The sequence below is a fragment of the Salvelinus alpinus genome, chromosome 7, assembly GCF_045679555.1.
Source record: "Salvelinus alpinus chromosome 7, SLU_Salpinus.1, whole genome shotgun sequence".
Taxonomy (NCBI): domain Eukaryota; kingdom Metazoa; phylum Chordata; class Actinopteri; order Salmoniformes; family Salmonidae; genus Salvelinus; species Salvelinus alpinus.
The window spans coordinates 26,056,300-26,344,657 of NC_092092.1; the positions used below are offsets into that span (position 1 = coordinate 26,056,300).

Genomic DNA, 288,358 nt, shown 5'->3' on the forward strand with positions numbered 1-288,358 from the left:
GCTTTTTCAGTTCTGCCCACAAATGTTCTATGGGATTGAGGTCAGAGCTTTGTGATGGCCACTCCAATACCTTGACTTTGTTGTCCTTAAGCCATTTTGCCACAACTTTGTAAGTATGCTTGTGGTCATTGTCCATTTGGAAGATCCATTTGCGACCAAGCTTTAACTTCCTGACTGATGTCTTGAGATGTTGCTTCAATATATCCACATAATTTTCGTTCCTCATGATGCCATCTATTTTGTGAAGTGCATGAGTCCCTCCTGCAGCAAAGCATCCCTACAACAAGATGCTGCCACCCCAGTGCTTCACGGTTGGGATGGTGTTCTTCGGCTTGCAAGCCTCCGCCTTTTTCCTCCAAACATAATGATGCCTGATGATGGTGATTTTGGAGCAGTGGCTTCTTCTTTGCTGAACAGCCATTCAGGTTATGTCGATATAGGACTCGTTTTATTATAGTGGAAATAGATACTTTTGTACCCGTTTCCTCCAGCATCTTCACAAGGTCCTTTGCTGTTGTTCTGGGATTGATTTACACTTTTCGCACCAAAGTACATTCATTTCTAGGAGACAGAACGAGTCTCCTTCCTAAACGGTATGGCGGCTGCGTGGTCCCATGGTGTTTATACTTGCATACTATTGTTTGTACAGATGAACGTGGTTCCTTCAGGCGTTTGGAAATTGCTCCCAAGGATGAACCTGTAACGGCTTTCGTCTTCCTCCTCGTCTGAGGAGGAGAAGTTAGAAGGATCGGAGGACCAATGTGCAGCGTGGTAATTGTTCATCTTGTTTAATAAAAGTGAACACTCAAAATACAAAAAACAACAAATGTGAAAAACCGAAACAGTTCTGTCTGGTGCAGACACATGAAGACTGAAGACAACCACCCACAAAACCCAACACAAAACAGGCTACCTAAATATGGTTCCCAATCAGAGACAACACAAAACACCTGCCTCTGATTGAGAACCATATCAGGCCAAACACAGAAATAGGAAAACATAGAAATACAAACATAGACTGCCCACCCCAACTCACGCCCTGACCATACTAAATAAAGAAAAAACAAAGGAAATAAAGGTCAGAACGTGACAGAACCAGACTTGTGGAGGTCTACAATTATTTTTCTGTGGTTTTGGCAGATTTCTTTTGATTTTCCCATGATGTCAAGCAAAGAGGCACTGAGTTTGAAGGTAGGCCTTGAAATACATCCACAGGTACACCTCCAATTGACTCAAATGATGTCAATTAGCCTATCAGAAGCTTCTAAAGCCATGACATCATTTTCTGGAATTTTCCAAGCTGTTTAAAGGCACAGTCAACTTAGTGTATGTAAACTTCTGACCCACTGGAATTGTGATACAGTTTACAGTCTGTAAACAATTGTTGGAAAAATGGCTTGTGTCATGCACAAGTAGATGTCCTAACCGACTTGCCAAAACTATAGTTTGTTAACAAGAAATTTGTGGAGTGGTTGAAAAACGAGTTTTAATGACTCCAACATAAGCGTATGTAAACTTCCGACTTCAACTGTACATTCTATTATGGTTTTCTTGGTAGCCTGTTGGTTTTCGTTGCTGTAAATGGAACTGTAGTATTGGAAACATGTTTATGGTAGGCTGGCATTGCTTAATTGATTATGTGGGTTTAATTTGATTCACAGAAGTGTATTGTGCCATATCACAATGTGTTGCTGAACTCATGAGCGAGCGGCATGATTTTCCATGTTTGAATCAGGCCAGTATCGGCCTACTGTATTCATTTGGCAAGACCGCTGTGCATGTCTACATCTAACTGTAGTAGGTTGTAGGCTAGGTTTTGGTTATTTGGATCTCCATTTAGCCTTTTGTTTACTGTGTTGTTTACTGTTAATGTAACTAACCTAAATCTAGATTGTGTCATGCCTTTATCGATCTGATATTTAGTTTACTAGGCCTACTACTTGGTACCGTTGTTTTGTTCTGTTCTCGTTCATTCGTTTGCATTCACATTTGTGTCAGTATTCTAGCCAAACTGCTATTCAGTATTTTGTTGGCATGCATGAATAACTAGGCTACTATTTTCAGCTTTCAGTTTGCATTATTTTGGTAAGACAGCTGTGTGTACAGCTGCATTCACATAGGCTGTTTGTAATAGGAGAATTGTCCTATCTATCTTGCAGCCTATGTTCATTACCAAAACGACCTTGCTGTTGGGCACTGTCCCATTTTGCTAATACAGCGCAGCAGAGATAGGCTACAGTCAATGATCCCAGAGTCTCTGCATTTGAACTTTGTTTATTGTAGTATAGAGTGACTATATAATCAGAATTCAATATATTCCAATGCAACAACCCCCCAAAAATTGTGCTCCCTTGCCGATTTCAACAGCCCCCTTTGTCACTTTATCCTGGAGCCGGGTCTGCTTCTAGATACTAACCTTCACTTGTCTCACCCACACCCATTAGCCAGACATTAGATGGTGAGACCATCTCCCCATTGTCTGTCTCTGGTCTGATATCCCTGTTCTGTTAGATTCTCTTCTGTTCTTTCCTCTTCTCTTAGTTCCTGCTGATGATGGCTTTTAGCTGGAGGAAGAGGTCTGATTGCAATCATGGGGCGAGAGAGATGGAAATGGAGATGGTGTGTCAGGCTGTAGGCCATCAGACAGGGAGGCGGGGGTGGGGCAAGGCAGTGAGAAGGGGAGTGGGTAATGTGGGTCTGAGCCCGAGAAGAGAAATTAGCAAGAAAATTGAATTAGATACTTCAATTAGATTCCTATTTCTATACACTTACTTTTAGTGCTAGCTCTCTGTGTGAGTAATGGGCTGATGAACAGATAAAGGTGGAGAAGGAGGACTATACCTCTGTTTTCCTAAGGTTGGCATCCCTTCTTTTTCTCCTATTGAAACTATTTAATTTAGATGTGGTCAGATTATGTCATTCATTCACATTATATAATGCCATTAAGTAATCAAGGAAAATAATGGGGCTTGCAATGGAAGTTGGAAATGTTAAAGCTAATATTCCATGAATAAAATTGGATTGAATATCATTGAAGAACGCAATCCAAAATGACATCAGTAGTTGCAGTCAATGTACGTTTAAAAGATAGATAAAAACTTTTTTTAAAGCCTACACCATAAAGATGATGCCTTTGTTTAGATTGGGTTGCAGTAACCCCAGTACTTTTAAAAACAACCCTTTTCTAAAAACAATATTTCATGAAATAACAAAAAAAGTGTCAACTAGCCATTTATTTCCCTTTATAGTTTATTCACCTAAGCATGACCTTCATCCACACACCAATTTTTTTCTCCAAACATTGCTTTTTTGTGTCAGCAACTAGACATTGTTCTTAAGGGGGGCTAGTTACCCCCTAGTACTCTACTCCAAATGTGTAGAATTATTTTCATACATCAGATATTGACAGAATTATAGCACATAAAACATTTTACTGGCACAGACAAATAATGAATAGAGTTCGGGGATTTTGGTGGGAACATTAACATTAAGGGGTGGAACAGGTCGGCAACCACCAAAAATCATGCTTTGTCTAAGCTTACCTGCGGTCTAGATTGCCGCATTAATTACTGTTGTTCAACAAGTGTGTCAATGGCAGGATACCCTTGGATAAAAAAATCAAACAATCTTGGCTCTAGATTACACCCCTTTGTATACTTTACATTGTTTGAGAGATCAGACATAATATCACTATAATCCGATTGTTAATTTTCGGAAGTTTCTTTAACGGGGAAAAAACTATAGGTACAAGCAACAGTATGAAAGACTTGTAGGAGTAAAATGAAAGCAATCAATCCCGTGAGATTTAAGTGACAAGTGGAATTTTCTCCCTTCAAACACAGAAAAATAGATGGCTGAAAAAGACAGATCCTCAGGGGCAAGGCAGTGAGAAGGGGAGTGGGTAATGTGGGTCTGAGCCCGAGAAGAGAAATTAGCAAGAAAATTGAATGCGCATTGATACATTTATTAATGGGAATTACAGAGAAAATAACCAACTTCATATGAACTAACTTAAGTATGATATTTTCTCAAATGTATTCCCTTTTCTCAGGTATCCTTTTCGACGTGGTTTTAACTTTCCTACTTCTCTGATACTGCCTGCAAATCAAACTTTTTCATTCAAAAGTCTCCATTTCACACCATCAAATTGAATCACACAAGATAAAGTATTCTTGTTTCGCTGTACAAATCTCAAGACGCCATAAATCTCTTGACAGGTGGGGGTTCTTAGATAACTAACACCTATGGAATTTGATTGGCGGGAGGGACCATCTATACAAAGTAAATGGGAGTCATTTAGCAAAAGATAGCAGATTCAGATTGAGGGGGAGCATTCTCAGTTGGGCAATCGTGTATAATATCATCATCGATTACCAGCCATTCCTCTTAAAACGGGCCCTCCGTTTCAGTTCTTACAGGCTTTGAATGAATACCTTCGGAATTACCTGAGAGTTGTTTCAATAATAGCTTTTTAATCAACTCCAAAATCACTAGTTCCAAAGGAAAAACTTCTCCAGTAAGTAAAGAGAGGAAATTTCTCACTTGGATGTAATGATTTTGGCACAAAAAAAAATGTTTTGTCTTCTGAAAGCTTGTTCTTCTCAACAAATCTCCTTTTTATTCACCAATTATTTAGTTTCATTTTTTACTACACCACGAGGATGCTATTTAAAACGAAAACAACATAGTGACAGCAGCAGTGGAGAAGAGAGACAGCAGGAGTCCGTCAATATGCAGAGAGAGAAAGGATAGTAATCTAAATTGAGTTAAATCCATAAATGGATGGTATTACAACTAAGTATCTGCCAACTCCATGGCGTGGCGTAGCGTCGCTGCAGATAGAAACTAATAGGGGAATTAATCCTACTGATACGCCTCACAGGCTTTTCCTCAGCCGTTTTCTGCATCTCCAATCTATCATTTCCCTCTTTTCTCGTTTGTTCTTACAAACACACACTGTGTTCATCTCCTACACACGGATCATTCAGGGGATAGAAGAGTAAACACAAAGACATTGAAATGCCACCATTTTAGGTGTTAGCTCTTGTTATTGTAAACCTGTCTACACACCCACAGCGAGCTGGTTGTAACTTGGGCAGAGATGTCTGAGGTGAAGTGAACCACATTTGCTCTGAGTAGTTGCCAACACATGGCCTCAGGATCATTAAAGTGATTAGTATAATTGTTTGGGACTAGGCCAACGTCCCTGACCCACACTGTTTTTATAAGCCCATGGCATACGTTCAAACAGTACCACAGCATCCTTTATGACTTAGACTCAAACTAATTTGTCTGACAGAGGGTGACACAGAGCTTTTGCAGAATCTGTGTGAATGAGAAGAGAAAGTTCAATCAAAGGCTAAGGCCACTCAAAAGAAAACCTTGGCACAAACCCTCACAGTCACACAGTAATACAATAGCACATGTATATATTGAAAAGTGGAGAAAATTGAAAATGGTTATGGAAACTGTTTAGAGAACGTATTGAATAGAAATACAGTGCTTTCAGAATTTAATGGAATTGAAAGGCATCGGAATGAATGATCTATCAACCTTCACCTTTGACCTGTTTTCACACAGTGTGTCCTTGTAGATCAGCTTGGAGGCGAGCTGAGACAAGGAGAAAGGATTTGAGGAATTTAGGAAAAATGCATTGAGATACAGCAGTAGAGGGTGGGTGGCAACATGGTCGTTTGGCCCAACAAGTACCAGTATAGCCTGATGCATAAAAATTCAGTAGTCTGATGTCATTCACACACCATTGTGAGTTATATATTGGGGAGTCATTAGCTTTGTCTCAGATCAGTTTGTGCTGTATAGCCTGGCTTGACAATGGCCATAGGAGTTGACAGAAACAGCACAAACAGTTCTGCAACCAGGCTAAGGAATCATGTGGCGGTATGGTAAAGAACACAATTGTCATTCAACCATTAACTTCACCTCTCCCCAGAAGGGACTACAGTTTGTACATCTAGTAGCACTCCACAACAACACTGTCTGCATATGAATTCTTATTGGGTCTTCAAAGAATATGAAGCTCAGTTTGAATAAGTATGTTTGGTTTTGTTTGCTTGACTATTGGTTAGTCAAGGTGTTTTAGCAGCAGTGAGAGGAACATAGGAAGGGAGTGATGTGTCTGTCTACCTTAATATACCCCCCTTGGCTCCCTGGCACTATCGACAGCATGCGTGGGCATTCAAACACGCTTATGGCCCAATGCTCGTCTGGGTTGCCATGGGGAGGCTTGAACTGTGGATGATTGGGGTCAGGGCTTGGGAAAGTACAGGTATGAGAGAGAGACCTTTTGGGACACCTTTTGGTAGTTGTTTCATGAGGTCATTGTTGATATAGTCCCAAAATGTTTTGAATGCCAGCAATCACATTTTCAAGATGTATAACTTCGAAATACAGCCAGTATGATGCAAATTTCCCTTTAACATTTAATATCTATCTGTCAAACTAGGTTATATAAGGTTTCCTTATACTGTAGGCTACTATTTTTACCTCACATTAATGAGAGCCTGGTATAATGCTGTCAGTGATTAGGGAAAGTTGAAGAAATATAATGTTTTTAAAAAGCAACATGTCAAAAGTGGTAGAAAGGTCGAGTTTCTCAGAGAGATGAAAGAGTTTAACGGTCACTAACCGTATAGTTTAAGCCCAGGTAAAGAAATATCTGTTGTTTTGAAGATCATAAATACATATCTAATCTATGTGTTGCCTTGTGGTGGAGAAATATGAGCAATACTCAGCAGAGCGTAGCCAATAAAAGGGGAGTGAGGGATTTAAATGCCTCACTGGGCCAATAGACAGACTGCAGCAACATTTTGCCCCAAACAGAATAGCAACAAGATAGATAGTTGAGTATTAGTCATTTCAAGATGAGATTCTGTAATATGAACGATAGCTAGCTCAAGGCGGACCTAGGTACATGAGAGCAGTTAAGTAAGAACGTATTCTTATGACGTCAGGTTCAGCCCATGGGCCACAGGTATTAATCTAGATGTCCTATAGTACAGTACATCACCAGTGAAAAGGAGAAGCCGCAAGGTACAAGGAATTTCTAAGGAGCAATGAACCAATTGTAATGCTAATGGTGTGAAATATGTTAAATTAGACATAAACAGTTATGGAATGTGCTGATTAACTAAAATGGATCTTATCCATTCTGCTGCTGTGTTAGTGTAAAGGGGAATGTTTTAAAAGAGCAAGAATGGAGGAACAAAGCGTTGGACATGTTTTATACTTGTAGAAGGATACTTTAAGTACATTATATCAATGTTTTGTTCACAGTTATGTGATTTTTTGTTATTTTTCATTATTTATGATCTGGAATGAAAATGGTACAAACTTGGACCACTCTTTCAGAGCACCCATAATATTTGAGATTGATAACGGAGCACATTGTCATGAATAAGCATTCCGACATCAGCCAGATGTGTAAGCTCCTCCCCACCCCCCAACATACTTTTTCTCTGGCCCCACCCCAAAGACATTCACAGTCATAAATATGTACAGTGGGGAGAACAAGTATTTGATACACTGCCGATTTTGCCGATTTTTCCTACTTACAAAGCATGTAGAGGTCTGTAATTTTTATCATAGGTACACTTCAACTGTGAGAGACGGAATCTAAAACAAAAATCCCGAAAATCACATTGTATGATTTTTAAGTAATTAATTTGCATTTTATTGCATGACATAAGTATTTGATACATCAGAAAAGCAGAACTTAATATTTGGTACAGAATCCTTTGTTTGCAATTACAGAGATCATACATTTCCTGTAGTTCTTGACCAGGTTTGCACACACTGCAGCAGGGATTTTGGCCCACTCCTCCATACAGACCGTCTCCAGATCCTTCAGGTTTCGGGGCTGTCGCTGGGCAATACGGACTTTCAGCTCCCTCCAAAGATTTTCTATTGGGTTCAGGTCTGGAGACTGGCTAGGCCACTCCAGGACCTTGAGATACTTCTTACGGAGCCACTCCTTAGTTGCCCTGGCTGTGTGTTTCGGGTCGTTGTCATGCTGGAAGACCCAGCCACGACCCATCATCAATGCTCTTACTGAGGGAAGGAGGTTGTTGGCTAAGATCTCGCAATACATGGCCCCATCCATCCTCCCCTCAATACGGTGCAGTCGTCCTGTCCCCTTTGCAGAAAAGCATCCCCAAAGAATGATGTTTCCACCTCCATGCTTCACGGTTGGGATGGTGTTCTTGGGGTTGTACTCATCCTTCTTCTTCCTCCAAACACGGCGAGTGGAGTTTAGACCAAAAAGCTCTATTTTTGAATCATCAGACCACATGACCTTCTCCCATTCCTCCTCTGGATCATCCAGATGGTCATTGGCAAACTTCAGACGGGCCTGGACATGCGCCTGCTTGAGCAGGGGGACCTTGTGTGCGCTGCAGGATTTTAATCCATGACGGCGTAGTGTGTTACTAATGGTTTTCTTTGAGACTGTGGTCCCAGCTCTCTTCAGGTCATTGACCAGGTCCTGCCGTGTAGTTCTGGGCTGATCCCTCACCTTCCCCATGATCATTGATGCCCCACGAGGTGAGATCTTGCATGGAGCCCCAGACCGAGGGTGATTGACCATCATCTTGAACTTCTTCTATTTTCTTCTATTTTCTAATAATTGCGCCAACAGTTGTTGCCTTCTCACCAAGCTGCTTGCCTATTGTCCTGTAGCCCATCCCAGCCTTGTGCAGGTCTACAATTTTATCCCTGATGTCCTTACACAGCTCTCTGGTCTTGGCCATTGTGGAGAGGTTGGAGTCTGTTTGATTGAGTGTGTGGACAGGTGTCTTTTATACAGGTAACGAGTTCAAACAGGTGCAGTTAATACAGGTAATGAGTGGAGAACAGGAGGGCTTCTTAAAGAAAAACTAACAGGTCTGTGAGAGCCGGAATTCTTACTGGTTGGTAGGTGATCAAATACTTATGTCATGCAATAAAATGCAAATGAATTACTTAAAAATCATACAATGTGATTTTCTGGATTTTTGTTTTAGATTCCGTCTCTCACAGTTGAAGTGTACCTATGATAAAAATTACAGACCTCTACATGCTTTGTAAGTAGGAAAACCTGCAAAATCGGCAGTGTATCAAATACTTGTTCTCCCCACTGTATATGATAAAAACAATTATTATAATTGCTATTGATATTATTTAACTTTGTCCCCACACTACCTCAATGGTCATGCTGCTCCCCCTATGGTCATTCCCCTCTACCCTCTCAACAGTCTTCATACTCTGTGTCACGTTCGTTTAGAGATGGATTGGACCAAGTAGCAGCGTGGTAGGCGTACATCTTTCTTTTATTTAAATGACACCAAAAACACAACAAAATACAAAACGAACGTAAAGCTACATGCAGTGCAGAAAGCAATTACGCACAAACAAGATCCCACAAACTGAAGGTGGAAAAAAGGCTGCCTAAGTATGATCCCCAATCAGAGACAACGATGGACAGCTGCCTCTGATTGGGAAGCATACCCGGCCAACAAAGAAATAGAAAAACTAGAATGCCCACCCAAATCACACAATCTCAATTACAACTGCGACCTGGCCAAGATAAAGCAAAGCAGTGCGACAAAAAACAAAGAGTTACACAAACAAAATTATAGTCAATAACAAGAGAAAGATCTATATACAGTGTGTGCAAATGGAGTATGGAGGTAAGGCAATAAATAGGCCATAGTGGCGAAGTAATTACAATTTAACAAATTAACATTGGAGTGATAGATGTGCAGGTGATGATGTGCAAGTAGAAATACTGGTGTGAAAAAGAGCAAAAAAAGTAAATAAAAACAATATGGGGTAGGTAGTTGGATGGACTATTTACAGATGGGCTGTGTACAGTCTCCAACTTCAGAGATTTCTGCAATTCGTTCCAGTCACTGGCAGCAGAGAACTGGAAGGAAAGGCGGCCAAAAAAGGTGTTGGCTTTGGGGATGACCAGTGAGACATACCTGCTGGAGCGCGTGCTACTGGTGGGTGTTGTTATGGTGACCAGTGAGCTGAGATAAGGTGGAGCTTTAACCTAGCAAAGACTTATAGATGACCTGGAGCCAGTGGGTCTGGCGACGAAGATGTAGCGAGGGCCAGCCGACGAGAGCATACAGGTCGCAGTGGTGAGTGGTATATGGGGCTTTGGTGACAAAACGGATGGCACTGTGATAGACTACATCCAGTTTGCTGAGTAGAGTGTTGGAGGCTATTTTGTAAATGGCATCGCCGAAGGGATCGGTAGGATAGTCAGTTTTACAAGGGTATGTCTGGCAGCGTGAGTGAAGGATGCTTTGTTGCAAAATAGGAAGTCAATTCTAGATTTAATTTTGGATTGGAGAGGCTTCATGTGAGTCTGGAAGAAGAGTTTACAGTCTAGCCAGACACCTAGGTATTTGTAGTTGTCCACATATTCTAAGTCAGAACCATCCAGAGTAGTGATGCTAGTCGGGCGGGCGGGTGCAGGCAGCGATTGGTTGAAGAACATGCATTTAGTTTTATTAGAGTTTAATAAGAGCAGTTGGAGGCCACAGAAGGAGTGTTGTATGGCATTGAAGCTCGTTTGGAGGTTTGTTAACACAGTGTCCAAAGAAGGGCCAGATGTATACAGAATGGTGTCAGCTGCGTAGAGGTGGATCAAAGAATCACCCGCAGCAAGAGCGACATCATTGATGTATACAGAGAAAAGTGTCGGCCCGAGAATTGAACCCTGTGGTACCCCCATAGAGACTGCCAGAGGTCCAGAGTACAGGCCCTCCGATTTGACACACTGAACTCTGTCTGAGAAGTAGTTGGTGAACCAGGCGAGGCAGTCATTTGAGAAACCAAGGCTGTTGAGTCTGCCGATAAGAATACTGTGATTGACGGAGTCGAAAGCCTTGGCCAGGTCGTTGAAGACAGCTGCACAGTACTGTCTTTTATTGATGGCGGTTATGATATCGTTTAGTACCTTGAGCGTGGCTGAGGTGCACCCGTGACCAGCTCGGAAACCAGATTGCACAGCGGAGAAGGTATGGTGGGATTCTAAATGGTCGGTGATCTGTTTGTTAACTTGGCTTTCTAAGAATTTGAAAATAGCAGGGCAGGATGGATATAGGTCTGTAACAGTTTGGTCTAGACTCTAGACTCTAGAGTGTCACCCCCTTTGAAGAGGGGGATGACCGTGGCAGCTTTCCAATCTTTAGGAATCTCGGACGATATGATAGAGAGGTTGAACAGACTAGTAATAGGGGTTGCAACAATGGATACTTTTAGAAAGAGAGGGTCCAGATTGTCTAGCCCAGCTGATTTGTACAGGTCCAGGTTTTGCAGCTCTTTCAGAACATTTGCTATCTGGATTTGGGTGAAGGAGAAGCTGGGGATGCTTGAGCAAGTTGCTGCGGGGGTGCTGAGCTGTTGGCCGGGGTTGGGGTAGCCAGGAGGAAGGCATGGCCAGCCGTAGAGAAATGCTTATTGAAATTCTCAATTATCGTGGATTTAACGGTGGTGACAGTGTTTCCTAGCCTCAGTGCAGTGGGCAGCTGGGAGGAGGTGCTCTTATTCTCCATGGACTTTACAGTGTGTCAGAACTTTTGGGAGTTAGAGCTGCAGGATGCAAATTTTTGCTTGAAAAAGCTAGCCTTTGCTTTCCTAACTGACAGTGTGTATTGGTTCATGACTTCCCTGAAAAGTTGCATATCGCAGGGACTATTCGATGCTAGTGCAGTATGCCACAGGATGTTTTTGTGCTGGTTGAGGGCAGTCAGGTCTGGAGTGAACCAAGGGCTATATCTGTTCTAAGTTCTACATTTTTTGAAAGGGGCATGCTTATTTAAGATGGTGAGGAAATTACTTTAAAAGAACAACCAGGCATCCTCTACTGATGGGATTAGGTCAATATCCTTCCAGGATACATGGGCCAAGTCGATTAGAAAAGCCTGTTCGCAGAAGTGTTTTAGGGAGCGTTTGACAGTGATGAGGGGTGGTCGTTTTACCGCGGACCCATAGCGGATACACGCAATGAGGCAATGATCGCTGAGATCCTGATTGAAAACAGCAGATGTGTATTTGGAGGGCAAGTTGGTCAAGATAATATCTATGAGGGTGCTAATGTTTACAGATTTAGGGTTGTAAGTGGTGGGTTTCTTGATAATTTGAGTGAGATAGATGCCCTCAATCCTAGATTGTAGGACGGCCGGGGTGTTAAGCATATCCCAGTTTAGGTCACCTAGCAGAACGAACTCTGAAGATAGATGGGGGGCAATCAATTCACATATGGTGTCCAGGGCACAGCTGGGAGCTGAGGAGGGTCTATAACAGGTGGCAACAGTGAGAGACTTATTTCTGGAAAGATTCTTTTTTTAATTAGAAGCTCAAACTGTTTTGGCATAGACCTGACAGAACATTGCAGGCTATCTCTGCAGTAGATTGCAACTCCTCCCCCTTTGGCAGTTCTATCTTGACGGAAAATGTTGTAGTTGTATATGGAAATCTTTGAATTTTTGGTGGCCTTCCTAAGCAAGGATTCAGACACGGCAAGGACATCAGGGTTGGCGGAGTGTGCTAAAGCAGTGAGTAAAACAAACTTAGGGAAGAGGCTTCTGATGTTAACATGCATGATACCAAGAATTTTACGGTTAGAGAAGTCAACAAATGAGAGCGCCTGGGGAAACACAGGGCCTGGGTTAACCTCTACATCACCCGGGGAACAGAGGAGGAGTAGGATGAGGGTACGGCTAAAGGCTATCAAAACTGGTCGTCTAGTGCATTGGGGACAGAGAATAAAAGGAGCAGATTTCTGTGCGTGGTAGAATAGATTCAGGGCATAATGTACAGATGGGTATGGTAGGGTGCGGGTACAGTGGAGGTAAACCTAGGCGATGAGAGAGGATGCATCTCTGGATGCACTAGTTATGCTAGGTGAGATCACCGCATGTGTGGGAGGTGTGACTAAAGAGGTATCAGAGGCATGTTGAGTGGGGCTAGGGGCTCCGCAGTAAAATAAAACAATGATAACTACCCTAAACAACAGTATACAAGGCATATTGACATTAGAGAGAGACATAGAGTGAGGCAAAAAGCAATCACAGGTGTTGATTGGGAGAGCTAGCTAAGACAACAACGGGTAAGACAACAACAGCTAATCAGCTAAGACAACAACAACAGGTAAAATGATGATGAATGGGCAAAGAGGGTCAGTTAACTACACACAGGGCCTGAGTTTGAGACTGGGGCCACCAGATAAACGAAATAAACAAAATGGAGTACTGTGACTAATGAACAGTTCAGCAGGCATCAGCTATGTAGCCAGGTGATCATAGGGTTCAGTGAACAGCAATAGATGAAACAGGGAAGCCGTTATGTAGTTGTTACTACGCTAGCAAGCGCGATGACACGGCGTTCATAAAGATAGCAGGCCGGGGCTAGCAGAAGCGTCTTCACCGACGTCCAGCAAAGGCCCGTTGAGGGCACAATGGACGGAATTAAATCGGCAGACCAGTCGTGATAGATTGGCTGGACTCTGTGTCGACAAAGGGTCCAGGCCAATTGGCAAAAGAGGTATTGTAGCTGGAGTAATTTTGTTTGCTAGCCGGGAGATGCGCCTGGCTCAAGGCTAACTGGTGCTAGCTTCGAGACAAGGGCGTTCGCCACTATAGCCACTCGGTAGCAGCTAGCTAGTTGCGATTATCCGATGCAAAGATCCAGAACTTTTGGCAGGAATCCGGTGATGTAGTGGCTTCTGTTCGTGTTAGTGAAGAGTCCGTGAGGCATCAGCTGGGTAGCCTGGGTAGCCGAGTGATCATAGCAGGCCGGGAGATGGACCTGGCTCAAGGCTAGCTTCGGGGCTGGGCCACTCGGTAGCAGCTAGCCAGTTGCGATGATCTGGAGTAATGGTCCAGAGCTTACGAATCTGGTGATGTAGTGGAGAAAAGCAGTCCGGTATGCTCAGGGATGATATCGCGCTGTGCAGACTGGGGGGTATTATCCAGGCTAAAAGCGACTGGTGTCTGAGCTAAAGGTAAAGGCTGCTAACAGTGGCTAACAATGACTAAATAGCTAGTAGCTAATTAGCTGGTTAGCATCTGATGGCTAGCTTCTGATGGAGGTTGTAGCTATAGGGTCTAAAAATAGCAGATCCGTATCACATTGGGTGAGGCGGGTTGCCGGAAGGGATATTTTAATTTTAAAATGGAAAAAGAGATTGAAATATATTGAAATATATACAGAAAAAGACGAAAAAAATACATTTATAGGGACAATGACAAACACATCTGCACTGCTACGCCATCTTGGATATCCATCCAGCCTCCATCCCAATGGACATTTATTTATTCATCACTAATACAGTTGTGATGTATATAGTGCTATTTCTATTTTTTATTACCATTTTCATTATTTTATTTAACTTAGTCCTGCATGTTGGAGCTCTGAACCCAACATTTTCATTGTACCCTGCAATCACACCTGCAACCCTGTACATGTGACCATTAAACACTGACTGAATCTTACTAAGTAGTCCCATGTATAGAGAAGTCAGGAGACGTTAGGCAGCTGAACCTGCCCTGCTGTCTGTCTGCCCACCAGTGACATTTTGGGTGGACACTAGGGTTGAATGGCAGGAACCCGGTTACCGAGATTTACTGGGATTTACTGCCCAAAACCACTCCCTTATAATAGATTATTTATATGAACAGCATGGAGTGAAATGGAACTGTTGAATTACATGTGATGTCTAAATCTGGCTTCTCTACGGCCTTTGCGTGATGAATCAAAGCTCAGGGTGGGGACAAACAGCCCAGCTCAGTATGGAGTGCAGTTCACAATGCATGTAGACCTATCATCTCATCATGGTAACTTTTTTTCTTGTGACAGGTAGGCGTACATTTGCTGCAAAATAGTCTATGCTACAGTAATATAAAGACAGAATGTGCATCTAATTTACCCATCTCCATCTGGCTTTCAGGGGTCAACTTGTTTTTTAATTGTAAACTTTTTTTTATATTATTGCAGCTGCAGAGTTTTAAAACAGCCTATCACTCTAAATACCGTTGCTTTAAATCAGTGCCCACATGAGCACTCTAGCACAGTCTTTCTCACTCTCCATCAACTCCATTCAAATTGCATCCAAAATATATAATCCTGTTCTAGATTTATATATAGCCCTATATATAGATGTCCTAGCCTACCTCTTTCAGGTAATACATTAAATCCAGTATTAGCCTTATATTTAGCTAATTAATGATGGGTTATGCTAAATAAGCTTCAAATGTAAAGCTTCTGTCTCTTGCGCAATACACACTCACCTGTGCTCCGCTGGCATCTCCTTAATAAAATGCTCCTTGGCTCTTGGAGTCCCATGTAGGAAAAGCTAGACTAGAACAGCTTGCTGGACTTTTTTTTAAAAAGTGTATTTCTTATACCAATAGATTATTTGAAGAAGAGGGACGCTGAATGTTAAATACAGCAGCCAATAGAACTCACGGGTAGTTTGAAAGATGAGCAAACGCGCGATGGCAGTAGGCTATAGCAGTTATTTATTCAGACCCATAACCATTTAATCTTCGGAAGAGAAGTGAAAGCCTTCTGCATCAAATTATAGTCCTATATTATTCAAGGATGTCATTAGAATGATGAAGATAAGGCCAACAAAATGTATTTCATTTAACTGTTGAAAGCATGGAAGGAATGAAGCAACAACACAGAGAGAAAGAGGATGTAGGCTAAAAACATTAGGAGAAATATTATGAAAGGTATACAGTTGAAGTCGGAAGTTTACATACACTTAGGTTGGAGTCATTAAAGCTCGTTTTTCAACCACTCCACAAATATCTTAACAAACTATAGTTTTGGCAAGTCGGTTAGGACATCCACTTTGTGCATGACACAAGTATTTTTTCCAACAATTGTTTACAGACAGATTATTTCACTTATAATTCACTTTATCACAATTCCAGTGGGTCAGAAGTTTACATACACTAAGTTGACTGTGCCTTTAAACAGCTTGGAAAATAACAGAAAATTATGTCATTGCTTTAGAAGCTTCTGATAGGCTAATTGACATCATTTGAGTCAATTGGAGGTGTACCTGTGGATGTATTTCAAGGCCTACCTTCAAACTCACTGCATCTTTGCTTGACATCATGGGAAAATCAAAGGAAATCAGCCAAAACCACAGAAAAAAAATTGTAGACCTCCACAAGTCTGGTTCATCCTTGGGAGCAATTTCCAAACGCCTGTGTTCATCAAACAATAGTAGGCAAGTATAAACACCATGGGACCACGCAGCCATCATACCGCTCAGGAAGGAGACGCGTTCTGTCTCCTAGAGATGAACGTACTTTGGTGCGAAAAGTGCAAATCAATCCCAGAACAACAGCAAAGGACCTTGTGGAGATCCTGGAGGAAACAGGTACAAAAGTATCTATATCCACAATAATAAAACAAGCCCTATATCGACATAACCTGAAAGGCCGCTCAGCAAGGAAGAAGCCACTGCTCCAGAATCACCATAAAAAAGCCAGACTACGGTTTGCAACTGCACATCGGGACAAAGATTGTACTTTTTGGAGAAATGTCCTCTGGTCTGATGAAACAAAAATAAAACTGTTTGGCCATAATGACCATCGTTATGCTTGGAGGTAAAAGGGGGAGGCTTGCAAGCCGAAGAACACCATCCCAACCGTGAAGCACGGGGGTGGCAGCATCATGTTGTGGAGGTGCTTTGCTGCAGGAGGGACTGGTGCACTTCACAAAATAGATGGCATCATGAGGATGGAAAATGATGTGGATATATTGAAGCAGCATCTCAAAACATCAGTCAGGAAGTAAAAGCTTGGTCGCAAATGCGTCTTCCAAATGGACAATGACCCCAAGAATATCTCAAGTTGTGGCAAAATGGCTTAAGGACAACAAAGTCAAGGTATTGGAGTGGCCATCACAAAACCCTGACCCCATTCCTATAGAAAGTTTGTGGGCAGACCTGAAAAAGCGTGTGCGAGCAAGGAGGCCTACAAACCTGATTCAGTTACATCAGCTCTGTCAGGAGGAATGGGCCAAAATTCACCCAACTTATTGTGGGAAACTTGTGAAAGGCTACCCGAAACGTTTGATCCAAGTTAAATAATTTAAAGGCAATGCTACCAAATGCTAATTGAGTGTATGTAAACTTCTGACCCACTGGGAATGTAATGAAAGAAATAAAAGCTGAAATAAATCATTCTCTCTACTGTTATTCTGACATTTCACATTCTTCAAATAAAGTGTTGATCCTAACTGACCTAAGACAGGGAATTTTTACTGGGATTAAATGTCAGGAATTGTGAAAAACTGAGTTGAAATGTAGTTGGCTAAGGTGTATGTAAACTTCCGACATTCTATGGGCTGATATGTTTTTTGTAATGTGCAGTGGACTATCATATGTATTGGATAATGGCACAATCATTTTAGATTTTTTGGGCTTGGTTATTAAATGTCGTTAATGTAGTGTTCATAAAATGTTTTTAATATATGGTTCATCAGGCTCAAGTAGCATCAAGTTTGAATTATATCCAGACATATTTATATGCTTTATAATGCTTTTGAATGACACTTCCTGTTTTGGCGGGAAATACCGTTTTACCCAGGAGAAAACTGATTCATTCTCGGGATGGAACATTTGTAAAATATTGTGAAAATATTCAACCCTAGTGGATGCACAGCAGCACTGGCAGAAAAGGCAGCAAGACTGAAAAGCAGTGCTGACGCCGGGAGAGAGGAGGGGAATGAGAGAGAGAGCGACAGAGATACGGATAGACAGAGACAGAGACTGCAGAGGCAGTCTTGTATGCTGTTGCATAAATTATGTAATATGCCAGGGAGATATGTATACTGTAGCTAAGAAAGTAATATTATGTGTATGTTGTGTAGTAAGCTGTTAGTAGCCCACGTGCCTCACCCTAATAATTTGGTCCCTTTCCCTCTCATAAGTTAGCCTACTGTTCTGACTTAGTAGTGCACATGTAGCCTATAGCCTATTTTATAGAAATGTAATCATTGAATATTGCAAGAGCTTTCATTGTCTGCTAATACTGCATTGTCGGAACTAGAAGCACAAGCATTTCGCTACACTCGCATTAACATCTGCTAACCATGTGTATGTGACAAATAATGTTCTGAATTCTGTTGCTGTACATTTCAAAAGAGCTGAACAAATAGTTATATTGACTACGTTCGTCCTAGCTCGCTCATTAATGTCTTCATCGAAATTACGAGTTGCCTCTTATCCTCTCGTCGTCCCCTTATGCTATAGTTTGTACATCTCGACTGTCAGTAGAAACCACATTCGTTTAAGCAGGTCAGCCATATCAGCTACAGTACCAGTCAAAAGTTTGTACACACATACTCATTCAAGGATTTTTCTTTATTTTTGCTATTTTCTACATTGTAGAATAATAGTGAAGACATCAAAACTATGAAATAACATATATGGAATCATGTAGTAACCAAAAAAGTGCAAAACCAATCAAAATACATTTAAAATTTTAGATTCTTCAAAGTAGCCACACTTTGCCTTGATGACAGCTTTGCACACTCTTGGCATTCTCTCAACCAGCTTCATCTGGAATGCTTTTCCAACAGTCTTGAAGAGTTCCCACATATGCTGAGCACTTGTTGGCTGCTTTTCCTTCACTCTGCGTTCCAACACATCCCAAAACATCTCAATTGGGTTAAGGTCGGGTAATTGTGGAGGCCAGGTCATCTGATGCAGCACTCCATCACTCTCCTTTGCCCTTACACAGCCTGGAGGTCTGTTGGGTCATTGTCCTGTTGAAACCAAATGATAGTCCCACCAGATGGATGGTGTATCGCTGCAGAATTATAGCCTAGTATAGCAGTGGTAAGGATTCACCCCATGGTGCTGAAAAGAAAGCTCTGCTGTTGGGACAGCTTTATATAGGCCCTAACAGTTTGTGGGCGCCGTCTGTCACCATTATAGTACAATTAATGTATTGTTTAGTGTTGTGTAGTGTCTTTGCTGGCATGCATCAAAAATATTTTGGGGGAGTTTGCCCCACCAAGACTTAAATGCTAAAATCGCCACTGCAGACAGGTGGGAGGGTAAGGAGGAGAGAACGGGAGGGAGGCAGGCACTTTGGAGGTCCAAACCCAGGCAGGTACCTGTAGGCCTCAGTCAGATATACTCTTGAAGACAGACAAAGATTACCAATCTTGCAGGAGCCAGAGCAGAGTGAGGGAGAGGGGTAACACTGCATACCAAAGGGCCCTCTGGTCCCCCAAAAGGGCCATCTGGTCAAAAGTAGTGCCCCAAATAGGGGAGAGGGTGCCATTTGGGACGCAAACACTGAGGGATGTAGTATGCAACTCTTCTGTTCAGCACCACAGACTACTGGTTCAAATCACAGAAACCTGGAAAACCAAAACCCGGCCACAACAAGCAGAGCTAGTCCAAATTGAGATGCTGCCAAAGTGATCAGTCACTCAGACCTTCAGTAATCTCACTCATCTATAAATGTTGATTACAATTTAGTTTGCCTCTGATAAGGCCAGTGGAAGAGGATCGATATTTGACCAATCGATTCGATCAATGTTTACAGAGATTAAGGAAGTTGAGAGAGAGCTGGATAGTGTGTGAGGTACTCTACTCCAACAGTCCCTGTATGCAGAGCTAGAGGAGAACTTCAATGACATGGAAGCACTGTGTTGTTTTTAATACTCAACACCCTTCATCTCCTCATATCTAATAAACAACACTATAAAAGTTTTCTTGAGGGTTACAGAACATTCACAACTTTAAGCACTCTCGCTCATCCAAATAGACTGTTTGGGTCTGGCTCTATTTTACAGAGTCGATGTTTCATTTATGACTAAATTAATCTGAATCCAATGATGATGGCTCCATGAACCTCCTTCCCTTATTCTCATTCGCCGTCGTGGCGTCGGTCGTCCACTGTGTGACCAAACCATGATTAATGACGGAGCCGTCCCAAGCATTACTCATTACCTCTCATCCAGAACTCCCCCTGCTGTCTCCGTCCCGGACCCACCCCACCCGTAGGTCTACAGCCTGGGAAATAATGTATATCATTACCTACAATGTCTTTGTTACAGGAGGTTGAGACTAGGAACTCTATCATCCACGCTTTACATGTCTACTGTTAAAGGAAGGACCTCCCAGCTAGTATCACTCACTCCATGTCACTGCTTATGAATAAGATAGTGTTATTGATACAGTGCATAGTGTACACTACCGGTCAAAGGTTTTAGAACACTTACTCATTCAAGGGTTTTTATTTATTTTTACTATTTTCTACATTGTAGACAACTATGAAATAACACATATGGAATCATGTAGTAACCAAAAAAGTGTAAATAAATCAAAATATATTTTAAATTCTTTGAACACTCTTGGCATTCTCTCAACCAGCTTCACCTAGAATGCTTTTCCAAAAGTCTTGAAGAGTTCCCGCATATGCTGAGCACTTGTTGGCTGCTTTTCCTTCACTCTGCGGTCCAACTGATCCCAAACCATCTCAATTTGGTTGAGGTCCGGGGATTGTGGAGGCCAGGTCATCTTATGCAGCACTCCATCACTCTCCTTGGTAAAATTCGCTCTGGATAAGAGCGTCTGCTAAATGACTTAAATGTAAATGTAAATGTAAAATACCGATTACACAGCCTGGAGGTGTGTTGGGTCATTATCTTGTTGAAAAACAAATGATAGTCCCACTAAGCCCAAACCAGATGGGATGGCGTATCGCTGCGGAATGCTCTGGTAGCCATGCTGGTTAAGTGTACCTTGAATTCTAAATAAATCACAGACAATGTCACCAGCAACGCAACCTCACACTATAACACCTCCTCTTCCATGCTTTACGCTGGGAAATACACATACGGAGATCACCCGTTCACCCACACCGCATCTCACAAAGACATGGCAGTTGGAACCAAAAATCTCCAATTTGGACTCATCAGACCAAAGGACACATTTCAACCGGTCTAAGGTCCATTGCTCGTGTTTCTTGGCCCAGGCAAAACTCTTCGTCTTATTTGTGTCTTTTAGTAGTGTTTTTTTTGCAACAATTCGACCATGAAGGCCTGATTCGGCAGGGTAGCCTAGTGGTTAGAGCATTGGGCTAGTAACCGAAAGGTTGTAAGTTCAAATCCCCAAGCTGACAAGGTACAAATCTGTCGTTCTGCCCCTGAACAAGGCAGTTAACCCACTGTTCCTAGGCTGTCATTGAAAATAAGAATTTGTTCTTAACTGACTTGCCTAGTAAAATAAATAATACATTAAAAAAAATCACAGTCTCCTCTGAACAGTTGATCTGTGAAGCATTTATTTGGGATGCAATTTCTGAGGCTGGTAACTCTAAAGAACTTATCCTCTGCAGCAGAGTTAACTCTGGATCCTGTGAGAGCTAGTTTCATCATAGCACTTGATGGTTTTTGTGACCGCACTAGAAGAAACTTTCAAAATTCTTGAAATTTTCCAGATTGACTGACCTTCATGTCTTAAAGTAATGATGGAATGTAATTTCTCATTGCTTATTTGAGCTATTCTTGCCATAATATGGACTTGGTATTTTACCAAATAGGGCTATCTTCTGTATACCCACCCCTAGCTTGTCACAACACAACTGATTGGCTCAAACACATTAAGAATAAAATAAATTCCACAAATTAACTTTTAACAAGGCACACCTGTTAATTGAAATGCATTATAGGTGACTACCTCATGAAGCTGTTTTAGAGAATGCCAAGAGTGTGCAGAGCTGTCATCAAGGCAAAGGGTGACAAACATTTTTTTTCACCTTTATTTAACCAGGTAGGCTAGTTGAGAACAAGTTCTCATTTGCAACTGTGACCTGGCCAAGATAAAGCAAAGCAGTGTGACACAGACAACAACACAGAGTTACACATGGAGTAAACAATAAACAAGCCAATAACACAATAAACAAGTCAATGACACAGTAGAAAAAAGAAAGTCTATATACAGTGTGTGCAAAAGGCGTGAGGAGGTAGGCAATAAATAGGCCATAGGAGCGAATAATTACAATTTAGCAGATTAACACTGGAGTGATAAATGAGCAGATGATGATGTGCAAGTAGAGATACTGGTGTGCAAAAGAGCAGAAAAGTAAATAAAATAAAAACAGTATGGGGATGAGGTAGGTAGATTGGGTGGGCTATTTACAGATGGACTATGTACAGCTGCAGCGATCGGTTAGCTGCTCAAATAGTTGATGTTTAAAGTTGGTGAGGGAAATAAAAGTCTCCAACTTCAGCGATGTTTGCAATTCGTTCCAGTCACTGGCAGCAGAGAACTGGAAGGAAAGGCGGCCAAATGAGGTGTTGGCTTTGGGGATGATCAGTGAGATAAACATCCTGGAACGTGTGCTACGGGTGGGTGTTGTTATCGTGACCAGTGAACTGAGATAAGGCGGAGCTTTACCTAGCAAAGACTTATAGATGAATGGAGCCAGTGGGTCTGGCAACGAATATGTAGCGAGGGCCAGCCGACTAGAGCATACAGGTCGCAGTGGTGGGTGGTATAAGGTGATTTGGTAACAAAACGGATGGCACTGTGATAGACTGCATCCAGTTCGCTGAGTAGAGTATTGGAAGCTATTTTGTAGATGACATCGCCGAAGTCGAGGATCGGGCGGATAGTCAGTTTTACTAGGGTAAGTTTGGCGGCATGAGTGGAGTGTCACGCCCTGACCTTAGAGATCCTTTTTATGTCTCTATTTTGTTTTGGTCAGGGTGTGATTTGGGTGGACATTCTATGTTTTGTATTTCTTTGTTTCTGGCCGAGTGTGGTTCCCAATCAGAGGCAGCTGTCTATCGTTGTCTCTGATTGGGGATCATACTTAGGCTGCCCTTTTCCCTCTTTCTGTGTGGGATCTTGTTCTTTGTTTGTGTGCAGGGAGTTTGCACATCGAAGCTGTTCGGTCGTTGTATTCTTTATTGTTTTGTCCTGTTTTAGTTTCACTTCATGATTAAATTATGTGGAACTCTAAGAACGCTGCGCCTTGGTCTCTTCCGACGACGACACCCGTTACAAGGAGGCTTTGTTGCGAAATAGAAAGCCGATTCTAGATTTGATTTTGGATTGGAGATGTTTAATATGAGTCTGGAAGGAGAGTTTACAGTCTAGCCAGACACCTAGGTATTTAAAGTTGTCCACATATTCTAGGTCGGAACCGTCCAGGGTGGTGATGCTAGTCGGGCGGGCTGGGGCGGGCAGCGAACGGTTGAAAAGCATGCATTTCATTTTACTAGCGTTTAAGAGCAGTTGGAGGCCACGGAAGGAGTGTTGTATGGCATTGAAGCTCGTTTGGAGGTTAGTTAGCACAGTGTCCAAGGAAGGGCCAGAAGTATACAGAATGGTGTCGTCTGCGTAGAGGTAGATCAGGGAATCGCCCGCAGCAAGAGCGACATCATTGATATATACAGAGAAAAGAGTCGGCTCGAGAATTGAACCCTTTGGCACCCCCATAGAGACTTCCAGAGGTCTGGAGAACATGCCCTCCGATTTGACACACTGAACTCTGTCTGCAAAGTAGTTGGTGAACCAGGTGAGGCAGTCATTAGAAAACCCAAGGCTATTGAGTCTGCCGATAAAAATACGGTGATTGACAGAGTCGAAAGCCTTGGCCAGGTCGATGAAGACGGCTGCACAGTACTGTCTTTTATCGATGGCGGTTATGATATCGTTTAGTACCTTGAGCGTGGCTGAGGTGCACCCGTGACCGGCTCGGAAGCCGGATTGCACAGCAGAGAAGGTACGGTGGGATTCGAAATGGTCAGTGATCTGTTTATTAACTTGGCTTTCGAAGACTTTAGATAGACAGGGCATGATGGATATAGGTCTGTAACAGTTTGTATCTAGGGTGTCACCCCCTTTGAAGAGGGGGATGACCGCGGCAGCTTTCCAATCTTTAGGGATCCCGGATGATAAGAAAGAGAGGTTGAACAGGCTGGTAATAGGGGTTGCAACAATGGCGGTGGATAGTTCAGAAACAGAGGGTCCAGATTGTCTAGCCCAGCTGATTTGCACGGGTCCAGGTTTTGCAGCTCTTTCAGAACATCTGCTGTCTGTATTTGGGTGAAGGAGAAGCTGGGGAGGCTTGGGTGAGTAGCTGCGGGGTGGGGGCGGAGCTGTTGGCCGGGGTTGGAGTAGCCAGGAGGAAGGCATGGCCAGCCGTTGAGAAATGCTTATTGAAATTTTTGATTATCATGGATTTATCAGTGGTAACCGTGTTACCTAGCCTCAGTGCAGTGGGCAGCTGGGAGGAGGTGCTCTTGTTCTCCATGGACTTTACAGTGTCCCAAAACTTTTTGGAGTTAGAGCTACAGGATGTGAATTTCTGCTTGAAAAAAAGCTAGGCTTTGCTTTCCTGACTGACTGCGTGTATTGGTTCCTGACTTCCCTGAACCGTTGCACAGTTGCACTATTCGATGCTATTGCAGTCCGCCACAGGATGTTTTTGTGCTGGTCAAGGGCAGTCAGGTCTGGAGTGAACCAAGGGCTATATCTGTTCTTAGTTCTGCATTTTTTTGAACGGGGCATGCTTATTTAAGGAGGAAATTACTTTTAAAGAATGACCAGGCATCCTCTACTGACGGGATGAGGTCAATATCCTTCTAGGATACCCGGGCCAGGTCGATTAGAAAGGCCTGCTCTCAGAAGTGTTTTAGGGAGCGTTTGACAGTGATGAGGGGAGGTCGTTTGACCGCGGACCCATAGCGGATACAGGCAATGAGGCAATGATCGCTGAGATCCTGATTGAAAACAGTGGAGGTGTATTTGGAGGGCAAGTTGGTCAGGATAATGTCTATGAGGGTGCCCATGTTTACGGATTTAGGGTTGTACCTGGTGGGTTCCTTGATGATTTGTGTGAGATTGAGGGCATCTAGCTTAGATTGTAGGACTGCCGGGGTGTTAAGCATATCCCAGTTTAGGTCACCTAACAGAACGAACTCTGAAGCTAGATGGAGTAGTCAATTCACAAATGGTGTCCAGGGCACAGCTGGGAGCGGAGGGGGGTCGATAGCAGGCGGCAACAGTGAGAGACGTATTTCTGGAGAGGTACATTTTTTTTAATTAGAAGCTCAAACTGTTTGGGTATAGACCTGGAAAGTATGACAGAACTTTGCAGGCTATCTCTGCAGTAGATTGCAACTCCTCCCCTTTGGCAGTTCTATCTTGACGGAAAATGTTGTAGTTGGGTATGGAAATCTCAGAATTGTTGGTGGCCTTCCTAAGCCAGGATTCAGACACGGCAAGGACATCAGGGTTGGCATAGTGTGCTAAAGCAGTGAGTAAAACAAACTTAGGGAGGAGGCTTCTGATGTTGACATGCATGAAACCAAGGCTTTTTTGATCACATAAGTCAACAAATGAGGGTGCCTGGGGACACGCAGGGCCTGGGTTTACCTCCACATCACCCAAGGAACAGAGGAGGAGTAGGATGAGGGTACGGCTAAAGGCTATCAAAACTGGTCGCCTAGAGCGTTGGGGACAAAGAATAAAAGGAGCAGATTTCTGGGCGTGGTAGAATAGATTCAGGGCATAATGTGCAGACAGGGGTATGGTGGGGTGCGGGTACAGCGGAGGTAAGCCCAGGCACTGAGTGATGATAAGAGAGGTTGTATCTCTGGATAAGCTAGTTATACTGGGTGAGGTCACCGCATGTGTGGGAGGTGGAACAAAGGAGGTATCAGAGGTATAATGAGTGGAACTAGGGGCTCCATTGTAAACTAATACAATGATAACTAACCTAAACAACAGCATACAAGGCATATTGACATATGAGAGACATACAGCGAGGCATAAAGTAATCACAGGAGCTAGCTAAGACAACAACGGGTGAGACAACAACAGCTAATCAGCTAAATATTTGAAGAATCTCAAATATAAAATATATTTAGATTTGTTTAACACTTTTATGGTTACTGCATGATTCCATATGTGTTATTTCATAGTTTTGATGTTTTCACTATTATTCTACAATGTAGAAAATAGTAAAAATAATGAAAAACCCTTGAATGAGTAGGTGTTCTAAAACTTTTGACCGGTAGTGTATATCAGATTATCTATCATTTTATGGGCATAATTCAATTGAACATGCTTATATTACCACAGTAGTTTGGGCACTAAATACCAATTAGACTCCTACAATAGGTAATTATTTCCAGTTTTCACAATAAGATATGTTGGTGGTGGGAAGTACTGTGAGAGGTACTGCAAAGATCTGAATCTGGCCCTAAGATATTTTTTCTTTAATTGGTCTTTTGACCAATCACATCAGATCTTTTCATATTTGATATTTTTCTGAGCTGATCAGATTGGTCAAAATACCAAATAAGGGAGAAAAAAAGTTCAAACCTTTTCCCAATTATTGGCAAAAGCGCTGATCTGATTAGTCAAAGAAATAATTAGGGGAGAAATATAGGAATTGGGCTGCCTGTGTAAACCCAGTCTAGCCTACTTAGAGCATTAGCAAAGTCACAATTGATGGCTTTTTCCAAAGTATGTGCAGAAGCTATTTGTAAATACAATTCTAAAAGACTGGCTCGTTTACAGTTTGTGAATCCAATAGGAGCAGATTGTTCAAGGTAATGATCTCGAAATGACACTGTAGTCCAAGATTGCATTGGACTTTGAAAATACTGTAGCTTTGGACATTGAGATGTGATGGAATTATAATTACTTTACTCTTTTCAATACAGTATAAATAGCATTGTGTGATTTCATCTTGATAATGACCTATATCAAATTGAAAGAACAGTCCCAACTGTCTGGCTGCGTTTACCCATGCCAGGCAGCCCAATTCTGATCTTTTTTTCACTGATTGGTCTTTTAATAACCAATCACATTAACTCTGAAAAAGCTCTGATGTGAAAAGATCTGACGTGATGGGTTAAAAGATCAAAAAGACCAAAATCTGAATTGTGCTGCCTGTGTAAACACAGCCTCTGTCCTTAAAAAATTAATCCATCTAATTTTCACATTTGATTATATGTCAAAAAGATGTGACCACCAAGCCGATTGGCTCTATTTAATTCAGGCAGCCAAATTCTGATATTTTCCACAATTATTGGCAAAAGATCTGATCGGTAAAAATGTCAATTAGTGGAAAAATATTGTAATTAGGCTGCTTGTGTAAACACAGCCATTGATATGGTACAGTGTACATGGGTAGACAGTGCCACCCATGTTTCGCATTGAGAATCATGTTACTCCATTCATGATGGGTTAGTGCCCTCTGCTGTTAGTTATCTAGAACTGCATGGCACATGTATGTTGTCTCACTCACCAAGCGTGAAACAGAAATGGAGGACAAACAGAATTAAAGGAATTATTGTATGAAAATGATATTGTGTTCTCAGCAGGCAACAATTGTTGTGTCTTGCTGGAATAACAATCTGTTTTGGTCTCTTTAATGAGAAGGAAATTATAGAATACCCCTGACTTGCATCCACTCCAACACTCTTCGAAATGGTAAAAACTAAGAAAATCGAAAATAACAGCTAGACATCAATACCAGAAATTATTTTAATAGTTTGCTATTTAGCTGATTGTGCTATGATTATGAATCTCAACCTAGATAGGCCTGCATCGCTTGACACAGAGGTGGGAGTAAATTTGAAAAAAGATAGAAAATAATTTCCTTATTCTACAAACAGTGGGGGGGGGGTATATGGGTCTGGCCTGTGTACGTGGGCTGACAGGCTGATATATCAGTATACTAGCCTCTGTGTTAATTAAGTAGACCAGGCAGTGTTGTCTGAATGCATCCCAAATGGTACCCTATTCCCTTTATAGTGCACTACTTTTTGAGTCATTTGGGACATAACCACTTTGATAGTGCCGAATGTATGTCCCCGCAGAGAGACGCTAAGGTGTCAGTTAGACTCACACCATTAAAGACAACCCTCTCAACCCCTAGAGAGACAGAAGATGTACATGATTGACAGAGGGGGGGGGGGGGGGTGCATCATACTTGAACTCACGAATACAGAACAGCACCGTTGAACTGGTAGGGCTTATTAATATATCTAGATGGAATAGATTTATGGAAGAGCTGGGGTTGGGGGGAATTTCACAGGATTTTCAAGGCTACGTCGAGATTAACTCCTTGACAAACCCATTGTTTAAAATATGCTAATTATAAATAGGCTACTGAAATAGTAATTCATGTAAAAAGCCCTATTTGTAGGTATATAGCTCATTTGCATACATACAGTATGTTACTGAGAGCGCAAGGGACAAAATGAATACATTGAAACAATGGACAGAAAACTCATTATACAGAATAAGGAAGTGAAAGCAGTAGAAGGAAACGGAATTCAATCACACCAACAAGACAGGACAAATATGATGCAGTTCTGATGCACAGATTTGGTTATATGGTTTGCTTATATGATTGGGCTATAAACTGTACACTCTGGCTTCCAAACTAAAAATGTGATTACTTTCACTCTCATCATCTCAACTATGAAGATATGACATATTTTCAACAGCCATATGGGTACCTATCTCACTTAGACTGAGGCTTACTGGAAGACCATTTGACAGCAAACCAGTGAATGATCTGTCTTGACACTTGTGTTAATACAAAGATAAAAGATAATTGCCCTCTTAAATCATTCAAACGATTAGTGTATTCAACCTACTTAAGCATGGCAAGCATTTCAATATGCAATAAACATATTTTTCATTTGTGCTATACTGTTTGTGTAGCTCTGGTACATGGAGTTAGTGAGCGTTCCACTGGCACAGGTGTCCACATAGAATTGGCTTTCCAGATGTAGGCCTGTCTTTAGTCAGGTAATGTTCCCATTTATACAATGTTTTGATTTACTGTACACAGGTGCGTATAGGTGTATTTCATGCTATTTTATTTAATAGTTTTGATGTTTTCACTATTATTCTACAATGTAGAAAATAGTCAAAATAATGAAATACCCTTGAATGAGTAGGTGTTCTAAAACTTTTGACCGGTAGTGTATATCAGATTATCTATCATTTTATGGGCATAATTCAATTGAACATGCTTATATTACCACAGTAGTTTGGGCACCAAATACAAATTAGACACCTACAACAGGTAATTATTTCCAGTGACTTTCAACGTGGCACCGTCATTGGATGCCACCTTTCCAACAAGTCAGTTTGCCAAATTTCTGCCCTGCTAGAGCTGCCCCGGTCAACTGTAAGTGCTGTTATTGTGAAGTGGCTAGGAGCAACAACTGCTCAGCCGGTGGGTAGTGATAGGCCACACAAGTTCACCGAATGGGGCCGTCGAGTGCTGAAGAATGTAGCGCGTAAAAATCGTCTGTCCTTAGTTGCAACACTCACTTCTGAGTTCCAAGCTGCCTCTGGAAGCAACTTCAGCACAAGAACTGTTCGTCTGGAGCTCATTGGAATGGGTTTCCATGGCCGAGCAGCCGCACACAAGCCTAAGATCACCGTGCGCAATGCCAAGCGTCGGCTGGAGTGGTGTAAAGCTCGTCGCCATTGGACTCTGGAGCAGTGGAAACGCGTTCTCTGGAGTGATGAATCATGCTTCACCACCTGGTAGTCCGACAGACAAATCTGGGTTTGGTGGATGCCAGAAGAATGCTACCTGCCAGAATGCATAGTGCCAACTGTAAAGTTTGGTGGATGAGGAATAAAGTCCCTTGCAAAAGAATTCATCCCCCTTGGCATTTTTCCCATTTTGTTGCATTACAACCTATAAATTAAATGTATTTTTATTTTAATTTCATGTAATGGACATACACAAAATAGTCAAAAAATTCTAAATGGAAAAGTGGTGCGTGCATATGTATTCACCCCCTTTGCTATGAAGCCCCTAAATAAGATCTTGTGCAACCAATTACCTTCAGAAGTCACATAATTAGTTAAATAAAGTCCACCTGTGTGCAATCTCAGTGTCACATGACATGTCACATGATCTCAGTGTATATATACACCTGTTCTGAAAGGCCCCAAAGTCTGCACCGCCACTAAGCAATCGGCACCACCAAGCAAGCAAGCAAGCAGCAGCAGCAGCAGCAGCACCACCACCACCACCATGAAGACCAAGGAGCTCTCCAGATCAGGGTTGGGTTATAAAAAAATATCAGAAACTTCGAACATCCCACAGAGAACCATTAAATCCATTATTAAAAAATATGGCACCACAACAAACCTGCCAAGAGAGGGCCGCCCAACAAAACTCAAGGACCAGGCAAGGAGGTCATTAATCAGAGAGGCAACAAAGAGACCAAAGATAACCCTGAAGGGGCTGCAAAGCTCCACAGTGGAGATTGGAGTATCTGTCCATAGGACCACTTTAAGCTGTACACTCCACCGAGCTGGGCTTTACAGAAGAGTGACCAGAATAAAAAACATTGCTTAAAGTATTTGCCAAAAGGCATGTGGGAAACTCCCCAAGCATATGGAAGAAGGTACTTTGGTCAGATGAGATTAAAATTAAGCTTTTTGGCCATCAAGATAAACACTATGTCTGGCGCAAACCCAACACCTCTCATCAACCCGAGAACACCATCCACACAGTAAAGCGTGGTGGCAGCATCATGCTGCGGGGATGTTTTTCATCGGCAAGGACTGGGAAACTGGTCAGAATTGAAGGAATGATGAATGCCGCTAAATACAGGGAAATTCTTGAGGGAAACCTGTTTCAGTCTTCCAGAGATTTGAGACTGGGACGGAGGTTCACCTTCCAGCAGGACAATGATCCTAAGCATACTGCTAAAGCAACACTCAAGTGGTTTATGGGGAAACATTTAAATGTCTTGGAATGGCCTTGTCAAAGCCCAGACCTCAATCCAATTGAGAATCTGTGGTATGACTTAAAGATTGCTGTACACCAGCGGAACCATCCAACTTGAAGGAGCTGGAGCAGTTTTGCCTTGAAGAATGGACAACAATCCCAGTGGCTAGATGTGGCAAGCTTATAGAGACATATCCCAAGAGACTTGCAGCTGTAATTGCTGCAAAAGGTGGCTCTACAAAGTATTGACTTTGGGGGGATGAATAGTTATGCACGCTCAAGTCTTCCGTATTTTTGTCTTATTTCTTGCTTGTTTCACAATAAAAAATATGTTGCTTCAAGTGGTAGGCATGTTGTGTAAATCAAATGTTACAAACCCCCCAAAAATCTATTTTAATTCCAGGTTTTAAGACAACAAAATAGGAAAAATGCCAAGGCGGGTGAATACTTTTGCAAGCCACTGTAATGGTCTGGGGCTGTTTTTCATGGTTCAGGCTAGGCCCCTTACTTCCAGTGAAGGAAAATCGTAACGCTACAGCATACAATGACATTCTAGACGATTCTGTGCTTCCAACTTTGTGGCAACAGTTTGGGAAAGGCCCTTTTCTGTTTCAGCATGACAATGCCCCCATGCACAAAGCAAGGTCCATACAGAAATGGTTTGTCGAGATCAGTGTGGAAGAACTTGACTGGCCTGCACAGAGCCCTGACCTCAACTCCATCGAACACCTTTGGGATGAATTGGAACGCTGTCTGCAAGCCAGGCCTAATTGCCCGACATCAGTGCCCAACCTAACTAATGCCCTTGAACGTAAATGGAAGCAAGTCCCCGCAACTCTTCTGTGGAAAGCTTTCCCAGAAGAGTGGAGGCTATTATGGCAGCAAAGGGAGGACCAACTCCATATTAATGCCCATGATTTTGGAACAAGATGTTCGACGAGCATTACTTTTGTCCATGTAGTATATAATCACTTCCCAAGTTGACCCCAACGTATACTAAATGAAAACGGCCCATGGCAGACCACCAAGACCTGACCCCGCCAGATGCGACAGTCTGTCCCAGCTGGACTGGATCTGAACCGACCAGGTGGACTGGGGACAAGGATAGCCAGGAGTCATCAGGCCAGGTTGTCCTGAGGCATGGTCCTAGAGCTCAGGTCCTGCATCCTTTATTTAAGTGTAGACTAAGCCCTATAGGTTTGTAACTTCACATGATTTAGCTTACTTGTCAATCCAGATCTGAATATTTGATATCCTTTTTACTGTACACTATTGATAGTCATTTTTTACAAAGCTAATCACTGAATGGCCTACTACAAGGATATGGTCAGGTTGACACTTCTAAGTCACAATAACACAGAACATACAAACACACACACTTAATTTAGGTTAGTGTGGAGTCAAGGCTTTGTCATTAAAATAATATTGTGCCTGTCTTTCAGATCTGCCAACCAGGCTCTGTGGGTGACTGGTAACCGTATTTCCACCAAGCTGTTCCTGGCCTGGAGTGGCACGCTGGGACTTCCATAGGCTTGTAGACCTGAAGCATGCACCGGATGTGGTCCAGGTAATTATCACACACACGTATACACACTCACTCTATTCTGTTTTGTTGTATAATTATTTTCACTTAAGAAAATTGTGCCTCTCTCTTTTAGATCGGTCACCCCTATTAGCTCAACCACAGCCCTCACAGCTGCAGTCGTCTGCCCCTGTACCTGCTACACCGGCTGCGACAGGTGATACAGGTAATTATCACATGCATGTATACACAAATGCATACTCTCCCTCACTTGGGGCTCTATTCAATCACATCCGCCTAGCGGTTGTTTTGGAGGTGTCTCAGTTGGTTGTTTTGGAGGTGGTAGAGGTGGAACTGTGATAGAGCTGTCAAATCCACAAGCGGCTCCTGGCATTATATCTAAAGCGGACATTGGTATTGGCTGCACGGAGTCGCATTAACAGAAATCTCATGCCCTGTTTACAAGTTCAAACAGTGGAATGTGAGACGTAATCTACACCTCCATTAGGATGATAGAAACCCTCATTATTTAGTTTAATGATTTTTCATGTTGGGCGTAATTATGTGTATATAGCCTAGACTTCTCCTTCTGAACTTGTAACGCGAGTAGGACGGTGTAGTTTCATGACAATGATCAAGAGCAGCTGCTTACCGATTTGACGGATCCAACACAGTTACACTTCAGACACCTCCAATGCATCAGCTACGCGGGTGTCGGCTATCACTGGTTAACAATTGACCTGATTGAATCTAGGCCTTACACACTCATTCAGTCTGTTTAGTTGTATGATTGTCAGTTAAGAAAATTGTGAATCTCTTTAAGATCTGAATCCCCCACCAGTTCAGCTGCAGTCACAGTAGTCCTCTGCTGTGGTATTTAAATTACCGGCAGCACCAGTTAATACTTCACTGGCTGTGAACAGAGAAACTTTTGAGGATTCCCAGATGGATACGGGTAATTCAGAATTACAGTGGCTTCGGAAAGTATTAAGACCCCTTGACTTTTTCCACATTTTGTTACGTTACAGCCTTATTCTAAAATATATTAAATTGTTTTTTTTTCTCATCAATCTAAACACAATACCCCATAATGACGAAGCAAAAACAGGTTGTTAGAAATGTTTGCTAAGTTATAAAAAAAAAAGTTAACTTAAATATTACATTTACATAAGTATTCAGAACCTTTACTCAGTACTTTGTTAAAGCACCTTTGGCAGGATTACAGCATCAATTCTTCTTGGGTATGACACTACAAGCTTGGTACACCTGTATTTGGGGAGTTTCTCCCATTCTTCTCTGCAGATCCTCTCAAGCTCTGTCAGGTTGGATAGGGAGTATTTCTGAACAGCTATTTTCAAGTTTCTCCAGAGATCTTCAATCGGGTTCAAGTCCGGGCTCTGGCTGGACCACTCAAGAACATTCAGAGACTTGTCCTGAAGCCACTCCTGCATCGTCTTGGCTGTGTGTGTAGCAGTGTGATGTTGTTCCCCTAGATTATGCACCAAAGTGCACACAAGGACCAATTCAAATAGGCCAGGTCAAGAGGGGATGTTAATAATTTGATAATAATAATAATAATAATAATTCAGTGTGTTTTTTATTTAACTACAGCTGCATAGTTAATGTTATTATTTGGTGTACAAACACTTTTTCATATCAATATTGTACCTACATGTGATTGTAAAAGTTTTGTATATTTTGGTTTGGTCCATCGCGGGTTATCTGTATTTCCGTACACCCTTATTGTTCTCTTTTGCCTGACCTTCGGCTAGCAAGGTATGTTGTCCTTGGCTCCGAAATTGTTCAATATAAAACCGTGGTAATGTTACACAATGTGCTGTTAAGCAACCATAAGTTTGTTACAATGTGGACAATATAAAGATTTATGTTAACAAGTTTCACCAAGCTCGCTAACTAGGGTATCTATTGTAACTTGTGAGTACTTGGGACAGTGTTTGAGTGAGTGTCCATGTGCTTGCGCAGGTGCCTGAGAGCTATGACTGCGCCAAGTGCTAACATATTGTGTGTTGTCTCCCCGCGTGTGCAGGTATGTCTTTTATTTTGCCCGAATTATGTTCTGTATCATTTTACTTGTATGGTGTGCTGTTGTGCACTGAATGTGTGCACGCAGCACCTGTTATTTCCTTTTGACGCCAAGGGCTAACATATTGTGTGTTGTCTCTTCGACCTGACAAGATCATAAATGAACAATTGTTCAGACAGAGGCTTGAGTTTGCTAATTGACGGTTTATTAAACCAACTTTACACAGGCTACTGTTTGGGCCGTAGCACACGCCAAATAAATGATAGATAACCCACAAGCCAATCGTGACCTTCTCTTGTGAAGTCCAGACGTAAGAGAGAGAACAAAGGCGAAACCTGGTCTTAACTTCCAATGCTCCATCCCCCTGCCCAACCCCCCTCCACGCCACTCCGCCAACCGCCAGGATGCCCGGCATCAGAACATTCCAGGCATTCCCGTGATTGGCAGATAGCAGGTTGATTGACATGTCGGACCCCGCGAACACTGGGTACTGGTCAGTACAACACAACCACCTACTAGCCTAACACATAACACACAGCTGTCTGTGCGGGTCGCTACAATATACACCCCCAGGAAGAATATGACACTTAAAAAACAAAAATCTATAGCAATATAGAGGAGGAAAGTGGCCTAGCATTTGGACAATTAATAGATACTGCAGTAAATACAACTTAATAAAAACATCTGTCTCATCCAGGACCGGAGTCTACGCAGACCGGTGCGCCATAGTCAATCAGAGGTACAGTAGCCATATGCAAAAAAATGTATTTGCCACAAGGGCCTGCCATCGTTCACTTTGAACTGGAATGTGGGTTTACACGCAGTTCAGTTGCAACAGCACGGCTTTAGATCATTAGAACTCATTTGGCAAAAGCCACAAAATACACTTGAATGTATTTCTGTAAATATGTAGCTAAATACCACGGGAGTCCTCTTATATTTGGGAACTTTACAGTCCTATTTTTAGACCTTTATTTAACTAGGCAAGTCAGTTAAGAACAAATTCTTATTTACAATGATGGCCTACACTATTGCTCAAACAACCATAGAAATGTGGGCTATATTTCTCTATATGCACATCAACAATCAACAAGATCAACAGCTAATGCTAGCCAGAGCAAGAGGAGCTAAAATCTAACAAAGAAACATAAGAAAAAAACTCTCAAACCTTTTCAGCTAGTTGGCCATCATAATTGCCTGCCAATGCATACGGAGTGTCCCAACCAAGCACCCAAGCTAACTGGCTAAAGTTGGCTAGCTTTCTAGCTAGCTAGCTACTTCCTGACACAAATGAAAGAACACCTCACTGACCATTTTAGTTGCCCTAGCAGAGCTGGTTAGGCTGTTAGCATGTTATATAGAGTGTCCATGACTAACTATTACTTTTTTTGCCTATGTTTACTGACACCGGTCATATTCAGCAGGTGATAGGTGTTGGTAAATTCATCAGTTATTCTGTGCTCTGGCACACTCAGACAAGAGTGCTCTGAAATCAGAGTAGATAGCTAGCCAGAGTGAATTTGCAAATTAAAGAGATATGCTAACTGGATAACAGTCGTTCAGCATAGCTAGCTAGCTATCTAGCTAATGTTAGGCTCTGTTTTTTGCTTGCTACATAAATAGATACGCTAGCATATTAGCCACGTTATGACTGACTTGTGATCATTGCCCTTGCTAGTTTGATTGTATTGACATTCCCAGCCTTAGGTACATTTGTCAGTTTTTGTCCAAAATACTGAGTCATTGAAACTGAAACAGTTAATCTCGGATGGAGGCAGCAAACAATGTACCAAGCCAGCTGTGATTTACAACCTGATAGCAATATTTTTTGGACTACCATGAAATGTATTGGTCAATTATATGAATCATGCATTGAACTGCATCCATCTATTCTGCCAACAATGCCTTAGTGTACGTCATGGAACGTTGAGTTAAATATAACCTATTTTCAAAACCTCCTATGAAGTTTGTTTTGTAACATAAACAGGGAATTTGGTATATGTGACTGATATTATGATTGTCGGTTTGTTTCATATCTGCAAAGTAGTTCAAATGCTATCAGTTCCGCTTTAATGTTTAGGTAAGGATACATTTGTGAAAAAGAAAGCAAAAAGGAAGAGAGAGGCCCAATTCGGCAGAAATAATCTGTCTCCCTCCAGCAGGTGGTGTTGTTTCGCCCACCAATCACGGAGTTTTTGTATGGAGTCAATTTGAGAGTGTCGAGTTTGGCCAACAAAAACATGTATGGTTTATTTGCTCCGTGAGGTTTATTTGGTCGAATAGACGTTTCGTAATACTTAAATTGTTACGAGTGTACTGATATGAGTAGGACACGTGACATCACAGCAACTCTGACAAGAAAAAAAACGTTGTATAGGAGTTGTCTCGAAATGGCTATGCATATTAATTTCATGAGGCTAAATTAGTAGTATAGCGTCTCGTTATTGAATACCGGCGGTTAACGTCAACAACCGTTATCGAATATTCAGAAATTATTACAATAATGAGATGTATACACCAATCCAAAGACATGATAGGCGGGCTGGACAGTGTCGCTTTGTGGACAACAACTGCCATTGTTAGGGCGGAGAGACACATCAGTATATCCATACTCTTTGGAGAAAGTAGTCCGTATTACATTTGTCCTCCATGATTCGCCGTAGCTTGACTATAAAGCTTGCGTCAGCGGAAGTCCCACCCTCTTCATCCCCTCCTTGCAGGCTGTGTAAGTTGCACATTTTCCATACATACAGAATGGAAAGTAAAATCATTGTTCATCCTTCTTGTAACTGACAAATACGTCCACGACAGAATTAAACAATGATATTAGAAACATTAGTCCACATAATTCGACAGTTATTTGGTTTCCCATTGATTGTTATTAGACTTTAAATATCTGTAAACTAACCCTTGTATTTCTTCCGTGTTCCAGGCTTCAGTCCGCAGACACGGCAAGATGGTGAGGACCGTTTTCGTTACATTTATATATCTATAATTGCACGATAAACACATTTCAATAAGCTAGTGTGAATAAACGAAAATGGGCATAACGTTACCGCTAACGTCTTTGCCGTGTTGCCACAGCTAGTTATGGTAGCTAGCCGAGTAGTCTAATAGATTGTACGGGCCACAGCCGGTGCGGCCTTAACAATGTGCTAACGTTGGCTACCGCTAACTAACAAACTGAGGTGGTGTAATGTGTCTTTCGTTGACGTGAACTGAAATGTCAACAAATCTAGCGGTAATAATTTGCAGTGAAAGGAATATCTGACTGTCAGCCATGTTCTAGTTAGTATAACTAGCCAATGTTAACTTCGCTAGCCAACAGAGCATGTCTTCGCAAGTTGTCCAAACATCACAGGCTGTCTCGTGCATGTGATGCATTTACACGCTTGCCAGAATAAGGATGGACCTAGTGCTAAGTTTCGATTTAACCAGAATCTTTAGTTCCACCGGTCCACTGACAATCTTCATATTACTTTTACAAAGTTATTCTCCCCGTGGCTAGTTAACCACATTGCTGACATAGCTAGTTATCATGCCATGTTAAGGTCCTTACGTTGAGGTTACCTCTGATTGGGTGATTATTTGTTACAGAAAATGGTGAACCTGCTGTGTACTTATTCTTTACCTGTTTAATTTTAGCCACGCAAAATTGAAGAAATCAAAGATTTCCTGCTTACAGCAAGAAGGAAGGATGCCAAGTGTAAGTATTGCGTTGCCCACTTGAGCTACTCTGCTCGTTTGACTTCTGACGGACTAAAGCTTGTGGTATTTATAGTAATTTAAGTAAGCATTTATTTCACTGTTTGCGAAGCATGTGACTAATTTGATTTCTGCACCCACATAGTATTTTGCGTTGAAATTCCAACTGCAAACCATGGTGTTGAATGTTCAGATTCATCTGTATTGTTACTTGTCCCACAGCCGTAAAGATCAAGAAGAACAAGGACAATGTTAAGTTCAAGGTGCGTTGCAGCAGGTACCTGTACACCCTTGTCATCACAGACAAGGAGAAGGCTGAGAAGCTGAAGCAGTCCCTGCCCCCAGGTAAGATTCTCATCTTTCATCACCTCATGTGGTTCACTGTTGGGATAGTAAAACAGATGCATCTTGCGTTTTTATAGGTACGTCTAGAAAGACCTTGAATCCCGAAGAGTAGTGACAATGTCCGGTCTAAAGATGTTGATCTCTTGTCAATGCATAGTGGTCACAAATTTAATGTGGTTATGAAGTAATCCTATTGGTTGCTGTGCAAGTTGTCCAAACACTACATGCTGCTTGGTGCTTGTGGTGCATTTACACGCTTGCCAGAATAAGGATGGGCCTAGTGCTTGGTTTCGACTATCAGAAATTGAGTTCCACCGGTTCACTGACATGTGTATGCCTAAATGTTGACCTTTCAATCTGGACAAAACTGAAACATTGCTTTTAGGGGGGATGGGTTCTGATAGAAAAACACTGCTTGCCTCGAGTTGTCAAATATCAATTCCAAATTTAGAGATTGAGCATTCTACTCTTTCCTGAACACTAGTGTTTCTAGTCATGTTAATAGTTAATTTGTAACTTTACCACTGAAAGTATGCAGTGAGGATGGACACAATGCACATGTAGTTTTTAACCATCTCTCATTTCTCTCTTCAGGTCTGGCTGTGAAGGAGCTCAAGTAGAGGACAGTCTTTGTGTACAGTGAATTGCAATAAAGAGGAAAACCATTTTGTCTTGGTTATGTTGTGCCACTACAGTAAATTGTCTGATATGTAAATGCTTTGTGGCTCATAATTGGAACAAGGCATTAGTGAATGTATGCCGAATTAACTTACTATGGATTCATTTGGAGGGCTGGTTTCCCAGACAGATGAAACCTAGTCCTGGATTTTGGAGAGCTTTCAATGAAAATACTCTGAGTCTAGGACTATGCTTACTCGTCTGAAACTGGCTCTAAAAATTTGAAATGACGTGGATCTGTGGCGTTGTCAAATCAAAGTTACTGACTACAGATGGGCCCAGTACCAATACTCCAGAAATGATGTAATCAGATTGCAATTGGTGGCTACTAGGGTGGTGACTGCTTACACCTATCCAATCTCTTAGACCTGTGCTTACCTCAAAGAAAGATTCATTCATTTATACTGAAATATAAAGTCATGTCAACGCTTTTACTGGGTTACAGTTCAAGTAAGGAAATCGGTCACTTGAAAGAATCATTAGGTGCTAATCTGCATTCCACGCGGCCCGGCTGGGGCACAGCTATGGGCTTGTCTGGGGGAGCATAGTCCCACCCGCTTGGGATCCAGGTCCAGCCAATCAAAATGGGTTTTCCCCCACAAAGGGGCTTTAATAGAGATGATCTAGTTTCATCAGCTGTCTGCGTGGCTGTTCTCAGACAGTCCCACAGGTGATGCGGGGGTCCTGGGCTGGCGTGGTTGCCTGCGGTTGTGATGCCGGTTAGACGTACTGACAAATTCTCTAAAATGACAGATGTGGCTTATGGTGGAGAAATAAACAACCTTTTTTTCCCCCCCCCCTTCACTTTTTCTCCCCAATTTGTACTTAGTCATGTTCCATTGCTGCAGCTCCCCTACAGACCCAGGAGAGGTGACAGTTGAGAGCCATGTGTCTTCTGAAACATGACCTTAGACTGCTGCTCCACTTGGGAGGCCCAAACATTCAATTCACTGACAACAGCTCTAGTACACATGCATGCCAATTGCATGTGCTCTCAAAACTAGATACATCTGTGGCATTATCTTGTGCACATTTTAGTGTCCTTATATTGTCCCAGCACAAGGTGTGCCTGTGTAATGATATTGTTTAATCAGCTTCTTGATATGCCGCACTTGTCAGGTGGATGGATTATCTTGTTAAAGGACAAATGCTCACTAACGAGGATGTAAAAAAAAAATGAGAAATAAGCTTTTGCTTATGGAACAATTCTGGAATCTTTTAATTCTGTTCGTGAAACATGGGACCAACACTTTATATTTTTGTTCAGTATAGTAATAAGCTGAAGCACAACCCCCCCCCAAAAAAATTTTTTGTAGAGGTGTTGCCTAAATTGTATACTAGGGGAAAAAATACGCATTCGCACACAGAGTTATGCTGATCCTGGAATTGACCTGGGCCTGGTTTCCTGATAGCAATGGAATTTGGGTGTATGAGTTTTAACATGCATCTTACTTTTCCAACACTAGTTTACCCAATGGCATTTCATACCTTAGGGACAAGAATATTATAATAGATGTAGACTATTATAGTACTCTTCTGATGGCTAGAGTTGTAAGGAAAGTGAATGTCTGCATGCTAATTGTGGCCTTTATTGAGTCTTAAGTTTGGCAGGCTGAATTCCTTAAGCATGATTAACTAAAGAACAGGCAGTGTATGGGTAAAATTGTGGATTTCTATACCAGCTGTCAGACCAGTGCATAGTGATAATCAGTCTCATAAGACTCATCCACTTCATAGAACATTCACAATCAGTCTCATAAGACTCATCCACTTCATAGAACATTCACAATCAGTCTCATAAGACTCATCCACTTCATAGAACGTTCACGTTGTTTTTTACAGCAGGCTCATTAATGTTGTACAGTGTTTTCGTTCATTGGACACTGTTGGAATGACCATAGCATTGGTTACTGTCTACAACAAAGTAGACTAGACCACTCACCACTGATCTGCTTGGATACAAAGTTTTGCATCCCAAATGGCACCCTATTCCAAATATAAAACAACTTTATGAGAATCCTATTTCCCATACTATATAGGGTGTTCGCAATAGGGGAATTGTCTCTTCTGGTTTTGGAGAACCCGCTATGGATGCTGTCAACACTGGGGCAAAGCTGATTGCAGACTGAAGACTAGGCCAAATATTGAAAATGCAAATCTTATACAGAAGCAATTTTCTGAGGTACAGTGCATTCGGAAAGTTTTCAGACCTCTTGACTTTTTCCAAATTTTGTTACTTTACAGCCCTATTCTAAAATTGATTAAATAGTTTTTCCCCCCTGCCTCAATCTACACACAATACCCCATAATGACAAAGCATGTTTGCTCATTTATAAAAAATACTTTGTTGAAGCACCTCAGGTTGTATGGGGAGTGTCGCTGTACAGCTATTTTCAGGTCTCCAGAGATTTTTGATGTGGTTCAAGTCTGGGCTCTGGCTGGGCCACTCAAGGACATTTGTCCCTGCAGGGCCACACCCAGTGACTGTCCAGCTTTTGCCAACAACCTTTCTTTCTCAGGGGGCTGTAAACCCAGACCAGCTCACCAGACTCAAAGTGCCGCCCCCAGGTGTGCACATTATTGTTTATTTTCTGCCTCACACCTGCGCTCATAAGCTGGTCATTGGCGAAAGTGTGGGCTGTGTCCAGGGGGTCCTGGAGTCTCCTGGCATATTCCATGAACGCCATATCTGCAGGGGTGCGGATCTTTGGACAGTAGTGCAGCATGCCATGAGGACCATGGGCAGCTGCTTGTCTCGGTCACGCTGGTGTTTAGGAGATGATGGCTAGCTGCTGTGCAAGCATTTTGTTGGAGTGCTCCATGAGGCCATCGCTTTGTGGGTGAAGTGGGGTGTTGCGGGTCTTGTGCATACCCAGCAGCTCACACATGGTGGTGGTGAACACACGGGACTCAAAGTTTCTGCCTTGGTCGCTCTAAATGGACACCGCCGCGCCAAACCTGCTGAACATACCCGCTGTGAGGGCATAGACTATGGTCTTTGCTTTCTGGTCAGGCAGAGCGTAGCTCTCGGGTCATTTTATGAAATAGTCCAATAACTATGTACACAGCCTCAATTCGTCAGGGCATGGACTACAAGGTGTCAGAAACGTTCCACAGAGATGCTGGCCCATGTTGACTCCAATGCTTCCCACAGTTGTGTCAAAGCTGAATGTCCTTTAGGTGGTGAACCATTCTTGATACACACGGGAAACTGTTGAGCATGAAAAACCCAGTGTAACTTTAGACCGTCCCCTCGCCCCGACACGGGCGCGAACCAGGGACCCTTTGCACACATCAACAACAGTCACCCACGAAGCGTCGTTACCCATCGCTCCACAAAAGCCGCGGCTCATGCAGAGCAAGGGGAAACCCTACTTCAAGTCTCAGAGCAAGTGACGTAACCGATTGAAACGTTATTAGCGCGTACCCGCTAACTAGCTAGCCATTTCACATCCATTACACCAGCAGCGTTGCAGTTCTTGACACACTCAAACCGGTGTGCCTGTCACCTACTACCATGCCCTGTTCAAAGGCACTTCAAACTTTTGTCTTGCCCATTCACCCTCTGAATGGCACACATACACAATCCATGTCTCAATTGTCTCAAGGCTTGAAAATAATTAGTTAACCTGTCTCCTCCCATTCATCTTCGCTGATTAAAGTGGATTTAACAGGTGACATCAATAAGAGATCATAGCTTTCACCTGGATCCACCTGGTCAGTCTATGTCGTGGAAAGAGCAGGTGTTCCTAATGTTTTGTCCATTCAGTGTATATATATTTATATTCTAGTTTTTGACATTACTCATTCTGATATTTCTTAATTTACCTTTTTTTTGGTGGATTAAAAAAAAATGTGCTAGGTATTACTGCATTAATTTTTGGAGCTAGAAGCACAAGCATTTCGCTGCACCTGAGGTAACATCTGCAAATCCATGTACATGACCAATAAACTTTGATTTGATTTGTTGCTTATACATTGTTTTTACATTCAGGAAAAAAATAACATCTTATTAAAATATGTCTATCTTTAGCCTATAAGTTGCATCTTTCCATGCCATACTTTTTCCCATTTTACTTATTTTCATTAGACTACCATTCAGGTTCTTGGCTAATGTCTATGGTCCCTGCAGGTTCTGCGCGCCTTCGCCTCGTGTCCCGTGCCCCTTATTCATGCGCGCTCCCGTATAGGGACAGTGCTTGTCTGTGGAGGGATCGCTCAAATGTGAAAGACTGGACCAGCGGACAGGATGGCCGTGGCTGAAACGGCGTGCTAATTTTATTTTTCACAGATAATCTTGGGATGCTTTCCTTTAACGACTTCCCTGCATCTTTTGTCTACTGTGCGTGTCAACGGGTTTACATTATCCAGCATGCTTTTCCATAATAATAGCTTATTGCTTTGTTACAGAAGACGGGACTGATGAGGATACTTCCAACAGCAGATGAGCTGTCTGTTTACTAAAGACAATAAACGAACTCTACTAGATCTTGGATAACAAAACTAGTGCCGGGATGTCTTCGATACGGGATGATTATATTGCACCTTGGTGGACTTATTGGCTACACAATTTTCCTCATGTCAACCTGAACTTCCAGCCCATCGATAACACCTTCACCCCCCAGGATCAGAACTACCAGCAGGTTAGTTGTGCAGACTCAGATTTGACCCACGCCGGGTTTCATAAACTGTATCCCAAACGGAACCTTATTTATTAGTGCACTACTTTTCACCAGGACGCATAGAGCTCTGGTCAAAACAAGGGTTTAAATAAATATATGTGATGTGTTATTGGATGTGGTCTAAACCCCAAAAATATCCCCTTCCATCAGGATGATCAAATTAACCAATTGCTGAATCTGATCATTTCTGCCAACAGCAGAAGTTTGATAGGCCTATAGGACAGTCTGCAATGCACTGTTTATTTGGAACATTACATTTAATCTGTGTTATTACAAATAATATCATGTCATTTCTGGGCTACTCTATATCTCTCAGCTGACTATTCTCAAATGTCTATTATAAACTGGGTGGTTTGAGCCCTGGATGCTGATTGGCTGACAGCAGTGGTATATCAGACCATATATGACAAAACATTTATTTTAACTGCTCTAATTACGTTGGTAACCAGTTTATTATAGCAATAAGGCAACTCTGGGTTTTTTGATATATGGCCAATATACCATGGCTAAGAGCTGTGTCCAGTCACTCCGTGTTGTGTCGTGCTAATGTAACGGATGTGAAATGGCTAGCTAGTTAGCGGGTACGCGCTAGTAGCGTTTCAATCAGTTACGTCACTTGCTCTGAGACTTAAGTAGGGTTTCCCCTTGCTCTGCAAGGGCCGTGGCCTTTGTGGAGCGATGGGTAACGATGCTTCGTGGGCGACCGTTGTTGATGTGTGCAGAGGGTCCCTGGTTCGCGCCCGTGTCGGGGCGAGGGGACGGTTTAAAGTTATACTGTTACATTGATGCTGTTGACCCGGATCACTGGTTGCTGCGGAAAAGGAGGAGGTTGAAAGGGGGGTGAGTGTAACGGATGTGAAATGGCTAGCTAGTTAGCGGGTACGCGCTAGTAGCGTTTCAATCAGTTACGTCACTTGCTCTGAGACTTAAGTAGGGTTTCCCCTTGCTCTGCAAGGGCCGCGGCTTTTGTGGAGCGATGGGTAACGACGCTTCGTGGGTGTCAGTTGTTGATGTGTGCAGAGGGTCCCTGGTTCGCGCCCGGGTCGGGGCGAGGGGACGGTTTAAAGTTATACTGTTACACTAAGGAACAGCCCTTAGCCATGGTAAATTGGCCATATACCACACCCCCTCGGGCCTTATTGCTTAAGTATCTTGCTGAAAAAGTTGGGAACCCCCAGCATGTTTCTATGGCTTAATCCCAAATGCCACCCTACTATTCCTTATATAGGGCACTACTTAATGAAAGTAATCCTGTGTGAACATCAGACTCAGTATATTTCAAATGTATCTTGCAATCACACATACATAACACAGTTGATGCTTGTAGTTTTTACAATAGTAGAAATCTGTTTAGCTTTTGGCTTGGGTTAAACTACAGAGACCGTGCACATTGTTTCCTCAAACCTCTAAATGGCTACTCAAGCCTTGGGATGAGTAATGTTTCAGCTGTTACTTTCCACCAAGACTGGGTTTATTTCAACGATTCTGTTATTTTCTATAGTGTACAGTCAGTGTAGAGTAGACAGTCTAAAATAGGGACGGACACCATACAGTACTTTTTTAAAGCAGCTATAGTGAGACACCCACTCTATGTCTGCTGGTTGTAATTAAGTCGTTATTGTGGAACCTTTGCTCTGGGGGTGAACAAGTTTAATGGGAAAGCGTAAGGAAGAGAGAAAGGGATAGTGAGCGAGCAGAGAGGGGGTAGAGAGATGGGGAGAGAAAGAGGGAGAGGAGCTATGTAGGTCCAGTGTGGCTCAGTTGGTAGCGCGTAGCATTTGCAACGTCAGGGTTGTGGGTTTGATTCCTACGGGGCACCAGTATGAACAAATATGGAATTGTATACACTCACTACTGTAAGTTGCTTTGGATAAGAGTGTCTGCTAAAATACCCACAGTTGAAATCAGAAGTTTTCCTACACCTTAGCCAAATACATTTAAACTATGTTTTTCACAATTCCTGACATTTAATCCTAGTAAAAATTCCCTGTTTTAGGTCAGTTAGGATCACCACTTTATTTTAAGAATGTGACATGTCAGAATAATAGTAGAGAGAATAATTTATTTCAGCTTTTATTTCTATCATCACATTCCCAGTGGATCAGAAGTTTACATACACTCAATTAGTCAACTCAGCAAAAAAAGAAACGTCCTCTCACTGTCAACTGCGTTTATTTTCAGCAAACTTAACATGTGTAAATATTTGTATGAACATAACAAGATTCAACAACTGAGACATAAACTGAACAAGTTCCACAGACATGTGACTAACAGAAACGTAATAATGTGTCCCTGAACAAAGGGGGGGGGGGCAAAATCAAACGTAACAGTCAGTATCTGGTGTGGTCACCAGCTGCATTGAGTACTGCAGTGCATCTCCTCCTCATGGACTGCACCAGATTTGCCAGTTCTTGCTGTGAGATGTTACCCCACTCTTCCACCAAGGCAACTGCTAGTTCCTGGACATTTCTGGAGGGAATGGCCCTTGCCCTCACCCTCCAATCCAACAGGTCCAAGACGTGCTCAATGGGATTGAGATCAGGGCTCTTTGCTGGCCATAGCAGAACACTGACATTCCTGTCTTGCAGGAAATCACACACAGAACGAGCAGTATGGCTAGTGGCATTGTCATGCTGGAGGGTCATGTCAGGATGAGCTTGCAGGAAGGGTACCACATGAGGTAGGAGGATGTCTTCCCTGTAACGCACAGCGTTGAGATTGCCTGCAATGACACTCCGCCCCAGACCATGACGGACCCTCCACCTCCAAATCAATCCCGCTCCAGAGTACAGACCTCAGTGTAACGCTCATTCCTTCGGCGATAAATGCGAATCCGACCATCACCCCTGCTGAGACAAAACCGCAACTCGTCAGAGAAGAGCACTTTTTCCCAGTCCTGTCTGGTCCAGCGATGGTGGGTTTGTGCCCATACGTTGTAGCCAGTATTGCCTGCCTTACAACAGGCCTACAAGCCCTCAGTCCAGCCTCTCTCTGCCTATTGCGGACAGTCTGAGCACTGATGGAGGGATCGTGCGTTCCTGGTGTAACTCGGGCAGTTGTTGTTGCCATCCTGTACCTGTCCCGCAGGTGTGATGTTCGGATGTACTGATCCTGTGCAGGTGTTGTTACACGTGGTTTGCCACTGCAAGGACGATCAGCTGTCCGTCCTGTCTCCCTGTAGCGCTGTCTAAGGCGTCTCACAGTACGAACATTGACATTTATTGCCCTGGCCACATCTGCAGTCCTCATGCCTCCTTGCAGCATGCCTAAGGCACGTTCACACAGATGAGCAGGGACCCTGGGCATCTTTCTTTTGGTGTTTTTCAGAGTCAGTAGAAAGGCCTCTTTAGTGTCCTAAGTTTTCATAACTGTGACCTTAATTGCCTACCGTCTGTAAGCTGTTAGTGTTTTAATGACTGTTCCACAGGTGCATGTTCATGAATTGTTTATGGTTCATTGAACAAGCATGGGAAACAGTGTTTAAACCCTTTACAATGAAGATATGTGAAGTTATTTGGATTTTTATGAATTATCTTTGAAAGACAGGGTCCTGAAAAAGGGACGTTTATTTTTTTGCTTTTTGCTTATTTGGTAGCATTGCCGAAAATTGTTTAACTTGGGTCTAACGTTTCGGGTAGCCTTCCACAAGCTTCCCTCAATAAGTTGGGGGAATTTTGGCCCATTCTGAGTCAGTAACTGAGTCAGGTTTGTAGGCCTCCTTGCTTGCACATGCTTTTCTGCCCACAAATTTTCTATAGGATTGAGGTCAGGGCTTTGTGATGGCCATTCCAATACCTTGACTTTGTTGTCCTTAAGCCATTTTGCCACAACTTCGGAAGTATGCTTGGGGTCATTGTCCATTTGGAAGACCCATTTGCGACCAAGCTTTAACTTCCTGACTGATGTCTTGAGATGTTGCTTCAATACATCCACATAATTTTCGTTCCTCACGATGCCATCTATTTTGTGAAGTGCACCAGTCCCTCCTGCAGCAAAGCACCTCCACAACATGATGCTGCCACCCCCGTGCTTCACGGTTGGGATGGTGTTCTTCGGCTTGCAAGCATCCCCCTTTTTCCTCCAAACATAATGATGGTCATTATGGCCAAACAGTTCTATTTTTGTTTCATCAGACCAGGGGACATTTCTCCAAAAAGTACAATCTTTGTCCCCATGTGCAGTTGCAAACCGTAGTCTGGCTTTTTTATGGTGGTTTTGGAGCAGTGGCTTCTTCCTTGCTGAGCGGCCTTTCAGGTTATGTCGATATAGGGCTCGTTTTATTATTGTGGATATAGATACTTTTGTACCTGTTTCCTCCAGGATCTTCACAAGGTCCATTGCTGTCGTTCTGGGATTGATTTGCACTTTTCACACCAAAGTACGTTCATCTCTAGGAGACAGAACGCGTCTCCTTCCTGAGCGGTATGATGGCTGCGTGGTCCCATGGTGTTTATACTTGCGTACTATTGTTTGTACAGATGAACGTGGTACCTTCAGGTGTTTGAAAATTGCTCCCAAGGATGAACCAGACTTGTGGAGGTCTACAATTGTTTTTCTGTGGTTTTGGCAGATTTCTTTTGATTTTCCCATGACGTCAAGCAAAGAGGCACTGAGTTTGAAGGTAGGCCTTGAAATACATCCACAGGTACACCTCCAATTTACTCAAATGATGTCAATTAGCCTATCAGAAGCTTCTAAAGCCATGACATCATTTTCTGGAATTTTCCTAGCTGTTTAAAGGCACAGTCAACTTAGTGTATGTTAACTTCTGACCCACTGGAATTGTGATACAGTGAACTATAAGTGAAATAATCTGTCTGTAAACAATTGTTGGAAATATTCCTTGTGTCATGCACAAAGTAGATGTCCTAACCGACTTGCCAAAACTATAGTTTGTGAACAAGAAATAGTTGGAGTGGTATGAAAAATGATTTTTAATGACTCCAACCTAAGTGTATGTAAACTTCTGACTACTGTACATACAGTGCATTTGGAAAGTATTCAGAACAATTGACTTTTTGCACGTTTTGTTATGTTTTCACCTTATTCTAAAATGGATACAAAAAAAAAATCCTAGTCAATCAATACACAATACTCCACAATGACAAACAAAAACTGGTTTGTTGAAAGGTTTGCTAATTTATTACAAATACAAAACGGAAATATCACATTTACTTACCTTTTCAAAACCTATACTCAGTACTTTGTTGAAGCACCTTCTTGGGTATGACACTACAAGCTTGGCACACCTGTATTTGGGGAGTTTCTCCCATTCTTCTGTGCAGATCCTCTCAAGCTCTGTCAGGTCGGATGGGGAGCATCGCTGCACTGCTATTTTCAGGTCTCTCCAGAGATTTTCAATCAGGTTCAAGTCCGGGCTCTGGCTGGGTCACTCAAGAACATTCAGAAACTTGTCCCGTAGACCCATGGGGTGGTGCACAATTGGCCCAGCGTCTTCCAGGTTAGTGGAGGGTTTGGCTGGCAGGGATCTCCTTGTCCCGTTGTGCACTAGCGACTCCTGGGGCGGGCCGGGTGCAGTATACGCTGACACAGTCTCCAGGTGTACAGTGTTTCCTCTGCATCATTGGTGCGGCTGGCTTCCGGGTTAAGTGGGCATTGTGTCAAGAAACAGTGTGGCTTGGTTGGGTTGTGTTTCGGAGGGCGCACGGCTCTTGACCTTTGCCTCTCCCGAGTCTGTACGGGAGTTGCCGTGATGAGACAAGACTGTAACTACCAATTGGGGAGAAAAAGATTTATTTAAAATTTATTTTAAATAAAAGTATGATGGAGGCCTCTGTGTTCTTGGGGACCTTCAATGCTGCATTCATTTTTTGGGTACCCTTCCATAGCTCTGTGCCTTGACACAATGCTGTCTCTGAGCTTTACAGACAATTCCTTCGACCTCATGGCTTGGTTTTTGCTCTGACTTGGACTGTCAACTGTGCGACCTTATATAGACAGTTGTGTGCCTTTCCGAATCATGTCCAATCAATTGCATTTATCACAGGTGGACTCCAATCAAGTTGTAGAAACGTCTCAAGGCTGAACAAAGGAAACAGGATGCACCTGAGTTCAATTTCGAGTCTCATAGCGAAGGGTCTGAATACTTATGTAAATAAGGTATTTCTGTTTTTCATTTGTAATACATTTAGAAAAAAAAAAAAATTCACTTCGTCATTATGGGGTATTGTGTGTAGGTTGATGAGGAAAAAAATAGACAAACATTGGCAGTAGACTGACCTTACAGAAGAGCTCAGTGACTTTCAACGTAGCACTGTCATAGGATGCCACCTATCCAACAAGTCAGTTTGTCAAATGTTTGCCCTGCTAGAGCTGGCCCGGTCAACTGTAAATACTGTTATTGTGAAGTGGAAACGTCTTAGAGGAACAACGGCTCAGCCACAAAGTGGTAGGCCACACAAGCTCACAGATCAGGACAGCTGAGTGTTGTGACACTCCCTACCAAGTTCCAAACTGCCTCTGGAAGCAACGTCAGCACAAGAACTGTTTGTCGGGAGCTTCATGAAATGGGTTTCCATGGCCGATTAGCCGCACAAGCCTAAGATCACCATGTGCAATGCCAAGCGTCAGCTGGAGTGGTGTAAAGCTCGCCGTATTTGACTCTAGAGCAGTAGGAACGTGTTCTCTGGAGAGATGAATCACCCTTCACCATCTGGCAGTCCGACGGACGAATCTGGGTTTGGCGGATGCCGGAAGAACGCTACCTGCCCCAATGCATAGTGCCAACTGTAAAGTTTGGTGGATGAGGAATAATGGTCTGGGGCTGTTTTTCATGGTTCGGGCTAGGCCCCTTAGTTCCAGTGAAGGGAAATCTTAACGCTATAGCACACAATGACATTCTGGACGATTCTGTGCTCCAACTTTGTGGCAACAGTTTGGGGAAGGCCCTTTCCTGTTTCAGAATGACAATGTCCCTGTGCACAAAGCGAGGTCCATACAGAAATGGCTTGTCGAGATCGGTGTGTTAGAACTTGACTGGCCTGCACAGAGTCCTGACCTCAACCCCATCGAACACCTTTGGGATGAATTGGAACGGCGATTGCGAGCCAGGCCTAATAGCCCAACATCAGTGCCCGACCTGACTAATGCTCTTGTGGCTGAATGGAAGCAAGTCCCTGCAGCAATGTTCCAACATCTAGTGGAAAGCCTTCCCAGAAGAGTGGATACTGTTATAGCAGCAAAGGGTGGACCAACTCCATATTAATGCCCATGATTTTGGAATGAGATGTTTGATAAGCAGGTGTCCACATACTTTTGGTCATGTAGTATACATTTATCCCTATTAATTTCTCCTGAGACCAGATAGGCCCAACAACCATTCCCTTCCGAATCCCACCCTCGCACTGTCAGTGAATCCACAGAGCACTTAACACTATGAAGGAAATGGCTGTGGTATGAGAGAGAGAGAAAGAGAGAGGGGGAGAGAGATGGGGATAGGGAGAGAAACCACTACTCAGCGCTCCGAACTGACCGTGGTATGAGTGAGAGCGAGAGAGGGGGAGAGAGTGCTGGTCTCTGTGGCTGTCTGTTTCCATTAGCTGTGACAGCGTGGGGAGAGGGGAAAGTCAGGGCTGCTAGGGGTGGGAGGAGAGAGGATGAAGGATCTCCGTGGGAGACCACTGAATCCTGCTGCTACGACCATCAACCACCACCATGCAGCCTGATAGCCCATAGCGAGGGGTGGAACTTTAGAGCCCAATGCTACACTAGCCTTCCACACGCACGCGAACATACACACACGTACAGACACACAGAAGGTACGCTAGCTGGTCACACGCTACTATCTCAATCTATCCCTGTGTACTAGGCTTCTTGCATTAATGCTGCAATTTGAAGGCAATAAATTGACACAGTAGTCAGACCATAACATTCCATAAGTTGTGGCGCTCATGGTGATTATTGATCACTACAGCTGCTTTGACCATGCTATTACTGGTGATAATCAGTGGAACTGATGGACACTGAAGATCACTAGTCCCTCTTTATTATCGCTTAATGGCAGGTCAGTGACCATATTGAAAGAGAATTGACTCCAATCGGCCTACTCGCCCACCAATGCATTGTGGAACCGGTTATGCACTACTCTATCTAGTGTAACAGTATAACTTTAGTACGTCCCCTCGCCCATACCCGGGCGCGAACCAGGGACCCTCTGCACACATCAACAACTGACACCCACGAAGCGTCGTTACCCATCGCTCCACAAAAGCCGCGGCCCTTGCAGAGCAAGGGGCAACACTACTAATAGGTTTCAGAGCAAGTGACGTAACTGATTGAAACGCTACTAGCGCGTACCCGCTAACTAGCTAGCCATTTCACATCCGTTACACTCACCCCCCTTTCAACCTCCTCCTTTTCCGCAGCAACCAGTGATCCGGGTCAACAGCATCAATGTAACAGTATAACTTTAAACCGTCCCCTCGCCCCGACACGGGCGCGAACCAGGGACCCTCTGCACACATCAACAACGGTCGCCCACGAAGCATCGTTACCCATCGCTCCACAAAGGCCACGGCCCTTGCAGAGCAAGGGGCAACACTACTAATAGGTTTCAGAGCAAGTGACGTAACTGATTGAAACGCTACTAGCGCGTACCCGCTAACTAGCTAGCCATTTCACATCCGTTACACTAGCACCAAGAGCCGGAGTAAGTCAATAATGTGTCTAAATGTATCCACATACAGGCCTCTGTGTACTGTATTGTACTGTATTGAATACACTTGTACTGTCTAAATGTATCCACATACAGGCCTCTCTGTACTGTATTGCACTGTATTGAATACAGTTGTACTGTCTAAATGTATCCACATACAGGCCTCTCTGTACTGTATTGTACTGTATTGTACTGTATTGAATACAGTTGTACTGTCTAAATGTATCCACATACAGGCCTCTCTGTACTGTATTGAATATAGTTGTACTGTCTAAATGTATCCACATACAGGCCTCTCTGTACTGTATTGTACTGTATTGTACTGTATTGTACTGTATTGAATACAGTTGTACTGTCTAAATGTATCCACATACAGGCCTCTCTGTACTGTATTGAATACAGTTGTACTGTCTAAATGTATCCACATACAGGCCTCTCTGTACTGTATTGTACTGTATTGTACTGTATTGAATACAGTTGTACTGTCTAAATGTATCCACATACAGGCCTCTCTGTACTGTATTGTACTGTATTGAATACAGTTGTACTGTCTAAATGTATCCACATACAGGCCTTTCTGTACTGTATTGTACTGTATTGTACTGGATTGAATACAGTTGTACTGTCTAAATGTATCCACATACAGGCCTATCTGTACTGTATTGTACTGTATTGAATACAGTTGTACTGTCTAAATGTATCCACATACAGGCCTCTCTGTACTGTATTGTACTGTATTGAATACAGTTGTACTGTCTAAATGTATCCACATACAGGCCTATCTGTACTGTATTGTACTGTATTGAATACAGTTGTACTGTCTAAATGTATCCACATACAGGCCTCTCTGTACTGTATTGTACTGTATTGAATACAGTTGTACTGTCTAAATGTATCCACATACAGGCCTCTCTGTACTGTACTGTATTGTACTGTATTGTACTGTATTGTACTGTATTGAATACAGTTGTACTGTCTAAATGTATCCACATACAGGCCTCTCTGTACTGTATTGTACTGTATTGTACTGTATTGTACTGTATTGAATACAGTTGTACTGTCTAAATGTATCCACATACAGGCCTCTCTGTATTGTATTGTACTGTATTGTACTGTATTGAATACAGTTGTACTGTCTAAATGTATCCACATACAGGCCTCTCTGTACTGTATTGTACTGTATTGAATACAGTTGTACTGTCTAAATGTATCCACATACAGGCCTCTCTGTACTGTATTGTACTGTATTGTACTGTATTGAATACAGTTGTACTGTCTAAATGTATCCACATACAGGCCTCTCTGTATTGTATTGTACTGTATTGTACTGTATTGAATACAGTTGTACTGTCTAAATGTATCCACATACAGGCCTCTCTGTACTGTATTGTACTGTATTGAATACAGTTGTACTGTCTAAATGTATCCACATACAGGCCTATCTGTACTGTATTGTACTGTATTGTACTGTATTGTACTGTATTGAATACAGTTGTACTGTCTAAATGTATCCACATACAGGCCTCTCTGTACTGTATTGTACTGTATTGTACTGTATTGTACTTTATTGAATACAGTTGTACTGTCTAAATGTATCCACATACAGGCCTCTCTGTACTGTATTGTACTGTATTGTACTGTATTGTACTGTATTGAATACAGTTGTACTGTCTAAATGTATCCACATACAGGCCTCTCTGTACTGTATTGTACTGTATTGTACTGTATTGAATGCAGTTGTACTGTCTAAATGTATCCACATACAGGCCTATCTGTACTGTATTGTACTGTATTGTACTGTATTGTACTGTATTGAATACAGTTGTACTGTCTAAATGTATCCACATACAGGCCTCTCTGTACTGTATTGTACTGTATTGTACTGTATTGTACTGTATTGAATACAGTTGTACTGTCTAAATGTATCCACATACAGGCCTCTCTGTACTGTATTGTACTGTATTGTACTGTATTGTACTGTATTGTACTGTATTGAATACAGTTGTACTGTCAAAATGTATCCACATACAGGCCTCTCTGTACTGTATTGTACTGTATTGTACTGTATTGAATGCAGTTGTACTGTCTAAATGTATCCACATACAGGCCTCTCTGTACTGTATTGTACTGTATTGTACTGTATTGAATACAGTTGTACTGTCTAAATGTATCCACATACAGGCCTCTCTGTACTGTATTGTACTGTATTGTACTGTATTGAATACAGTTGTACTGTCTAAATGTATCCACATACAGGCCTCACTGTACTGTAATGTACTGTATTGTACTGTATTGAATACAGTTGTACTGTCTAAATGTATCCACATACAGGCCTCTCTGTACTGTATTGTACTGTATTGAATACAGTTGTACTGTCTAAATGTATCCACATACAGGCCTCTCTGTACTGTATTGTACTGTATTGAATACAGTTGTACTGTCTAAATGTATCCACATACAGGCCTCTCTGTACTGTATTGTACTGTATTGAATACAGTTGTACTGTATTCAATACAGTACAACTGCTGGTTGGTTGAGGATAGGATTCCTTTCTACAGACAGTGCTATGGTGACCGAACAAACTTTTAGCCTATTCAACGTAGAAAGTTTAGTGTTAGACGATAAAGAATTCAAATTAGGAAACAAGACGGTTTCCAATTCTCTCTACTCAGTTTGAGCAGATATTGCTGTCATCGATCTCTCCACACAGTCAGTCTGTAGAGGGAGCTTATTGAGTGGCTCCCCATGCATGGCTCAGACTCCATGTCAGAATGAGCCGTAATTGGCCAGTTTGAGCAGAGCCAATGTTTGTGAATTCCTCCGGTTGGCTGGTTGGCTGTGGTCCACAGAAGAATGAAGTGGAATTCAAGGGTCACGGTCTTAGTGAGGGCTGCTTTCTTTCTGTTGGGTTTAGTATGTGTGTATTATGGAAAGGATTGCTGATTCTCAAGTATGCCTGGCCTGTAGATTCTCACCCTCCATTGGACAGAAAGAACACTGCTGATCATATGAATCACCTGACCTGAGAAATTAATGAACTGCAGAATGTTCCTCAATGGTAATTTATCCTAATGCTCTTCGGACAAAAATATTGTTATATTGTTTTAGCATTATGTCTTCTGTTTGGTATGAGTCTTTGGACTTTTGTTGGATGTCTGTGTAGAAGCTAAGGAATTTTAGATAGCTACAATGCATTTGTCTATGTCTTTAGTCATGTGCTAGTCATTTTGGCCTCAGCATGCATTGCGTTTCCTGCAGTAAGATCTGTACTGCTCCTCATCTCACTCACCAGAACAAGAAAGGAGGACACAGCCCAAAAAGAGTTCTCACAAAAATAGGTCAGCGCCCTATTTCTCCTCATATCGCATTGCCAGCCTCTGTGTGTGTGTGTGTGTGTGTGTGTGTGTGTGTGTGTGTGTGTGTGTGTGTGTGTGTGTGTGTGTGTCAGAGAGGAAGATATGTCTCATAACAGAGGAGTGGATAGGTCAAAGGGTCCCTATCCATATGATTCATCCACTTCCTTCCTGCTCTGTGACCCAAAGCTGTTCATGAGAGGGAACAGGGATGTGGTGTGGTTTCTGTTTGTATTATGCAATTCAATTGGATCAGAGTCTTCACAAGAGGCCCACAACTGAGGCAAGACAAGCAAGTTGTTACTACCATTACATCATTTATTTGTTGAATATCTTAGTCTTTTGGCAAATGGTCAGAAACAACAGGTAATAGGCCTAACTCGTAAAATAAATAATGTAATTGGTGCTAAATGGAAACACTTAGGCTTCATCTCATAGGCAAAACGTTGAGTCAGCTGTACAAGCCAACAGCTGTATGTAATTGGAATCATTGTGAATGCCGCTGAACGTTTTGTGGGTCTTCGTGATTTCACAGCCGAGGCTGTGCAAGAAATCCTGTCGGTGAATGTACCGCCATCACAGGCCCCTGAGCCTGTGTAGGGATGGATGTTGGAGTGGACTGTGATTGAAGAAGTGGGATGGGTTTTCTTAGTTGACGTGTTTTATTTTGTATGATGTAATTTTCCCCCTTTCCCGCAATGTTTATTTTGTTTCTTATTCAATATCCAGTCCAGCTGGTGACGGTAATGCACCATTAACATTGGATGCCAACCGCCGTTAAACCCCATCGAAGAAGAAGAAGTTCTGCTACTTCATTTCTACTGCTTGCAAGCTTCCTTTTTAGTGCTTTTATTTCGACATTTGCTACATACAATTATGTCTATGTCTCTGTCCAGTTTCGAGGAGCGTCTGTCCGAACTGGTGAGACATACTGTACGAGAACTTTTACAACCCTTCGATGCGGTTGTATTCAGAGAAGCACGCAAAAGAAAACAGCTGAAGGGAGATATCACGGATATCACGAACTTTGAACATCGATACTGACATGAAAGAAATATGGAAAAAGATTTGGAACCGGTATGTTCGCAATCTGAAAAGGATGAAGGAGACGAGGAATGGGGCTGCCTCTGGTGTGTCCAACAAAATTCGTCTAAAATAAATCAAATCTAAATCAAACCCGCAGATGTTATTGCGGGTGTAGCGAAATGCTTGTGTTTCTAGCTCCAACAGTGCAGTAATATCTAACAAGTAATATCTAACAATTTCACAACAATACACACAAATCTAGTAAAGGAATGGAATTAAGAATATATAAATATATGGACGAGCAATGTCGGAGCAGCATTGACAAAGATACAGTAGAATAGAATAGAATACAGTATATACATATGAGATGAGTAATGCAACATATGTAAACATTATTAAAGTGACTAGTGTTCCATTATTAAAGTGGCTAGTGATGGTTATGTAACAGTCTGATGACCAGTCTACGTTTTTACTGGCTATAGAAAAGGAGTCATTACTGAATTAAGTAATGTAACAAATCCAACATTAAACCTTGTAAACAATTCATTTAGACCCAGCGTTTATTTGAAACAGGTGTGAATTTTCTGAAATGTGTGCCGTTGCCCAGCTATTAAAAGGGACAATCAGCTATTTGAGACTCTATGTTTAATTGAAGTTTTACGGTATTTTCTTTATGCGTATTCCAGAGTATTCGCATGAACATCTGTTACCAATTGAATGGAAACCTAGCTACTGTCTAGCGTTTATACTGGTGATTGCTTGTTCTCAAAGATAATATTAGAAAAATATATAGGTCCATTATCTTTTCTACATACTTTATATCTGGTTTAAGTCGTTGAAGTTTTTTTTTACACTGTTTGTACTTCAATTTCAATGGCATAAAAATCCCTGGAATGGACGAAGCCCCTAATCTGGTTTAACTAGGCTAAAATACATATGGAATGAATGCAGCCTCTAATCTGGTTTAACCAGGCTAGAACACATATGGAATTAACACAGCCTCTAATCTGGTTTAACCAGGCTAGAATACATGTGGAATGACCGCAGCCTCTTATCTCGTTTAACCAGGCTAGAATACGTGTGGAATGACCGCAGCCTCTAATCTGGTTTAACCAGGCTAGAATACGTGTGGAATGACCGCAGCCTCTAATCTGGTTTAACCAGGCTAGAATACGTGTGCTGACTGTTTTCTATAACCACTTCCACATAGCCTAATTGTAGAGAACTTGGTTTAATTTGACCCCTGGGCTTGGTGAAGACTCTCAGATAGCCAGCCAGGCTGAAAGAAGAATCGTTTGCATCGGGACAAAAGCTGTCTGCCGACCACGTCTAGCCGTCCAAACTCAGTTGTACGCCACAGACACGTGTTTCTATAAAAAGCACTTCAAGAGGCCGCTCACAAGTTCTGTAAGTGTGCCGTGGCTGCGTGGAGTGATATAGGCCGAATGAACAGACGTTCAGTTATGCACTTACACACTACTAGTGCACACACATGCACCGATCTTTCTGCCTTATGGCTTTGCCTACAGAGACTTCTTCGGAATAATGTTCCGCTTCAGTGCCTGCAAACAATCCCTTCCTCCAGATCTCCTCCTTTCTGTTGTCTTCATCCCTCCTTCACTACCTCCTTCATCTGTTTATCAGTGGTTCTCTCATCTCTGCCTCTCCCCCCATCTTATATAGATGAAAGAACCACTGTGTGTGAGCCATTGAAATAAACAACATGGTGTTGATTCAACAGCAGACGTACTACGATATGAGACATAAGTATTCTTGTGGCTGGAGTTATGAGGAAAAAGCTTGTGGGTGTTTCTCCTTCCTTCCCATCCAATGTAGAGATGATATCGAATATCTACAGTGCATTTGGAAAGTATTCAGACCCCTACCCTTTTTCCACATTTTGTTATGTTAAACTGAGCAAGGCCTTGGTCAGGAAGGTGACCAAGAACCAGATGGTCACTCTGACAGAGCCCCAGAGTTCCTCTGTAGAGATGGGAGAACCTTCCAGCAGGACAACCAACTAGTCAGGATCGAGGCAAAGATGAACAGAGAAAAGTACAGAGAGATCCTTGATGAAAACCCGCTCCAGAGCGCTCAGGACCTCAGACTGGGGCGAAGGTTCACCTTCCAACAGGACAATGACCCTAAGCACACAGCCAAGACAATGCAGGAGTGGCTTCGGGACAAGTCTCTGAATGTCATTGAGTGGCCCAGCCAGAGCCTGGACTTGAACCCGATCGAACATCTGGAGAGACCTGAAAATAGCTGGGCAGCGACGCTCCCCATCCAACCTGACAGAGCTTGAGAGGATCTGCAGATAAGAATTGGAGAAGCTCCCTAAATACAGGTATGCCACGCTTGTAGCGTCATACCCAAGAAGACTAGAGGCTGTAATCCCTGCCAAAGGTGCTTCAACAAAGTACTGAGTAAAGGGGCTGAATACTTATGTAAATGTGATATTTCATTTTTTTTTTTATACGTTTTCAAAAAGATAAAAAGATTTAATACATTTTTGAATAAGGCTGTAACGTAACAAAATGTGGAAAAAGTCAAGGGGTGTGAATACATTCGGAATACACTGAAAGTCCTTTCATTTGATGTCTTTATGTTTATTAAAGTCTGCACTGAGCTGAGCCTATGTCCTTTGACTTGATGTGATTATGTCATTTGAAACATTTTCACTCAATTGCTGAGATTTTCTCTGGCTCGTGTGATGGGGTTGGGCCGGGAAATGGGACAGTGGTCAGGGTTTAAAACTATGACTCTACTGTTGTGGAACTACATTTGACCTGTCTATCCTCCTGGGAAAAAGAAGAACTGACCGCTGCTGGTTTTGGCCTGGTGGTTTAGGTCTAAGCATGGTTTGTCTGAAGTATAACCATTGTATTCTCTCAAGTGGCTCTTGTTGGCTTGTCTGTCTGTTTGTTTGTTTGTTTCGCTGTCGATAAAGTGGATTCTGCCTCTGGGTATGAGTTTAGCTTGTTCATGTTTCTGTGGGGTCTGTCTCTCCCTGAGGTTTCAAACTGTAGCGAGGTTAGCTATAAGGGCCCGCAGATGGATGATAGAATCGTTAAATTAAATACATTTTTATATCAGGAAAGTAACTTCCCACAAGTCCACTTGCCATATGTGTAATGTGGTTACAAAATGAACAAACACTGTTAGTCCAGTAGTAAAGGAAAACCAAGACCCTTCTCATTTGATGGATATTTTATAGCTTTGTCCGCAAGCATATCGATCTTTTCATACGGTTTACGGCTTTGCAGATTTGCTGTCTCGTTTTCTCTCCTTCTCTCTCTCTCTCTTTCTTTTGTTCTCTCCTCATCTCCTACCCCATTTCCCTCCTTTACTCTCTCTCCCCCTCTCTCTCTCTCTCCCCCAAACAGCAGTGTGTAACCTAATTGTCATAGCTCACAGTGATTCACTTTAGACTACTTAGCTCCAGTGTTGACTAGTCGAGATGTCTATTCCATGTAGTCATCATCATCCTATGGCTCATACGTAATCCGTTGTGAGCGGTGGTCGCGCGCGCGCGCGCGCGCACGCACGCACGCACGCACGCACGCACGCACGCACGCACGCACGCACGCACGCACGCACGCACGCACGCACGCACGCACACACACACACACACACACACACACACACACACACACACACACACACACACACACACACACACACACACACACACACACACACACACACACACACACACAAACAGTGCCACAGGCAAGCAGGCCCCCTCTGGCCCAGCAGAAGGTCATTAACCTCAATCTGTCTCCATCCAGATAGGGTTCTGTTGATTAGCATCTCTCCTTATTGCCATCTATAGGAGCTGGGACTGCAAATGCTCTGTTGTTGTGTTCACATGGGCTGTCTGTCCTTCTGTCCACCCCTGGTACTGATCTTACAAGACAAGTCACTATACTGTATTATGTAATGTAGGCATCAAGGTTTATTCTTGTCTGATGTCCATAAACAGGCCTTTGACAAAAGCAAAGTGAATGAGACCAGCAATGGGATCCTTTTACAGACTCCCTTGTGTGTATTGGTATTTGTCATTTTCTTACTGTCTGTGCATTTTATAACAAAGCACAAACACTGTTGTTCTTTTGTTATCAAGGCCAGGCTTTATAAGGTGTGTGTGAGAGAGTGTTTGTTTGCCAAGCACGGCACCACCAATGTTTTGTGAACTAGGACGACAGGACAAGTGGATTCATGCAGCAGGCCAGTGAATTTCCCTCCAGCAGAACACAGTGGATGCCTGCTATAGTAACCGGGTTGGACAGGGGTGGCTGTGTGGGGGTCTGTGATGGATGGGGGATGGGTCTCCTCTTTGTTGTGTCGTAGGAGTATCACACACTGACCTCTCCAAGGGCCCTGGGGTGAGGGTTGGGGTTCAGGGACTGGGAGGAGGGTTAAGGGAATGGGTAAATACTCCAACCTTGATTGTACACAGCATAAAGGCATGGACAGATCGGTAGGATTGTTGAGCGTCTGCCGGGCGAGAGTACTTAGCACGTCTGAATAGAGTCCCGGCCGTAATTGCAAACTGATTCTACGTATAGAAACGGGAGAAAATGACAGCGGCTGGCGCCAACGCCGGGTGGTCCCTGTAATAACACACCACGCCGACAGCAAGCGAATGAACGGCAGACTGGCAATCGGTCTTGTTAGTTTTCTCCTTAAATGTTGCCCTGGTGGAGATGAGCTACCTACCTGCCTCTGCTGGGATGGTCAAATTAACTCTTGCTTTACTAACTAAGAATATATACCCACTGGGCACACACTGGTTGAATCCATGTTGTTTCCACGTCATTTTAATGAAATGGAATAGACGTTGAATTGACATCTGTGCCCAGTGGGTAGCCTAAGGTTGGTGACAATACTGAAGTTATTCTCCTCACACACGCGTGTGTGGATGCGCCCACACGCACACACACACCCTCACACACACACCACCTCGTTTGCCCCCAGAGATGGCCTGTTTGTCGTAGGAAGTGTTGAATAACACAGTGCAGGCTAGCATGACAGATTCTCTGAGGCCTATAGTGTTGGGTTGTAGTAGTGATGCAGAATTGTAGAGGAGACAGAAGAACTTTCCCATCCCCCTCTTCCCGTCTCATCCATAACCCATGACTCCTCCGCTTTCCACTTCTCTAGCGTTCCTCTTCGCTGCCCTCCTCTTCCTCTGCTCTGCTCTGCAGGGACTTTATGGTGTCCCAGCTGTTCATGGGCAGGGCTCTACGCACATCTGCGCCTAAATTGAACAAAGTAGGCGCACACAAAGAAATTTAGGAGCACAATTAAAAATATTTGAGGTAATAAATCCTTAGACTCCTTATTTTGCTGCGCGACCTGGAATTTTACCTTAGTAACACCAGTGTGCGGCAGGTAGCCTAGTGGTTAGAGTGTTGGGCCAGTAACCGAAAGGATGCTGGATCAAATCCCTGAGCTGACAAGGTAAAAATCTGTCATTCTGTTCCTGAGCAAGGGAGTTAACTCACTGTTCCCTGGGTGCTGAAGACTTGGATATTGATTATGGCAGCCCCCCGCACCTCTCTGATTCAGAGGGGTTGGGTTAAATGCAGAAGACACATTTCAGTTGAAGGCATTCAGTTGTACAACTGACTAGATATCCCTCTTTCCCCTTCCCCCTAAAATGGTCGCACTGTAGAGCCCTGATGGGCAGGCCCAGCCGAGTGCACTCTTCTGGAAACACCCTCCACGTGTCAGAGTGGAACAGGCAGAGACTGGGAGAATTAAGGAAGACACTGGGGCGGACTGCTTCATTGGCATTTAGAGAGGGGGTGTTGCCTCTCACCTGCCTTGTAATTTTTTTGTCTTTACTGCCTCAACTGTATCCAAACTCCCAGAGCAGGTTCTCAAGGCAGTGTGTGTAGGTTAGTGATGCGATTATATCCGCGGGGTGGACGGTTTCAAGGTCATTAAATATTATGTGGCTGAAGGGCGGGTTGAATAAAGAGATACAATACCTTAAAAAATCTATAAATGTATAATTATTGTTCAATTTATATAGGCTACATTGAGGTTTTTCTTGTATTATTTTAAGCTATTTTAAGCCTAAACTTTAGGGTTTATCTGTACGTGCGCCAAACAGCCTACACAGCCAATGGGCAGAAAAAGTTAACGTCCATCTTCAGAGTTAAAAAGGACATTGTTGAAGTTTAATTCAGTAAGACAAAAGCTGCGAAAAGAGAGTTGATAATAAAGAGAAGGGAGGGCCAGAAAAGCACTGTTTGAAAAAGATTTGGTGAGGTAGTAAAAGATTGTGAGGCTCTATACATATTTTACAGTCACAAGACCGGACTTCAAATAGGCCTATGGCATGTCAAGGGAACTGTAGCCTACTGTTTAGATGGGTTAAATGGAAACTGAAATCTGGACATTGACTAACCAGAATAGCCTACAGTTTTTTTGGCAAACTCCAAAGACCTCTCATAATACTAGTCCTGTGCAAATTGACATCCCTGTGTTTTGAGAGAAATGTCTGAGTTTGACAGGTGTTGCTCGCGGTTTGAGCAAGTAAGCAAGTAAATAACTGATTTGATAAATTGAACGAAGTGCTGCCCATAGCCTAAAGATGAAGGCCTACATGTAGCAACTTCCACAGTGAATGCTTTTGTTTATACGTTTTGTGCGAATGAATTGAACATCGCCAAATGCATCATAAAAAAATATTGCGCCTCTGGAATAACGGACATTCTGGGGTAATAAATAGATAACCGTTCTCTAGTAATAGTAGTCCCGTGCGAATAGGACTATAGCCTTAATAATAACTCCTGCAGAATTAAGCATTTATTGCATAAAAATTATACACCAAATGTAGGCAAGATTTGGACTTGGAAACAGGAGTGGAGAAATATGAAATATTTATTTATGCATCTTGAGAGAATGCAATCCACAGTTAGATACCATCTGTGGAGGTCCTGTCTGCATCATAAAAGCATAATAAAAGCTGATAGTATTTCAACCACGTAAAATATGTATCGAAGCCGAACTGAAATCTTATCAGAAAGACGTTGGGTCATTTTCACAACTTTCTTTTTTCCTTATGACTGGTCAAACTAATGTCATTTGGACATTTTGCACAGAAAATCTTTCCCCCTTTTTTTATTGCTTTATTGTATTTTCTCCCCAGTCCCTAAATGTCTTTGCTCAGCGAAAGATGAGAGAGAAAACGTCACCGATGTCAACTAGATTGAAGAGAAGGAAAAAAAAGAGAAGCTATATGTATCCAGTTATAGACAAGTTGACAAACAAATAGCCTACCAAAATGTTGGAAATGTTCACTTTATCACGTATAGTTGGGCGGTTGCAGATGAACAAACAGCTGACCCGCGCACCACTAGTGTAGGTCTTCACTTGCCTGTAGTATGTTGTGTTTGTAAAAGTGTACTCTCCACTGTCAGAGCACAGGAGCACATAAGCTTATAAGCTTGCTTGCATCTTCTTTAAATCACTGACGTGACTCTCGTTTATCCCCTGTCCTCATCAGTGGATGTCACTAGTGTGTGCAAAGCTGTCATCAAGGCTAAGGGTGGCAACTTTGAAGAATCTAAAATCTATTTTGATTTGTTTAACACTTTTTTGGTTACTACATGATTCCACATGTGTTATTTCATAGTTTTGATGTCTTTACTGTCATTCTACGAGCTGGATGCCTTTTGTGCTCGCTTCGAGGCGGGCGGCACTGGGGCATGCATGGGAGCGCCAGCTGTTCTGGATGACTGTGTGATGGCACTCTCGGTGGCCGATGTGGACAAGGCCTTTGAGCAGGTCGGCCCTTGCAGAGCAGCTGGGCAGACAGATTGCCGGGACGTGTGCTCGGAGCATGCGCGGACCGGCTGTCGGGTGTCTTCACTGACATTTTCAGCCTCTCTCTGACCGAGTCTGAAGTGCCTACGTGTTTCGGGCAGACCGCCATGGTCCCTGTGCCCAGGGAGGCGAGGGTAACCTGCCTAGATGATTGCCGCCCCGTGGCACTCACGTCAGTAGCCATGAAGTGCTTTGAAAGGCTGGTCATGGCTCCCATCAACAGCATCCTCCCAGACACCCGAGACCCACTCCAATTCGCATACTGCCCCAACAGATCCACAGATGACGCAATCTCAATCGCACTCCACACTGCCCTTTCCCACCTGGACAAAAGGAACACCTATGTGAGAATGCTGTTCATTGACTCCAGCTCAGCGTTCAACACCATAGTGTCCACGAAGCTCATCACTAAGCTAAGGACTCTGGGAATAAACACCTCCCTCTGCAAATGGATCCTGGACTTCCTGACGGGCTGCCCCCAGGTGTTAAGAGTAGGCAACAACACGTCTGCCACGCTGATCCTTAACACTGGGGCCCCTCAGGGGTGTGTACTTAGTCCCCTCCTGTATTCCCTGTTCACCCACGACGCCGTGGCCAAACACAACTCCAACACCATCATTAAGTTTGCTGACGACACAACAGTGGTAGACCTGATCACCGACAATATAATATAATAGAAAAGCCCATAAAATTGTCAGAGACTCCAGTCACCCAAGTTATGGACTGTTTTCTCTGCTACCGCAAGGCATATTACCGCAAGGCATATTTTCTTCTTCTTGAACTGCACTGTTGGTTAAGGACTTGTAAGTAAGCATTTCACGGTAAAGTCTACACTTGTTGTATTCGGCGCATGTGACAAATAAAGTTTGATTTAATTTGATTTGACTTCTCAAACCCCTAACCCTGGGCTGGTCTGCTTGGTCTGTTTCGCAAGCGTTCCCGGAAGTCTCGCGATTTTGCGCATCTAGGTTTAAAAACTCTGTAGTTGTAATGTAAACCACTCCCTCGTTGCCTCCTTGGAGATTTATTTTCCCTGCATTTTAGCAGCACATGATGCTGCCTCTTTTGTCCCAACAGTCCCATGCTCCCTTGGTGCAGCAGTGTGAGAACCAGTGCTTGTAAGCTCCGACCTGTTCCCGTCCAGCCTCAGCCTGTAAATGGTTGAGGCTATTCAAGAAGGTGTGTGAAGGACGGCTGAAAAGGCTGTCTGTCTCAGCTGGGACTGGGAGTGGTACTTATAGCTAAGACTGCTCTAGACGTCAAGTCAGTTAACCTGACAGGAATGAATGGACGAAACCAGACTGCAATATCCAAATTGTCGGTCACGATGCTGAGAAACTGCAATCGGCTATTAGTTAGTTAGGCTAGTCGTTGCTGTGGCTGCAGCACCTCTTTTGTTCTCCCATTTCCTTATCATGGCCGACTCCTGCCCCCCCTCCTCTCTCTTCTTCTATCTTTCTCCACTACCTCATTCTCTCTCTTTCTCATCTCTCCACACACCATGTTGTTTTTCTATTCTCATCATCCAATATTATGTTTTACTCCCTCCTCCACCTCCTCTCCTCCCTTCCTTCCCTCTCTCCCTGGGAATTCATTTCTGCTGAGCTACATCTTCCTATCTTCCTCTCCTCCGTCACTGCCTCCAAGTCCCCCCCTCCCCCACCAAAGGATGAGGTAGAAACAAAAAGTAGGGATGTGGTGGTGGTGGGTGAGTGGAAGAAGGAGGGTGTTGCCTGCTTAGCCCAAGCCCAGTAGAAACTGGGGCAGCTCTGAGCTCTGCGAAGCAAACCCATTGATGCTCTCACCTCTGCGTTTATTTCGGTAGTAAAACAAGTTACAAATGATGGATGAAACGTAGCACATTGGAGTAAAATGATCGCATCAGTCTAAAATCTTTTGTATGAATAATGGTGTGTGTTTCTGGCCTGAGAGTGATAAATTGTGTTTTCAGGGAGAATGATCAAGCTATTTACTATAAAATTATGTTTTACTCTGATGCCTCTGTGGAGGTTAGTGATGGTCTCTTCTCTCAGTGTGTGTGTGGGGGTGGGGGGGTACCAATAATCCCCAAAAGTTTCCACAAAGATAGGGGTTAGGTTTAGAGTGAGGTTTAGGGTTAGGGGTTAGGGAAAATAGGATTTACATTTTAGGTCCCTACAAGGATAGTAAAACATATGCAGTGTGTGTGTGTGTGTATTTCCCAGCTCACTGACTCGCCTCAGTGCAGAATACAGTTGATCCCATTATAATTTTAAAAAATGTATGTCATTATTTTTCCACCCCCACTCTTTTACATGAGAGAAATTACAGGAGAAAGGGAGACAGAGTGTTATGCTGGTGAATGAGGACCCAAAAGCGACTTAATAGAAACAGAGTCTTTATTCCAGTCTTAAACAAAACACGATACTCCTGGATATTATCTTAGGTAAATCCAAAACAGGAAAACTGAAATCCTCTCGTCAGTAGAGAGGAACGACTGGAGACGCGACCACAGACTGCAGATCGCTTCGGGAAGGCACAGGCCGTAGCTGACATAGACACCTGCTCACACGCAGCATCTGAAGAAGGCAAAAACACGACAGGGCGGAACAAGGACACAGAACAGCAAACATCAAACAAGGATCCGACAAGGACAGAAGCGGAAAACAGAGGGAGAAATAGGGACTCTAATCAGAGGGCAAAATAGGGGACAGGTGTGAAAGAGTAAATGAGGTAGTTAGGAGAATGAGGAACAGCTGGGAGCAGGAACGGAACGATAGAGAGAGAGAGCGAGAGAGGGAAAGAAAGAGGGAAAGAACCTAATAAGACCAGCAGAGGGAAACGAATAGAAGGGAAGCACAGGGACAAGACATGATAATCAATGACAAAACATGACAGTACCCCCCCACTCACCGAGCGCCTCCTGGCGCACTCGAGGAGGAACCCTGGCGGCAACGGAGGAAATCATCAATCAACGAACGGTCCAGCACGTCCCGAGATGGAACCCAACTCCTCTCCTCAGGACCGTAACCCTCCCAATCCACTAAGTACTGGTGACCACGTCCCCGAGAACGCATGTCCATGATCTTCCGTACCTTGTAAATAGGTGCGCCCTCGACAAGGACGGGGGGGGGGGAGGGAAGACGAACGGGGGCGCGAAGAAAAGGCTTGACACAGGAGACATGGAAGACAGGGTGGACGCGACGAAGATGTCGCGGAATAAGCAGTCGCACAGCGACAGGATTGACGACCTGAGAGACACGGAACGGACCAATGAACCGCGGAGTCAACTTGCGAGAAGCTGTCGTAAGGGGAAGGTTACGAGTGGAAAGCCACACTCTCTGACCGCGACAATACCTAGGACTCTTAATCCTACGTTTATTGGCGGCTCTCACAGTCTGCGCCCTGTAACGGCAAAGTGCAGACCTGACCCTCCTCCAGGTGCGCTCACAACGTTGGACAAAAGCCTGAGCGGAGGGAACGCTGGACTCGGCGAGCTGGGACGAGAACAGAGGAGGCTGGTACCCAAGACTACTCTGAAACGGAGATAGCCCGGTAGCAGACGAAGGAAGCGAGTTGTGAGCGTATTCTGCCCAGGGGAGCTGTTCTGCCCAAGACGCAGGGTTTCGAAAAGAAAGGCTGCGTAATATGCGACCAATCGACTGATTGGCCCTTTCTGCTTGACCGTTAGACTGGGGATGAAACCCGGAAGAGAGACTGACGGAAGCACCAATCAAACGACAGAACTCCCTCCAAAACTGTGACGTGAATTGCGGGCCTCTGTCTGAAACGGCGTCTAACGGGAGGCCATGAATTCTGAACACATTCTCAATGATGATTTGTGCCGTCTCCTTAGCGGAAGGAAGCTTAGCGAGGGGAATGAAATGTGCCGCCTTAGAGAACCTATCGACAACCGTAAGAATCACAGTCTTCCCCGCAGACGAAGGCAGACCGGTAATAAAGTCTAAGGCGACGTGAGACCATGGTCGAGAAGGAATGGGAAGCGGTCTGAGACGACCGGCAGGAGGAGAGTTACCTGACTTAGTCTGCGCGCAGTCCGAACAAGCAGCCACGAAACGGCGCGTGTCACGCTCCTGAGTAGGCCACCAAAACCGCTGGCGAATAGAAGCAAGCGTACCCCGAACGCCGGGGTGGCCAGCTAACTTGGCAGAGTGAGCCCACTGAAGAACAGCCAGACGAGTAGAGACAGGAACGAACAGAAGGTTACTAGGACAAGCGCGCGGCGACGCAGTGTGAGTGAGTGCTTGCTTTACCTGTCTCTCAATTCCCCAGACAGTCAACCCGACAACACGCCCTTCAGGGAGAATCCCCTCGGGGTCGGTAGAAGCCACAGAAGAACTAAAGAGACGGGATAAGGCATCAGGCTTGGTGTTCTTATTTCCCGGGCGATAAGAAATCACGAACTCGAAACGAGCGAAAAACAACGCCCAACGAGCTTGACGTGCATTAAGTCGTTTGGCAGAATGGATGTACTCAAGGTTCTTATGGTCAGTCCAAACGACAAAAGGGACGGTCGCCCCCTCCAACCACTGTCGCCATTCGCCTATGGCTAAGCGGATGGCGAGCAGTTCGCGGTTACCCACATCATAGTTGCGTTCCGATGGCGACAGGCGATGAGAAAAATAAGCGCAAGGATGGACCTTATCGTCAGAATGGAAGCGCTGGGACAGAATGGCTCCCACGCCCACCTCTGAAGCGTCAACCTCGACAATGAATTGTTTAGTGACGTCAGGAGTAACAAGGATAGGAGCGGATGTAAAACGCTTCTTGAGGAGATCAAAAGCTCCCTGGGCGGAACCGGACCACTTAAAACACGTCTTGACAGAAGTCAGAGCTGTGAGAGGGGCAGCCACTTGACCGAAATTACGAATGAAACGCCGATAGAAATTAGCGAAACCGAGAAAGCGCTGCAACTCGACACGTGACTTAGGAACGGGCCAATCGCTGACAGCCTGGACCTTAGCGGGGTCCATCTGAATGCCTTCAGCGGAAATAACAGAACCGAGAAATGTGACAGAGGAGACATGAAAGGCGCACTTCTCAGCCTTCACGTAGAGACAATTCTCTAAAAGGCGCTGGAGTACACGTCGAACGTGCTGAACATGAATCTCGAGTGACGGTGAAAAAATCAGGATATCGTCAAGGTAAACGAAAACAAAGATGTTCAGCATGTCTCTCAGTACATCATTAACTAATGCCTGAAAGACAGCTGGAGCATTAGCGAGACCGAACGGCAGAACCCGGTATTCAAAATGCCCTAACGGAGTGTTAAACGCCGTTTTCCACTCGTCCCCCTCTCTGATGCGCACGAGATGGTAAGCGTTACGAAGGTCCAACTTAGTAAAGAACCTGGCTCCCTGCAGAATCTCGAAGGCTGACGACATAAGGGGAAGCGGATAACGATTCTTAACCGTTATGTCATTCAGCCCTCGATAATCCACGCAGGGGCGCAGAGTACCGTCCTTCTTCTTAACAAAAAAAAACCCCGCTCCGGCGGGAGAGGAAGAAGGCACCACGGTACCGGCGTCGAGAGAAACAGACAGATAATCCTCGAGAGCCTTACGTTCGGGAGCCGACAGAGAGTATAGTCTACCCCGAGGGGGAGTGGTCCCCGGAAGGAGATCAATACAACAATCATACGACCGGTGAGGAGGAAGAGAGTTGGCTCTGGACCGACTGAAGACCGTGCGCAGATCATGATATTCCTCCGGCACTCCTGTCAAATCACCAGGTTCCTCCTGAGAAGAGGGGACAGAAGAAACAGGAGGGATAGCAGACATTAAACACTTCACATGACAAGAAACGTTCCAGGATAGGATAGAATTACTAGACCAATTAATAGAAGGATTATGACATACTAGCCAGGGATGACCCAAAACAACAGGTGTAAAAGGTGAACGAAAAATCAAAAAGGAAATGGTCTCACTGTGGTTACCAGATACTGTGAGGGTTAAAGGTAGTGTCTCACATCTGATACTGGGGAGAAGACTACCATCTAAGGCGAACATGGGCGTGGGCTTCCCTAACTGTCTGAGAGGAATGTCATGTTTCCGAGCCCATGCTTCGTCCATAAAACAACCCTCAGCCCCAGAGTCTATCAAGGCACTGCAGGAAGCAGCCGAACCGGTCCAGCGTAGATGGACCGACAAGGTAGTACAGGATCTTGATGGAGAGACCTGAGTAGTAGCGCTCACCAGTAGCCCTCCGCTTACTGATGAGCTCTGGCTTTTACTGGACATGACATGACAAAATGTCCAGCAGAACCGCAATAGAGGCAAAGGCGGTTGGTGATTCTCCGTTCCCTCTCCTTAGTCGAGATGCGAATACCTCCCAGCTGCATGGGCTCAGTCTCTGAGCCGGTGGGAGGAGATGGTTGAGATGCGGAGAGGGGGAACACCGTTAACGTGAGCTCTCTTCCACGAGCTCGGTGACGAAGATCTACCCGTCGTTCTATGCGGATGGCGAGTGCAATCAAAGAGTCCACGCTGGAAGGAACCTCCCGGGAGAGAATCTCATCCTTAACCTCAGCGTGGAGTCCCTCCAGAAAACGAGCGAGCAACGCCGGCTCGTTCCAGTCACTGGAGGCAGCAAGAGTGCGAAACTCTATAGAGTAATCCGTTATGGATCGATCACCTTGACATACAGTGGGGAGAACAAGTATTTGATACACTGCCGATTTTGCAGGTTTTCCTACTTACAAAGCATGTAGAGGTCTGTCATTTTTATCATAGGTACACTTCAACTGTGAGAGACGGAATCTAAAACAAAAATCCAGAAAATCACATTGTATGATTTTTAAATAATTAATTTGCATTTTATTGCATGACATAAGTATTTGATCACCTACCAACCAGTAAGAATTCCGGCTCTCACAGACCTGTTAGTTTTTCTTTAAGAAGCCCTCCTGTTCTCCACTCATTACCTGTATTAACTGCACCTGTTTGAACTCGTTACCTGTATAAAAGACACCTGTCCACACACTCAATCAAACAGATTCCAACCTCTCCACAATGGCCAAGACCAGAGAGCTGTGTAAGGACATCAGGGATAAAATTGTAGACCTGCACAAGGCTGGGATGGGCTACAGGACAATAGGCAAGCAGCTTGGTGAGAAGGAAACAACTGTTGGCGCAATTATTAGAAAATGGAAGAAGTTCAAGATGACGGTCAATCACCCTCGGTCTGGGGCTCCATGCAAGATTTCACCTCGTGGGGCATCAATGATCATGAGGAAGGTGAGGGATCAGCCCAGAACTACACGGCAGGACCTGGTCAATGACCTGAAGAGAGCTGGGACCACAGTCTCAAAGAAAACCATTAGTAACACACTACGCCGTCATGGATTAAAATCCTGCAGCGCACGCAAGGTCCCCCTGCTTAAGCCAGTGCATGTCCAGGCCCGTCTGAAGTTTGCCAATGACCATCTGGATGATCCAGAGGAGGAATGGGAGAAGGTCATGTGGTCTGATGAGACAAAAATAGAGCTTTTTGGTCTAACTCCACTCGCCGTGTTTGGAGGAAGAAGAAGTATGAGTACAACCCAAAGAACACCATCCCAACCGTGAAGCATGGAGGTGGAAACATCATTCTTTGGGGATGCTTTTCTGCAAAGGGGACAGGACGACTGCACCGTATTCAGGGGAGGATGGATGGGGCCATGTATCGCGAGATCTTGGCCAACAACCTCCTTCCCTCAGTAAGAGCATTGAAGATGGGTCGTGGCTGGGTCTTCCAGCATGACAACGACACAAAGCACACAGCCATGGCAACTAAGGAGTGGCTCCGTAAGAAGCATCTCAAGGTCCTGGAGTGGCCTAGCCAGTCTCCAGACCTGAACCCAATAGAAAATCTTTGGAGGGAGCTGAAAGTCCGTATTGCCCAGCGACAGCCCCGAAACCTGAAGGATCTGGAGAAGATCTGTAGGGAGGAGTGGGCCAAAATCCCTGCTGCAGTGTGTGCAAACCTAGTCAAGAACTACAGGAAACGTATGATCTCTGTAATTGCAAACAAAGGTTTCTGTACCAAATATTAAGTTCTGCTTTTCTGATGTATCAAATACTTATGTCATGCAATAAAATGCAAATTAATTACTTAAAAATCATACAATGTGATTTTCTGGATTTTTGTTTTAGATTCCGTCTCTCATAGTTGAAGTGTACCTATGATAAAAATTACAGACCTCTACATGCTTTGTAAGTAGGAAAACCTGCAAAATCGGCAGTGTATCAAATACTTGTTCTCCCCACTGTAGGGAAGCCAGGGCCCTGGAAGCCTCCTTCCCAAAAACTGAACGATCAAAAACCCGTATCATCTCCTCTTTAAAGTTCTGATAATCGTTAGAACACTCAGCCCTTGCCTCCCAGATAGCTGTGCCCCACTCCCGAGCCCGACCAGTAAGGAGTGATATGACGTAAGCGATCCGAGCTCTCTCTCTTGAGTATGTGTTGGGCTGGAGAGAGAACACAATATCACACTGGGTGAGAAAGGAGCGACACTCAGTGGGCTGCCCAGAGTAACATGGTGGGTTATTAACCCTAGGTTCCGGAGACTCGGAAGACCAGGAAGTAGCTGGTGGCACGAGACGAAGACTCTGAAACTGTCCTGAGAGGTCGGAGACCTGAGCGGCCAGGGTCTCAACGGCATGACGAGCAGCAGACAATTCCTGCTCGTGTCTGCCGAGCATTGCTCCCTGGAACTCGACGGCAGTGTTGCGAGAATCCGTAGTCGCTGGGTCCATTCTTGGTCGGATCCTTCTGTTATGCTGGTGAATGAGGACCCAAAAGCGACTTAATAGAAACAGAGTCTTTATTCCAGTCTTAAACAAAACACGATACTCCTGGATATTATCTTAGGTAAATCCAAAACAGGAAAACTGAAATCCTCTCGTCAGTAGAGAGGAACGACTGGAGACGCGACCACAGACTGCAGATCGCTTCGGGAAGGCACAGGCCGTAGCTGACATAGACACCTGCTCACACGCAGCATCTGAAGAAGGCAAAAACACGACAGGGCGGAACAAGGACACAGAACAGCAAACATCAAACAAGGATCCGACAAGGACAGAAGCGGAAAACAGAGGGAGAAATAGGGACTCTAATCAGAGGGCAAAATAGGGGACAGGTGTGAAAGAGTAAATGAGGTAGTTAGGAGAATGAGGAACAGCTGGGAGCAGGAACGGAACGATAGAGAGAGAGAGCGAGAGAGGGAAAGAAAGAGGGAAAGAACCTAATAAGACCAGCAGAGGGAAACGAATAGAAGGGAAGCACAGGGACAAGACATGATAATCAATGACAAAACATGACACAGAGAAAGAGAGAGAGTGAGGAATGATTTTGTTAAAACCGTGAGTGCAGATACTGAATCAACTCTCCAATTCTTCATAATATTTTAGTTTATTAATTTAATGCCTTATAGCTCTTAGCCCTATCCTCACCACGTTCCATATTCTCTCTCTCCATTTTTCGTTTCTGTCATCCACCACATAGGCCTATTCATTCCTTACCTCCGTACCTCCCTGTTTGCTCAAGAGGAATCACAAGATGTAGCTTCAGCAGGGCTGCCTGTCACATGCTGCTTAATTCAAATAGGCTGGGAGTGATAATTCCCCTTTTCACTCATCCTCAGTGCTCCCTCGACAGAGACCAAGGGCAACCACCAAACCTGGCCGTTGCCATGGCGATGAGAAGGGGGGCGGGGGGAAGGTTAGTGGAGCTCATTTGCCCCTTCCCAACTCCCATCTCCCAGCCAAGTGGTTTCATTCCGACTCCTCCCCCATAATCTCACCCCAACAACCCCCCTGTACCCCCCATCTCATCTAATATCCTCACCTAAAATACACTGTAGGACCCCTCCTCCCTCCATCTTCTCTCATCCCCCTTTTGAGTACTTCTCACTCCAGGATGGTTAGCCCTCCACCTCCAAGTCACTCCCGCACTCAGGGTCATCACCCCCCATCCAACCCCCACCCCTTAACCTAACCAGGGTCCGATTTGATTTGTTTAACCAAGAGCACCTTTTAACCCATTTAAGCTAAGTGGGTGCCTTTTTCTGACCACACCCTCCTTCATTGTTCCTTGCCTGCCTTGCCTCTCCCACCCATCCATGTGTTTATATGGACAGAAAAGAGCAGAAGCTCTGAGCTGTCCGATCAAGCCCAGTGTCTAGTTAGTTACTAATCTCTGTCTGTCTGTCTGAATACACCTCTGTGCACACACACACACACACACACACACACACACACACACACACACACACACACACACACACACACACACACACACACACACACACACACACACACACACACACACACACACACACACACACACACACACACACAGAGGCACCAATAAACATCTGTGCTACAGCTAACAGACTGTTTCTCTCTACACACATGCTCATACCTCTATCATCAAACATGTTCTACGGTAGGGATGGGCATCTTTTGTGGTCCCCACCCCCATCAAAGTTGCCCATCCCTGTCCTACACTTCCTCTATGGTAGAATCCCAAATGGTACCCCTATATAGTGGACTACAGGGCTCTGATCAAAAATAGTGGACTACATGCAGAATGGGGTGCCATTTGGAATACAGCCTATGTTTTATAGCTGGGTATTGATTTCACCAGATGAGCCCTTTCTCCCCTTACCTCCCCCTCTCTGCAGGAGAGGCATGTAGCCATGAAAATGGGACATGAGGCATCAGGCATCCCTCCCTCACTCCTCAACAGATGGAGGTGAGGTTGGAGGATTAGGGAGACAGGGCATAATGGGGATTAATCACGATGCAAAAAGGCGTGAGGAATTAAGATAACTAGCCTGGTATGTATGCATACTGTACGCATTGAGGTATTATGGTTATGAGCTTACATTCAGAACAGCTCTAACTATAATGCCCTCAATAGTATTACAGAACAGGTGACATCATCACAGCACGTAAACAGACAGATGGCTGTGTGACTAATAAAATTTGATTTGATTTGATTTGATTTGACAGATGGCTATGGACAGACAGGCAGACAGACAGAAAGACAAGCAGAAAGGCAGACAGGCAGAAAGGCAAACAGACATACAGGCAGGCAGGCAGGCTGGCAGACATACAGCCATACGGACAGACAGATAGACAAATGTAAGATTGACAAAAAGGGTGAGACAGATAAAGAGGCATAATAACAAACATAACAAACAAATCCTACTATTGCTGTCTTGGGTTGCTGTCTGGGTAACTATTCTTGTCCCATCCCCTTCACCTCTCTCTGAAGGAGGGAGGGATGGCGTGAGGGAGGGAGGAGGGATGGGGGAGGAATAAGAGAGGGGTATGAGAAAGCACCTGCTCCCCAGATGGAACTGAAGGAAGAAGGGATCCTCTTCTTCTCCTCTCTACTCACCTCTCCCCTCCTCTCATCTCCTCTCCCCTCTCTTTTCCTCTCTACTCTCCCCTCCTCTCTTCTCCTCTCTACTCACCTCTCCCCTCCTCCTCTCATCTCCTCTCCCATCCTCTCTACTCACCTCTCCCCTCCTCTCTCCCCTCCTCTCATCTCCTCTCCCCTCCTTTCCCCTTCCCTTCCCTCCCCTCCTCTCTTCTACTCTCTACTCACCTCTCCCCTCCTCTCTTCTCCTCTCTACTCACCTCTCCCCTCCTCTCATCTCCTCTCCCCTCCTCTCCCCTTCCCTCCCCTCCTCTCTTCTCCTCTCTACTCACCTCTCCCTCCTCTCATCTCCTCTCCCCACCTCTCATCCCCTCTCCCTCCTCTCTTATCCTCTCTACTCACCTCTCCCCTCTCCCCTCTTCTCATCTCCACTCATCTCCTCATCTCCTCTCCCCTCCTCATCTCCTCTCCCCTCCTCTCATCTCCTCTCCCCTCCTCTCATCTCCTCTCCTCTCCCCTCCTCTCATCTCCTCTCATCTCCTCCCCCCTCATCTCCTCTCCCCTCCTCTCATCTCCTCTCATCTCCCCTCCTCTCATCTCCTCTCCCCTCCTCTCATCTCCTCTCCCCTTTTCTCCTCTCATCTCCTCTCCCTTCCTCTCATCTCCTCTCATCTCCTCTCCCCTCCTCTCATCTCCTCTCCCCTCCTCTCATCTCCTCTCCCCTCCTCTCATCTCCTCTACCCTCCTATCATCTCTTCTCATCTCCTCCCCCCTCATCTCCTCTCCCCTCCTCTCATCTCCTCTCCCCTCCTCTCATCTCCTCTCCCCTCCTCTCATCTCCTCTACCCTCCTCTCATCTCTTCTCATCTCCTCTCCCTTCCTCTCATCTCCTCTCATCTCCTCTCCCCTCCTCTCATCTCCTCTCCCCTCCTCTCATCTCCTCTCATCTCCTCTCATCTCTTCTCATCTCCTCTCCCCTCATCTCCTCTCCCCTCCTCTCCTCTCCTCTCCTCTCATCTCCTCTCATCTCCTTTCCCCTCCTCTCTTCTCCTCTCCCCTCCTCTCTTCTCCTCTCATCTCCTCTCCCCTCCTCTCTTCTCCTCTCATCTCCTCTCCCCTCCTCTCATCTCCTCTCATCTCTTCTCCCCTCCTCTCCCCTCCTCTCATCTCCTCTCACAGGTTCATAACTACATTTCACTCCTCTGTCTCTTATCCACACACATTCATAAATCACACATTCAAATGATGTGCCATTTATGCAGAATACTTTGCTCTCCTCATTCAATTACATTTCAATCCAATATAATGGCTTTATTGGCATGGGAAACATATGTTAACATTGCCAGAGCAAGTGAACTAGATAATAAAGAAAAGTGAAATAAACAATACAAATGGACAGTAAACATTATACTCACAAAAGTTCCACAAGAATAAAGACATTACAAATGTCATATTATGTGCAAATACTTAAAGTACAAAAGGGAAAAAGAATAAACATAAATATGGGTTGCATTTACAATGGTGTTTGTTCTTCACTGGTTGACCTTTTCACAAATCTTGCTGCTGTGATGGCACACTGTGGTATTTCACCCAATAGATATGGGAGTTTATCAAAATTGGGTTTGTTCAAATTCTTTGTGTATCTGTGTTCTCTGACTGTCGTCACTCAAGCTTCATTCAATCTTTATCTGGATCCTCAAAGGATCAGAGAGTGATGAGTGTCAATGCTGATGCTGTGTGTTTGATGTACCTATGCATCAGTATGCAAACTGAACAAATGCTCAAAGAAATTACATCTAAAATAGCTGTAGCGAATGAGTTGCCATGCAGAGTGAGTCCCGAGGTTTACTGTGTGTTCTGTTTTTGACATTGACATTGATATACAGTTATTTAAAAGTCTCTCCCCTCTCTCTCCTCTTTTTCTCACTCTCTCCTCTATTTAACACTCTCTCCCCTCTCTCTCTCCTCTATTTCTCACTCTCTCCTCTATTTAACACTCTCTCCCCTCTCTCTCTCCTCTATTTCTCACTCTCTCCTCTCTCTATATCTATCTATCTCTCTCTCTATATATATATATATCTGTCTCTCTTTTTCCATCTCTCTCTTCCTCTATCTCTCTCCTCTATCACCCCCTGTCTCTCTTGCTCTCTCTCTATCTCTTTCTTGCTCTTTCTTTCTTTCTCTCTCTCTCTCGATCTCTTTCTTTCTCTCTCTTTCACTTTCTCTTAATCTCTCTCTCCATCTCTCCCAATAGTCGTTAATCTTCCTGGGCTGTGTGGCGGCTGCGGGCCTGGGCCTGAATCTGCTCTGTCTGGCTATCTACCTGAGCTGTCTGTGCTGCTGTCGGAAAGACGAGGAGGAGGAGAGCAAGAGGCCCAACTCATGCTGTGTCACCTGGTCCGCCGTCGCCGCTGGACTCATCAGCTGGTGAGAAAGACACTATTACAATTACTAACCAACCTACTGTCTGTGTACAGTCACCTATGTCATGGTAGTCTTTTATGGGACGAGTGGCGGGCTCATAGTCCTGAGAAAATAGTCCTCATGTCCACAGACAATAGGGTAGGTAGGCGGCTGCAGCACTCCAAATGTTTCATTAATAAAAGTCATCGGTGTAAGGGAATTTCGTATTTTTTTCACCCAACTTTTAACCTAAATCCAATGACATGGTGACATTTTCTGTTGATTTCACATTAATTGACAACTGAACCAAATGTAAATCAAAACTAGAAGTTCAACTGACGTCTGTGCCCAGTGGGTTGTTTCCCCTCATCAATGTTGTTTATATCAAGGGAAGTACTTCGAATGACATTAGCTGAAAGAATTCCCTTTGATCAAAGACAAGGAGACAAACAAAAATGTAATTCAAAGAACTTTTCACTGCCTCACTCTCTTTGTGGTAAAACTTTACAAAGGCTTGAATTATCTAATAGAATCTGTCCGCCAATAGGGCCTGCGGGGAACCCCTTGGCATGTGGGTTACATCATCTGATCTGTACTGATAAGGTGTCCCAAATGGCACCCTATTCCCTATTTAGTAAAATAATTTTTACTGGGTTTATAGGGCTCTGGTCAAAAGTAGTACACTATGTAGGGAATAGGGTGTCATTAGGGATTCAACGAGATGGTCGTCCACACAAAGTGCCCTAATTGAATCTGTTTGGAGGAGTGGGCACTTGTGTCCTCCATCTCGTGACAGTCATCATCTCAGCCCAGTGCTCTGCTCTTATTGAGTTAGGCTGGTCACTGGCATTTCCTCCCGTCAGCCATGACACGCACTCACGCGCAGACACACACACACACACACACACAAACTCACAGTGCATTCGGAAAGTATTCAGACCCCTTTTTTGTTACGTTACAGCTTTATTATAAAATTTTCCTCATCAATCTATACACAATACCCCATAATTTTTACAAAATTATAAAAATGTAAAACTGAAATATCATATTTACATAAGTATTCAGACCCTTTACTCAGGACTTTGTTGAAGCACTTTTGGCAGCGATTACAGCCTTGTGTCTTCTTGGGTATGACGCTACAAGCTTGGCACACCTGTATTTGGTGAGTTTCTCCCATTCTTCTCTGCAGATCCATTCCAGCTCAGTCAGGTTTGATGGGGAGCGTCGCTTCACAGCTATATTCAGGTCTCTCCAGAGATGTTCAATCGGGTTCAAGTCCCTGGCTGGGCCACTCAAGGACATTCAGAGACTTGTCCCAAAGCCACTCCTGCGTTTTCTTGGCTGTGTGCTTCGGGTCGTTGTTCTGTTGGAAGGTGAACCTTCACCCCAGTCTGAGGTCCTGAGCGCTCTGGAGCAGGTTTTCATCAAGGATCTGTCTGTACTTTACTCCGTTCATTTTTCCCTCGAACCTGACTAGTCTCCCAGTCCCTGCCGCTGAAAAACATCCCCACAGCATGATGCTGCCACCACCATACTTTACCGTAGCGATGGTGCCAGGTTTCCCCAAGACGTGACGCTTGGCATTCAGTCCAAAGAGTTCAATCTTGGTTTCATCAGACCAGAGAATCTTTAGGTGCCTTTTGGCAAACTCCAAGCGGGCTGTCATGTTCCTTTTACTGAAGAGTGGATTCTGTCTGGCCACTCTACCATAAAGGCCTGATTGGTGGAGTGCTGCAGAGAGGGTTGTTCTCCTGGAAAGTACTCCCATCTCCACAGAGGAACTCTGGAGCTCTGTCAGAGTGACCATTGAGTTCTTGGTCACCTCCCTGACCAAGGCCCTTCTCCCCCGATTGCTCAGTTTGGCCGGGCGGCCAGCTCTAGGAAGGGTCTTGGTGGTTCCAAACTTCTTCCATTTAAGAATGATAGAGACCACTGTTTTTTTAGGGAATTTCAATGCTTAAGACATTTTCAATGCTGAAGACATCATCGGTACCCTTCCCCAGATCTGTGCCTCGACACAATCCTGTCTCGGAGCTTTCCTTCAACCTCATGGCTTGGTTTTTGCTCTGACATGCACTGTCAACTGTGGGACCTTATATAGACAGGTGTGTGCCTTTTCAAATCATGTCCAATTAATTGCATTTACCACAGGTGGACTCAAATCAAGTTGTAGAAACACCTCAAGGATGATCAATGCAAAGGGTCTGAATACTTATGTAAACAAGGTATTTCTGTTTTTTATTTTGAATTGCAACATTTCAAAAAAGCTATTTTTACTTTGTCATTGTGTGGTATTGTGTGTAGATTGGTTAGGATTTGTATGTATTTAATCAGTTTTAGAACAAGTCTGTAACATAGCAAATTGTGGAATAAGTCACAGGGTCTGAATACTTTCTGAATGCACTGTACATAAATAAATATACACACACCCACACACACACACACGTTAAGTGCAGTAGGGTGATCAATGTTAACAGATACCTTATTTAACTCTTTCAGTTCACTGCTGTTGATAAAGACCCAAACAGAGGCACAATAATAAATCTCATTGTCTCTAGGCTAGGGTATATTGTTAAACCACACTGACACCACTTTAAGGGATAATCCAGCCCAAACCACTAATTCCTTTGATTAAAAGTGTGAAATAGTGTTAAAACCCACAATGCTTGCAGTTAGTCTCTGCCCAGAGTGAGGGCAGAGTATGTTTCTTTCCCACAGAGATATTTTGAGGAGATGGGAAACTCCATTAGAATCGTATTAATGCCAATTGTGTATGTGGCCCATGCGTTGTCAATGGGCCGCGCTGTGCATTCTGGAAGATTCTGGGACAAAGAGAGCTCTCTTTCAATGAGTGAATGGGAAACTATTGAGCACTAGCTCAAAAACCAAACATTAGCATGAATTTCATGAACAAGAAGTACAACATTCAGTGCTAGCTGTGCCACCAGAGACTCTGGGTTCGAGCCCAGGCACTGTCGCAGCCGGCCGCGACCGGGAGGTCCATAGGGCGACGCACAATTGGCCAAGCGTCGTCCGGGTTAGGGAGGGTTTGGCCGGTAGGGATATCCTTGTCTCATCGCGCACTAGCAACTCCTGTGGCGGGCCGGGCGCAGTGCACGCTGACCAGGTCGCTAGGTGTTTCCTCCGACACATTGGTGCGGCTGGCTTCCGGGTTGGATGCGCGCTGTGTTAAGAAGCAGTGCGGCTTGTTTGGGTTGTGTTTCGGAGGACGCATGGCTCTCGACCTTCGTCTCTCCCAAGTCCGTACGGGAGTTGTAGCGATGAGACAAGACAGTAACTACTAACAATTGGATACCACAAAATTGGGGGAAAAAAATTCAATTTAAAAAAAAAAATGTAATAAAAAAAAAGGAGTACAACATTGCAAATCTTTTCCAAGATGTGAGATAATTAACTTGTTCTCTGTAATATCGTATAGCTTTGGAATCATGACATTACGTACTTTCGAGGAAAATAGGCAGGTTTCTAGACTCATACCCTGACTTTGAGAAGGGATTGCATGACGATTAGCTTAGCAACTGCATGACGCAGCATGACAACGTGAATGCGATGGGTCGACAGCCAGTTGGGTGAGACAAGGATATCCCTACCGGCCAAACCCTCCCTAACCCGGACGACGCTAGGCCAATTGTGCGTCGCCCCACGGACCTCCCGGTCGCGGCCGGCTGCGACAGAGCCTGGGTGCGAACCCAGAGTCTCTGGTGGCACAGCTAGCGCTGCGATGCAGTGCCCTAGACCACTGCGCCACCCGGGATCCAGATTGAGCACATCTAAGCGAAATATATACATTGTCATGAGGATATAAACGGATGGATGTGTTCTACACAAGTAGGCCCATACTATCTATTGGCTGATTTGGTCATCTGGAATGGAGGTCATTGTTTTAAAAGCGTTATGAAACGTGATAGTGTGTTATCCCCTGTTTCCAGTGATGGGAATTGTCACTATGATGCGTTCCTACACGATTATCTGATTTCCACATACGGACCAATTAGAAGATAAATTGTGGGTTTTTTATTTTATTTTACCCACTGATGGAACATGTTTTTCAACAAATTGACAGGAGATTTATAATTTTTATGTCTGGGGGTGGATTATCCCTTTAAGGCTGAACAATTATACCCTAATTGTTCACGGTTAAGTGTGTTGTCTGACACATTTACTCTGATTTCTCTCTACTCAGATATCCTGCTTTGTCTCATCAACTGTACTGCAGTCAGAAGACACTGAGTTAAAAGACACTTACATTTTCATTACGTTGTCACGCCCTGACCTTAGTTATCTCTGTTTTCTTTATTATTTTGGTTAGGTCAGGGTGTGACGAGGGTGGGTATGCTAGTTTTGTATTGTCTAGGGGTTTTTGTATGTCTAGGGGTTTTGGTAGTCTAGGTATATGTATGTCTATGGTGGCCTGAATTGGTTCCCAATCAGAGGCAGCTGTTTATCGTTGTCTCTGATTGGGGATCATATTTAGGTTGCCATTTTCCCTTTTGGTTTTGTGGGTTCTTGATCTATGTTTAGTTGCCTGTCTGCACTAGCCATATAAGCTTCACTGTTCGTTTTGTTATTTTGTTCAGTGTTCGTTCTTTTAATAAAGAAGAATGTACGCTTACAACGCTGCGCCTTGATCTCCTCCTTACGTCCTCCTTACGATGGCCGTGACATACGTGTGACTGCATTATTTAAGCCTGTTGCCTAAAATGGAGAGTGGGTCAACTGTACCACTCCCTCTCTTTTTAACAATGAATTAAGTTATTATTATTTTGGGATGGTGCATGCAAGCCATCAGCCCTGGCCTGGACAAGGTAGGATAAGTGTCTTTAAGCTCTTGGTTCCCAACATGTTAAACCAGGGATGTCCCAAAGGAATATATTTTTTACACAAAAGGCTGAACATGTTAGCTTCACTCATTAGAAGACTTTTCAACATCAAAAAGACTGTTGCAACAGATATCAATGAAGACATCTGACTCTTTGTAAACTGGAAACCACACACCCTGAGGCTGCATTCATCGTAGCTGGGGATTTTAACAAGGCTAATCTAAAAACAAAACTCCCTAAATTCTATCAGCATATCGATTGTGCTACCAGGGCTGGAAAAACACTAGACCATTGTTACACTAATTTCCGCGACGCTTATAAGGCCCTCCCCCGCCCCCCTTTCGGAAAAGCTGACCACGACTCCATTTTGTTGATTCCAGCCTACAAACAAAAACTCAAACAACAAGCTCCCGCGCTCAGGTCTGTTCAACGCTGGTCCGACCAATCTGAATCCACGCTTCAAGACTGCTTCGATCACGCAGATTGGAATATGTTCCGCATCGCGTCCAACAACAATATTGACGAATATGCTGATTCGGTGAGCGAGTTCATTAGGAAGTGCATTGACGATGTCGTACCCACAGCAACGATAAAAACATTCCCAAACCAGAAACCGTGGATTGACGGCAGCATTCGCGTGAAACTGAAAGCGCGAACCACTGCTTTTAACCAGGGCAAGGTGACCGGAAGCATGACCGAATACAAACAGTGTAGCTATTCTCTCCGCAAGGCAATCAAACAGGCCAAGTCTCAGTACAGAGACAAAATCGAGTCGAAATTCAACAGCTCAGACACAAGAGGTATGTGGCAGGGTCTACAGTCAATCACGGATTACAAAAAGAAAACCAGCCCCGTCGAGGACCAGGATGTCTTGCTCCCAGACAGGCTAAACAACTTTTTTGCCCGCTTTGAGGACAATACAGTGCCACTGACACGGCCCCCTACCAAAACCTGCGGGCTCTCCTTCACTGCAGCCGAGGTGAGTAAAACATTTAAACGTGTTAACCCTCGCAAGGCTGCAGGCCCAGACGGCATTCCCAGCCGCGTCCTCAGAGCATGCGCAGACCAGCTGGCTGGTGTGTTTACGGACATATTCAATCAATCCTTATCCCAGTCTGCTGTTCCCACATGCTTCAAGAGGGCCACCATTGTTCCTGTTCCCAAGAAAGCTAAGGTAACTGAGCTAAACGACTACCGCCCCGTAGCACTCACTTCCGTCATCATGAAGTGCTTTGAGAGACTAGTCAAGGACCATATCACCTCCACCCTACCGGACACCCTAGACCCACTCCAATTTGCTTACCGACCCAATAGGTCCACAGACGACGCAATCGCAACCACACTGCACACTGCCCTAACCCATCTGGACAAGAGGAATACCCATGTGAGAATGCTGTTCATCGATTACAGCTCAGCATTTAACACCATAGTACCCTCCAAACTCGTCATCAAGCTCGAGACCCTGGGTCTCGACCCCGCCCTGTGCAACTGGGTCCTGGACTTCCTGACGGGCCGCCCCCAGGTGGTGAGGGTAGGTAACAACATCTCCACCCCGCTGATCCTCAACACTGGGGCCCCACAAGGGTGCGTTCTGAGCCCTCTCCTGTACTCCCTGTTCACCCACGACTGCGTGGCCATGCACGCCTCCAACTCAATCATCAAGTTTGCGGATGACACTACAGTGGTAGGCTTGATCACCAACAACGACGAGACGGCCTACAGGGAGGAGGTGAGGGCCCTCGGAGTGTGGTGTCAGGAAAATAACCTCATACTCAACGTCAACAAAACAAAGGAGATGATTGTGGACTTCAGGAAACAGCAGAGGGAGCACCCCCCTATCCACATCGACGGGTCAGTAGTGGAGAAGGTGGAAAGTTTTAAGTTCCTCGGTGTACACATCACGGACAAACTGAACTGGTCCACCCACACAGACAGCGTTGTGAAGAAGGCGCAGCAGCGCCTCTTCAACCTCAGGAGGCTGAAGAAATTCGGCTTGTCACCAAAAGCACTCACAAACTTCTACAGATGCACAATCGAGAGCATCCTGTCGGGCTGTATCACCGCCTGGTACGGCAACTGCTCCGCCCACAACCGTAAGGCTCTCCAGAGGGTAGTGAGGTCTGCAGAACGCATCACCAGGGGCAAACTACCTGCCCTCCAGGACACCTACACCACCCGATGTCACAGGAAGGCCATAAAGATCATCAAGGACAACAACCACCCAAGCCACTGCCTGTTCACCCCGCTATCATCCAGAAGGCGAGGTCAGTACAGGTGCATCAAAGCAGGGACCGAGAGACTGAAAAACAGCTTCTATCTCAAGGCCATCAGACTGTTAAACAGCCACCACTAACATTTAGCGGCCGCTGCCAACATACTGACTCAACTCCAGCCACTTTAAAAATGGGAATTGATGGAAATTATGTAAAAATGTACCACTAGCCACTTTAAGCAATGCCACTTAATACAATGTTTACATACCCTACATGACCCATCTCATATGTATATATACTGTACTCTATATCATCTACTGCATCTTGCCATCTTTATGCAATACATGTACCACTAGCCACTTTAAACTATGCCACTTTATGTTTACATACCCTACAGTACTCATCTCATATGTATATACCGTACTCTATACCATCTACTGCATCTGCCATGCCGTTCTGTACCACCACTCATCCATATATCTTTATGTACATATTCTTTATCCCTTACACTTGTGTGTGTGTGTAAGGTAGTAGTGTGGAATTGTTAGGTTAGATTACTGTTGGTTATTACTACATTGTCGGAACTAGAAGCACAAGCATTTCGCTACACTCGCATTAACATCTGCTAACCATGTGTATGTGACTAATAAAATTTGATTTGATTTGATTTGACATGAAAGGCTTTTCTGACTTCCATGAATGGAAATGTTGCTTCAGTTAGTCTTTTTTATAATATCACTTCAATGTCAAACACGAGTGTGTTTTTTCCTCTGACGACACTGCTTTGAGTAGTCTGTATCATCCTCTCTAATTCGCTGAGCGTCTTTTCCAAATGTGATAATAGTGTGTGTGTCCCAAATGGCACTCTATTCCCTATGTAGTGCACTACTTTTGACCAGGGCCCGTAGGGCTCTGATCAGAAGTAGTGCACTGTATAGGGTAATATTTGACATACATCCAAACAAACAGCAATTGAGCCATCTGTTCTCATAGTAATTAAGTCTCCTAGCAGCTAATGTGATTTTTATTGTGGGTTCTCCAGGTTGTGGACTGACTTCGGCTCTGGGCTGTCTATAGATGGAGTCTTTTGTAATATTATTACAGTGGCCAGATCCTGGTTAGTTGTCTCCTTCAATGCCTGTGTGAAATGAGAGATGTCTATAGAGAGTCATCCTAACAGGCAGTTAGGAAAGCTCAGGCTAGCTTTTTCAAACAGAAATGTGCATCCTGTAGTACTAACTCAAAAAAGTTCTGGGATACTGTAAAGTCCATGGAGAATAAGATCACCTCCTCCCAGCTGCCCACTGCTCTGAGGCTAGGAAACACTGTTACCACCGATAAATCCACTATAATTGAGAATTTCAATAAGCATTTCTCTACGGCTGTCCATGCTTTCCACCTGGCTACCCCTACCCCGGTCAACTGCCCGGCAACCTCCACAGCAACCCGCCAAAGCCCCCACCAGTTCTCCTTCACCCAAATCCAGATAGCTGATGTTCTGAAAGAGCTGCAACATCTGGACCCCTACAAATCAGCTGGGCTAGACAATCTGGACCCTCTCTTTCTAAAATGATCTGCCGAAATTGTTGCAACCCCCATTACTAGCCTGTTCAACCTCTCTTTCGTATCGTCTGAGATTCCCAAAGATTGGAAAGCTGCCGCGGTCATCCCCCTCTTCATAGGGGGTGACACTCTAGACCCAAACTGCTACAGACCTATATCTATCCTACCCTGTCTTTCTAAGGTCTTCGAAAGCCAAGTTAACAGATTACCGACCATTTCGAATCCCATCGTACCTTCTCCGCTATGCAATCTGGTTTCAGAGCTGGTCATGGGTGCACCTCAGCCACACTCAAGGTCCTAAACGATATCATAACCGCCATCGATAAGAGACATTACTTTGCAGCCGTATTCATTGAACTGGCCAAGGCTTTCGACTCTGTCAATCACCACATTCTTATTGGCAGACTCGACAGCCTTGGTTTCTCAAATGATTGCCTCGCCTGGTTTACCAACTACTTTTCTGATAGAGTTCAATGTGTCAAATCGGAGGGCCTGTTGTCCGGACCTCTGGCAGTCTCTATGGGGGTGCCACAGGGTTCAATTCTCGGGCTGATTCTCTTCTCTGTATACATCAATGATGTTGCTCTTGCTGCTGGTGATTCTCTGATCCACCTCTACGCAGACAAAACCATTCTGTATACTTCTGGCCCCTGCTTGGGCACTGTTAACTAACCTCCAGATGAGCTTCAATGCCATACAACTCTACTTCCGTGGCCTCCAACTGCTCTTAAATGCAAGTAAAACTAAATGCATGCTATTCAATCGACCACTGCCCGCACCTGCTCGCCCGTCCAGCATCACTACTCTGGACGGCTCTGACTTGGAATACGTGGACAACTACAAATACCTAGGTGTCTGGTTAGACTGTAAACTCTCCTTCCAGACTCACATTAAGCATCTCCAATCCAAAATTAAATCTAGAATCGGCATCCTATATCGCAACAAGCATCCTTCACTCATGCTGCCAAACATACCCTCGTAAAACTGACCATCCTACCGATCCTCGACTTCGGTGATGTCATCTATAAAATAGCCTCCAACACTCTCCTCAACAAACTGGATGCAGTCTGTCACAGTGCCATCCGTTTTGTCACCAAAGCCCCATACACTACCCACCATTGCGACCTGTACGCTCTCGTTGGTTGGCCCTCGCTTCATACTCGTCGCCAAACCCACTGGCTACAGGTTATCTACAAGTCTCTGCTAGGTAAAGCCCCGCCTTATCTCAGCTCACTGGTCACCATAGCAGCACCCACTCGTAGCACATGCTCCAGCAGGTATATCTCACTGGTCACCCCCAAAGCCAATTCCTCATTTGGCCGCCTTTCCTTCCAGTTCTCTGCTGCCAATGACTGGAACGAACTGCAAAAATCTCTAAAGCTGGAGAGTCATATCTCCCTCACTAGCTTTAAGCACCAGCTGTCAGAGCAGATCACTGCACCTGTACATAGCCCATCTGTAAACAGCCCATCTGTCTACCTACCTCATCCCCATACTGTATTTATTTATTTATCTTGCTCCTTTGCACCCCAGTATCCCTACTTGCACATTCATCTTCTGCACATCTACCATTCCAGTGTTTAATTGCTATATTGTAATTACTTCGCCACCATGGCCTATTTATTGCCTTACCTCCCTTATTTTACCTCATTTGCACTCACTGTATATAGACTTTTATTTTTATTTTGTTCTACTGTATTATTGACTGTATGTTTTGTTTATTCCATGTGTAACTGTTGTTGTATGTGTCGAATTGCTATGCTTTATCTTGGCCAGGTCGCAGTTGCAAATGAGAACTTGTTCTCAACTAGCCTACCTGGTTAAATAAATAAAATCAAATTATTCATTGTATAATGAACATGATGGGAGACAGAGAGCTGGTTTCAAGCGCAGGGCGCAGCAGGTGTTTATTTGTAAAGGACCACAGGAGGAGGCAGGTAGCTGGGTCCAGGGCCAGGCAGAAGGTCATACACAGGGGGTTCAAAAAGACTAAAGTACAGGCAGGGAATAGGCAAAAGGCGTCATTAGTGAGGCAGGCCATAACTATCATACACGGGAGGATTAAATCACAGGAAACCCAGTGCTCCAACTAGAAGTGTGTCACAAAACAAACAATACCTCACAATGATGGGGTGCAAAGAACTGAACTAAATAGTGTCTGATAATGACATACAGGTGTGTGAACAGGTGATCAGAATTCAGGTGATTGGGATCAGGAGAGTGAGCTGTGTTCAGGGGATCTACGTGTTTGAGAGTGAGTTGGAAGCAGACGTTACACATTGGGGCTCCTTTTGTTTTGAAACTGGTGTAGCGAACAGATACTAATCCCGTTACATTGTTCCTTTGTGTCTGGGGGAGATTTAAAGAGCTTATGTGAATATACTTAATACGTGTAGACAGACTAGTTCTCTATTTTCACATGAATTGTGTGACTGTGATCGCATTACACCTTTATTGTGACGTAGTGATAGTCTGATGGTAGTGACATAAAAAAAGCGTGATGGTGCCGGAGAGGATGGCTGCCATTTTATTGGCTCTTATTGGCTCTTAACCAACCGTGCTATTTTTTTGTTGCATTGTTTGTTACTTATTTTGTTCATAATGTTGCTGCTACCGTCTCTTATGACCGAAAAGAGCTTCTGGACATCAGAACAGCGAATACTCACCTCGAATTAGACGAAGAATTTTTCTTTAATGAGTCGGACGCGAAGGATATACTCCAAACACCCGACAGGCCCTCATCCCCATCATTCACTGGAGAAAGAAACAGAAATTTAGCGGAAAGGGATCGGGGTGCCTTGTGAGGATCTGGCGATGAGTGTCTAATCTGCCTTTGCCATCTATATTGTTAGCCAACGTTCAATCGCTGGAAAATAAATGGGACAAACTGAAAGCATGTATATCCTTCCAACTGGACATTAAAAACTGTATCTTATGTTTACCAGAGTCGTGGCTGAATGACGACATTAATAACATACATGTGGCGGGTTATACACTATCGGCAGGATAGAACAGCAGCCTCTGGTAAGACACTGGGCGGCGGCCTATGTATATTTGTAAACAACAGCTGGTGCACGATATCTAAGGAAGACTCAAGGTTTTGCTCACCTGAGGTAGAGTATGTCATGATAAGCTGTAGACCACACTATCTACCTTGAGAGTTTTCATCTATATTTTTCGTAGCTGTCTACATACCACCACAGACTGACGCTGGCACTAAAACCGCACTCAATGAGCTCTATACTGCCATAAGCAAACAGGAAAACACTCATCCAGAGGCTGTGATCCTAGTGGTCGGGGACTTTAATGCAGGGAAACTTAAATCCGTTTCACCTAATTCTATCCTCCTGATTCCTGCTTACAAGCGAAAATTAAAGCAGGAAGCACCAGTGACTCGGTCTATAAAGTTGTCAGATGAAGCAGATGCTAAGCTACAGGACTGTTTTGCTAGCACAGACTGGAATATGTTCTGTGATTCTTCCCATGGCATTGAGGAGTACACCACACCACTATACGTACATACCCCAACCAGAAGCCATAGATTACAGGCAACATTTGCGCTGAGCAAGGGGTAGAGCTGCCGCTTTGAAGGAGCGGGACTCTAACCCGGAAGCTTATAAGAAATCCCACTATGCCCTCCAACGAACCATCAAACAGGCAAAGCATCAATTCAAGACTAAGATTGAATCAAACTACACCGGCTCCGATGCTCATCGGATGTGGCAGGGCTTGCATACTATTACAGACTACAAGGGGAAGAACAGCCGAGAGCTGCCCAGTGACACGAGCAGACCAGACGAGCTAAACTACTTCTATGCTTTCTTCGAGGCAAGTAACACTAAAACATGCATGAGAGCATCAGCTGTTCCGGACGACTGTGTGATCACGCTCTCTGCAACCAATGTGAGTAAGACCTTTAAACAGGTCAACATTCACAAGGCCGCAGGGCCAGACGGATTACCAGGGCGTGTACTCCGAGCATGCGCTGACCAACTGGCAAGTGTCTTCACTGACATTTTCAACCTCTCCCTGTCTGAGTCTGTAATATCAACATGTTTCCAGCAGACCACCATAGTCCCTGTGCCCAAGAAAACTAAGGTAACCTGCCTAAATGACTACCGACAAGTAGCACTCACGTCTGTAGCCATGAAGTGCTTCGAAAGGCTGGTCATGGCTCACATCAACAGCATCATCCCAGATACCATAGACCCACTCCAATTTGCATACCGCCCCACCTGGACAAAAGGAACACCTGTGTGAGAATGCTATTCATTGACTACAGCTCAGCGTTGAACACCATAGTGCCCTCAAAGCTCATCAATAAGCTAAGGACCCTGGGACTGAACACTTCCCTCTGCAACTGGATCCTGAACTTCTTGATGGGCCACACCCAGGTGGTAAGGGTAGGTATCAACACATCCGCCTTCTGTACTCCCTGTTCACTCATGACTGCCACGGCCAGGCACGACTCCAACACCATCATTAAATTTGCCGATGACACAACAGGCCTTCTCCCTCAACGTAATCAAGACTAAGGAGATGATTGTGGACTACAGGAAAAGGAGGACCAAGCACGCCCCCATTCTCATCGACGGGGCTGTAGTGGAGCAGGTTGAGAGCTTCAAGTTCCTTGGCGTCCACATCACCAACAAACTAACATGGCCCAAGCACACCAAGACAGTCGTGAAGAGTTTCACGACAAAACCTATTCCCTATCAGGAGACTGAAAAGATTTGGCATGGGTCCTCAGATCCTCAAAAGGTTCCAAGTTGCACCACCGAGAGCATCCTGACGGGTTGCATCACTGCCTGGTATGGCAACTGTTCGGCCTCCGACTGCAAGGCACTACAGAGGGTAGTGCGTAGGGCCCAGTACATCACCGCTTCCTGCCATCCAGGACCTCTATACCAGGCAGTGTCAGAGGAAGGCCCTAAAAATTGTCAGAGACTCCAGCCACCCTAGTCATAGACTGTTCTCTCTGCTACCGCACAGCAAGTGGTACCGGAGCGACAAGTCCAGGTCCAAAAGGCTTCTTAACAGCTTCTACCCCGAAAGATTTGTACGCGTCTCTGTGTGTCGAGTAAAAGTGGTCTAGTGGTCTTCTTTCCTCATGTTGCACATGTAACAAGCTGGTAGAAAGAGGTAACACTGATTTCAATTTCCCTGAATTAAAGTCCCCGGGCACTAGGAGCGCCGCCTATGGATGAGCATTTTCTTGTTTGCTTATGGCCTTATGCAGCTCGTTGAGTGTGGTTTTAGTGTCAGCATCTGTTTGTAGAGGTTAATAGACAGCTTCAAAAAATATAGATGAAAACTCTCGGTAAATAGTGTGGTCTACAGCTTATCATGAGATACTCTACCTCAGGCAAGCGAAACCTTGAGACTTCCTTAATATTAGATTTCGCGCACCAGCTATTATTGACAAACAGACACAGACCATTTGGTGAAACATAAGATAGTACAGTTTGTAATGTCCAGTTGTAGGATAGTCTCGAACAGATCTCATCCAGTTTATTCTCCAATGATTGCTCGTTGGCCAATAAGACGGATGGTAGAGGCGGGTTACCCACTCGCCGACGAATTCTCACAAGGCACACCGGACCAGCGTCCCCTGTATCGTCGTTTCTTCTTCATGCGAATGATGGGGATTTGACACTGGTCCTGTATCAGCAGTAAATCCTTTGCGTCCATCTCATTAAAGGAAACATCTTCATCTTGTTTGAGGTGAGTAATCGCTGTTCTGGAAACTTTTCGGTCTTAAGAGACTGTGACAAAAACATTATGTACAAAATAAGTTACAAACAAGGCGAAAAAACTAAGCACTAGGTCTTGCCATTTATCTAACAATTACATTAAATAAATACTCACTTTGATTCTCCCATACATTTACAGTGACATAATGGGGCATATAAGAGAGAGACAAAGGATAGTGCACTTTTATGAGGTCTTAGAGAGAGTTCTATTAAGTTCAGCTTTACCACCATGGAAGGATGTTGATTCAAAACTGGCCAATCGTTTCCCTCTTTATGTCCCTCTGAGTAAAATCAATAGCCTTTGTGGTGTTCATTCAATTTTAGGGGATCTACAGTGCCCTCAAAGTATTCATACCCCTTGACTTATTCCACATTTTGTTGTGTTACAGCCTGAATTCACACAATACCCCATAATGACAAAGTGAAAACATGTTTTTAGAAATTTTAGCAAATGTATTGAAAATGAAATATCTCATTTACATAAGTATTCACACCCCTGAGTCAATACATGTTAGAATCACCATTGATAGTGATTACAGCTGTGAGTGTTTTCTGGTTAAGTTTCTAAGAGCTTTTGCACACCTGGATTGTACAATATTTGCACATTATTCTTTTTGAAATTCTTCAAGCTTTGTCAAGTTGCTAGATAGCCATTTTCAAGTCTTGCCATAGATTTGTAAGCCGATTTAAGTCAAAAGTGTAATTAGGCCACTCAAGAACATTAAATGCCGTCTTGGTAAGAAACTCAAGTGTATATTTTTATTTGATTTATTTCACCTTTATTTAACCAGGTAGGCCAGTTGAGAACAAGTTGTCATTTACAACAGCGACCTGGCCAAGATAAAGCAAAGCAGTGTGACAAAAACAACAACACAGAGTTACACATGGGATAAACAAACGTACAGTCAATAACACAATAGAAAAATCTGTTTGCAGTGTATGCAAATGAAGTAAGGAGGTAAGGCAATAAATAGGCCATAGTGGTGAAGTAATTACAATTTAGCAAATTAACACTGGAGTGATATACCTGCTGGAGCGCGTGCCATGGGTGGGTGTTGCTATGGTGACCATTGAGCTGAGATAAGGTGGAGCTTTACCTAGCAGAGACTTATAGATGACCTGGAGCCAGTGGGTTTGGCGACGAATATGTAGCGAGGACCAGCCAGCGAGAGCATACAGGTCTCAATGGTGGGTGGTATATGGGGCTTTGGTGACAAAACGGATGGCACTGTGATAGACTGCATCCAATTTGCTGAGTAGAGTGTTGGAGGCTATTTTGTAAATGACATCGTCGAGGATCGGTAGGATAGTCAGTTTTACGAGGGTATGTTTGGCAGCATGAGTGAAGGACGCTTTGTTGCGAAATAGGAAGCCGATTCTAGATTACATTTTGTATTGGAGATGCTTAATGTGAGTCTGGAAGGAGAGTTTACAGTCTAGCCAGTCTAACCCTAACCCTAGGTATTTATAGTTGTCCACATATTCTAAGTCAGAACTGTCCAGAGTAGTGATGCTAGGCGGGTGGGTGCCGGCAGCGATCGGTTGAAGAGCATGCATATGTGGTCTTGTGTTTTAGGTTATTTTTCTATTGAAAATGTACATTTTTCTCCCAGTGTCTGTTGGAAAGCAGACTGAACTAGATTTTCCTCTAGGATTCTGCCTGTGCTTAGCTCTATTCCATTTATTTTTATCCCAAAAATCTCCCTAGTCCTTGCCGATGACAAACATACCCATAACATGATGCAGCCACCACTATGCTTGGAAATATGGAGTGGTACTCAGTGATGTGTTGTGTTGGATTTTGCCCAAACATAATGCTTTAGGACATTAAGGTAATTTCTTTGCCACATTTTTTGCAGTTTTACTCAAGTATCTTGTTGTAAACAGGATGCATGTTTTGGAATATTTTTATTTTGTACAGGCTTCCCTCTGCTCACCCAGTCATTTAAGTTAGTATTGTGGAGAAACTACAATGTTGCTGATCCATCCTCAGTTTTCTCCTAAAACAGCCGTTTTAAAGTCACCATTGGCCTCATGGTGAAATCCCTGCTCGGTTTCCTTTCTCTTCGGCAACTGAGTTATGAAGGACGCCTGTATCTTTAGGCACTGGGTGTATTGATACACCATTCAAAGTGTAATTAATAACTTCACCCTGCTTAAAGGGATATTCAGTGTCTTCTTTTTCTTTTCTTTTTTCATCTACCAATAGGTGCCCTTTGTGAGGCATTGGAAAACCTCCCTGGTCTTCATGGGACCTCCCTGCTCTACTGAGGGACCTTACAGATAATTGTATGTGTGGGGTACAGAGATGAGGTAGTCCTTCAAAAATGACGTTAAACACTCTTATTGCAAACAGAGTGAGTCCATGTAACATATTATGTGACTTGTTAAGCACATTTTTACTCCTGAACTTATTGAGGCTTGCCATAACAAAGGGGTTGAATTATTTTTGATTCAAGACAAAGGTTAAGCTTTTCATTTTTAATTACACTTTAAACATTTCTAAAAACATAATACCACTTTGACATTATGGTGTATTGTGTATTGTATTGTTGACACAAAATCTAAATGTAATCAATTTTAAATTCTGGCTGTAACACAACAAAATGTGGAAGAAGTTGGTGTGAATGGGTGTGAATACTCTCTGAAGGCACTATATTTTCTGCCACAGCTTTTTAAAATCATTTTCGGTATGTTCTGGCGCTGGATGTAAAAATAATAATTTTTGGATCAAATTTCATGGGCAGTTATTATTTTTGGATAAGCTTGTATATGGGCAGATATTGGATGCTGTACATCAACTGAGTTTTGTAGTATAGTGCCCATAATTGAGGTTATTAGAGGCACAAAATAGCTTTATTTCATTTGGTTGGAGGGAGTTGTGTTAGGACCCCAGGGGTAGTATTTGTGGTGCCTGAACAGAATCCCAATGAGACATCTATCTAGCTGGCTGGCGTATCATGATGCCAGTGTGCTACAGTAGTAGATGTTAAATCTCTATCCATCTTTGACCCTGCCATGTGTCACAGTGATCTAATCATAGTTAAGGAAGGCTTACTATATACAGTGCATTCGGAAAGTATTCAGTCCCATTGACCTTTTCCATATTTTGTGACGTTACAGCCTTATTTTAGAATGGATTAAATAGTTTTTTCCCCCCTCATCAATCTACACACTATACCCCATAATGACAAAGGAAAAACAGATTTTTAGAATTTTTGTAAATGTATTAAAAAATAAATACCGGATATATCACATTTACGTAAGTATTCAGACCTTTGCTGAAGCACCTTTGTTCAGTACTTTGTTGAAGCGATTACAGCCTCAAGTCTTCTTGGGTATGACGCTACAAGCTTGGCACACCTGTATTTGGGGAGTTTCTCCAGTTCTTCTCTGCAGATCCTCTAAACTCTGTCAGATTGGATGGGGAGCATCGCTGCACAACTATTTTCAGGTCTCAGGGCCTCCCGGGTGGCGCAGTGGTCGAAGGCACTGCATCGCAGTGCTAGCTGTGCCACCAGAGATTCTGGGTTCAAGCCCAGACTCTGTCGCAGCCGGCCGCAACCGGGAGGTACGTGGGGCGACGCACAATTGGACCAGCGTTGTCCGGGTTAGGGAGGGTTTGGCTGGCAGGGATATCCTTCTCTCATCGTGCACTAGCGACTCCTGTGGCAGGCCGGGCGCAGTGCACGCTGACCAGGTCGCCAGGTGTACGGTGTTTCCTCCGACACATTGGTGCGGATGGCTTCCGGGTTGGATGTGCGTTGTGTCAAGAAGCAGTGCGGCTAGGTTGGGTTGTGTTTCGGAGAACGAATGGCTCTTGACCTTCGCCTCTCCCGTGTCCGTACGGGAGACACGACTAACTACCACCAATTGGATACCATGAAAAAGGGGTAAAAAAAAAATATATAAATATTTTCAGGTCTCTCAGATGTTTGATCCGGTTCAAGTCCAGGCTCTGGCTGGGCCACTCAAGGACATTCAGAGACTTGTCCCGAAGCCACTCCTACGTTGTCCTGTTAGAAGGTGAACCTTCACCTCAGTCTGAGGTCCTTAGCCTTCTGGAGCAGGTTTTCATCAAGGATCTCTCTTCTCCCAGTACCTGCCGCTGAAAAACATCCCCATAGCATGATGCTGCCACCACGCTTCTCCGTCGAGATGGTGCCAGATTTCCTTCAGACGTGACGGTTCGCATTCAGCCCAAAGAGTTAAATCTTGGTTTCATAAGACCAGAGAATCTTGTTTCTCATGGTCTGAGTCTTTTAGGTGCCTTTTGGCAAACTCCAAGCGGGCTGTCATGTGCCTTTTACTGAGAAGTGGCTTCCGTCTGGCCACTACCATAAAGGGGTGATTGGTGGATTGCTGCAGAGATGGTTGTCCTTCTGGAAGGTTCTCCCATCTCCACAGAGGAACTCTGGAGCTCTGTCAGAGTGACCATCGGGTTCTTGGTCACCTCCCTGATCAAGGCCCTTCTCCCCCAATTCCTCAGTTTGGGCGGGCGACCAGCTCTAGGAAGAGTCTTGTTGATTCCAAACTTCTTCCATTTAAGAATGATGGAGGCCACTGTGTTCTTGGGGACCTTCAACACTGCAGACATTTTTTGGTACCCTTCCCCAGATTTGTGCCTCGACACAATCCTATCTCTGACCTCTACAGACAATTCCTTCAACCTCATGGCTTGGTTTTTGCTCTGACATGAACTGTCAACTGTGGGACCTTATATAGACAGGTGTGTGTCTTTCCAAATCATGTCTAATCAATTGAATTTACCACAGGTGGACTCCAATCAATTTGTAGAAACATCTCAAGGATGATCAATGGAAACAGGTGGCAGCTGAGCTCAATTTCCCAATCTGGCCCTCATACCATCATGGTCACCAAATCATCCCCAGCTTACATTTGGCTCATTCATCCCCCCTTCTTCCCCTGTAACTACCCCAGGTCGTTGCTGTAAATGGTAATGTGTTCTCAGTCAACTTACCTGGTAAAATAAGGGTTAAATAAATCAAATACTTTTTTGTCAAGTGTCATAGCAAAGGGTTTGAATAATTATGTTATTAAGGTATTTCAGTTTTTATTTTCAATAAATTAGCAAACATTTTTTTTTTTTTACTGATTTTGCTTTGTCATTATGGGGTATTGTGTTTAGATGAGGATATTTTTTAAATCCATTTTAGAATAAGTCTGTAATGTAACAAAATGTGGAAAAAGTCAAGGGGTCTGAATACTTTCCGAATGCACTGTAAATGCATCATCGCAAAGAGGAATATGTGTGCAGAAGTTGGAGTTGGAGTTCTTTAGCCAGAGGCTAAATTTCAGTTCTCTCTGTGAATTTGCTTTCTCTCATCCTCTGTTACAGTTTGTGTGTCATGGACATGACAGTACCACAGACGTTTGCTATGCGTATACCAGGGGCCGTATCAGAGAATCAGAGTCTCAGAGAAAGCTTGCTGATTTAGAATCAGTTTTGCCTTTTAGATCACAATGAATAAGGACAGAAGGGACTTGATCATAGGTCAGCACCTATGGTCCCTGAGCCATCTACTACTCAGTCTGTCTGATGGTCTCCAGATATTTATCTGCGTTAAGGAGTTATACTAACTCTCTCTCCCTCCATCTCTCTTCTTTATCTCTAATCCCCTACCATCATCCTGTTAATGAGAATGATTCAGATATTTCAGAGAAACCTATTTCCCCAGGCTGCTTTTATTTGCTAGGCTTTGCTTCTTTATTTCCTGGATGTTTTGAGGTTTCTCTGTATGTGTGTCCCAAATGGCACCCTCTTCCCTATATAGTGAACAACTTTACAACTACAGTGTGTCTCTTGCATCATACAGCTTGTTTAAACACAGGAGCATGAAAGAGGCAGATTCCCGACAGTATGTTTTTGACACCAGGCTAATGTTTTGGTGTGGAAAAAGTAAAGACATCCCACAGACATGATGTAATGCGTTATCATCAGTAATTTATTCATAGTGAGAAATGCATATTCTCTCTTCTCTTTTTCCCTTTCTCTCTCTATTTCTCTCCTTTTTTTGGTATTTTTTTTGGGGGGGGGGGGGGGGTGATCAGCTTTAATATTGCAGATAGATTGTAGCTTGTAATGTAATTATTTATATGTTGCATATACAGTTGAAGTCGGATGTTTACATACACCTTAGCCAAATACGTTAAATTCAGTTTTTCACAATTCCTGACATTTAATCCTAGTAAAAATTCCCTGTCTTAGGTCAGTTAGGATCACCACTTTATTTTAAGAATGTGAAATGTCAGAATAATAGTAGAGAGAATGATTTATTTCAGCTTTTATTTCTTTCATCACATTCCCAGTGGGTCAGATGTTTACATACACTCAATTAGTATTTGGTAGCATTGCCTTTTAATTGTTTAACTTGGGTCAAATGTTTCGGGCAGCCTTCCACAAGCTTCCCACAATAAGTTGGGGGAATTTTGGCCCATTCCTCCTGACAGAGCTGGTGTAACTGAGTCAGGTTTGTAGGCCTCCTTGCTTGCACACGCTTTTTCAGTTCTGCCCACAAATTGTCTATAGGATTGAGGTCAGGGCTTTGTGATGGCCACTCCAATACCTTGACTTTGTTGTCCTTCAGCCATTTTGACACAACTTTGGAAGTACGCTTGGGGTCATTGTCCATTTGGAAGACCCATTTGCGACCAAGCTTTAACTTCCTGACTGATGTCTTGACATGTTGCTTCAATATATCCAGAAAATGTTCAATACAGATGATGCCATCTATTTTGTGAAGTGCACCAGTCCATCCTGCAGCAAAGCACCCCCACAACATGATGCTGCCACCCACGTGCTTCACGGTTGGGATGGTGTTCTTCGGCTTGCAAACCTCCCCCTTTTTCCTCCAAACATAACGATGGTCATTATGGCCAAACAGTTCTATTTTTGTTTCATCAGTCCAGAGGATATTTCTCCAAAAAGTACAATCTTTGTCTCCATGTGCAGTTGCAAACCGTAGTCTGGATTCTTTATGGCGCTTAAGGAGCAGTAGCTTCTTCCTTGCTGAGCGGCCTTTCAGGTTATGTCGATATAGGACTCATTGTACTGTGGATATAGATACTTTTGTACCTGTTTCCTCCAGCATCTTCACACGGTCCTTTGCTGTTGTTCTGGGATTGATTTGCACTTTTCACACCAAAGTACGTTCATCTCTAGGAGACAGAACGCGTCTCCTTCCTGAGCGGTATGATGGCTGCGTGGTCCCATGGTGTTTATACTTGCGTACTATTGTTTGTACAGATGAACGTGGTACCTTCAGGCATTTGGAAATTGCTCCCAAGGATGAACCAGACTTGTGGAGGTCTACACTGTTTTTTCTGAGGTCTTTGCTGATTTCTTTCGATTTTCCCATGATGTCAAGCAAAGAGGCACTGAGTTTGAAGGTAGGCCTTGAAATACATCCACAGGTACACCTCCAATTGACTCAAGTGATGTCAATTAGCCTATCAGAAGCTTCTAAAGCCATGACATCATTTTCTGGAATTTCCCAAGCTGTTTAAAGGCACGGTCAACTGAGTGATTATAAACTTCTGACCCACTGGAATTGTGATACAGTGAATTATAAGTGAAATAATCTGTCTGTCAACAATTGTTGGAAAAAAACTTGTGTCATGCACAAAGTAGATGTCCTAACCGACTAGCCAAAACTATAGTTTGTTAACAGGAAATTTGTGGAGTGGTTGAAAAACAAGTTTTAATGACTCCAACCTAAGTGTATGTAAACTTTCAACTTCAACTGTTTATATACATACATACACACACACACATATACATACACATATAAAGACATACATACATATAAATACATACCTTTTTTATATATTTTTCTTTATTACTTTCTCACCCTACCACCCCTCCCCTAATTGGAGTAAACTAGCCAGTGAACAACAATGCTTAGGCTCCTACTTCCAGCTTAAACATACTATATACATTTTATGGACACAGTCTATTTTACAATAGTTCTATTTTGTTTGTTTTTTCTCCTGTCCCTCCTCAACCTCTCCCATCTATTTCTGATGTGCATCCGGTTTGATTGCTATTAGCCATATCTTTCAAACTGTGCTCTTTCACAAAAGCTCTGAACCTATATACGTTTTACGGACACAATATGTTTTACATTAGTTATCTTGTTATTAGTCCCACCCTTCAGCTCCATTCAACGCCTCCCATCTATCTCTTAACACCGTCCATATTGGATTTCTGTCATGGTTGTCAAAATGAGCGGACCAAGGTGCAGCGTGATTTGAGTTCCACATCTTTATTTAAAGTGAAACTTAAACAAAAACAATAAACGAAACGTGAACTACATGTTGCTGAATGCACTCACACAAAACAATATCCCACAAACGCAGGTGGGAAAAAGGGCTACCTAAATATGATCCCCAATTAGAGGTAACGATAAACAGCTGCCTCTAATTGGGAACCATACAAACCACCAACATAGAAATATGAATACTAGATAACCCCCCCTAGTCACACCCTGACCTAAACCACCATAGAGAATTCAGAGGGCTCTCTATGGTCAGGGCGTGACAATTTATTTTTGCCATATTGTCTTCAACTGTGCTGTGATGTTTCACAAAAGTTCTTAACTTGTCTATTCTCATTGTTTCTACAGATTGTAAATTGAAAATATTTTTTTTTGCTAAAAGTATTATTATATTATTGATCTATTGACTATGACTTTTCAGATCACCCAGAAGTGCTATCTGCAGAGTTAGCTCCAGGTAAATGTTGCAATTTTTCAGCCATTCCTGGACCTGTGACCAAAACCAAGCTACATATGGACAGTACCAAAACAAATGGTCTAATGATTCTATCTCTTCGCAGCTAAATCTGCAGAGCTGGGTAGGTTGTATCCCCCATATAAATAACATTCTATTGGTTGCAAGAATTCTGTATAATTTTGAATCCGGTGTCGTTTTGCGTATCAGTTCATAAACCATGTGCCATGGAATCGGTACGTCAAAAATCTCTTCCCAACTATTTCGCAATCTATATGGCAGGGCTGTCAATTTTTTGTCCTTAAATGAAACTGGTATACTTTTTTATTTATCACAATTTTATTCTCTCTCTTTCCCTCTCTTTCTTTCTCCTTCTCTCCCCCTTCCCCCAGTCGCTCTCTCTCTCTCTTTCTGGTTCTCTCTCTTTCTCTCTCTTCTACCCTCTCTCTCTGCTGTGTGGGAGACTTTCTCCACTGTTATAATTATCATAATAGTTCCTTCTGTTCCTGTCCATGTACTTGTACTGTGTACTCCTCATCAGGACTACCCACATTACTGTTACCGTACTAAACAGCACAGCAGAGTGCTGCGTGGGAGGAAATCGGAATGCCATTTCCCAACGCAATGGGAGACAGAGGAAGCTTCTCCTTAGAGGGATTACAGTCACAGAATGTGTCCCAAATGGCAACCTATTCCCTATGTCGTGCACTACATACACTGAGTGTACAAAACATTAGGAGCACATTCCTAATATTGAGTTGCACCCCCCTTTGCCCTCAAAACAGCCTCAATTCGTCGGGGAATGTCGGGGATTCATCGGGGATATTGGCCGATGTTGACTCCAATGCTGCCCACAGTTGTGTCAAGTTGACTGGTAGTGGATCTCTACTCCGAATAGCTCGTTCCATCAATTTGCAGATCGATACACTGCTGCCATGAAGGGATGCACCTGATTGACAATGATGTTCAGATATCCTGTGGCATTCAAAGTTGCTCCATTTTATCAAGGGGCCCAATGTGTGCAATGAAAATACAGCCCACACCACCACCACCAGCCTGCAATGTTGCCATGTACTCAAATCAAATCAAATCAAATCAAATTTTATTAGTCACATACACATGGTTAGCAGATGTTAATGCGAGTGTAGCGAAATGCTTGTGCTTCTAGTTCCGACAATGCAGTAATAACAACAAGTAATCTAACCTAACAATTCCACAACTACTACCTTATACACACAAGTGTAAAGGGATAAAGAATATGTACATAAAGATATACAGTGAGGGAAAAAAGTATTTGATCCCCTGCTGATTTTGTTCGTTTGCCCACTGACAATGAAATGATCAGTCTGTAATTTTAATGGTAGGTTTATTTGAACAGTGAGAGACAGAATATCAACAAAAAAATCCAGAAAAACGCATGTCAAAAATGTTATAGTAATTGATTTGCATTTTAATGAGGGAAATAAGTATTTGACCCCTCTGCAAAACATGACTTAGTACTTGGTGGCAAAACCCTTGTTGGCAATCACAGAGGTCAGACGTTTCTTGTAGTTGGCCACCAGGTTTGCACACATCTCAGGAGGGATTTTGTCCCACTCCTCGTTGCAGATCTTCTTCAAGTCATTAAGGTTTCGAGACTGACGTTTGGCAACTACGAACCTTCAGCTCCCTCCACAGAGTTTCTATTGGGATTAAGGTCTGGAGACTGGCTAGGCCACTCCAGGACCTTAATGATGCTTTTTACTTGAGCCACTCCTTTGTTGCCTTGGCCGTGTGTTTTGGGTCATTGTCATGCTGGAATACCCATCCACGACCCATTTTCAATACCCTGGCTGAGGGAAGGAGGTCTTCACCCAAGATCTTGACGGTACATGGCCCTGTCCATCGTCCCTTTGATGCTGTGAAGTTGTCCTGTCCCCTTAGCAGAAAAACACCCCCAAAGCATAATGTTTCCACCTCCATGTTTCACGGTGGGGATGGTGTTCTTGGGGTCATAGGCAGCATTCCTCCTCCTCCAAACACGGCAAGTTGAGTTGATGACCAAAGAAGCTCCATTTTGGTCTCATCTGACCACATGACACGTTCACCCAGTTCGTCCTCTGAATCATTCAGATGTTCATTGGCAAACTTCAGACGGGCATGTATATGTGCTTTCTTGAGCAGGGGGACCTTGCGGGCGCTGCAGGATTTCAGTTCTTCACGGTGTAGTGTGTTACCAATTGTTTTCTTGGTGACTATGGTCCCAGCTGCTCTTGAGATCATTGACAAGATCCTGCCTGTGTAGTTCTGGGCTGATTCCTCACCATTCCTCATGATCATTGCATACTCCACGAGGTGAGATCTTACATGGAGCCCCAGGCCAAGGGAGTTTGACAGTTCATTTTGTGTTTCTTCCAATTGCGAATAATCGCACCAACTGTTGTCACCTACTCACCAAACTGCTTGGCAATGGTCCTGTAGCCCATTCCAGCCTTGTGTAGATCTACAATCTGTGTCCCTGACATCCTTGGAGAGCTCTTTGGTCTTGGCCATGGTGGAGAGTTTGGAAGTCTGATTGATTGATTGCTTCTGTGGATAGGTGTCTTTTATACAGGTAACGAGTTCAAACTGAGATTAGGAGTCACTCCCTTTAATGAGTGTGCTCCTAATCTGCAGGGCTTCGTTACCTGTATGAAACTGACAGGCCTGTGAGAGCCAGAAATCTTTCTGATTGAGTAGGGGGTCAAATACTTATTTCCCTGCATTAAAATGCAAATCAATTTACTTAACATTTTTGACAATGCGTTTTTCTGGATATTTTTGTTGTTATTCTGTCTCTCACTGTTCAAATAAACCTACCATTAAAATTATAGACTGATCATTTCTTTGTCAGTGGGCAAACGTACAAAATCAGCAGGGGATCAAATACTTTTTTCCCTCACTGTATGAATGAGTGATGGTACAGAACGGCATAGGCAAGATGCAGTAGATGGTATAGAGTACGGTATATACATATGAGATGAGTACTGTAGGGTATGTAAACATAAAGTGGCATAGTTTAAAGTGGCTAGTGGTACATGTATTACATAAAGATGGCAAGATGCAGTAGATGATATAGAGTACAGTATATACATATACATATGAGATGGGTAATGTAGGGTATGTAAACATTATATTAAGTGGCATTGTTTAAAGTGGCTAGTGGTACATTTTTACATAATTTCCATCAATTCCCATTTTTAAAGTGGCTGGAGTTGAGTCAGTATGTTGGCAGCGGCCGCTAAATGTTAGTGGTGGCTGTTTAACAGTCTGATGGCCTTGAGATAGAAGCTGTTTTTCAGTCTCTCGGTCCCTGCTTTGATGCACCTGTACTGACCTCGCCTTCTGGATGATAGCGGGGTGAACAGGCAGTGGCTTGGGTGGTTGTTGTCCTTGATGATCTTTATGGCCTTCCTGTGACATCGGGTGGTGTAGGTGTCCTGGAGGGCAGGTAGTTTGCCCCCGGTGATGCGTTCTGCAGACCTCACTACCCTCTGGAGAGCCTTACGGTTGTGGGCGGAGCAGTTGCCGTACCAGGCGGTGATACAGCCCGACAGGATGCTCTCGATTGTGCATCTGTAGAAGTTTGTGAGTGCTTTTGGTGACAAGCCAAATTTCTTCAGCCTCCTGAGGTTGAAGAGGCGCTGCTGCGCCTTCTTCACAACGCTGTCTGTGTGGGTGGACCAATTCAGTTTGTCCGTGATGTGTACACCGAGGAACTTAAAACTTTCCACCTTCTCCACTACTGACCCGTCGATGTGGATAGGGGGGTGCTCCCTCTGCTGTTTCCTGAAGTCCACAATCATCTCCTTTGTTTTGTTGACGTTGAGTGTGAGGTTATTTTCCTGACACCACACTCCGAGGGCCCTCACCTCCTCCCTGTAGGCCGTCTCGTCGTTGTTGGTAATCAAGCCTACCACTGTAGTGTCATCCGCAAACTTGATGATTGAGTTGGAGGCGTGCATGGCGACGCAGTCATGGGTGAACAGGGAGTACAGGAGAGGGCTCAGAACGCACCCTTGTGGGGCCCCAGTGTTGAGGATCAGCGGGGTGGAGATGTTGTTACCTACCCTCACCACCTGGGGGCGGCCCGTCAGGAAGTCCAGGACCCAGTTGCACAGGGCGGGGTCGGTACTCGTGGCTTTCTACATACCCTAGTCTTCCCATCAGCGTGAAACAGCAGGAACCGGGATTCATCAGACCAGGCAATGTTTTTCCAATTCTCTAGTGTCCAGTGTTTTCGTTCCTTAGCCCACTGCAGCCGCAGTTTCTAGTATTTTGCTGAAAGAAGTGGAACTCTGTAAGGCCGTTGGCTGCCACACCCCATCTGTATCAAGGTACGTCGAGTTGTGCATTCTTTTATGGGTCTTTGGGCACCAATGTTGTACTGGACTGTCAGTTGACTAACTGTAGCCCGTCTGTTGCTCTCCACAATTCGTGTCATTCTCCTTTGTACTTTTTCATCAGTTACCTGTTTTTGACCACTGGCCTGCCGTTGGCTGGATGTCCTTTGGGTGGTTGACCATTCTTGATACACACGGGAAACTGTTGAGCTTGAAATACCAAACCGGTGATCCTGGCACCTACTACCATACCCCCTTCAAAGGCACTTAAATATTTTGTCTTGCCCATTCACCCTCTGAATGGCACACATACACAATCCATGTCTCAATTGTCTCAAGTCTTGAAAATCCTTCTTTAACCCGTCTCCTCCCCTTCATCTACACTGAATGAAGTGGATTTAACAAGTGACATCAATAAGGGATCATAGGTTTCACCTGGATTCACCTGGTCAGTCTATGTCATGGAAAGAGCAGATATTCCTAATGTTTGTACGCTCAGTGTATAGAGGGCCCCATTTGGGACACGTCCAGTGATCGACACTGTTATGAATGTGGAGGTTTCCCTCAGAGCCTAGACTAAGTTCTACCCACTGGGACTGACCTGTGGTCCTCATCTGGCATCACTTTACTGGACCAGACATAACAGGAGGAAGTGGGTGTTTTAATATGCTGTAAGGGTAGGCTGTATAAAGTGTGAGGTTCCAATAATCAAGAGATACTGAGAGAGGTTTATCTCCACAGTAGTTGTGTTAGTGTGGTGGAGTGGGGAGGGATATGCACAGTAGTGTGAAGATAAAGTATTAGTAGAGATACTAAGATAGGGGGACCACTGCTTGTGGTACTGAGAGTACTGAGTACTGTCAGAGTACTATACATAAAATAAATAAAAATATAATTTGATTTGATTTTGATGTCCGTAACACACAAACTCAAAGAGGGGATGAGAAAAAGGAAATTTTTCAGAGATAACTAAATTTCAGCCTACTGCTAAAATGTGTATGTGCTTACCCGAGTGCATGTTAGTAATACTTAGTAATCTAAGGTTGCCTGGAGTAATACAGAACCATTTATTATGATAGTGCATAGTTCTGTTTTTCTGTATGACAATGGACAGTGGACTACAGGAAAATTCTCAGTCACTGGATGAAGAATGTTGTGTGACTCTGTCCAGTTCTTTTTCTGTCTATGTTCATCACATGTTCCTATTATTACTGACCAGGGAAGAGATGGAGACACGCACACTGTTGAAATAGAGGAATGAATCCAGGGAAGCAACATTAACCTCCATAACAGTGTCTGTGATCCCAAATGGCACCCAATCCCTTACATAGTGCACTACATTTGACCAGAATCCTATGGGCCCTGGTCAAAAGTATCTCACTATATAGGGAATAGGGTGTCATTTGGGACGCAACCAATATGACTCATGTGAATCTCTTAACTGTGCTGTGTGTTTCTTAATTTGCTGTGAGGTTTTATGTCTTTGTCTCTATTTACTGGGTACTTATCTATTTGATCTACTAAACTTTTTAGACTGAATAAACCGAAGAATGGTGGTTCCCACACAAACCTTTTCACAATCATCAACCAAACTAACATACAGTATTCTTCTAGCTTGCACAATACCCTCAAGGTGGGGATGTGCAACGAAGCTCAAGCCTTCATGTTGCAATTTTAGGGGTTGTAGTCATGACAGCTCACCATAACTTTTGACAACTCTCACCCTGGGAGCTGAAAAAGGCAATGACAGAATAATTGATAACAGTTTATAATTGTGGCAAAACAACCTCCTTTAAACGAAGATCAATTATTTATTGGATCAGTCGTTGGTACTAAGTACTGTATGTTGTATACGTTGTCCTATACTGATTAATTTATCAGAAACGCTAACCTGCATCTTCCTTCCTGTCTCTCGCTCTGTGCAGTGCTGCGGTGGGAGTGGGTTTCTATGGCAACAGCGAGACCAACGACGGGGTTTACCAGCTGACGTACTCCCTGTACAATGCCAATCACACCCTGGGAGGGGTCGACAATCTGGTGGGTAGCACTACAGACTCAATACATAACCTCTAAGTTTGCTGTACATTATCACTTCGCTACATTACCATACACTACATAACCACACAGCTGACGACTCTCTGTACAACACCAATCACACCCTGGGAGCCGTCGACTGCCTGGTGGGTACAGTAGAATGACTACTCCTCCCAACCCCCCCAATTATACTGCTGACAATTGCCCACTATTCTCTACCCACCCACCCCAATCCTACTCCCTATGCCACGGGGACAGACAAACTCCCCATGAACAAAGAACCATCCTCCTTCTCTGTCCTCCTTGGTGTGCCCCCTACTTTACACTGTGAGGCCCTTCCTGGCTATTTATATCTGTCTCATTTTTTCAATTTGTGCTAAGAAGCGCTGATGATGACACGTAAAGAGGCACCCAAATCCAGCTTTATACGTCAATTTCACACACTCTGGGGCGTTTTTTCACTCAGATAATAAGGCTCAGGAATCTATAGGAAGTTTTGTCAGTGGGATTTCAGTTCTATTTTCTCTCAGTGCTAAAAAGAGCAAGCTATGTTTGATCCCTGCCATTTATAGGCAAAAAAGGCACAGAAATGTTGTGATGTATGTCCCTTATGATGTATAGACCTTAATGGTTAAACATAAGAATCAGATTTCCTTAATTCTGCATTTGATTAAATATGGTCCAATTTAAAATGCCACCAGCAGATGCTATTATCCAAAGACACTTGGATGATTATACAGTCTCTCTGGCTTATTATGACATCACCATTACATCACCCACTATCCTACTTCCTTATCACCTCCCTCAGCAGTAAAGCAGGAAGTGCATCATCGTGAGAGAGAGAGAGACTCCAGATGTCTTCTATGAATGCTGTCAAAGAGCATGGATTATATCCCCATCTGTGTTAAAGGAGTAAATTAATGTTTCCGTAGCTAGCTGTCTCTCTCATGGCTGTGACTCACACTGCTAAGCCCGAAAACACACATAGCCGGTTTACCGGGCACAGATTAAGCCTAGTCCAAGACTAAGAAGCCCTTTTAATGGAGATTTTTAACTGAGCATGGCCGGGAAACTGGCCCACAGCGTATAGAACCAATTAGCCTGATTCCTATCTGAGCTGTTAGTCCTGGTCTTCCAGCGGTACAAAGGACTTACTGTGTCTTATAGACAGACTCCACAGTCTCCCTTCACAATCAGACTCCAAACACACACACTCACACAGAAACACACACACTCCACAGTCTCCCTTCACATAATCAGCCGTGAACCCAGGAAGCAAAGACCTTTGAAGAGGACCAATGGCCGGGCATCCTGATAGGCTGCTTCAGTGTTAAAGTCTCCTTTCTGACAACAATGGCTGCTTTGGCTTCTGCCCCCGCCACTCAGATGCCTCCTCCTCCCCCTCTCCACACACTCTTCAGAAGTCGGTTCACATCCAAAGAGCAGATCTCTTTGACTAGGAGGGGATGGAAATGAAACACTTAACAGTCACCGTCAATGGAAGTTGGCTGCTTTTTAACTTCACAGTCACCATCAATTTTCCCAGCTTTGGTTGAGTTAGTTAATTAGTTCTGGACCATATGGTTGTGTAGATTTCTATCTGCCCCCCACACAGAAAACCCCGACTGGGAATCTGAATGAACAATCAGACACACAGTTAGAATACATTCTTTTCTGAAGAAGAAGCCAGAAAAACAGTCTGCTGCTGATAGCGTAATGGGAATTACGGGAATTTGGAATGCTTGGTCTATTGTGTAATCTTTAAGTGATATCCCATATGAACTAGGAACTCTGCAGACATTCTATAAATAAATTGTTATATTCTTTGCTGAGGCTTGGAGGAAGGAGATGGTGAATAAAGAGAGAAGTTTTGACAGCCAACAGTCAGAACTCTAGCCTGGTCCCAGATCTGTTTGTGTTGTCTTGCCAACTCCTACCAATGACCATAAAAGTTGGCAAGACAGCACAAACAGATGTCAGACCAGGCTATCAGTGTTGCTTGTATTAGTCAGTCAGAGAGCAAGGTTACATCTAGCCGTGGTTAGGACCTGGCCATTGACATAACTGTAAATATATTTCCCTCAACCAAACACGCTCTCATCGTAATAGGCTTTGTCTGGAAACAAAATACATTAAAGATTAGTTATTTGACACTGTATGTGACTAAAGAAGGATTTACGTAAGCAACCAAGTTCAAAGAATCGGGCTCTTGGAGAGAGAATGTTTGAAAATTGTTGAGGTGACGGAAGCAGGGTTATGTATGGCATGGAGTTGACAAGCCATTGATAAACTGCCTGGTTGGAGGTCTCTGTCCCAAATGGCACCCTAACCCCTGCATAGTGCCAGCAGCATGCTACCCTGCATCCCACTGCTGGCTTGCTTCTCAAGCTAAGCAGGGTTGGTCCTGGTTGGTCCCTAGATGGGAGACCAGATGCTGCTGGAAGTGGTGTTGGAGGGCCAGTAGGAGGTACTCTTTCCTCAGGTCTAAAAAAAAATATATATATATCCCCGTGGCAGTGATTGTAGACATTACCCTGTGTAGGGTGCTGTCTTTCAGATGGGATGTTAAACGGGTGTCCTGACTCTCTGTGGTCACTAAAGATACCATGGCACTTATTGTAAGAGTAGGGGTGGTTGTCCTGGCTAAATTCCCAATCTGGCCCTCATACCATCTTCGTCACCTAATCACCCCCAGCTTACAATTGGCTCATTTATCTCCCCTCCTCTCCCCTGTAACTATTCCCCAGGTTGTTGTTGTAAATGAGAATGTGTTCTCAGTCAACTTACCTGGTAAAATAGTGCACACATAATACTGCACCACTGGTCAAAAGTAGTGCACTCTGTAGGGAATAGGGTGCTGTTTTGGATGTAGACTCTGTGTGTAATGGCTGGTGACTGACTGAGCGCTTTTGACTGAGAGTTGGACCTGGGTCTGGATCTGGGCCTATAGACTCCTAGGTTTGATTCCTGTCCCAGATCAGGGATTTCAGAAGGGCATCCCTCAGGTCATTAACCTGCTGGCTGTTGCAGCCTTGGCATCCTTACACATACTGTGCTGCAGCTAGAACACGAACATGAAGGTCAGCATGTCTTTGTCACAGGATGGTGTCAACATACACTAACCGACAAATGTTTTAGAACACCTACTCATTCAAGGGTTTTTCTTTATTTTTACTATTGTCTACATTGTAGAATAATAGTGAAGACATCAAAACTATGAAATAGCGCATATGGATTCATGTTGTAACCAAAAAATAAATATTATATTTGAGATTCTTCAAATAGCCACCCTTTGCCTTGATGACAGCTTTGCACACACTTGGCATTCTCTCAACCAGCTTCACCTGGAATGCTTTTCCAACAGTCTTGAAGGAGTTCCCACATATGCTAAGCACTTGTTGGCTACTTTTCCTTCAATCTGCGGTCCGACTCATCTCAAACTCATCTCAAATTGGTTGAGGTCAGGGGATTGTGGATGCCAGGTCATCTGATGCAGCACTCCATCACTCTCCTTCTTGGTAAAATACCGATTACATTGCCTGGAGGTGTGTTGGGTCATTGTTCTGTTGAAAAACAAATGATAGTCCCACTAAGCCCAAACCAGATGGGACGGCGTATCGCTGCAGAATGCTGTGGTAGCCAAGCTGGTTAAGTGTGGCTAGAATTCTAAAGAAATCAGACAGTGTCACCAGCAAAGCACTCCCACACCATAACACCTCCTCCTCCATGCTTTACGGTGGGAAATTCACATGCGGAGATCATCCGTTCACCCACACCGCGTCTCACAAAGACACGGCAGTTGGAACAAAAAATCTCCAATTTGGACTCCAGACCAAAGGACAAATTTTCACCGGTCTAATGTCCATTGCTCATGTTTCTTGGCCCAAGCAAGTCTCTTCTTATTATTGGTGTCCTTTAGTAGTGGTTTCTTTGCAGAAATTCGACCATGAAGGCCTGATTCACACAGTCTCCTCTGAACAGTTGATGTTGAGATGTCTATTACTTGAACTCTGTGAAGCATTTATTTGGGCTAACTCTGGGTCTTCCATTCATGTGGTGGTCCTCGTGAGAACCAGTTTCATCATAGTGCTTGATGGTTTTTGCAACTGCACTTGAAGAAACTTTCAAAGTTATTGATATTTTCCGTATTGACTGACCTTCATGTCTTAAAGTAATGATGGACTGTCATTTCTCTTTGCTTATTTGAGCTGTTCTTGCCATAATATGGACTTGTTTTTTTACCATATAGGGCTATCTTCAGTATACCAACCCTACCTTGTCACAATACAACTGATTGGCTCAAACGCATTAAGAAGGAAAGAAATTCCACAAATTAACTTTTAAGAAGGCACACCTGTTAATTGAAATGCGTTCCAGGTGACTACCTCATGAAGCTGGTTGAGAGAATGCCAAGAGTGTGCAAAGCTGTCATCAAGGCAAAGGGTGGCAACTTTGAAAAATGTATTTGTTTAACACTTTTTTGGTTACTACATGATTCCATGTGTTATTTCATAGTTTTGATGTCTTCACTATTTTCTATAATGTATAAATAGTAAAAATAAAGAAAAACTCTTGAATGAGTAGGTGTTCTAAAACTTTTGACCGGTAGTGTACATAGTCACCCTATTTCTAGCTCCAGGCCAACTTTGCGGTATTTACCAGCCACGTCACGGACACCGACACCTTGCTCCCGGACAAGCTAAATACCTTCTTTACCCGCTTCGAGAAAAACACAGTGCTGCCGATACAGGCCACCACCGCTCACTAGGCCTGTGAGCTCTTGTTCTCAGGGGCCGAGGTAAGTAAGACATTTAAGCGTGTTAACCCTCACAGGGCTGCCGGCCCATACTGCATTCCTAGCCGCGTCCTCAGAGCAAGTGTAGACCAGCTGGCTGCAATGTTTATGGACATATTCAATCTCGCCCTATCCCAGTCTGCTGTCCCCACTTGCTTCAAGATCTCAACCATTGCTCCTGTACCCGAAGAAAGCAAAGGTAACTGAACTAAATTACTATCGCCTCATAGCACTCACTGCTGTCATCTTGAAGTGCTTTAAGAGGCTAGGTAAGGATCATTATCACCTCCACTTACCCGATACACTAGACCCACTACAATTTGCATACCACCCCAACAGATCTATGGATAATGCAATCACGAGACAGCCTACAGGGAGGAGGGCCCTGGCGGAGTGGTGCCAAGAAAAGAACCTCTCCCTCAACGTCAACAAAACAAAGGAGCTGATCGTAGACTTAAGGAGACAGCAGAGAGAGCACATCCACATCAACAGGGTCACAGTGAAGAAGGTGACAAGCTTCGAGTTCCTCGGCGTGGACATCACTGGGAACCTGAAATGGTCCATCCACACAGACAGTGTGGTGAAGAAGACCCTCACAAACTTCTACAGTTGCACCATTAAGAGCATCCTGTTGGGCTGTATTGCCTGGTATGACAATTGCACTGTCTGCAATTGCGGTCAGCCCAAAGCATCACAGGGGGCACACTGCCTGCCCTCCAGGACATCTACAGAACCCAGTGTCACAGGAAGGCCAAGAAGATCAAGGACCTCAGCCACCTGAGCCACGGCCTGTTCACCACGCCACCATCTAGAAGGCTGAGAAAGTACAGTTGCACCAGGCCATCAGACTGTTAAATAGTCAGCACTAGCCAGCCTCCTCCCAGTACCCTGCCTTGAACTTAGTCACTGTTACTAGCCGGCTACCACCCGGTACTCTACCCTGCAAGTTAGACTGCTGCTCTATGTACAGTGCATTCGGAAAGTATTCAGACCCCTTGACGTTTTCCACATTTTGTTACGTTACAGCCTTGTTCTAAAATGTATTAAATACATATAATGTATAATATAACCACATAATGACAAAGCAAAAACTGTTTTTTAGAAATGTTTGCTAATTTATATATATATATATATATATATATATATATATATATATAAAAATAACAGAAATACCTTATTTAAGTAAATATTCAGACCCTTTGCTATGAGACTCGAAATTGAGCTCAGGTTAATCCTGTTTCCATTGATCATCCTTGAGATGTTTCTACAACTTGATTGGAGTCCACCTGTTGGACAATTCAATTGATTGGACATGATTTGGAAAGGCACACACCTGTCTATATAAGGTACATATGACAGTGCATGTCAGAGCAAAAACCAAGCCATAAGGTCAAAGGAATCGTCCGTAGAGCTCCGAGACAGGATTGTGTTAAGGCACAGATCTGGGGAAGGGTACCAAAACAATTCTGCAGCATTTAATAGTCATGGTTCCATTTGAAAGGAAACACTTTGAAGTTTGGAAATGTGAATTGAATGTAGGAGAATTTAACATAATAGATCTGGTAGAAGAAAATACAAAGAAAAAACCAACCGGTCTTTTTCTACCACCATCTTTGAAATGCAAGAGAAAGGTCACAGTTCTAGCCATCACTCTGTTTGTAATTCTGATAGTGTCCACAAGATATCAGCAGTGTATGTGCAAAGTTTAAGATGGATAACTTGAAGTATGAGTAAACTACAAGACTTTTACTGTGAAGTCCCCAGGTACAGTTGGGCAAATCGTGAAGGAGACATTCACATTCATATTAAATTTTTCTGCAAGAATATCGTTAAATCTGTATACTTGGACTTTGATTTAGCTTTCCAATTATTAGTAGCCATATTATAAGTTCAACATTTGCAAAACAACCAGTTTTCATAACTTCATAACACTGAATATCATTATTTTTTTTGGGCCAAAATGAAAAGGCATGCTGTCGTACAAGGTTAGTAGCTACATTTTACAACATATACATGGTTTCCGGATACTCCCGTAAAGCCCAGCTCATTGGCTATCTAGCTAGCTTTGCTTGGCACCGATTGGTGCTTATTTGACAAAGATACAGTCGTTCAAGTGATGGCCGCCCGTGTCATCGGCGTGCCATGAAGGTGTCGCTCTCTGGCCAAATATGGTGTCCTATAGGATTTACTACACCCTTAATGATATAGTGAAGTCTTGTTACCTTCTAGGATCTCTGAGAAATACATACGAACGTGATTTGACTTGTTGAAACAACATTTAGGGTGAGATTGTCACAGATTCCTTTCTTTGCAAATAGAACGAGTGGAAATACAAAATTGATCGTGCATGCTATATGGACCTTTTTAAGGATATGTAAAATAATTTTATCTAACAAAACAACACTTCATGTTATCTCTGGGACCCTTTGGATGATAAATCAAAGCAAGATTTCAGAATGTAAGTACACATTTCACCTTCAGAGATGAATTTCCCCAACCTATCGCGATGAAAAAAGTGTTTTGTTGTTAGGAGCTCTCCTCAAACAATAGCATGGCATTTTTTCGCAGTAATAGGTACTGTAAATTGGACAGTGCAGTTAAATTAACAAGAATTTAAGCTTTCAGCCGATATAAGACACTTATATGTACCGACATTTGTTGTTTCTCTAAAATCTGCGATCTTGATATAATGCGCTGCATGATTTACAACTGTCCGGTTGACGGAACGCCGATCCTTAAGAAGTTTAAATGGAAGAAGTTTGGATCCACCAAGACTCTTCCTAGAGCTGGCCGCCCTGCCAAACTGAGCAATCGGGTGAGAAGGGCCTTGGTCAGGGAGGTGACCAAGAACCCGATGGTCGCTCTGACAGAGCTCCAGAGTTCCTCTGTGGAGATGGGAGAACCTTCCAGAAGGACAACCAGCTCTGCAGCACTCCACCAATCAGGACTTTATGGTAGAGTGGCCAGACGGAAGCCACTTCTCAGTAAAAGGCACATGACAGCCCGCTTGGAGTTTGCCAAAAGGCACCTAAAGGACTCAGACCATGAGAAACAAGAATCTCTGGTCTGATGAAACCATGATTTAGCTCTTTGGCCTGAATGCCAAGCATCGCGCCTGGAGGAAACTTGGCACCATTCCTACGGTGGATCTGAATATTTTCCGATTTCACTGTACATATAGTCATTGACCACTGGTCACTTTAATAATGTTTACAGACCGTTTTACCGACTTCGTATGTATATACTGTACTCTAGTCAAGGCTCATCCTATATAACTGCTGCTGTACACATCTTTTCTTTTAATGTACTGTCCATACTGTATTCCGGTATCTGACATTACTTGTTCTGATATTTCTTTCTTTTTATTTATGGGATTTGTTTTGTATTGTTAGGTATTAATTACTGCACTGTTGTAGCTAGACACATAAGCATTTCGCTGCACCTGCAATAACATTGGCAAAATATGTGTACGAGACCAATAAAATATGATTTGATTCAAATTGATTTGGATGATACTAGAGCATCAGATAATTTTAAGAAGTAGATATTCTATTCCTATCGGCACATTTTACAGTAAGGTTAAGGGTTATCTTCAGGTAAAGAGATAGGAATTGGTTAAGTCTAGGGTAAAGGTCTGGATATGTAAGAGCATAGTTGTTGTGTACTGTTAGTCTTGTAGAAATACAGCTGTAATATGACTAATCAGCATCACTACTCTGGACGGTTCTGACTTAGATTATGTGGACAACTACAAATACCTAGATGTCTGGCTAGACTGTAAACTCTCCTTCCAGACTCACATTAAGCATCTCCAATTCAAAATTACAACTAGAATTGGCTTCCTTTTTCGCAACAAAGCATCCTTCACTCATGCTGCCAAACATACCGATCCTCGACTTCGGCGATGTCATCTATAAAATAGCCTCCTACACTCTACTCAACAAATTGGATGCAGTCTATCACAGCCCCATCCGTTTTGTCACCAAAGCCCCATATATTACCCACCACTGCGACCTGTACGCTCTCGTTGGCTGGCCATCGCTTCATACTCGTCGCCAAACCCACTGGCTCCAGGTCATCTACAAGTCTCTGCTAGATAAAGCCCCACCTTATCTCAGCTCACTGGTCACCATAGCAGCACCCACCCGTAGCACGCGCTCCAGCAGGTATATCTCACTGGTCACCCCCAAAGCCAATTTCTGCTTTGGCCGCCTTTCCTTCCAGTTCTCTGCTGCCAATGACTGGAACGAACTGCAAAAATCACTGAAGCTGGAGACCCATATCTCCCTCACTAGCTTTAAGCACCAGCTGTCAGAGCAGCTCACAGATTACTGCACCTGTACATAGCCCATCTGTAAACAGCCCATCCAACGACCTCATCCCCATACTGTATTTATTTATCTTGCTCCTTTGCACCCCAGTATCTCGACTTGCACATTCATCTTCTGCACCAATGCCATTCCAGTGTCTAATTGCTATATTGTAATTACTTCCCCACCATGGCCTATTTATTGCCTTACCTCCCTTATCTTACCTCATTTGCACACACTGTATATAACTTTTAATTTTTTCTACTGTATTATTGACTGTATGTTCGTTTATTCCATGTGTAACTCTGTGTTGTATGTGTCAAACTGCTGTGCTTTATCTTGGCCAGGTCTCAGTTGCAAATGAGAGCTTGTTCTCAACTTGCCTACCTGGTTAAATAAAGGTGAAATAAATAAATGAGCAACACTGACTTCCCTATTCAGACATGTGCTTTGAAGTATGTTTTAAGTGAAGTGAAAATTCTAGCATCATGCAAAATGTTGTTTCTTTTTGCTAAGCCACTTTCTCTTTCCTTCCTCTCCTCCACTTATACTTTCAATGTCTTATGCCATAAAAAGTCAATTCTGGTCTCTTTGTGGAATTTAGACCTACAATAGCTTTCAAATCGTTCCCCACAATATCCACCATAGACAACCATTCTGTGGATATTCTCATAACCTTCTTTCTATTTGTGTCAATCATTCAATGTCAATCATCTTTTTTTCTGATGAAAGATTTTGTCACTTTCATATACTTTTTTCTTTCGAATCCACAAACCAAAATGGCTCTTAACCCCTCCGTCAGGAAATACTATCTATTCTGAGATATAAAACGTCAGCTGTGGTCACCATCACATTGCTGTGTTTTTTCAAGATTTTATGAACCCAATTTAACCAATGGAGGAGAAATCCATCTTTGGGTGGCAGGACGGCTGCAGCACTTTAGAGCCATGATCCATTTAATGCCTGAGCTCATCCATTCAAATTGAATTGAAGGAACCCTTCTCCTCTCCTCCTCCCTTCCTTTCCTCCTCTTCTCCATCGAGCAGAGAGTTAGTTTGAGCAGGAGCACGGTATTCTATTCACACAGCATCCTTGAATCCTGATATCCCAATCTCACAGCACCAGTTGTTCTGTAAACACCAGAGAGAATCTCACAACAACAGGAACCATCTGTGTCCTTGGTTTATTCCGCTTGACATCAGTACTATGCATGATCATGTGATTAATATATGCTGCGGAATGCAAGTGCAACACATGAAAACGGAAATGCAATAATCGTGTGGAGTTTTACCGAAGTCGTTAACTCCTGCTCAGTTCTCCTGGCGTGAACAGAGCCACATATATTGTATGGAGTTGCACCTAAGTGTCACCCCTGCTATGTTCCCCTGACGTGAATGCAGCAACCTTGAATCATATCGAGTTGCATTGCAGGTCTACAAGTTATTTAGGTCAGTTTTGCCATAACGCCCAATAGTTTGTGAGAAATTGTCTATTGAGAGAAACTCAAGTGTGTGTGTGATTGGATGGATTGACTATACACTGTCCAACAGGCTATGAAAACATAGGGCACATTCCAAATAGCACCCTATTCCGTACATAGTGCACTACTTTTGTGACATACCCATAGTGGATGGATGATAACAGCAGAGCCACAGCCATATCTACAGGATCAGTTGAAGCAATGCGATGATGAGGATCAGACGAATCGATACAGGCAACCAACGGGATCCAGTGACTCCCTAGGCTCTACAGATAACATTCCCATGCAGTCCCACAGAGCTCAGATACATGCTTTCCCAGCAATGATTTCATCTCCCGGTTTTGAGGAGCTGAAATAAAGCCGTGGAAATGAGGTAGTGGATCAGATAACAGTAGCACACCAGACGTAATGTTGTTGCTAAACTCTGTCTTTCGGACTCCCTCCCAAATGGCTCCCTATACCCTAGCCATATGGGCCTTGGTCAAAAGTAGTGCACTAAATAGGGAATAGGGTGCCATTTGGTTTGCATATTCTGTTTCTGTAGGGCACGAAGACAGCCAGCCAGGCTGGCTAGTACAAGTGACTGTGGTACATTAGGCCTTGGTGGCACTGTCACAATCATTGTAGCGTAATGTGTTTGTTCCGTATTTGCCAATTCCATCCAAAAACCTTTGCATGTCACCTCAACTCTCTAAACCAACCCTCTGACTAGCTTTATCTTCTTCCCCTGGTTCCTCATCTCTTTCACTTTCTCTTTCTTTCTCTCTCTTTCACTTTCTTTCTTTCGCCCTCTCCCTCTCACTCTCTTTCTTTCTGACTCTACCTTTCTGTCTCTCTCTCGCACGCTCGCTCTCTCAATCTTAATTCCCTTTATTTCTTAATTCCTCTCGCTCTTTCTCTCTACCACATTCTCCCCCCCCCTCCCTCCCGCTCCCCCTATAGCCAAAGGCAATCTAGTGAGCGAGGAGTCCACATACACATATTGAATACCAAACTACCTCATAACTTCCACCCAGCAGCCCCCCAGAACCAAACCACATCGCTGTCCCCACCTCTACAAACACATAAACAATATGAGTGGTCTATACGCCTGCTGAATGCCAAGTACCTAGGGCTAAATGGAAGTTTTTATTGCCCCTTTTAATTATCAAATACCAAGATGTCACTGACTCTGAAAAACATTTCCCAGTCAACAACCCTCTCCCTGGAACTATGTTGTAATTAAGTGGGAAGCGAAGTGATAGTGTAATCCTGTCCACATTGGGGTTGTGTCCCAATTAAATAGCACTGTATGTGCATTACTTTTGACCAGAGACCTATGGGCCCTGGTCAGTAATAGTGGTATATATAGGGAATAGGGTGCCATTTTGGATGCAGTATTGGTACTCCTTTCATGTTATGTGTATTTGGCAAAGTTTGTGTAACTAAGAGTGTCACAGAAAAATGTGAGTAGGAGGAAGTTTATAATTCTCTTGTTTGTTTAGTTGTTTGTTTCAAGGAGGCTGTTGCCCTGGTTGCTAAGCCTAATTTGCAGCAGGATGATTATGCTGTTTAATTATGTAGAAAACCGTGTAGTGTTTATTTTTACATTAGCCTAGAATTAAATGAGAAAATATACCACCATGGTGACCCCAGAATAACAGAACGAAGTCATCCCTGGAGAACCAACGTCTACTGAATACCCTGTGCAAGTGATATTGTCCTACGTCATACTTTCGGGTCCTGTCCCCTAATCTTTTGAATGGGCTTGGCGATTATATCATCAAATTTGTGAAAACGTGGTCATTTAAGATATATCTGAAATTATATTAGTGTTCGTGAATCTGCTAGATGCCTTTTACGAAGGTCTTGCACTGAAGACCACTAAGGCCCATTGTCAAGCATGCCCTGTAATACTCACCTAAATCCACTATGGGCCATGGTCAAAAGTAGTGCACCAAATAGAGAATACAGTGTCATTTAGAATGCAATCTAACTCTTGTTATTCATATGGAAGTTAATGGAGTATTCTGTGTGTACTCACACTTATCCTCCTCTTCTCCTTCTCCTCCTCCTCTTCTCCTCTCCTCCTTGCCTCTCCTCCTCTCCCTCTCTCCTCATCTCCTCTAGGTGACTAACACCATGGGTAGCATGGAGAGTGGTCTGAAGCAGCACCTGGCGAGGCTGGATGAGATCTTCGCTACGCGGGGAGACTACGTACAGACCCTACGCTTCATGCAGCAGATGGCTGACAATGTCATCAAACAGCTGTTGGGCCTTCCTGACTGGGACACGGCTAAAGTAGACCTGGCCGCTATCGCAGACCAAACCGCATACGTAGAGTACTACAGGTATAGACCAGACAAAACCACATATAGACCGTGTGTGTATATGTGCATGTTTGTGTGCGTGCGTTCGTGCGTTTACCATGTGCTCTGCATGTTCAGATAGTTTTTACAATGTTTGCACAACAATAATACGACCTTATTGAGTTCAGATGAAAACATAGACCAGCTGAGAGCCTTCACGTTCAGTGAGTTATTACCCTGTGATGGTGTTCAGCGACTCTAAATTTGGCTAAAATCCACACAGTAAGAGTGATCACTGAAGAGACAACAGGCACCAGGGACATGGTGATGATGTTCAGCTTGACTCTAAATTTAGCTGAGATGCACACAGTAAGAGTGATCACTGGAGAGACAACAGGCACCAGGGACATGGTGATGATGTTCAGCTTGACTCTAAATTTGGCTGAGATGCACACAGTAAGAGTGATCACTGGAGAGACAACATGCATCAGGGACATGGTGATGATGTTCAGCTTGACTCTAAATTTGGCTGAGATGCACACAGTAAGAGTGATCACTGGAGAGACAACAGGCACCAGGGACATGGTGATGATGTTCAGCTTGACTCTAAATTTGGCTGAGATGCACACAGTAAGAGTGATCACTGGAGAGACAACAGGCACCAGGGACATGGTGATGATGTTCAGCTTGACTCTAAATTTGGCTGAGATGCACACAGTAAGAGTGATCACTGGAGAGACAACAGGCACCAGGGACATGGTGATGATGTTCAGCTTGACTCTAAATTTGGCTGAGATGCACACAGTAAGAGTGATCACTGGAGAGACAACAGGCACCAGGCACATGGTCCTACATCCTGCTTATATTGTACCCTCTTGAATGCTAAGAGAAGAGAGGGGGGAAGAGATTGAGGAGAGAGGGAGACTGCGATATGAGAGACAGACAGAGAGTGAAAGAGGAGTGATGGAGAGAGAGAGAGGAGGAGAGTGAGAGAAGGAAGGAGAGAGTAATGGACATAAGATGGGGTAGGGTTGGGGGGACATAGCCATAGCTTTCAGAGAATAAAATATTCATGCGAATGGATTTGAGCTCATCCATTATTAAATCATCTGGACTGGATCTGTTCCTACATGGGCTAAAGCCAGAGACCACTGACCACAATTATAGCACTGCTTCTATTCTGTTCTGACTGGAGCAGATGCCTTCAGATGAGGGCACAGAACACACATCGTCAGCAAAAAGTAAAGACATCAAGCACACAAATAGCCTACTCCATGTCTATTCATACACTGACACATACACACAGTCACGCACGCACGCGCTCACTCACATACAGCCTCTACCATGTCCATTCCTAAACTGACCAGACCTCAGCAGAAAATAGTTGTATTTTGTAGTTTATTTGAAAATACCAACTTTTCAACTACTCAAGGTAGTCAAATATAGACAATCAACTAAAGGCAACTATTTCCTTTGATATTCAAATACAGGTCTCAGAAAAACTATAATATTTGAAGGTATTTGAATATACGGTGCATTCGAAAGTATTCAGACACCTTGACTTTTTCTACATTTTGTTACGTTACAGCCTTATTCTGAAATGGATTCAATTGTTTTTTTCTCTCATCAATCTACACACAAGACCCTATAATGAAAAGCCAAAAACAGGTTCATATAACCTTTTGGACATTTATTAAAAACAAAAAACAGAAAACAGAAATACCTTATGTAAATAAGTATTCAGACCCTTTACTCAGTACTTTGTTGAAGCACCTTTGGCAACAATTACAGCCTCGAGTCTTCTTGGGTATGACGCTACAAGCTTGGCACACCTGTATTTGGGGAGTTTCTCCCATTCTTCTCTGCAAATCCTCTCAAGCTCTGTCAGGTTGGATGTTGAGTATCGCTGCACATCTATTTTCACGTCTCTCCAGAAATGTTAGATCGGGTTCATGTCCCGTCTCTGGCTGGGCCATTTAAGGATATTCAGAGACTTGTCCCAAAGCCACTCCTTCGTTATCTTGGCTGTGTGCTTAGGGTTGTTGTTCTGTTGGAAGGTGAACCTTCGCCCCAGTCGGAGGTCTTGAACGTTCTGGAGCAGGTTTCAATCAAGGATCTCTCTGTACTTTGCTCCATTAATCTTTCCCTCGATCCTGACTAGTCTCCCAGTTCCTTCTGCTGAAAAATATCCCCACAGCATGATGCTGCCACCACCATGCTTCACCGTAGGGATGGTGCAAGGTTTCCTCCAGACGTGATGCTTGGCATTCAGGCCAAATAGCTAAATTTTGGTTTCATCTGACCAGATAATCTTGTTTCTCATGGTCTGAGAGTCTTTAGGTGTCTTTTGGTAAACTCAAAGCGGGCTGTCATGTGCCTTTTCCGGAGGAGTGGCTTCTGTCTGGCCACTACCATAAAGGGGTGATTGGTGGAGTGCTGCAGAGATGGTTGTCCTTCTGGAAGGTTCTCCCATCTCCACAGAGGAACTCTGGAGCTCTGTCAGAGTGACCATCGACCAAGGCCCCGATTTCTCGGGCAGTCAGCTCTAGGAAGAGTCTTGGTGGTTCCAAACTTCTTCCATTTAAGAATGATGGAGGTCACTGTGTTCTTGGGGACCTTCAATGCTGCAGAGATGTTTTGGTACCCTTTCCCAGATCTGTCCCTTGACACAATTCTGTCTCTGCATTCTACAGACAAGTACTTTGATCTCATGGCTTGGTCTTTGCTCTAACATGCACTGTCAACTGTGGGACCTTATATAGATAGGTGTGTGCCTTTCCAAACCATGTCCAATCAATTGAATTTACCACCGAATGTAAGTTATTTGAAAACAAAAAATCTAACTAACTGATTGGATAAGTTTAGAAAATGTATTTTATTGTATGTTATTTATCTTTGTGTTGCATAAGATTAATTCATTCATAAATCAATCAATATACATGCACAAACATAGATATTGAAACAAACAATTCTAAAAATCAACCTGCAATAGAGCATGCTGGGAAATATGATAATGATGGGTGTGGTTTTGGTTCAAAGTGATGTGTATGAGTTTCAGGCCTGTTTATTAGGGTTAAGCGAGGCCCTCAAAATGAAGCCTTATGAAATACGTATGGTATTGTGTTAAATATAAAAAAATATATATATATAACATATTATTCACTTAGGATCTCACTTGGTGAAGTCCATAGGATCCAAAAATGGATGAATGCAACAACCATGTCTCTGTCCTTAACAAATACAGTCATGGGTGGCACCTCTACAATTTTCTCAAATAATGAATAATGCTTTACACAAAGCAGTGTTAATTTAACGCTATTCTGGTGTCTATATGGGTCCACAGACTCAACACTTTCAGTGTTGATTGCACACTGTCAGTGTTCATTTGTTTGTGTTTTAACACTGGATAACTTATTTATAATTATCTGTACACAATATAATTTGTTGATTGGTTTTACTTGATTATCTACACAGGCCGCCTGTTCAGGAGAATAGAAATGTACAGAATGTTCAGAGAAATAGAAATGTATTGTGTAGATCAAATATGATCTACTGTCAGACAAATTGAAATATTATATGACGTTGTGTGTGCGCTATTCATTATATTTCTATCTGCAACATGCAGTTCCAGATGCAGCCCCACCATTAGTTGAAGGTAGCAAATCCAATAGTTTCTGAAAAGTAGTCACTTCCTGAGGTCTGTATTCAAATATTTAAAAAAGTAGTCGCTTTCTCAGATCTGTATTCAAATAGTTATCTCCAACGGAACTGTTTGTTCCACCAAAAATAGAGTTACTTTCTCCAAAGCATATTTATATCCCAGGTCTGACACTGACATACACTCACACAAATACCCTACACATGTCCAACCAATCCTCCACTGACATACACAGAGACATCCAGTGTGATGTCTGACGGTATGCGTCCTATTGGGTTAACCAAAGGGTCCTAAGTGTCAGCCAGTCGTGTGTAAGCTAGGGACATGAGCCAGCCAGCTGACTCTCATTTGGGTTGCAACTTGGTTGGCTGCTCCCTCAGCTGACTCTGCACATTACTGTAACCATAGAAATAGAATTACTATAACAGTATTTTCATTCAAGTCAATGTTCTCTGGTGGGTGGAACGGCGGCCATATTGAATATACCCATAGTAATGGGCAATGAAGATAAGATAAGGAAGTTATATTTCTGTGACTGTAACGCTGTCATTCTCTCTGTCGTCTAGGGCCTAGGTGCCTCACCTACCTGCTGCTACTGATCCTAGATCTGTTACGCTGTCTGTCTGACTCACTGACAGACTGACTCTCTGTCATTCTCCCTCTGTCCTCTAGGTGGCTCACTTACCTGCTGCTACTGATCCTAGATCTGGTCATCTGTCTGGCGGCTTGCCTGGGCCTGGCCAAGCAGTCTCGCTGGCTGCTGACCACGTGAGTAGCCTACTGCTCCTATTTCTGTTCTGTTCAATTCTTTACTATATTGTTTGGTCTGTCGATGCACTTGATTGAATTGGCTGCTTGGAGATTTGCCATGCCCATTTCCAAGAAATATACATTTGTGGTTGATTGAATTGACTTGGAGTCGTGCCATAACTGCCATTTCAAGAACCCCCCCCCACAGAATTTCAAGAGTGTTACTTGACCTGTTTTATGCGTCTTACATAACTTGCATGAATTACAAATGCACTTGACTGAAATGGAAAAGGGAAGCCTTTTTTCTTCCTCACAGCCCGGTCTGGAATAGCATGAATTATTTAGTTCTTGATTTGTTGTGTGAATCTGTTTCAACCAGGGGTAGGGAAGCAGGAGAGCAACCAACTTTTTGAAGGGATATGTTGAAGCGAGAGAATTTCTATGTAATATAAAATAATTACTAAATGTACATCTTCACACACATACAACCTCCCATCTCATCTCAGTATCTATAGTCATCAATAACGATTTCCACCATAAGTACTCCAGCCCCTGCTGTACTGTGAGAGGGATTCCACAGGGCATGTAATGCATCACTCTGTGCACACACACACACACACACACACACACACACACACACAGCATATAGTAAGCATGTACTCATCCAGTCCCTCTGTGCTCCGTGCTCACCCAGGCGCATAGCTTCCTGTCTCTCTCCATCAGTCATTTGGGCTGAGAACCAGGCTTATATTATATCCTCAACCAACACCCCCTTAACACACACACACACACTTCAATGAGTCAGTGAGTCAGGCCTCCCAGGGGAGTTTCGATCCATTCCATTCCACCAGGCGTTTTACACATTTGAGATGAATTACAGTTGTGAAGGCCTGCTTGTGGGGTTTATGATGTGTGAACGGAGGTTCTTGTGGGCGTCAACCCCATTCTTGGTTCCCGGGGATAGAGAGAGGAGAACTTTAGGTAGCACACAACACCTATGTTTGTGGGGCTGTGCAGAACATCCCAAATGGCACCCGATTTCCTATATACGTATAATACGTATAATACGTATAATAATGGGACGGGCATTTTAAATAATTTTACTATTCGAATAATATCATGACGTTTATTGGGATGTCCGGATAGTCTAAAAACATATTTTTTTGTAACAATGTTTAAACTTGGACACTTGTTTGCTGCGCAGCCTGCAAGACTCAGAAGAGACGGTACGCAATTCAGCAGGACGGGGATGGCAGGGGCTGGCGGTTTTTAATTTTTACATTTTTTTAATTTTAAAAACCTTTATTTAACCAGGTAGGCCAGTTGAGAACAAGTTCTCATTTACAACTGCGACCTGGCCAAGATAAAGCAAAGCAGTGGGACTTAAACAACAACACAGTTACACATGGGATAAACAAACGTACAGTCAATAACACAATAGAAAAATCTGTATACAGCGTGTGCAAATTAAGTAAGGAGGTAAGGCAATAAATAGGCCAATAGTGGCGAAGTAATTACAATTTAGCAAATTAACACTGGAGTGATATATGTGCAGATGAGGATGTGCAAGTAGAAATACTGGTGTGCAAAAGAGCAGAAAAACAAAAACAAATATGGGGTGAGGTAGGTAGTTGGTTGGATGGGCTATTCACAGATGGGCTGTGTACAGCTACAGCGATCGGTAAGCTGCTCTGACAGCTGATGCTTAAAGTTAGTGAGGGAGATATAAGTCTCCAACTTCAGTGATTTTTGCAATTCGTTCCAGTCATTGGCAGCAGAGAACTGGAAGGAAAGGCGGCCAAAGGAGGTGTTGGCTTTGGGGATGACCAGTGAAATATACCTGCTGGAGCGCGTGCTACGGATGGGTGTTGCTATGGTGACCAGTGAGCTGAGATAAGGCGGAGCTTTACCTAGCAAAGACTTATAGATGACCTGGAGCCAGTGGGTTTGGCGACGAATATGTAGCGAGGACCAGCCAACGAGAGCATACAGATCGCAGTGGTGGGTAGTATATGGGGCTTTGGTGACAAAACGGATGGCACTGTGATAGACTGCATCCAATTTGCTGAGTAGAGTGTTGGAGGCTATTTTGTAAATGACATTCATTTTGGATTGGAGATGCTTAATATGAGTCTGAAAGGAGAGTTTACAGTCTAGCCAGATACCTAGGTATTTATAGTTGTCCACGTATTCTAAGTCAGAACCGTCCAGAGTAGTGATGCTTGTCGGGCAGGCGGGTGCGGGCAGCGATTGGTTGAAGAGCATGCATTTAGTTTTATTAGCATTTAAGAGCAGTTGGAGGCCAAGGAAGGAGTGTTGTATGGCATTGAAGCTTGTTTGGAGGTTTGTTAACACAGTGTCCAAAGAAGGGCCAGATGTATACAGAATGGTGTCGGCTGCGTAGAGGTGGATCAAGGAATCACCCGCAGCAAGAGCGACATCATTGATATAAACAGAAAAAAGAGTCACCCCGAGAAGTGAACCCTGTGGCACCCCCATAGAGACTGCCAGAGGTCCGGACAACAGGCTCTCCGATTTGACACACTGAACTCTATCTGAGAAGTAGTTGGTGAACCAGGCGATGCAGTCATTAGAGAAACCAAGACTGTTGAGTCTGCCGATAAGAATACAGTGATTGACAGAGTCGAAAGCCCTGGCCAGGTTGATGAAGACGGCTGCACAGTACTGTCTTTTATCGATGGCAGTTATGATATCGTTTAGGACCTTGAGACCAGCTCGGAAACCGGATTGCATAGCGGAGAAGGTAGGGTGGGATTCTAAATGGTCGATGATCTGTTTGTTCACTTGGCTTTCAAAGACTTTAGAAAGGCATGGCAGGATGGATATAGGTCTGTAACAGTTTGGGTCTAGAGTGTCTCCCCCTTTGAAGAGGGGGAGGACCGTGGCCGCTTTCCAATCTTTAGGTATGTCAGACGATACGAAAGAGAGGTTTAACAGACTAGTAATAGGGGTTGTAACAATGGCGGCATGCATATTTAAGATGGTGAGGAAAGCACTTTTAAAGAACAACCAGGCATCCTCTACTGACAGGATGAGGTCAGTATCCTTCCAGGATACCCGGGCCAGGTCGATTAGAAAGACCTGCTCTCAGAACTGTTTTAGGGAGTGTTTGGCAGTGATGAGGGGTGGTCGTTTGACCGCGGACCCATAACGGACCACAGACCCTCTCTCTCCCTCCTGTGGTGTGTGTGACACTGGAGGGAGAGAGAGAAAAACAGCCCTGACTCACGCTAGTTAGAAAAACTTGTAAATGCCATAGGTTATCTGTGCATGTATTTACTGCATCAACTTGATGTAAAGAAGCTAGCTAAGAAAGACAGATGTTAGCTAGCTAGCTAGGCTTGTTGAGGCTATTTTGCTGCGCTCAGCGTCCTTGTCTACACTGTAAAAAATATCTGGTCATTTTTACAGTAAATTACTGGCAGCACAGTAGCTAGTAAATTACTCTAGATTTACAGGACCTTTGCTGAAACACAAATGGCCATCATATTACTGGAAAACCTGACTACAGCAACATGCTGTATTTCTATAATTTACAGAGCATTACTGGAAGCACAGTGGTTAGTAAACTGTTGGAGATATACAGTGCAGGCAGCTAGTGCCAACAAGGGGCAGTATTTCTGTTACATGTATTTGATATACTGTAGGTATTTCAATCATTTCAATACTTATTTTGTAGTGACGTTACGTTTGATACCAGAGGTCCAGAGCTCCAGACAAAAGTGCTACATTGCGCACGCGCTATGGCATATGTGACATCATCTATAGTAATTTAGCTGTTCTAAAAATAAAATCACCACCAGGTGCCACTAAGGGGTTGATTAAAGCCTCATGTAATGAACCTATTTTCAAACAATTGGCTGGAAATGTTCAATGCTTCAGGATGCTTTGTTTTGTAATTCACTACTATTTTGTAATTCACTAGTCAGAACTACAATTTATGTATTTTGTAACATTATAATTAGAATACATGTATGTAGTATTTTCTAATACAAAAATAAACTTGCAAGTAGCCCGTTTAACTAAAACAACATTCTCGGCAATGGTAACATAATCCTTTTGCTTGCTATGACTGTGATATTTTCTTGTTTATCTACCTCAGGTGAATGCACTGACTTGAAGTCACTCTGGATAAGAGTGTCTGCTAAATGACCAAAATGTAAAAGTAAATGTAAAAATGTACACTTGCAAAGCACATTGCTGGGTATTATTCTAACGGACTCCAGAATCAAGGCCAAATTTGATCAAAATACAAATAGTTAGAGGGCGGAGCTCATTAGAATAATACCCAGCAGTGTGCTTTGCAGCGTTAATGTAACATTTACATTTTGGTCATTTAGCAGACGATATTGTCCAGATCGACTTAGTGCATTAAACTAAGATTGATTAAAACAAACACATATCACAGTCATAGCAATAAAACGTTTCTGTAACCGTTACTAAAACTGTTGTTGTAGTTAAGGACAAGTTGGTCTTCAAGGTATTTTATATTTGTAACAACATACCAATGATGTATCTTTGCCCATCTCTGGCTAGTGCCAAGTACGTTACTGTAATATTCACAGTAACTTGCCACCAGTGTCCTGGTAATGACTGTAATATCAGAGCAAAGATAAAGCACAATACTCTAAGAAAGTAAATGCTAATGTAATATTGGTATTTAACAGTATTTTATTATAATTACATGGTCTTGGTGCATGCAGGTTTATGAATATTTGGCGTTTTTATATCACAAGCACTTTGAGAGGCCTAAACAGGTTAAATGCCTAGTTAAATAAAGTTTAAATAAAAATATAAAATTAAAATAAAAACTAAGGACGTAGCAAAGCACTCAACCAGTAAAGGTTAAGCCCAACATTTGACTGTAGGGTGTCAGCAAATATAATAAAGTTTACCCTATTCATCTATGGCAAAGGTACTTCTATTTTTCCCCTTTCATCTGTGTCTAGTGTTAGTGTCACGTCCTGACCATAGTGCTTATGTGTTTTGCTTGTTTTAGTGTTGGTCAGGACGTGAGCTGGGTGGGTATTCTATGTTGTGTGTCTAGTTTTTCTGTTTCTGTGTTCAGCCTAATATGGTTCTCAATCAGAGGCTGCTGTCAATCGTTGTCCCTGATTGAGATCATATATAGGTGGCTTGTTTTGTGTTGGGATTTTGTGGGTGGTTGTTTTCTGTGTCAGTGTTTGTGCCACACGGGACTGTGACGGTTAGTTTGTTTTGTTATTTTGTAATTGTATATTGTTTTCATGTTATTAAATCATGGAAACTTACCACGCTGTACATTGGTCCTCCGATCCTTCTCGACTCTCCTCGTCCGATGAGGAGGACGACTTAGACTGCCGTTACAGAACCACCCACCAAACCCGGACCAAGCAGCGTGGCGACGGGCAGCAGCGACAGCAGCAGCGGTACCAGGAGGAATGGACATGGGAGGAAATTCTAGACGGTAAAGGACCCTGGGCAGAGCCAGAGGAGTGTCGCCACCCCAAAGCGGAGCTGGAGGCAGCAAAAGCGGAGAGGCGGCATTATGAGGCGCCAGCAAGGCAGAGCGGCTGGAAGCCCGAGAGGCTCACCCAAACATTTCTTGGGGGGGGGTTGGCTAAAGGGGAGTGTGGCGAAGTCAGGTAGGAGACCTGCGCCAACTTCCCGTGCTTACCGTGGAGTGAGAGGGCGTCGTACTGGTCAGACACCGTGTTATGCGGTGTAGCGCACGGTGTCCCCAGTACGCGTGCTTAGCCCAGTGCGGGCTATTCCACCTCGCCGCACTGGTAGGGCTAGGTTGGGCATCGAGCCGGGTGTCATGAAGCCGGCCCAACGCATCTGGTCTCCAGTGCGTCTCCTCGGGCCGGCGTACATGGCACCAGCCTTACAAATGGTGTCCCCGGTTCGCCAGCATAGCCCAGTGCGGGCTATTCCACCTCGCCGCACTGGCAGGGCTACGGGGACCATTCAACCAGGTAAGGTTGGGCAGGCTCGGTGCTCACGAGCTCGTGTACTCCTTCACGGTCCGGTATATCCGGCGCCACCTTCCCGCCCCAGCCCAGTACCATCAGTGCCTACACCACGCACCAGGCTTCCAGTGCGTCTCCAGAGCCCTGTTCCTCCTCCACGCACTCTCCCTGTGGTGCGTGTCTCCAGCCCAGTACCTCCAGTTCCGGCACCACGCACTAAGCCTCCTGTGCGTCTCCAGAGCCCTGTACGCACTGTTCCTGCTCCCCGCACTAGCCTTGAGGTGCGTGTCTCCAGTCCGGTACCACCAGTTCCGGCACCACGCACCAGGCCTACTGTGCGCCTCAGCAGGTCAGAGTCGGTCGTCTGCCCAGCGCCGTCTGAGCTGCCTGCCTGCCCAGCGCCGTCTGAGCTGCCTGCCTGCCCAGCGCCGTCTGAGCTGCCTGCCTGCCCAGCGCCGTCTGAGCTGCCTGCCTGCCCAGCGCCGTCTGAGCTGCCTGCCTGCCCAGCGCCGTCTGAGCTGCCTGCCTGCCCAGCGCCGTCTGAGCTGCCTGCCTGCCCAGCGCCGTCTGAGCTGCCTGCCTGCCCAGCGCCGTCTGAGCTGCCTGCCTGCCCAGCGCCGTCTGAGCTGCCTGCCTGCCCAGCGCCGTCTGAGCCATCCGTCTGCCCAGCGCCGTCAGAGCCGCCCGTCTGTCCCGAGCCGTCAGAGCCGCCCATCTGTCCCGAGCCATTAGAGCCATCCGTCAGTCAGGAGCCGCTAGAGCCGTCAGTCAGTCAGAAGCCGCCAGAGCCGCCAGCCAGTCAGGAGCCGCCAGCCAGTCAGGAGCCGCCAGAGCCGCCAGCCAGTCAGGAGCCGCCAGAGCCGCCAGCCAGTCAGGAGCCGCCAGAGCCGCCAGCCAGTCAGGAGCCGCCAGAGCCGCCAGCCAGTCAGGAGCCGCCAGAGCCGCCAGCCAGTCAGGAGCCGCCAGCCAGTCAGGAGCCGCCAGCCAGTCAGGAGCCGCCAGCCAGTCAGGAGCCGCCAGCCAGTCAGGAGCCGCCAGAGCCGCCAGCCAGTCAGGAGCTGCCAGAGCCGCCAGCCAGTCAGGAGCTGCCAGAGCCGCCAGCCAGTCAGGAGCTGCCAGAGCCGCCAGCCAGTCAGGAGCCGCCAGAGCCGCCAGCCAGTCAGGAGCCGCCAGAGCCGCCAGCCAGTCAGGAGCCGCCAGAGCCGCCAGCCAGTCAGGAGCCGCCAGAGCCGCCAGCCAGTCAGGAGCCGCCAGAGCCGCCAGCCAGTCAGGAGCCGCCAGTCAGGAGCCGCCAGCCAGTCAGGAGCTGCCAGAGCCGCCAGCCAGTCAGGAGCTGCCAGAGCCGCCAGCCAGTCAGGAGCTGCCAGAGCCGCCAGCCAGTCAGGAGCTGCCAGAGCCGCCAGCCAGTCAGGAGCTGCCAGAGCCGCCAGCCAGTCAGGAGCTGCCAGAGCCGCCAGCCAGTCAGGAGCTGCCAGAGCCGCCAGCCAGTCAGGAGCTGCCAGAGCCGCCAGCCAGTCAGGAGCTGCCAGAGCCGCCCTCCAGTCATGAGCCGCCCTCCAGTCATGAGCCGCCCTCCAGTCATGAGCCGCCCTCCAGTCATGAGCCGCCCTCCAGTCATGAGCCGCCCTCCAGTCATGAGCCGCCCTCCAGTCATGAGCGGCCCTCCAGTCATGAGCTGCCACTCAGTCATGAGCTGCCACTCAGTCATGAGCTGCCACTCAGTCATGAGCTGCCACTCAGTCTGGAGCTGCCACTCAGTCATGAGCTGCCACTCAGTCCGGAGCTGCCACTCAGTCCGGAGCTGCCATTAGTCCGGAGCTGCCCTTCAGTCCAGAGCTACCCTTCAGTCCGGAGTTGCCCCTCTGTCCTGAGCTACCTCTCTGTCCTGAGCTACCTCTCTGTCCTGAGCTACCTCTCTGTCCTGAGCTACCTCTCTGTCCTGAGCTGTCTCCTAAATCTAGGGGGGACCTTTGTGAAGGTTCCTAGACCAGGGTCGGGGGCGAGGGTCGCCACTCAAAGGACGCTAAGGAGGGGGACAAAGACAATGGTGGAGTGGTGTCCTCGTCCTGCGCCGGAGCCGCCACCGCGGACAGATGCCCACCCAGACCCTCCCCTTGAGTTTTAGGGGTGCGTTCGGAGTCCGCACCTCAGGAGGGGGGTACTGTCACGTCCTGACCATAGTGCTTATGTGTTTTGCTTGTTTTAGTGTTGGTCAGGACGTGAGCTGGGTGGGCATTCTATGTTGTGTGTCTAGTTTGTCTTTTTCTGTGTTCAGCCTAATATGGTTCTCAATCAAAGGCAGCTGTCAATCGTTGTCCCTGATTGAGAATCATATATAGGTGGCTTGTTTTGTGTTGGGATTTTGTGCGTGGTTGTTTTCTGTGTCAGTGTTTGTGCCACACGGGACTGTGACGGTTAGTTTGTTTTGTTATTTTGTAATTGTATATTGTTTTCATGTTATTAAATCATGGAAACTTACCACGCTGTACATTGGTCCTCCGATCCTTCTCGCCTCTCCTCGTCCGATGAGGAGGACGACTTAGACTGCCGTTACAGTTAGCTAGTTACCGGCTAGCTAGGTCTTCAGCCAGCATGGAACAGAAGAGGGGAAGTAATTCAAAACATCCATCAGTGCTGCTTTGAACCGCATCACAAGAGACATGCCAAACGGGAGATGTATAAAAATATATATCATTAATGCAATTTCAATGTTTGAGTTGCTTTGTGTATCACCAATTTTGTAGTGATGGGAAAATGAAGCTTCCTGAAGCATTGAGCATTTCCAGCCAAATTTGTCGATAATAGGTTATTTACGTGAGGCTTTGATCAACACATTGTACACCAGTGGCACCTGCTGGTCAAAATAATTTAGAACAGCCAAATTATTATAGATGACGTCGCACACACCGTAGCGCGTGCACAGGGTAGCCTTTTTGTCTTCTAGTGAAACCAATAGCAAACTAATCAGGTGGTTGTTCAACAAAGCGAAGCTTCGGACGTTATTGATCACTTGCGTCTGATAAAGTGATACAAGCATCGGCACACTGCTTCGAAGTAAACTGCTTAGCGGTTTTGATGCATGCTCCGGTATAAAACGTATCACTACAAATTTGCTTGAGATGATTTTACTGCAACACTGCTCATTACATCCAAGTTTCTTTACATAGGAGTTTCAAAGAACTGTCTGTCAAGGCAAGCTCATGAATATAGGCTCCCCACCCACTCAGCCTGTATGTACATTTTCAAAAAAAATTGAGCATATCAATCCTCAGAAATATTATTGTGATGTTTTTGGCTATTTTACACAGGAATTAGAATGACTGTTCAAGGCCTTTAAATATTCAAATTATAATGATAACATATTCACTTGAAGTCTTTGTACTGAAACTGGATGTATGCAACGAGCATGTCTCAGTCACTAACAAATTCAGTCATGGTAACTCTACAATTCACTCGAAAGGCAAGGCATTCTGGGAAATATTCAAATTGCAACTAAAGCTTTACACTTAGCAGTGTGTTAATTCAACAATATTCAGTATCTATACAGGTCCACACCTTCAGTGTTAATTTAACATGGGGGAATTTGCTGTGTAGAACCAGCTCACCTGCTTTTCTCTATGATTTGACTATTAGATATTTTTTAAATAGTTTAACCATGTTAAAACGAGAGTTCAGTTCACGTAACAGGGTTTACCTTAAAATGAGCGACAGACGTAAATTAATCACATGACATAAATAATCATCTTCATAAATGACTTTGTCAAAGCAGCAAAATAACTAGGGCTTTACAATGATGCTGAAACTTGGGGGATTAAGTGGGGCACACGTCATAAAAACTAGATTCAAAAGTTTGTTGTTTTAGTAAGTTAAGAATGTCAAATGACATGGTATATCCTTGTGTGTAGCAATGTCACATATATTATTTGATTTAACTGAGACAAAGCCATTTCATTGTTAAAATGGACCTTTGATTTTCTTTAAAAAAAATTGTACTCTTGCAAGTATTTGAATACTGACATCCGTTCAGATATTTGAATATTCAAATAACCGTGCCTGCCCATCCCTATGCACTATATAGAGAATAGGGTACCATTAGGACACAACCCAGAGCTGCCCTCTCTCTGTGTTGGTGTGTGTGTGCATCAGGCTTTATGTTTATGTCTTGTTGTTTATGTATCTGTTTATGCATGTAATGAACCACCCAGGCTTCATCTGCCACTGCCCCAGTCCCTGCTCCTTCTCATAGATCAGTGATCTGCCTGCCTGAGCACAAAAGCCAATGGTAGCTTGCTTGATGTGGTGTAGTGTTGTGTGTTCAATAAAGGCACGCTGGGTTATTTTTCCTGCCGACTGGGTCACCCAGAGCACACACACACACACACACACTCTGTCTCTCGCTCATATTAATTGAGGCCTCCATGGCCCAGTGGACCCACATAACCACTCATTAAGCACTTACAGTACAGTAGGGCAGAGCGGGCACCTATCCTTCAACACCACTGACTTCAACCACCCACCGTAGTTCCCAGAGGTCATACGCACACACAGCCTGTGTAGCCCCCCAGAGCCCACACGTGTGCAAACACACACACACACACAAATCAGAGAACACACACCGCTGTTATGCTCTTGAGGAAGACCCTTGATTATGGATTTTATTGCACATATATTCAACTTTTCTCATGGGCTATACAGTATATGGCTGTCAAAGCTGCATATTCTCAACTCACAAATAATACTACTACTGTTAATAATTAACTATTTCTTTATCATTCTGACTGTGCTCACAAACTGTCCTGACAGACAAAGACCCTGGCTTCTCTTCTCACACGTCAATGCAAACACAGGAAGCGGGAGGACGGGTGTGTGAGAGAGAGAAGGGTCGTACAGCGGTGGGAACTCACAATGCCAATTATGCTGCCAGTTGTGAATTGGATTAGTGGGAGAGCTGTAATGTGTTATGACCTGAATGATGCACACCACACACACACACACACACATACATACGTACGTACACAGACACACAATCACACACACACAGACATACACTCACACACACGGATCAGAGAGACAAATAGGCTCATCGTATTCCTAACCACTACTGCACACATTCATATTGCATGTGATGAGAGAGGTGGCTGGACAATTCAACACTAGCTAATTTCATTTTCTCTGAAATATTGTTGTAATTTATGATTGGACCCAATGAGTATTGATCCCCTTGCATGCATATGTAGATGATGTGAAATAGCTAGCTAGCTAGCGGTGCGTGCTAGCAGTGTTCAATTGGTGATATCACTCGCTCGAAAGCAATGCATGTCTGGTTAGAAGAGAGCAGAGAGGATGAATGTTCCATTGCCTGCATCATGTACTTGTAAAGAGGCTGCTATCGACTGGAGGACAACAGAGATGACGCACCCTGACATCTCTCCTGTTCATACACTGTTCACTACAGAGCATTCTCAGTCTCCAGAGAGAGGACCTTTGACCTTTTTGTTGTATGACTGACGAGGCAGAGTGACAGCCCAATCAGATAATGACATCATCATCTTTGATTATCACATCCTTGATGACCACAGATTTCTAATGTTTTGTGGCCAGTGTTATAGTTATTCTAGTGTGTTATTAACAGTGTTATAATACCCACAATTCTGTCTCTGTGTGTTCCTGCAGGATGATGGTGTTTGGGGTGCTGACGTTGATCCTGAGCTGGGCGTCTCTGGGAGTTGACCTTGCCACAGCTGTGGTGAGTGACTGTGACTCCAAGGCCTGTGTCCCAAATGGAACCGTGTACAGTGCATTCAGAAAATATTCAGACCCCTTGACTTTTTCCACATTTTGTCATCAAATTTATTTATGAAGCCCTTTTTACATTAGATGATGTAACAAAGTGCTGTACAGAAACCCAGCCTAAAACCCCAAACAGCAAGCAATGCAGCTGTAGAAGAACGGTGACTAGGAAAAACTCCCTAGAAATGCAGGAACCAAGGAAGAAACCTAGCGAGGAACCAGGCTCTGAGGGGTGGCCAGTCCTCTTCTGGCTGTGCTGGGTTGAGATTATAACAGTACATGGCCAAGATTTTCAAACGTTCATAGATGACCAGCAGGGTCAAATAATAATAATAGTCACAGTGGTTGTAGACTCGGCTTTTCATAGCCGAGTCTACAACCTTGTTTTAAGTGTTTCTAAAATCCCCTATGGGAAAACTGAATGGTGGGATAACGATTGGAACCATTTTCTTGTTTGACAGCTAGTTTTTTATGTGTATTATGACTCATACGGTGGTACTCTATTAGGCAGCGTACAATTGGCCAGTGCTGTCCGGGTTAAGGGAGTGTTTGGCCGGGGGGAGGAGTTTATTTTGCTCATCGCACTCTAGCAACTCCTTGTGGTGTGCCGGGAGCCTGCAAGCTGACAACGGTAGTCAGTTTCCTCTGACACATTGGTGCGGCTGGCTTCCGGGATAAGCAAGTGTGTTAAGAAGTAGCGCGGCTTGGCGAGTCATGATTTGGAGGACGCATGTCTAAACCTTCACCTCTCCTGAGCCCGTTGGAGAGTTGCAGCAATGAGACAAGATTGTAACTACCAATTGGGGAGAAAAGGGGGTAAAAAATTGTATTAATAAAAGATAAAGGAAATACCAACGTCAGTTGAAGTCGGAAGTGTACATACATCTTAGCCAGATACGTTAAATTCAGTGGGTGGATTTTGGTGTAACTGAGTCAGGTTTGTAGAACTCCTTGCTCGCACACGCTTTTTCAGTTCTGCCCACAAATTTTCTATGGGATTGAGGTCAGGGCTTTGTGATGGCCACTCCAATACCTTGACTTTGTTGTCCTTAAGCCATTTTGCCACAACTTTGTAAGTATGCTTGGGGTCATTGTCCATTTGGAAGACCCATTTGCGACCAAGCTTTAACTTCTGTAGATGTTGCTTCAATACATCCACAAAATGTTCCTTTTTTCATGATGCCATCTTTTTTGTGAAGTGCACCAGTCCTTCCTGCAGCAAAGCACCACCACAATATAATGCTGTCACCCCCGTGCTTCACGGTTGGGATGGTGTTCTTCAGCTTGCAAGCATCCCCCTTTTTCCTCCAAACATAACGATGCTCATTATGGCCAAACAGTTCTATTTTTGTTTCATCAGACCAGAGGACATTTCTCCAAAAAGTACAATCTTTGCAGTTGCAAACCATAGTCTGGCTTTTTTATGGCAGTTTTGGAGCAGTGGCTTCTTCCTTGCTGAGCGGCCTTTCGGGTTATGTCGATATAGGACTTGTTTTACTGTGGAAATAGATACTTTTGTACCTGTTTCCTCCAGCATCTTTACAAGGTCCTTTGCTGTTTTTCTGTGATGGATGTGCACATTTCGCACCAAAGTATGTTCATCTCCAGAAGACAGAACGTTTCTCCTTCCTGAGAGGTATGACGGCTGTGTGGTCCCATGGTGTTTATACTTGCGTACTATTGTTTGTACAGATGAACGTGGCACCTTCATGCGTTTGGAAATTGCTCCCGAGGATGAACCAGAATTGTGGAGGTCTTGGCTGATTTATTTTGATTTTCCCATGATGTCAAGCAAAGAGGCACTGAGTTTGAAGGTAGGCCTTGAAATACATTCACAGGTACACCTCCAATTGACTCAAATGATGTCAATTAGCCTATCAGAAGCTTCTAAAGCCATGACATAATTTTCTGGAATTTTCCAGGCTGTTTAAAGGCACAGTCAACTTAGTGTATGTAAACTTCTGACCCACTGGAATTGTGATACAGTGAATTAATTATAAGTGAAATAATCTGTCTGTAAACATGTTGGAAAAATGGCTTGTGTCATTCACAAAGTAGATGTCCTCACCGACTTGCCAAAACTATAGTTTGTTAACAAGAAATTTGTGGAGTGGTTGAAAAATGAGTTTTAATGACTCCAACCTCAGAGTATGTAAACTTCGAACCTCAAATGTAGGTGTCTTAATAGGGTGTTGGGCCACTACGAGCCAGAACAGTTTCAATGCACCTTGGCATAGATACTACAGTTGTGGCCAAAAGTTTTGAGAATGACACAAATATTAACTTCCACAAAGTTTGCTGCTTCAGTGTCTTTAGATATTTTTGTCAGATGTTACTATGGAATACTGAAGTATAATTACAAGCATTTCATAAGTGTCAAAGGCTTTTATTGACAATTACATGAAGTTGATGCAAAGAGTCAATATTTGCAGTGTTGACCCTTCTTTTTCAAGACCTCTGCAATCCACCCTGGCATGCTGTCAATTAACTTCTGGGACACATCCTGACTGATGGCAGCCCATTCTTGCATAATCAATGCTTGGAGTTTGTCAGAATTTGTAGGGTTTTTGTTTGTCCACCTTTACCACAAGTTCTTAATGGGATTAAGGTCTGGGGAGTTTCCTGGCCATGGACCCAAAATATCGATGTTTTGTTCCCCCAGCCACTTAGTTATCACTTCATCATGCATCATGCTGGAAAAGGCATTGTTCGTCACCAAACTGTTCCTGGATGGTTGGGAGAAGTTGCTCTCGGAGGATGTGTCGGTACCATTCTTTATTCATGGCTGTGTTCTTTGGCAAAATTGTGAGTGAGCCCACTCCCTTGGCTGAGAAGCAACCCCACACATGAATGGTCTCAGGATGCTTTACTGTTGGCATGACACAGCACTGATGGTAGCGCTCACCTTGTCTTCTCCGGACAAACTTTTTTCTGGGTGCCCCAAACATTCGGAAAGGGGATTCATCAGAGAAAATGACTTTACCCCAGTCCTCTACAGTCCAATCCCTGTACCTTTTGCAGAATATCAGTCTGTCCCTGATGTTTTTCCTGGAAGGAAGTGGCTTCTTTGGTGCCCTTCTTGACACCAGGCCATCCTCCAAAAGTCTTTGCCTCACTGTGCGTGCAAATGCAGAGCAAGCTCTGTACTGGTGGTGCCCCGATCCCGCAGCTGATTCAACTTTAGGAGATGGTCCTGGCGCTTGCTGAACTTTTTTGGGCGCCCTGAAGCCTTCTTCACAACAATTGAACCGCTCTCCTTGAAGTTCTTGATGATCCGATAAATGGTTGATTCAGGTGCAATCTTATTGGCAGCAATATCCTTGCTTGTGAAGCCCTTTTTGTGCAAAGCAATGATAATGGCACGTGTTTCCTTGCAGGTAACTGTGGTTGACAGAGGAAGAACAATGATTCCAAGCACCACCCTCCTTTTGAAGCTTCCAGTCTGTTATTCAAACTCAATCAGCATGACAGAGTGATCTCCAGCCTTGTCCTCATCAACACTCACACATGTGTTTACGAGAGAATCACTGACATGATGTCAGCTGGTCCTTTTGTGGCAGGGCTGAAATGCAGTGGAAATGTTTTGGGGGGATTCGGTTCATTTGCATGGCAAAGAGGGACTTTGCAATTAATTGCAATTCATCTGATCACTCTTTATAACATTATGGAGTATATGCAAATTGCCATCATACAAACTGAGGCAGCAGACTTTGTGAAAATGTAGATTTGTGTCATTCTCAAAACTTTTGGCCACGACTGTACAAGTGTCTGGAACTCTATTTTGTTGACTGAGCGGGCCATGGCATATGGTTCACATCGTTTTCATGCTCATCAAACCATTCAGAGAGAATTCATGCCTTGTGGATGGGGTCATTTTCATCCTATGGGGGCATAGCCATGGTAGCCAAAATAATGTCCTGCCCAGCATTTTTATACATGACTCTAAGCAGGAACCACACCTGTATGGAAGCACCTGCTTTCAATATACTTTGTCTCCCTCATTTACTCAAGTGGTTCCATTATTTTGGCAGTTATGATATGATAATGAGCCTACATATACAGCAGTCTTCACTCTGTCCAGCTTGTTAACAGTTATCGAAACAAATCTATGTATAGAGGACCATTTTTTGCCCCTATGGGCCCTGATCAAAAGTTGTGCACTATGTAGGGAATAGGGTGCAATTTATGAAACAACTCAGGACCATGTCTATGCCCATGTCCAACTGTTACTGTTACTGTGCTAATCAATTCTTACCATGGCTGACAGCTAAGACGAATTGCTTTGGGGCCATGATTGTTCACACTCACTTTGAAAGTGTTCTTAAAGAGTGCGTGTGTGTGTGTGTCTTTGTGTGCATGTGTGAGTCTGAGAGAAATCACATTAAATAGCTTTCCGTCAGAAATCCTTAGGGATGTGCCTTCATATATGCTCTGAATACATAACCGCAACGTGTTAACATAAAGCCATAATGCATGTACATAGACAAGTACTACTGCTGTCTAAAAAAGTGTCATTGGATGCCTGTGTCTTGAATCAGATTAAACCAGGTATGAAAAGATATTGAGGAGAAAGAGTTAGAGAGAGAAAAGGGCAGCAGGAAAAGGAGGAGAAACCAGGTTACATTTAGTTACCAGAGGTTTGAAATCTGAAGGATATTGGTGCCTACCCTTGTTTCATCCTTTATCCTCCTGGGAACTAGTCTCTCTCTCTCCTGAAGGTTTTGATCGTCACTACCTATCAACTGTGAATTAACTAGATATAACTCAACCCCATAACTACTGCTAAACAGCTGTTACAGTAACCAGTAAACCAGATCATGAGTCATCATTTATAAAAACCAACTGGTCAATGATGTTCTGTCAGGGATTATGTGACGAATGATGGTCCTATTCTGGTCTTGAAATTCTATCACATCTCAAATGAGAGCGATTGCTCATATGACTGTATCTCTGTTTATATCCTGAGGAATCTGAATGCATGTGAATCTCTGGTTTGAATACAGGAAGATGAATAGATGCTGCTGTGTTTGAGTCACCACATGCCTAAGGCTCGTTGTGTTCCCTTTCTCTCAGTTTGTTTGTTGTTGTTCCCCCCAGATTTGACTTGGGGCTGTGGATCATGGAAAATGCATAGTGCATAAGCCAAAGGGCTAGTTGCTAAACGCAGGCTACAACCCAACTGAAAGATTCCAAGTCAATATTGCATGTTTTATTTTAGGCTGTAGTTTAGGTTGAGACTTCAAGGCTGGGTTTGATCATACACGCACGCACACGCACACACACACACACAGCTCATTTAACTGGGCCACACCATGCAGCCAGGCCTGGATACAGCAGCTCATAACTTTCTATGAGATCTACAGTACCTACTCTGCTTCCTCTCAATGAGGTGTTAATATAATACAATCTCTGTCACACCATCTTTTTTTAATTGAACTAAGGAAGTCAGTTAAGAACAAATTCTTATTTACAATGACGGCCTACCCCGGCCAAACCCTAACCCGGACAGTGCTGGCCCAATTATGCGCCGGCCTATAGGACTCCAGCTGTTAAGGACCAAAAGGCTCCTTAACAGCTTCTACCCCCAAGCCATAAGACTGCTGAACAATTAATCAAATGGCCACCAGACTATTACATTGACACCCCCCATTTGTTTGTACACTGCTGCTACTCGCTGTTTATTATCTATGCATCGTCACTTCACCGCTACCTACATGTACAAATTACCTCAACTAACCTGTACCCCCGCACACTGACTCGGTACCAGTACCCCCTGTATATAGCCTCGTTATTGTTATGTTATTGTGTTACTTTTTATAATAATTGTTTTTGTATTTTTGTTTATTTTGTAAATATTTTCTTAACTCTTCTTGAAATGCACTGTTGGTTAAGGGCTTGTAAGTAAGCATTTCACGGTAAGGTCTACACTTGTTGTATTCGGCACATGTGACAAATAAAGTTTGATTTGATTACGGGCGGTTGTGATACACACGCATGCGCACACGCTCCCAGGCACAGAGAAGGATTATATAGTAGATACTATTTCATTCACAAATCTAGGATCAGGCCCCAGCTGACCATGTAATCATGGATACCCCGCCTCCCTTGGAATGGAAGAATGGAATGAATCTATCTGACCATCTTGGAACAAACAATGTGAAGAGAATGGTGTAGAATCAGGAAGTGGCACACCATAGAGCACCCCTGTGATTTGTTCCAAACATAAGCATCCTAACCTCAGTTTGCCCCTAAGCAAACCAGGCTTGTGCTTATAGGCCCAGAAACGTGTGTTTGTGTGTTTGTGTGTTTGTGTGTGTGTGTGTGTGTGTGTGTGTGTGTGTGTGTGTGTGTGTGTGTGTGTGTGTGTGTGTGTGTGTGTGTGTGTGTGTGTGTGTGTGTGTGTGTGTGTGTGTGTGTGTGTGTGTGTGTGTGTGTGTGTGTGTGTGTGTGTGTGTGTGTGTTTAACTCCCCACAAGAATAGTAAACAAACAAAAAGTTGACCAAGTCACCACAAGGTAAAATGCTATTTCTAGGGTGTTTAGGATTAAGGTTAGAATTAGTGTTAGGGTTAGAATGACGTTAAGGGTCACTGTTAGGAGCTAGGGTTAGTTTAAGTGTTAGGAGCTAGGGTTAGGATTAGGTTTTTGGTTTAGGTTAGGGTATGGTAGTAGTACGGGTTAGGGTTTAGGGAAAATAGGATTTTGAATGAGACTGAATTGTGTGTCCCCACTAGGTTGGCTGTACACGACTGTGTGTGTGTGTGTTGCTGCTGATGCTGCAGTTGTTGTGATACTAATGAAGGGAGGGAAACTGCTGCCATCTGACGTAAAAGAACACCGGGGCACATAATACATTAATGCATAATGAATTCCTTCACAAGAATAATTATAGACTGAGCAGAGTGGCCGGTATGAAGGCTGTACACACACACACACACACACACACACACACACACACACACACACACACACACACACACACACACACACACACACACTATAGGCTTTATGGAACAATGTACTCACAAACAGTTCGATTTGGAGAAGAGGCAAAATAGACCGTTTTTCATCTGTGGTATATAGAGGCTCATTAGTTGAACCCCAAGAGACCTGTACGTATTCCTATTAAACCCAGGAGGGTGTGTGTTTGATACACTACTTTGACACTAGTTTTGTGGTTTTTAAAAATGCCTCTTCTTCTTGTGTTCAGGGCACCAGTGACTTCTGTGTGATCCCAGACAAGTTCATCATGAACCAGACCAAGGACCTGATCAGTTCTGGTGAGTTAAAGACAAGTTATGCTTTTGATGTCACTTTAATGAACCTGTATTTACAAGGTGTTTATACCCACCCCGGGCTGTAATCACATTATACTTTAACTTGTTGGTGTCTTTCCCTGTTCTCTACAGATATAGTGCATTACTACCTGTACTGCAGCCAGACCCTCCCCAACCCATTCCAGCAGGTAATACTCATCACCAGCAGCACCGGGTCAATGATACCTGCTTTGACCTTTCTGTCTCCCTGTTTCTATCTGACCTCTTTCTGTCTCTTTCTCTCTACCTCTATCCCCTTCTGTCTTGTACTCTCTCTCTCAACCCCTCATGGGGTTCAGTAAGGTCTCCAAGTCTCTCAGAAGGAGAGGAGGTGGTTTTTAGGTCAGGGCAGTTAGAAGTACTCTCTTTCTCTCTCCAGCCTCAGCTAGCTCCATAACCCAGTAGAGTTCAGATCCTATTATGCTGTGCTTGTAGACATGCCCCGAAGGTTCCAGAGAATGCAGTAACAGAGTGCAGGCAAGCGTTACCCAGCCTGCTCAGTCAGCACACATTCACCTGAGCACGGAAGCACAGATCGCTCACTGAGACACACATACACTCACAGGTATTGGATCGTAGACATGCCACCGAGACAAATTCTGAAAATGTTTAGATCAAAGGAGATCAATTATGGCTGCTGCTGGTTTGGGGTAATTGACTGTCTCGCTTCAATTAAGGACTGTCTGTGCCATTGGGCACTCATTGTCCCAGTCTATTTTGTAATGGTTGGGGACACTCAAACTGTTGTTTTGATTTACTGTGATGTGACAGGTTAAAACAACACTGAAAGTGTTGCGTCTGTGGCAGTGTTTCCTCTGGAAAATGTGTTAGCTGTGGGGAAAAATTAGCGCCCCCCCCCAAAAAACAAAATATGTACAAGTACTGAAAAGCTTGGTTTTGGGGACTTTTTAAAAGGAAAACTCAAATATAATTTCCACCCACAGAAATGAGCTCAATAACGTATTGGTAAAAGTATTATAGGATGCAATTTAAAGTTGAATGCTGCAGCTATCTAAAGAAACACAACAGAGACCTTCTTTATGAAATAGAAAAGTTTATCTTGACAAAATTATTAACAGAGGAACATTTGACTGAAAATGAATTAGAGCCCACTAATTCATGTTCATCACATAAGGAGGGCGTTGGAAATCTTATTTCAGGTTCTGACAAAAACCTAGTTCTGACATAGTTTACAGCCTTTGTCAGAGCACTTTATTCTTCTGTAATTGAGCTCCTTGATGGGGGGGTGGGGGGGCGTTGATGGAGACTTGATGCTCCCCCTGCAGTCTGTTCCTCAAGTCTGTTCTGACCTGCAATAACAGAAATAACAATAAGAGAAGGGAGAGGGACAAAGAGGATCTACTTTCACATTTAAATGTTCTTACTCGTTTCATTGCAGAGAAGTCCTCTCATAATTAACGGAAGACACTGGTATAGTCAGTGCGATTTCTGCCAACTGGCTAAGGCAGGGGTAGAGCTGCCCCCACTCATCAAATTGCGAGGCCAGCTTTGTCATTGCCGTCAGCTGATCCAACCCCTGAAATACATGAAAAACAAAAAGATGTACAGCATTAAAGAAGAGCCAACAGAGTGGTAGTTCAACAGGAAAAAGGGACAGCACTGGCCTAAAATGTTCTCTTCAAAAGATTGTCACACTCATTCGATACCGGGAATGCAACTAGCACATGTTGCTTGTAAGAGGGCCACTCTTGCACCACAGCAGCCTCTGGCGCTTGCACGAACTGCCTGGTGAGGAGGGTCAGGTTAAAGGTGTTTATCCTCTCACTGGAGAATGCAGACTGAGTTCCCAACACACAGAAGGCCCCCAGAATCTCCAGGTGTTGGAACCTCTGGTCTAGGCTGTCCTGGAGGCCAACAAGATATGGATCCATGCCCTAATTACAGCACAAAAAAGCTGTAAAAAGAGCTGTTTGTTTTAGTTTATCCAACACACATGATGTAACATTGGTTTCATCACAAAATTTGAATATAAATGTTTCTACCTCCTCTCTAAACCCAGCTCAGAACTGCTTCCTGGTCTTGGTCTCCTCCACCTGGCCTCTCCCTCTCCTCCTCCTCCTTGATGTTGAATGCGCCCAGACCCATTGGGACATCGAGGTCCTGGTGGAGTTAGCTCAGAAATGACCCCGGGGGCTGGGCATCACCAGAATTTTTTATGGCGAGGAGTGAGACATTTGCCCACGTTTGAACATGAAGATAGAAAAGAATGTACCTGCTCTTTTATGGCCAGGAAGTTTACATCCTCCTTTTGGAATACTTTTGAAAGCTGCGTCAGGTGAGGCAGCATGTCCGCCAGCAGGTAAAGTGCTGCCACAAATCTGTAGAGTTAGAAAAGTTTGTCACTCCACAATGATACATCAATTGACAATACAAAACAGGTTTTAAAAGCCACATCGTGGACCACTCAAATAGAGTTTTGAGACACTGAAAGCAGTAATAGCAACATAGTACATTATTTAATTTGGAGTCCACTATAATCTACAATACATCTAGGCCTACCTTTACGTGGCACAGAAGCGTAGAGCAGGGATGCAAACTGGTGAGGGCCCTAAAAGGTGACACATTTTTGGGACACTGAAACACGCAAAAAAGTATATATATATATATGCTTTAAAACGCTAATTTCTAGTGACTTTTAGGTTGGATCCCATCTTGAAATTCAGGTTTTAACTGTACTAATTAAACAACAAAGAATATGATCTACATTATCAGTGTCTGTGTATAAAATAAAAAGTGGTTAATGTGAACCAAACTCATAGCATGTCACGCCCTGGCCTTAGTTATCTTTGTTTTCTGTAATATTTTGGTTAGGTCAGGGTGTGACAGGGGGGATATTTGTCTGTATTTGTCTCGTCTTGGGTGGTTGTATGGTATAGGGGGTTTTGGTAGAGTATATGGGTTTGTGTTTGAGTGTAGGTGTCTAGGTATGTCTATGGTTGCCTGAATGGTTCTCAATCAGAGACAGCTGTCATTCATTGTCTCTGATTGGGAGCCATATTTAAGGCAGCCATAGGCATTAGGCTATTGTGGGTAATTGTCTATGTGTAGTGGTTAGTGTCAGCACTATTTGTTTGAATAGCTTCACGGTCGTCTGTTTGTTGTTTTTGTTCGTTTGTTTCATCTTCATAATAAAGAAGATGTCTTTCTATCACGCTGCGCCTTGGTCCACTCTGCCTCATTACGACGATCGTGACATAGCAAAAAATTAAGGAAAGCAATCCAATGTTATTTGTTGCCTAGACTTTACTGCGAAAGACACGCGAGAAAAAACAATACACTAATATTGCAGTCATCCATGACAGCCTTTATAATAGAACGCTTGTGACCACATACATGTAAATATTGCACTTGGGGAAAAACATCTTAAAGTAGAAATAGAATGAAACAAACAGGCATTCTATTTTTGCTCATTATTGTGGCCACTAGAGTTGACATTGATTAAGTGCACAAGGCTACATGTGTGCAAAAATAACATTCACTGAGTAAAAGATCAAGTAATCCCCCCTCACTCACACAAAAGTGTTACAGTATGTCAAGTTCAACATAAGCAATATCATTGGGCTACACTGCATGTTATTACATTGTACACTTTCTGCCTGTACTACAATGTGCTAGCAGCAGAGCATGAGACCCTTTGTTGGCATAATTGATCTTTCAGGCAGAGAGTACATCTGGCATACCCCTTTTTATCCACCTTATTGAAAAAGAGGGAAAGTGTGTGTTGTTCCTTTTCACCTCTATTGGCATCCAGCTTAAGCTAGGCCCAGCTCCAGCTACACCTGATCCCTGAATCCACTTGTTTAACAAGCAATGCCTAATGTTCACCTAATTCTCTCATTCTGAAAATTAACCACATAGAGGGAAAACATTTGTTCATAGATAGTAGTTAGTTCATTAGCTAGCTAACTAGTTAACATTTCACACAGATTGCCAGGGTCCAGTGAGAAACTAACGTTATAGCTTAAGGAACGGCAAGGAGTCGTTTACCAGTTAATACTATAGCTAATTGGTTCCTCGAGCTAACGCTGCTAACGTGACCTCATCTAATGTTAATTCAGCAAATTTTCACACCATAAACTCAATTATTTGATCAGCTAATGTTGCTCAACATTTCTCTGACTAGCTAATGGAGAATTTGATCCAGCTACTGTAGAAAGATACTTAACAATGCTAACAATTCTTGTTCCACCACACTTGCTCCCTCACCTCAAACTTTCCAAATGCCAGTTGTTTTTCGGTTACAGCTCATGAAGTACGATTCATCACCTTCTCATCTCCGTCTCCAGGCTTGTCACCTACCTCTTCGTTGTCGTTCAGGGGACGCACTAGTGTTGTAACTGGCAAACTGCCTTTCCACTCTCCGCTGTCTTTCCAGAGCGCACGCTGATGCTGTAACTAGCAAGTTGGTTGTCTCTTCTCTCTTCAGTTGCATGCTGCATTCTGTTATGTGAACGACTGGCTGAGCCCAGGCTCGAGTCTTGGATACAGACCGTATTGCTCCAAACGTACATCACTGGTTCGCTTACAGCCATTAGTGACCCAAAAGCAAAAAAATAACATTTTCTCATCGGATCTTCACGAATCACGTAGTTTACCTATTTTGGATTAAAAACTGCAAATTTTGCCAAAATGTGACACGTTTGCATCACTGGCGTAGAGGCCCTTAGCAGTTGGGTACCGGTTCACCTCCACCTCCTCAGCCAATGCCACAAACACTGTGCTGAGGTTTCGCTGAGATCAGCCATGGCCAGGTGCTGGGACAGCCAGCGAACATCCTTTACTTCCTGCAAAATACATTTATTTTAAGTGTAGATGCAGTAGGTAAACAAGATGAGACCAGAGTAGCCAAGCGAAGGAATGTGATACATAATCTCATCTTCACTTTTAAGTACTGAAGGCCCAGGGTCACTGAAGCAGCTTTCAAGACTTGTCTTGTTACTGCTTTTGGCAAAGTAACTATGGAGCTGCTGCAGCTGCTCCTTGAAAGTGTTCATATAGGGGACGTCAGCAAATCAGGCCAGAGCAAGGCGGTGGGCAGAACAAGCCACAAGATACACCATCCACGGGAAGGCATCCTTTAGCTGTTTTGACACACCACTATGTTGTCCTGTTTGAAGATGAGAAAAATGATTTGTATCACATGACATAGTGTAAACGGTAGCTTCAGTCTTTACTAAGTCTTTCTTAACAAAATGATAACTCTCTTATAAAATAAAATCGGTACTTCCCTTCTAAACTCAGTAGGTATGGGTTTTGTTCTATTTTTATTGTCATCTTTTATCATTTTTCTTCACCAACGGTCATAATGTAATGTCCATCCTTTTTCTCAACGTCTTTCTCTTTTTTCCCAGGCCTTCCGTTAACCAGGTCAACTCTCCCATTGGCCACAGCCTAACAAGCGACCTTATTGGTCAAAAGTTAAACTTAAAAGTAAACCAACCTATTCACTTGTAAATTACCAATTAATTATAACAAATAAACTCAATACTTGGTTCTACCAAGGGTATTACATAAGACTTTGTGTTGTGTCCATACCAGTCATCACCGCAGCCCCATCAGTGCGAAGGCCGTACAATCTCTCTGTTGGTATCTTTTTGATGTGCAGCACCTCCTTGATGGTGACAACGATGGTGTCTGCCTGGCCATCAGGGACTGACACCAGGCCCAGGAACTAGTTTTAAAGGTGTCCCTCTTGGTCCATGTATCTAGAAAACATACACAAATCCATAAACAATTTCATTATTACTCATGGATGCAGTGTGACTGTAGAATATCACTATTCAAAATAATTTTGTAACTCTTATTGAAATTAAACCTGACATGTAAATCCAGCTGCTTATTAGTTGCCACATCTGTAGTTTCATCAGCCTCCAGGCCAATGGCTACAGATGTCTGAATGGCATATAGGATAGGCTCCTCCACAACTTGAGCCAGAATCTTCAACATTTCGTCCACTATTATGTGTCTTCAATCTTCATGTAAATGAGAACAATGTGAAGTAAGTCTGGTGACATTTAAATATCAAGTGAAGAAAATATGAACAAAAACACAGAATTGTGGAGCACTCGTTCACCTTGAGCTTTGTGAAATAGTACCAAACCCAGCAATTCAGCAAGGTCCAGCAGTTCTGGGAAGTTTGTGTAATGGGCCTGCTCCCGTTTTGTTAGATGGTACAGATATTTAACCTCAATGATGGCCTCATGCTCAAGCACTGTGGTTGCTGGAATGCAACCATGACTGAGGAGCCTGTGAACAGCAACAGACATAATGCGTTATTATTGAGCCATGGTTAGTGCACAATCTGAGATCTTTTACAGGAGAAGACATTTTGAGAAATGGAAGTATCCAATATAACAATCTTTACCTTTTGCCATCATTGCATGAGCCCTCACACTTTCCATTCGATGCGCTGTCCCTGGGTGCCGGTTAATATAGTCCAGGCTGGACTGTCCAGCCGATGAATCTAGCTAGCTAGCTAACTTGCTAAACTAGTAACGTTAGTTAACCATGTTTCTATCATCAACATCCTTGTAGATATTGGATAGATAATTGCCGTTACATTTGTGGCAGCAATATTATAGATCTAAATTAAGTTTAGTCCAGTTTTTAGGCTATAGTTAGCTTATGTAGTTAACTAGTTGGCTAGCTAACATACCTTTCTTGCAGTTTCTCTCACAGGTGCACTCTGAAGGGATTCAAGTTAATTGTGTTTCTCGCGCAGAGCGTCTGTATCGCACACTGGTCACTGGCGCGCTGTGTTTCTTGAGTTGCTTGCTGCCTGCCACAGCTCACAGAACTAAATAGCCTTCAGAACTGTATTGAACCCAGACAGATGATCTATTTACCAAGAAATGCGAATGTGCTTTACAGAACTTTATTGAACATATGTTAGGTAGAAATATAATGTTTATTTTGGTGTGGCAGCAATGATTCTGCCGTGGCGCAGCGCCACACTTAAATGAACACAGAGGGAACACTGGTCTGTGGACACATATAGACACCAGAACAGTGTTAAATGAACACACTGCTTAGTGTAAAGCCTTATTAAAATATTTCCAGAGTGCCTTGTCTTTCGAGAAAATTGTAGAGTTACCACTCATGACTATTTGTTAGTGACAGAGACATGGTTGCATTCATCCATTTCGGTCCTCTGGACTTTACCAAGTGAGATCCTAAGCGAATATGTTATCATAATTTTTTGTTATTATTTAACAAACTACCTTACATACAGTATTTCAAGAGGCCTTATTTTGAGGGCCTAGTTTTACCCTAATACAGGGGCCTCGAACCCGTACACAAGGGTGTACGCTGTAGGATGTTAGCAATTATAATGAAAGGTTTACACTATTCATCTATAGCAAAGATACTTATAGGTTTCCCCTTTCATCTGTGTCTGGTGTTAGCTAGCAGCCAGCATTGAACAAAAGGGGAGAAGGGTCGTTCAAAACTCTGACATTGTTGTCATGTCATTGGAATCAGTTGCAATCTACTGCAGAGATAGCCTGCAAAGTTCTGTCATACTTTCCAGGTCTATGCCCAAACAGTTCGAACTTCTAATTTTAAAAATTAATCTCTCCAGAAATAAGTCTCTCACTGTTGCCGCCTGCTACCGACCCCCCTCAGCTCCCAGCTGTGCCCTGGACACCATCTGTGAATTGATCGCTCCCCATCTAGCTTCAGAGTTTGTTCTGTTAGGTGACCTAAACTGGGATATGCTTAACACCCCGGCAGTCCTACAATCCAAGCTTGATGCCCTCAATCTCACACAAATCATCAAGGAACCCACCAGGTACAACCCTAAATCCGTAAACATGGGCACCCTAATAGACATTATCCTGACCAACCTGCCCTCCAAATACACCTCTGCTGTCTTCAATCAAGATCTCAGCGATCACTGCCTCATTGCCTGTATCCGCCACGGGTCTGCGGTCAAACGACCACCCCTCATCACTGTCAAACGCTCCCTAAAACACTTCTGCGAGCAGGCCTTTCTAATCGACCTGGCCCGGGTACCCTGGAAGGATATTGACCTCATCCCGTCAGTTGAGGATGCCTGGTCATTCTTTAAATGTTACTTCCTCACCATATTAGACAAGCATGCTCCGTTCAAAAAATGCAGAACCAAGAACAGATATAGCCCTTGGTTCACTCCAGACCTGACTGCCCTCGACCAGCACAAAAACATCCTGTGGCGAACTGCAATAGCATCGAAGAGCCCCCGCGATATGCAACTGTTCAGGGAAGTCAGGAACCAATACACGCAGTCAGTCAGGAAAGCAAAGGCCAGCTTTTTCAAGCAGAAATTCGCATCCTGTAGCTCTAACTCCAAAAAGTTCTGGGATACTGTAAAGTCCATGGAGAACAAGAGCACCTACTCCCAGCTGCCCACTGCACTGAGGCTAGGTAACACGGTCACCACCGATAAATCCGTGATAATCGAAGACTTCAACAAGCATTTCTCAATGGCTGGCCATGCCTTCTTCCTGGCGACTCCAACCTTGGCCAACAGCCCCGCCCCCCCCGCTGCTACTCGCCCAAGCCTCCCCAGCTTCTCCTTTACCCAAATCCAGATAGCAGATGTTCTGAAAGAGCTGGAAAACCTGGACCCATACAAATCAGCTGGGCTTGACAATCTGGACCCCCTATTTCTGAAACTGTCCGCCGCCATTGTCGCACCCCCTATTACCAGCCTGTTCAACCTCTCCTTCGTATCATCTGAGATCCCCAAGGATTGGAAAGCTGCCGCGGTCATCCCCCTCTTCAAAGGGGGAGACACCCTGGACCCAAACTGTTACAGACCTATATCCATCCTGCCCTGCCTATCTAAGGTCTTCGAAAGCCAAGTCAACAAACAGATCACTGACCATCTCGAATCCCACCGTACCTTCTCCGCTGTGCAATCCGGTTTCCGAGCCGGTCACGGATGCACCTCAGCCACGCTCAAGGTACTAAACGACATCATAACCGCCATCGATAAAAGACATTACTGTGCAGCCGTCTTCATCGACCTGGCCAAGGCTTTCGACTCTGTCAATCACCATATTCTTATCGGCAGACTCAGTAGCCTCGGTTTTTCTAATGACTGCCTTGCCTGGTTCACCAACTACTTTGCAGACAGAGTTCAGTGTGTCAAATCGGAGGGCATGTTGTCCGGTCCTCTGGCAGTCTCTATGGGGGTACCACAGGGTTCAATTCTCGGGCCGACTCTTTTCTCTGTATACATCAATGATGTTGCTCTTGCTGCGGGCGATTCCCTGATCCACCTCTACGCAGACGACACCATTCTATATACTTCCGGCCCTTCCTTGGACACTGTGCTATCTAACCTCCAAACGAGCTTCAATGCCATACAACACTCCTTCCGTGGCCTCCAACTGCTCTTAAACGCTAGTAAAACCAAATGCATGCTTTTCAACCGTTCGCTGCCTGCACCCGCACGCCCGACTAGCATCACCACCCTGGACGGTTCCGACCTAGAATATGTGGACATCTATAAGTACCTAGGTGTCTGGCTAGACTGCAAACTCTCCTTCCAGACTCATATCAAACATCTCCAATCCAAAATCAAATCAAGAATCGGCTTTCTATTCCGCAACAAAGCCTCCTTCACTCACGCCGCCAAACTTACCCTAGTAAAACTGACTATCCTGCCGATCCTCGACTTCGGCGATGTCATCTACAAAATAGCTTCCAACACTCTACTCAGCAAACTGGATGCAGTTTATCACAGTGCCATTCGTTTTGTTACTAAAGCACCTTATACGACCCACCACTGCGACCTGTATGCCCTAGTCGGCTGGCCCTCGCTACATGTTCGTCGTCAGACCCACTGGCTCCAGGTCATCTACAAGGCTATGCTAGGTAAAGTGCCGCCTTATCTCAGTTCACTGGTCACGATGGCTACACCCACCCGCAGCACGCGCTCCAGCAGGTGTATCTCACTGATCATCCCTAAAGCTAAAACCTCATTTGGACGCCTTTCCTTCCAGTTCTCTGCTGCCTGCGACTGGAACGAATTGCAAAAATCTCTGAAGTTGGAGACTTTTATCTCCCTCAACAACTTTAAAAATCTGCTATCCGAGCAGCTAACCGATCGCTGCAGCTGTACATAGTCCATCTGTAAACTACCCACCCAATTTACCTACCTCACCCCCCATACTGCTTTTATTTATTTACTTTTCTGCTCTTTTGCACACCAGTACCAATATCTCTTCTTGCACATGATTATCTGATGATTTATCACTCCAGTGTTAATCTGCTAAATTGTAATTATTCGATTTATTGCCTACCTCATGCCTTTTGCACACATTGTATATAGATTCTCTTTTTTTCTACCATGTTATTGACTTGTTTATTGTTTACTCCATGTGTAACTCTGTGTTGTCTGTTCACACTGCTATGCTTTATCTTGGCCAGGTCGCAGTTGCAAATGAGAACTTGTTCTCAACTAGCCTACCTGGTTAAATAAAGGTGAAATAAATAAATAAATAAATAAAAAATGTCAACACATCCATCAATGCTGCTGTGAACTGCATCACAAGAGACATGCCAAATTGGGAGATGCATAAAACATTTTTTGTTGTTGAAATTTATGCAATTTCAATATTGTTTGAATTGCTTTGTATATCACCGAATTAGCTTGAGATGATTTTACTGCAACACTGCATCCAAGTTCCTGGTAGTTAGCCATGAGAGAAAAGGTATGTTTTCTAAAATTTTGAGCATTTCCATCCCAAAAAATATTATGGGTAAAATCTTAGTCTCTCAAAATACAATTTTGCATTGGAATCAGAATGAATGTTAGGGATCTTTAAAGAGGAGGTGGGTTGGAGAGGCTTATGCTGCCACCCACTGTAGTAACAACAGAGGTGTAGGCATACTGATAAACAAGAATACACCCTTTTCCCTTATACCCCAGCACACAGACCAAAAAGGCTGTTTTCTAATTTTGAATTATACCTTACAGTACATGGTGAAAATACACATTGATTTCCTTGTATATCCTCCCAGGGGCAAATCTGGTGTTTTCAGATATAGTTCAAGCTATATTAGATCAAATCCAGACAGGAACTATTATTTTAGCAAGCGACCTAAATCACACATTCAACAAGTTAGACAGACACAGCAATAAAAAAGGCAAATTTAAGGAGCCTCCAAAGAGTCTGAACATTTTCATCTCTACAAATAATTTACAGGACAGCTGGAGATTACTTTTCCCAATTACAAAAGAGTACTCCTTTTTTTCATTTTTATTTCCAAAAATGTACTCAAAAATATAGTAGGTTCAAAAATCCATGACAGTGATATCGGATAATTTCCTGTATCATGCTTAATTACACCAACAGAAAATACACTTAGCAGCAGAATATGGAGAAGGAACAGAGCGCTTCTTCAAGACCCGGAATGTATTAAATACGTAACTTTTTTTTTAAACCTTTACCATTACAAATGTAAACATAGAGGACAGAGAAAAGTCAACACTACACAATTTTGTATGCTTTTCAGGAATGCGTTAGGGGAATGATAATCTCATACTCAGCAAAACTTAAATCTGAGTTAGAAATTAAAATTAAAGAAAAATAAATCACTATTTTAGGAAAAAGCCCATAAGAAATCTTTACAAGGTAAAGAAGAAAATACAATTTCTTAACTTAAGCAGGAATATGATCTTTTACTTTTGAAGAGACAACAACCAACAACTACAGTTTAAACTCAAATAAAACATACTATTAAATGGCAAATAAAGATGTTGATTTATCAATTATAGCTGTTGATTACGAAAAGGCATTTCACCGTCTTGAATGCCTTTTTCAAATAAAAACTTTGGAAGCCTTCAACTTTTCAGCTGAAATAATTCATTTTATGAAAATATTTTATAAATATCCTGAAGCAAAAATATACACAAATAATATATTTTCTGATACATTTTCTTTATTAGGGGGCACAAGACAGGGATGTCCTCTCTCCCCTCTCCTGTTTGCACTGGCAATTGAACCGCTTGCAGAAAGATTTAGACAGGACCCAAACGTATAAGGTATCAGTATTGGTGAACTTGAATATAAACTAAACTTATTTGCTGACAATCTCCTGATATACCTGAGTAATATTGAAAACTAAATTCCCTCCTTGTTAAAAATATTTTCTGAATATTCTCAAATCTCAGTATATAAAACTAACATGGGAAAAAAATTATGTCAATAAAAAATTATGTCAATAGGAAAAATACAAAATAATAACTCATGATCTACAGCAATCCTTTAAGTGGACCACAAAAAAATATGAAATATTTATGATAAGTAACAACAAATATATAAAAATACATGTATCCCATTACTCAACAACATAAAAGCAGATCTAATTAAATTGATCAATCTTTCCATAAATCTTACAGGTAGAATAAACCTCTTTAGAATGGCCTGGCTCCCAAGGTTTTTATACTTATTTTCACTAATACCATTTACCCCACCAAAGGCATTCTTTTAAAAAGTAGACACGGTCATAACAGACTTTATATGAGCAAATCAAATTCATAGAATAAAAAGGAAAGTTTTACATCTCTCTAAATTGTATCAACTCGCTATCCAAGGCTTTTACTTGCAACATATTGTTAAATGCACTAAAGAGGAACAATGGGTACATATTGAAGATGTGCATGCGCATCCCCAGAATCTTTTCACGTGTCTATTTTGAAAGGATAAAGCTAAGAACATTAACAACTTCATAGTTAAGAACACTAACAAAATAGAATCAAATTAAATGGATTCTACAACAACCAATATCACTCCCTAAAAACACACCCCTATGAAACAATCCTTGGACAGCTTTTCAGAATCCACCGATAAATTGGCCCACATGGAAAACTAAAGGTATAGAAACCGTAAATGACTTGATAATAGGAAATACAATTATTTCCATGACAGAATTACAAAGCAATTTTGGGCTGACCAATGTTTAATTTATTTTATAAATGCAACTTAAAAGTTTTATATCATGAAATTTCAATCTGAAATATTTTTGACATCAGAGCAATGTTGAGGGAATCCTATTTGAGTCAGAAAAGGATAGTCATATGAAAGGTAAGATACAAAAACCTTGCAGAGAGCTGACAATCTCGCAGAAAAAATAAATAAACTAACTGACATTGGCACAAGATGGAGTGTTGGAACATAACTAACGAAATTACAGTTAACGAAAATGTACGCTTAATCCAGTATAAACTAATGTTTAATACAAGAGACAATATTCACAAATTCTACAGCACAACGGCAGAGACATGTCTTAAGTGTAAAACTAACAATGACTAAATAATTCATGCCTTCTGGGAGTGCTATAAAGTCCAAAAGTTATGGGCGGAGTTAGTAAATTGGATGTCAGAAGTTTTATGGTTAATCCGTCCATCTGTACATTTCAAGACGTTGCATATGAGGATGCGGTGAGATACCCAGTGTGTTAGACTATACTTTTCTTGTCAATCATTTTGAGAAAAAATGTTTACTTAAAAACTGGAAATCAAATGATCCTCCATCGTTAATAAGGATCCGCCCCTTTTTCCCCCGCCTAAAGTAACATACCCAAATCTAACTGCCTGTAGCTCAGGATGTGAAGCAAGATTATGCATATTCTTGATACCATTTGAAAGGAAAAACTTTGAAGTTTGTGGATATGTGAAAACATATATATTAAAACAAACAATTCTCAAAATCAACCTGCATTAGAGCATGCTGGGAAATATGATAATGATGGTTGTGGTTTTGGTTAAATGTGATTGTGTATGAGTTTCAGGCCCCTGTTTCCAGGTAAACTAGGCCCTCTAAATAAGGCTTTATGAAATACATATGGTATTGTGTTAAAGAATTTAGTGTTTTTATGGTAACATATTCGCTTAGGATCTCGCTTGGGGATAGTCAATAGGACCGAAAATGGATGAATGCAACAACCACGTCTCTGTCACTAACCAATAAAGTCATGGGTGGTAACTCTACAATTTACTCAGTAGGCAAGGTACTCACAGTGTGTTAATTTAACACTGTTCTGGTGTCTATATGAGACCACAGACTCATGACTGTCAGTGTTGATTTAATGCTCTGTGTTAATTGTTTTGTTTGTTTTTGAACACTGGAGAATTTGCTGTGTAGGGTTCGAGTCATAAGGTTCATACTACGCTCCCAAAATTCCTTTGATCAGTGTCTAAGGGGTAAATTCATGTAGTTTACAGTCTACTTGCTGTTCTGGGGTGGAGTGCACAGGGCAGAGCGTGCAGATTCTGTTGGATGAGACTAACTTGCTGTTAATGATTGGCTTTTGTCGCCCTATGCTGGACAAAAGCTGAACTGACAAGCCCACTAGTGTATTAAAGTTATAATCCATCCCAAACCACGAATTCCTATGATTAACAGTGTTAAATAACACTAATATGTGAAAACAATATTTTTTGTTAACACATTTTTCATTTTGTTTTTATATTAAGGTTGGTAGCAACATGTGAAAAATAGTTGTGGAAGTCTGTTGCAAATCAGCTTGCTCTCTGCCAAATACTCTGGGCTGGCTGGCTAGGTAGCAAGCTAGCAAACGTAAATACACACATTAAGTCAATATCCGCAAGCGAAATATAAACTTTGTTTCTGTGTGTGTGTGTGTGTGTGTGTGTGTGTGTGTGTGTGTGTGTGTGTTTGCAGTCTCTGACCATCTTCCAAAGGTCTCTGACCACCATGCAGATCCAAATACAGGGCCTGCTGCAGTTTGCTGTGCCTCTCTTCCCCACCGCTGAGGTCAGTGTTGAATTTTCCTGTGGCATAATGCATCCCGTCTGTGTAAGCATAGAATTTTATTAGTACTGAATCCTACACTTGTCTTCTCCACAGAGAGACCTATTGGGCATCCAGCACCTGCTCAACTCCTCAGAGGCTAGCCTCCACCAATTGACTGCCCTGCTGGACTGTAGAGGACTCAACAAGGTACAGGACACCACCACTGAATCCCACTGCATGGATCTAGTTCCTTGGGACAGTGGCTCTGCTGTGTACATCTCTTCACTTCACAACATGTCACAGAGAGATATTTTCTGCTATCTGCAAATGTGTTTGTTTGTTTCCTCCCTCCACACTGTAGGACTACATGGATGCGCTGATCGGTGTGTGTTATGACGGGGTGGAGGGCGTGCTATACCTATGCCTCTTCTCTACCCTGGCAATTTGTGCCTTCTGTGCCATGCTGTGTGCCATCCCCCGGGCATGGACACATATCGCCAGCAGGTCAGGAGGGGCCCTCCCACTGAGTCTCTTTCATTACATTTACATTACATTTGAATCATTTAGCAGACACTCTTATCCAGAGCATTTAGCAATCAATGCATTCAACTAAAGTAGATAAGACAACCACATATCATGATCACGAGAATAGCAAAACCAGTGCTAGTAAGAATCACAGTCACTATCTTTCTCTCTCTCTCTATCGCCCTTTTATAGAACAAGAGTGTATACATCCATTGTGTTTATACTGTACATACACCTTACCAAGTCACTAAATCATCCTCAAAATCTATGCCCCTGACCTCCAGCCTTTCTCTTCTCTCAGGGAGCGTGATTATGACGATATAGACGAGGAGGACCCATTTAACCCTCAGGCCAGACGCATGACGACCCACAACCCCAACCATGCCACCAACGTGCACAGCTTCTGCAGCTACAGCAGCAGTATGGGTAGCCAGAGCAGCCTCCACCCGCCTGCCGCACAGGCTGTGTCCAATGCACCCGTTTCAGAGTACATGTGAGTCAGAGTCCAGCCCTGGCCTGGTGTGGAGTGTATGGTAATGCACAGTCTAGTGTGCTATACGTAGGAACATACTGAAGCTAAAGTAAAGCTAACTGTGAAATGTAGTCATCATGATCGCTAAGATGACATACTGGCCCAAAGTGCTATGTTCTTCTGCTGTGGCCACTTTTTTGGTGATAGGGAATGTTTGTTTAACTCACTCCTTCGCTCTCCCTTCTCAGGAACCAGTCGGCGCTGTTCGGGGGGAACCAGCGGTACGAGAACGTTCCTCTGATCGGGAGAGGCTCACCGCCCCCCTCGGTGCGTTGGGTCCCAGAGGCCATGTCTTTCTTGTGATGTCACTCAGGGTTGGGGTCAATTCCAATGAGGAAAATTGGAATTGGAATTTCAATTTGAAATTTCAGTTTGCTTTCTGAATTGACTGAAATGAAATGGATCCCAACCATGATGCCACTGTCCCACATACTCTCAAGTCAATCAGCATTGTAATACTGATCTATCTCTCATCACCAGGATTTCTGTTCTGTTATTTAATTGATTCAGTGACCTGGTAGGACTTGTTCCTGTGTTTATTTTCTGTTTGCAATGTCAACTCTGGTAAAAACCTGACAGCTGGGACTCAGACTGCTCTTTAACTCTAGCTTGAGGCGTTTCCCCATATGATGCTCTCTCTGCATGATGCCTTCTTTAAATTGCTCAAGTCAGTGTTACTTTGACTTGAAGTTGGTCTTGTAGTTTGTTTCTCACGAGTTGTGACGAGAGAGTTTTTCTCAAGATATGACATCCATATGATAATACATTTCCAATACTGAAATCCATCAGTAAGGCTTTTGATCATGGTCATAATTTTGATGACATATCAGAGAGCACACTGCTGACTTTGTGCCTTTACCTGTCTATCTACCATAACTGTAGATTGCTGACTCATTACCCAAGTAGTAGGAAAGTGAAAGAGAAGTTTAACATGGACATAGCAGGATACTTAGACCAATGCCCAGGGGAGGATGTCACCAGTGTTAGTCCTTATTTGGTCACTTTCCTTCTCTCTTGAAGTATCTCTCTCTCCTTCTCTCTTTCACCTCCCTCTATGGCCTCGTAGTGGCAGCTCTTTAGATCTATTCTCATTTCCTGTCGAGGAGACAGGCCACGTTTTTAGGATGAATACATTTTCCATCAAGCTTAACCATTCAAAATGCCTGCTGTGCCTAATTAAATTTGATAAAGAGACAGATATCATGCATCTCATATATTATGGGTATCTACTGTAGCTGCCTGCCATCCTTCCCACGTTATGACGTTTTTATATTTATACTGAAAATAAGGTTTATTACCTGAGACTAATTCTGAGTCCCAAATGGCACCAACACAACATCTTATTTATTTTATTTTAAAAGCAGTGTATAGGGAATAGGGTGCCATTTGGGATGAACTCTAAAGTGTTAAACTGTATCTACCTCTGTGCTTTCCCCTGCCCTCTCTCTCTACTACCATTTGGCTGTGATGATTATGTCATGTCATGTGGTGCCTTTCTGGACCCATATCTACCTTTCTGCAAAGCGTGCACTCTACCTTTTCAGCTAACAGCTTCTTTGATATTTTTGTTTGTTTGTTGTTTATATGTTTGTTTGTATTTCATTTCTTACTTCCTTATTTTTTTATCAACTTTTGGAGGTATACACTCAGCAATTTAGAAACAGAGTAAGTTGTTTTCTGCTCCTCTTTGGACCTCTCTACTGTCTGAAGGACAAAATAGACTCCCAGTTGCTTTTCCCCCTGCCTTCGTTTAAAATCATCTCTTTTTTATTTACCTCCATTTTCATTTTGGAACTGCATTTTCTATTTCACCTCTGGCATGGCTTTGAACTGCAAACCTTACTGTTCATGACATCATCCTCATGACATCATCATCATCATCATTCCAGTTGTATGTTTGACCCAGTCAGGTCTGTTTCCCCGTGCTGTTGGGAGTGTGGTGGTGTACCCTATCCTCACATCTCCTCCCTGGGTTGGGACATGTTTTCAGAGACACATCGGCAGCCCTATGTGTGCATGCCGCAAACCTTCCCTCTGTGTAATTCTATAGCTGTTACCGCCATAAGGTGCCGAGCGTCAGGCTTGTCGTTATGCTTGGTCTGGTGCTATAGAATTCTAGAGTCATGGTATGCCCCTTGTCTCACCTACCGCCTGAGAAGGCTTGATCCATAAGAAGGGACCTACAGTGTTGGCTGACTCTCAATCCAATCAGTGTTTGACATAGACACAGTATTGTCTCCCCTAGCTACATACCCTTTCTTCCTGTGTCGCTGGTTAGATACTGTTCTGAAAGAGTACTATGTTCTTCTATACTGTTGTGTGTTTCATTCACTATAAGTCGCCCGGTGTTGTCTCTAATTGTGTGTCCTGTGATATTATGTATTCCCCTACAGTACTCCCCCAGCATGAGGGCTACTTACCTGTCCATGACTGAGGACCAGATCAGACACTTTGGGAATGATTTCCAGGCATAGAGCTGCTCCTCCCTCGATCTTTCTTCTCTTTCACTTCTGCCATCTCCGAGAGGGGTTCTCAAACAGGCGAACATGCACACACACAAAAACAACTACTTCAGCAGTGTGTGACTCTGTGGCTGCTGCACGGACCCTATCCTCGTCCAACTCACTGGAATGGACCAAGGCCTGATATGAGGAAAGGTGTCACACACACAGTTGTCCCATCCCAAACCCCAGAGCATAATGTGTATGTCTCAGTCACCGTGACTCCAGCCCATATTCTATTATAGGATTCTATTCATTCTATTTGTAATAATGATTTATTTTAAAAACACTAGCTTGATTCATTCACTCCGACGAGACAAAAGCAACTTTTACAAGAAATTACTTTACTAATGATCTAAATTGTTCAGAAACCAATTATTTGTATCCATCTATGTTGAAGTGAAACTTCTTATAAAACATATTTTAAGAATTGAAGCATGTTTTTGGGCCTATAACCACTCCCTATTCTCCAAAACAGTTTTTCTATAATTACAGTATATCTACTGTAAGTCTATGACTGCTTGTGACTATTCCTCGCTTGCTAAAAGACATTCTCTATCTGACCTCTTCAAAGACTTGATGTGGACTGCTGAACTATCTGGAGGAACCAGCCACAATATATTAATTATTCAAATTAAAAGAAGGAACCATACCATTCTGTTGATATCTGAAATTGGCCAAGCACAAGGACATCAGAAATTACATTTTCACATTCTTAGAACTGAATACTGTAATTTCGACTGTCGGAGGGTCCTCCTTTCCCTCCAGGGCAACAGACAACCTATGCCATAATATTAGTTATATGTTTCCACATACAGTTGAGACCTAAACCTTGTGAAGCACAAACTCAACCCTGATTGTATGGTAGGGCCTGGGATAGTGACCCTACACAATGCCCAACACTGATCTTTCGCAGATACCCCTCTGTGTTGCTTGCTCTTCTCCATTCAAAAAGTCCTGCACGGTGTCTGACACAGGATTTTATGTTTTGAGCCATCATTTCAACGACTAAGACATGTTACAAATGTTATTTGTCCACACACGTTAACTGATGCGCATTTAAACTATACTGTATGTTGACTTCTGTAAATACCTTGTACGTTTACAGATTGTTGTGTCTTATTTTGTAGTATTTTTCATTCATTTTAGGGTTGCCCTAATGTGCCACTGGTTGTGCGATATCTGTAGCTTGTTTTAAACCAATAAAGCCCTTAGGAGAGCATTGCTCTGCCATAATATCAGATATTATTTTCAGAGGCCGTTGTTAAATGATGGCATTCGGTTGGATGTGTATTGTAATAGTACCATATCAACTTGAGTTTTGGTCATGACTTGGAAGCGGCTGCAAACTATCATGGTGAGAGAAATCGTGTTCAGACAGCAGTTTTAACCTTACTAATGATCCTTTTCTTCAATTTTGAGAACATATCATCATACTCTTAATGAACAGGCCGGTTTGAGCTATTGTCAGATAATGTTTAATTCTGTAGGATTTTATAATATTATTTTGTTTGTTTTGTTAATTTTTTCAGTTTGAATGCATGTGAAGTAGCACTGTCTACAACCATTGAGAGTGGTGCTTGATGTGTATCTATCCTCAGAGATGGGATATAATTGTAAATTAATAATAAAATACTTTTGAGTATTCTCATGTTGTGTTTGGTGTATCTTCATTCTACGAATGCCTTATGCACATATTTTTTTAAAGTCCCAAAATGAAAGTGTGGCTAACCTGTCCGACACTTTGCATAATTAAGTGGATGTGAAAGACCATCAGCCTTAGGTAAATGTAAGTACGACTTGGTTAGCCACACAGGTGTACAGGGCAAATATAATTTTACATAGTCATTGGGTTACACCGAGCTCCTGTGCAAACCATCCTTTTTCAAAACTCTGTCCTGGGGCTTCTTCAATGAGGTTTAACGGTGGTTGGAATCCAATAAATGTTGCATTACCTACTAAACTGGAGTATACTTCCCTTATGCTTTGTTTGAAAAAAGTATATATATATATACACAGTTGAAGTCGGAAGTTTACATACACCTTAGCCAAATACATTTAAACTCAGTTTTTCACAATTCCTGACATTTAATCCTAGTAAAAATTCCCTGTCTTAGGTCAGTTAGGATCACCACTTTATTTTAAGAATGAAATGTCAGAATAATAGTAGAGCAAATATTTATTTCAGCTTTTATTTCTTTCATCACATTCCCAGTGGGTCAGAAGTTTACATACACTCAATTAGTATTTGGTAGAATTGCCTTTGAATTGTTTAACTTGGGTCAAACGTTTCAGGTAGCCTTCCACAAGCTTCCCACTAAAAAGTTGGGTGAATTTTGACCCATTCCTCCTGACAGAGCTGGTGTCAGGTTTGTAGGCCTCCTTGCTCGCACATGTTTTTTTCAGTTTTGCCTACATATTTTCTATAGAATTCAGGTCAGTGATTTGTGATGGTCACTCCAATACCTTGACTTTGTTGTTCTTAGGCCATTTTGTCACAACTTTGTAAGTATGCTTGGGGTCATTGCCCATTTGGAAGATCCATTTGCAACCAAGCTTTAACTTCCTGACTGATGTCTTGCGATGTTGCTTCAGTATATCCACACAATTTTCGTTCCTCATGATGCCATCTATTTTGTGAAGTGCACCAGTCCCTCCTGCAGCAAAGCACCCCCACAACATGATGCTGCCACCCCCGTGCTTCACGGTTGGGATGGTGTTCTTCGGCTTTTAGTGGTTTATGGACAGTATGTACGCCCGGAGGATCGGTGCATCACCTGTTTCACATTTTCAACAGAGCGGTATTAGCTAGTATCAGTAGCTAGCGGACTTTACTGACTACTGCCAGCAGGTTAGTCAGTGCAACATGTGTTTTACTCTGAAAAGCGAGCTGTTAGCAGACAGTTAGCGGTAGTTGGTCTGTGCTACATGTGTGTTTCACTCAAGTTTAGAGCTATTAGACCGTTTTTAGCTGCAGTTTGGTCGGTGCTACACGTGCATTTTACTCTGAACAGAGCTGATGGACAGTTTTAGAGCAGTTTGGTCGGTGCAACACGTGCATTTTACTCTGAACTTTAGAGCTAGACAATTTTTAGCTGCTGTTTGGTCGGTAAGACAGGTGCGTTTTACTGTGAAAAGAGAGCTGTTAGTAGACAGTATTTAGCGGCAGGCAGGTCGATGCAACACATGTGTTTTACTCTAAACAGAGCACTGCTCTCTTGTAATTTGTGCATAACGTTATTTGTGTTAATGCAATTTAAATTTACTTTTTATTGTCATCAAGGATGCAGACTGTACGCAACTGACCTTCAAATCCTTTTTGGATTGTGGTGAGTGAAAAGTTTCAAATTTCACACAATATCCTATGGAACAACATATTTATACTGACACACTTTAAATATACTTACTTTATATTTACTGTCAAATTGATTGCAGATTTCCTTGTTGGTAATGAATACAAAGCAAACTTGCGCCTCCCCAAATCACAGATCAGTCAAAGATTGGTTTATGTTTTAGGGAGTTGTCTAATTATGCTCATCTGTAGCTGCGCTCATTGTCTTTGCAGGTCATTAATGGTTTTAAAGAATAAGTGATACTAACATTTGTATGCCGCTGCAATATTGCAACCACTTTACTATTGTAAAGTGGTTGTTCCACTGGATATCATAAGGTGAATGCACCAATTTGTAAGTCGCTCTGGATAAGAGCGTCTGCTAAATGACTTAAATGTAAATGTAAATATCAGTGTTGATAGCTATCTGTGGTATATTGCTATAGTACTCAGATTGCTGTTATAATAATTCAGTACGTGGCAGTAGTCGACAGGCTGTAGACTGCATATAATTGGAATTGATGTGGCAAGAAGCACTAAGTCAGTTTTGGGGATACGATGTTCACGTAAAGCTGACCTCTTGATTTCTGTCTTCTATTCTGTTTTTTCTCTAAAAAATACACAACATATTTCATCAATAAGGTTGTGCAATCTTTTTTTGTCTTCACAGTTGCCAATAAATTTGACATTCCAACAAGACCTTGGTGCGCTGGAGATTTGTTTACCCCAAGACCCAAATCCTGATGGTGAGTTGCTTATTAGCTTAGTGCTTCACATTCATCCATACAGTCCTGGCTAGCCTAACACATGTTCTGAATATGTGAGACAAGCAGATATATCTGCTGATTTCTTTTCTCATTTTGACATTTTAAAATGGTATTTGTTTCTGTGCTCACCTCTCCCACCCCTTTTAGAACAGTAGTGGGTCTAATCAATTCAAAATGTTACTTTTCTGCATTCCGCTTGTCATTAACAAAAGTCCTCTAATCATAATAATGGATGTTTCCACCTAAATTGTGTTTTAATTAGTGTTAATCACGCCAGTTAAATGTTAACATGATTGCTAGATTCGTTGAGCTCCTCTGCAAGTAGCTCCTTATCAAAATACAATGGAGACAATGAGGGGGACTCCGATGACACCATTATATTGCAGCAGAGTCCTGCTACAAGAAAGACAGCTGGGGATAATCGTCTATCTCATGTAAGTACTGAACATTTCCAGTTTAAACAAATGCCCAACTTGAAGATTGAGTGATAAATGACATCAATTAAAGTTGTGAAAGGGTGATCATGGTGTGTTTTATTATACTTGCTATTTCATTGCTGTTTTAAAAGTGTTCGTGTGTTCCTTTTTTAAATTACTTCAACTTAGATGATTGAAGACATTCTGAAGAACAAACCTGGAGGAGAGAGGATCATGAATGAGTATGCTTGGACAAAAAGCCTAACAGATAGCAGAAGATGCGATATGGTCAAGATATTGGTTGCACAAATGACAAGTGAACGTGGGAATATGTCATATCCTCATTACATACCTTGCCACCTAACACAATTTTTAGCAGAAGTTGTGATTTACACATCAATACTTTTGTTTGGATCTCAAACAGTAAAGTGTGTGTGTGTTTAGGACAAGTCCTTCAAGGCGTGTGTCACGACTTCCACCAAAGGTGGCTCCTCTCCCTGTTTGGGCGGTGCTCGGCGGTCGTCGTCGCCGGCCTACTAGCTTTCCTTTTCGTTTGTGTCTGTCTGTATTGTTTACACCTGTGTCTTGTTAGTTGATTTCGGTGGGTATATTTACCTCCACTGCCTGCGAGTCTTTGTGCAGGATTGTTTCCTGTGGTGACGTTGTTTAGAGGTGCGTGTCTGCACCACTTTTCTCTCGGCAGTTGTGCCGTTTTGGTGTTGAGTTTAGTAGTAGAGGTTTCTCCTCCGTGTGTTACGCTTTATTCCCTGTATGTGTGGCAATCTCGTTTTGAGCGTGTTTTAGTCCCATGTTGTAGTTGTGTTGGGACTGCTCATTAAACTTTTGCCACTGGGATTTCCTTGCTCTCCTATTCCTGATTCCTGCACCTTCCTCCGTTAGGAGGCACCGTAACAGCGTGTTAAAGAGGACTACGCAAAGGGCATCATTGCTTTGTTCCCATACCTGGCCGATCCTAGGAGCACGTTTGGTTATGTAAGTACATTAAAAACGAAGTCTAACCTTTTTAACTCTCTGGGACTCTTACATCATAAAATTTTTCCAGAATGTCAATATTTAAATTGTTGTTTTACTGTTGGGTGACGTTTTTATTTAAACTATAGATCTGTTCACATGTCTGTATGCCCACGATCTCTGCCATCTCTCCTAAACTCAACTCTGGTGGTATAAAAGCCCAGTTAAGTTCTGCACTGCGAGGGTCACATGTTGCATGAGTAAATCTTCATCTATGGGCGCATCTGTAATTTTAAGGATAAAAATTTATATGAAGATATTTTAACCTGCTCACTCAAACGGAATTCTACTTTACTTTAGGAGCATTATTACAATGCAGAAGATGGGAGTGGATATCTAGCATGGAGACTGAAATTTGTTCAAAGGGAAGCGTCAGAGGTACGACAGAAGACCATGCGTCAGTCACTGACGTGTAAGTGATTTTCATTGTAGTTAGTCTCATTCATGACGCATGACCAGAGAAGAATTGTATATGAAAAGCAAGTGTTTCTTAGTCTCTTTCTTTTTTATTTCTTATTGTTAATTTTGTTTGAGTCAAATAAATCCTACTTTTCATCTGGTGACATAACTGCATGCATGGCCATCCTTGCCTTGTTTTTTATCTCTTATGACACAATATTGTATACTTGTATAGAGCAGACAAACCCAGTAATCTATAAGTTTCACCATGTTACAGGTGGTCCAACAGCTGATAGAGACCCCTTCAGAGAGGAAACTATCCAACAGAAAGCCTGTGTTGTGAGGCCATTGCACTGATGAAGCTTACAGCTGATAGAGACCCCTTCAGAGAGGAAACTATCCAACAGAAAGCCTGTGTTGTGAGGCCATTGCACTGATGAAGCTTACAGCTGATGAAGCAATTGTAAAGGAGAAGATGAAGCAGATGTTCACTTATCGCCAAAAGATGGTTTATGACCCAGTGAAGTCCTCTGAAATATTCCCAGCGTTTCCAAGATACCATTCCTGCTCTGTCTTGGAATGTGGATCTTTGACTGCCTTGTCTTGAAACTGTCAGGACAATTGTTTTCTGTTCTACAAGATTAGGACTGTGATATATTACATGACGATAGTGCCACACCATCATTTTTACTGTTCTGTCTTGACTTATTCCATCTTGTCTGTAGATTACGCAAGATTTTAGTCTGATGTTTGGTGATGCAAAGTTCCTGGAGAAGTGGCCTACTCTCTACAAGCAGAAAGTCATTGACCAAAGCCGTGGCCTCACACAGACAGGCGACCTGCAAGACCTGGTTCAAAATGTTGAATCAGAAGTAGTGGAAAATGGTATGCTGGAATAAAAGTATTACACTAATGGAAGGGAGCATCGTTTTTGAAAGCAAAATTGAATTACGTAACTTTCAGTGAAAATGTGTACTTTTAGGATGGGACAGTGACATGTCCTCCATTTTGGTCCCTGTCCACCTTCTGCCACCGTCACCTCATGGCCGCAAGGAAAAACCTCAGCCAGACACGCTAGTGACCACATTGTGAAGTTTATCAAGGTGAGGTTACAGTTGACTGTTCTGTCCCCATTCCTAATCCTAATAACTACTTTTAATAATATGGACAAAACATGGTAAGATCATGTGTAGCTGTAATTTACAATTTCACAAACTGCTTGCAAACCGTTATTCATTTTAATAGCACACTAATGAAGATTTACCTTGTAAGTCACCAGACTCTCGCCTGTTTTGATGAGCTTTTTAAAGCTCATTTTGTCTTTGGCACCTCGTACAACCAGGATCTGGTTAATGTGTACAATTTCTTGCAAACCACAATTTTATGAAATTGCTGTTGATACCACTAAGGTTAATCCTAGGGTTGCAGCGTTGAGGTCTCGGATGCTGCATTGAGTTACTAATAGTTTTGAAGTTGCAAAGGGTTTAAACACAGCATAGGAAATATCATTAATCTAAAATGTTGTTTTGCTTGCAAATGTTAATTCCTTGACAAAACATTTGAAATTGGTCCAAAGATTTTTTTTCCAGGAAAGACACTTGGTCTTAAATGCGGTCAGGCCGGTTGTTCACTAGTTTATGGCACTTTTTCTGGGTTCAGAAAGCATATTTATAAAGCACATGAACCTTGTTCTGATCATGGCGAAGACCCCTCTACAGCTGAATATGTAGCAGTAAGTCATTTTGATGACTTGCCATCAAGTTCCCCTTCTGACTCAGTCCTTGTCAATAAGAGTCTTGTAGACAGCTGCGCTGCAACCATAGTTGAACTTAAAGTGGCAGGTGAAACAACCACTAACTCTTTGGTCATTTCCATGGAAGAGATAGTTGATGTTATTCATATTCAAGCTAAAGAATCTGAAGAAGTGTCTATACAGGAGCCTATTAAAAGTGACATTGAGTGTAAAATTGATCAGAGTTTTGAAAAAATGTAAAATCCTTTTGGTGTATTAACTTCTGAAACTAAGAGAAGGTATTTTACGGAAAAGTGAGGAAGGGTAGACCAGTTGAATATGGTCTTGATACAAGATTTGATACACGATGCAATCAGACTACTGGAGGCTATGATCAAATTGTTGTTACTGATACATGTTTACATTAGTTTATTTACTAACAACCTAATATGAAGGAGATGATGCAGACTGATTCCAGTTCAAGAGAACTTTATGGCTTATGTGATGGAGATCTGTTCCAGAGCCATGCTCTATTTTCAAAACAGAAGCAATTCAGATACAGCTTTTCTATGATTTTGAAACTGCAAATCCTCTTGGATCAAAACAGAATACATAAATTAAGAGCAATCTATTTCACCTTACGGAATTTCTCAAGGTCATTTCTGCTTAATATTCATTTGGTTGCTTTATTTCATGCCCAAGATGTTAAAACATATGGCCTTTCTAGAATACTTGATCCAACTATGCAGCATATTAAGTACTTGAGAGGGATGGAATTATGGTCCCCTAGTATGATCAACCAGTGTATGGAACTATTGTCCAAGTTACAGGTGACAACCTTGGTCTTCACTGTTTATTTGGCTTTGTTGAATCATTCAGTGCCAGATATTGTTGCCGCTTTTGTCTTGCTGAGAAAGATGACTTTCAGACTGAATTTGATGAAGATTCACCCAAGATAGTTATGCGAACTCAAGCACTTCATGCAGAACACTGCCATAAAAAGGAGACAAATCCCAGTCTTCCCTCTGAGTGTTAAACGTTCTTGCATTCTAAACTCCGTGCAGTACTTCAATACATGTGAGAACTTCTGTCGATTATTATGCTTGATATCTTGGAGGGAGTGGCACAATATGAAATGAAACTTCTAACACTGCACTTGATAGACAAGTACACAACATCAAATGAAATAGACAGGAGAAAAAAGAGCTTTAACTATGGTTACATGGAGCAAAACAACAAACCTCCTGCAGTGAAGTGAGGAGAGGACTCTGATGACTTGGGGTTAAATGCTATCCAGTCCTGGTGTTTACTTCCCAATCTACCACTTATCTTTGGACACTTAGTTTGTCCAAATGATCTACACTGGTATTTACTGTTGCTGTTGCTTCAGATAGTAGACATTGTATTTTCTCCAATGATATCAAAGGGTATTACACATTTTTTGAAACACTTAATCGCAGAACACCACAGGTTATTCAGGCAATTGTTTCCAAAAAAGAGGCTGCTACAGAAGCGTGATTTTATGGTGCGTTACCCCACATGTATGCTTAAAATTGGACACGTATTGCATAGCAGGTGCATGCACTATGACGCAAAGCATAATTTCTTTAAAAAACGATTAAAAAGCTTCAAAAATGTAACTAACATTGGAAAAAAAGTCAAATAGCATACAGTTGGCAGACATTTGACACCAACAGTCATGATCAGTCGAGGTAAAAAGTTATCTTTAAATGTGGTGGGCTGTAAGATGGCTGAGACTCTTCAGGCACCAATTGACACCACGGTTTTAAATGTTAAATGGGCCAAACACCATGGAAATATGTATCGTTCAGTTGTTTGTCTTAAAGTCCATTGTGAGATGCCAGTTTTTCAGAAAATCCACCATGTTGTTAAAGATGAGAGGTAACGGTTTACTTTCGCCCTACAAACAATATGTCTTGATGAGCATATAGAGTTGGGTGTACAACAGAGGGAATTTACGTAGTTGATGTTAAAGCGCTTTTCTGTCACAAAGCATTTGATATACAGATGTCTTACAGTTGTGATGGTTCAAGTCTGTTTGTCCCATACTGTTTCCTGTGACTCTAAAAACTGCACAGTAAGCTCTTTAAAACCAAGATAAAATATCTTGGTTTTAAAGAGCTTACTGTGCAGTATTGCAATACTGTTTTTTGGGATAAGGTGGAGTTAAAAAATAAACTTTTAAATAAGGGGGGACAGATGCCAAAATGTCATTTTAGATGCCACAATTTTATTTTATCATCAGTGTTTTTGATATGTGAGATGCCATGTCATTGTTAGACGTATTGAATTGCAATATTGAGCTTTTTTATGTACATGTATTAAAGTGAACAGAGGCCTTCATTTCAGTCCAATTTTATTTATCAGTATTTTGATGTATGTATTGCAAATGTCTTACATTTAAGAATAAAATGCTTTAAATATTTACTTCTGATTTATTGACGTTTAGTTGTACAAATGCTACTCTTGACTGATAATATTCAATTCTATATTGAGTGAATTGGCAGTAGAGTTGTTTCCATGTTAAGCTAAATAGAGTGAATTACAGTTTGTAGAATTAAATATAATCACTGAAGAGTAACTCTGAAAATTGAACTCTGCAACGAGTAATTTCTACTTTATTTAGACTGGGACCAAATGTTATCTTTTGTAGAGTATAATTTTATTCAATTTGAGAAATTTACTGTGTACCGAGTTCCAAACTGCCTCTGGAAGCAACGACAGCACAATAACTGTTCGTCAGGAGCTTCATGAAAGGGGTTTCCATAGCCGAGCAGCCACACACAAGCCTAAGAACACCATGCAAACACCAGGCTGTTTTTCATGGTTCGGGCTAGTTCCATTCTAGACGATTCTGTGGTTCCAACTTTGTGGCAGCAGTTTGAGGAAGGCCTTTTTCTGTTTTAGCATGACAATTCCCCAGTGCACAAAGCGAGGTCCATATAGAAATTGTTTGTCGATCGGTGTGGAAGAACTTGACTGGCCTGTAGCAGTATTATAATTTATTACACAACCTAACAATTTCACAAGACTTGAGCAACACACCAGTTTTAATTGGGTATGTTGAGTGTCATGATATCAGCAAAGTTTGTGTTACATCATTTATTCCCAAACATTGTGCAGACCCCCAGAAGTACGTGCAATGCCGTCGGGGTCCGCCAAATAAAAATGTGATTCACATTTTCAAACAGTCCATTTATATTTTCCAATGGGGCTATACATTTGGGTGATGTTTTTTTCTCGCCTGAGTAGCCTCGTTTCACTGCCAAAAATAAAATTAAACCATCTAGTGTTCAGCGAAATAACAATACAATGTCAAATACAGGTCAAATAATTAACATCCAATGACATTAACCATTACTCTCTTGCAGGAATTCCACTAACGGTCCATACAGTGGCAAAAAGTATGTGAACCCTTTGGAATTACCTGGATTTCTGCATAAATTGGTCATCAAAATTGATCTGATCATCTAAGTCACAACAATAGACAAACAGTGTGCTTCAACTAATAAACGCACAAACAATTACACGTTTTCATGTCTTCATTGAACTCACTGTGTAAACATTCACAGTGCAGGCTGGAAAAAGTATGTGAACCCTTGGATTTATAACTGGTTGACCCTTCTTTTGACAGCAATAACCTCAACCAAACATTTTCTGTAGTTGCGGATCAGAGCTGCACCGCTCAAGGTCCTAAACAATATCATAACCGCCATCAATAAGAGACATTACTGTGCAGCCGTATTCATCGACCTGGCCAAGGCGTTCGACTCTGTCAATCACCACATTCTTATTGGCAGACTCGACAGCCTTGGTTTCTCAAATGATTGCCTCGCCTGGTTTACCAACTACTTTTCTGATAGAGTTCAGTGTGTCAAATCGGAGGGCCTGTTGTCCGGACCTCTGGCAGTCTCTATGGGGGTGCCACAGGGTTCAATCCTCAGGCCGACTCTCTTCTCTGTATACATCAATGATGTTGCTCTTGCTGCTGGTGATTCTCTGGTACATCTCTACGCAGACGACGCCATTCTGTATACTTCTGGCCCCTCTTTGGACAGTGTGTTAACTAACCTCCAGACGAGCTTCAATGCCATACAACTCTCCTTCCGTGGCCTCCAACTGCTCTTAAACGCAAGTAAAACTAAGTGCATGCTATTCAACCGATCACTGCCCGCACCTGCTCGCCCATCCAGCATCACTACTCTGGACAGCTCTGACTTAGAATACGTGGACAACTACAAATACCTAGGTGTCTGGTTAGACTGTAAACTCTCCTTCCAGACTCACATTAAGCATCTCCAATCCAAAATTAAATCTAGAATCGGCTTCCTATATCGCAACAAAGCATCCTTCACTCATGCTGCCAAACATACCCTCGTAAAACTGACCATCCTACCGATCCTCGACTTCGGTGATGTCATCTATAAAATAGCCTCCAACACTCTACTCAACAAACTGGATGCAGTCTGTCACAGTGCCATCCGTTTTGTCACCAAAGCCCCATACACTACCCACCATTGCGACCTGTACGCTCTCGTTGGTTGGCCCTCGCTTCATACTTGTCGCCAAACTCACTGGCTACAGGTTATCTACAAGTCTCTGCTAGGTAAAGCCTCGCCTTATCTCAGCTCACTGGTCACCATAGCAGCACCCACTCGTAGCACGCGCTCCAGCAGGTATATCTCACTGGTCACCCCCAAAGCCAATTCCTCCTTTGGTCGTCTTTCCTTCCAGTTCTCTGCTGCCAATGACTGGAACGAACTGCAAAAATCTCTGTCAGAGCAGCTCACAGATCACTGCACCTGTACATAGCCCATCTGTAAACAGCCTATCTATCCACCTACCTCATCCCCATACAGTATTTATTTATTTATCTTGCTCCTTTGCACCCCAGTATCTCTACTTGCACATTCATCTTCTGCACATCTACCATTCCAGTGTTTAATTGTTATATTGTAATTACTTTGCCACCATGGCCTATTTATTGCCTTAACTCCCTTATCTTACCTCATTTTCACTCACTGTATATAGACTTTTTGTTTTCTTTGTTCTACTGTATTATTGACTGTATGTTTAGTTTATTCCATGTGTAACTCTGTGTTGTTGTATGTGTCGAATTGCTATGCTTTATCTTGGCCAGGTCGCAGTTGCAAATGAGAACTTGTTCTCAACTAGCCTACCTGGTTAAATAAAGGTGAAATAAAATAAAATAAAATGAATAAATCAAGGGGCAAAGTATTGACACGTTTTTAAAATTGAGAGTCGAGCTTAAAGTTTTCTTTACTGACCATAATTTTCACTTGTCTTTCATGATGATGAGTTTCTCACACGACTAGCCTATCTGGGTGATGTTTTTTCTCGCCTGAATGATCTGAATCTAAGATTACAGGGACTCTCCGCAACTATATTCAATGTGCGGGACAAAATTGAGGCTATGATTAAGAAGTCGGTGCTCTTCTCTGTCTGCTTTAACAAGGACAACACATAGGTCTTTCCATCATTGTATGATTTTTTGTGTGCAAATGAACTTAAGCTTACGGACAATGTCAAATGTGATATTGTGAAGCACCTGAGTGAGCTGGGTGCGCAATTACACGGACAACGCAAAAGGGATTCGTTATCCCTTTCATGCCCAGCTTCCAGTCCACTTACCGATAACTGAACAAGAGAGCCTCATCGAAATTGCAACAAGCTGTTCTGCCAGATTTCTGGATAGGGCTGTGCTCAGAATATCCTGCCTTGGCAAATTGTGCTGTTAAGACACTGATGCCCTTTGCAACCACTTACCTATGTGAGAGTGGATTCCCAGCCCTCACTAGCATGAAAACTAAATACAGGCACAGACTGTGTGTGGAAAATGATTTGAGACTGAGACTCTCCAATACAACCCAACATTGCAGAGGTGCATCCTTTCAAGGACACCCTTCTCATTAACCTGTGGTGAGTTATTCACCATTTTCTTTGAACAAATAAGGTTTTATTTGTAAGATGGGTACATAAAGAGCAGAATTATTTATTATTTATTATTATATTATTATTTGTGCCATGGTCCTATACCAGCTCTTTGTCACTTCCCACGAGCCGGTTGTGACAAAAACTCACACTCATTCTTATGTTTAATAAATGTATCGTATAGTGTGTGTGTGACAGGCTTACAATGATGGCAAAAAAAATACATTTGAGAGTGCGCTGAACCTGGTGCTAGAGGGGGTATGCAGCTGGAGGTTGAATGTTTGAAGGGGTACGGGACTATAAAAAGTTTGGGAACCACTGTGTTAGATAAAAACAGCTGCTGCTTCATTATGAGATAATAAGACGCATCTGGCAGCCTATGTACATTTCAATCCAACACTGTTTATTCAGACAGACTATCTGTCTGTCTGTAACTAGACCACTACAGCCTTGAGTGTACGGTGTGTGCTGAATCCTGCCTGTCCTGCCTGGCCCTTTCTTTGTAGGTGAACACAGAGCGCTTTGAGTCGGAGACCAGGGTGATAAACCATGTGGAGGGAGGCTGGCCCAAGGACGTCAACCCTTTAGGAGATGGAGCAGACTATCTGCTTCAGGAAGAAAGTGGAGAAAGACAAGCATTATTTCAGCACCATCATGCAGCTGGGCAGTGTGTGTCAGACATCAGTCAGTCAAGTAGCCACGATATGGCCCGGGTCATAGAGATTTTTCAATATCATTTTATTGAATTAATCACTAGTGTATGACATTATGCCATATCTAAATAATATGTCCTACAGCAGCATACCACCCTGCATCCCACTGATGTCTTTCCTCTGAAGCTACAGTAAGCAGGGTTGGTCCTGGTCGGTCCCTAGATGGGAGACCAGATGCTGCTGGATGTGGTGTTGGAGGGCCAGTAGGAGGCACTCTTTTCTCTGATAATTTTTTTTTGGGGGGGGGACATTGCCCTGTGTAAGTTGTTGTCTTTTGGATGGGACATTAAATGGGTATCCTGACTCTCTGTGGTCAGTAAGAATCCCATGGCACTTATCATAAGAGTATGGGTGTTAACTGGCCCTGAATCTAGGCCCTCGTTGTAAATAAGAATTTGGTTTTAACTGACTTGCCTAGTTAAATAAAGGTTAAATTAAAAATTTAAAAATGTAATCTACATTGCTCCAAAGCCATTTCTTAGCTGCTGCAGTAGTGTGATAGATAGAGAAAATTACCAGTTCTGAAAGGGAGAGAGTAAGAAGTTTTCCTCTCTATCTCTGATCACAGCCCTCCTCTGTTCCTCCCGTTTGAACACAGAACATGGAGCACAGCATCAAGCAGAACAATGCCATCGACATCTACCAGGAGTACTTTGAAGGGGAGGAGGAGGAGGTGGTGGAGGAGTCAAAACCATCAATGTTTTTAAGTGCTTCCATGACCTCTATTAACCTATCGTTCAACATTGTTACAGTTACATAACAGCAACAATGGCAGCAGGGCATAGTTATTGCTCACATAGAATCCACAAATGATGTATATTACCAGTGTATTGTGTCCGTCTGAGTGGTTTTTGATCTTACAGAGACCCGAACAAGATAAAACACACTGCCACCAGTCTGTCCTGGCATCCCGATGGCAGCCGCAAGCTGGCTGTGGCCTACTCCTCATTGGAGTTCCAGAAAGTCTCTAAAGACATTAGCTACAACTCCTATATATGGGACATTGGTAGGTGTATGACTCAAACATGTCTCTTTCATTTATATTTTCCTTTCTAACAGAGGGATTATCATTGCAATAGCTGTGGCAGTGAGATTTACTCATTTGTCATCTTAATTGATAGTTCAGAAAGTCAAAGTGGACTACAAAGTATTAATTCATTGAATCCCCTGAATCGCAATAAGCCAGAGATGACCCTGAAACCTGTCTCTCCACTGGTCTGTCTGGAATACAAACCCCCAAAGACTCTCACATACTGGTCGGAGGTAGCTACAATGGCCAGATCGGTGGGTCCTTCAACAGCTGTATCATGCTTCCTGTCAGCTCAGGAACAATGTCCTTAGGAGATTACTGTGCAGTGTAAAGAACTTTGGAGGTATAGTCAAGTCATCCAACATACTACCTACTCTCAGACTGCAGCTATTTGTAAATGTCATAAAGGTTCCAGTTATGTAATGTCTGGATTTGTCCGGATGCTCTTTTGAGCATTTAAGTACATTGCCTCTAGATATTTGTTTAGGCTCTGACAGTTAATAGTTATGTGTTGTTTGTTCTTGTCATTTGTGTGTTTTGTGCGTGCATGCATGTGTGTTTGTGAAAGTACACTAAGTAAAATGTCTGAGCAGCTTATTGGGACACTCGCAAGGGCAGCTAGCCAGTGGAAATGTCCACACTAGAGCACAGCCACATAGACCCTGTCTACAAAGTCATCTGGTTGCAGTCAAAGACTGGAACCGATACCTTCTCTGCGTCTAAGGATGGCCAGGTGAACCAAGCCTCCAATAGAAGCAATAAAAGCCTTTGTCACCTTATCCCTTTCTCAAGCCAAGCAGGCACAATAGGCCAGGGTGGCACAAAACGCTCAGGACTCATGGGCAGTGAAGTCTGATACTCTTGGTCCGGGACAGGTGCACTTTCTCTGACCTTCAATTGCCATTTGGCCATAGCCAGAAGTTATGTAATAATGCATCTATTGAAGGCAAAGAGACTGTGACTGATCGGCCTTGAGTTGACCACTGGTCTCTGTCTATAAGGTGCTGTGGTGGGACATTCGTAAGATGAGCGAGCCCACAGAGAGGCTGGTACTGGACCCTAACAAGAAGTGCAATCTGGACAATGCACTGGGGGTGATCTAACTGGAGTTTGAGACCACTATGGTGCTGAGGCTCTCTAGACTGGACTATCCCTATGTTGTTTCACTGTTGATGAATTAAGAGTATGGATTAGCCTAACGTCTTTTTGTATGAACTGGTCCAAGTGGGAGATCCAGTATGTCATCTATTTGTACATAAGGAAGACCTAAAATGTAACCTGATGTTTTCTCTGTTTCTTATTCAGACCACAAAGTTTATGGTGGGAACAGAGCAAGGGCTGTTGGTCTCATGTAACCAAAAGTCCAAGAGCCCACCTGAGAAGATAGTGTGCACGTACAGCGGTCCTCACGGCCCAATCTGCGCCCTGCAAAAGAACCCGAAGAACTTCCTGACCGTAGCCAATTGGACAGCCCACATCTGGTCCGAAGACATCAAGGAGTCGTCCATCATGTGGACAAAGTAAAGGGTCCCTCTGAAACAACATAATACAGACCAATGATATAGCTACTTCACAGATGGATAAATTACACTCTTTTTAGGTTCTAATACATATAACCAGTGATTTGGGCCCTCCTGTAGTATTGAGCTAATGTAAAATGACCTCTTGGTTGCCGTAGATAGCATATAGTCTATCTGTCAGAAGGCTGATGGAGTCCAGTATGGCCCTCTGTGTTCTTCGCCATCAAAATGGACGGGATACTAGACATTTGGGACTTCCTCTTCAAACAGAACGACCCCACACTCAGTCTGCAAGTATTATCATACGCCTCATCCAGCCTTTACTCAGCACCTGCCAGGCCTAAATGACAAGGTGAAACCCCTTTCTGTTGTGTTGTTCTCATTGGTAGAATTCTTGTGTGATGATGCCAAAGAAAAATCCTCGGATGGACATAAAAGTTATATTCTATTGTTTTCTAGGTGTGTGATAAAGCTCTGTACAGCCAGCAGGTGCAGGATAATGGGTGCTTCCTGGCCTGTGGACACCAATGACGAGGTCACCAAGGAGGGCGACGGAGAGAAGAGCCCCGAGGAGCTAGTAATGCACACTGAAAAAGAGAAGAGGAAGAAAAAAAGGTTTGAAGGGATTGAGTGAACAAAACAAACCTTTTCAAAATTCCTTGACTTTAATGAATGTTTTGCAAATCCAGTCAGTTTTTCACATTGAATGTCATCATAATGTCATCATAATGATTTCTGTTGATGAAATTATGTGTAAACAATGTTGATTCAACCAGTTTGTGCCCAGAGGGTTATTATTAATCATTTATTCTCTGTGGTATGACTGAATTAGTTGGCTATTTCATTAGGATAACAAGCAACACCACCCTTCAATAGCATTCATCTGGCAATACATTCACATCAGGTGGCCTATATACAGTAACAGCATGAACTCCAAAACTGTGTTCTGTTCACCACGGCTGCTCTGATTTTATTTTATTTAGGATCCCCATTAGTCTTACTGGGTGTCCGACACAACGAAAAATACATTACAGACAAAATACTTTACAATTTACATAGTCAATTTATGATCTCATAGTTGATCATGTGTGGATGAGGTATCATATTGTCCATTCATGCTGTGATTAGTAATTATACTGTACCTAAAGAGCAGGTTTTCTTTTCTGCAGAAGCACCTTCCCTGCAGTGCAGGCCATGATTGAGCTCCATCCCGTGAAGAGTGTTTAGACAGAGAGAGAGCTTGGACAATAGATGGAGAGACACTCATGTCACAATGCCATTACAGGAGTTAAAGTTACTGTGTAATATAGGTTGTCAAGGGTTCATAAAGTGAGAGGGGGCTGGTGAGGGGGTATTAATTTGGTTTAAACTAACCCTGTGACACACCGACCACCTAAATAAAATCTAAATGAATTGTTTTGGTTTTGACTGAAGTTGTTGCTGTACTCCGCCAGCCTGTATGACATCACCACTGATAGTTACCTGTCGAACATAGCTGCACCTCTTTGTCCAATGGTAACAAATTGACCCTTGTTTTGGTCCACTTGCCCATTAAGATTGGGGCCTGGGGTCTATATATAAACTCAGCAAAAAAAGAAACGTCCTCTCACTGTCAACTGCGTTTATTGTCAGCAAACTTAACATGTGTAAATATTTGTATGAACATAACAAAATTCAACAACTGAGACATAAACTGAACAAGTTCCACAGACATGTGACTAACAGAAATTGAATTATGTGTCCCTAAACAAAGAGGGGGTCAAAATCAAAAGTACAGTCAGTATTTTAAAAAAATTATATTTTCATTTAACCTTTATTTAACCAGGTAGGCCAGTTGAGAACAAGTTCTCATTTACAACTGCGACCTGGCCAAGATAAAGCAACGCAGTGGGACTTAAACAACAACACAGAGTTACACATGGGATAAACAAACGTACAGCCAATAACATTAGAGAAATCTGTATACGGTGTGTAAATGAAGTAAGGAGGTAAGGCAATAAATAGGCCAATAGTGGCAAAGTAATTACAATTTAGCAATTTACACTGGAGTGATATATGTGCAGATGAGGATGTGCAAGTAGAAATACTGGTGTGCAAAAGAGCAGAAAAACAAAATCAAATATGGGGATGAGGTAGGTAGTTGGTTGGATGGGCTATTTACAGATGGGCTGTGTACAGCTGCAGCGATCGGTAAGCTGTTCTGACAGCTGACGCTTAAAGTTAGTGAGGGAGATATAAGTCTCCAACTTCAGTGATGTTTGCAATTCGTTCCAGTCACTGACAGCAGAGAACTGGAAGGAAAGGCGGCCAAAGGAGGTGTTGGCTTTGGGGATGACCAGTGAAATATACCTAATGGAGCGCGTGCTACGGGTGGGTGTTGCTATGGTGACCAGTGAGCTGAGATAAGGCGGAGCTTTACCTAGCAAAGACTTATAGATGACCTGGAGCCAGTGAGTTTGGTGACGAATATGTAGCGAGGACCAGCCAACGAGAGCATACAGATCGCAGTGGTGGGTAGTATATGGGGCTTGGGTGACAAAACAGATGGCACTGTGATAGACTACATCCAATTTGCTGAGTAGAGTGTTGGAGGCTATTTTGTAAATGACATCGCCGAAGTCAAGGATCGGTAGGATAGTCAGTTTTACGAGGGTATGTTTGGCAGCATGAGTGAAGGAGGTTTTGTAGCGAAATAGGAAGCTGATTCTAGATTTAACTTTGGATTGGAGATGCTTAATGTGAGTCTGGAAGGAGAGTTTACAGTCTAGGCAGACACCTAGGTATTTGTAGTTGTCCACATATTCTAAGTCAGAACTGTCCAGAGTAGTGATGCTAGTCGGACGGGTGGGTGTGGGCAGCGATCGGTTGAAGAGCATGCATTTCATTTTACTAGCATTTTAGAGTAGTTGGAGGCCACGGAAGGAGTGTTGTATGGCGTTGAAGCTCGTTTGGAGGTTTGTTAACCTTTTGTCAATAGGGGGAGCTGTTAGCATTATTTTTTTTTTTACATTTCCAAATTAAACTGCCTCGTACTCAATTCTTGATCGTACAATATGCATATTATTGTTATTATTGGATAGAAAACAGTCTATAGTTTCTATAGGAGTTGAAATTTTGTCTCTGAGTGGTACAGAACAATTTCTACAGCACTTTTCATGACAGGGTTCAGATTTCAGAAATTTTTACCTCTGATCTGGGGTCTGTTTATAAGGCCACAGTGAATGCTATGAAGAAACCGACACTACCTACGTCTTCCTCTGGGTGTCTGTACGTCATCACGTTTTCAATGAACTCTATGGGACGTTCACAGCCATTATAAATGACAAAAATGTACAGAGACCCCTCTTTCTCAACGTGCGCCTCAAGCGTGAAGGCCATCGGACCTGCCTCGTTCCAAATCGTTTTCTAACCAGCAGTATTTCTCCGGTCATGTTTTCAGTCGTTATAGTTGTTAAAAACATCATAAGGTAGTGAATTTTAACCGTTTTATAGCAATTTATATCCGTTTAGTGCGATTCTGAGGAATTTATTTGTCGTGCACTTTCTAGCTTTGGGAACGTTTCGCGGTCTCGGTCGTTGTTAGTGGACATTTCGAAGGACAGAGGACATCTATCGACCAAAAGACGTTTATAACATAGAAAGGATACATTGCCCAAGAATATGATGGAAGATCAGCTCAAAGTAAGCAATATTTAATATGATAAACCGTGTTTCTGTCGAAATATTTTAAACGCATACATCGCCATTTTGTTTGGTATAGCTTCACTTGGCCAACCCTGTATTGAAAAGTAAGGATAATTTTAAAAATGTAAATCAGCGGTTGCATTAAGAACTAATTTGTCTTTCGATTCCTGTCAACCCTGTATTTTTTAGTCAAGTATATGATTAGCTTTTAATTAAACTAGATCACTCTGATAGATGACGTCAGACATATTGAGGCTTGATTTCCTAGTATTTTCATTGTGTAACCACGGTTTTGTATGGCTAAATATGCACCTTTTCGAACAAACTGTATATGTATGTTGTAAAATGATGTTACAGGAGTGTCATCGGAAGAATTCTGAGAAGGTTAGTGAAAAAATTAATATCTTTTGGCGGTGGTTACGTTATAGCGCTCTTTGGCTGGAATCGATGCTCTGGTAACGTTGGAACATGTAGTATGCTAACTTATCGATTTATTGTGTTTTCGCTGAAAAACGCTTAGAAAATCTGAAATATGGTCTGAAATCACAAGAACTGGGTCTTTCCATTGCTATGCTTTGTCTATTTTTATGAAATGTTTTATGATGAGTAAATTGGTCATACACGTTGCTCTATCTAGTAATTCTAGTGGATTTGTGATGGTCGGTGCAATTGTAAACTGTGATTTCTACCTGAAATATGCACTTTTTTCTAACAAAAACTATCCTATACCATGAATATGTTATCAGACTGTCATCTGATGGTTTTTTTTATAGGTTATTGGCTATCAATATCTTAGTTGAGCCGAATTGGTGATAGCACCTGAAGGAGTAAGAAACTGATGGAGTTAGAATAGTGGTGTATTTTGCTAACGTGTTTAGCTAATAGATTTACATATTTTGTCTTCCCTGTAAAACATTTTAAAAATCTGAAATGGTGGCTTTATTCACAAGATCTGTATCTTTCATCTGGTGTCTTGGACTTGTGATTTAATGATATTTAGATGCTACTATCTACTTCTGAAGCTATGCTATCTATGCTAATCAGTGTGTGGGGGGTGGGGGGTGCTCCCGGATCCGGGTTTCTGAGGCAGTAAAAGTTAACACAGTGTCCAAAGAAGGGCCAGATGTAGACAGAATGGTGTCGTCTGCGTAGAGGTGGATCAAAGGATCACCCGCAGCAAGAGCGACATTGATATATACAGAGAAAAGAGTCGGCCCGAGAATTGAACCCTGTGGCACCCCCATAGAGACTGCCAGAGGTCCGGACAACAGGCCCTCTGATTTGACACACTGAACTCTATCTGAGAAGTAGTTAGTGAACCAGGCGAGGCAGTCATTAGAGAAACCAAGGCTGTTGAGTCTGCCGATAAAAATACGGTGATTGACAGAGTCGAAAGTCTTAGCCATGTCGATGAAGACGGCTGCACAGTACTGTCTTTTATCGATGGCGTTTATGATATCGTTTAGTACCTTGAGCGTGGGTGAGGTGCATCCGTGACCAGCTCAGAAACCAGATTGCATAGCGGAGAAGGTACGGTGGGATTCGAAATGGTCGGGATCTGTTTGTTCACTTGGCTTTCGAAGACTTTAGAAAGACAGGGCAGGATAGATATAGGTCTGTAACAGTTTGGGTCTTGAGTGTCTCCCCCTTTGAAGAGGGGGATTAGCACGGCCGCTTTCCAATCTTTAGGAATCTCAGATGATACCAAAGAGAGGTTGAACAGACTAGTAGTAGGGGTTGCAACAATGGCGGCGGATCATTTTAGGAAGAGAGGATCCAGATTGTCTAGCCCAGCTGATTTGTAGGGACCCAGATTTTGCCGCTCTTTCAGAACATCAGCTGTCTGGATTTGGGTGAAGGAGAAGTGGGAGGGGGGGCTTGGTCTAGTTGCTGCGGGGGGTGCAGAGTTGTTGGCCGAGGTTGGGGTATCCAGGTGGAAAGCATGGCCAGCCGTAGAGAAATGCTTATTGAAATTCTCGATTATCGTGGATTTATCAGTGGTGACAGTGTTTCCTAGTCTCAGTGCAGTGGGCAGCTGGGAGGAGGTACTCTTATTCTCCATGGACTTTACAGTGTCCCAAAACTTTCTGGAATTTGTGCTGCAGGATGCAAATTTCTGTTTGAAAAAGCTAGCCTTTGCTTTTATTTAATTTATGCCCTGGCCACATCTGCAGTCCTCATGCCTCCTTGCAGCATGCCTAAGGCACGTTCTCGCAGATGAGCAGGGACCCTGGGCATCTTTCTTTTGGTGTTTTTCAGAGTCAGTAGAAAGGCCTCTTTAGTGTCCTCTAAGTTTTCATAACTGTGACCGTAATTGCCTACTGTCTGTAAGCTGTTAGTGTCTTAACGAACATTCCACAGGTGCATGTTCATTAATTGTTTATGGTTCATTAAACAAGCATGGGAAACAGTGTTTAAACCCTTTACGATGAAGATCTGTGAAGTTATTTGGATTTTTACGAATGATCTTTGAAAGACAGGGTCCTGAAAAAGGAACGTTTCTTTTTTTGCTGAGTTTAGCTACTGTATGTAAACTCCTCTAGAGAATACAAAATGTATAACCTGTAATCTGACTAAATAGAATTTTCCCCCAATATTAATCTGTGCTGTGGTGGCGCTTTTGAAATGTGTTTATCCCCATAATAACAGAAAATCTCCCATGAAAATATTTTATAATAAGAAAATAGGAGTGAATGGAATGAATTATTGGTAATTTTGACTTTTCAGTGATGTCGAAAAGCAATGTTTACTTCATATTTACTTGGCAATTACGTACAGGTATATACAGTACATTCTGTGCTCACAAACCAATGATGTAATATCATTATGAGAAAGGCGTCTGTGAAGAGAAAGAAGTCAGAGACGGAGCACCGTAACAACATGATGTTCCACATGTCATCTGTATTGTCATCTTGAATCAATCAAATGAAGACAGCAAGGCATTTTTTATAATAGAGACATTCTTAATGAGTCATGTAGAACTCAATAATTGTATTGAGTTGTTATTCATGTTTAATTATTTGATATATAGTATATACTGTATATACAGTTCCAGTCAAAAGTTTGGACACACCTACTCATTCCAGGTGTTTTCTTTATTTTTGCTATTTTCTACATTGTAGAATAATAGTGAAGACATCAAAACTATGAAATAACACATATGGAATCATGTGGTAACCCAATTTTTTTTAAACAAATTTAAACTTCTGGCCCATGTGAATACTGTACACGTGGATTTTAAAAATATGATACATTAACAATGTTGGCAAACAAAATAAGCACTTTTCGGTGTTAAGAAATCATTTGGCACAGATGCCTTTCTTAAACGTGTTTTATAATTGATTATGTTATTCTAGAAACCGCAGTCAAATTGTATTTAAATCTGGCGGGAAAGCAAGGGCATCAACGTAGTTTGGAGAGCCATTTGCGCAATTTTGTGCGCCATGGATTTGTCCACCAGATGTCGTCATTGGGCTGCGGCAAATCGAAGAAGCAACCGTGTTTTACGCGCCTCTGGTTATGCTTATGAGGCTCTGAAGAATGCCTCTGGTGCTACTGATCTCGGGTATCCAGGAACACAACTCACGAGTCGTCAGAGGAGAAAAGAAAAGGCGAGAGTGAAGGAGAATAAAAGGGCAGTTCTAGTAGACAGGTCGACACCTGCCTTTCTCCGTCCGCATTCTCGTCGGTATCCCTGTCTGTTTTCAAAGACATGGGTGAATAAACAACCTAATTATTTCTTGAAACAGAATAGATTAAACGGAATGTACTCGTTTTACGCGGTTATATCAGACTTGAAAGAGCGCACATTTGGCGAGTAGAGTGGCGTTTATTTAACCGTAAAAAAATGATCCCAACTATTTTGACGCGGAAAGGTAGAGGTTTGTTTGTAGGCTACATTGACAAGTAGTACAGGTGGTTTTGAGAGGGGTCGTGCAGATATTGTGCAGGATGTCTGACCGATGTCCAGTTTAGTAGCCTGTATAGACGGCCACTATTTTCTAACAAGTCGAGGACACTCCAACTACAAGTGGCCATGAAGGACACTGGCGAATCAAAGGACCACCAACTAACAGTAAGTACAATACCGTAGCCTACGTATACATCATCACACCTGTTTACTATTACTGCAAGAACAGCAGTAATGTTGTATAGCCTATCGGTATGGGATCATTTAAGTGTAATATGCCACATGGAAGTCGTAACTTTAGATAATTGTGTAGACTAGATTGTAGTCTATATGCCCGTTGGTTCTGGGTTGCTGAGATGAATGCCACTCAAGCTGGTATTTTATTCAGATAGCCCACATTAAAGATTAGAATAAAATACAATAGAAGTTTATTATAGCCTAAATTACATTACTAAGCAAATTATGCCTTTTATTACAGTAGCTCTTGCCTCAGTCACATATGGAGACATTTGTTGACCTCTAACATTGAATTCCCATGTCATAAGTTAATAGTTGGCCATCTCCACACAGACCTTATTCTTCCCCAGTGGTTCCAGCCGGTGTGATATACCATATCTGAATTATTAACATGGCTCATTTCAGTTCCCCAGTCTCTCATCTTCTCCACTATGTCATACACTGACTAGCTCCACAGCACTGGTGATGGAAAATATCAATATTAATCCCCATTGTCTGTGGAATGACTGAATTGTCCTGTAAAGGTTTAATTCATATGGGTCAATGTCAAGAGCTGGATGTATGGCCTGTAACATTCCATATCTACCCACTAAACATGTTATCTTGACTCTGCCACATCCCTCTATCTAATAACATAACATTAGTTACCTATTTCACTAACAAACAACATTACCGCCCTACAATTTCATTCTGCAATACATTCACACCAGGTGGCCTATTCAGTCTGACTGTATCAACTCAGAGACTGTTTTCTATGCACCGCTGTAGCACTGATTATCTAATAGTTTATAATGTGTGGATGGGTTATCAGTCTATACATTGGTCTGTCTTGATCTAAGTATCATAATGCCCCCCCCCCCCCCCCCTTGCATTGTTCTCTCTGTGAAAGGTCTAAACCTGTGTTATTATAGTTGTGTGTTGTTCTAATTGTGAAAGCTCTAAGCCTGTGTTTTTCAACCTGTGTGTCTCCCAGGTGGCCCTGAGGATCAGACCCCTCAGCGATTCTGAGCGGGAAGAGGCAGCCACCATAGTGGCCCACAGAGTGGACAACCAGGTTAGATGACCCGCCGTGTGTGTGTTCATGCGTGCTCATTCTTGCGTTTGTGTGTGTGTGTGTCTGTGCAAGCTCGCAAGTTGTTCCAGGCCTCTCTCGCATCCAGTCACAAGGCCTGCTTCACATATATAATGTATCTGCAGGTGCATGCACTTTTCACAGCAGCGCAGCACAGTATAGCTGGTCTCAACCAAGTGAGGTCGATCACTGTGTGTGTGTGCATCAACGCTCAGATGTCACACTTCGCAGTAAGTCAGTCGTGCGTGCGTGCGTGCGTGCGTGCGTGCGTGCGAGAGAGAGACTCATGCAGATGGCTCTGTATTGTGATTCAGTGGATTGTTACAGTTTAGAGAGTGACCTCTCTGATAGAGGATGGAAATTGGATTAGTTCTGAAGAAAGAAGGCAGACAAGACATGTCTGGACTGTAGCAAAGGAGGACATGATGTGTGTGAAACAGCTTTGTGCCGTTATTCAATGCTTCTAACCTTGATGGAACTGCTATTTAAGACCCACCATTTATCATTCTGCCACCATTATGAACATAGAGAATATTATTATGAGCTTATTTGGCGGTCGTTCTATTTCCATTCAGTCCATGTATTTAACCGAAATACCAATTCCAATTTTCCTCATTGCAAAGCATGACCCCAACCAAAGGAAGTTAATCCATGATATACAGCACAGGGAAAGGCTTGGCTCCTATAGGGTCCTTGGGGAGCATATTTACCTGGAGCCAGTTAGAAGCCTCCAGGTGTGTCCCTCATGGTGACAACTTGGATACCACGTAGTAATTCTCCTGATGTGATGATGATAAGAAGGAGGGTGAGAATGATGATGATAATAATGAGCAGTATTATGACTGTGATATGGATGAGGTGTTAATACCACTGAGAATAAACTGGTTTAGGTCTTAGTGGGTGATCTGCTGTAGGGAGTAGATGTTGTTGGACTTATGTTTGGAATGACAATTCCATGAGGAGTTAGCAGGAGAGCACTCTGGCTTCCAGGGTAAGATAACATTGGTTTTGCTGGTGAAAGATTTGTTACGGTTCACATAATAATAAGTCTGTCATCACTAATTTGTTGTTCACTTCAGTCAAAGTCTTTGACTGCATGGAAGGTGGTGCCACAGTTAAACTGGAAATAATCAGCATTAATTGTGAGTGAGGGACTGGAGGGAATGAGACCTGGCTTACTCTCTGTCTGTGGCTCTCAAAAGCAATTCAATTAACCTACAACCAGACTTATTAACCCAGCAACTCTCCCTCTGCTCTGCCTTGATGACACCACCAGGAGTAAGCTAAGTATGATAGGCCCATTGTGATGGTGTATTGTTGCTGACACAGCCCTGCTTTTTACAGTGAACAACAGTTCTTCTGTTAGCTCCTCAAGCCATGCACCTTGGTTGGAGAGCAAGGTAGCAGCAATGTTCTTTACCCTTTACAACATTATTGTCAACGTTATTGGTGAAACATTTTCATTGTCACAGTAGAATTCAACAAAATGTAACCTCTACATACACTGTTGATGTTATGCTATTGAAAAACAAAGGCAAGATGATAGAATGGAGACATTTTGTGAGTGGTTCATCTGTGTAGAGTAACAGCCTAGCAGGTTATCTTAGGTCTCTGTGTGTTTGCAGCCAAGGGCTTATAGTCACTACAATACAAACAGGTTGTGGAGACAGTGTGCGGGGTATTGTGTGTGTGTACTGCGTAGTGTTTACCTCTTACCTGATAAAGGGCTTATAAGACTATGTGTTCCTGTGGAGGGAGAGAGGGAGGGAGTTGTGTTACTAGCTCCTAACAGTGCAGTAACAAAAAAGTCAAAACAAATGTGTAATAAAAACTAGAAGCAACAAATCATGAATGTCAGGATGGTTCCAGTTAACAACCCAAATAGCACTGTATCAGTAATCCAAATCACAATCTATACGTATACGGTGCCTTCGGAAAGTATTCAGGTCCCTTGACTTTTTCCATTTGTTATGTTACAGCCTTATTCTAAAATTGATTAACTAGATTTTTCCTCATCTATTTTCACACAATACCCGATATTGACAAAGCAAAAACAGGTTTTTATTTCATTTTGCTAATTTATTCAAAATACATTTATTTAACTATTCATACCCTTTACTCAGTACTTTGTTGAAGTAACTTGTCCCGAAGCCACTTCTGCATTGTCTTGGCTGTGTGCTTAAGGTTGTCGTCCTGTTGGAAGGTGTACGTTCGCCCCAGTCTGAGGTCCTGAGCGCTCTGGAGCAGGTTTTCATCAACGATCTCTCTGTAAATTGCTCCGTTCATCTTTACCTCGATCCTGACTAGTCTCCCAGTCCCTGCCGCTGAAAAACATCCCCATCACTGTGCTTCACCGTAAGGATGGTGCCAGCTTTCCTCCAGATGTGACGCTTGGCATTCAGGCCAAAGTATAAGGGCACAAGGCGAGACCCAGATGCAGACACAGGAGGCAGATGGTTAGAGTCCAAGATGTTTATTTTTTTTATTTATTTTTTTTTTTAACAGTATTTTTATTGGAATTTCACAATTTTCACCCATATTAAAGAGATACAACAACAGAGACAAGGCAAAAAATAATAATAATAATAAAAAAATACGGCACCCGCCTACACATATCTGCGCATACATATACAGTGGGGAGAACAAGTATTTGATACACTGACAATTTTGCAGGTTTTCCTACTTACAAAGCATGTAGAGGTCTGTAATTTTTATCATAGGTACACTTCAACTGTGAGAGAAGGAATCTAAAACAAAAATCCAGAAAATCACATTGTATGATTTTTAATTAATTAATTTGCATTTTATTGCATGACATAAGTATTTGATACATCAGAAAAGCAGAACTGAATATTTGGTACAGAAACCTTAGTTTGCAATTACAGAGATCATACGTTTCCTGTAGTTCTTGACCAGGTTTGCACACACTACAGCAGGGATTTTGGCCCACTCCTCCATACAGACCTTCTCCAGATCCTTCAGGTTTCGGGGCTGTCGCTGGGCAATACGGACTTTCGGCTCCCTCCAAAGATTTTCTATTGGGTTCAGGTCTGGAGACTGGATAGGCCACTCCAGGACCTTGAGATGCTTCTTACGGAGCCACTCCTTAGTTGCCCTGGCTGTGTGTTTCGGGTCGTTGTCATGCTGGAAGACCCAGCCACGACCCATCTTCAATGCTCTTACTGAGGGAAGGAGGTTGTTGGTCAAGATCTCGCGATACATGGCCCCATCCATCCTCCCTTCAATACGGTGCAGTCGTCCTGTCCCCTTTGCAGAAAAGCATCCCCAAAGAATGATGTTTCCACCTCCATGCTTCACGGTTGGGATGGTGTTCTTGGGGTTGTACTCATCCTTCTATTCCTCCAAACACGGCGAGTGGAGTTTAGAGCAAAAAGCTCTATTTTTGTCTCATCAGACCACATGACCTTCTCCCATTCCTCCTCTGGATCATCCAGATGGTCATTGGCAAACTTCAGACGGGCCTGGACATGCGCTGGCTTGAGCAGGGGGACCTTGCGTGCGCTGCAGGATTTTAATCCATGACGGCGTAGTGTGTTACTAATGGTTTTCTTTGAGACTGTGGTCCCAGCTCTCTTCAGGTCATTGACCAGGTCCTGCCGTGTAGTTCTGGGCTGATCCCTCACATTCCTCATGATCATTGATGCCCCACGAGGTGAGATCTTGCATGGAGCCCCAGACCGAGGGTGATTGACCGTCATCTTGAACTTCTTCCATTTTCTAATAATTGTGCCAACAGTTGTTGCCTTCTCACCAAGCTGCTTGGCTATTGTCCTGTAGCCCATCCCAGCCTTGTACAGGTCTACAATTTATCCCTGATGTCCTTACACAGCTCTCTGGTCTTGGCAATTGTGGAGAGGTTGGAGTCTGTTTGATTGAGTGTGTGGACAGGTGTCTTTTATACAGGTAACGAGTTCAAACAGGTGCAGTTAATACAGGTAATGAGTGGAGAACAGGAGGGCTTCTTAAAGAAAAACTAACAGGTCTGTGAGAGCCGGAATTCTTACTGGTTGGTAGGTGATCAAATACTTATGTCATGCAATAAAATGCAAATTAATTACTTAAAAATCATACAATGTGATTTTCTGGATTTTTGTTTTAGATTCCGTCTCTCACAGTTGAAGTGTACCTATGATAAAAATGACAGACCTCTACATGCTTTGTAAGTAGGAAAACCTGCAAAATCGGCAGTGTATCAAATACTTGTTCTCCCCACTGTATATATATACACATATACCTATACACACATACGCACACCACTTTCCTATCCCCGCGTCTCTCACCCTATCCCCATCATTGCGTCTCTCAATACATACATTTTAAACAAACTTACAAACAGAGATTAAACAAAAAAGCTCGGTTTAAACTAAGAAGTTAGGTTCCACCCATGGAACATACAGTGTAGTTCTGAATACATAGATCACCACCATTCTAAGAGAATCCTTGCAGCATAATAGCTGATACCTCAGGTTCTAGGTAATTTAGATAGGGTTCCCACACTTTGTAGAACTGATCTGTTTTAGAATGCAATGTACATGTCAGATATTCCAGAGGCACCCATTCAAAAAGTATCTTATGCCAATCTTTAATAGAAGGAACCTTATCACTAATCCACCGTAAAAGGATGTTTTTCCTTGCAGCAAAGGTAAGGATGTTATAAAGCCTCCTCTTACTCACAGAAGTAACATGCCTACTAGGGAGACCCAACAGTAAAGAAACTGGGTCCAATTCTAGATCAACCCCTAGGATCTTTTCAATTTCTTGCAGAACACCAGACCAGTATCTTTGTATTTTGGTACATGACCATAAACAATGTGTTAGGGTGCCTGTATCAGTTTTGCATTTAAGACACTGAGGAGAAGAGGAAGAGGGGCTAAAGGCATGTCTGCGATTTGGGGATATATGCAATCGGTGTATTATTCTTAATTGGATTGCTCTAGTACGATTACATATAGATATTGTTTTTGCATATCTCCAAATGTCCTCCCACATCTCTTCGTCAATAGTCACAGACAATTCTTTCTCCCACACTTGTTTCACCCTCTGTGTATCGACAGCAGGAAAGGACCTTAAAGCATCATAAAACAGACTTACAGACATTTTCCTTTGTGGAAAGAAAAGCATTCTCTCAATGACAGACATATCAGGGTTACCAATTAAGGTGGTGCTCTTCACAATATAATGTCTTACTTGTAGGAAGCGGAAAAAGTCCTGCTTTGGGAGTCGGTATTTCTCCACCATCTGCTCAAATGACAATAGAATCTTATCAGCAAATAAGTCATTTAGTCTGCGTATGCCCTTATTAAGCCAAGAGTTAAAGCCAGCATCCAGCAATCCTGGACCAAAATCTGGGTTGTTAAGAATTGGGGTAAGAGCAGAGGTTAGTTTGGACCTTCCCAGGAAGCGCCGAACTGACCTCCACACCTTGAGTGTGTTAAGTGTAATAGGATTATTGCAGTGATCTTCTACAGACTTGAAACTTCTGAAAAATAAAAGATCCTGTAAGGGGTATTTTGAAAGAGAAGTCTCAATGTCTAACCAAATAGAGGAGTCATTGTTTGTGATCCAATCAGAAATATAACATAGGTGGGCACACCACTGATAGAACCTGATATTGGGCAGATCCAAGCCCCCCATAGAACTTGGCAGCTGCAATATTGCCATCTTAAGCCTTGGCTTGCGTTTACTCCATATGAAGGAACTTAGCCATCCATTTACATCCTTTATTACCTTATTGGAGAGTAATACTGGGATCATTTGGATTGGGTAAAGTAGTCTAGGTAAAATGTTCATTTTCAAGAGGGATATTCTACCCAACCAAGAAATCGGGAGAGAGTTCCAGCGCTCCAGATCCTGTCTTACTGTATCAAACAAGGGAACAAAATTGGCTTTGTACATTTGCTGGAATTTAGGAGTTACAAATATACCCAGATACGTAAAGCCTGAGGGAGACCATTTAAAAGGGAAGGGGGGAGAAGTATTAGGTACAGAGTGAAGGCTACCAAGTGGCATAGCCTCTGATTTAGTTAAGTTAATCTTGTAGCCTGAGAATTCGCTGAATAATTGAATAATATTAATAAGAGATGTAGTTGAGGTCTCGGGATTAGAGATGAATATCAGGACATCATCAGCATACAAGCTTATTTTATGGTGAACATCACCAATGAGCAGCCCCTGTATAGCAGGCGTTACCCTGATGGCCTCAGCCAGTGGTTCCATAGCGAGTGCAAATAGGAGGGGGGACAAAGGGCAGCCCTGTCTGGTACCTCTGTATATAGAGAAGCTATTTGACCTTAGCCCATTAGTAAGGACAGCAGCCTGAGGATCCTCATATAAAACTTTCACCCATTTTATAAAGTTGTCCCCTAGACCAAATTTATTTAGAGCAAAGAGTAGGTAAGACCACTCCACACGATCAAATGCTTTCTCAGCATCTAGGGAGAGCACAAGACCATCCCTAGCACTTTGTTGGTAGGCTTGAATTACATTAAGAAGCCGCCTGACATTGTTGCACGACTTACGGCCCTTAATGAAGCCAGTTTGGTCTCCTTTCACAATTAGTGGCAGTGAGTCCTCTAATCTTGTGGCTAGAATTTTAGAAAGTAATTTTCTATCCACATTCAGAAGGGAAATTGGTCTGTACGAGGAACAAGACTCTGGACATTTTCCCTTTTTGAGAATAAGTGATATGTTGGCTTCCCTCAGCGTTTGAGGGAGCTGGTCATTTGAAAATGAGTGGTTAAACATATCACGCAATGGCTCAAGGATCAGGCCATGAAACTCTTTATAGAATTCACTACCAAACCCGTCTGGTCCTGGGGCCTTACCGTTTTGCAGATTCTTAATTGCGAACATTATCTCTTCCTCGGTAATAGGGGCATTAAGGAGAGACCTCTGGTCTTCGGAGATAGTAGGGAGCTCAATCTTAGAAAATAAATTCTCCATTAATTTGGGTGCGTCATTTGGCAGTTCTGAGGCATAAAGATTTGCATAAAATTTCTTAAATGAGTCATTTATCAATTTATTTTCATATAAATGATTGCCATCCGAATCAGTAATAGTAGCAATTGACTGTGAGTCAGCTCTCTTTTTAGCTAAGTACGCCAAGTACTTTCCTGGCTTATCGCCATGTTCGTATAGCTTTTGCCTGACAAATCCCATTTTCTTTTCAGCGTCCTGTGTTAGGAGAGAGTCCAACGTTGATCTAAGAACTGATATTTCCTTTAATAGGGCAGGAGTGGGAGTTTTAATGTAGTCCTTCTCTTTAGTTCCTAATTCACCCTCTAACCTTTTTTGCTTTTCACGCTTTTTCCGCCTCTTAGTGGCTGTGTATGACATAATCAGACCCCTGGCGTACGCTTTACAGGTTTCCCAAAGGAGCGAGGGATTATCTGTTGATTGAGAGTTAATAGAGAAAAATGCTTTAAACTCTGTAATAAAATATGATGTGAACGTATGGTCTTTAAGGATGGTTGTATTCAACCTCCAATGTCTTGACAGATTGAATGCCCCGTTGAGTTTTATGTCCAGGATCACCTCCGCATGATCAGATATGACTATGCTTCCTATCCTAGCAGATAAAACAGACTGCAAAGACGTCCTGGGCATAAAAAAGTAATCTATTCTAGTCTGACATCCATGAGGTGCAGAGAAAAAAGTGAACTCTCTGTTGGAGGGGTGAAAAGTTCTCCAAACATCAGCATACCCCAGATCATCACAAATAGCTTTAAGTGACTTAGCTCGAGGGGAGAGTGAAGCTATACCGCTGGGAAACTTATCAATAAGGGGGTTCAACAAACAATTAAAATCTCCTCCAACCACTGCAGTGTCTGAGTTTAACTCTGAAAAGTCTAGAAATACCTTGGTGAGGAAATCAGGGGGGTGGGCAGGGGGGAAGTAAATATTCATTATGGAGATGCTCTGCCCTTGTAAAGTACCATTAATTATAACAAAGCGACCAGATTTATCTTTCACACAATTCAAGACCTTAAGTGGTAAGTTATTTTTCACAAGAATTGCTACACCTCTACTTCTGGATGTAAATGATGAGAAAAACACTTGACCAAACCCCCCTTGTTGTAATTTCAGATGTTCCTTATCATCCAAATGAGTTTCTTGCAACAGGGCAATATCAACATTTTCTTTTTTCAAAAAAGACAGTACCTTCTTCCTTTTAATGGGATTATGGCTCCCTCTAATGTTCCATGTACATACACGCAGTGTATTACCTGCCATTGCACTTTGACCGTTTCATATTCAGACTGAATCCCACTGTAAAAATGGGGTGGTACCTTTTTCCATGTGTTGAACTCTCTTCTATCTCACCGAGCATAAACAAACGATATGAACCCTGAACTCTAACTATACTAAACCCAAAAATTAAACATGTAAAGATCCAAAAGGGGGTTTTCCCACTAGCTAACATGCAGGGGATTTCAACTTTCCAATGTAGACTCTTAAGTCTGCATTGCCACTCAATAGCCTCGTCCTTTATACATATGAAAATGAAAATCAATATATGAAGATTGAGGCTCTTCCACCTAAAACCAAGCCTGGGCACCAATATAGATTCACCCATATCTCAGCCTGAGCTATAGTGGCAGTTACTTTAGCAAGAAAAATAATAAAAATACGAATATTACTGAACCGGAGCATGTGAGAGCTCACACCACTGTTTCATGATCAGGTTCAAATAAGATAATAAAGTTATCCAATGCTGCGGCGGCGCAGCTTAAAGTTATTTACCCGAGAGAGTCAATAAACGCAGCAGCCTCTTCAGGTGTGGAGAGTTTCTTAGGCGATCCGTTGACCATAATCTTCAATGTGGCCGGGTACAACAGTGCGTAGTCCATCTTCATTCTCCTGAGTCGAGCCTTCGCCTCATCAAACCCTTTGCGTCTTCGTACAACCGCTGTGGAGTAATCATTGAAGAATGAGACCTTTGGACCTTTACGTTGACTACCGTCAGAGCCGATATTTCTAGCCGCATCCATAACGCGCTGCTTGTCGGTGAAGTTGTGGAACTTTATAACCACTGGCCGTGGGCGCTGGTTGGGACCGGGTATCGGTGCTTGAGAGCGATGGGCTCTGTCCAGCTTCACACGACCAGCCTTAGTGTCCATTTGTAAGTAGTCAGGGATCCATTCCTCAAAAAAATTTACTGAACGTGTCCCTTCAGAATTTTCCGGGAGTCCCACAACACGAATATTGCATCTGCGTCCTCGATTATCCAAGTCGTCAATGTGCTCCGCCATTTCGCGCACCTGTTTCTCAAGTGCTTTCATCTTAGTGTCCATAGATGTAGTTGAGGCTTCCACTGTAGCGATTCTTCCTTCCGCCTCATCGACACGTTTGACAACCCTCTGTAGTTCTGCTGAATGGCCTGCTATTGCTTCCAAGACCGTTCTTATCTTAACATCGATCACTTTAGTAATGTTGTCCGTCATCTTTTGAATCACCAGGTCCATTGTGCCTGGATCCGCAACGGTGCTAGCCTCGCTAACGTAAGCTAGCTCCTCCTGCACATCTACAGGGATGGTGGTTTTGGTCGAGTTCTTAGTAGCTCTGCTGGGCATGTTGTCGGAGATTTTTGAGAAATAACCGTCAAGACTCATTGCAGGATAACTTATTTAGCCAATTCTACCACTTTTTCAAGCTAGGAGATTAATGAAAGAATATAAATTTACGAATGCCACGGGAGCTCGCTGAAACACAGTGTTCTCTCTACGGCGCCATTTTGTCCCCCCAAGATGTTTATTAACAATCCAAAAGGGGAAGGCAAGAGAATGGTCGTGGACAGGCAAAAGTTCAAAACCAGTTCAGAGTTCCAGAGGTACAGAATGAAGGGCAGGCAGAATGGTCAGGTAGGTGGGAATGGAGCCCAGAAAACAGGCAAAGAAAACAGGCAAACTGGGAGGACTAGTAGAAGAGAATAGAAAAGCAGGCGCACGGGAAAAAACACGCTGGTTGATTTGAACATACAAGACAAACTGGCACAGAGAGACAGGAAACACAGGGATAAATAAGCGACACCTGGAGGGGGTGGAGACAATCACAAGGGATGGTGAAACAGATCAGGGAAGAGTTCAATCTTGGTTTCATCAGACCAGAGAATCTTGTTTCTCTAGGTCTGAGAGTCCTTTAGGTGCCTTTTGGCAAACTCCAAGCGGGCTGTCGTGTGCCTTTTATTGAGGAGTGGCTTCCGTCTGGCCACTCTACCATAAAGGCCTGATTGGTGGAGTGCTGCAGAGATGGTTGTCCTTCTAGATGTTCTCACATCTCCACAGAGGAACTCTGGAGCTCTGTCAAAGTGACCATCGGGTTCTTGGTCACCAAAGCCCTTCTCCCCCGATTGCTGAGTTTGAACGGGCGGCCAGCTTTAGGAAGAATCTTGGTGGTTCCAAACTTCTTCCATTTAATGATGGAAGCCACTCTGTTCTTGGGGACCTTCAATGCTGCAGAAATATTTTAGTACCCTTCTCCAGATCTGTGCCTCGACACAATCCTGTCTCGGAGCTCTACGGACAATTCCTTCAACCTCATGGCTTGGTTTTTGCTCTGACATGCACTTTCAACTGTGGGACCTTATATAGACAGGTGTGTGCCTTTCCAAATCATGTCCAATCAATTGAATTTACCAGAGGTCATGACTTTACTTTCATTAATCTTTCATTGACTGTTATTTATCTAATCAACTAACTATGTTTAAAGGTTCATAGATGACCAGAAGGGTCAAATAATAATAATCACTGTGGTTGTCAAGGGTGCAACAGGTCAGCACTTCAGGAGTAAATGTCAGTTGGCTTTTCATAGCCGAGTATCTATACTGCTCCTGCTGTCTCTAGAGAGTTGTAAACAGCAGGTCTGCGACAGGTAGCACGTCCGGTGAACAGATCAGGGTTCCATAGCCGCAGTCAGAACAGTTGAAACTAGAGCAGCAGCACGGCCAGGTGGACTGGGGACAGCAAGGAGTCATCAGGCCAGGTAGTCCTGAGGCATGGTCCTAGGACTCAGGTCCTCCGAAAGAAAGAGAGAGAGAGAGAAAGAAAGAGAGAAAGAGAGAGAGAATTAGAGAGAGCATACTTAAATTCACACAGGACACCGGATAAGACAGGAGAAGTACTCCAGATATAACAGAGCCCCCCGACACATAAACTACTGTAGCATAACTACTGGAGGCTGAGACAGGAGGGGTCGGGAGACACCGTGACCCCATCCGACGACACCCCCGGACAGGGCCAAACAGGCAGGATATAACCCCACCCACTTTTCTAAAGCACAACCCCCACACCACTAGAGGGATATCTTCAACCACCAACTTACCATCCTGAGACAAGGCCGAGTATAGCCCACAAAGATCTCCGCCACGGCACAACCCAAGGGGGGGCGCCAACCCGGACAGGAAGATCACGTCAGTGACTCAACCCACTCAAGTGACGCACCCCTCCTAGGGACGGCATGAAAGAGCACCAGTAAGCCAGTGACTCAGCCCCTGTAATAGGGTTAGAGGCATAGAATCCCAGTGGAGAGAGGGGAACCGGCCAGGCAGAGACAGCAAGGGTGGTTCGTTGCTCCAGTGTCTTTCCGTTCACCTTCACACTCCTGGGCCAGACTACACTCAATCGTGGGACCTACTGAAGAGATGAGTCTTCAATAAAGACTTAACTTCTTACGGCTGAGATCGGCTGAGATTCCGTTAACGGGATCGACTTGACAACAGCCAGTGAAAGTGCAGGGCGCCAAATTCAAACAACAGAAATCTCATAATTAAAATTCCTCAAACATACAAGTATTTTACACCATTTTAAAGATAAACTTGTTGTTAATCCCACCACAGTGTCCGATTTCAAAAAGGCATTACGACGAAAGCACACCATCTGATTATGTTAGGTCAGTACCTAGTCACAGGAAAAAACAGCCATTTTTCCAGCCAAAGAGAGGAGTCACAAAAAGCAGAAATAGAGATAAAATTAATCACTAACCTTTGATGATCTTCATCAGATGACACTCATAGGACTTCATGTTACACAATACATGTATGTTTTGTTCGATAAAGTTCATATTTATATCCAAAAATCTTAGTTTACATTGGCGCGTTATGTTCAGTAATGTTTTGCCTCCAAAACATCCGGTGATTTTGCAGAGAGCCACATCAATTTACAGTCATAATAAACATTGATAAAAGATACAAGTGTTTCACATGGAACTTTAGATAAACTTCTCCTTAATGCAACCGCTGTGTCAGATTTTTTTTTTAAATTAGGGAAAAAGCACACCATGCAATAATCTGAGTACGGCGCTCAGACACAAAAACAAGCCTTACAGGTACCCGCCATGTTGTGGAGTCAAAAGAAGTCAGAAATAGCACTATAAATATTCACTTACTCTTCATCAGAATGCACTCCCAGGAATCCCAGTTCCACAATAAATGTTTGTTTTGTTCGATAAAGTCCATAATTTATGTCCAAATACCTCCTTTTTGTTCGCACGTTTAGGTCACAAATCCAAATTCATGAGGCGCGAGCACTAGGTTCAGACGAAAAGTCAAAACGTTCCGTTACAGTTCGTAGAAACATGTCAAACGATGTATAGAATCAATCTTTAGAATGTTTTTAACATAAATCTTCAATAATGTTTCAACCGGAGAATTCCTTTGTCTTTAGAAATGCAATGGAACGCAGCTAACTCTCACTGGCGCACGCGAGACTGAGCTCATGGCATTCTGCCAGACATCTGGTTGAAACAGCTCTCATTCTCTCCCCCTTCACAGTAGAAGCCTCAAACAAGGTTCTAAAGACTGCTGACATCTAGTGGAAGCCTTCGGAAGTGCAATCGGACCAAATTTATACTGTATCTTGGATAGGCAAAGAGTTGAAAAACTACAAACCTCAGATTTCCCACATTCTGGTTGGATTTTTTATCAGGTTTTTGCCTGCCGTATGAGTTCTGTTATACTCACAGACATCATTCAAACAGTTTTAGAAACTTCAGAGTGTTTTCTATCCACATCTAATAATTCTATGCATATTCTAGCTTCTGGGCCTGAGTAGCAGACAGTTTACTCTGGGCACCTTATTCATCCAAGCTACTCAATACTGCCCCCCAGCCATAAGAAGTTAACATAATCACTAGTTAACTACACATGGTTGATGATATTACTAGTTTAACTAGCTTGTCCTGCGTTGCATATAATATACTCTTGCGTTCAGTGTAAGCAGAGTCAGGGTATATGCAGCAGTTTGGGTCGCCTGGCTCGTTGCGAACTATGTGAAAACCATTTCTTCCTAACAAAGATTGTAATTAATTTGCCAGAATTTTACATAATTATGACATAACATTGAAAGTTGTGCAATTTAAGAGCAATATTTAGACGTAGGGTTGCCACCCGTTAAATAAAATACGGAACGGTTCCGTATTTCACTGAAAGAATAAACGTTTTGTTTTCGAAATGATAGTTTCCGGATTTGACCATATTAATGACCAAAGGCTCGTATTTCTGTGTTTATTATATTATAATTAAGTCTATGATTTGATATTTGATAGAGCAGTCTGACTAAGCGGTGGTAGGCAGCAGCAGGCTCGTAAGCATTCATTCAAACCGCACTTTCCTCTGTTTGCCAGCAGTTTTTCACAATGCTTGAAGCACAGCGCTGTTTATGACTTCAAGTTTATCAACTCCCGAGATTAGGCTGGCAATACTACAGTGCCTATAAGAACATCCAATAGTCAAAGGTCTACGAAATACAAATGGTATAGAGAGAAATATAATATAACTACAACCTAAAACTTCTTAACTGGGAATATTGAAGACTCATGTTTAAAGGAACCATCAGCTTTCATATGTTCTCATGTTCTGAGCAAGGAATTTAAACGTTAGATTTTTTACATGGCACATATTGCACTTTTACTTTCTTCTCCAACACTGTGTTTTTGCATTATTTAAACCAAATTGAACATGTTTCATTATTTATTTGAGACTAAATAGATTTTATTTATGCATTATATTAAGTTAAAATAAAAGTGTTAATTGTTCATTCTGTATTGTTGTAATTGTCATTATTACAAATGTATATATATAAAAACCAGCCGATTAATCGGTATCGTCTTTTTTTGGTCCTCCAATAATCAGTATCGGTATCAGCGTTGAAAAATCATAATTGGTCGACCTCTAGTAGGTAGAGTTAAAGTGACTATGCATAGATAATCAACAGAGAGTAGCAGCAGCATAAAAGAGGGGTCTGGTTAGCCCTTTGATTAGCTGTTCAGGAGTCTCATGGCTTGAGGGTAGAAGCTGTTAAGAAGCCTATTGGACCTAGACTTGGCGCTCCGTTACCGCATGACTAGGGTGGCTGGAGTGTTTGACAATTTTTAGGGCCGTCCTCTGTCACCACCTGGTATAGAGGTCCTGGATGGCAGGAAGCTTGGCCCCAGTGACGTACTGGGCCGTACACACTACCCTCTGTAGTGCATTGCGGTCAGATGCCAAGCAGTTGCCATACCAGGCAGTGATGCAACCAGTCAGGATGCTCTCGATGGTGCAGCTGTAGAACCTTTTGAGGATCTGAGGACCCGTGCCAAATCTTTTCAGTCTCCTGAGGGGTAATAGGTTTTGTTGTGCCCTCTTCACGACTGTCTTAGTGTGTTTGGACCATGATAGTTTGTTGGTGATGTGGACACCAAGGAACTTGAAGCCCTCAACCTGCTCCGTCGGTCCTCCTTTTCCTATAGTCCACCATCATCTCCTTTGTCTGATCACGTTGAGGGAGAGGTTGTTGTCCTGGCACCACACGCCCAGGTCTCTGACTTCCTCCCTAAAGGCTGTCTCATCGTTGTTGGTGATCAGGCAACTGTTGTGTCGTCGGCAAACTTGATGATGGTGTTGGAGTCGTGCCTGGCCATGCAGTCATGAGTGAACAAGAAGTACAGGAGGAGACTGAGCACGCTCCCCAGAGGGGCCCCCGTGTTGAGGATCAGCGTGGCAGATGTGTTGATACCTACCCTTACCACCTGGGGGCGGCCCGTCAGGAAGTTCAGGATCCAGTTACAGAGGGAGGTGTTTTCTCCCAGGGTCCTTAGCTTAGTAATGAGCTTTGAGGGCACTATGGTGTTGAACACTGAGCTGTAGTCAATGAATAGCATTCTCACATAGGTGTTCCTTTTGTCCAGGTGGGAAAGGGCAGTGTTGAGTGCAATAGAGATTGCATCATCTGTGGATCTGTTGGGGCGGTATGCAAATTGGAGTGGGTCTAGGGTTTCTGGGATAATGGTGTTGATGTGAGCCATGAGCAGCCTTTCAAAGCACTTCATGGCTACAGACGTGAGTGCTACTGGTCGGTAGTCATTTAGGCAGGTTACCTTATTGTTCTTGGGCACAGGGACTATGGTGGTCTGGTCTGCTTGAAACATGTTGGTAGTACAGACTCAGTCAGGGACAAGTTGAAAATGTCAGTGAAGACACTTGCCAGTTGGTCAGTGCATACTCAGAGTGCACGTCCTGGTAATCCGTCTGGCTCTGCGGCCTTGTGAATGTTGACCTGTGTAAAGGTCTTACTCACATCGGCTGCAGAGAGCGTGATCACGCAGTCTTCCGGAACAGCTGATGCTCTCATGCATGCTTCAGTGTTCAAATCATATCAAATAAAATGTATTGGTCACATACACGTGTTTAGCAGATGTTATTGCGGGTGTAGCAAAATGCGTGTGCTTCTAGCTCCAACAGTGCAGTAATAACTAACAAGTAATATCTAACAGTTTCACAACATATACCCAAAATACATGTAAATATAAGTAAGGAATGGATTAAGAATATATATACATACAGTATATGTCAGAGCGGCATTGGACTAAGATAGAGTGGCTTAGTATAGAGTACAGTATATACATATGAGATGGGTGATGCAAGATAAGGAGACATTATTAAAGTGGCTAGTGTTTCAATCAAATCAATCAAATCTATTTATAAAGCACTTTTTACATCAGCTGATGTCATATACAGAAACCCAGCCTAAAACAAGCAATGCAGATGTAGAAGCTGGAAAGTGGTCATTATTAAAGTGGCTAGTGATCCATTTCTGAAAGTGGCCAGTGATTCCTAATCTATGTCTATAGGCAGCCGCCTCTGATGTGCTAGTGATGGCACTTGAACAGTCTGATGGCCTTGAGATAGAAGCTGTTTTTCAGTCTCTCGTTCCCAGCTTTGATGCAACTGTACTTGCCTCGCAGCGAGCATAGAAGTAATTTAGCTTGTCTGGTAGGCTCGTGTCACTGGGCACTTCACGGCTGTGCTTCCCTTTTTAGTCTGTAATAGTTTGCAAGCCCTGCCACATCCGACGGGCTTCGGAGCCGGTGTAGTACAATTCAATCTTAGTGCTGTATTGACACTTTACCTATTTGATGGTTCGTCGGAGGGCAAAGCAGGATTTATTTTTAGCTTCCGGGTTAGAGTCCCGCTCCTTGAAAGCGGCAGCTATACCCTTTAGCTCAGTGCGGATGTTACCTATAATATATGGCTTCCGGTAGGGGTATGTACGTACTCACTGTGGGGACGAAGTCATCAATGCACTTATTGATGAAGCCAGTGACTGATGTGGTGTACACCTCAATACCATCGGAAGAATCCCGAACATATTCCAGTCTGTGCTAGCAAAACAGTCCTGTAGCTTAGCATCTGCTTTATCTGACCACTTTCTTATTGACCGAGTCACTGGTGCTTCCTGCTTTAGTTTTTGCTTGTACGCAAGTATTTAGGAATGAGATATTCGACAAGAAAGTGTCCACATACTTTTGGTCATGTAATGAATGCTAAGAATAATATGTACAGCAGTAGATGTACCAAACATTAGGAACCCCCCCCCCCCCCCCCCCTTTGCCCTCAGAACAGACGCGATTCGTCGGAGCATGGACAGATGTGTCAAAAGCGTTCCACAGGGATGCTGGCCCATGTTGACTCCAACGCTTCCCACAGTTGTCAAGTTGGCTGGATGTCCTTTGGCTGGTGGACCATTCTTTATACCCATGGGAAACTGTTGAGCGTGAAAAACCCAGCAGTGTTGCAGTTCTTGACACGAACCGGTGTGCCTGGCACCTACTACCATTCACCGTTTAAAGGCACTTAAATCTTTTGTCTTGCCCATTCACCCTCTGAATGGCACACATACACACACAATCCATGTCTCAATTGTCTCAAGGCTTAAAAATCCTTCTTTAACCTGTCTCCCCTTCATCTACAGTGATTGAAATAGATTTAACAAGTGACATCAATAAGGGATCATAGCTTTCACCTGTATTCACCTGATCAGTCTATGTCATGGAAAGAGCAGGAGTTCTTTACTCAAGAATCCAGTATATAAATATGCTGTGTGTATCAACAGTGTAACACAAATGCAATGTAGCCTACATCACCAGGGAGTTATGAGATTACCATGCACAGGAGTTTACACACACACACACACACACACACACACACACACACACACACACACACACACACACACACACACACACACACACACACACACACACACACACACACACACACACACACACACATACACTGAATCGCTGACGAGCTAAGAATAAAGCACCCTCCTCCTGAATGTGTTTGTGCAACAGGCACCTTATGGCACCCTCTGCTCTCTCCCTCCAGGTAAGTAAGGCTGAGACAGATTAGCTGGTGGCTGGCTAGTGGAGGCTACGCTCTGTCTCTCTGTCCCACCCTCTCTCTCTCTCTCTCTGTCTCTTTCTCTCTCTCTGTGTCCCTCTCTCTGTCTCGCTCGCTCGCTCTCTCTCTCTCTCTCTCTCTCTCTCTCTCTCTCTCTCTCTCTCTCTCTCTCTCTCTCTCTCTCTCTCAGACGATTCAGTGGCGAGCGTCTAAGCCTGAGGTGGATGAGATGAGCTCATGAGCTAAGCTTGCTGCCTGCCACCTGCTCTTTGGAGCTTCCCAGCCACAACCCCAGTCCACCTCCAGCCACCTGTTGCGAGGATAACCAGCAGAGCCATGTCTGGAGGTGAATCAGGTTCCTCCTCTCCTTGAAAGACAAGGGAAAGTCAGAGGTAGCTCAGAATTGGAGTGTATTATGAAACACATCATTGAGAATAGTGGTTAACTTGACATTTGGGCATTTCAAATGAGTGCTGGTGATATGTGAGCTTCTACAGTTGCTTTACTGAATGTGTGTATCCTCCAGCTTGCGTGATCCTCCTTGGCTAGCAGGCTTGTTTTTGGCACGTTGGCTAGTTTTGGTTGGGATGTTATCCAGATAGGGCGGCAGGTAGTCCCGGGGTTAGAGCGTTTGGCCAGTAACCAAAAGCTAGCGCTGATTTTAATACTTGAGCCGACAAGGTGAAAAACCGGTTGTTGTGCATGGCACTTAACCCCAATTTCTCCAGGGACACCAGCAAAATCGTGTAACCCTGGCTGTGACTCCACTCCTCGCGGGTGTCTGAGGGGGAGGTGGGATATGCAACAAAAAAAACACATTTCCAATTCACTCAAGTACACACTTGTACAAAGTGTGAAATAGGATAAATATAAGCACCTACTAAATTATATTGTTATGATGTGAGAGGATAGCTAAGTGCTAGTGGTTATTATGTTAATTAAAACAGAACCCTACAGTGTGGAGGAAGGGACCATCTGGACATGGGAGACAAAGACTTACATAACCATGTTATGATCTACTGCTATGGCTCCACTATACCAAGAGACACCAGTTAAAATGTGGAGAGGACTTCAAAATACAATTCTTACTGATTAGTCACTACTCACTAGTGTAGAAGATTTCTTTTAGATGTATACTCTATTTTTATATATTTTTTCGTTTATTAATTCGAACATTTAAAAAAAAACAAGCACACATAAAACTTGAAAAAGCCATACATGCACATTAATAAAATCATGGAGGATGACACATAATAAAGTCCCGGGACTTATTTCCATTGTGGTCCTCTTGAGACAAGATGGCTAGACAAGATGGAACACAGTATGGCAGTGAAATAATAAAACAAAAACAGAGAAGAAGAACATCTATCTCATCATTCCAGTTACATCACAGGGGTTTTGACACACGTAGCCTATGTAATATATGGGTTATGACTTCCAGACACGTGTTTCCCCCACTTCAATAAAGTTGATAAAAAAAAAACTGTATGATGCCACTGAGTGTGTATTCAGCCTACATGGTAGCAATGAGTAAATGTAGAGACGAACAGGCGTTACTGTTGACCCTAACCATTGATTAACGCTGTCTATATTTACACCATAGGATAAACGCATCCCCCAGGATTTAGTCACCTGTAGGGACAGAACAGGAAGTCCCATATAGATGAGCTCAGTCTCACTGGTTTCACTGAGCTTATATTTGTGCTAGCTACAGCGTGGAGCCAGTAAGCAGAGCCAGTAAGTCATTTATCTACAGTAACTGTATCGCTCAGGCTATAAAAGCACACACCAGCAGCCCTTTTAAATAAGACTTGATAAAGGGTAGCCTACTTATAGAGAAGGAGGGAACATACTAATCTGTTCCCAGCAGTTATCAATCTTGATATGTAGGCCACTACTCTTTAAAGAATATAACTTGACACAGTATTGACAAAAGGCAATAATATGCAGTACATTTCCAGACATTTTTATGATATAAGCTTCCCATGCTAAATTGCTTAATCCACAATTATGGAAATGTATGGAGTGCCAAAAGAGTGAAGTGTAAGTCCTATTATCACTGTGCCAGGCTATCTGGTGTGGGGTGGGGTGGTATTGTGTGCCATGCAGGATGTCTCCTGTAGCTTTAGGGCCAGTTAACAGGCAGGGCAGGGCTGTCACCCACACACACAGGAGAATGGTTTATAGGGAGGCCTTGTCTGTCACCATGGAGACCCCCAGACAAGGTCAGGGCTATTGTTTGTATTTTTCACTGCCATAAGAGGGAGGATCTATCCGCTCTGCGTTAGAGGAGAGAGGGAGAGAGGAAGCAGGGTCGGACGGCTCCTATTGACTAACCATGAAAAATATTTTCTTTACATGCAGTGTAAAGATTTTCTTCACATGCAATGGAGACTAAGTGAAGTGACTGTCTATTTTGCTGTTGTTTTGGAAGCTTTGAAGGCTTGGAGTCTGTGTGTGGGATTGTGTGACAGAGAGTGGTACACCACTCAAAGTAATGACGGTAGCAAAAGTTAGGAAGAGGTTTCTCAGCGCTGTCTGGTGCTGCCTCAGAGTTCTTTCCTAAAGTACAACAAAGAGCTGTATTCACTCTATCCCCAAAATAATTCTAGTCATCTACCTGTTAACACATGGCCATGAATCGACAAATTCCCTTCTTTGTGGACTACAAAGCATCCTGCCTGGGCATTCTGTATTCTGTTTCTTCTGCTTTTATGCCCAGAAGTCTCACTGAAATGCGATTCAAATTGCTCTCACCTCAGGGGCTGTAGAATAACCAAGCTGATTCAGCTAGAATAACACATAGCACCCCCTGGGTAAGGTAGAAAGCATGCTGTGAGGAAGATTGAGGAAGTAGTTGGCGGGGTGATCCTGCTCATTTAAAATGGATGAAAGAAAGAGACGCTCATTTCCAGGATCATTTTCATCAATAATTTTCACCATTTAAATTTCACTTGTATCATTTTTATCACAATAAAACTCATGTTTTACTTTCTTACTGTTCACCTCAGTAGCCCAAGATGATCTTGACACAGTTACAGTTTGTTGGATTTTCTAAAATAGAACAGTCACAAAATAGCCTTGTTAGTGTGTCCGAGGGATAGACTCTGAGGACTTTGTCCAAACAGTGTCAGAGTCTTTTACGAGGCGTCGTGTTTGAATAAGTTCCTGGACAGGAGAGCAGGGAAAGGAACTACAAATAAACCCCAGCAGCGTCTTTCTTTAGCCGCAGCCGAAGATTTAACCTCAGTCAGTTCCTCCACAGAGGTAGAGCCAGGAATGAGAATAAAGTGGCTGTAAATGGCGACGCCACTCCTGGCTGGCACTGACTGTGGAGGGAAGTGGTGATAAACAAGTCCTAATGGAGGAAGGGAAGGAGGGAGCCACAGCAGGTTGGAGTTGCATCACAACAAAGGGGCCTATTTTCTGTGCAGCCAGGTTAACATGACAACACTAATAGACAGTCTAACCCTGAACACTGTGTTGCAGTGTGGGTGGTGACACGGGACTGCTTTAACTGCTTTAAGCAACCCTAAATTACTTTCAGGGTTTTAATCACCTACTGTAATTTTTCCCCCTGTACAGATTCAATAAACTCCCTACATCTCAGGCCTATTTTCTAGTAAAATGAATTTGATGAATAATACATTAGAGGCTGTTGAGCAAGACATACAAAAAAAGATGTATTACTGAACAAAAATATAAACTCCACATGCAAAGTTTTGGACCCCTGTTTTATGAACTGAAATAAAAAAATCCCAGACATTTTCCAAAAGCTTATTTTTATCAAATTGTGTGTGCAAATGTACTGTTAGTGAGCATTTCTCCTTTGCCAAGATAATCAATCCACCTGACAGGTGTGGCATATCAAGAAGCTGATTAAACAGCATGATCCTTACACAGGTACACCTTGTGCTGGGGACAATTAAAGGCCTCTCTAAAATATGCAGTTTTGTCCCACAACACAATGCAACAGCGTGCAATTGGCATGCTGACTGCAGGAATGTCCACCAGAGCTGTTGCCAGAGAATTGAATGTTCATTTCTCCACCATAAGCCGCCTCCAACATCATTTTAGAGAATTTGGCAGTATGTCCAACCGGCCTCACAACCACCGACCACGTGTAACCACGCCAGCACAGGACCTACACATCCGGCTTCACTTCGTCTGAGACCAGCCACACAGACAGCTGATGAAACTGTCTGTAATAAATCCCTTTTGTGGGGAAAAACTAATTCTGATTGGCTGCGCCTGGCTCCCAAATGGGTGGGCCTATGCCCTCTCAGGCCCACCGATGGCTGCGTCCCTGCCCAGTCATGTGAAATTTATAGATTAGGGCCTAATTTATATATTTTAATTGACTGATTTCCTTATATGAACCATAACTTGTAAAATCGTTGAAATTGTTGCATGTTGTATTTATATTTTTGTTCAGTATATATGAGTTTATTACAGTCACTTATGACTCTACAGAAAGTGGCATATTGTGGATCTAAGTGTAACTTTGATTGTGTCTGTGTGTGTTTTTTGTGGTGTGTGTGTTTTTTTGTGGTGTGTGTGGTCTTTTGGCCACCCGGCCCTCTGGCCAGTGCTGTTACTGTTAAACATCATCAGCGCAGAGCAGTGTGTTCCTTTGAGCTCACCTCCTGGCCACTTAATACCTGTTACACAACCAGGAGGCAGGTCAGCCACAGGGTCAGCACTGCACTCTCATCATTGGCCCACGGGTCAGCCCTGCACTCTTCTTATTTGCCGGCCCTCTGCTCTGTGCTTTCAATCCATCCCACACACACACACACCCACAGGGCCGTGCACAGACCTTTCACGGGGCATGTGCTCAAAACAATATGTTTTTTTTACTTTCACAATTCATAACATACTAAATGCCTCTGTAGCATAGTGCGATTTATTTCTGCAACAACGCACTCACTCATCATCACAAATTGTAAGCAAGCTAGTTACAGGGCCTCCTAAAGACATGACTGACATCTGGAAAAGAGGGTGGGCTATCAGCTGATCATTAATCTTGATGATTGATGTGAATCTGCTAGTTAGCGCAACCAGTGGACAGGGTGGCGAACTTGATCACGACTTATGGGCAGTGTGTTCTGAACAACAATGACAAAAAACGAAGGGTAATTATGTCACCACCCAAAAGGGAACTTTGGAGACTGGAAAGGAAAAGGGACATATGCTCTACATAGGTAGAGCCCTATCTGTGTACGTGCTTGCACACACACTCTGATTTTGTTGTTGTTCATCATTTGACACACAGTAGCCTCCGTGACGGTGACATTAGGGCCGAAGAACTTTAATTTATTAATTTTGCATGTTCTGTACTTTTCCTGTGTTTTCCCCCTCTCACCTCTGATGGATTTGTACTGGACAGAAAATGGACATGGCCTCATACTGATGCCATCCCTGCCGTGTTAAAGGGTGTGTGTGTGTGCATGCGTGTGTGGATCATTTGTTTAAGGTAAGTGTTGACCTGAAGCCGTGCTAAATTAGTTCCTCTCTACTACAGTATAGTGATGGAAAAGTTATTTTTGGATGATATTATAGCGATATTTGACGCCAAGTATCGATTTGTAAAAAATCTATAATTTGTAGGTAGCGTTAGTTGGCTGTACCTGCGCCAAAACTCCGGTATACTTTTTACTATAGCTTGTTCTCCATCTTCCTTTTAAATAGTGAGCCAAAATGTTTTCATCGCTTTTATTTCCATGACTCATCAAAACTTGTTTACTCTATAGTGAGCAATATGTTTGGAACACCATATCGCAATAAAATCACAGTATCGAATTGCAATACAAATAGAATCGTAAGAATCGCAATTCCCAACCCTACTACATACAGTACATGCAGTGATTACGGTGCATTTGGAAATTATTTAGACACCTTGACTTTTTCCACATTTTGTTACCTTACAGCCTTTTTCTAAAATTGACTAAATATTTTTTCTCCCTCATCAATCTACACACAATACCCCATAATGACGACGCAAACACAGGTTTTTAGAAATGTTTGCAAATCTATAAAAAATAAAACATTTACATAACTATTCAGACCCTTTACTCAGTACTTTGTTGAAGCACCTTTGGCAGCGATTACAGCCTTCAGTCTTCTTGGGTATGACGCTACAAGTGAGGCACCCCTGTATTTGGGGAGATTCTCCCATTCTTCTCTGCAGATCCTCTGAAGCTCTGTCAGGTTGGATGGGGAGCATCGCTGCATAGCTGTTTTCAGGTCTCTCCAGATATGTTCGATCGGGTTCAAGTCCGGGCTCTGTTTGGGCCTCTCAAGGACATTCAGAGGCTTGTCCTGAAGCCACTCCTGTGTTGTCTTGGCTGTGTGCTTAGGGTCATTGTCCTATTGGAAGGTGAACCTTTGCCCCAGTCTGAGGTCCTGAGTGCTCTGGAGCAGGTTTTCATCAAGGATCTCTCTGTAAATTGCTCCGTTCGTCTATCCCTTGATCCTGACTAGTCTCGCAGTCCCTGCCGCGGAAAAACATCCCCACAGCATGATGTTGCCACCACCATGCTTCACTGTAGGGATGATGGCAGGTTTCCTCCAGACGTGATGCTTGGCATTCCAGCAAAATAGTTAAATCATGGTTTCATCAGACCAGAGAATCTTGTTTCTCATAGTCTGAGAGTCCTTTAGGTGCCTTTTGGCAAACTCCAAGCGGGTTGTCATGTGCCTTTTACTGAGGAGTGGCTTCCGTCTGGCCACTCTACCATAAAGGCCTGATTGGTGGAGTGCTGCAGAGATGGTTGTCCTTAAAGGTTCTGCCATCTCCACAGAAGAACTCTGCAGCTCTGTCAGAGTGATGACGGGTTCTTGGTCACCTCCCTGACCAAGGCCCTGCTTCCCCGATTGCTCAGTTTGGCCGGGCGGCCAGCTCTAGGAAGAGTGTTGATGGTTCCAAACTACTTCTGTTTAAGAATGATGGAGGCCACTGTGTTCTTGGGGACCTTCAATGCTGCAGAAATGTTTGGTACCCTTTCCCAGATCTGTGCCTCGACACAATCCTGTCTCGGAGCTCTACGGACAATTCCTTCGACCACGTGGCTTGGTTTTTCCTCTGACATGCACTGTCAACTATGGGACCTTATATAGACAGGTGTGTGCCTTTCCAAACCATGTCCAATCAATTGAATTTACCACAGGTAGACTCCAAGTTATAGAAACATGTCAAGGATGACCAATGGAAACAGGATGCACCTGAGCTCAATTTCGAGTCTCATAGCAAAGGGTCTGAATACTTATATAAGGTATTTCATTTTTTAAAATTGTAATACATTTCTAAAAAAAACTGTTTTCTCTTTGTCATTATGGGGTGTTGTGTGTAGATTGGTGAGGAAACAATGTCTTGATTCCATTTTAGAATAAGGTTGTAACGTAACAAAATGTGGGAAAAGTCAAGGGGTCTGATTACTTTCGGTACGTAGACCTTTTCAAAGACTGTGTTGATAGAGGGCCATTACAGTGAATATCCAGTTCAGCTTTCACTGCAGGTTTTAATACTGGCTAGTGAGCGGTGCTCTAGTTGTGCTATATTATAATAGTCTGGTAAATGATGGTCGCATAGGTGTGCCACGTTAGGGTGACATGGAGCTAGGGAGAGGGGTAATTTGATTGGCTCCCACTGGGTTCTGTAAATAGCCTGGGAACAGCTAGTCGACGAACTGAATCAAAGAGAGGCCATCCAATGCAGCAGAGACTGGCTAAAGATAAGGTCTTGAAACAAATTCCATTTGTTTTTGTATTTTCTTATTCTAAGGCTTCTTTTGTGAGCCAACTGAAACATACAACAGTGACATTTACTCTTGAGGATTTTGCACTGTACATTTTCACTGTGTTCATTTTTTCTAGTGGTCACATCATGTCTGCTTTGCAGACCTATATTTTGGTAACTAGAGAGTATTTTCCCTGGCCTGACCAGACCTGCTGCTGACCAAAGCTCTGACTGCCTGACCAGACCTGCTGCTGACCAGAGCTCTGACTGTCTGACCAACCCTGCTGCTGACCAGAGCTCTGACTGCCTGACCAGACCTGCTGCTGACCAGAGCTAGGACTGCCTGACCAGACCTGCTGCTGACCAGAGCTCTGACTGCCTGACCAGACCTGCTGCTGACCAGAGCTAGGACTGCCTGACCAGACCTGCTGCTGACCAGAGCTCTGACTGTCTGACCAGCCCTGCTGCTGACCAGAGCCCTGACTGTCTGACCAGACCTGCTGCTGACCAGAGCCCTGACTGTCTGACCAGACCTGCTGCTGACCAGAGCTCTGACTGTCTGACCAGCCCTGCTGCTGACCAGAGCCCTGACTGTCTGACCAGACCTGCTGCTGACCAGAGCTCTGACTGCCTGACCAGCAGTAGTAGCTTGGTGATGAGGGTGGTGGTGTGTTTAGGTTACAACTGTTTACCCTGCTCCCAGTGGCCCAGCCCAACCTCTCTGTTGTCCTTGTCCCTGAAATCAGCAGCTGTCCTAATTTGTTGCGCCATCCCCTGCGCTTCTGACCTCTTGGTCATGACCTCCGGATTACCTCTGACCTCTGACACTTGGCCAATAAGCTCCTGGCCTGTCAACTGCCACAAATGTTATATCTGCTTGCCTCTATGGCCTGTCTTGAGGAGTTGTGTACTTTGAGATGTTTGTGTATGTTTGGTGGTAGCCAGGCGCTTGGTAGTTACTACTACAATCAAGTATTCTGGTATTCATCAAACATAAAGTAGATTTATTGTTTACCGACAGGCTTTACAGTTGATTAAGTTGATTAGATAAAGCTGATTGGCGTGGGTTGATACATCATCTCTGTCTTTCATGTTGATGTTTTTAATACCCCAGCCAACCTCGGGGCATGTTAGGGCCTGTTAGGTTCACCTCCTCCAGACAACATACTGATACAGAACAGCAATACAGTACACTAGCATGAAGGTGGCATAAAGAGATTGTGACTGTGATTATCACTCAATATCACTGTACTGTTCTGTTCTAAACGGTTCTCTGTAGAATAACAACTTTTCTTTTATTCTACATTATCAACTGTAAAGCGACAACCCTTTTACTTTGTTGCAAAGTAACTTTGGAGGACTCCTTTGTTCAGCTTATTGGACCTCCTTTACTATCCAATAATGTATGTAGTATGCAGTAGCCTATAGACACAAGGGATCAATGCACAAGGAGAGTGACAAAAAAAGGTAAAGAGACCACACTGACCCACACTTCACCAGCAGCTCTTGATCTCTGTCCTGCTGTTGTGTAAGTGGTCAGTCAGTGATCCTATTGTCAGTGATCCTATTGTCAGTGATCCTATTGCAGATCTATGATGGCTACACACACACACACTGATCCTGTTGCAGGTCTGTGATCCAGCACGACCCTCAGCCCTGAGCTATGCTATGTTGATCTCCCAGACGGCTACACACACACACACACACACACACACACACACACACACACACACACACACACACACACACACACACACACACACACACACACACACACACACACACATAGCAGACAGGTTACATAAACACAGAGGGCAGGGGGCAACAGACTGAGCTACAGTACAGTTGAAGAGCTGCAACTAAGCACCCTGTATCAGGTGCAGACTGGTACACGCCAGCTGCCACTGATGTAGAGCCCCTGAAATGGGATACACCATTGTTGGAGGGCAGGGGGGGCGGGATGAGGAGAATTGAAGGAGGGGGTTCTTGCTTGGTGATTGTCCCCAAAGTCTTGATTGAGTTCTGAAAGGGCAACCTGGTAAAGGTCCTGGCTGGTCAGACTTGATTGTTTGTTTTTTTGCTTCGTCTTTTGTTCTTGATTGTCTTTAGATTGGTGGCACACAGCAATACATTGTTCAGGGGGCCTATTGTTATGTCATCGTTTCACGGGGGCATGGTGGTTTGGTCGTGATTCATCAAGACTGCACGCGATCCCAAATAGCACCATATTCCCTATAAAGAGCACTACTTTTGACCAGACCACTATGACATTTGGGAAGCTGATCTAACTTCTAGAAGGAAGGAAAGGTGATATGGACAGATAGACAGACACACTTCTTTCATTTCACTATGAGAGTTGTGCAATGAGACGGGTCATAACGCTGCACAGGGAACATAGATATCAACATCAGATTGTTCCAGACTCTATGTGGGGCATAGTGATGGACTCTTTGTGCCCTGCTCCCACAAGCTCTGCTAAGCTCTGCTGTACCAGTCATCGGTATGTGTACTGATTTTGATTGATTGATTAAATTTTTTTTAATGTATTTTATTATTATAGTATCGTGCATCTTCAGGTTGCCTAGTCCACATGGGCTTATAAGACACTGTATTTTCTGTAGAAAAATACAAGAATTTTGTCCAAATGCACACACACATACACTACATTACCAAAATATCTCATTCCAAAATCATGGAGTTGGTCCCCCCTTTGCTGCTATAACAGCCTCCACTCTTCTGAGAAGGCGTTCCACTAGATGTTGGAACATTGCTGCGGGGACTTGCTTTCGTTCAGCCACGAGCATTAGTGAGGTCGGGCACTGTTGTTGGGTGATTAGGCCTGGCTCGCAATCGGCGTTCTAACTCGTCCTAAATGTGTTTGATGGGGTTGAGGTCAGGGCTCTGTGCAGGCCTGTCAAGTTCTTCCACACCAATCTCAAAAAAAACATTTCTGTATGTACCTCCCTTTGTGCATGGGGGCATTGTCTTGCTTAAAAAGGAAAGGGCCTTCCCCAAGCTGTTGGCTCAAATGTGGAATCACAGAATTGTCTAGAATGTCATTGTATGCTGTAGTGTTAAGATTGCCCTTCACTGGAAGTAAGGGGCCTAGCCCGAACCATGAAAAACAGCCCCAGACCATTATTCCTCCTCCACTAAACTTGACAGTTGACACTATGCATTGAGGCAGGTAACGTTCTCCTGGCATCCACCAAACCCAGATTAGTCCGTCGAACTGCCAGATGGTGAAGCTTGTGATGAAGCTACGCAAGTGCTGAAGCTACTCGCTTCAGAACTCGGCGGTCCCGTTCTGTGACCTTGTGTGGCCTACCACTTTGCGGCTGAGCCGTTGTTGCTCCTAGACGTTTCCACTTCACAATAACAGCACTTACATTTGACCAGGGCAGAAATCTGACAAACTGACTTGTTGGAAAGATGGCATCCTATGACAGTGCCAAGTTGAAAGTCACTGAGCTCTTCAATAAGGCCATTCTACTGGCAATGTTTGTCTATGAAGATTGCATAGATGTGTGCTCAATTTTATACACCTGTCAGCAATGGGTGTGGCTGAAATAGCCGAATCCACTAATTTGAAGGGGTGTCCACATACTTTTGGATAGATAGTGTATATATAAACATGCGTTTATATGGCAGGTAAAACAATTGAGGAAACAAAACAAAAACCTTTCAAGTGTACAACTTATCTTGTCGCATCTTCCAAGCTTAGGAGATACAATTTGCAACCAGGAATACTTATTTCCTAAATAGCCATTCAAGTTTATAATCTATAATCTACAATCCAAAGTAATTCCTATTTTCTTTGCAACATTTTACAGTATAGCTCTCAAATCATCATATGAAGTACAATAAAATAAAAAGTGCAGTTCATTCTCTACCTCCCCTAAATCACAGACTGTAGATTGTCGCTCTTATTCATCTATGGCATTGAACTACCTACTTCAATTGCCAGAGGCAGTATCCCGGTTCTCAACTGGGCACACACGGTTAGGTGGGAGGTGACATAAGGTTCTGGATCGTAGCTGTTTTTGATCTGGTTGTAAGTTCAGAGTTTTGGTTTTAGCCATATGTCAGTTGATCATTTTTCTTTGTAGCTTAGGGTTAACTTGTGTTTGATCATATTGACATTGCATCATATCTTGTGTCTAAATATATGTTGTAGGTCAGCTTCTTTAAATATGGTGTTAGGTTCTAAGATTCTGGTATAAATTCCAGTCGGACTCTGAAGAATGCCCTAGCTAGATTTATTCAACCGCACCTGGTCATACAGCTGCAAAGACGAAGTATGATTATACACGCACATATATGTATAACCTCCGTTTGTACCCTCTTCCCTGACAAGTCCTCCCCCTCCTGAGTCTAGGATGTACAATGAATCTCTGTGGCTTGGCAGGTGGTGTTATTGTCCCAGCCCGAGTCTGGAACCTTTAGGCCTCCTCCATTCAAGTCCCTGTCTTCTTATCAGTCAGGAGAAGCTTTGAGACTAGGGAGTATACATTCCTGCCTCACTCCATCGTTAATTATCCGGAATCATACACAAAGAGTTATTTGAGAATAAGCGACCCATTCGTACTCAAATGAATATAATGATGCAAAACATATTGAGAGAATATAGTGATATATAACAGTGAAGCAAAAACATATTGAGAGAATATAGTGATATATAACAGTGAAGCTAAAACATATTGAGAGAATATAGTGATATATAACAGTGAAGCTAAAACATATTGAGAGAATATAGTGATATATAACAGTGAAGCTAAAACATATTGAGAGAATATAGTGATATATAACAGTGAAGCTAATAACATATTGAGAGAATATAGTGATATATAACAGTGAAGCTAAAACATATTGAGAGAATATAGTGATATATAACAGTGAAGCTATAACATATTGAGAGAATATAGTGATATATAACAGTGAAGCTAAAACATATTGAGAGAATATAGTGATATATAACAGTGAAGCTAAAACATATTGAGAGAATATAGTGATATATAACAGTGAAGCTAAAACATATTGAGAGAATATAGTGATATATAACAGTGAAGCTAAAACATATTGAGAGAATATAGTGATATATAACAGTGAAGCTAAAACATATTGAGAGAATATAGTGATATATAACAGTGAAGCTAAAACATATTGAGAGAATATAGTGATATATAACAGTGAAGCTAAAACATATTGAGAGAATATAGTGATATATAACAGTGAAGCTAAAACATATTGAGAGAATATAGTGATATATAACAGTGAAGCTATAACATATTGAGAGAATATAATTATATACAAATGTTGAAGCTATAAGACAGCGTCATTGGGCAGTAGTTTACAATCTAGCTCTAACACATGCCTCCCATCTCACCGTTATGGGAACAGAGACAGGCCCCCTTTGTTATGTGATTAGAAACATACAAAAACATGCTCAAGTCAATTAGTCAGTTTCCAACAATGACATTGAGTTCCTTTGTCCAGGGGTAATTGTGTGTGTTATCCCAGTTGAAAACCTTTTGTTATTCAGTCCTCAGGCATATTGATAAGACGGTTCCATAACCTACCGGTGATGGTGGGTGTGCTTTAGCTCTGAAGAGGGTGTGTTGGGGCTTGGTGTTTCCCACAGCTTTACACACTGCTTCAGACATCTGCTGGGCCTGAGATCTTCTGTGTGGTGTGAGTTACATCTCCCAGTCCCAGACCCCTCTTTCCAGGGGACCCCCAGGCCTGCAAGTAGTACAGATGGCCCCTAGTAGCAGGCCAGCCCACCCCACTCCAGCACAGCCCACCCCACCGGCCCCTATTAGCCTAATAGCAACAGGTGTGTGTAGGGCGTGCCTATGAGGGGTAGATAGGCTCCTCGCCCTGCTGCCATGGCAACCGCACTGTCGCCAAAGGACATGGATTAAAAGGGACAGTGTATCTAGGGAAAACATAAGCACAGGCAGGTACAGACACGCGCGCACACACACGCTTAGACACACACACTTACACGCTCAGACACACGCAGGCACACACACTAAAGCAAGTAAACAACCTTTATCTCTGCCCTACATTCACAGCCCTGACCTATAGACACACAAACAAGCACTAAACCATACATACGTACATCAGAAAACATAAACTCACACAATTCCAGACCACATATAACATATACAACACATGAACTGGGACAGTCACTCGTGATACATGTATAGACATGGTGTTGTTATGGTAGTGTAGCTCTGGCTCAATCTCTATGACCAGTGACCCTCTGTCTTCTATAAATCTTCTATAAATAATTTCTACCAGCATTCTATACCTTGCCATGTGGATGGCTTCTACCACAGATGATGCGTCTGAATACATACTATCATCAATATAGTATGAAGGTCTGTCTTGGCAGGTGGTAAATATATTGTCCTCTACATTAAAATATTTAACTTCTACATATCTCTCTTTCTCTTTCCCACTCGCCCTCTGTCTCTCTCTATGTGCCTCTCTTTCGCTCTCGCTCTTTCTTTCTCTCTCGCTCTCTTTCTCTCTCCCTTTCTATCTTTCTCTCTCACTCTTTCTCTTTGTTAATGATGGTTGTGTTTCCTGTCTAGTGGTGTTGGGCTCAGAGGACCGTACAATTAAGTCTGATTGTGTCCTTTGCTCCCTGCCTCTGTGCCTGGGAGATAATCCTCTTGTTAGTGTGGAACTGGGCCGGAGGTGAGTCTGATAATGGTATACTGGCCGTGGTGGGCCGTGCCTGGCTGCCTGCACAACTCCTGCACCACGCACCTCCATCAGGCTTCTTACTACTAACTCATCTGTCCCAGAACACAATGGGTTTAGGAACATCCCCAAACTCATCTTTTAAAGCACGCACCTCTGTCAGTTCAAGAATAGGCCTAGAGGGAAGGGATGAGATCCGAACTAATCTGTCCCAGTCACAATGTTGTCAGGAACTATTTTTGGCCAATGTCACGCTATTCTAATTTTCTGACGCCTGTAATGTTAGAGTTTTATTGACAAATCACCTTTTATTCTATTCTATTGTAGTTGGATTAGGGCATAAAATAGTCAGCAGCTGTCTCAGTGACTCGTTGACTTTTGGTGCTGGTTACGCACACCTCTCCACTGTCGCCCATCTTGGCACGGTGTGTGCCTGGAACCCGATAGTGGAGCGAGGGAGACAGAGAGAGAGAGCGGGAAGAGAGCGATATAGAGAGAGTGTAGGAGAGAGAGAGAAGAGGGAGAAATATCCACATGAAAAAATACTAAGTATACTATGGTAAAAATACTACAGCATTTACTGTAGTGTTTTTGCGGACTTTACTGTAGTATTTACTGTAGTGTTTACTGTAGTATACTGTAGTATTTACAGTTAATTATAGTATAAATACTGTAGTAAAAGAACTGTAGTATGTACTATAGTAATTAATATAGTGTTTTTGCAGATTGTATTATACTGTAGTATTTACTGTAGTGTTTTTGTGGACTGTAGTATAATATAGTATTTACTGTAGCATTCCAGGCACTACTGTAGTATTTACTTTAGTGTTTTGTTTTAATATCTTTGACATAGAGGTGGAGGCGTTCTCCTTATGGAAACCTACTGGATAGATACTAAAATAGTAAATGTTCCATAACCCGTAGGACTGGGTTCTGAATGGATAGTTTGGCGCTTTTGTTATTTTCTATAACCATTAGGGAACACAATATGGTCTATACTCGGCATGTAGGTTTCCCACTTATGGGTGGCACAAATTGCGATATGGGAGAAGGGAATGGCAGGGTATATGCAAATTAAATACTGTAGTATTTGCGTTTTTGCAGACGGTAGTGTTTTTGCGGACATTACTGTACTATTTACTAGTGGGTTTTTTTTAGGATCGTAATATAGTAAGTACTACACCTGATCGAGGGATAATACTGTAAAAGCTAGAAGTTAAGTATAACTATAAGAAATCTAAGATGTGTCAAATAAATGATATGTATTTGGTTTGCTAACTTGCTAGCTAAGTGTCTAGATGTCAAGATCAAGCTTCTTGGTTATAGCAGATACATTCAATCCCCTCCTGGATCAAGATCCCTGATGCCAAAAGATCCCTGATGCCGAATTTTAATTTTTATAGTGCCCCTTGTGTGCACTTCCGGTAATACCGTATACCCCGGTATGGTAAAGAAACCCAACCCTATATTCTATAGTAAACTATATTAATGTTTCATGTGGGTAAGGAGAACGAGAGAGAGAGTCGGTGGGAGAGAGGGTGAGAGAGAGAGAAGTAGAGAGGCAGGTGAAACCTCACCACACCCAGGCGTTAAATTATGAATCTGCAGTACGGTGGCGGTGGTAGCAGAGCAGTGTGGGCAACACGGCAAGCAGCGCGCCAATCAGCTCGATGGCCAACCGAACAGAAGTCTCCCCTTAAAGACTTTAGACCAGTGAGCCCTGTTGATTAGAAACCCTATCAGGCTTAGAGGACTTGGATGAGACTCTCAAGCCAACGTGGCTTCTTATAGCATTTAAATAACACCATCCAACTAATTGGTTTCATGTCGCCGCATAAGCAGGCTGTCGTTTTGACTTTGGGACGGGTGATAGTTGAGGACAGGGCCATGAATATTTAAAAGATTTATCGTAGCCGCTGGCTCTATATTTGTAGATCCCCAGTGTCTGAATTCACGCTCTGGACGTTTGTTTTGTCATTTATCATTCGTGTTGACTATCTAGGCTGCATCCAGTGTGAAGTGTTTTACCATGTGATGTCCATTGAGGTGCTGGAAAAACATCATGATTAAAACAGATGATGAAGAAAATTCCATCCGCGTCCCAAATGACACCCTATTTCCCATATAGGGCCCATAGTACTCTGGTCAAAAGTAGTTCACTGCATAGGGAAATGGGTGCCATTTGGGATGCAGGCGCCATGTTTACCAGAACCATCGAGCAGGAAATTGCTTTTGGTTTCCCCGGCCTCTGCGGTCGGCCAGTGTTTCGATCCATCAGTCTCAGGTCTCGTGTCCTGCATGTGTCCAGGCTCAGTTCACTCATTTGGACCCATGAATTAGTCAGAAGAAGGGAAAACAACTGCCCCAAGCCACAATGTCAAATGGACGTTCTTGGTGCCATGGAAAATCAGACCCTGCCATCTTCTCTCTTTGCCCTCAACCCATACTGGACTGGACTGCAAGCACGGATGGGCAAAAATTACAAAATACAATTACAAAATACCATAAAGATCAATGTATCAAAATAAACTACAAAATAATTCTATTTTAAAATGTATTTAATTAAAACACATATTTTGTATTTTAAAATACAGAAATGCATTTGCAAGTAGCCAGACTGAACAGCAACAACGTTGTCAGTAACCGTTACAGGAACGTTTTACTTGCTATGACTGGGATATGTTGTTGTTTAACAACCTTAGTTGAGCAAAGCACTCTGGATAAACAGGTCTGCTAATTGACCAAAATGTATATGTGAAAATGAACATGCATAATGTGTGTAGATAGGTGAGAAAAATAATCTATTTAATCCATTTTGAATTCAGGCTGTAACACAACAAAATGTGGAATAAGTCAAAGGGGTTTGAATACTTCACGAATGCACTGTACTGTCTATCCCCTGCCCCTTTGTTTTTACACTGCTCCTGCTCGCTGTTTATTATCTATGCATAGTCACTGTACTGTCTATCCCGTGCCCCTTTGTTTTTACACTGCTCCTGCTCGCTGTTTATTATCTATGCATAGTCACTGTACACTTTATGTACAAATTACCTTGACGAACTGGTACCCTCGCACATTGACTCGGTACCGGTACCCCCTTTATATAGCCTCGTTATTGTTATTTATTGTGTTACTTTTAAAGAATGTATCTTTTTTTACTTTAGTTTATTTAGTAAATATTTTCTTAATTCTATTGTTGGTTAAGGGCGTGTAAGTAAGCATTTCACGGTAAGGTCTACACCTGTTGTATTCGGCGCATGTGACAAATACATTTTTCATTTTTACATAAACATTTATATTTAGTTAATTTAGCAGACGCTTTTATCACATCATAGTTGTCGGGTCTGGACTATCATTAAATGTGATGACTGTTATTTTATCAAATCAAGTCTCTATGTGTAATTATTATTACATGATTAAACTAATCATGTGAACTTTAATTAACTAGGAAGTCGGGCACCATGGGAAAATGTTTATAGAGTGTCTTTCCCGAATCGACTCTTCAGATATTTTCATATCTTATCGATTAGTCTTCTATTAATGTATCATTATTACCTCATCAGGCTCATTACTGAATGTCGCAAACCCTTGGATATCTGCACGACCCTAGCCTCCATAATGAATCAGCGATATACAAATTGGCTTAATTATTTATTTACTAACTAACTAAACAAATCACAGAAATACATAAACAAACAATATAGTTATTGGTTACTAACACAACGCATTGATGAGTCCCTAGTGGGATAAAACGGTATGACGGCTTGTAGATAATGGAAAGGGGTGGGGACAGATAAAAAGAGGGAAAGACAAAATGGATTCACTACACACAGTTGATAATTATATCCATTGACATGCTAATCCTTTGCAGTTGAACGGCCGCTCATTCGAAAATAATTGCAATGTATATATTTAGGCCCGTATGTCGTCGTTGTCTTCTCTGTTGGAATCGCTGGTCCGTCAGCTGGAGAGTCAGTTCATCAGAGAGTCTCTGGTTAACTTCCCCAGAAGTCACAATGTCTTTAATGGTTGTAGCTTTCTCAGCGGCTCTGGATAGGGTCTGTTGTAATGGATATGTCAGGCGTACAGATGGTCGTTGCATAGATAGATGCTTCCGCGGTTGTCGTAATTCTACGTCTAGGATTTGCTTTTATTCTGTAGTGATCGATAGTCTCAGAGTTGAACCATTTCCAGCTGTGTAGCCAACACTACAGGCTGTCTGGTCTCCTGGGACTCCTATAGAGCTGTAGTTCTTAACCATTTCAACATGTAGCGTCAGCTCCATATTTTATGGTCTAATGTAAATTTAGTCAGGAGTGGGTTTTATACACTTCTGAGAAAAGGACGGTCCATGACGCCAATGTAATGTCTATGCTCACATGAGCGTGGCCACTGATTTGGTTACCTTTATATGAAAACCCATATTTTCTCATTTAGAAGGTTAACATCACATTACATCTTTTCACAAATAGTGTCATGTTTAATAACAAACGTTTCACAATATTTAGATGTAAACCCCATAATTAAGAACTGTACACAACCAAAGACACAGTAATGTATGTTTCCTGTCCTTCATGAGATCACCAAATGAAACACACTCATCGTGACTGTCCCTTAAGTGTCCACGGACCACTCCCACATTCTCAAAAATAGAAATATTGTTTTTATTATTCAAACTTTTGATGTCCAAGGGTCTCTCTGTGTTCCATAGTTTACATTCCACGCTCAAACACTACAGAGCATAGAGGCAGCGTATTTTATGACTGCTATAAAACAGCTGACTTCCCGCTCTGCCCCTCTACGAGAGAGAGAGCACGCTGTAGAGTGGACCTAGTGTAACCTGATCCTTCAGATCATCACAGGAGAGTTATGACATAGTGCTATCAGACTTCTGATTCCAACGCAGGCTTGAAAAGGGAGCCACGAACTGAACTCAGACCTGTGTTCTTTATAAGAGCCTGTTATTGTTAATATGACAGTAATGGAACATGGATCGCGAGCAGAGCAACAACACCGTCATTGTTCTTTTAAATAAACACTGCTGGTTGTTCCCAGGTAATGCAGTGAGTCACCTTGTGAACCTTGTTGGAGGTGGACTGAGGTCCATGACTCCAATTGAGGAGCTAGAGCTGCTTTTGTCTTATATTCTGGCATCCAGTTATGTGTGTCAGATTGCATTCAACGTACTACTTAGAACGCACACTACTTAGAAAGCATGCCCAATGTATTGCTTAATTCTAAGTAGTGTGCAAGTACTGCCGTTGGAACAAGTGCATGCCTAGTTTCACAGCCATCTGGGCCCACTGGCACCATACTGCAGGTCTCCTTATCAGCTGCCTTAACAACAGTCACCCTACAGAAGATGCCATGCCCTGCCAGCAGCTGTCATGCATTACCGGGCGAGGTGGGGTAACAGGGTAACCAGGTAACCTAAGGAACAAAGGCAACAGATGCGAGAGGTGTGCAATCATCCCGATTGGCCTTAAAGGGTGTTCCTTAGCATAGGCACACACACACACACACGTGCTACTGTACTAAACACACTCTGGTCTAAGAACATCCTTGGATGCACACCAGAACCTCTCTTGAACAAAAGACATGATACTTTATATGCTCGCTGATGCCTACTGAAACACCCACATGGACACGCACACAGCCTTGCCTGCCAGGTACAGTAGGAGGTGCTGCCAGCCTGTCTGACCAAAGTAGAGCAGAGCAGAGCTCTCAGACAGATAGGTTGAAGTACATCAAGGCCAGAGCCATCTCTCTTCTGTCCTATGTCATCTCCACCCCACCCACGCACGCACGCATGCACACACACAACGCATTAGTTCTGTCAAGTTGTTGGTGAGGACACCAGACCGATGCGGTTCTGTAGGTTACTGAGTGTCTCTGACCCTGGCTAGAGAGAAGAGAAGAAGAGCTCCTGGTTTACAATACAATACTATGTTTCCTGAGAAACGTGATTCTCCCTCCCCTCCTCTCATTCTCCCTCCCCTCCTCTCTTCCCTCCCCATCTCTTACCTCTCTCCTCTCTTCTGTTTGCTGATTACGTCTCTGTGCGTGTGTTTTGTTCCCTCTTTCTCTGTGTAATTGTACGCTTTTAAAAGTCAGATTTCTCCTCTTGAATTTCAATCAAGAGGCTTCAAAGTGAGCGGCTCCATGACTGAGGGGTCATTAAACAGGGCTATGCTGTGCTGGGGATACTAGACCAGACCCAGGCCATTCAGTCACACACACACACACACACACACACACACACACACACACACACACACACACACACACACACACACACACACACACACACACACACACACACACACACACACACACACACACACACACACACACACACACACACACACACACACACACACACACACACACACACACACACACACACACACACACACACGCACAAGGAGACAGACACACAAACACTGTCCTGAAACTAAAGGCCCTCTCTCCAGCCATTCAGAGCTGGACATGAACAGAACAGTCTATTTAAACCCGGAACGCACCACAACATCCAGTAGTCCTGAAGTCTACTCAAAAACGTGAGTGACATCAAGACAATGTTTAAATATTCACCAGAGTGTCCAACTGACTCCTCAGCTTTGACCGACTCCTCTGCTGACGAACAGAGCTCTGGGGAGATAGCTAAGTCTCCCAGACCACCACTTAGTGAAGTGATTAATGTTTGCAATACTATATAGGTCTTTCCCCTGAGTTGTCATTATTATTACAGTTATTACATTCTGACACTGTGCCACTGTGCGGTGCCCCTGTGGATGGACTCTGAATAGAGCCAGCAGGGAGAGCCAGGCGGACTATGAATAGACCTGAGTATGGCTTGCCGGTGGGTAAAGATGGTGGACGATGGTGCCAGACATCAATCATCAGACAGTCTGGTTGAGTCCCAAATGTCATCCTGTACCATATACAGTGCATTCGGAAAGTATTCAGAACCCTTGACTTTTTCCACGTTTTATTACGTTACAGTCTTATTCTAAAATGTATTAAATTGTTTTTTTCCCCTCATCAATCTACACACAATACCCCATAATGACAAAGCAAAAACTGTTTGTTTTTTTAAATTTTTGCAAAAGTATTAAAACAAAAAAACAGTAATATCTTACATAAGTACTCAGTACTTTGTTGAAGGACCTTTGGCAGAGATTACAGCCTCAAGTCTTTTTGGGTATGACGCTACAAGCTTGGCACACCTGTATTTCGGGAGTTTCTCCAATTCTTCTCTGCAGATCCTCTTAAGCTGTGTCAAGTTGGATGGGGAGCGTCGCTGCACAGCTATTTTAAGGTCTCTCCAGAGATGTTCAATTGGATTCAAGTCCGGGCTCTGGCTCGGCCACTCAAGGGCATTCAGAGACTTGTCCCGAAGCCACTCCTGCATTGTCTTGGCTGTGTGCTCTGGAGCAGGTTTTCATCAAGGATCTCTCTGTACTTTGCTCCGTTTATCTTGCCGTCGATCCTGACTGGTCTCCCAGTCCCAGCCGCTGAAAAACATCCCCACAGCATGATGCTGCCACCACCATGCTTCACCGTAGGGATGGTGCCAGGTTTCCTCCAGACGTGACGCTTGGCATTCAGGCCAAAGAGTTCAATCTTGGTTTCATCAGACCAGAAAATCTTGTTTCTCATGGTCTGAGAGTCCTTCAGGTGCCTTTTGGCAAAATCTTCAAGCGGGCTGTCATGCGCCTTTTACTGAGAAGAGGCTTCCATCAGGCTACGCTACCATAAAGGCCTGCTTGGTGGAGTGCTGCAGAGATGGTTGTCCTTCTGGAAGGTTGTCCCATCTTCAGAGAGGAACTCTGGAGCTCTGTGAGTATGACCATCAGGTTCTTGGCCTCCTCCCTGACCAAGGCCCTTCTCCCTCGATTGATCAGTTTGGCCTGTTGGCCAGCTCTAGGAAGAGTCTTCGTGGTTCCAAACTTCTTCCATTTAAGAATGATGAGGCCACTGTGTTCTTGGGGATCTTCAATGCTGCAGAAATGTTTTGGTACCCTTCCCCATATCTGTGTCTCGACACAATGCTGTCTCGGAGCTCTACGGACAGTTCCTTCAACCTCATTGCTTGGTTTTTACTCTGACATGCACTGTCAACTGTGGGACCTTATATAGACAGGTGTGTGTGCCTTTCCAAATCATGTCCAATCAATTGAATTTACCACAGGTAGACTCCAATCAAGTTGTAGAAACATCTCAAGGATGATCAATGGAAACAGGATGTACCTGAGCTCAATTTCGAGTCTCATAACAAAGGGTCTGAATACTTATGTAAGTAAAGTATTTCGCTTTGTTGTCATGGGGTATTCTGTGTAGATTGATGAGGATTCTTTTTACATTTAATACATTTGACAATAAGGCTGAAACGTAACAAAATGTGTAAAATGTCAAGGGGTCTGAACACTTTCCGAATGCACTGTATAGTGCACTACTTTTGACTAGGGTCCTATGGGTGCACTAGGGAATAGGGGGAATTGGGACGTAGACTGCGTGGGTGTGGAGGGGCACGGTGGCACTCAGGACTCTATCTACCCCACAGTAGGCCCTTTGTATCTCCAGCTGCAGATGGATAAAAGGCCCTGTTTAAACCATCAGACCCCCGGATCTAACTGCTGCTGCGCCCGTCAGTTTCTCTTCACCACTTTAATTACCTGCACAGTAGAGGCGGCCGTTGATACCTTAATTGGGGAGAACGGGCTCATAGTAAAAGCTGAAACTGAATAAATGGAATGGTATGAAACACATGGTTTCCATGTGATTGATACCATTCCATTTACTCCATTCCAGCCATTATTATGAACCTTCCTCCCCTCAGCAGCCTCCTGTGCTGCACAGAGCTGGGTAACTGTCAGCCATTACGGTGCTCACAGTCATACTGTGGCAGATGGCAGCAGAAGTGAGAGAGGAGTAAGCAACCCAGCACTGTGTAAATAGTGGGCTGAACTACACTCCAATGTATTTTGTAACAAGATACTTTCGAAAGATGTAATTTGTATTGGGCGGAACTAAATTCCAATGCGTATTTCAATTACTTCTGATTATTTTGTATGTTGAATTACACTGGGCTGAACTACACTCCAATGTATTTTGTTACAAGATACTTTCAAAATACTTCATTTGTATTTTCAAAATACAACATATTTTTCTATACCATTACTTTAAAGTAGTTCGCCATTTTGTGGCCCTCTTTCACCCTACATTGATGTCTAAAGTATGATGGCACTGTCACGCCTTGACCTTAGAGATCCTTTTTATGTCTCTATTTGGTTTGGTCAGGGTGTGATTTGGGGTGGGTATTCTATGTTCTTTCGTTCTATTATTTGTATTTCTATGTTTTGGCCAGGATGGGTTTTCAATCAGAGACAGCTGTCTATCGTTGTCTCTGATTAGGAACCATACTTAGGTAGCCCTTTTTCCCACCTGTCTTTGTGGGAAGTTGACTTTGTTTGTGGCACATTGCCTTAAGCTTCACGGTTTGTTTTGTAGTGTTTATTGTTTTGTTCGGTGTCTTTTCTAATAAAAAGAAAATGCGCTTTGGTCTCCTCCTTTTGACGGCCGTGACAGAACTTCCCACCACCAAGGGACCAAGCAGCGTGATAAGGGGGAGCAGCGCTATCTGGAGAAATTGACATGGGAGGAGATACTGGACGGTAAGGGACCCTTGAGGCAGGCTGGGGAGTATCGCCGTCCACGGGAGGAACTGGAGGCAGCGAAAGCAGAGCGGCAGCGTTACGAGGGAACACGGCTAGAAAGGAAGACCGAGAGGCCGCCCCCAAATTTTTGGCGAGCGTCGTACTGGTCAGGCACCGTGTTATGCGGTGGAGCGCACGGTGTCTCCAGTACACGTTCTTAGCCCAGTGCGCTACATTCCAGCTCCCCGCATCTGCCGGGCTAGGGTGAGCATCCAGCCAGGACGGGTTGTGCCAGCCCTGCTCTCCAGACCTCCAGTGCGCCTCCTCGGCCCAGTATATCCTGCGACGGCTCTGCGCACTGTGTCTCCGGTACGTCTGCACAGCCCAGTGCGTCCTGTGCCAGCGCCCCGCATTTGCAGGTTGAAGATAACCACCCAGCCAGAACGGGTTGTGCAGGCTCTAAGCTCGAGACCTTCAGTGCGCCTCCACGGCTCAGTGTATCTGGTGCCTCTGCCAAGGACAAGGCCTCCTGTATGTCTCTCCATCCTGGTGAGTCCTGTGGCAGCTCCACGTACCAGACTGCCCATACGTCTCCTCACTCCAGTGATGATCCATGGCAAGAAGCCTCCAGTGATGAACCATGGCAAGAAGACTCCAGTGATGATCCATGGCAAGAAGCCTCCAGTGATGATCCATGGCAAGAAGCCTCCAGTGATGATCCATGGCACGAAGCCTCCAGTGATGATCCATGGCACGAAGCCTCCAGTGATGATCCATGGCAAGAATTCTCCAGTGATGATCCATGGCAAGAATTCTCCAGTGATGATCCATGGCACGAAGCCTCCAGTAAGGAGTCATGGCACTAAGCCTCCAGCGACGGTCCCCAGTCCGGAGCCTCCAGCAACGGTCTCCAGTCCGGGGCCCCCAGCGACGGTCTCCAGTCCGGGGGTGCTCAGTCCGGGGCCCGCTACGAGGGTGCTCAGTCCGGGGCCCGCTACGAGGGTCCCCAGTCCGGGGTCGGCGACAAGGGTCCCCGCACCAGAGGTGCCACCAAAGTGGGGTGAGCCAGTGGTGGAGCGGGGTCCCGCACCTGAGCCACCACCGCGAAAAGATGCCCACCCAGACCCTCCCCTATAGGTTCAGGTTTTGCGGCCGGAGTCCGCACCTTTGGGGGGGGGGGGGGGGACTGTCACGCCCTGACCTTAGAGATCCTTTTTATGTCTCTATTTGGTTTGGTCAGGGTGTGATTTGGGGTGGGTATTCTATGTTCTTTCGTTCTATTATTTGTATTTCTATGTTTTGGCCAGGATGGGTTTTCAATCAGGGACAGCTGTCTATCGTTGTCTCTGATTGAGAACCATACTTAGGTGGCCCTTTTTCCACCTGTCTTTGTGGGAAGTTGACTTTGTTTGTGGCACATTGCCTTAAGCTTCACGATTTGTTTTGTATTGTTTATTGTTTTGTTCGGCGTCTTTTCTAATAAAAAGAAAATGTACGCTGCGCTTTGTTCTCCTCCTTTTGACGGCCGTGACGGGCACTATGGTGTGATAAGAGCATAAACTCAAGATCAATGACAATTCCCAGTGTGCTTTGCAGTTGTTCATTTTTACATATACATTTAGGTTATTTAGCAGACACTCTTATCACAACATAGTGTCATGAGACTTTTGATACCGTTGTAGGGTGAAAGAGGGCCACAAAATTGTGAACCGCAATAAAGAAATGGTATAGAAAAGTATTTTGTATTTATAATATATAAATCACAGCTTTCGAAAGTATCTTGTTACAAAATACTTTGGAGTGTAGTTCAGCCCGTGGAATACAAATGACAAAATATAAAAATACGTATTTCAAATACATGTAACAGAAATACTGCCCTCCTCTGAACGTAGCTCAATAATCCAGCTTCAACAACCCAACCTGGCTTTGGCAATGGCTTGTCATGTGGCCCAACTGCAGGGTCAAAATAACCAAACGTGTTCTGTCCAATATTTACCCAAATTGAGTTTTGAGTGCATTTGCATATATTGGTGTATAGTCACAAGCCCTGCCTCAGGGATAATTGCAGTCATTCTCTACTGACAGATTCATATAACAAAAAGTATTATTATATGTTATGCAATGATGTTTCTGTGGTATGATGACTAATCATTAAAATATCACTTTTCTCACTTTTCATCCCTCTCTCCTCCCTTCCTCTCTGCTGTAGATGGTGGTACTGATGGACCCCATGGAGGATCCAGATGATATCCTGCGTGCCAACCGTTCCCGGGAAAAGACCTATATGTTCGACGTAGCGTTTGACTACTCAGCCAACCAGGAGGAGGTGTACAGAGCCACGACCAAGGGCCTAATCGAAGGCCTCATATCTGGCTACAACGCCACCGTTTTCGCCTACGGACCCACAGGTTTGTCATAGCTGCCATATCCTCTATTCCAGTGGTTCCCAAGCGTTTTATAGTCCCGTACCACTTCAAACATTCAACCTTCAGCTGCGTACTCCCTCTAGCACCAGGTTCAGCGCACTCTCAAATGTTGTTTTTTGCCATCATTGTACGATACATTTATTAAACATAAGAATAATTGTGAGGTTTTGTCACAACCCGGCTCGTGGGAAGTGACTAAGAGCTCTTATAGGACCATGGCAGAAATAATAATATAATAATAATCAATAATTTTGATCTTTATTTAAACATCTTACATTGGGAATAACTCACCACTGGTTAATGAGAAGGGTGTGCTTGAAAGGATTCACAAAGCCCTGCAATGTTGGGTTGTATTGGAGTCTCAGTCTTAAATCATTTTCCACACACAGTCTGTGCCTGTATTTAGTTTTCATGCTAGTGAGGGCTGAGAATCCACTCACATAGTTACGTGGTTTCAAAGGGCATCAGTGTCTTAACAACGCGATTTTCCAAGGCAGGATACTCTGAGCGCAGCCCAATCCAGAAATCTGGCAATGGCTTCTGATTAAATTACATTTTCACAGAACCGCTTGTTGCAATTTCGATGAGGCTCTCTTGTTCAGATATTGGTAAATGGACTGGAGGCAGGGCATGAAAGGGATAACGAATCCAGTTGTTTGTGCCATCTGTTTCGGGAAAGTACCTGTGTAATTCCGCACTCAACTCACTCCGGTGCTTCGCTATATCACATTTGACATTGTCCGTAAGCTTGAGTTCATTTGCACACAAAAAAATCATACAATGATGGAAAGACCTGTGTGTTGTCCTTGTTAATGCAGACAGAGAAGAGCTCCAACTTCTTAATCATAGCCTCAATTTTCTCCCGCACATTGAATATAGTTGTGGAGAGTCCCTGTAATCCTAGATTCAGATCATTCAGGCGAGGAAAAACACCCAGATAGGCCAGTCGTGTGAGAATCTCGTCAACATGCAAATGGTCAGACAAGTGAAAATTATGGTCAGTAAAGAGAACTTTAAGCTCGTCTCTCAATTTAAAAAAACATGTCAATACTTTGCCCCTTGATAACCGGTGGACTTCTCTGTATGTTGTAAAAGCCTTACATGGTCGCTGCCCATATCATTACACAATGCAGAAAATACACGAGAGTTCAGGGGCTTTAACAAAGTTAACCATTTTCACTGTAGTGTCCAAAATGTCTTTCAAGCTGTCAGGCATTCTTTTGGCAGCAAGAGCCTCTCGGTGGATGCTGCAGTGTACCAAAGTGGCATCGGGAGCAACTGCTTGCACGCGCGTTACCACTCCACTATGTCTCCCTGTCATAGCTTTTGCGCCATCAGTACAGATACCAACACATCTTGACCACCATTTACTTTACCACCAGTACTTTAAACATATCCTCTCCTGTTTTCCTGGTTTCCAGTGGTTTGCAGAAGAGGGTCTCATCCTTAATTGACCCCACATAAATGTAACGGACATATACCAGGAGCTGTATCAGGCCCGCCACGTCTGTTGACTCATCCAGCTGTAACGCATAGAATTCACTGGCTTGTATGCGAAACAGTAATTGTTTCAAAATATATCCTGCTGTGTCACTGATGCGTTGTGAAACAGTGTTGTTTGATGAAGGCTGTAATGAACAAGATGGGAGACAGAGAGTTGGTTTCAAGCGCAGGGCGCAGCAGGTGTTTATTGTAAAGGACCACAGGAGGAGGCAGGTAGCTGGGTCCAGGGGCAGGCAGAAGGTCATACACATGGTGTCCAAAAGGGCAACAGTACAGGCAGGGAAAAGGCTAGTAACGTAGTCCGAGAGATCAGGCAATAAGTAGATAACAGGAAATCCGATAGGCTAAAGTACAGGCAGGGAATAGGCAAAAAGGCATCGTTAGTGAGGCAGTCAAAAACTATAATACACGGGAGGATTAAATCACGGGAAAAACAGAGCTCTGAAAGACGTGTGTCACAAAACAAACAATACCTCAGTGATGGGGTGCAAAGAACTGAACTAAATAGTGTGTGATAATGACATACAGGTGTGTGAACAGGTGATTAGAATACAAGTGATTGGTATCTGGAGAGTGAGCTGCGTTCAGGGGATCTACGTGTTTGAGGGTGTGAGTTGGAAGCAGACGTTACAAAGGCATTGTCTGTATAGTTTTTTGGGGCCTTTTCCCACCAGCATTGTCCCAAACATATCCGCTGCAGCAGGAAGAATTAAGTCCTCCACAATAGTATGGTACTTGCCTATCTTAGCCACTCGGTAGCTCACCATATAAGACGCTTCTAGCCCCTTCTTATTAATGGAATCTTTTGCTTTTAAAGGTCTTACTACTCGAAAGTCGTCTTAATTCTCGCTCAAAAATCTCCCGTGGATTATTTTTCAAATTGACATGTTTTGTTTCTAAATGTCTGCGCAAGAGTTGTGAGATAGTACTTTTGCACATATAACACACTGTGGCTGAGGAAAGGCACTTCTCCCAATATAAGTGAACCCCAAATCAATGTAGTTCTCATCATATTTGCGCCTCTTCGATGTTCCAACATCCCTGTCTGTGTAACGTTCGTCGTTGGGAGAAAGAGAGGAGGACCAAGGTGCAGCGTGGTAAGGATTCATTATCTCTTTTAATGAAAACGAATACTCGAACAAAAACAACAAAACACGAGAACGAAACAAAACAGTCCTGAACGGTGAAAATACAAAACACAGAACAGAAAACAATCACCCACGAAACACAGGTGGAAAAAGGCTACCTAAGTATGATTCTCAATCAGAGACAACTAACGACACCTGCCTCTGAATGAGAACCATACCAGGCCAAATGCAAAACACAACATAGAAAAACGAACATAGACAACCCACCCAACTCACGCCCTGACCATACTAAAACAAAGACATAACAAAAGAACTAAGGTCAGAATGTGACAGTACCCCCCCTCCCCCAAAGGGGCGGACTCCGGCCGCAAAACCTGAACCTATAGGGGAGGGTCTGGGTGGGTGTCTGTCCGCGGTGGCGGCTCTTGCACGGGACGTGGACCCCACTCCACCATCGTCTTAGCCCGCTTAAGTGGCGTCTTTGGCGCGGCGACCTTCGCCGCCGACCTTGGACTGGGGACCCTAATAAAGGGCACCACTGGACTGAGGGGCGCCTCTGGACTGAGGGGCGCCTCTGGACTGAGGGGCGCCTCTGGACTGAGGGGCAGCTCCGGACTGAGGGGCAGCTCCGAACTGAGGGGCAGCCCCGGACTGAAGGGCGGCTCAGGCGGCTCAGGACAGACGGGCGACTTTGGCGGCTCAGGACAGACGGGCGACTCAGGACAGACGGGCGACTCTGGCGGCTCAGGACAGACGGGCGACTCTGGCGGCTCAGGACAGACGGGCGACTCTGGCGGCTCAGGACAGACGGGCGACTCTGGCGGCTCAGGACAGACGGGCGACTCTGGCGGCTCAGGACAGACGGGCGACTCTGGCGGCTCAGGACAGACGGGCGACTCTGGCGGCTCAGGACAGACGGGCGACTCTGGCGGCTCAGGACAGACGGGCGACTCTGGCGGCTCCGGACAGACGGGAGACTCTGGCGGCTCCGGACAGACGGGCGACTTTGGCGGCTCAGGACAGACGGGCGACTCTGGCGGCTCAGGACAGACGGGCGACTCTGGCGGCTCAGGACAGACGGGCGACTCTGGCGGCTCAGGACAGACGGGCGACTCTGGCGGCTCCGGACAGACGGGCGACTCTGGCGGCTCCGGACAGACGGGAGACTCTGGCGGCTCCGGACAGACGGGAGACTCTGGCAGCGCTGGGCATGAGGAAGACTCTGGCAGCACTGAACAGGCGGGAGCACCTGTAGGGAGGAGACGGAGAGACAGCCTGGTGTGGGGGGCTGCCACCGGAGGGCTGGTGCGTGGAGGCGGCACCGGATAGACCGGACCGTGGAGGCGCACTGCAGGTCTCGAGCACCGAGCCTGCCCAACCCTACCTGGCTGAATGCTCCCTGTAGCCAGGCCAGTGCGGCGAGGTGGAATAGCCTGCACTGGGCTGTGCTGGCGAACCGGGGACACCATGCGTAGGGCTGGTGCCATGTACCCCGGCCCGAGGAGACGCACTGGAGACCAGATGCGCTGAGCCGGCTTCATGGCACCTGGCTCGATGCCCATTCTAGCCCGGCCGATACGAGGCGCTGCTATGTACCGCACCAGGCTATGCCTGTGCACCGGGGACACCGTGCGCCTCACGGCATAACACGGTGCCTGCCCGGTCCCTCTCTCTCCACGGTAAGCACGGGGAGTTGGCTCAGGTCTCCTACCTGACTTAGCCACACTCCCCGTGTGCCCCCCCCAATAAATTTTTGGGGCTGCCTCTCGGGCTTCCAACCGCGCTGCCGTGCTGCCTCCTCATACCACCGCCGCTCAGCTTTCGCTGCCTCCAGCTCTGCTTTGGGGCGGCGATATTCTCCAGCCTGAGCCCAGGGTCCTTCTCCGTTCAAAATCTCCTCCCATGTCCAGGAGTCTTGAGATTTCTTCTGCTTCTGCTGCTGCTGCTGCTGCTGCTGCTGCTGCTGCTGCTGCTGCCGTTACCACGCTGCTTGGTCCTTTGGTGGTGGGTGATTCTGTAACGTTCATCGTTGGGAGAAAGAGAGGGGGACCAAGGTGCAGCGTGGTAAGGATTCATTATCTCTTTTAATGAAAACGAATACTCGAACAAAAACAACAAAACACGAGAACGAAACGAAACAGTCCTGAACGGTGAAAATACAAAACACAGAACAGAAAACAATCACCCACGAAACACAGGTGGAAAAAGGCTACCTAAGTATGATTCTCAATCAGAGACAACTAACGACACCTGCCTCTGATTGAGAACCATACCAGGCCAAACGCAAAACACAACATAGAAAAACGAACATAGACAACCCACCCAACTCACGCCCTGAACATACTAAAACAAAGACATAACAAAAGAACTAAGGTCAGAACGTGACAGTCTGTCATATTTGCGCCTCTTCGATGGTCCAACATCCCTGTCTTTCCCTGATAAGGGGGCAGCAGCTCTTTGGCTGTTGGATGTGCTCATGGAAGCAGAACAACTTGTGTCGTTGACAGGTGCAGATATAGTACTGCTGGTAGTAGCAGTACTGCCAGTAGAGCTGGTATGTGTCTCTTTAACCATTTATTTATTTCGCTGAACACTAGATGGTTTAATTCGATTTTTGGCAGTGACACAAGGCTACTCAGGCGAGAAAAAAACCTGTGTAGCCCCATTGGAAAATATAAATGGACTGTTTGAAAATGTGAAGGAAAAAATGTAATTTTTTTAATATATATTTTTTTATGTGAATCACATTTTTATTTGGTGTATCCCCACGGCATTGCGCGTACTTGGGGATACCTGTTCTATTTTAATTGCGTGCATGTGTGTGAATGCATGTGTGCATGTGTCCTTTGTCCTTGTGTGTGTTGTCCTCACCTACCACCCACTGGGTACCAGGGGAGAACATTACATAGGAAATAATCAGCCTGGGGGTTGATGATCCTGACTGCATGTATTTTTATCCAAGTTACTTATTATTATTTTGCTCATTACAGCCGTATAATCAAACTCATATAGTGCTATCTTCCTTTTCCACTTGATTAATCTGGTGGTTCTAGATTTTAATTAGTCTGATTTGTTACCATATGGACTTGGGAGGGGTGTTGTGTGTCATCTCTGAATCTGCTTTTAATAGGAACAGGAAATTGTGTCATAGGGAGCACCTGACTGCCAAGAAGCAGGGCTCAGACAGTCAGTCACTACCTAGAAAGACAAATACAACTGATCCAAAAGTAACTTCCCCTCCATCCCTTCCTCCCCCCCTCCCTCCTGCTGTCTGTCTCTCCCTGTAGACTCACCGCTTTTAATCTCTGCTCATCTCAAATTAAACTAATTAAACTCCATGTGTCACAGTCTTGTTGTCCTGAACAGAATTAAGATCTGGTGACCAGGCTGTCCTTCTCGACCTAAACAGGCATGGTTTCTTGAAATAGAGCTTGACTGGGGTTAAGCTTTCAACAAGAAGGCTTTTTAATATTGAGTTTAAACATAGTGTACAGCTACTGAATGTGAGGCAAATTCCTGTAAAAGGCCAAATAAATTAACTGAATTTAAAGGAGAAGTTTTCTTTTTTACAACCATATCTCTCTTTTTGATGTACTGTACATGGAATGTTATTTGAAGGGTCCAGATATTTTTTTTGTGATTTCACTTGTTTTTCAGAAACTTATCCCAAACAACAAAACATTTTCTCATCATTAGGAAGTGATTTGCTGTTTAGGGTAAGGTTCTCAAAAACAAGTGAAATCACAAAAAAAGGTGTCTGGACCCTTCCATAACATCTCAGCTAGTACATAACATTCTGAGAACCAAATGTTTCTTACAGCTAGATGAGAGCCCAGGTTGTCTTATGAATATTTAGCATACAACTCTCTGGTAATGGTGCAGGATACCGAGCTAGCACAAAACGTTCTGAGAACCATATGTTTCTTAGGTGGGAATTTCAGTACTTCAGCATAACGTTTTCTGAAGATTTCCTCATAGTTCTATTTAAAGTCATGTTCTCAGAACATTAAGAAAACTTTCCATAAAAAACACAAGAATACATTAGTAACGTTCAAAGAATGTTTTAAGAATGTTATTTAAAAACACATACGTTCCGTTCTGATTCAACAAAACTCTTTCAAGTGAGTTTTCAAGTGTGTTGGCTGTGCCTTCTAATTGGTCACACCTGATCTTAATGAGTGCTTGTTTCCTTTGAAATAGGGTCTGTTTGAATAGACTAAAATGAACATCTTGGTATGAGTTTTAAAAAATGGCATGCTAGCTCCATCCTGGTGGCGCAGTGGACAAATTCCATGGGTAGAGAAATGAAGAGCATAGGTTTGAATCTCACTGACGCCATGCCACAATAAAAAAAGTAATGTGGTTGCATGATTAATACCTAAGCAAATTAATTTCCAAGTGTCATGCCTGTGTTCAAAACAGTCAACCTAAGCTAGCAGAAAATTATTTAATTAAGTTCTAAATACCTATAATTTCCGTTCTCAGAACATTTAATAAAACTTCCCAGTAAAACCGTAGTAAAGTGTTCTCAGATCCTCCATGCAACCAAGACATTTACATTCCCAGAACAGGTGTGATGTTCACTTCCGTTCTCAGAAGTTTAAAAAACTTTCAGTTTTACCAATCAGGAAACGTATGGCTTAGTTCCCAGAACCAATGGGAAACCAAAAACGTACGTTCCCACAACTTACAAAGAACCAAATGTGCTTGCTGGGAACACATTTACATCATTTTTATTTTTTTGGCTGTGAAAAAGAGAACTTCTCCTTTAAGTGAACTGATCTTGCAGAAAGGGGTACAAAAATTATAGTAATGAACCTGAAATAGACACTATTCAATGATCAAGTTGTTTGGTATTAACAATTTTATTCCCTTCAACTCAAACTGCAAACTGTGATTGTGAATATTTTCCTTCTTTGTGTGTGTGCGTGTGTGTCTGTGCTCAGGTTGTGGGAAGACGTACACTATGTTGGGGACGGACAGGGAACCGGGGATCTACGTACGGACTCTAAATGACCTGTTCAAAGCCATCGAGGAGACCAGCGATGACATGCAGTACAACATCTCCATGTCATACCTGGAGGTGAGAATGCATACTATGTCTATGTCTGCTTCCCAAATGGCATCCAATTCCCTATATAGGGCACTACATTTCAAAGGTAGTACACTATATGGGGAATAGGGTGCTCTTTTGGGACACAAACGGTGTCTTCCATTGTTTCTCTTAGGAATACCCTAACAACATGTCTAATAACACACATCCAACAGCCTAATGTGCTATAACAAACTACCCTATCACCTGACCCACAAGGCTTTCAGTTCAGCTAAGGTCATCAACAGTGATGTAGTCACCATTTTTTTTCTTTTTTTTTTAACTAGGCAAGTCAGTTAAGAACTAATTCTTATTTACGATGACAGCCTACCAGAAGGCAAAAGGCCTCCTGCGGGGACAGTGGCTGGGATTAAAAACATATACAAATATAGGACAAAGCACACATCACGACAAGAGAGACAACACAACACTACATAAAGAGAGACCTAAGACAACAACATAGCATGGCAGCAACACATGAAAAACAGCATGGTAGCAACCCAAAATAACAACAACATGGTATCAACACAACATGGCAGCAGCACAACATGGTAGCATCACAAAACATGGTACAAACATTATTGGGCACAGACAACAGCACAAAGGGCAAGAAGGTAGAGACAACAATACATAACGTGAGGCAGCCACAACTGTCAGTAAGTGTCCATGATTGAGTCTTTGAATGAAGAGATGAAGATAAAACGGTCCAGTTTGAGTGTTTTTTGCAGCTTGTTCCAGTCGCTAGCTGCAGCGAGCTGAAAAGAGGAGCGACCCAGGGATGTGTGTGCTTTGGGGACCTTTAACAGAATGTCAAATCAAATTTCATTAGTCACATGCGCCGAATACAACAGGTGTAGACCTTACAGTGAAATGCTTACTTACGAGCACCTAACCAACAATGCACTTAAAAAAAATACGGATAAGAAATAAAACTAACAAGTAATTAAAGAGCAGCAGTAAAATAACAATAGCGAGACTATATACAGGGCGGTACCGGTACAGAGTCAATGTGTGGGGGCACCGGTTAGTTGAGGTAATATGTACATGTAGGTAGTTATTAAAGTGACTATGCATAGATGATAACAACAGAGAGTAGTAGCAATTTAAAATAGGGGGGAGGGGCAATGCAAATAGTCTAGGTAGCCATTTGATTAGGTGTTCAAGAGTCTTATGGCTTGGGGGTAGAAGCTGTTTAGAAGCCTCTTGGACCTAGACTTCGCACTCCGGTACCACTTGCCGTGCGGTAGCAGAGAGAACAGTCTATGACTAGGGTGGCTGGAGTCTTTGACAATTTTTAGGGCCTTCCTCTGACGCCGCCTGGTATAAAGTTCCTGGATGGCAGGAAGCTTGGCCCCAGTGATGTACTGGACCGTTCGCACTACCTTCTGTAGTGTCTTGCGATCGGAAGCCAAGCAGTTGCCATACCAGGCAGTGATGCAACCAGTCAGGATGCTCTCGATGGTGCAGCTGTAGAACCTTTTGAGGATCTGAGGACCCATGCCAAATATTTTCAGTCTCCTGAGGGGGAATAGGTTTTGTCGTGCCCTCTTCACGACTATCTTGGTGTGCTTGGACCATGTTAGTTTGTTGGTGATGTGTACACCAAGGAACTTGAAGCTCTCAACCTACTCCACTGCAGCCCCATCGATGAGAATGGGGGCGTGCTCGGTCCTTCTGGTTGGGGTATGCACGTACGGTCACTGTGGGGATGACGTCATCAATGCACTTATTGATGAAGCCAATGGCTGATGGGGTGTACTCCTCAATGTCATCGGAGGAATCCCGGAACATATTTCAGTCTGTGCTAGCAAAACAGTCCTGTAGCTTAGCATCTGCTCCACTTTTTTATTGATCTAGTCACTGCTGCTTCCTGCTTTAATTTTTGCTTGTAAGCAGGAGTCAGGGGGATAGAATTATGGTCAGATTTGCCAAATGGAGGGCGAGGGAGAGCTTTGTATGCATCTCTGTGTGTGGAGTAAAGGTGGTCCAGAGTTTTCTTCCCTCATGTTGCACATTTAACATGCTGATAGAAATTTGGTAAAACGGATTTAAGTTTCCCTGCATTAAAGTTCCCGGCTACTAGGAGCACCGCCTCTGGGTGAGCGTTTTCTTGTTTGCTTATTGGCGGAACACAGCTCATTCAGTTCTGTCTTAGTGCCAGCCTCTGACTGTGGTGATATGTAAACAGCTACGAAAAATACAGATGAAAACTCTCTAGGTAGGTAGTGTGGTCTACAGTTTATCATGAGATACTCTACCTCAGGCGAGCAATAGCTCGAGACTTCCTTAGATATTGTGCACCAGCTGTTATTTACAAAAATACATAGTCCACCGCCTCTTGTCTTACCAGATGCTGCTGTTCTATCCTGCCGGTGCAGTGTATAACCAGCCAGCTGTATGTTGATAGTGTCATTGTTCAGCCACGTCTCCGTGAAGCATAAGATATTACAGTTTTGAATGTCCCGATGGTAGTTTAATCTTCCGCGAAGGTCATATATTTTATTGTCCAAACGTGCACGTTTGCTAGCAGAATGGAAGGAAGTGGGGGTTTATTTGATCGCCTACGAATTCTCAGAAGGCAGCCCGCCCTCCGGACCCTTTTTCTCCGGACCCTTTTTTCCGACTCCCCTTCACGCAAATCACGGGGATCTGGGCCTGTTCCTGAGAAAGCAGTATATTGTTCGCGTCGGCCTCGTCAGACCTGTTCTGTGACTGGCAGAACGGTATTGTATGTGGTACTTGTATGAGGTGACTACCTCAAGCTCTAAACCCTCAGAGGTAGTATTCACACCGGTGGGGAGAGGGGCATTGGAGGTGTTCAGAACAAGGTTAAGGGCAGAAAAAGCTTGTTGGACACTTAGAAAGCTTTGTTGTAGAGCATTTAACACAGAATCTGGGGAGTATAAGACTGTATCATCTGTATATAAATGGATATAAATGGATGAGAGAGCTTCCTACTGCCTGAGCTATGTTGAGAAGAGCATGGGTCCTAGGATCGAGCATTGGGGTACTCCCTTGGTGACAGGCAGTGGCTGAGAGCAGATTTTCTGACATTATACACTGCACTCTTTGAGAGAGGTAGTTAGCAAACCAGGCCAAAGACCTCTCGGAGACACCAATACTCCTTAGCCGGCCACTGCGCCACTCGGGAGCCCCATACCCGAGAGAATACTATAGACATCAAGAAAGCCAGTCAGTTGATTATTGACACGTTTTTCCAACACTTAATCAGGGCAAAATAGACATTGGCCTATAACAGTTAGGATCAGCTTGATCTCCTCCTTTAAATAAAGGAAGCACCGTGGCTGCTTTACAAGTAATGGGAACCTCCCCAGAGAGGAGAGACAGGCTTGGCGATGATAGGGGCAGCAACCTTAAAGAAGAAAGGGTCTAAACCATCTGACCCAGATGTTTTTTGGGGGTCAAGTTTAAGGAGCTCCTTTAGCATCTCGGACCCAGTGACCACCTGCAGGGAGAAACTTTGTAGCGGGGCAGCGGAAAATGAGGGAGGAGCATCGAGGATGGTCACATTAGAAGGGGTGGGAGATGAGGAAACGTTGGACAGGCAAGGAGGCATGGCAGAGTCAAATAGGAATCCGGACTTAATGAAGTGGTGATTAAAGAGCTCAGCCATGTGCTCCTTGTCAGTAACAACCACGTCATCAACATTAAGAGACATGGGCAGCTGTGAGGAGGAGGATTTATCTCCAGGTCTGTTTTCCAGAACTTCTTGGGGTTATACCCACAGAAAGAGAACTGCTCCTTAAAGTAACTAACTTTGCCTTCCAGATAACCTGAGTGCACTTATTTCTAATTTGCCTGAACGAGATCCAGTCAGCCTGAAAACTGTATCAGCGATTTGCCAAATGGAATTCTTGACGTGAAGTATCTCTGCCAGATCACAGTCGAACCAGGGGCTGAACCTGTTTTTAATTCTCATTTTATTTATGGGCGCGTATTTGTTAACAATACCACTGAAAATATCAAACAAGAAGGTCCAAGCGTCTCCAACAGAGGGGATCGAGCTGATTATATACCAATTTACAGAGGCCAGATCATGAAGGAAGGCTTGCTCATTAAAATGTTTTAACAAGCGTCTATGACAAGTCAGGACAGGTCGTTTGACTGAGCAGACATTACCAACACAGGCTGTAAAACAGGGATCAGTAAGGTCATTACAGAAAACACCAGACTGATAAGGTATACTAGTAGACCTTATAGTATACTAACTTACAACCACAACTGCATTTCTGTTTATTCAACAGATCAGGTTGATACTCGTGTAGATACATTGCCTTCAGAAAGTATTCATACCCCTTGACTTTTTCCACATTTTGTTGTGTTACAGCCTGAATATAGAACATGTATAAAAAAAAAAAAAATTATCTCAACCATCTACACACAATACCCCATAATGACAAAGAGAAAACGTGTTCTTAGACATTTTTGCAACTGTATTGAAAATTAAATACAGAAATATCTAATTTACATACGTATTCACACCCCTGAGTCAATACTTTGTAGAAGCACCTTTAGCAACGATTACAGCTGTGAGTCTTTCTGGGTAAGTCTCTAAGAGCTTTCCACACCTGGATTGTGCAAAATTTGCCCATTATTCTTAAAAAAATTATTCAAGCTCTGTTGATCATTGCTAGACAACCATTTTCTGGTCTTGCCATAGATGTTCAAGTAGATTTAAGTCAAAACTGTAACTCGGACACTCAGGAACATTCAATGTCTTCTTGGTAAGAAACTCTAGTGTATATTTGACCTTGTATTTTAGGTCAAATATAATAATAAATATATAAGCACAGACTAAGCACAGACTAAACCTGTGCTTAGCTCCATTCCTTTTTTTTATCCTGAAACTCCCCAGTCCTTAACGATTACAAGCATACCCATAACATGATCCAGCTACCACTATGCTTGAAAATATGGAGAGTGGTACTCAGTAATGTGTTGTATTGGATTTGCCCCAACATAACACTTTGTATTCAGGATTTTTTGTTGTTGTTGCTGTATGACTGTAGTGCCTTGTTGCAAACCGGATGCATGTTTTGGAATATTTTTTATTCAGTACAGGCTTCCTTCTTTTCACTCTGTCAATTAGGTTAATATTGTGGAGTAGCTACAATGTTGTTGATCCATCCTCAGTTGTCTCATATCACAGTCATTAAACTCTGTACCTGTTTTAAAGTCACCATTGGCCTCATGGTGAAATCCCTGCACGATTTCCTTCCTCTCCGGCAACTAAGTTAGGAAGGATGCCTGTATCTTTTTAGTGACTGGGTATATTGATACACCATCCAAAGTGTAATTAATAAGTTCATCATGCTCAATGTGATATTCAATGTTTAAATTTTTTACCCATCTACCAATAGGTGCCCTTCTTTGTGAGGTAATGGAAACCTCCCTGGTCTTTGGTTGAATCTGTGTTTGAATTTCACTGCTCGACTGAGGTACCTTACAGATAATTGTACATGTGGGGTACAAAGATGAGGTACAGATGTAGGTTCTTAATTTGAGCCAGTTTCCTACAGCAGGAAAGTAATCCTGCAACAAACGGAAATGTGTTATTATGTGGATTATATCTGTTGTTAGGGCACCGAGTGAGTCCATGCAACTTAGTATGTGACTTGTTAGGCACATTTTACTCCTGAACTTATTTAGGTTTGCCATAACAAAGGGGTTGAATACTTATTGACTACTTTGTCAGTATTTGAAAGTGGTTCCTTTTGTCTGCAATCATAGTTTACCATTGTGCTTCTTTTGTACAATTAATTCCCATTTTCTTTCCAGGATCAATCACCATAATGAAAAGAAGCCTTGACAAGGAGTGATGTAGCAACCTTCTCATGAATATGGCTTCCTTCTAAGCAAACAGTCACGCACGCAGAGATTCAGTTGTTCCTCCTGTCTTCGTCTAGGCAGAAAGAGAAAGAAAGTGACAGATGATAGACAGCTTTTTATTAAAATAACAAAAATGGAAAGAATGCTTAATCAGCCTAGGACGTACACCAGAAAAATATTTCTAGAGTAGAATCAGCGACAGTCCTTGTGTTTGGAAGAAATGAGCCTTGAAGACATACAAAGGGCACGACGCCATTGGTTTGAAGTTTGACACTCGCTACTACAAGCTATTCTTTTACAAAATATTCTGCAATAAATGGGTGGGTGCAGTAGTAGAGAGTAGCAACACATGATTAAGAAAGTTGAAGGTAACACTGGATGCCTATAGCATACGTTTCATACTGTAGTCCTGTCCAGCTCTGTGATGGCTGTACTGTGACATAGTGCGTGTTTGTCTTGTTGGCCTCTAGGGAGCAACCTGCTGATCTGCTGCTGCCCTCTCTCAGCCCTCCTATCACTACACAGAAAGGTTCAGTGTTGTTTTATGGCCCTGCTAAAACCATACTCACATCTGCTCTCTGCTCTCTCTCTCTGCTCCCTTGCTCTTTCAAATCAGCCTCCTGTTTCACCTGTTATTACACAGACATAAACTAAATACAAGTATGCACACAACAGCACATCCATACGCGTACGTAGTCTTTTAACACTCATGCACTTAGTTCAGCTTCTATTCTATGAGAAATTCCTATGTTTTTACCCTCTGTTCATACAGTATGTTACTACCCTAATGAGAGGAGATGTGTTTTTTCCCCTTCACCTGAAATGAAAGTGTTTAGATGGTAAGAATAACTGGATAAACACTCTCCTGTCTGTCTCAATCATTATTTCCCCCTTGAGTGAATTTAGAGTGGTCCTGTGGTGCTGGGGTTGGTTATGAACAAGGATAGCCTACTCTGCAGGACAGTAGTTTTTTGTTTTCTTTACTGGCACACTATGTTCTACCCTCCCCAGCCGCCACACATCCCAGCCTATCCCCATCTGTCTGTCTCCCAGTGGTGTCTCTCTCTCTCTTGCGCTCGCTCGCTCGCTCTCTCTCTCTCTCTTTCTCTTTCTCTTTCTCTCTCTCTCCCTCTATTCCCGGTTGTCACTTTGTTGATGTGGGGATAAGAGCTCTCCACGTGAAATCATAGTCAACACACAATGATCAGCCTGTATGAAAGCAACTTGAGCTGCTGACGACAGACTGTCAAAGAACAAGTCGGACTAGCTGGAGTCAGTAAAACAACAAAATAGTTAGTATGTACAGTACCGGTTTTAGACCTTTCAAGTGTGTCCACTTTGCGAGAGGTATTTTCCATGTACATGTCCCAAAACCATTGTGTCAACAACTCAAAAAGAAAACTCTCCAATGGAAACTTCACTAATGTTTCTCCCAACTGTCACTATAACATCCTTGGATATAAGAATTCCTTGGATCTAACAATTCCTTGAATGTTGAGCTTTTGAGATGTGATTTGGAAGCTGAGGAGAAACCTCCTGACTCTCCTGACCATTCCCTGTGTTATGTTCCCAGATCTACAACGAGATGATCCGGGACCTTCTCAACCCGTCCTCTGGGTTCCTGGACCTGAGAGAGGACTCTAAAGGAGAGATCCAGGTGGCTGGCATCACAGAGGTCTCCACTATCAACGCCCGAGAGGTGACTGGTCACACCTAGGAACACTTACTCCATGCTTTACAAGATCACACACTATACAGTACATAAAATACATACACAATCCATACATTATTTTAAATCAGTATATTGTATATTATGAAGCCTACACTCGAAAAAATGCTGGGTTAAAAAACAACTCAATTTGGGTAAATATTGGACAAAACACATGTTGGGTCATTTTGACCCAGCAAGTTGGGTCACTTACTCGGGTTATTGAGCTATGACCCACCGGGTCAAATCAGAAGACTAGGGGCATGGCTTAGTAGGGGTATGGCTTAGTAGGGGTGTGGCTTTCAAATAGTTATTTTTGGCCACCTGTGAGAGTACACTACATGACCAAAAGTATGCGAACACCTACTCGTCAAACATCTCATTCATTAATATGGAGTTGGTCCCCTTTTTGCTGCTATAACAGCCTCCACTGTTCTGGTAAGTCCTTCCACAAGATGTTGGAAGATTGCTGCGTGGGACTTGCTTCCATTCAGCCATAAGAACATTAGTGAAGTTGGGTGCTGATGTTGGGCGATTAGGTCTGGCTCACAGTTGGCGTTCCAATTCCTCCCAAAGGTGTTCGATGGGGTTGAGGTCAGGGCTGTGCAGGCCAGTCAAGTTCTTTCACACTGATCTCGACAAACCATTTCTGTATGGACCTCACTGTGTGCACGGGTGCATTATCACGCTGATACAGGAAAGGGCCTTCCCCAAACTGTTGCCACAAAGTTGGAAGCACAGAATCATCTAGATGTCATTGTATGCTGTAGTGTTAAGATTTCCCTTCACTGGAAATAAGGGCCCTACCCTGAACCATGAAACCCCCCATCCGTCGGACTGCCAGCTGGTGAAGCATGATTCATCACTCCAGAGAATGCGTTTCCACTGCTCCAGAGTCCAATGGCGGTGAGCTTTACACCACTCCAGTCGACGCTTGGCATTGTGCATGGTGATCTTAGGCTTGTGTGCGGCTGCTCGGCCATGGAAACCCCTTTCATGAAGCTCTAGACGAACAGTTCTTGTGCTGATGTTTTTTACAGAGGCAGTTTGGAACTTGGTGGTGAGTGTTGCAACCGAGGACACGCGCTACGGGCTTCAGCTACGGGCTTCTGTGAGCTTGTGTGGCCTACCACTTCGCAGCTGGGACGTTGTTGCCCCTTTACGTTTCCATTTCACAATAACAGCACTTACAGTTGACCGGGACGGCTCTAGCAGGGCAGAAATTTTATGAACTGACTTGTTGGAAAGGTGGCATCCTGTGACGGTGCCACAGTGAAAGTTACTGAGCTCTTCAGTAATGTCATTCTACTGCCAATGTTTGTCTATGGAGATTGCATGGCTGTGTACTCGATTTTATAAACCTGTCAGTAACGAGTGTGGCTGAAATAGCCGAATCCACTAATTTGGAGGGCTGTCCACATACTTTTGTATATATAGTGTAACTGTCATTCCGGTTCATGTTCTGTTGTATTATCATCACATGTTAAGGTTGAGCACTGACACTTTTGTAGCTTTTATGATGCTTACACAAGAGTATGAGTTCCTCTCGACTAGAGCCTATTTCACTTTGTTATAATATTTAAATAATACTCTTATTAAATGTTTGTTAAAATATGTAATGTGCAACAGAATTGAAGGAAAATAAAAATTTGCAGTGAACAAACTTACAAACAGGAATGACATTTACTCTCACGGGTGGCCAAAAAGAGCCATCTGAGGCCTCCCGAGTGGCGCAGCGGTCTAAGACACTGCATCACTGTGTCACAGCCGGCCGTGACCTGGAGACCCAGCGTCGTCCAGGTTAGAGGAGGGTTTGGCCGGACGGGATTTCCTTGTCCCATTGAACTCTAGCGACTCCTGGTGGCGGCCCGGGCACCGGCAAGCTGACAGCGGTTGCCAGCTGGACAGTGTTTCCTCCGACCCATTGGTGCGGCTGGCTTCCAGATTAAGCGAGCAGTGTGTCAAGAAGCAGTGCAGCTTGGCAGGGTCGTGTTTCGGAGGACGCATGGCTCTCTACCTTCGCCTTTTCCGAGTCCGTAGGTACGTTGCAGCGATGGGACAAGACTAACTACCAGTTGGATATCACAAAATTGGGGAGAAAAAGGGGTAAAAGTACCCAAAAAATATATATATAAAAAATACTATCTGAAAGCCTGAATAGGCCACGCCTCCTAAAAATGACCAGATTAACCAAACAGGGGTTTATTTACCCATCATTTGGGTTTTTATTCACTTTTATCCTGGGTCGACCCAGCAGCTGGGATCTTTTTTAATGTAATCCATAGATTATTTTCAGAAGGTGTGGTCTAGTTGGGGCATGGCTTTCCAATAGTTATTTTTGGGCACCCGTGAGAGTAAATGTCAATCCTGTTCATCATGTTAAGTTTGAACAATGCACATAAATGTTATGCACATTACATATTTATATATACATTTTGTAATATTATTATTTAAATATTATGCCAAAGTTGTAACTATCCCAACATTGGGAGTTGAGGAACTACTCATGTAAGCCTCATTAACACTACAAAAGTGACAAAAGCTACAACAAATTCAGTGCTCAACCTTAACATGTGATGACAATACAACAGAACAGATTAACCGGAATGACATTTACTCTTAAGGGGGGCAAACAATAGCTATCTGAAAGCCACGCCACTACTAAGCCACGCCTCCAGGCATCAAAGAAAACAACCATATAGTTGACTACTGGCTCTCAAAATAACCCAACGTGTGTTCTGTCCATTATTTACCCAGCGCTGAGTTGTTTTTAACCCAGCATTTTTTTCAGTGTACATCACACATCTACGAGCACGTCATAAAAATGACATTAGATCTACATAGAGCTACATAGAGTTGAATGACTGTTCCTGCCAGATCATGGAGCTGCTGATGAAGGGTAATAAGCAGCGTACCCAAGAGCCCACGGCAGCCAACCAGACATCGTCCCGGTCCCACGCCGTGTTGCAGGTGGCTGTCAGGCAGACGAGCCGCTGTCGAGACCTTCTACAGGAGGTCCGCTTCGCACGCCTCTTCATGATCGACCTTGCTGGCTCCGAACGAGCCTCACAGGTACAAAAGTGTGTGTGTGTGTGTGTGTGTGTATTTGTCTGCAAACATGCCTGTTTCTGTGTCCTTTTTTCACCTCTTGTTATGGTCTGTTACTTGTGGGAGGGAGGGGGTCGGTTGAGTTGGTCCTCTCTTTCTGTTTGTCTCCTCTGGTCGTTTGACAGCCATGTTTTACGACAGTACATAGGAACACTGTTTTTGTCACTTTATCAACCCCCTCCCCGCTATTAATCTGTCCTAGAGCGAAGTGGAGAACCTATAAACCTCAAGGCTGCGTCCCAAATGGCTCTCTGTTCCCTATATTTGCTCTAACACCCATAGGGCCATGATCAAAAAGTAGTGCACTATGTAGGGAATAGGGGGCCATTTGTATGCAGCCCTGAAGTTTATAGGACACTTTAATAAAGGCCCTTCACAGTGTAAAGCACCATACATTTACATTCTAGACCATGATTTGCCCACCAATGAGGGAAAGAAGAGGTTAATGTCCCTATAGTTGGCACCGCTTATGTAATTCTTACCTTCTATCAACATCTTCCTTATGTCAGGGTTATAAATTATTACAAAATGGCTGATATAGTTGATGTGCTGTGACTTTACCGTGACTTTTATAGCACAGTTTTATGGTGCTAGTTACTTTTGTTGAACAGATTGCAATTGGAGTCAAACCAATACTGCTAACAGAATGTCCACATCCCAAATGGCAAACTAACCCTATTCCCTATAGTGCACTACTTCTGACCTATGGTCCCTGGTCAAAGAGTAGTGCACTATATAGGAAATAGAATGCCATTTGGGACGTAGTCAATGTCTTCTGTGAACTAGTTGGGAACATTTGACACAGTATATGACACAAAAGTATTAACTATAAACCTTTTTCACATTTAGTTTCATAATCCTCTTCGTTCCTGGAGGAACATAGGGCATGTACTAATGTTTTCAAATGATAGCCGGCCTTTTCACATTTGTTATGCTTTTAATTTTTCCCATGAACACTGAAGGCTTCATATTAGCCGTTTGCTTCTCCAATTAGTTGCTGCAGCTTCCTGTAGACATTCTGATTAAGGCGAAGCGCTTAACCAACACAGACATTGACATGTCATTCATGATGAATGTTGTTTGATTAGCATCCATATTAAACCAGCCAGGTCTCCTATACACAATGCGTCCCAAATGGCACCCTATTCCCTGTATTGTGTGCATTACTTTTGACCAGGGCCCGTAGGGCTCTGATCAAAAGTAGTGTACTATACCCATGAGAAAAACATGCAATCATGCCTGAATGGAGAGAACACTTATTTACCATGGGAACCTTTAGAAAGGTTAACCAGCTAGGCTCTTCTATGGATGTATACCATAGCCTAAAGGCCACCAGTCTTTTTAGATATACTGTAGGAGAATAGAGGGGGTTCCACTACCTCTTTAGAAGGGATGTTTTCCCTTGAGTTAGAGAGTAAAAATGTACTGATAATGACAAAAATAAAGGAAACACCAACATAAAGTGTTTTAATAGGGCATTAGGACCCCACTAGCCACCAGATTAGATTCTATGTGCCTTGGCATAGATTCTACAAGTGTCTGGAACTCTATTAGAGGGATGCGACACCATTCTACCAACAAGAAATAACATCATTTGGTGTTTTATTGATGGTGGGGAAAAACACGGTCTCAGGCAGCACTCAAGAATCTCCCATAAGTGTTTAATTGGGTTGTGATCAGGTGACACACACACACACACACACACACACACACACACACACACACACACACACACACACTTTAAACCCCCTATGCTCCTTTGAGACACCTCTTTCAAAGTCACTGAGATCTCTTCTTCTAGCCATGGTAGCCAAAATAATGGGCAACAGGGCATTTGTATACATGACCTTAAGCTTGATGGGATGTTAATTGCTTAATTAACTCAGGAACAACAACTGTCTGGAAACACCTGCTTTCAATGTACTTTGTATCCCTCATTTACTCAAGTGTTTTCTTTATGTAGAAAGACTGGTAACACTTTCTATAAAACACATACATTACCGTTCAAAAGTTTGGGGTCACTTAGAAATGTCCTTGTTTTTGAAAGAAAAGCAATTTTTTTGTCCATTAAAATAACATCAAATTGATCAGAAATACAGTAATGTTGTAAATGACTATTGTAGCTGAAAACGGCAGATTTTTTAATGGAATATCTACATAGGCGTACAGAGGCCCATTATCAGCAACCATCACTCCTGTGTTCCAATGGCACGTTGTGTTAGCTAATTCAAGTTTATCATTATAAAAGGCTAATTGATCATTAGAAAACCCTTTTGCAATTATGTTAGCACAGCTGAAAACTGTTGTTCTGATTAAAGAAGCAATAAAACTGGCCTTCTTTTGACTAGTTGAGTATCTGGAGCATCAGCATTTGTGGGTTCGATTACAGGCTCAAAATAGCCAGAAACAAATAACTTTCATCTGAAACTTGTCGGTCTATTCTTGTTCTGTGTAATGAAGGCTGTTCCATGCGAGAAATTGCAAAGAAACTGAAGATCTCTTACAACGCTGTGTACTACTCCCTTCACAGAACAGGGCAAACTGTCTCTAACCAGAATAGAAAGAGGAGTGGGAGGCCCTGGTGCACAACTGAGCAAGATGACAAGTACATTAGAGTGTCTAGTTTGAGAAACAGACGCCTCACAAGTTCTCAACTGGCAGCTTCATTAAATAGTACCCGTAAAACACCAGTCTCAACGTCAACAGTGAAGAGGCGACTCCAGGATGCTGGCCTTCTAGACAGAGTTCCTCTGTCCAGTGTCTGTGTTAATTTGCCCATCTTAATCTTTTATTTTTATTGGCCAGTCTGAGATATGTCTTTTTCTTTGCAACTCTGCCTAGAAGGCCAGCATCCCGGAGTCGCCTCTTCACTGTTGATGTTGAGACTGGTGTTTTGCGAGTACTATTTAATGAAGCTGCAGGTTGAGGACTTGAGAAACAGAAGCCTCACAAGTTCTTTGTTTCTGGCCATTTTGAGCCTGTAGTCGAACCCACAAACGCCCATGCTCCAGATACTCAACTAGTCTAAAGAAGGACAGTTTTATTGCTGTGCTAACATAATTGCAAAAGGGTTTTCTAATGATCAATTAGCCTTTTTAAAATGATAAACTTGGATTAGCTAACACAACGTGCCATTGGAACACAGCAGTGATGGTTGCTGATAATGGGCCTCTGTACGCCTATGTAGATATTCCATAAAACAATCTGCCGTTTCCAGTTACAATAGTCATTTACAACATTAACAATGTCTACACTGTATTTGTGATCAATTTTATGTTATTTTTAATGGACAAAACATGTGCTTTTCTTTCAAAAACAAGGACATTTCTAAGTGATCCCAAACTTTTGAACGGGTAGTGTATATAATAACATCCTTTATAATGCATTATAATACACTTATATTGTGTTATGACACTGACAGTGTCCATAGTAACTCATAAGCGGTTATAAAACATATATTTTTTTAATACTGGAGACTTCCAATGTCACAGCAGGCAGAGAGAAAAATAAGGTTAGAGCGCCCTCTGCTGGTTAACTGTGACAGTATCCGTCTTGGCCTGGAACTCAGAGACAATGGCTGCATGTTCAAGATCGACTACATTGCTGTCAATGACTGCAGTGCAGACAGACTGACTGATTTACGTACAAATCACCTTGCACCCGAAATAACCACTCTTTTTATTATTTGTAGATCAGTCAATTTGATCAGCAAAATTGATCCTCTGGAACATGAGGCCAGATATTAAACCTGCTCCCTCTCTCCCAGACGCAGAACAGAGGTCAGGGGTTAAACCTGCTCCCTCTCTCCCGGACACAGAACAGAGGTCAGGGGTTAAACCTGCTCCCTCTCTCCCAGACGCAGAACAGAGGTCAGGGGTTAAACCTGCTCCCTCTCTCCCAGACGCAGAACAGAGGTCAGGGGTTAAACCTGCTCCCTCTCTCCCAGACGCAGAACAGAGGTCAGGGGTTAAACCTGCTCCCTCTCTCCCAGACGCAGAACAGAGGTCAGGGGTTAAACCTGCTCCCTCTCTCCCAGACGCAGAACAGAGGTCAGGGGTTAAACCTGCTCCCTCTCTCCCAGACGCAGAACAGAGGTCAGGGGTTAAACCTGCTCCCTCTCTCCCAGATGCAGAACAGAGGTCAGGGGTTAAACCTGTTCCCACTCTCTCAGACACAGAACAGAGGTCAGAGGTTAAACCTGCTCCCTCTCTCTCTCCCAGACACAAAACAGAGGTCAGAGGTTAAAAGAAGGGGCCCACATCAACCGCTCCCTCCTGGCTCTGGGTAACTGCATCAACGCCCTGAGTGAGAAACACGGCAACAAATACATTAACTACAGGGACAGCAAGCTGACGCGCCTGCTCAAGGTACAGTACGGCAACCTGTCTAAGACAAACTGACCTGACTTGCCACGTGCTTTATGAATAGAATACACTACACTACAATACGATGCCATACCATATTAAACAATACAATACAAAACAGTACAGTACAACTTTTCCTGTATTTTTTCATCATTCAGATTATTCTGCATTCCACTTGCATTCATTCATTTCCTGTTCTTATGTGTTTGATTTACAGGATTCGTTGGGCGGCAACAGTCGCACGGTGATGATAGCCCACATTAGCCCTGCCTCACTGGCCTTCGAGGAGTCTCGCAACACACTTAGCTACGCCGACCGTGCCAAAAGTATCCGCACGCGGGTGACTTAATACACAACACAATGCACGTCAAACATTTTCTGCCTTCCCTCCATCACTGAGGTGTGGGACAACTGACGTTTTTCTCCGATCTTTCAATTTTCAAATCAATCAATCAACCAATCAAATGTAATTTTAAAAGCCCTTTTTAATTAAACACAGTTATCACAAAGTGATTTAGAGTAAACCAGCGTATACCCCCCACCCCCAAAAGAGCAAGTTAAAGATGCCTTTAGGTCTGCAGTATAACACAGTTATAACAAAGCACCAAACCAGTCAATATTAGGCTTCATTCAAATCTATGATACTCCCCCACTTAACATACTGCTTGACTAGTTGGGCCCAAGCTTGCTGTACAACAGTAAGACCTATTCAGTCTGTCTACAAACAGGCTCTCAAAGTGCTTGATAGGAAGCCCAATAGCCATCATCACTGTCACATCCTCAGAAAGCATGAGCTCCTGAGTTGGGAAAATCTTGTGCAATACACCGACGCATGTCTTGTATTCAAGATCCTAAATGGCTTGGCTCCCCCTCCACTCAGTATTTTTGTTAAACAGAAAACCCAAACATATGGCAGCAGATCCACAAGGTCTGCCATGAGAGGTGACTGTGTAGTTCCCCTAAGGAAAAGCACCTTTAGTAAATCCGCTTTTTCTGTGAGAGCTTCCCATGTCTGGAATACACTGCCATCAGACACACATAACTGCACCACATATCACACTTTCACAAAATGCTTGAAGACATGGCTTAAGGTCAATCAGATTTGTGAACATGGTCCCTAGCTGTGTGTTGCCGCTTTCCATGTCTGTTGTCTAACTTGTGAGGTGTGGAAACACTTTGTTGCTTTTATGAATTTTGTCTTGCTGCTTTTTGTTCTATGTTGCTCTGTCTGTATGCTACGTCTTGCTTGTCCTATGTTGCTATGTCTGTATGCTATGTCTTGTTCTATGTTGCTATTGTCCATATTGTAATTGTTTTTAATAACCTGCCCAGGGACTGCGGTTGAAAATTAGCCGGCTGGCTAAAACCGGCACTTTTACTGAAACGTTGATTAATGTGCACTGTCCCTGTAAAAATAAAATAAACTCAAACTCATAGTTTATCAATAGGTTCCTCCTTGCTGAACCTACTAAATCATCAGTACACCAACATGTTATTACACAGTTATTACACTGTTATAACACAGTTATTACAGTGTTATAACACAGTTCTCTCTCCAGGTAAAGAGGAACCTGCTGAACGTGTCCTACCACATCGCTCAGTACACCAACATCATCTCTGACCTGCGCAGCGAGATCCAGCGGCTCAAAAAGAAGATCGCTGATCAGGCTGGACGTCAGCTCAACCTTGACCGAGCTGACATCCGCCATGTCCAGGGTAATGACCTTACCTTGACCTCTAATTGTTCCCTCGCCTCCTCACTGTGTGTGTGTGTGTGTGTGTGTGTGTGTGTGTGTGTGTGTGTGTGTGTGTGTGTGTGTGTGTGTGTGTGTGTGTGGTTGGTTGGTTGGTTGGTTGGTTGGTTGGTTGGTTGGTTTTTCTATCTTTGTGAGGACCTAAAATCCCCAAAAGTCCCCACAAGGATAATAAGACAAGGAAAAGTCTCCCTCATTGGGATATTTCCCACATCCCCATGAGGACAAAGACTATTTTAAGCTTAGGGGTTAGGTGTAGGATTAGAGCTTGTGTAAGGGGTTAGGGTTAGGATTTAGGGTTAAGGTTAGGTATAGGGAAAATAGGATTTTGAATGGAAATTAATTTTAAATCCCCACTAAGGAGATTCATTTTAGGTCCCCACTCTATGGAGATTCATTTTAGGTCCCCACTCTATGGAGATTAATTTTAGGTCACCACTATGGAAATAAATTTTAGGTCCCCACTATGGAAATTAATTTTAGGTCCCCACTATGGAGATTAATTTTAGGTCCCCATTATGGAGATTAATTTTAGGTCCCCACTATGGAGATGAATTTTAGGTCCCCACTATGGAAATTAATTTTAGGTCCCCACTATGGAAATTAATTTTAGGTCCCCACGAGGATAGAAGAACAAAACGTGTGTGTGTGTGTGTGTGTGCCTCCAACAGACAATAACACTTCTCTCCTCCACTGCCACCAACGCAGCGGAGGTGCAGGCCCACAGCACGCAGGCGAGCCGGGCAGAGATGGACCAGCTGAGGGAACAGCTCCTAGAGGCCTTCAGGAGCCAGATGGAGATCAGGAGGAGCCTGATGGAGCTGGACAACAGCAACATGGAGATCCAGATGGACACCTCCAAACACCTGCTCACCATCGCAGAGTATGTGTCTTAGCATGCGTCCCAAATGGCACTCTATTCCCTATATAGTGCACTACTTATGACCAGCGCCCATAGGGCTCTATATAGGGAATAGGGTACCATTTGAGACCGACAATAATCTCATACCACTGCCTCTATACCTGTAGCCTTTACCTGTAGCAGTTAAATGACTGTGATAGTTAACATAAGTGTGTCTCAACCCCTGTTGTTTGTGCCCTCCTATAGTTGGGAGCAGGAGCGGAGTCGTCGTCGCAGGAAGTGGCGCGCGGAGAGGAGGAAGGAGAGCTTCAGTAAGGAGGAGAGTGAGAAGGACTCTGACTGCCCTGAGTCTCCCCCAGACAGCACTGAGACCCAGGAAGTAGCCATGGCCAGAGAGAATCTGGTCACTCTCATGGCTGAACAAAAGAAGATACGCAAACAGAAGGTAGGTTACTGTAGTCCCCCGCTCTCACCTCTAGAGGGAACTACAGAATCACACACACAGCTTAGGCCAGAGTTTTCCAAACTCGGTCCAGGGGTTCCCTGTAGGTGCAGGTTTTGGGGGTTTTCCCTAGCATTACACAGCTGGTTCAAATAATCAAAGTTTGATGATGAGTTGGTTATTTTCAATCAGCTGTGTAGTGCTAGGGAAAAGGACCGAGTTTGGGAAACCCTGGCTTAGGCTACTCAGCTTCAAATCAAATCTGGTAGCGTACACATATTTTGCAGATGTTATCGCAGGTGCAGCGAAATGCTTATGTTTCTAGCTCCAACAGTGCAGTAATACCAAACAATACCAAACATTACATGCAAATCCTAAAAATAAAGGAATATAGAAATATAGAGCAAAGTTAGAGTCTAGAATATAAATAGATATATCATGGTGTGTATAAACATTATATGAATATAAAAGGTGTGTTCAGCAGTATTTATATAGTATGATCCATGACTACAATACAGTATATACATATAAAGTGGGTAAAACAGTATGTAAACATTAATAAAGTAACCAGTGTTCAATGACTATGTACATCGGGCAGCAGTCTCTAAGGTGCAGGATTGAGTACCGGGTGGTAGCAGGCTAATAAGTGACTAAAGTTCAGGACAGGATACTGGGCGGAGTCTAGCTAGTGGTGACTATTAAAAAGTCTGATGGCCTGGAGATAGAAACTGTTTTAATGTAGACTCAGCTTAAAGGTAGACTCAGTGAAATGACATTGCCACGAGCAGCACCGCAGACATTGAGATGAGCGAGTTGCAAGACTTCACTAATACACAGTCACACGCAGTATCTGCACATGTGCATGCGTTCGCTTATTGCTGTTAGAGCATGGTGTAGCCCCTGGACCAAAACAGCGGAGAAGTAGAGCTTCAACGCTCTTAGTTGTTACAAAAATGTAGCCACTATGCTGTTTACTTTCTGCATCTATGTCATATTGCTGAGTCTACCTTGTAAACCAGACAACAGAGCTCGTAGTCCTAAATAAAGGAAATGAGTTCGCCATGCATGGCTCATTGGTCGATGTATAAAACCTGAAATTTATAAAGCCTGAAAATTAGGTCTGAGGTTAACACAGGCTTAGGAGATCGCATGCATTTTGTTCTATTTTCTTTTTGTTACCTTTATTTAACTAGACAAGTCAATTCTATTAGATACAGTTCCTAAAAAAATTCTACACCCCCCTTGGATTTCTTTGTAATTTTTGTCAAAGATCTACACAAAATACTCTGTAATGTCAAAGCGGAAGAAAAATGTATTTCTCTAAGATGAATGAAAAATAATATTATAACACTAATATTACAGCTGTGAGTCTTCTTTGGTAAGTTTCATAAGAGCTTTGCACTCCTGTATTGTGCAATATTATTTTTTTCTAACTTCTTCAAGCTCTATCAAGGTTTTGGAAATCGTGGCTAGACAGGAATTTTCAAGTCTCTCCACAGATTCTCAATCAGATTCAAGTCAAAACTCAGGAACAGTCACTGTCTTCTTGGTAAATAACTCCAGTGCAGATTTGGCTTTGAGTTATAGGTTATTGTCCTGCTGAAAGGTGAATTCCCCTCACAGTGTCTGGTGCAGACTGAAGGTCCCCACAAAAAATAAAAAACTCTAGACCACCTTTACTCCACACACGGACTCATTCAAAGCTCTCCCTCGCCCTCCATTTGGCAAATCTGACCATAAACCATAAGCAGGTTTTCCTCTAGGATTTTGCCTGTGCTTTGCTCCATCCCATTTCTTTTCATCCTTAAAGATACAGAGTATTCAATGTCTGATTTGTTATTGTTACTCATCTACCAATCACTGCCCTTCTTTATGAGGCTTTCGAAAAGCTCCCTGGTCTTTGTAGTTGAATCTGTTCTTGAAATTCAATACTTGACTGAGGGACCTTATAGATGTTGTATGTATGGGGGACACAGAAAGGTGTAGTCATTAAAAAGTAATGTCAATCCCTACTATTTCACACAGAGTGAGTCCATATATCTTACGTGATTTGTTCGGCAATACTTTACTTCTGAACTCTTTTAGGTTTGCCAAAACAAAGGGAGTGAATACTTATGCAATGACAATATTTTCGTTTTAAAATGTTTATTAATTTGTAAAAGATTTGTTGAATTATCTTTTCAATTCAATATATTTCAATCCCACTTTGTAACGCAACAAAATGTGAAAAAGATTCAACAGGGTGTAGACTTTCTATAGGGAAAGGGGATACCTAGGCTTCTGCACAGCTCTGAATACATTCAACCGAAATGTGTCTACCGCATTTAACCCAATCCCTCTGAATCAGAGAGGCTGCCTTAATTGAAATCATTGGCGCCCGGGTGCAGTTGTTGGGGGTTAACTTGGGCAGAATGACCGATTTTTCCACCTTGCCAGCTCAGGGAATCAAACTAGGGACCTTTCGGTTACTGGCCCAATGCTCTTAACCGCTATGCTACCTACCACCCACAGGCACTGTAATATCAGTAAGTTAATGTGACCTTTATGAATTATGAAGCCTTTATGCGCTTTGTGCTTGTTTTCATTACATAAATGCTTCAAAATAGCTGAACAAAACATATAAGATCTCCTAAACCTGTGTTTATCACATACTTTATTTTTGGTATTTATCCCAAAAAAACATACATTTCCCTATAGGCATTGACCAACGATCCATGGCGGAGTTAGCATCCGTTAGTGCTTACTAAAAGCAGCCATTACTATTGCTCTCTATTATACAGTACAGAGGTGGCCGGTGATAATAGATATTGGAGGACGGACTCATTGTCATGGCTGGGTTGTAATGAATAGAACGGTATTAAGCACATGGTTTACAATGGTTTATTCCATTTCATCTACTCCCACCAGCCTCCCCTTGTACAGTAGACCCACGTGTACCATGATGAGAGCCTACTATGGTGAGGATTCCATTAAGCCCTGCCTGCTGTTTGTCCTCATGTCCTGTAGGCATCGCTAGAGAGCCACTTTGTGGAGCTGCGCGAGCGGGCCAGGCGCCTGGAGGAGCTGCTTCCTCGCAGGGTGAGCTGCGAGGAGCAGAGGGAGGTGCTGGGCCTCCTCTGTAAGGTCCACGAGCTGGAGATCGAGAACGCTAAGATGCAGTCCCACGCCCTGCTCAAAGACAACGTGATCCGACAGAAGAACTGTGTGGTGCAGCGCTTCGAGCAGCACCGCCACCTCTGTGACGAGATCATCCAGCAGCAGAGACAGTTCATTGACGGTGTGTCCAAACAACACCGTAAACAAACACTACTTCATTTGTTTTACTACAATAGCTATAGACTTCAGACTTCAGTATTTTTGAAGAGGAGATCTAGAAGTCACTATCCAGGGTCTACATTTTAGTGATCTTGCAAACGCAGTGAGATTGATTGAATGTGCAACAAAGTGTCAATATTTCGACAATAAACTTGAAATTAAATTTTGAGAATAAAGTCAAAGTTATATTTCAAGATTAAAGTAGAGGATTTGATTAACTGCTTGTTTCCCTGGCTCACTGTTGCTGTGCACATCACCGTGGAATGCCTGCAGTTAGATGACCTGGTGAAAATATACTTTAGAATTGGCTTTGGTAAAAAGGAAATCCTTTCTCTTTTAGGACATAATAACCATATTATTATAAGTAGGCCTATTAGGACCTGGAAGAGGTTGTGCCACAGATTATTTTCAGACGGATAAACCACACGGGCTCTGATGAGGTATTTTATCTGTCTGTGTGATTACATACATAGGTAGAGACAGGTGTGTGTGGCAGGAGCATCTAAAACACTCGTTCAAACAGGCGTCACACACACACACACACACACACGGTATCCCCAAAGTAATACCATTCTAACGGCCATGGTGCGTGGTCAGACTGCAAAGAGACATCAGTCCCTGATGCACGCAACGCTACAATGTTATCCTCAAACCCCTGCGTATGCCAACATCGTGCATAGTATATTTTAGAGAGTAACAGCTAGGCCAGCAGCCTATATGTCGAAAGGTTAATTTACAAATGTGTGCGTAATCGATGGTGTTTTATGTATGCTACACTTCCAATGAAGTAGCCTCAGGCCTATGCCAGCCAGTTTATTATCTTGTGAATGTAGGTCACGGATTGCATGGAGTAGGATTGCGCGTCCCTGTCGGGCTCAAGGGCTGCCCCCAAACCCCAGTTCTCTTCGCATTCAGTGACAGTGGCAAGAACTTTTTTGTTTGTTAGTGCTCACCATTGCCGTTATAAGAGTGTATGCCTTTAGTCTGAAATTGTGTGTGTGTGCGAGTTATTAGATCATTAGATTGATGGCCATTTGTTTGTTTTTCCGCTACCTTTTACCGCCCAAACACACACACACACACCTGCATACACACACAACCCGTCCCTCTCTACCTATGTCTGTAACCATGGTTCATCCTTCTGAAAATAATCTGTGGCACAACCTTATCCAGGTCATAATACTATTAATAATATGGTTACTACATTGTATGTATTAAAAGTGCAAGGATTTCCTTCTTACTAAAGCCAATTCTAAAGTATAGTTTCACCATGTCGTCTAACTCAGACATTTCAACAGTGGAGCGCACATCAACAGGGAGCCAGGGAGACATGCACTTAACCAAATCCCCTATGTTAATCTTGAAATTTAACTGTGACTTTATTCAAAAAATGTTGGCTTTATTCTCATAATTACATTTCAAGTTTATTCTCAAAATATTGCCACTTTAAATACTATTGTGCAAAAAAAAATTATCCAACTACCACCACCTGTTGCTGTTTATTTATTTTTTCTCTTTACTTGGCCGTAATACTCTTCCGTAGTTGTATGTTTAGTGTTGTAGTATGACCACTCTAACATAGTTGATGTTGTGTTGTAGTGTGACTAGTATTCTAACCTGTGTTGTGTTGTTGCAGACCACAGCCTTCTGGTGCCCCCCCACCTTCAGGAGCTGTATGGGATCTACATGAGAGAGCTGGACGAGAGGAACCTGGACAGAGCCATGGCGCTGGACAAGGTCACTGGATGCACACTCAAGGTAGGCAACAGATACACACATGCACACACACACATTAACAGCCCTGGACAAGGTCACTGGACTCAGATAGAGAACGTGATTAAGATTGAAATCGAGATCACACACAATTATAATATATAAACGTATCCTTCCTCCTCTACCATTTGCTGTCTCCAGGAGGCCTCCCTGCCCAAGATCAGCCTACCCAGCCGAGGTCGTGGCCTGCTGCAGGACGTGGACTCAGACCAGGAGAGCGTTCGCACCATGGGCTCAGAGACCAGGCATGGCAGGGCCAAGGCCCGCAGACACACCCTGCCACCTATCCTACCTGAGGCTGAAGGGTAAGAGGACAGAGGGATTGGGAGGGGTGGGAGAGAGAGAGAGAGAGGGTGGTGGTTGGTTTAGGAGGAACAAACACTTTAGTCTGTATCTCCATCTTATCCGTCTATAGAAGGACATTCGTCTAACTGACTTTTTCTCGCTCTGTCGTTCTTTCTCTCTCTCTCGCTCTCGATCTATATCTCTCCTTCCCCCTACCTCCTTCCTGCTGCCTCTCACAGAGACAACAACCGGGTGTTTAAGAGCATTCCCCATGCCAGACAGATGAAACATTCTGCTGTGATGACCCCTCCTCCCATCCACATCAACGGCCAGGGGAACAGAGAGGTGAGAACACCGTACCATCCACACTGTGATATATACTAGGGCCGATACAGCTATTGCCAGCTCCACACCTGAAGTGTGGAGACTCCATAGTAATGGAGCAGCCATATCAGGGCAACATTTCTACCAGGTTTCATATGTACATACTCCCCTATGAGAGTGTGAGTATAATGCCACATGTCCCCTCCAGCTGCAGCCATTGGCTCCAGAGACCACTCTGAGCTACTGCCACCTCAGCCACAGTGTCAGCAGTCACCTGGACTCCTCTCCCGAGAGCAGCGAGACGGGCCAGGATGCCCCCCTCACACGCAAGGGTAAGCGACCCCCAATGGCTACAGCAGACAGGAGCGTTACGGAATAGGGAGTACTTTGGGTACAGATGTAGGATCTTAATTTGAACCAGTTTGCTACAGCGGGAAAATAATCCTGCAGCAACAGGTCATGTGAATTATTATGTGGACTATAATTAATGGACATTTTTGTAGAGATTGATACATTTGTCGTAAGGGAAAATCAAGTCTGAAATTTCAAAGTGGAAATTACAAACTTTAGAAGCCTTTTTAAACCTTAAATACACTACAAGTTACATTTCCTGGAAAGTACTCCTGCAACAGGGTGATCAAATTAAGATCCTACATCTGTAGTTGTGGGCACAGACCACAAACTGATGGAATACAGAATATAGCCGTTATATAATCTAGGGACGATTGGGGAGAATAACATTTCTATTTTAATATCTTACCTTAGGTCAGGATGCTGGTGTACTAGATGCGTTCGTAGTAGAACCTCTGTCTCGATTTCCTACTAATCAAATGTCTCCCTTGATTCAACAGAGAGGCAGCAGATCCTCAAAGGGATCCACAACATCGCAGTGAAGGCTGCTTGCCGCCGCTCCAAAGCCCTGGAAGTGGACGCCCTGAGGCTGCCCCCTCCTCCCTCCCCCCTGGACCCCAAGAAGCACAAGAGCAGCCTGTCTCTGAGCGAGGCGCCCCCTAGGGGCCTGGCCCTGCTTCGCGGCCGGCAGCCCAGCCCCGAGCTCCGCCACGCTACCTCAGATGAGAACCTATCCAGCAGCACAGGGGAGGGGCCTGGCTCCCAGGGCACGTGGACACGCCCACGCAACCGCCAGCCCGCCCCCAAGAACCTAAACCCCACCCTGCGTGAGCAGGACTTCGAGGCTCGCCGCCGGAAGAGACGCTCCCGCTCATTCGAGGTCACAGGTCAAGCAGTAAGTAGCGTGTTCATTATCTAGCTCCCTGAGAAGGATTTGATTATTCAGTAATGTATGCTAGTAGAGTCATCAGCAGCTGTGATTGATTGATTGAATTACATAGACATATAAAGTGGCTCCAACCCCAGACAACGTTACAGTACATAGCCTACATGATATCAGCCCTAACACACTACTCAATCCCTCCCCGTGCTCAGCTGTCTCAGTCTAAGACCATGGCAGCCCAACGTGTCCGCCCACTGGACAGCACTTCAGACCCCCACCTCCACATCAACGGCCAGCCCCAGGCCCCCCTGCAACGCCCACAGCACAGGGGGGTCCCTCCTCTCACCAAGGTCCGGCTGCCCCACAACAACCACCAAACAGGTCAGCCTCCCTTTTCCTACACCTCTAGATTACAAAATACAAAATATTGCTGCAAACAGCCATGGCGGGGTTCAAGCCCTATGCCACCCACAGCACCACCATCAGGACAAATTGGATGAATTGCCCTTGGATATTGGCTTATCTCCTTACTGTGTAGCTAATGAAATATGTCGACATACTGTACTGTTCGTAAACAGGGTTCTATGCTTTTTACAGGCCCCATCACAGAGTCCTCCCCAGTCCATCTGAGCAACCTGAAGCGTGCGTCCCAGCTGCGCCAGCCCCTACTCTACGTCACCACCACAGGCACCGGAGGCCAGCGCACCCGCAGGCACTGAGGGCTACTAGCCTGCCACTCTAGGGTCATGTTCATTAGGGCATGGAATGGAAAACATTTAGCAATGTTTGATGCCTAATGGACACGACCCAGGGTTTTCTTACACAGGATCCCCCAACACTAGCACTACCCTAACCAGCTGACCCTGAGAATGTGGACTGGACTTAACTGGACTGGACTGTACAAAACTGGACTCTCCAGTCTCCATCTTCATGCTCCTGATTGGCCCGCAGCCCAGTCTAACCCTGCAGCATTGAGGCCCCCAATGCCCTCTGGCCCGTGACCTCTGAGCTGTGACCTCCACACTGGCTGTACGTTGAACCCAGAGACCTAGCTTTTCCTCGTGCTGATTACAGAGAGAGACACTAAAAGGATGGATGATGCCCCGAGACAAGAGGATTGAATACCTCACCATCACAGTCTCCAAAGATGACTCTTCTGTCTGTGAGTGAGTCCAAAATGGCACCCAAATGGCCCTGGTCAAAAGTAGTGCACTATATGGGGAATAGGTTGCCATTTCAGACACACTGTGACTGTTTTTCCTTGCTCCTCTTGTTTCCCTCGTTTCCACTGCTCAAGTGCTCCTGTGAGTGACCGTCCAGTGGCCACCACTGACCGCTACTATGGCTCTGTACACACTCGGGTTGTACAAATGATTTGGCACAAGAGTCTTACTCCGTAAAAATAATTACACAAGCGTTGTGGACTCTCACCGCACAATAGTTGTGTGCACATTTCTGGTGCAGACAAACTATGTTGTATCACAAAAATATCAGTTGTATCACAACCAATGTGTCAAATGTGGCAGTTGTAGAACCTGAGTGGTAAGGGCCTATGCTGTAAAGCAGACGGTACTCATTGTTGCGCAACAATAGACTAGTAGACTACATCATACTGCTTTGATGACACTAAATGCTTATTATCATGATAATGTGCTGATGAAGCCTCAATGTTACATCAAGCTAATGAATGAATTGATTTTTAAGAAATGTTAACTAATGAAATCTAATTTATAGACAGTCAGGCAGCTGTTTTGGGGTCAATCCAACCTTGTTGCTTTGAAGTTAAATTACAAATAAGTCCTGGACAGTATTTAGAGGATGGAGAAAACAGCTAGCCTGGTCCCAGATCTGTGCTCTTGTCATCTTAATTACTGTCATTGTGGTGCAAAATGTTTGGCATCACAATGAGTGACAGAGAGTTGGCATGATAACACAAAGAGACTGGCACTCATGATAGAAAACAGGACCCAGTACATCAACATTCTCTGAGTGTAGATTTTACATACGAACAACAATAATATTATTATTATCATTCATTACTACATAGATCTGTAATCCAGGTATAATCTCAATCTCAGTTATCAAAAGCACATGATGAGATTAGAGAAATGTGACCTTCTGGGTGATTACTGTGCACTTTTGTATTCATCTTGATGTACAGTCTATACATTCACATTGTGTGCTTCCCAAATGGCACCATATTCCATATATGGTCATTGGTCAAAAATAGTGCACTAAGTAGGGAATAAGGTGCTATTTTGGACAGTGTTTGAAACAGCCCAGGGTCTATGCCTTTTTCTTCTCACCTACCCAGACATGATTTGATCCTGTGTTAGATGTGCTTAATATCCCTTCCCCCCCATATGGCACTTCAAAACGCATTCCCAACTGTGGATGGTTGTTGTTTTTTATTCACATTTTACGGCTGCCTTTTCTTGTTATTATCCAAATTACAGTCTTTGTCATTGTTTTCATATTTACATTTTTTTCTAATTGTTTTGTAAAAAAAAAAAACGTTTTATAACTAAATAAATTCCAGTAAAAACCTAAAGATGTTTGTGATGTGATTAATGTCACTGTATGTAAGCGTTCTGGGGAAGTCTACCCTAGGTACAGATCTAGGATCAGCTTCCCTTTCCCCAATCACAACCTTAATCATTAGTAGGGAACACTGATCCAATATCAGTGTCTAGGGCAACTTCCCCCTACACCGTATGTAAGCGCTGCAGTTCACTTCCTCAACAGTAGATAGAGTGACGGAATGAAACAGGGCGATCAAAAACGTCTGCAGTACTACCAAACGACCACTATATGCTCCTCCTGTCCTTTCATGCCCTATGACAACTTCAGTACACAATGTCCCAACAAAGGTCTTTGTGCTGATGTGTGATCAAAACAACTCTTTCCCCAGTTATATACTGAACAAAAATATAAACGCAACATGCAATAATTTTATGATTATACTGAGTTACAGTTCATATGGAAATCAGTCAATTGAAATAAATTCATTAGGCCATAATCTATGGATTTCACATGACTGGGCATGGGCTCAGCCACTTGGGAGCCAGGCCCACCCACAGGGGAGCCAGGCACAGCCAATCAGAATGGGTTTTTCCCCACAAAAGGGCTTCATTACTGACAGAAATACTCCTCAGTTTCATCAGCTGTCCGAGTGGATGGTCTCAGACGGTCCCGCAGGTGAAGAAGCCAGATGTGGAGGTCCTGGGCTGGCTAATTAGTGTCTTTGGAAAGTATTCAGACCCCTTGACTTTTTCCATGTTTTGTTAGGTTACCATCGGGTTCTTGGTCACCTCCCTGACCAAGGTCCTTCTCCCCCGATTGCTCAGTTTGGCTGAGCAGCCAGCTCTAGGAAGAGTCTTGGTGTTTCCAAACTTCTTCCATTTAAGAATGAGCTAATACTTTATAAGAGGAACAGGATCTCAAGCAGTAGAAAACGAGAGGTGCTGGAACTCATCTCCGGTGAGCTCCTGACCAATTCAAGCACTGGTAGACAGGAAACACTCCACAAAGTAGTTTTTCTGAAGTTGTGTTTTGAAAGGTTAACCAGTTATTCAACAGTACTGGTGTGATCCACAACAGGTGTCTAGACATGAGTGTGGGCCTATGTCCCAGAATCATTCAGTTGTCATAAATATAGATTACATGGCAGCCTATTGTTTTCATGAGGGGAAGTGCTGAAAGTACCTGCTATGATTGGATTAGTTTACCTCACATTGGCAGGCAAGCAGCAGGCTAAATACTTAGCCTGCTGCATTCCAACACGTGCAGCAGTGGTGTGTTTATTTGTGCATACACTAGCTAATTGTAAGGGGCTTATAGTATAGTTGTCCTGAGTCTTGGGTCAATGAGAAAACCTTTCCACATAAGACCACATCACAAACATGCATTACTTTGTAGGCTATTGGCTGTTTGTTTGATGAGGTTAATCAAAGAAAGAATGAAAAACAATTGGTTTGGCTGTATATGCAATGAAATTATTTAGGCTACAGAAAGAAATCATTTTATTAAACGTTACATCAGACTTAGCTTAATACCTAGAAACATCTTGATAATGATCAAATCTATCATGCAAGTTTCAGTTATGAAATTCTTTCTACAGCTACATACTGTCTTTTTTTCTCTCTGTTCTTTCTCTTTCCCTCCTTCTACTCTGCGCATTGTCAAACACGTGCAGCGCACGTTACACAATCCAAACAACAACAGTGCTGCCATGTGAGTGGCCCAAACTATAGAAATTGTGCCTGAACAGCTTCAGGGATTGGTTCATATGTGACCAATCACAAAAATCACAAGCGCTCTTCAGATTAGTGGGCGTTGCCTCCAGGACTTTGACAGCTGTCATGAGTGAGAACTTGTCTGTCTGTTCTTGAGCAACACAAACATCATATTGACAATGAATCTTATTTACATAATTTTCAATGTATGTTTTTGACATTCTTAGAAATTTTGAAATACAATTGACATTTACATTGTGAGAATTCTATTTTTTGCTCAGTTGTTGTTCAGTATGCAATACTGTATACACTTTCCTTTGGAAAGTATTCAAACTCCATGACTTTTCCCAATTTTTTTTTTTACGTTACAGCCTTATTCTAAAATGGATTAAATAGTTTTTTTCCCTCATCAATCTACACACAATACTCCATAATGACAAAGGAAAAACAGTTTTTTAGAAATGTTTGCAAATTTGTATAAAAAAAATGAAATAACACATTTATATTCAGACCCTTTGCTCAGTACTTTGTGGAAGCACCTTTGGCAGCGATTACAGCATTGAGTATTCTTGGGTATGCTACAAGCTTGGCACACCTGTATTTGGGCAGTTTCTCCCATTCTTCTTTGCAGATCCTCTCAAGCTCTGTCAGGTTGGATGGGGAGTGTTGCTGCACTGCTATTTTCAGGTCTCTCCAGAGATCTTCGATCGGGCTTTGGCTGGGCCACTCAAGTACATTCAGAGACTTGTACCGATGCCACTCCTGAGCTGTCTTGGAACCTCAAATCAAATACACATGGTTAGCAGATGTTATTGCGAGTCTAGCGAAATTCTTGTGCTTCTAGTTGTGCAGCAATATCTAACAAGTAATCTAACAATTCTACAACACCTACCTAATACACACAAATCTAAGTAAAGGAATGGGATAAGAATATATACATATAAATATATTGATGAGCAATGACTGAGCGGCATAGGCAAGATCCAATAGATGGTATAAAATACAGTATATATATGTGAGATGAGTAATGAAAGATATGTAAACATTATTAAAGAGGCATTATTAAAGTGACTAGTGATCCATTTATAAAAGTGGCCAATGATTTCAAGTCTGTATGTACGCAGCAGCCTCTCTGTTAGTAATGGCTGTTCAACAGTCTGATGGCCTTGAGATGGAAGCTATTTTTCAGTCTCTCGGTCCCAGCTTTGATGCACCTGTACTGATGCTTCGTCCCAGTCTGAGGTCCTGAGTGCTCTGGAGCAGGTTTTCATCAAGGATCTCTCTATACTTTGCTCCGTTCATCTTTCCCTCAATCCTGACTACTCTCCCAGACATTTTGTGGTACCCTTTCCCAGATCTGTGCTTTGACACAATCTTGTCTCAGACTTCTACGGACAATTCATTCGACCTCATGGCTTGGTATTTGCTCTGACATGCACTGTCAACTGTGGGACCTTATATAGACAGGTGTGTGCCTTTCCAAATCACATCCAACCAATTGAATTTACCACAGATGGACTCCAATCAAGTTGGAGAAACATCTCAAGGATGATCAGTGGAAACAGGATGCACCTGAGCTCAATTTCGAGTCTCATAGCGAAGGGTCTGAATACTTACGTAAATAAGGTATTTCTCTTTTCGCTTTGTCGTTATGGGGTATTGGGTGTAGATTGCTGAGGATTTCTGTTTTCGCTTTGTCGTTATGGGGTATTGTGTGTAGATTGCTGAGGATTTATTTTTATTTAATCCATTTTAGAATAAGGCTGTAACGTAACAAAATATGGAAAAAGTCAAGGGGCCTGAATACTTTCCGAAGGCACTGTGTGTACTGTACAATGAGGCCTATTGAAGTTTTTAGGATGGTTTTCCTGTGCCTGAGACACAGGCAAATGTATACACACGCACACACACATACACAAATGTATTCACATGCACGACACTACCATATCTCAGCATCCCATCAATTTCATTGAAATAACGTGGAAACAATGTTGATTCAACCAGTGTGTGCCCAGTGGGATGTCTTGATCTCAATGACCTGACTTGCTTAGGCATCTTGAACAAGAGTCCAGAAATCAAAACAAATACTATTGAAGTAGGAAAATGGGAAAACATGACTAATGGCAATATCATGAATAAATGAATAACTAAATGTTTCTATTTTGAACAAAACACCATAGGAGCCATCTCTATATGAGCAGTAGACAGAGTATGAATAGGAGCCTGTGGTCATTTGCTTCTCCTGACCCTGCACAGAGCTGTGGGCATGGGCCAGTGATTTGTGTCTATGCTACATGCATCCCTTCAGATAATATGTCCCAAGGAAAAGTTTGACGCTGACCCAGTTCCCTACTTAGCAGAAATAACTGCAGTCATCAGAGATGTTGCCGCAAGAGAGAGAGTGAGCTTATCAACCTACTTCCACCTCTCTCATGCTCCATCCACGGCAGGAAGGGTATGTTTTCTTTTATGCATACAGCCTTCATCATCAGTTTTTTACTGCAGTTTGAATATTTAATTCTGAGTAGAACAAGAACTGATACTGTTCGAATTCTGAATGGCAAAGTAATGGATGTGCCTACCAACTATTACAACCTGCAAGCTCCCCCAGCACAATACAAAACAACTAGGCCATGCAAGGTTTATGGATTCATTTGGCCTTTTTCCTGCTCCCTTACTAAATAATCCTGTATATTTAGGGTATTTTGGTCTATTCAGCCCCAGACGAGTGGCTGTGTCACAGGATTACTGAGAGAGAGCAGGACAGGACTTATCCCTGATATAACTTGTCTATCTCTATCTGTTTGTTTATTGTATGTATGTATGTATGTATGTATGTATGTATGTATGTGTGTGTGTGTGTGTGTGTGTGTGTGTGTGTGTGTGTGTGTGTGTGTGTGTGTGTGTGTGTGTGTGTGTGTGTGTGTGTGTGTGTGTGTGTGTGTGTGTGTGTGTGTGTGTGTGTATGTGTGCTTTCATGCGCACATACGTTGGTACGCATGTGCTTGCTTGCCTGTGTTTGCTTTCTGTTGTTGTCCTCTCTGTTGATTTGGCCTCAAATTCAGGTCACAGTACATCCCTGCCTTCGCCACTGTGACATCACGCCAGTGGGACCCAAAAATCCTAACCTAATTAGGAGGAACCACATAACACCTTACATCAGTCTCAACATCCCAAATGGCACCCTATTCCCCAGTTGACTACTTTTGACCATGGCTCATAGGTCTCTGGTCAAGAGTAGTACACAAAATAAGGAATATTGTGCCATTTGGGGCGCATAATGGCCTTAGTTGGGGCAACTTCAACATACTGTGTGACCAGACTCACTTTTTTCAGTTTCACTATCATTGCCCATATTGATTTTTATAATGAAAAGACTGTAAAAGTCCTGTTTATAAACATGTTAGTATGTCTTTAGTATTGTTGGATTGATTGTTTTATTCAGTGTAACAATCTTGTCTTTCTTGATACAATGTAGGTCTAAACACTAGAATAATTTATAATTTCCAAAGACCAATGCACCGTCCCTTTTTATGTGACCTGCGCAGGGTTGCTAGGACAAGTGATGTCACAGGCGAGTAACAGCCAGTCCACAACGAAGGACAATCCTACAGTGGGGAAGAAGCTTCCATCAAAATCCGTCTCCATCCTGCTTCATTTCGGGAAAGATTATATTTTAAAAAGCAAGAACATAGTCTACACGTTCTAAGCTTTTGGCAATACCAATATCGTTGTGTTCTGAAAAAGACATAGGTATAAAAGGGATGGTGAAAGTTGGATTGTTACAGAAGGAATTTAATCATCTTCTATTATTCAGGGGAGGGGGGCGTCTGAATAAAGGAGTTTGTATACCAGCAAAGTAAGGTGATATTTGGGGTGGTTAGGTAACCAAAGAGGTCAAAAACACCAGGGTGGATTTTTCAAAACAACACATTCTGAAGATTGCTTCGTAAGAATAACATTGAACCATGGAATTAAGAGTGGGAAACCGATACAGGCTGGGAAGGAAAATTGGAAGTGGATCCTTTGGAGACATCTATTTAGGTGAGTAACGTTAATTAATAGCTACATTCTCAACAATATTAGCTACACAATAACGTTACCGTATGCTAGTTAGTTAGCGCTAGCTGCTGTACTAGTTACCAAACACCGTCACTAACCTGATAAACAAGCTTACCTTCGCAACATTACGTTGTACTTTAACCATGTTGCTTGGATTGTGAATAACATAAAACAAGCTGTCAATTCTCAGCACCTCTTGTCCCTTTGGCAAGCCAGTAACGTTAACTAGCTATATACAGTCAGTATGAGGAAATAACGTTAGAATAGCCACTAACCAGCTAACGTTAGCTAGTCAAATTGAGATGCCTCTATCCAAGCAAAGCCCATGACAGTTTCACAAAACTGCAGGACAGCTAAAGCCAAGCAGGTAACCAGCTAGGCCTAATTGTCATTATTAGTTCAGAGATGACTACCTACCTAGTCAATGTAATCTGGAAACGGCTTGATTGTTATTCATGTCTACTAAATGTTTGGTTTTCAAACAGCATAGGCATGCCCCTGCTGGATCATGGATGGCTTTTTTTTAAAGGCAGAGTTCACTTGACAGACATACTGAAGGACAAGTCACCCACCCCAACTGAGTTTGCCAGTATACATCCCATCTGTCAAATTTCAAGGGATGAAGGGCAGTTCGCTAGCTGCATTAGAGCTAGCCAAATATCCTGTTCTCAGCTCTGCCCTCCAGGCAGTGGCACTTGCCCACATTTTTAGAATGAAGCATGGTGAAGTTCTGACCTAGTTAACGTTACCCACAAGTGTACTGTCCTGTAGCTTCCATTTGTTTGCTGCGGTGGCTGTCTTAGAATTTAGGCACGCTACTATCAATGACAGTATTTCTGTCTAGTTTAAGGTAACATTGCTGTAATGCATTGTTGTGGCTAGTTTCAACCATTTGTCACTCAGTCTTGGCAGGGGTCAACTCCCCCTTAGCAGTTGTGTTGACTGTTGCTTGTGTGGTGTGTTTAGAGGCTGGGCACTCTGTTTTTTCCAGTGGTCCAGAATCATCAGTCAGAGGCCAACTGAAATTACATTCTGATATGTTATCATCACCTCCAGGGTTTAGCTTACACATACTTTTGTCACAAAGGTCACTGAACACTTCCTGTTTTTGCAAGAGTGAGTTTGAATCTTGTCATGCCATAACTGTAACTGTTGTCATAATGCTGGTATGCTTCGTGGAGTCATGTTTTCCTATGCGTAATAGGGAGGAGTATTCCTATGTTAAATGCTAAATGGGTTTTTACAGGGCCTCATAGAGTTTCTGAATTTGGTGTATGTCCTATCCTCATTGTATGCGTTTTCAGGTGACTGTAGGAATTCCTCTTGTTGAGTTGAAGCAGTAGCACAGTAGCACATCTTGTCCAGCTACAGGGTTCGACACAATTGTCCAGCTTCTTGGCACTACTGTAGCACATGGCAGTTAGTGTATACAGGCAGAAAGAGCTTATTGTTGATGTGGATGACATCAGCAAAGTTTCAAACAGCCATGTCGTTGTTTCACAAACCGTCTGTGTGTAACATGATATGGGAAAGTCAGATGTTTAACGCCTACTACTGCCCTATCTATGTCCTGTCTGTCTGTACTAGCCTGTCACGAGTCACAGCTCCAAACCCCATCCCGCCACCTCTTCCCCTTTTCTAAACAAATAGTTCTAAACCCCATGTAAGGCCAAAAGGCTGCTTGACTTGCTTCTCAGTTGCTTGTTGTTGGATGTTTTGTTTTGAAAGGATTGGGTCATTTGGATACTGACTGGAAACATTTTGTGGCAAATGTTATTCCCGTCTTTGAGTTGTTAAATGCACTGTTTGTGCATATTCGTGTTCAGAGACACTGACTGGGAAAAGTAGATGATTTCTATGTTCTTGCATGGCTGCAGTTATGGTCGATATATGAATTGTGTTGCACATGTATAAGTTATTAAACTTCTATAGTGCTTTTCATAGAATCTCAAAGCGCTTCAAGAACAACAAACAAGCAACATATGATGACGGGTCAACCAATAGAGGCCAAGTCAAGTATGCAGATGAGAAACCGCATGTCCAACTCCAATGTAGCTCAATGTTCCAACTCAACAGACATGAATCGTGTAGGGCTGAGTAGATGTTTTTAGAGGAGTAAACCTGCAATAAGAGTCGTGGTTTTAATAAGGTAATCCAGCCCACCCCACCCACCACTGCTCCAAACCACTAAGGATATGGCGTGGTTGTTTTCCTTTTGACACCCTAGCTGGATTGTATAACCAGGCCTAGAACATCTTTATCTCTCAAATCAAATCAAATCAAATTTTATTAGTCACATACACATGGTTAGCAGATGTTAATGCGAGTGTAGCGAAATGCTTGTGCTTCTAGTTCCGACAATGCAGTAATAACAACAAGTAATCTAACCTAACAATTCCACAACTACTACCTTATACACACAAGTGTAAAGGGATAAAGAATATGTACATAAAGATATATGAATGAGTGATGGTACAGAACGGCATAGGCAAGATGCAGTAGATGGTATAGAGTACGGTATATACATATGAGATGAGTACTGTAGGGTATGTAAACATAAAGTGGCATAGTTTAAAGTGGCTAGTGGTACATGTATTACATAAAGATGGCAAGATGCAGTAGATGATATAGAGTACAGTATATACATATACATATGAGATGGGTAATGTAGGGTATGTAAACATTATATTAAGTGCCATTGTTTAAAGTGGCTAGTGGTACATTTTTACATAATTTCCATCAATTCCCATTTTTAAAGTGGCTGGAGTTGAGTCAGTATGTTGGCAGCGGCCGCTAAATGTTAGTGGTGGCTGTTTAACAGTCTGATGGCCTTGAGATAGAAGCTGTTTTTCAGTCTCTCGGTCCCTGCTTTGATGCACCTGTACTGACCTCGCCTTCTGGATGATAGCGGGGTGAACAGGCAGTGGCTTGGGTGGTTGTTGTCCTTGATGATCTTTATGGCCTTCCTGTGACATCGGGTGGTGTAGGTGTCCTGGAGGGCAGGTAGTTTGCCCCCGGTGATGCGTTCTGCAGACCTCACTACCCTCTGGAGAGCCTTACGGTTGTGGGCGGAGCAGTTGCCGTACCAGGCGGTGATACAGCCCGACAGGATGCTCTCGATTGTGCATCTGTAGAAGTTTGTGAGTGCTTTTGGTGACAAGCCGAATTTCTTCAGCCTCCTGAGGTTGAAGAGGCGCTGCTGCGCCTTCTGCGCCTTCCTAGGCTGCCTGCCTCTTCATCAAGCCTAGAAAATATTGAAACATTAAAACATTCTGACACCAATAGAACTATGTTGCGTTCATATAGTTTGAAGTACACATGAAGTACAATTTGTTCAAATGTGTTTTAATTGCTAGAGCATACAGACTTGATTGCCAACTCTGTAGATAAAAAAAAAAAAAAAAAAAACACTGCATTTTATCAATGCACATGAAGTAATCCATGTTTTGGAAGGCTAAACCGTTATGAATGATGTCTGTCCCATGTGTCTAGTTCTTATCCATTGTAATAGGCTTTGTAATGGGACAGACAATATAATGTCAGCGAGGGGTGGATTTTCCCCTATCCTAGGTCACCTGTGTGTTTCTGCGTACTCCTCAGGTGTCAGTTTGGGGGGGGGGGGGGCACACACGCAGGTGTGTGGTGACCCGTCCTACACACACAGAGGGGAAGGGAAGCTCCAGTCAGCTGTATTTCCCTCTGCTCTGCTCTCCAGTGTGGACTAATGCATTCCCCTTTATGTAACCACATGTATGATTCATTCAACATGTTATTGTGTGTGCGTGCATGGAGGTGTTAAGTAAAGTGCTTTTCAGGAAATGGTCTGAGTCACACATGGACTGTAAGCCTACTTTTGAAATGAAATGGCAGATATGAAAAGCTCCCGTTTCCCTCTACTAACACACAGCGCATCAAATGTGCACATCTTCAATGCATTTAAAAAAAAACTCATATTGCCCTTTTTTTCCACTTTGTATGAAAAGGGCCTTTTGCAAGCAGCGCAAAGAGAGGTAGGCCCAGTACTAAAGTGTTTTACATTGTAACTCTTCAAGCTGAGTCTTATGTAACACCTTGGACCATTTTTCACATATTAAACATAATTTCATGTTCCTGGGTAATGTTCCTCTATAGTCTCTGCTCTGCTGGCCCTCTATAGCTGCTCGAATCACTCTGAATTCATGTTTTCACTGTTGCTGGGCAGGGTCAACACAAATGACCACAGCCACAAAGTCATAATAATGGGTATTTCTACAATTTATCTTCTTAAAATCTGATTTTAACCTTAACCACACTGCTAACATCATGCCTAACTTTAAATTAAGACCAGAAAGCTAATTTCTGTTTATATTGATTTGTACAATATTGCCCATTTGGATTTTTTGTCTCTGGTAACTAGTGACAACCACTGTGCAGGGAGGGATGGGCCCCGACTCACTCTCTACTCCCCTTCCCTGGTCTGTTGTCCCTTGTCTGTGCTCTTGTAGAATAATGGTTGAGGGGTGGAGATTATGTAGTTAATTATTCCTTGCCCACGAACATTCGACCACCCATCAGAGATGATTGCAATACAGTCTGCTTTCTCTATGATTTGCTTGAACTCGGTTGAACTTTGCATCCAGCAAATTAGTAGATAAAGCCTGTCTGGTTGGAGGGGTGTATGCTGGGAGGAGAATATTCAGAAATCTCTTCCAATACACATTGCCTGTGAGCATCAGAGGTGACCCAGTTGCATGCTCGAGCAAGACATTCATCAGCAATTCTCTGACTATGTTCCTCCATTGAGTCAAAAAAACATGAGCTGTTGCTATCGATAAGGTGTCTGATTCATCATTTTCACCTCGAATAGAAGTAGAGGGACTTGTCAGAGGTTGTGAGTGCTGAGGGAACTTTATGCACTTGGCCAGATGATTCTGCATCTTTGTTGCATTCTTCACATATGATTTGGCACAGTATTTGCAAATGTACACAGCTTCTACATTAGCTGCAGTGAAATGTCTCCACACATCAGATAGTGCTCGGGGCATTTTCCTGTAATGATTGGGGAAAAAATTGCAAAGAAAACCCAAATATACAATTCCATGTACAGATAAATAGTTAAGCAGTTAGATTAAACAACTCCTTTGTAAGATTTCGTTGCTTTTTAAATGAAATATGTATGGAAACAGGTGAATTAACACTCCTCAGTTAGCAGGCTCAAGCAAGCTAAAACCCACATGGTAGCAAAAACTAACTAGCAGAATTTAACAAGTTAGAAATGATTTAAACACACTTTGCTGTAGGCTACTATTTACTAGTTAACAAAAAATGATGTATGTCATATAAAATATGTTCACCCCACAATACGTTTTGTAATCAAAACTTACCAGAAAGCATGTAGTCCTTGGCTCAGATAGTGTAGTAGTGTGGGCTCAATAGCATATCATTAGTGTGCAAGATCTTGAGAATCAGCTGTACATGTGATGGAAGAATGTACTGTGCATGCAGAGGGTTGCAATTCCATTGAATTGGGGATAGTTTAACCAAAATATGCCACAAGAATTTCTTTGTGTGTATCCCACAAAAAGGTTCACTGTTATAAGCTAACTTTTTCAATGAATTTCAGCTAAATTCCCGGGCTTAACTTCCCATGGAAAATTTTGGGAAATTTACCGGAAAGTTTCCGACCCTTTGCAACCCTAGTCTGAATACTTTTGAATGCACTGTGTATCCCCCGTCTGTGCTGCAATGCTCAGTCAGCAGGGACATGCACATCACAAGGGCCCAGAGTTTCCCCTCCCTTCGTGGTCAGGAAAAAAACATCCAGGCCATAAACATTTCTAAGCATAAATCATGCTCTGTGAACCAAAATCAGTAAAACCAGTCTCTATTCATCTCCATACATTTTTTATCGATAGTCCTTCTCTTTGTCCCCCAGGCACAGACATCTCAGTGGGAGAGGAGGTGGCCATCAAGCTGGAATGTGTGAAGACCAAGCACCCACAGCTCCACATCGAGAGCAAGATCTACAAGATGATGCAGGGAGGAGGTGAGACCTGGGTCTAAACCATAATACATGGGCCAGACCTTGCTGTGGGCTATCAGTCCTGGTCTATCTCTCCTCTTCTACCCTCTCCATTGCTGTCGTGCTCCCCCCACCCCAACTTCCCCCATGTTAATGTGGTTTTCACATCGCTGGACAAGGAGGCAGGCAGTCATCCACATGAGTCAGTCAGTCCAGTCATGCCAGCCAGCAGCCTGAGAGAGTGGACTCAGTGGAACCTGTCATCCGATCACAGAGCCAGAGAAACACCACACAGGAAATCACATTAAACCCAATATAGAATGGGATTTAAGTGAACTAGAGATGGGTTTAAAAACAGATTAACTGACCATGATTAAGTTGAAGTCATCAGTTGCTTTCCCACTTCTAACCTCCCATGTGTGTTTCTTCCCTTACAGTGGGCATCCCTACAATAAAGTGGTGTGGAGCAGAGGGAGACTACAACGTGATGGTGATGGAGCTGCTAGGCCCCAGTCTGGAGGATCTGTTCAACTTCTGCTCCCGCAAGTTCAGCCTCAAGACTGTCCTGCTGCTGGCTGACCAGATGGTGAGACACAACTGACGGAGCTGGTGTTCACCAACAGCATTAAATACTCAGCTCTTATGCTGGCTATTAGGGCCACTTGTATCTTCTGAAGTTATGACCACTATATGCTATGAAATTTGCTTGCATGTTCGCTAGCTATTATTTGTTAGCAAATTAGAAGCGCAAAGTAAAGCTCTCCAGGAGGAGTAGTGTTCACTCCTGCTCTTATGTATGTGAAAAAAAACTTTTATTTTTCAGATCAGTCGTATTGAGTACATCCACTCTAAGAACTTCATCCACAGAGATGTGAAGCCTGACAACTTCCTGATGGGCCTGGGCAAGAAGGGCAACCTGGTGTACATCATTGACTTTGGCCTGGCCAAGAAGTACCGCGACGCCCGCACACACCAGCACATCCCCTACCGTGAGAACAAGAACCTGACCGGCACGGCACGCTATGCATCCATCAACACACATCTGGGGATAGGTAGGTTACACACACACACCTGGACATTGATCCACACACTATTCAAACAGGGCCAGTGTGTGACTTTCTCCCTCCCTCTCTCTACAGAGCAGTCTCGTCGTGATGACCTGGAGTCTCTGGGTTACGTCCTGATGTACTTCAACCTGGGCTCTCTGCCCTGGCAGGGCCTCAAGGCCGCCACCAAGAGGCAGAAGTACGAACGCATCAGCGAGAAGAAGATGTCCACCCCTATCGAGGTGCTCTGCAAGGGATACCCCTGTAAGTAGTCTGATTTATCATTCCTGGTTTTAGCATAGTTGATTTGGACAAACACACTCCTACTCTGTGCTTAGGTATGGATATCTATGACAGTGTAGGATTGTCTTTGTTCATTTGATTGTCTGTAATGTTCCTGCACTTCTTCAGAGGCCATGCTGTGACCCTGTAAAGTAAAATGTGAAAGAATTTCCCCACAGGATGATAATAAAGGATTCTAACACTTTTCTCCCTCCTCACAGCGGAGTTCTCCACCTACCTGAACTTCTGTCGCTCTCTGCGGTTCGATGACAAGCCGGACTACTCGTACCTGAGACAGCTGTTCAGAAACCTGTTCCACAGACAGGGCTTCTCCTACGACTACGTCTTTGACTGGAACATGCTCAAGTTTGTGAGTACTGCCTCTATTCATTGTTAATTAACAATCTATTAAACATATACTGTTTTTATTGCACATCTTAATAAGCCTCTTAACCATTAGCCAATGGTACCTCAGTGGCAGTTTTCTGATCTAGTCTCCATTTCTACCCCTCTGACTGCCCCTAATTCCAAGGGGGCCAACCGTGCAGCGGAGGAGGCGGAGCGGGAGCGGAGGGACAGAGAGGATAGGCTGAGACACGGCAGAAACCCTGGGGCCAGGGGACTCCCAGCCGCCTCAGGACGACCCCGAGGAACACAGGATCCGGCGCCGCCTACACCCCTCACACCCACCTCACACACAGGTTAGTGTCTCTCTCTCTCTCACACACTTTGATGTATGGTTTACATAATAATGTGATTGTCTCTTGTCATGGTCAGGAAGTATTTGTTTCTCCTGTCTCTTTCTCTCTCCTCTAGCCAACATGTCTCCACGACCGGCGTCCGGTATGGAACGGGAGAGAAAAGTGAGCATGCGGCTTCACCGGGGAGCTCCCGTTAACGTCTCCTCGTCCGACCTGACGGGACACCAGGACACCTCTCGCATGTCCACCTCACAGGTACAAGCTCGTCCCATCCCCAGACGCACCCCCTCGGCCCTCACCAGAACATTCCTGACCTCATACGACCACCGCCCATCATGACCCACCCCTCCAGAGGAATATGCAGAACAGAACCAATAAAGTTGTCTATAGTCAAAACCTAAACAGGAATGTCTCTTGACTTTGGATCTCAATAAGGAGTAGCTAGCTGTAAGTCTAGGAGTGCATCAATAAGGCCTGGCTTGCATCAACATGATTCAAGACATCAATAAACATGAAGATGTTTATTGGAGGGAGGCACTTCAACTAGCTAAGTAAAGGCCCCTGGCTTTAGTCTGCTAAACAAGACTAAAGGACAAGATGCAGGGAAGGAAATTCACCCCAGGATTGAGGGTACTGAAGAGGACACTATAACGAAATAGCCCCTCCTTAGGCAACATCACCCTATTCTCCTTGGCGATCTCTTTACATTTCCACCAGGTGATCATGGGAGTTGTAGTTTTTATCTCCCACACATTGGTGTGTTATAGTAAGCATGCCATACTACAGACCCAGATCCAGTTGTCTGACTTGACCTATGGCCTTCTCTCTCCCTCCCCTAACCTCAGAATAGCATTCCCTTCGACAATCACGCCAACTAGATGCTCGCCATATCCTTGTGTGATGGCCCGATGGCCACACTGGGTGAGTCCCGCTGAGGCTGGCGCTGGGTCCTAAAGCACCAGGGATGCACACCTCCAGTCCTAATGGGAAGTACTGTCTGTCTGCAGGCTCTCGTTCCTCTCTGATGTACGTTATGAAAGGGAGTTGAGACAAGTAGCTTCAATGTTAACAGCTGATGACAAAAGGAACTACTTTTTGTTAGTCAGCTGGCCAGCCTACTCCCTTTCATAGCGTATTGATCATTCAATGAGCCTGACTGGCCAGGTCCTATTGGACCAGATGCCTCAGTTATTCTGATGCATCTGACACTGTCTCCCTTGAGAACTGGAGCGGTGCATTCCAACCTTGTGATAACAAACCCACGTGTGGAACCAGTGTTTCTGCTATTTCTGGCTGTTACCCTACCTAGCTCTGTGACCTATCCTCAGCACAGTGCTTGTGACTTGTTGCAGTGGTTGGACTGTGGTGATGCCTGTCTGACATTCTCCAGCATGTGACTGCATTGGTTCCTATCCTGCTCCTAACTCCCCAGTCTTACCTATAGGAGGGGTGGGTGCGTGTGTCCTTCAAACCCTTGTCTCCCTTGGCTTTTACCACTGCTCAATGCTGCATGGTTTTTCATAGGTCTCTGGAAATTATCACCAAGCTAAAGATTTGCTATGTCTGAAAGCATATACTGCATTTTATTTTCTGGTTCTGATGAGTGAATGACACACCAGACTGAGGCCATGTGGCCCATCGCTGCTTGCCTTCATCTCTCACGCTATGTATCACCCTCAGCATATCTTCTGCACTACATGGAAATACTGCTGTTTCTGCTGAGCAATGTGACAATATTAATCTATTGTCATGCCTTCATGCATGATATGGTTTTGAAACTTCTGATGTTTCACGTCTGGTATTTTTATTTAAATTTAAGTGCAGTGTTGTGTAGATGAAATTGAGTAATAATGTAAGTATAGTTCAGTATATTTAATGATAAGATGGAGATTGCATGCAGAGAAGCGAGAGTAGAGATCCCCGCCTGCTGTAAAGGTATGTGAGTATAAAAGTTGACCCCTCCCCTCTCTCTTCTCCCCTCAGTTGGTGTCTGGCATGATTCCTGGTGGCCTCCACTCTGCAGCGCCTCGATGAGACAAGACCCAAAATGCCACTGGCACAGCAGAGGACTGCGCCAAGCCTGGCTCAACCAATCGGCAGCCAGCTCGCTAACTACTACAGAAACCATCGGAAGACCACCTCTCTCCTGACCTGGCAGTGTCTGGTTGTTCCTTTCTTTCACACTAGTTATCTTGTTCCTTGCCCACTCGGTCTCTCTCTCCCTCTATGCTCCCTTTCTCTACTCTCTCCTGAACACTTACAATTGTTTTGATAAAGAAACTTAGAAATAAGTACCACATCTGTGACCTCTTTTCCCAGAGACATTTTCCATGCCTGTGCAGAGACTGTGGTCTTCGCTGTGATGGCGATCTAACAGAGTTCTTTTAAGACTGAAACGACAACCGTTATTGCCGTGGGTACTACTCCTCATCCATGGCACGTTGTCAATAAAGACACTCATTTCTACTCCCACTGTACATTACTACATAATAAATCTGATATGAAAAGAGCTGATCCAAGATTGCGGCTCTGTTTTAAATGGGTCGTTTTGGGTGTACTGCTTTTCATTTGTACTTATTTACAGATCTGTTTTCTCTGACCACTAGCTGGTTTTCTATTGTTTTCACTGCTCTGGTCTGTAACTCTAAAGCCATTTGTAGTACATACTATTTGCATGTTTTAACACTCAGCCTCCCTTTGAACTGCTAATGTGTAGGGTTTCAACTCTAAATCACATCTGAAATTCTCATCTGTATTTCTAGATGGGGTTTTATGGTCAAAGTTGCTCAAGTTGTATATGTATAGGAGGGCCCCGTAAAGGTTTCCTCTTCTCCCCAACCAAGACAGTCTCTCATGGACTACTGTACAGATCTACATGCTCATTTCCTGTTATTTGTAATATTTCTAAGCTGTGAAATACATGTAATATAGATGTTTACTTTTTGAGGTGAATTTGGGTTGGGTTTCTTACATTGGGTCTGCTCAAAAGTGTGACATCACTGTCCTATAATCGGTCTGGTTCGGTCCAGTTTTGGGCTGTCATAATCATTGTCCGTGCCCAGGCTTTTGCTGTGTCTGTCCAAAAAGATGAAGTGCAGGATCGTTTTAGTTGGAGTGCCTCAAATTCACAAAAATTGAGAGCACTCGCACAGAGAGACTTAAGTGTCAGTTTAAAATAGCAGCCATTTAACAATGATTTTGTTTTATTGATTGTGAACTGACATTTTTATATTTTCTTATTGGCTCCATGATGTGAACACTGGTGTTATTTGTACATGTTTTGAGAAATTAAATGGTTCTGCACTGATGTGGCTACAAGCAGGGGCAAGTGCACTTAACTAAACATCTGTGTTTACTTTGTCTATCTCCTGATAATGAACCGATTGACACTTCTCTTGGGTGGGCTATGGTCTTTGACGTTCAACTCAATGGTCGCGTGACCCTGTTCAGACGTTGCATGCATCAACCAATGATTGTGTGCCACATCGACTGCTGTCGGGCATGAGATCGCTATAACGTGGTTAGCTGATACGTTAAATACCTATCCATGCTTTGTAAGATCTGACATGCGTTAGCAACACCTGGGCAGAGTAACGCGCCAAATCTCTTTACTGGTCTTCAGCAAAGAGTGTGGAGCAAGAGTTTGGGATATTCAACTCAACCTCAGTCAGCAAAATGTGTATTTTTGGTTCACCCCTATAGAACCATTTTAATGCAGGCCTGATTCCTGACTAATCATTTTATCCTATGGTTTGACCCATGGGCAGTTTGGTCAATCACTGACTCACCCTTCTATGTGTAATTAACTAAGCTACCAGCTCTGAAAGAATATTACTTTATCTCTCATTTGTATTTGCCACTGTATTTGTGTACTTTAAAAACTGTAAATAAATGAAGTACTTGTACCCTGTGTGCTTTCATTTTCAAACGTAGAAAGAAAAGGTATATATAGTTTATATATTTGATGTCTTAACCTGTGTGCAGACTACCACTAGATGCGCACACTGCAATTGCCCTACGCTGGACACCTGAGGGGAAGAGACCTAACCTATGGAACCCTAACCAAGAAGGCCGCAGACCGGAAGCAGTAGGGCTTTCTTGTGGATGCCTCAAGACACAAAGAGGATTTAATAAATTAGTAAATGTCTATCACCCTATATTTGAGATGATCTAGATCAGGGGTATTGCTCTGTTTTACCTGACACCTTTTGTCTTAGGTCTAAATGAGTCCTTGATTAGAGGGGAAGAATGAGGGAAAAAAAGATTTTCATTATCATACTAAAATACAAACCATCCCTGTGTTGGCCAAAAGAGTGTGAGAAAGGGTTGTGTTACGCCCAAAGACCCTTAGAGGGCGTTATTAGACAGCCTTGAACGCTCTCGAGGGGTATACTACAATGCAGAATCAATGACTTAGCCAGCTAACTTTGATAAACAACCAGAAATAAACACTTGATTTTCCTGCTTCGTTAAGAAAGCTAAACATGTGTTCGGTTGTTGAGTCAATTAAGCCGTGCCCATTTCAAGCTTATCTTTCAAAAAATTCAAAAGTTAGCTGGCTAACTTCTTGGTCTTGCTTTGTAGTACACCCCTCAGATGCTGTACCTCAGCAAAAAAAAACATGATTCAGTCAACTGAGATACACTACCAATTGTGTTAATAATGGTTCTCAATCCCATTTGAAGTGATTAAGGGCCGTTATTTATTTGGCACAGCTCTACCACCAATACACTGCCCCCAGCTAGGGTTCTGTACAACACAAATCTTGCCTAAGATGATTGGAGAGTTGGCCTAACTAACATGTATGTGTGTTTTATAACATACCCATTATAGCATTTGAAGAGTCAACCACTATTCAAGCACTTTCTCAAAATAATATATTTATTAGGTTGGCATAGCAACACGTCAGGAAACTAACTACACAGTATCTCAGAAAAATAGGTATTGAATAAATCCGCAAGTTTTACAATCAACAAATACCCAGCAGAGGGTGCTCATGGACACGATTGTGTATTTGAGGTTTTGTGTCTGTTTTTCTAGAATTCATAAATACAAAGATCTCACACAGACAGGCAGAACAAGATACAAACAGAGCAGAGGTTAGGACAATACTGACTACACACAGTTTTACAAGTGCAAAGCGAACCTTTGTAGAGCAGAGCAATGTGTGTTTGGCTGGGATAAGTGGTAAACTTGTCATCAAGTGACTTCATTGTAATAGACAATTCAACAGCTGACAAAAATATCAAAATACTAAACTCAGCAAAAAAAGAAAAGAAACGTCCCTTTTTCAGGACCCTGTCTTTCAAAGATAATTCGTAAAAATCTAAATAACTTCACAGATCTTCATTGTAAAGGGTTTTAACACTGTTTCCCATGCTTGTTCAATGAACAATAAACAATTAATGAACATGCACCTGTGGAACAGTCGTTAAAGACACTAACAGCTTACAGACGGAAGGCAATTAAGATCACAGTTATGAAAACTTAGGACACTAAAAAGAGGCCTTTCTACTGACTCTGAAAAACACCAAAAGAAAGATGCCCAGAGTCCCTGCTCATGTGCGTGAACGTGCCTGCCTTAGGCATGCTGCAAGGAGGCATGAGGACTGCAGATGTGGCTAGGGCAATAAATTGCAATGTCCGTACTGTGAGACACCGAAGACAGCGCTACAGGGAGACAGGACAGACAGCTGATCATCCTCGCAGTGGCAGACCACGTGTAACAACATCTGCACAGGATCGGTACATCCGAACATCACACCTGCAGGACAGGTACAGGATGGCAACAACTTCGCCTATAGGCACAAACCCACCGTCGCTGGACCAGACAGGACTGGCAAAAAGTGCTCCACACTGACGAGTCGCGATTTTGTCTCACCAGGGGTGATGGTCGGATTCGCGTTTATTGTCGAAGGAATGAGCGTCACACTGAGGCCTGTACTCTGGAGCGAGATCGATTTGGAGGTGGAGGGTCCGTCATGGTCTGGGGCGGTGTGTCACAGCATCATCGGACTGAACTTGTTGTTATTGCAGGCAATCTCAACGCTGTGCGTTACAGGGAAGACATCCTCCTCCCTCATGTGGTACCCTTCCTGCAGGCTCATCCTGACATGACCCTCCAGCATGACAATACCACCAGCCATACTGCTCGTTCTATGCGTGATTTCCTGCAAGACAGGAATGTCAGTGTTCTGCCATGGCCAGCAAAGAGCCCGGATCTAAATCCCATTGAGCACATCTGGGACCTGTTGGATCGGAGGGTGAGGGCTAGGAGCAATCCCCCCAGAAATGTCTGGGAACTTGCAGGTGCCTTGGTGGAAGAGTGGGGTAACATTTCACAGCAAGAACTGGCAAATCTGGTGCAGTCCATGAGGAGATGCACTGCAGTAATTAATGCAGCTGGTGGCCACACCAGATACTGACTGATACTGACCCCCCCTTTATTCAGGGACACATTATTCCATTTCTGTTGGTCACATGTCTGTGGAACTTGTTCAGTTCATGTCTCAGTTGTTGAATCTTATGTTCATACAAATATTTATACATGTTAAGTTTGCTGAAAATAAACGCAGTTGACAGTGAGAGGACATTTCATTTTTTGCTGAGTTTATCTATTCTATTATTGGGTAATCAGCTTTTATATGGCCATATTCAATTTCACAGCATCTTCAGAT

At 43.4% G+C, this 288,358-nt stretch overlaps 4 protein-coding genes and 1 pseudogene across 9 annotated transcripts; all 5 read left to right on the plus strand.

Annotated features, from left to right (window-relative positions):
* Nucleotides 1–36,541: 36,541 nt before the first annotated feature.
* rpl38 (ribosomal protein L38) lies at nucleotides 36,542–39,110 on the plus strand. Its single transcript, XM_071409558.1, has 5 exons — nucleotides 36,542–37,070; nucleotides 37,278–37,304; nucleotides 37,991–38,051; nucleotides 38,273–38,395; nucleotides 38,990–39,110. Exons 2-5 carry the CDS (start codon nucleotides 37,302–37,304, stop codon nucleotides 39,013–39,015), a joined length of 213 nt encoding a protein of 70 aa, XP_071265659.1. The 5' UTR covers nucleotides 36,542–37,070; nucleotides 37,278–37,301; the 3' UTR covers nucleotides 39,016–39,110.
* A 4,157-nt stretch (nucleotides 39,111–43,267) lies between these two features.
* On the plus strand, nucleotides 43,268–164,273 carry LOC139580670 (protein tweety homolog 2-like). 2 transcript variants are annotated; one of them, XM_071409559.1, is made up of 15 exons: nucleotides 43,268–43,716; nucleotides 78,274–78,446; nucleotides 107,830–107,941; nucleotides 120,633–120,853; nucleotides 125,142–125,237; nucleotides 136,865–136,937; nucleotides 144,191–144,260; nucleotides 144,390–144,445; nucleotides 158,993–159,085; nucleotides 159,179–159,271; nucleotides 159,426–159,568; nucleotides 159,891–160,082; nucleotides 160,310–160,388; nucleotides 161,760–161,786; nucleotides 162,515–164,273. In XM_071409559.1, exons 1-15 carry the CDS (start codon nucleotides 43,588–43,590, stop codon nucleotides 162,593–162,595), a joined length of 1,638 nt encoding a protein of 545 aa, XP_071265660.1. In that variant the 5' UTR covers nucleotides 43,268–43,587; the 3' UTR covers nucleotides 162,596–164,273. The 2 variants fall into 2 exon arrangements, with proteins under 2 accessions (XP_071265660.1, XP_071265661.1); XM_071409560.1 differs by lacking the exon at nucleotides 161,760–161,786.
* A 12,276-nt stretch (nucleotides 164,274–176,549) lies between these two features.
* On the plus strand, nucleotides 176,550–180,066 carry LOC139581850 (dynein axonemal intermediate chain 2-like; annotated as a pseudogene).
* A 6,731-nt stretch (nucleotides 180,067–186,797) lies between these two features.
* LOC139580671 (kinesin-like protein KIF19) lies at nucleotides 186,798–268,009 on the plus strand. Its single transcript, XM_071409561.1, has 19 exons — nucleotides 186,798–187,294; nucleotides 188,340–188,420; nucleotides 232,436–232,634; nucleotides 240,190–240,326; nucleotides 247,759–247,884; nucleotides 250,771–250,965; nucleotides 255,222–255,368; nucleotides 255,583–255,705; nucleotides 256,925–257,081; nucleotides 257,828–258,002; nucleotides 258,228–258,426; nucleotides 261,430–261,700; nucleotides 263,375–263,496; nucleotides 263,653–263,816; nucleotides 264,036–264,141; nucleotides 264,329–264,452; nucleotides 264,972–265,366; nucleotides 265,567–265,735; nucleotides 265,952–268,009. The coding sequence occupies exons 1-19, from the start codon at nucleotides 187,256–187,258 to the stop codon at nucleotides 266,071–266,073; spliced, it is 3,051 nt and encodes a 1,016-aa protein (XP_071265662.1). The 5' UTR covers nucleotides 186,798–187,255; the 3' UTR covers nucleotides 266,074–268,009.
* Nucleotides 268,010–273,182: 5,173 nt separating this feature from the next.
* Nucleotides 273,183–284,190, plus strand: LOC139580673 (casein kinase I-like). 5 transcript variants are annotated; one of them, XM_071409567.1, is made up of 10 exons: nucleotides 273,183–273,633; nucleotides 279,566–279,676; nucleotides 280,090–280,238; nucleotides 280,476–280,704; nucleotides 280,792–280,962; nucleotides 281,202–281,350; nucleotides 281,495–281,681; nucleotides 281,797–281,936; nucleotides 282,527–282,602; nucleotides 283,665–284,190. In XM_071409567.1, exons 1-9 carry the CDS (start codon nucleotides 273,558–273,560, stop codon nucleotides 282,557–282,559), a joined length of 1,245 nt encoding a protein of 414 aa, XP_071265668.1. In that variant the 5' UTR covers nucleotides 273,183–273,557; the 3' UTR covers nucleotides 282,560–282,602; nucleotides 283,665–284,190. The 5 variants fall into 5 exon arrangements, with proteins under 5 accessions (XP_071265668.1, XP_071265670.1, XP_071265667.1 ...); XM_071409569.1 differs by having other exon boundaries at nucleotides 281,513–281,681; XM_071409566.1 differs by having other exon boundaries at nucleotides 282,532–282,602; nucleotides 283,665–283,803.
* The last annotated feature ends 4,168 nt before the right edge of the window (nucleotides 284,191–288,358 follow it).

Bases quoted from the DNA above. Each gene is read 5' to 3' on its own strand.
- rpl38 (XM_071409558.1), top strand. The intron at 38,052-38,272 runs GTAAGTATTGCG...CTTGTCCCACAG, and splicing joins AAGAAGGAAGGATGCCAAGT to CCGTAAAGATCAAGAAGAAC. The intron at 38,396-38,989 runs GTAAGATTCTCA...TTCTCTCTTCAG, and splicing joins GAAGCAGTCCCTGCCCCCAG to GTCTGGCTGTGAAGGAGCTC.
- LOC139580670 (XM_071409559.1), top strand. From the start codon at position 43,588: ATGTCTTCGATACGGGATGATTATATTGCACCTTGGTGGACTTATTGG. The intron at 78,447-107,829 runs GTGAGAAAGACA...CGCTCTGTGCAG, and splicing joins GCCGCTGGACTCATCAGCTG to TGCTGCGGTGGGAGTGGGTT. The intron at 125,238-136,864 runs GTGAGTAGCCTA...GTGTTCCTGCAG, and splicing joins TCTCGCTGGCTGCTGACCAC to GATGATGGTGTTTGGGGTGC.
- LOC139580671 (XM_071409561.1), top strand. From the start codon at position 187,256: ATGAAGGACACTGGCGAATCAAAGGACCACCAACTAACA. The intron at 188,421-232,435 runs GTTAGATGACCC...TCTCTGCTGTAG, and splicing joins CCCACAGAGTGGACAACCAG to ATGGTGGTACTGATGGACCC. The intron at 255,706-256,924 runs GTGACTTAATAC...TTCTCTCTCCAG, and splicing joins CCAAAAGTATCCGCACGCGG to GTAAAGAGGAACCTGCTGAA.
- LOC139580673 (XM_071409565.1), top strand. From the start codon at position 273,558: ATGGAATTAAGAGTGGGAAACCGATACAGGCTGGGAAGGAAAATTGGA. The intron at 280,963-281,201 runs GTAAGTAGTCTG...CCCTCCTCACAG, and splicing joins GCTCTGCAAGGGATACCCCT to CGGAGTTCTCCACCTACCTG. The intron at 281,351-281,494 runs GTGAGTACTGCC...TCTACCCCTCTG, and splicing joins ACTGGAACATGCTCAAGTTT to ACTGCCCCTAATTCCAAGGG.